The sequence below is a fragment of the Trachurus japonicus genome, chromosome 11 (genome assembly GCF_045865225.1).
Source record: "Trachurus japonicus isolate A0001 chromosome 11, Traja_1.0".
NCBI lineage: Eukaryota > Metazoa > Chordata > Actinopteri > Carangiformes > Carangidae > Trachurus > Trachurus japonicus.
This window is the reverse complement of record NC_140917.1, coordinates 20,281,023-20,560,508: the sequence shown is the minus strand read 5'-3', so window position 1 is coordinate 20,560,508 and position 279,486 is coordinate 20,281,023. Positions and strand designations below refer to the sequence as shown.

At 42.0% G+C, this 279,486-nt stretch overlaps 15 protein-coding genes and 1 non-coding gene across 26 annotated transcripts; 8 read left to right on the top strand and 8 right to left on the bottom strand.

Annotated features, from left to right (window-relative positions):
* Positions 1-977: 977 nt before the first annotated feature.
* chrac1 (chromatin accessibility complex subunit 1) lies at positions 978-4,484 on the top strand. Its single transcript, XM_085791601.1, has 3 exons — positions 978-1,205; positions 1,468-1,594; positions 3,434-4,484. The coding sequence occupies exons 1-3, from the start codon at positions 1,047-1,049 to the stop codon at positions 3,511-3,513; spliced, it is 366 nt and encodes a 121-aa protein (XP_085647727.1). The 5' UTR covers positions 978-1,046; the 3' UTR covers positions 3,514-4,484.
* Positions 4,485-8,421, bottom strand: LOC146978728 (uncharacterized). The gene is made up of 3 exons (XM_085791600.1): positions 8,217-8,421; positions 6,886-7,438; positions 4,485-4,972 (listed from the first exon to the last, which is right to left on the bottom strand). The coding sequence occupies exons 2-3, from the start codon at positions 7,425-7,427 to the stop codon at positions 4,831-4,833; spliced, it is 684 nt and encodes a 227-aa protein (XP_085647726.1). The 5' UTR covers positions 7,428-7,438; positions 8,217-8,421; the 3' UTR covers positions 4,485-4,830.
* A 2,706-nt stretch (positions 8,422-11,127) lies between these two features.
* Positions 11,128-23,529, top strand: pip4p2 (phosphatidylinositol-4,5-bisphosphate 4-phosphatase 2). 4 transcript variants are annotated; one of them, XM_085791597.1, is made up of 8 exons: positions 11,128-11,447; positions 16,225-16,349; positions 17,311-17,417; positions 17,567-17,690; positions 18,401-18,475; positions 19,157-19,209; positions 21,312-21,402; positions 21,959-23,529. In XM_085791597.1, exons 1-8 carry the CDS (start codon positions 11,132-11,134, stop codon positions 22,100-22,102), a joined length of 1,035 nt encoding a protein of 344 aa, XP_085647723.1. In that variant the 5' UTR covers positions 11,128-11,131; the 3' UTR covers positions 22,103-23,529. The 4 variants fall into 4 exon arrangements, with proteins under 4 accessions (XP_085647723.1, XP_085647724.1, XP_085647722.1 ...); XM_085791596.1 differs by having other exon boundaries at positions 11,131-11,447; positions 16,201-16,349; XM_085791598.1 differs by lacking the exon at positions 18,401-18,475 and having other exon boundaries at positions 11,130-11,447.
* Positions 23,530-25,443: 1,914 nt separating this feature from the next.
* Positions 25,444-51,579, bottom strand: necab1 (N-terminal EF-hand calcium binding protein 1). The gene is made up of 13 exons (XM_085791595.1): positions 51,414-51,579; positions 49,273-49,297; positions 46,356-46,464; positions 43,600-43,625; positions 43,264-43,361; positions 37,981-38,117; positions 33,832-33,953; positions 32,713-32,789; positions 31,907-31,954; positions 28,602-28,714; positions 27,780-27,857; positions 26,731-26,822; positions 25,444-25,877 (listed from the first exon to the last, which is right to left on the bottom strand). The coding sequence occupies exons 1-13, from the start codon at positions 51,501-51,503 to the stop codon at positions 25,849-25,851; spliced, it is 1,044 nt and encodes a 347-aa protein (XP_085647721.1). The 5' UTR covers positions 51,504-51,579; the 3' UTR covers positions 25,444-25,848.
* A 2,376-nt stretch (positions 51,580-53,955) lies between these two features.
* tmem64 (transmembrane protein 64) lies at positions 53,956-66,830 on the top strand. Its single transcript, XM_085791594.1, has 3 exons — positions 53,956-55,494; positions 61,520-61,675; positions 63,490-66,830. The coding sequence occupies exons 1-3, from the start codon at positions 54,778-54,780 to the stop codon at positions 63,679-63,681; spliced, it is 1,065 nt and encodes a 354-aa protein (XP_085647720.1). The 5' UTR covers positions 53,956-54,777; the 3' UTR covers positions 63,682-66,830.
* Positions 66,831-70,629: 3,799 nt separating this feature from the next.
* Positions 70,630-72,991, bottom strand: tdp2b (tyrosyl-DNA phosphodiesterase 2b). The gene is made up of 7 exons (XM_085791639.1): positions 72,708-72,991; positions 72,360-72,481; positions 72,099-72,248; positions 71,817-71,908; positions 71,528-71,646; positions 71,262-71,432; positions 70,630-71,153 (listed from the first exon to the last, which is right to left on the bottom strand). The coding sequence occupies exons 1-7, from the start codon at positions 72,852-72,854 to the stop codon at positions 70,872-70,874; spliced, it is 1,083 nt and encodes a 360-aa protein (XP_085647765.1). The 5' UTR covers positions 72,855-72,991; the 3' UTR covers positions 70,630-70,871.
* A 186-nt stretch (positions 72,992-73,177) lies between these two features.
* On the top strand, positions 73,178-74,722 carry acot13 (acyl-CoA thioesterase 13). Its single transcript, XM_085791642.1, has 3 exons — positions 73,178-73,359; positions 73,499-73,683; positions 74,268-74,722. The coding sequence occupies exons 1-3, from the start codon at positions 73,276-73,278 to the stop codon at positions 74,425-74,427; spliced, it is 429 nt and encodes a 142-aa protein (XP_085647768.1). The 5' UTR covers positions 73,178-73,275; the 3' UTR covers positions 74,428-74,722.
* On the bottom strand, positions 74,722-79,744 carry c11h6orf62 (chromosome 11 C6orf62 homolog). The gene is made up of 5 exons (XM_085791641.1): positions 78,005-79,744; positions 77,668-77,844; positions 77,446-77,571; positions 76,174-76,308; positions 74,722-76,068 (listed from the first exon to the last, which is right to left on the bottom strand). The coding sequence occupies exons 1-5, from the start codon at positions 78,131-78,133 to the stop codon at positions 75,943-75,945; spliced, it is 693 nt and encodes a 230-aa protein (XP_085647767.1). The 5' UTR covers positions 78,134-79,744; the 3' UTR covers positions 74,722-75,942.
* Positions 79,745-80,659: 915 nt separating this feature from the next.
* Positions 80,660-83,352, top strand: gmnn (geminin DNA replication inhibitor). The gene is made up of 6 exons (XM_085791640.1): positions 80,660-80,757; positions 81,687-81,788; positions 81,926-82,079; positions 82,174-82,256; positions 82,607-82,717; positions 82,913-83,352. Exons 1-6 carry the CDS (start codon positions 80,662-80,664, stop codon positions 83,087-83,089), a joined length of 723 nt encoding a protein of 240 aa, XP_085647766.1. The 5' UTR covers positions 80,660-80,661; the 3' UTR covers positions 83,090-83,352.
* Positions 83,353-84,254: 902 nt separating this feature from the next.
* ripor2 (RHO family interacting cell polarization regulator 2) lies at positions 84,255-145,841 on the bottom strand. 5 transcript variants are annotated; one of them, XM_085791633.1, is made up of 23 exons: positions 138,909-139,369; positions 108,655-108,775; positions 105,882-106,037; positions 105,212-105,290; positions 104,654-104,677; positions 104,244-104,297; positions 96,394-96,543; positions 95,367-95,430; positions 94,801-94,844; positions 94,389-94,514; positions 93,419-93,567; positions 92,589-92,718; positions 92,082-92,225; positions 90,951-91,694; positions 89,966-90,150; positions 89,418-89,580; positions 89,204-89,336; positions 88,301-88,462; positions 87,947-88,120; positions 87,046-87,248; positions 86,850-86,933; positions 86,562-86,652; positions 84,255-86,267 (listed from the first exon to the last, which is right to left on the bottom strand). In XM_085791633.1, the coding sequence occupies exons 1-23, from the start codon at positions 138,985-138,987 to the stop codon at positions 86,167-86,169; spliced, it is 3,360 nt and encodes a 1,119-aa protein (XP_085647759.1). In that variant the 5' UTR covers positions 138,988-139,369; the 3' UTR covers positions 84,255-86,166. The 5 variants fall into 5 exon arrangements, with proteins under 5 accessions (XP_085647759.1, XP_085647756.1, XP_085647755.1 ...); XM_085791630.1 differs by lacking the exons at positions 92,082-92,225; positions 138,909-139,369 and adding an exon at positions 145,614-145,841; XM_085791629.1 differs by lacking the exon at positions 92,082-92,225 and having other exon boundaries at positions 138,909-139,469.
* Positions 145,842-151,718: 5,877 nt separating this feature from the next.
* On the top strand, positions 151,719-151,790 carry trnat-cgu (transfer RNA threonine (anticodon CGU)). Its single transcript has one exon. It is a non-coding gene; the product is annotated as a tRNA-Thr (tRNA).
* A 4,583-nt stretch (positions 151,791-156,373) lies between these two features.
* Positions 156,374-171,690, bottom strand: LOC146978718 (Y+L amino acid transporter 2). Its single transcript, XM_085791637.1, has 12 exons — positions 171,500-171,690; positions 167,984-168,374; positions 167,426-167,601; positions 167,024-167,166; positions 164,231-164,356; positions 163,554-163,698; positions 163,160-163,283; positions 161,076-161,179; positions 160,839-160,935; positions 160,551-160,700; positions 159,434-159,617; positions 156,374-158,740 (listed from the first exon to the last, which is right to left on the bottom strand). Exons 2-12 carry the CDS (start codon positions 168,110-168,112, stop codon positions 158,646-158,648), a joined length of 1,473 nt encoding a protein of 490 aa, XP_085647763.1. The 5' UTR covers positions 168,113-168,374; positions 171,500-171,690; the 3' UTR covers positions 156,374-158,645.
* A 4,848-nt stretch (positions 171,691-176,538) lies between these two features.
* On the top strand, positions 176,539-186,689 carry stmn2b (stathmin 2b). Its single transcript, XM_085791644.1, has 5 exons — positions 176,539-176,728; positions 182,612-182,707; positions 182,816-182,988; positions 183,606-183,797; positions 184,760-186,689. The coding sequence occupies exons 1-5, from the start codon at positions 176,710-176,712 to the stop codon at positions 184,817-184,819; spliced, it is 540 nt and encodes a 179-aa protein (XP_085647770.1). The 5' UTR covers positions 176,539-176,709; the 3' UTR covers positions 184,820-186,689.
* A 1,788-nt stretch (positions 186,690-188,477) lies between these two features.
* hey1 (hes-related family bHLH transcription factor with YRPW motif 1) lies at positions 188,478-191,419 on the bottom strand. Its single transcript, XM_085791638.1, has 5 exons — positions 191,245-191,419; positions 190,951-191,026; positions 190,758-190,841; positions 190,555-190,636; positions 188,478-190,250 (listed from the first exon to the last, which is right to left on the bottom strand). Exons 1-5 carry the CDS (start codon positions 191,328-191,330, stop codon positions 189,589-189,591), a joined length of 990 nt encoding a protein of 329 aa, XP_085647764.1. The 5' UTR covers positions 191,331-191,419; the 3' UTR covers positions 188,478-189,588.
* Positions 191,420-235,380: 43,961 nt separating this feature from the next.
* zbtb10 (zinc finger and BTB domain containing 10) lies at positions 235,381-255,445 on the bottom strand. 2 transcript variants are annotated; one of them, XM_085791592.1, is made up of 5 exons: positions 254,469-255,440; positions 246,382-247,414; positions 241,836-241,901; positions 239,234-239,409; positions 235,381-238,542 (listed from the first exon to the last, which is right to left on the bottom strand). In XM_085791592.1, exons 1-5 carry the CDS (start codon positions 255,177-255,179, stop codon positions 238,261-238,263), a joined length of 2,268 nt encoding a protein of 755 aa, XP_085647718.1. In that variant the 5' UTR covers positions 255,180-255,440; the 3' UTR covers positions 235,381-238,260. The 2 variants fall into 2 exon arrangements, with proteins under 2 accessions (XP_085647718.1, XP_085647719.1); XM_085791593.1 differs by lacking the exon at positions 241,836-241,901 and having other exon boundaries at positions 254,469-255,445.
* Positions 255,446-257,965: 2,520 nt separating this feature from the next.
* tpd52 (tumor protein D52) lies at positions 257,966-277,482 on the top strand. 3 transcript variants are annotated; one of them, XM_085791591.1, is made up of 7 exons: positions 257,966-258,119; positions 271,500-271,627; positions 272,243-272,391; positions 272,944-273,045; positions 274,104-274,145; positions 275,293-275,341; positions 276,049-276,317. In XM_085791591.1, exons 1-7 carry the CDS (start codon positions 258,101-258,103, stop codon positions 276,169-276,171), a joined length of 612 nt encoding a protein of 203 aa, XP_085647717.1. In that variant the 5' UTR covers positions 257,966-258,100; the 3' UTR covers positions 276,172-276,317. The 3 variants fall into 3 exon arrangements, with proteins under 3 accessions (XP_085647717.1, XP_085647716.1, XP_085647715.1); XM_085791589.1 differs by lacking the exon at positions 257,966-258,119 and adding an exon at positions 266,782-267,111; XM_085791590.1 differs by lacking the exons at positions 257,966-258,119; positions 274,104-274,145 and adding an exon at positions 266,648-267,111 and having other exon boundaries at positions 276,049-277,482.
* Positions 277,483-279,486: the final 2,004 nt, after the last annotated feature.

Below are 279,486 nucleotides of genomic sequence, written 5' to 3'. Positions count from 1 at the left end.
ACATGTATGACAGTCATTCTTTTCTTTTCTTTTTTAAACACCAACACAAACACAACTCATGATGAGGTCATCACCTGAACCACATCTGGTTTTATAGGAAGATTATAAAAACCACTGCTGGGATTAAACATTGACATTATCCCACAAAAACTGATTTATAAACTCTTCCTGAGTTAAAATATTATATTATAAATATGAACATGTTTTCTTTGCATTATTATTATTATTCAAGGTCTGAAAAGACTTGATATTTTTTGTTATTTAGACTAGTTTAGTCATTTTCAGCCAATAAAAGCTCTAAATGACAATATTTTTATTTCAATTTTGGGAGAAATGTTGTCGGTAGTTGATAGAATAAAACAACATTTTTTACATTTAATTTTACTCAAACACATACCTATAAATAGTAAAACCAGAGAAACTGATTAGTATTTTGGGAGTGGTCTCTTCATTTTTTCCAGAGCTGTATATGTGTATGTATATATGTATTATTGTTATTAGTAGTGTTGTTATCATTAGCATTAGGTGATAGCTACAAGTTTAATTCCTCCTGGCCAGTAGGTGTAGAACTCACACTGCCTGCTCTCGCTCCAACCTCCCGTTGTACTGGTTGCCAGTTACACATGACATCAATGTTCTAATGCTGTTGCCACAGAGATCATTCCATGCCGATGTTGCCAACGTAACCAGATGTATTTATATATTTCGGACCCGCCAAAATTTATTAAACAATTATTTATATACTATTTTTTTTTAAAATCAGTAAAATTAATACTTTTATTCTGCACCCCTCTAGACATTCTGTGGATGCATTATTAAAAAAAAAAAAAATTAATCCTTTTGATGAAAAAGTTGTAGCTATAATAACGTTATGATGATTGAAGACACCTAGTAGCCTATGTGGTATCTGGTTTCCAGGTGGAGTGTCCCCGGTCCAGCAGGGGGCAGTAAACTCAGACCGCAGCTCTTCAAAAACGCAACAGAGGAATAATCGCGTCACAGTTCAAAACAAGACGTGAAGTTCCGTGTGGCGCCGCCGTGTCCCGATGAAGATGTCTCAAAGCAGCCCGGACAAAGAGGACCAGACGTCCAGCAGCAAGAAGACCATCTCGCTGCCGATCTCCCGGGTCAGGCTGATCATGAAGAGCTCGCCGGACGTCTCCAGCATCAACCAGGACGCGCTCTTCCTCACCACCAAGGCCACGGTGAGTTCACTTATCGGGCTAAAAGCTGCTGCTCGCCTCGCTGAGCCGAGCCGTGCTAACTCACCAGCTCCTCCACCTGCTGCTGCTGCTGCTGTTAGCACGGGGTTAGCACGGGGTTAGCACGGGTAGCTTCTCGGGGAACTGTAAATGAATGCAGCTGCTCCAGTGTTTTTTTCTTTTTCTTTCTCTGTCTATAATTAAAGCCACATAGTGTAAGTTTCTCTTCCTCTGAGACATGTTGTTGCTGTTCTTGTTGTTGCAGGAGCTGTTTGTCCAACACTTGGCTCTGACCTCGTTCAACAACGGGTCCGGGAAGGAAAGCAACTCCTTGTCCTACAGCGACCTGGCCAGCACCGCCGAGGAGACCGACACTTTCCACTTTCTAACAGGTGAGACACCCAGGGGGGGACTGACCCTTTACCTCCGAGACAACACTGGCACCTACAGTACAGGTCAAACGTTTAGACACACTCAATTTATTTCCTTTATTTTCATGACTATTTACATTGTAGATTCTCACTGAAATTCCACTAATGAACCCTGACAAGGCACACTGACACCTGTGAAGTGAAAACCATTTCAGGTCAGGTTCACCTCTTGAAGCTCATCAAGAGAATGCCAAGAGTGTGCAAAGCAGTAATCGGAGCAAAGGGTGGCTACTTTGAAGAAACTAGAATTGGTGGGGGCAGAGATAGAGGAGGAGGAGGAGGAGGAGGAAGGAGAGGAAGAAGAAAGAGAAGACAAAGAAGAAAAGACGTGTTTTCAGTTATTTCACACTTTTTTGTTAATTCCACATGCGTTCATTCATAGTTTTGGTGCCTTCAGTGAGAATAAAGGAAACGCATTGAATGAGAAGGTGTGTCCAAACCTTTGGCCTGTACTGTAGATCCTCTGTATTATCATCATCATTGTTTATTGTCAGACTCAAGATCCATAATAAAAACATACAACACTCAATACATAAGAACAAATCACTCAATCAGTTAATCTGTCAATCTGTCAATTTATCAATATCAACAACATATCCTAGACATAAGAGATTTTAAGAATAATAAAAAATATTCAAAACGAATTTAACGAATTTATTAGTTACAAAGCTGGAGCCAATGCAGACCAGTCAGCCTGCTGTGCATTATATTGACAGGTGTTTCCAATGGGCCGGCCTGATATAAGCCTAGATAATGAGTTCAACTGTATACTTTTTTTTTAATGGGTGGTGGGAGTTGATCATCTCATCTGGTTCAGAGGACCAGATAGATAGTGATTTATGATGACCACAGTGCAGGCGGCCTCTGTAACAACCTCGCACCCACCAGTTATAACACGTCCCTGGTTTACAAAGCACTACAGTACATGGCCTTGCACCTCAGTACATGACAGATATGCTCATCACTTACACACCAGCAATATGTATGTATGTGCCCCACAAAAATAATGCCTGATACAGTTAGACATGCCACAACAGATTAAAAACAGCATCTTTTTTTGACTGTGCATTTTAATTCTCTCTGACTTAACTGTAACATGGTCGTCCTTGACACGCTGGGAGATGATATCCTTGATATCCTTGATATCCTTGATATCCTTCAACAGGCTCCAGACACACATGCGATGTGGCACAGTGCAACAAACAGCTCCTCAAATCTCAGTCAAGTAGCAGCTCACTAACACATCCACACCCATTTTTTTTTTCACAAGCCAGAAATCTATTTCCAGTTAATCTTCCGCTGTTGAGAGGACAGACCAACTCTTTAGACATTTGGTCAAAATCGATGGTCAAGAGTTTGAAGCAGCCGTCAGCGTATTAGTTTTATTCAAAAATAGGTTGGAAAGGTGTTTGATACAGATTTACCTATACCTCATAAATCAATGTAACAGGACAATTGATTGATGATTGATTGATTGAATGAATGAGTGACTGTTTGTTTTAGATGCGATTATATGTTGATTGACCGTCATTATTTAAAGCTCTGCTGTCACCACCTGAAGGTCCCAGAGGCTCAGATTTAGTGTTGCTTCCTGTGCAGGGACTAAGATAGTTTTCAACATCTGTCTCATCAACCAGACAGCATCATCATCATCATCATCACCCTCAGTGGAAATGTGGCTTAATAATTCATGACAGATGTTGTGCTTTCTCACAAAAACAAGGATATATCGTTGAATGTCTTCACCAAGCGGACAAGCAGTTAACACAGTGTAATATTCTCCTTTTTTCAATGTGACAGACATCCTGCCTAAGAAGATCTTGGCTCGAGAATACCTCAAGTCCTTGGAGCAGATGCAAGGAGAGGACACCGACTTTTAGAAAGGACACTGGCTGCATTTCACGTCAGGACAGATCAAGTGTCCATGTTCTGCCGTTCTTCGAAAATTGAGGGAGTAGCAGAAGAGACACCCCCGAACTTTCTCAGTGCTTTTCCATAGATTGAGGTAATATGCAACACAGTGCTAATGTGAAATCAAGTGAAAGTTAACTGATCAAGTTTAAACACACCTTGTTTCTATGATAAATAATTAGTGCCAGCAAGTTAAATTCGTATTAATGGCCAAAGCAAAGTAGCCTTATGAATCGTAATGCAATCACCCCTTAAGCTCTCTGCAGAATTGATTACCTCTACAAAGACAATATTTTTGTGTTGGCAGAAGAACTGTTGTTGCTCATAAATTATGCACTCATAACATTTTGCAGACGGCCTGTACTCCTAAAGTACCTTTAAAGGTATTCGGGTCGCAATGTCTTTATAAATTCAGTATGTTTTTGCATGCATAATTATTAGGAGGGATGAATTGGTTTTCCTCAACAGCTTGCAGGCTCCCCTCATGTAAAAAGACCAAGAACTCATTCCAGACAGCTGGAGCACAGATGTGTCAGCTCCTGAGTTATTACTGCCTTTAAAATATGATTGGGTCAACACACTATTTTACAGATGCTGTGAAGCACTGGTTTTCCAAGTGTTGTTACTGTTTCTAAGTTATACATAATGCTGTTTTGTTTTTTTGATTTTTGTCATGTTTGAATTGTGAGTTGATTATCATAAATACTTGAAAGTTGTCTGAACTAAACGACAGAACAAAATACCTCTGTTTTCCAGTTAAACTACAAAGCAGCCGAACATGCTGTATCTCTTCCAAATGCAAATTCACACTCTGCCTAACAGACGTGAATATTTAAAGCGTGTATAGCAGCTGACCAACTTTCAAAGCATCTTCCTCATATATTTGCAAATAATTTGCTGTTTAGATTTGATATTAAAATAAAGCAAGTTAAACAAGTCATTTGTTTTGGGTTTATTTTTTATTACAAGTGTCCTGCTGTTTTACTAGAAGCTATTAATGTCTCCACATGGCAAACTGTCAATATGAAACTAGATTTAACTGCTACATGTTCATCAAAGCTCCCACATATTGTGAGGTTTATTTATCTTCAAAGTCCAGGTTACATGTTTTACTTTTTGCAGGTATGCTAGTGACATAATGTGCTTATCAAGTGTGTTATGTCGTCATACTACAGACTTGCATAACTCTGAGCACGCATGCATTTACTACACTGTTGTACAATACATGAATATATAAATACAGTTCACATAAAGGAAGAGGAGGAGTTAGCGTGTCCACGCCGTTGTCACTGTCGGATGAGTTTGTTGAGTCGATGCTGTATGTTAAGCAGAGTGTCCTCTAGTGTAGAAAACTGCCTCTCCAGATGGTTTGCCATGTCGTCCCTGATGCCGATGGTGTCTCCCGCGTTAGCAAGACGCTCCTTCATGCTGAAAGGGACGACAGCCGCAGGTCAAATGTCACAGACTCACACCATGCTATACATTAAAGGCCCCATGGCATGAAAAATGTGATTTTGGTTTCATTTTTTCATGCTTGGGGAGGTCTCTGGGCCACGTATATACTGCCCCATGCATAAAACTGGTCATAAACGGAGAAACACACACCGCCCATTTGTAGGAACATTCTCTTTAAGACGAGCAGATAGCACTTCCTCCTTTCTGTGATGTCACACACAAGGTAACTCCGCCCACCGTGACCAGTTTTTTTTTTTTTCAATTTTTATGAATGCAGCTTAGGCTTCAGTTACTTGCCTGTGATTGACCCGACCACATGCCACTCAAAAACAGTCAGCCAATCAGAGTAGAGGTTCTCATTCTCTCTTCTGATTGGCCAAATGACCTGTGCCTGCTAGAGCTTAGCCTGGGGCCGTTGACTCATGTCGACTTGCTTGAAGTAACTCGGTGCATGTTTGAGTAGCCATCTGACCTTTCCTTCAAAAAAATTGCACCAAGCTAATAAACAGCGAACTTAAAACTCCATTTAACAGGACAGATAATTTACCGCAAAACCGAGCGATTAAATTAAAATCTTCAGATTCATTCTTTTAGACTAAAATGATATGAAAATACAGTGTTGAATTCGACCGAATTGTCCTTTAAGACGGATAGCACTTTCCTTTCTGTCGTGACAGTTTTTTTTTTTTCAATTTTATGAATGCAGCTTAGGCTTCAGTTACTTGCCTGTGATTGACCCGACCAATGCCACTCAAAAACAGTCAGGTAACTGAGTAGAGGTTCTCATTCTCTCTTCTGATTGGCCAAATGACCTGTGCCTGCTAGAGCTCCAGAAAGAGGCAACAGAAAGGGGCAGTATAAACGATATTAAGCAGATCACAGGTACTCAAAACCAATGATACATCTTGTTAGGGATATCAGCAGGTAAATAAACCCAGAGAAAAGTGCACAGCATGGGGCCTTTAAGATTGAGAACAATTAAAAAAAAAAAAAACCCAAACTGTTCAAAAATAACACATTTATCAGCTCACAGCTAACAGAGAGACAGCACTGAGTGTTAATGGTCTAAGACAGTGTTGGTGCCAGAGCCTTTCTCAGCCAGATGTCCTGACTGACGACTGCTGGAAAACACTGGAAATGACTCAGCTGCTTGTCTGGACGCTGTTTCCGCTCTGTCTTCCTTGGCATTCAAACAGTGTTGTGTTTTAGTCAGACAAGTAACACTGATCCAGGGGACGTGATGAGTGATGACCTCACTAATAATAATAATTCAGGATTAGCCCTGCAGTTGGTCTTGGATCAGTATTTACTGGAAATATTAATTGCTTCTGTACAGTGAGGCCTGAAGCTGTGTCGGTGACTGATCATCTGCAAAACGTAGGAAACCTTGATAAATATACCTGCTCTGACGTCGTTAGGGAAGCGATCGGGGACATAATCACAGACAGTACACTCCCTTCCTCAGTTTCTATACCACAGTTTTTCAAACACGGTGCTTGCAGAGCTCTCGGGAGGAGCTATTTGAGGGAAACGTCTCAGAGGATCGCATAACGGCCAAACATTGAACATATTCAGATATAGCATCGTCATGCTTCTGCAATCTTTTTTGCAATCTGGGTGTGGGCAAAATACTGCATTGCAGAGCTACTGTCTCCCTGAGTCACTTGTTTTGTCTCTGTAACAGCTTTATTTGGCAGACTGACCTTTTTCATTGCACTTGCCATAAATATTATTTTCTTATATTGATGTGGAAGTTAGTAGACTTTGCTCCATGTCATGGGAAGCCTCTGTTTTCAAGATTTCTCTCCTTACTGTCAGTAATCACACTTCAGGGCCTTAAATTAATTGATGTGTATGTGGTACATGGATTTTTGTTTGTCTCTTACCGTGTGTAGACCCCCTGGTCCGTCGCCTCTTTCCTCTTCTCCTCCAGTGACACAAACACCTTCTCCATGGTCTGCATAGTTTCCACCACACTCAGGTGGTCTGAGCGGATCCCCAGGACCTCCTCTCTGGCTTGGTGGTCGTAGGAGAGCCCTCCATCCTCCACCCCGCTGGAGGTGGACACGGCCTGCAGGGCAGCCCTGTTCTGCAGAACCAGCAGACGGGACTTGTCAAACTCCTCAGGTCCAGCTATGTTTTCCCAACAGATTTCAGAAGACGGCGGTAGCCAGAAACGCTGGGTGCAGTTAACCGGTTTTCCAGGGGTCTCTGCTACGAAGGGGCTGTCGGCGGGGAAGCTGTTGAGCAGGTGCAGGAGAGATGATCCAGAGCCCCACTCCCAGTCCCCAAGGTCTGGTTCCCCTGATACTGGCTCAGGGGGAAAGGTAGAAGCTGCTGGTCCTGCACCGTCTGCGGGGAAGCAGACCTCCAACATGAGGCAGCAGGACAGGCAGAGCACGGCCCTGCTCACTGCCCCCTGGAGCATCTCTAAACTGGCTGAAACATCAAGTATAAAGCTTGATTAGACTCACAGATTTATAGTGGAACACACACTGTGGCTGGAAAAGACTCATTGGCGACATGACAAAGTTTATCCACAGAGCAGTTTTTCCAGTGTGGACTTTTTTTTCTGCCACAAAGCTGCTGTTTTAGTCACACATCAGGTCTCCTCTAACCAGAAAGAAAACAGATGACAACATTTCATCCTATGCTTACATGTAAAATATTTAAAAAAATAATCAAATAGGTACATGCAGTTTCTGGACAAACTGTACAGTGCACATTGAAGAGGGATGAGGAAATTTCTACTGGCTATTTATAAGTAAGGAATAACAGTGAGACTTATCACTGGTATAAATCTGAGTCAGTACAGGAAAACATGTTTTTACCTTCAAAATAAAAGTATAAATTATGTTAAGTTTAATAGGCTACATATGGCTAAACCAGTGATCGTATATTGCACATTCCTCCAAGATTAACATTATGTTTTTCTGGACATTCATTTGTAGCTACAGCTCCCAAAAATCTTAAAGAGTAAACTGATTTCATTGCTTATTTTGTTACCGGAAGTTTTACTTTCTTTCTTTTCTTTTTTCTTCTTCTTTTTTTGGCATGCAACAGTCACTGTTAGAAAATAACGGAGCAGAACAATTAACCCGCAATTTCTAATCCCCACAGCAACGAGAAACTAACAAAAACATATACTGTATTTCCCACTGATCCTACGGCCACTTCACTTTAGTCTGGTGTCTGTGGTGTCTGTAAAGGAGTTTACCTTGCAGGGAAACGCCAGCGACGAGGCGGTGTGTGAGCTGCTGCGACGCTCCTCTGGTGCCTGAAGTCGTCGGAAAAAATGAGTCGTGGGCTGCAGCCTGTTACATGCGATCTGAATCACTATTTACTGGCCCGGTAACACCAGAGTCAGGAGCAGAGATTTCCCCCATGAGTCTGTGGAGGAAATGAGGGAAATTTAATTTGATTGCTGGTGAGACTGTGTCCGCCGGTATTTTTGTAACCTATAGCCTTGTTGAAATTTGAATAGAAGTTTCAGTATCAATGCTGGATTGCACTACTGTCTGTTTTCTTTTTCTTTATCTGTGAAAGTGATAGTCTGCAGCCTGCAGTGTGTGTGTGTATGTGAGTGTGAATGGAGAGGCTGGTTGTAGGTGTGATGCTCCTGGAATTTATGAGCCATTTTACAATGTCCTAAACAGGCCTGAATTTGGCCCAATTTTAAACCAAAACTCTCCAAACCCCCTGCTGTCACACCTGTGGATTAAAACTCTGTGGCATAAACACATTTATGCATAAACACAATATTATAGGCCCATCTCTGTTTTAGGAACAAAAAGCCGTATAAAAGTACTTACATTCTGTCCAAAAGCTGAGGAACTTGTGATTAAATCACATCATTGGCATCTCTCTCTCTCTCTCTCTCTCTCTCTCTCTCTCTCTCTCTCTCTCTCTCTCTCTCTCTGTCTCTCTCTGTCTCTCTCTCTCTCTAGAGAGTCTTCTGAATGTCCTGGGAATTAATTTACACAGCCTGTGGTTTACACACTGACATAAGCAACAAAGAATGGAAGACATATTTTGGCACAAACAAGTGAGGGTGTTGTAAGTGTCTGGAAGGACACTTACAACAAAAGGGTTTCTCCTAAAAAAGGGTGGAACTCTTAAAATGTTTGATCAGATCACGAAAGTCCTGTTCACACAGATACTTAACTGCTGGTGGCAACCAGATGTTGCCCTGGTAATGATTATCAAACCATTTAAGGAACAAAGGCTGAACAGTGTTGCTCTGATTGTCCAGAGATTTGTGGAAATTGTGTGATGTGTGCTGTGAAAAATATTGAGAGGAAAAGCCAGAAAAATAGACACAAACACAGTAAGAAAAAAATAAAAGAAAAACATATACTATAGACAGGAAAATTCTTTTGTGATGAAGCAGAATCACAATGTTTAGTAAAAAAAGACAACAAATCAGTCAAAACAGAAAAAGCAGCTTTCTGGAGAACAGGCAACATGGCTGTAATCCCAAAAATCAATCACAACCAGTCAACTCTGACACCGCTGCTCATCTCTCAGCAGTAACTACATACGGCCAGAGAGTCATGGGGATAAAAAGGTTTAAACTTTATGTTTCCACATGTCAGATGAAACTTGTGTAGATCTGTTCAGTCCCTCATTTTCAGGGAAGGTGACTTGGTCAACAACATTCAGCTGTTTGGTCATGCTTGTCTGAAAAGCTGCAGCCCCCGCTGAGGACACTGAAGTCATGGCCTTGGTATTTTTCTTTTTCCATCTGTGTAATTTTGGGGTTATTTAACAAACTTGGGGGGATTTTACATTTGACAATTGAAAACGAACACTCAGTGGGTATTTTGTAAGGAGTTCCCTGTACTTTTAGACTCATGGTGCTTTGTTTAAATCTGTTTTTGGTCTGTAGATTAATAAGTAAGCAAACATTTCAACGTTTTTCTTGAACGTCTGAGGTTCATGCCAGGCAGAACAGAGATGGATTCAAAACAGCTTGTAGACTCACGTGTTGGAGAGTAAAGTTTACAGAAGGCATAACTACAAAATGTCATAATGCCAATTTTGAAATCCCCCCCCCAAAATCCTGTTTTCAGTTTGTCTGTAGGCTATGTCTGTTGTCTGTATGATTCAGACCAACCATTTCTGTCACTGAATCCGATTAAAGTTTAAACGTTCAAAGTTTTTCTCCTGAGCCAGAGATAACAAAGACACTTCTAATTACAACATATAAACTAAAAGATTTATTAAGTAATGGTCAAAATAAAGTATAAAAGCATAAAAAACTTACAGTCATACTTTGATAACAAACCCAGTGTGCAGCAACACAAAGCCAATAGAATAAAAATACCACTGTTAAGGTCTAGGCCATAAATTAAATATTTATGGACCTCGCAGGCCTGGACTCAGTGATCCGACAGAGACATCTAGTGGCAAAGCCTGGACATTGTTGCTTGACTGCATTTTAGCTTTGAGGTCAACCCAACCACTTCATTACTGTAAAGTTTAATCTGCCTAGTTGGCATCTACATTCAGTTAAATATGTCATTCATGAGTCCAAAATGCAAATAATTCAGATAATTTTATTTATAGAATTAATGAATGGGCATGCTCAAGTTGTTATTGGGGTTTTATGAGATTTCTTTTTAATATTTAATGTTGAAATTAAATAATTCAAATTATGTCAAAGACACTCAAACCTCAAAACGATATAAAACCACATAGTAGGCTAATGAAAAATACTCTCAAAGAAATACAAGTGGGCCAAAATGAGCTGACAACACACATACACAGTAGCCTAGCCTGTTTTTGTTTCTCTTCAAGCTGCTTGGTGTCTCTTCTTGTCTTAGGGTTGGGGTAAGTGTTGAACATAAATAAATAAATAAATAAATAAATAAATAAATAAATAAATAAATAACAACTGTAAACTGTCCTATAAATACAGCCCAAATAGTGGAATGAAAAACTGGAGATTATAGGGCATAAATGGCAGATCAAAGTTAGGCTATGAGGGCACCTGTGTCTTATAGTCTGTCCACGTCGAGGCTGCAGCAACAAACCAGTTTAATATATTTCCCCCCCCCCCCCCCAAAAAAAAAAAAAATTCCATCACACAGTCAGTGATCAGTATCCAGCTCCATGTGTGCAGCACTGCCCATGCCCGGGGCCATGTCAGTGAGGGGCGGGGAGCTCCGCGGAGCCCCTCCTCCTCCAGGCTGCCGTCACTGGGGCTGCTGGACCGGAGCAGCTCGGCATCAACAACCAGCCGCTGGTTGCTCCTCCGTGCTGAGTGAAGACTCGGTGCAGCAGCCAGGAGCCCTCCACCGCCGCGTCTCTGCCCCTGCGTTTCTCCCGGTTTGCAACGACATGGCCTCCGACGGCATGGACGAGCGATCTCCGCTGCTGTCGGGCCCTAACTCTGGGAATGTGACCCCCACCGCTCCCCCGTACCTGCAGGAAGCAAGTCCCCGAGGTAAACACACGGCATGTTAGAGCTGCCCGGGCTGCCAGTCTGCATGCAGAATCTGTTTTTTTTTCTTTTTTTTTTTTCCTCAGGGGCGTATCGAGTTCGTGCAAGTGCGTAAATAAAACTGCAGCGAGGCAAAGCAAAGCAGAACAGAGCAGGGAAAGGGAAAGCAAGGAAAGGCAAGGCAAAGCAAAGCAAAGCAAAGCAGAGCAGGGCAAGGCAAGGCAAGGGCATCGGTGGGGAATCAGTCGGCAGCTGAGAAAAAAGGTGGAGCTTTCCCTGTGAGAACTGGAGCAGTGGGTTAGAGAAGAGGGGCCTACAATAACACCAACCTCTCCTCACTGCAGAAATGCTTACATCACGACTCACCGGGGCCTGTAGTGCTCTGACTCTTCACCACTGAAAGATAATAATAATAATCAGGCCTCGCTGGGTGTTTGCTGTTATTTGTTGGCCTGTTGATTGACTGATGGACGGAAGAAGAGGAGGAGGAGATGGGGGGTGACCCACTGCTGATGAAGGCAGGCAGGCAGGCTGAGCAAAGCCTTTTGTCCCAGCTGCAAATCAACAAAATGCTCCAGATGTGCCCTTTTGTGGATGGGGCCACCCCTGAATCAATAGCACGACATGGTTTAAATGTCATAATGATCCATGTGTTTGATTATTGATGCACCTGCTCATGTGCATGATTACAGCACTGTAAACAACACATATTTAGTCTTGATCCAGTAAAGGCAGCTTGAATATTGTTGCGTTATAAAGAAACACATGTACATTTATTGCCAGGAATCATTTTTTTGCTTAGTAAACAGCTGAATGTAGGTTACAGGACCATAATACACGCAGGGCCGAATGACCCAGGCAATTACAGCTCATAAATCCTCCCTAACCACTCAGTCTGGAAGCTGCTGTCAGTGCTCTGAATCCAGTCTGATCAAACTCTGAATTTTTGATGCCGGGGACGACGTTCATGATCACACAATTGCTGTTTATTGCTGCTCAGAAAAGTATAGATCCGATTCTCATATCAGAGGATCGCATTTTGCTTCATGTTTTGTTTTAGCAGCAGAGCAGATTTCATGTTCTGTTCATCACATAGATGTAAAATCTGTAGGGAGTCTAGCTCTGTCCACTCTGGGCCTGTTTTTCCTCTGATGATACCTTTTTTGTTTTGGGCTTACACAAATATTCTGCTGGCAAATGAATGGATTCATTGACTGCATGTGTAATGCTCTTTTAGGAGCATTTCAGGACAGACCGCTAATATAAAGCAAACAAAGGTGAAAATGAACATTATTGTTATTGTTCAGGGCTAATCTCACAGAATTCATACTTCACCAGCAGATTAACCATAAAGACTTAGGCTAACCACTGGACTGTAGTAAACCTGTAAAAGGACAGTAAACGCTTGAATGAATGTCAGTATGTTTCACGGCCTAGTTTCTCCCTCCCTCTCTGTCTCTCTGCAGTCTGGATTATGGCTAATTCCAGTTTCTCTGGGTTTGTTGGGCGACAATCCTCGATCAGCCAGTTTGTAAAGTGGATTAATTTGAGCCAAAGATGCCAAACCTGAGATTTTATTTCCCTAGAATACAATGAATATGATGCTGCTTTTACAAAACTGGGTGAATGTGAGCTTTGTTAAAAACCAACTTAAAGCTGCTGTTTGTGAAAATGACTGCAAATCTGGCACAACAGTGAAGAGTAGTGACTCCCTTCCTGTTGTTCATGAACAGTAACAGGTAGAGATTCATTGTGTGGTGTTGGTGAGGGGCGGAGACCAAACGACCTTGGCTGCATCATGACACTGAGCCGGGGTTTTGTCTCCACTGGACGTTTTTGTGCTTGAGTGGTAGAAAAGAAGCTGATCTCAACAAAATCCTCCGTGAGGATAAATTCATTTTTTCCTTTGTTTGAGTGAATTCACTTTCACTTTCTCTCCCAGTGCTTTATGAACAGACAAAACACAACATTTTATCCCATTTTAAACCCAGACATGGCTGCAAATGAGTTGATGAAAATGGTGGCTGAAGGCCCAGAGAGTTATTTTCAAGGGGGGGGGGGTGTGAGGGCAAACTCATTGCACAAGCAGAAGAGTGTAAACACCAGTTTCCCAATCGTCATAATTCACCATCCCCAGAGATAATTAGCATCTATTTATCGTCACATATATCTGACACTGTGATGTTGTTTTGAACCAATGTTATCCACTCTTACACTGGAGCACCACATTTGTGTCTTTTTGCTGTGTTAATAAACCTTTTCTGAAGGTGTGGTTTTAAATTTGTGGTCAGGTTTGGGACAGTGAGACGGCACATTTACAGACACTGACAGAAAGACCAACACAATGCAGTTTTTTTGGGCTTATTGACCATGATGAAACAATATAGATAGAATAACACAGAAGCTGCCGTTTGACCTGGACGAGATTCGTTTCTTTTGAAGCAGAGTGAAAGACAGAACATTTCTTTGGGCAGCTAGTGTGTGTGTGTGCATCCCTGTTTGCCACCACAGACCACAGGTCCCACAGTCATCCAGCCACTGATGGCAGCAGCGAGGCAGGCCGTGATGGCGGCTGAATGTTGTGGTGCTGCTGGCAGTTGTTGTAGTAAAGCGTCTTCTCGTCTTACCTCTGGCTCCGAGGACAGCTAGTGAAAACCTATAGCTGCTATATTCAGTTTCAGCCATGCATTAGGAGGTCTCCGGTGCACACACAGCCAAGAGAGAGGCGAGTGGTAACAGGCCTGAACACCGGTGGCTCAGATGTGCTGAGAGGGCGTTGACCAGGATTTAACTTTTTGCTGTTATATAAGGATTTAAGATTAAAGGAGAGAATACAGTCCGGACCTAATGCTACATTTTGGATTAACACAATTTAGTAGCAGATGACATGACTTCTTGTGTTATAAGCGGCAGCATGTGGTGCCTGCACACACCACCAGTGTCCAGCTCCGGTTGCCAGGTTTGCCCAAGTGTAGTCAGAGTGTCCCATCTGCCCCTGTGGTGTCAACCACTTGTTCACACGTGAATATCAGAGCCCAGGTCAGTTGCCTGTTGACTCGTCCCATTATCCCATTCAGAGCGAGGTAAGAGGGAAATTGGTCGTTTGTGATCGATCACAGTCTGAGGTCGGGCTTAATGTATTAAGTATCAGATGAGACCGTATTACAGTGGATTTCTACATTTCTACAGATTTTCTCTGTTTTATTTCATCGCACAGGGGAAATATTTGGATTACTAAGAGTTGGTTGGACAAAATAAGATGCAAGTTTGTTCGCTGTGAGAGACTATAATTAGCATTTGCCAGTATTTTCTAATATTTTACAGACTGATCTATTAAGTTTTACAGGTAATTGACTAATTGTACAAAAACTGTTAATGCAATGGACATGATGGTTGTTTTGTGCAGACTTAATCTCACATTTGCACATTTTCTCCAGATGATCAGCTCAGTTTACTCAGTTTGAACTTTTCAGTTTGACTGTGGTGGCAGAAATGAAGGCACAGTGACCGTCATCGTGGCTGCGGGCTTTGTTTCGTGTGAATGTAAAGTATGCCTGAGCACTGTAGAAGTAGTAGTAAAGGCAGTGACTGGTGCAAGTCTACGGATTAAGTTTATTAAAACCCCGTAAAACACATGGAATGTAGACTAATTACAGCAGGTTAATGTGGGATTAAACAGTACAGAGTTCACTTGAACAGCTACTGTAGTTGGTTCACAGTGGTTCTTTCAGACATAAAGAGAAAATCTTTAAGTCTGGCCATTCGATCAGGTTGATTCACCTTGTTAATGGAGCGAAAACGCTACTTGCTGGTGCTGGCTGGCTAGTCTGGGCTTCTCAAACAAAATGTTCAGGAGTTTATTCGACTCATTAGCAGAGATAATGTTAATTTAGCAGCACATAAAACTGATTCAACAGCTGAACAAATTAATATCTGATATAATCTATAGATTGTATCATATTATCTGCAAATGAATCACTGATATTACAACATAACTTCATGTTGTATGTTGATACCACAGCCTCTCATTCAGACGACCGGCTCGTACTGTATGTTACATGTAAACTCTGTCTGCAGCCTGACAGTGAGTGGATTTTACGGCGTCACTTCTGTATCTAAAAGGGCCTATTGTTTCTTTCTTAAACATACAGAGTGGAGCTTGGGCCCCTGACAAAAGAGAGAAGAGTCACATGTTGAGCAATCAGAGCTGTACACAGGCTGTCATGGGTTTGCATATAGTCTTATACAGCTGAGCAGGACTAGGCTGGTAAACTGTGAATGGAGAAAGAGCACTGGTGTTGTCATGGAGCGTAACTGCACATAGGATGTTTCCAAGAGTCGATTAATGAGTCATTAAATAATATTTGTCGTGTGGTTTTGAGCTCCCATTAATTTCCTATCCTATAAGCTGTTCTGACATTGATCACCGCAGTATACATCTGTTTTTAGTATTTATTATTTAACATTATTGATCTAAAAGGCCGGATGTAAACATCAAGTGAAAAATTATGCGGTTATTCTAGGGACTAGTGGTCAGTTTAGACAAAAGCTGCACCCTGCGGCCCTGTGCCCGGCTTGGTCTGTGTACAAAACACAAAAAGTGACTTGTCCCCTATCTGAACTTTTTTTTTTTTTCTTTTCTTTGTATTTTCCCACAGGATACAGAAACCCAGACCTTTTTGTTCATGAGATTTTCTAGATGCATGCGATTAACAGCTGGCTGTGTGTTGTGTGCTTTGCCCTCCTCTTCTCAAAGCCGAACTACCTCCTCCTTACACAGCCATCGCCAGCCCCGACGCCGGCGGTGTGCCTGTCATCAACTGCCGCGTGTGTGAGTCGCTCATCAACCTGGATGGGAAGCTGCATCAGCACGTGGTCAAGTGCACGGTCTGCAATGAAGCTTCGGTAAGTGGAGGAGGCTCATTGTCGGGCCCTGATGATGACGATTTCATAATTTATGAGTGATGGTGTTGACATCACGGAGTTGTAACAGTCTGTCAAGCTCAGTTAAGACATCAAATCTCAAGACAATTTATACTCAAGCTGCTGTTCATTATCACTCGTGCATTTCCCATTGTGACGGTCACATCCAGTCTCGTTCTGTTTCATTGTGCGGCATCATGTTGCCTGATGATGAAACATGTGATTTGTCAGCAATCACGAGATAAATCATTTGCACTGGGTGGAAATTTCTTGACCACTGTTAGAGCCTGACCAGATGTTGATGCAGACATCTGCCACATCCCTGTCAGCCCGGTGACTTGAATGTGTCGCCTGTGTCTGACTGAATGCCTTCGCAGAGCTGTCGGAGGAGGGAGGAGAGCAGGCAGAATGGATGACTGTCATCACAGACATCACAGTGGGAAATAACATCTCAATCGGGTGATATTTGTGGCACCAATGCATCAGCATAGACATATTTTATATGTCAGTGTCCGTTGCATCTTTCCACAGAACACCAGGCGATATACAATATGGATACTGTGATTTACTTTACCTGACTTCTCTGATACATGAATGAAACATTTCCTGGTACAGTCTAATTCCAGACTAATCCTTGCAAAGCAGAATATCTTGTGTCATTGGTCTGGCCTGTTTCACTAGACATAAACAGCTCCAAGTGTGATATGGTCGGCTTTAGAAATGCTTCTCGAATGACTGCACGACATGACATGATATGGCCATTTGAAGCTGATAGATGAATTGCGATATACTGTATATATGAGAGATTAAATGCAGAGTTATTGATCTTTTCCCACCTAAAAAGGATTTGCTGTGTCACCCCTGCACTTCTCTTCTGTGACTTTGTTTTTTTTAATCAGACTGGCAGTTTCCAGTAAGCAGAGTTTTCCATGTTGTCTTCCAGCCCATCAAGAACCCACCAACGGGAAAGAAGTATGTGAGGTGTCCCTGTAACTGCCTGCTAATCTGTAAAGACACGTCCAGGAGGATAGGATGTCCTCGACCAAACTGGTAGGTAACAGCCAGTTTGTAAGTTTAATGTTTTTCCAAAGCAAAATTCAGACTTCAAATGGACTTTTATGAAACAAATCAATTCCTTCTATAGTTTAACACCATCAGACACTTTTATAACTCTGTGCTGGCTGTGTTGAATCCGACAGCAGACGCATTATAAACCTGAGCCCGGTGATGGTGATCCCCGAGGAGCAACCCGCCCAGCCGGCGCTGCCTATCCAACCTCAGGGGATGAGGGTGGTCTGCGGTCACTGTGGCAACACCTTCCTAGTACGTAAAAACCGTCGAGACGACCACTTTATCAAATCGCAAGAGTTTTACAGGCCGAATTTTGTTGCTGTGCTGTTGTTATGTGCATATATAGCTTGTATGAATGCTCATGAGAGCTGTATCGTATATCAACGGGTGTAGCGATGGAATACCATTGGATTCACTGAAGTATTAGAAGTTGTGTGATTGTTTAAGGTTTGTTTTCCTTCAGATGCAGAGGATAGGTTTATTCAAACCAGGTTGTGAGCACAAATTACAGTTAGTGCCATGTTTCTGTTCTGTTAACCAACCCTCTATCTGTTGAATGCAATGAAGACTATCATGTTACCGACTGTATCTGGCAGACTATGTTGTCTGCAAGCAGCTGGTGGCATGCACTCTGCAGCATGTTTCCTCTCCTTGCCTGACTCATCCAGTGTCCTAAGCACCACTTGACTGCAGTGAGGCCACGCCATGTCAAAAGAAATTAAGTTTATCCCTTACAACCTGCAGCTGTGCCAGAATTTGTCTTTCTGCTTCGCCACGCCGAGGGTACCATCAGTACTTTTGACATGCAGCGTGTTCACTTGGATCGAGTTTAATACCTCAAACTTTTAAGTTAACACCTCGCATGGTAATCAAAAGAAATGTGCAGAACCTGATGTACGGAGTCGGTGTGAAACGCTGTTGACTTCTTAACGTGTGCACATTGTTGCTTGCGGCGTCTGTAGGGCAGTGAGGACGCCAGGTCATCCCAGCCAATGTCTGGCCTCCCCAGTGATGGCTCTCCCCCAGCACAACAAGAGGTTGAGACAGCTGCTGGTCACACTTGTGGACATATTAACAACAGCCTAACACTGCTCCAGTTCAATCTGTGTCCTTTATACTGGTGGTGATGATGATGATGATGATGATGATGATGATGATGATGATGATGATGATGGTGGTGGTGATGATGAGAGCTTCAGTCAAAGAAAGACAGTTTGATCTTTAATGCACAAAAAGGGCTTCAGTTTACATCTTTATAAGCCATTAAAACTGTGTTTTCTGCTTTTTTAAACTGTCATTCCTTCACTGAGGCCGAATAACAAGTCACATATTGAACTAGTATCAATAAGACCTTCTAATTAATGGCACTGATCTGTGATGGGATAAACATTTTCATAACACTGCTTTTTTAACTTCAGAACCCCCGATGAAGCAAAAATATATTGACAACCACAACTAACACATTATACGAATGATTTAAGGCGCTAATTTAGCCACATGGCATTTCCAACCCCTTGATATATTTGCTAATACAGGAATAATATAATTGATAGATTTGCAAGTTGCAACCTGTCATCACCGATCATGACAAATCATTCCCAGTGCGTCCTCTGTTGATTGATCTTCACAGCACAGTAGGGTTGTAGCGTGTTGTTGCACATCTGTGTCCACATGTGTGCCCTCCCTAACGCTGTGCTTTTCTTTCTGCTTCTTCACAGTGGATGGAGCTTCGGTTTAACACACTAGCCAAATGTCCCCACTGCAAAAAGATGTGAGTCCTTTTAACACATGTTACACAAAGGTCATGATGGATGAAACATGCTTTTGCTTTTTACCTTCTGTGTTTTCCATTTTAACAGGAGTTTATTCTATTTTTTTCTCTTTTGCTTGAGGGTTATTTTTTCCAGGCTTTGGATAAACATTGTGCTCAACTGGATCAAAACACGTTATCAGATGAGACACCAAAACTTCACAATTTAATCTTGTAAAGAATTTTAATTATCCTACCAGTGTGTATTCAAGTTTCCTTCCTTTAGCATTTGCTTTCCATGTATTTCTGTGTGATAAGAGAGCAGGCTCAAACAAACATCAACTTACATCACAGTTTCTGATTTGAGCTGAAACATTTGCAGTGAACTGTCTAATTTCCTAAATATCCTGTAATTTTTATTGAATGTAGACTTGATGTTCACTGTGAACCTACAGTTTCATGTTGCCCAGGGATGAATTGAATCCGATAGCTGCCAATATAACATCAGATTTTCTCAAACACAGAGCATCTGTTAGCTGTGAGGGGATTTGCAGAAAATGGGCTTAAATTTGCAAAATCACCAGTGTGGTATCTTAAGCCTGCAACTACAAGTGAATCTGTTGAAGCCTTGGTGGAGATACAGGGTGGGTGACATACTGTAGAAAAGTGCTTCAAAGCCTTTTCCTTTATTGGACCGTTTACATACAGTCGGTTAGAGGAAGTGAAATGGTTTAAAGCACTTCTGCAATCACATCAACCCTCACCCGTGGAGGTTTGTGGTTTGGTAGGATTCAGCTTGTCGTGTAAATATTTGACCTTCCCCCTCTATTCGTTTTTTGTGAAAGGAGTAATATTTGAGTGTTTAGTTTATGGATAAATTCGCTGCAGTCAGATGCCGAGCTTTTGTTTTCCTTGGAAGGAGATGGGAGGGGCGGGGAGAGGAAGGGGGGTAATGGAGGCTAATCTAGATGTGTGACAGGAATTAAAGCTTGGCCTCAATTCATGTAAAGGTAATGAGGTGGCGTGGGTGGGTGGAGGGTCAAAGGGGTTGAGCAGTGGTGGGAGGGCACTGTAAAGTGTGTGTGTGTGTGTGTCTGAAAGTGATGAGCAGCGGACACTCCATCAGAATAACAAGCTGCAGCCAAAACATGTCATCACCATCTCTGTGTCTGCTTCATGTCTCTGCATCGGCTTCATTCAAATCTGGTTGTCTCTTCATTCGTCTTTAATTTAACTTAAAACCTCCTTCTCTCCTTTTATGCAGTAACAAAAGCAAAACAGTAGCAGTTGATATGCAGTGGTTATAGGGAACTGATACCTCCAAAGGAAACTCCCCAAATTACATTGGAAACGGTCAACTATAATTTCCTATTTTGCAATGTGTGATGATGTCTAGTTGTTTTAAAAGCCAGGAGAAATCCTGCAGCTTAGTATCATAAATTTACAGTCACAGATGTTGCAAAAGCAACGAGTTGGTGGAACAAAAGAGGAAAGGTGAAGGGAGGAGGAGGAGAGTGTTTAGAAGGTAAGATGGTCAGCTGATCAGGCCTCCCATAAGCCATCTGAATACCAGTGATTCCTGAAGAATGCTTGAGTCCCATCACATGAGAGGCATGTGAGGGCAGAGAGGGGGGAGGAAAGTAAAGTAATAGTGAATCAGGGAAAAGAAAAGAAAGAAAACCCGATGCCAGTCTGCTGCCTGGGGCAGTCGATTTGTAGCTGCATGTGTGAAGTATGGATGGAGCTGAGGTTGTAGCGAGCTGCACATGTGACTGCAGCCTCCGGTGCTTTCATGTGTGAGCTACACAAGAAGAGAAGGGGAAGTGGGAGATTTGTTGGCTCATGGGATGGTCAGGATGATGTGATGTGATGTGGGTTAGTGAGATCATTTGGAAAAAGGGTGGGACAAAGAAAGTATCAGGCGCATTATGATGGAAATAGAAAAGGGAGTGGTATTGTTTCAAGACTGTCAAATAAAATACAGCCACAACAGAGTTGGATGATGTTTCTCTCAGGACCGGTGCCTGAGACAAACCCAGTGTTTCATATTCATAATGCATGTTTCCACATGCTGACCATGTACTGTTGTTGTGTTTTCTCCCTCTCTTGATCTCCACCTGCAGATCCTCTGTTGGTAGTGCGCTCCCTAGGAGGCGCTGTTGTGCTTATATAACTATAGGAATGATCTGCATCTTCATTGGAGTGGGTTTAACAGTAAGTACGGCCTCCTGTGTGTCCTTATTTCACTGTTAGAAACTGGTAAGCTGACCTGAGAAACTTCATGTTTTGATATGGGCACAACAATTGAGACATGTGCACATGCTTTACAGTTGTGTAATGTTTTTCTCCATACACTAATTACATCAAGTAAATTTAGCTCTGTTAATCCACCCAACTGTTCAGTAAACAATAAGTGTATTTTGTGCAAACAACCGCATATTGTTCAGTTTTTCCACGGTATATCAAATTCCTATCAGACTTTCGCAACTTTGTATAATCATATTAGAAACATAATCACTCCATAATAATCTCACAGGATTAAACTCCTTAATATTTAAACTCAGTGCTACTGAGCTAGTTGCAATTTTCTTCTGATGGAGTCATTCATATTAAGAATTGTCTTTATGACATCAATCGTAGGTTTAGGAGGAGTTTGTTTTGCAGAGGCCCGTTCTGTATGAAATACAGTGAAATATATGGATGCTATAATTTTAAAATCTATAGTTTCAGTGTTAACCATCTTTCATCCACCTGCTCTCGCTCTCCGCAGGTTGGCACTCGGAGCTTTGCCAGTCGTTACAACGCCACCTACGTGTCCTGGGCGTTCGCCTACCTGATGGGCCTGATCTGTCTGATACGAGCCTGCTACTGGGGCGCCATCAAAGTGAGCTACCCGGAGAACAGCTTTGCCTAGGGCGGGCACGGTCCCTGCACGGCTGGAAGAACAAAACCCTACTTTTTAGTTTTTTCTCTTTTTTTCCATTTTTTTTTCATTTTGTTCAGATCTCCAACCGGTCATGTTCAGCGGAGTGGAACACCTGCAGGAGTGTGTTGAGGAGATGTTGTGTGTGTGTGTGTGTTTGAGGAGGTGTATATGCTGGAAATGTATCCCGTTGTGTTTGCGTCTGGAATGGTTTGTAACCCGCTGAACAAACCTTACTGTATGCCGATCGATCCTCCTGCTGGTCCACAGAGACTCAAATCCTGCTCCTGTTTTTGCCAAATTCCTCCAAGCTACAAAAAAACTGTGATTTCCTTCTTTTTTTTCTCTTGATGAATGCAAAAATGAGTTGGCTCCTGTGCTGATTTTGAAAATGATACGTTTAGCAAACTGGCTGGATTTGGTCTTTCTGGACCATGTGGTTGTTTTGTTTTTTCAGCAGCCTGACTGACATGATGGTTCCCACTTGATTTCTTTTGTTACTGACCAGACCAAAATGAGACAACTTCCTAAGAACAGTTTGCCCATTGCACTACGACTATATGCAATTGTATGTGTTGTTTTGCTGCTAGTTAAACTCCAGCTACAGAAAGCTGCATATCCATACTGTATTGTAACCATTTACCTTGCCTGTGTACACTGACATAGTATTGCTATATGATTTTAACTCTTGAAATGATCAGTTTTTAAAAGAAATCGCCCTTAAATACCCATGCGTGCCAACTTAGCTGCCCAGTATTAGTCAAGAAGAGCATCAGATCAACAGGAGCTTGTTTATTTGTTTGTGCCATGCAGCTTTTATCTCACTACAGCAATAACCCTTTTTCTTTTACTTATGTTGAGCTTTCCTTACGCGACCTCCCGCCTTCTTCACTGAGGTTTTTTCTGTTGCCTTTTGACCCCAGAACACGGTGACTCTGACGTTTGCATGTTGACTTGTTTTTGTTCAGTCACTGAGGTGGTGTTTTCTTTTTGTTACAGTGAAGTAGACAACACGTTATGATGTTCCTGTCTTTTGCTCCTTCTGCCTGTCTGTTAGAATGTAAACCCTCCTCTTCTTCCTCCTCCTCTTCCTCCCCTCCCTCCCTCGCTTCTCTCCGCCACTCTCTGACCTCCAGTGAACTCTGTGCTAGCTAGCATCGCTGTACGCTAACGCAGCATCCTGTCTCTTGACCTTTACCAGTGGGCACAGTTCAAACTTCTAACCTTGTTTTGAATGTGATGATGATGACGACGACGATGATAATGATGAAGCAGAAAATAATATTAAAAAAATACTCTTTGTACATAGTTCAAATTCAGTACTTGGAAAACTGTAGTGTGAGGTGGAAGGATAAGAGATGGCTCGTGGGTCTTTTTAAAGATGATAATTTATCAATAAAATGCAAAAACTGCCTGTATTGGTCTGTTTATTTCTTGGCTGTGGTAAGTTATAGATATTTTACTTTTAAAAGAGGAACACAGACATTCATATTGAAGTGTCTACTGGTATAGTTTATAAGACTTCAATGCAATAGAGCCAAAACATTAAACATGGAACAAACCAGTTGTGCACATTAAGGTCAAATCAAAAACTGTAATAATGAAGCATTAACTTTATGTTTCAGAAACAAATTAGACTCTTAGAGCTTTAAATATGGTTACACTTGCACTCTTTCATGTTAATATAAGGATAGAAGCCTATATTTTTTTTTTACAGTTCTCATAAAAACATTATGGTTTCTTAAAATGTTCTGACCCATACACAAGGCACATGAGTGTTTTTGAAAACTTTTTCTCTGAATCCACGTTGTACATTCAGGAAACTCTTAATTGAGATAGCATAGTAAGATCATAATATTACCATAAAAATACTGGGTAGGGCCTGTCTTGTGCCAGGTCTGTTTTCTCATTTAAAGTAATTTCTTATTCTCACACCGATTCCGCTTCTGACCTAAAATTACCTTTGTTAGCACAGCCACCATAACCAGTCTGACTAATAAATTTACAGAAACAAACTAACCAAATAATAGTGATGTTTATGTTTTTGGCACATTAGATCCACACAGTGTTTGATTTCAGTTGTGGATGTAATTCAGATGTGAGGCAAAGCTTTTAGGGGCTTTAAAATGATTATGTGGTTAATGTGATTGAATTAATTGGCTGACACTTCATTAGTGGTCATCAATGAATAGTTTGTTCCTGTCCATTAGGAAAACCGTACGGCTGCAGTTCAGCTCTGTTTCCACTAGGTGGTGCATGTGTGCTATTATTTAAAAATAAAATGCCTCTGGAAGTTGGAAACACACTGGGAGTCAGTTTTACACCATAAATACACAGAGCCGGATAATTAGCTACTCACCGGCTTGCTGTTACAAATTAAAAAATCACTGTTTCACACCAGGAAATCGAATTCAATTAGATTTGTCATCAATTCTCTTTCTGACATTTGAAAAAAAGATGTGATTGTGAACATCCTTGAAAATCTCTCCAATTATTTCCTGCCTTTCATTTATCATAATCAAAACTGTGACTGTAATCTCTCCAATAAGACTGAGAAAGAAAGATACACGCGGTGTACACAACAATATATCGTCTTTATTTATGACCAACAGACCTTTGCCTAAATTTGACACATTAAATATACAGAAACAACAGAATGATGGTTTAATGAGCTGCTACAGTTGATCCAATATACCATCCGTCTCTCTCTCTCTCTCACACACACACACACACACACACACACACACACACACACACACACACACACACATCCTTGTAATGCTATCTTTGTGAGGACACTCATTGACATACTGTATTCCCTAGCCCCTTACCCTAACCTTGACCATCCAAAACAAATGCCTAAACTTAAAGCAGAAGTAAGCGGAAGTCTTAAATAGTTATATCTTCCGACAGCAATCACTTATAGGGGTGTTTGGTCTGAAACACGGGTCTGTCAGTCACTCTGCTCTGCTGTAAGCCGAGGAGAAAACTTTCCTTGTATCCTACAACCTTTATCCAATGAGGAGAGAGAACGGCATAAAGGGGCGGTCCTCTCTGTGTGTGCAGCCAAGGGATGCGCGTGAATGTGGTGACGTAGGGACGAGGGCGGGGACTGCTACCTCCATCGGCTGACAAGAAGTTAGCCAAAACGACCGGCTTTAACCATTACTCTTAACCTAATTTAAACCTAATTATAACCCAAAGTCTTAACCCTCAAACAGCCCTTGGAAAAAGTGAGGACCGGCCAAAATGTCCTCACTTCCCAAAAATGTCCTCACTCTGTTGGTTAAAAACTCGTTCCGGTCCTCACAACGTAGTATGTACAAGAACACATACACACACACGCCCGCTTCCAGCTCTCATGATTTACTTCGGGCTGCAGATGATGATGTCACTTCAAACACAGTGATGATGTCAGATTATCAGATGAGTCTCCATCTGATGAGGTCATTGCTTTTAGGACGTCGAGGCGTCACCTAGGAGTGTAAACTAACACACACTCAGGCTATGTCAGCTACCACGTAACTATGAAAGAACATGGAGGTCATAAGATCTAGACTACATCACCATGACTTCACGAGTTGTGTTGAGTTAGTAGGTGTGTTTATGTGTGTGTGTGTGTGTGTGTGTGTGTGTGTGTGTGTTTGTGCGCATTTGTGTGGACTTCCTGATGTGTTGACAGGTGACTGTTTGCTCTCCGCTCCTGTCAGTGACGATCAGTGGGCGCTCGTCTCGTCTCAGTTGTTGTTGAGGACCCACCATGAGGCTGCGGAGGAGGCACATCACAAACTGAGAGACCATCACATCGACACTGAGCACAACTGTGTGTAGTTTGTGTATTTGTGTGTCCAATTAAACTATGACAAATTGACAGCGTTGTCCTCTGCTTGGAGTCCTTGCAGATGGGGATGTGAAGTGGGTTGTGCTTGTTAGATGCAATTAAGACCAATACATTGTAATAGAGAAAGAAAACAACACAAAGGGAATTGATTAAGACATCAGCTCTGGAAAAACAAATGTGACTTAAAGAGATACAGGCTGAGATCTGGAAAAAGAGAATAGGAAGAAAATGAAGAAGTGATGAGAATGTCTTTGATTTGATTTTGCAAATGTGGAGGACAGAGATGATTATCTACATGTGAAGTGCTCCTTAGCTTTAAATCTACATTAAAATATTGATGCAAACTGACACAAGCACACACATACAACCTCCTAGATTTCAAAGCTTTCAGTCACATCGCATGGCCTTCCTCCCGAGTGCCTCAGTCATCATGAAGAATGGCACGTTACATCACAAATTTAATGTTACACCATTAAATTTCCCATATTACAAATGTATAATGACAGTTCTTCATTTACATATTTTATGCTTTATTTAAAATCATCCCAGCATGACACTGGTGCATTTAAAATGACTCTCATTGCATCTTTACAGTGTTTGTTTGCACAGCATGTGTTTGGCATTGATTGTTGTCGCTTGATGCTGAAGAGTTTCACTTTTTAAAAGGTTAAGAACATGCTATATCAAACTCCCTCAAAGAGTAAAATGTCTCTCTTGATCTAATTTTATGTTTGATTTGAGGTGAGAATGGTACATGAGCTATGATGAACGCTCTTACCAGGAACCAGCATGGTGGTTATGGTCTCAGGAGTTTCCAGAAAGTCCACGTTCCCCCTCTGAAAGGTTTTACTGTAGTTGGTCTGCAAGTGACTGGATAGAAGAAATGAGAAGATTAAAAGACAGAATGGATGGCTTCATATATTATTAAAGAGGAACTATGCAAGATTTGCACCTCAATTAAACAGCTTCCGAGAAATTGTGATGATTAAATGACTTGTTACGGGGAGAATGGAGGCTCTCTGTCTCACACCTCGCGTCTCTTGGCTGAAAACCAACCCTTGGAAGATCAGAGCCTCCGACCTGGTGTCCCAGATCTCGTCTCATGAGAAACATGGACTGTTTTACAGCGCTATGACACAAACACGCTCCGTAATCTGTATTCTCTTCTCACCTCAGAAGACATCGCTCCATGGATTGTCTTCTTGCCAGCTTTGTTTAAAACAAATGCACATGGTCGGGGGGAGGGAGTAGGGTTAGCTGTGAGTTTTTATGATGACAGTGAAAACATGCACTATGTGTCGGGGGGAGCTCCGTAGAGGTAAAAGCGACCAAAACCGCGAAAAAGCGATGACTTGCATAGTTCCCCTTTAAATCTGCTTCGTGATGACATCATTCAGCTGGGATATTTGCAATTTAACAGTGAACAAATTTAATTTCCCCCATTGCTTTTTCTGTGTGTCCATCTCTCCCAGTCTTGTGAACACAATATCTCAGGGAAGCACTGAAGGAAACCCCAAATTTTGTGTTCGCTTGGACTCAAAAGTCAAAGGTCAAAGGTCAAGGTCACTGTGACTGCACAAAACACATTGTCGGACCTTACACACTGCAATTATGACAAAATAACACACAACTGGTTTGTATCTTGATTGATTGATTGTGGATAAACAGTGATATAGCCTGAGCGATGAAGGCAAACAACCATGAGGCAGTAATTAGTTTCATTAAAACTTCACAGAATCAGTGGCAGTAAACTATAATGGAATAATTGGAGATTCATGTGGCCGTGGTGATTTCTTCATGATGCATATGGTGCGAGTGAATACTTACTTCTTCCACACATTGTTGTGCTCCCAGAATTCATAGAGAATGAAGCGTGATTCATTTGCCAGCCGCTGAACTGAGATGCTGCCGAATGCAAAACAAGAGAGAGCACAACTCATGCAATCACTAATTAGTGTGCTACATCATGTCCCCCAACGCAGCCTCCCTGTCTGAATTGTTTTCCACACTCTGAGTGAGTGAGTGCGGGCAATGTGGATATGTCGCATAATCATTTTTTGCGGCTTCACCCTCGAATCATGATTATAAAGTGTTTTGTCACAGATTTTTAATCTCATATTCTAACTCAAAAAATGAATTAACATGACTGAGTGTTTAAGAGGAATGGTCATGACAAAGCCTGTAAATGTCACGCTGTCCTTTGGGCAGTTGAATTGTGTTCATGAGTGATTCAGCTTGTTCCACTGAAGCTGAAGTTTTCCACAAAGCGATCAGGGTGACAGAGTTTAAATGTTAAATAAAGATATTTTGGCAGGAGAGGAGGAAAATGCAAAATGTTCCTTCTGACAAAACCAGAGGATGCTTACGTTTTGACAGGATCAGTTGTGACTCAGATTCTATTGTTTTTGGCTCATAACATTAATTTTAAAATGTTATATTATTCAGATGATGTAAGCAATTTATTCCAATATGAGCAGAAAAGTAAGAGCATTTGAAATATATTTCATGTTGCAGCTACATGACAAGAAGTAAAATCTTATCTCACAGCTCTGAATATGATATTACACTTGTGTCTTTATGGGTTTTGTTTTTGAACTGATTTTTGTTTTCACACCCACTTCAAAAAGCCCAAAGAGAATTTAAACTGACTGTAGACACCCAGTCTGGGCGCAGGCACAGTCCATGTACTGTCTGAGAGCCAAACGAAACTCCTCCAGCTCCTCCTCCAGCACCGAGAGCTGCCGCTGGACTACCAGGATGTGCTGTAAAGACACACACACACACACACAAACACACACACAGAGGGTCAGGCGGGTCACAGAGCTGAGGGGTGTTCAGAACATTTCTGGCAGGGTTTCAGGAGAACTCAGCACAACTTGAAGGTGAAGACACAAATCTTTTGTTACAAGATTTATGAAATAATCCTGAGTTCTGGCAGCTGTTTCTTTCAGAACTTGCCAACCTATGTGCTCTTGTGAAAAAATAAATCTTTTCTGATTCTTACAGTAAGCCTGGCTCAGATTACAGTGGTTTTAAGTTCTTAAACTGATTTTGAAATCAGTTTGCATCACACGCACACACACATAATCCCTGTAATGCTATCTTTGTGAGGACACTCATTGACATAATGTATTCCCTAGCCCCTTACCCTAACCTTAACCATCCAAAACAAATACCTAACCTTAACCATACTCTTAACATAACTTAAACCTAATTATAACCAAAAGTCTTAACCCTCAAACAGCCCTTGGGAAAAGTGAGGACCGGCCAAAATGTCCTCACTTCCCAAAAATGTCCTCACTCTTTTGGTTAAAAACTCTTTCCGGTCCTCACAACGTAGTATGTACAAGAACACACACACACACACACACACACACACATAATCTCAAATTTGCACATATTATAAGAATTGAAACTAATGGCACATCACATGATATTATCCTTTTTATCCTGCCAGGGGGAGCAATACTCCATCTCATGTGATGTCACGGGGAGGCAGATGTAAACAAGACTGGAGCTTGTGGTGGAATAACTTACTGTAGCCTATTGATTTCAAAAACAACAACAACAAGCAGAAACATAAACTAGTCTGATAAGGAAATGTTTGGGGGGATGGGGTCGACACAGTTTGTCTATTCTGGGCGGTGAGATTTTAGCTGTCAGCTTTAATATCTATCAGCGGTAGATGCTCGCTAACATTAGCCGAAAGGGCTGCAGTGTTTATACCGTTGTAGGGCGACACCATCGGCTGCTCGTACACAAAGGTGTGAACAGCGGGAAACAAGATGCAGGAAAAAACCTGTATAATCATGACAATAGGAAGCAGACTAATCATTTCCTGTGGCTGATGATGAGGAATTGTTGACAGAGGCGGATAGGCTGATGAGAACAGGAAGTGAACGGTCTGCCCGTTGGCCTGAGGTACAAAGTGTGTATGTTAATGACGTGTGTGTGACTGACAAAATGCCTCAGGACTCTCTCAGCGACTAATTTGGGCCCAAAATCTCTCTCTCTCTCTCTCTCTCTCTCTCTCTCTCTCTCTCTCTCTCTCTCACATACACACACCATTATCAGGTTTGTGCCGTGGGTCATTACTGTTTCTCCTCCCAACAACACATTTATTCCCACTGACAAACAGTGTTAAAGTAATTACATATTGATTCATTCACGCACTCGCTCTCACGTCTGCATGAAATTAGTGACGAGTCCTGACGGTGACATGTAATATTCATATGCACGGCTTCAGCTCTTTTCACTTCTGTGCTGTGACACTAAACCGTTCCTTATGTAAAATGTCACATGAAATTAATGTGAAATCTCTAGAGTTGCAACTATATCATTTAATTCTTAAGTCACTCACCAAAAAAAAAAAAAAATCAAATTATTTTCCGGTTGCAGTGTGAGGATTTTCTGCTTTTCTCTGTTTCATATCTCACTGTAAACTCTACACAGTCTTCGCTTCAGGCTCCGAGAAACAGTGATTGATACTTCTTAATATTCTCTCTTATTATACAGACAAAATAATGACTAGCTTAATCAAAAAAATGGGCAGTTTGATTGGTACTGAATAATGAATAAGAGTTATTTGTAATGATTATGGACAGAATTAAAATGTCTGGCACTCTCATCTTTTTAAAACAGCTGGAAAAAATGGCGATTGGTAATGTTACTGATAGGTTGACATTAAAAGCAACTATTGAGACATTTGAAGACATCACTATGGAGCTTGGGAAATGTTTCAGTATTAGTCATATTAGAGACAAGATGAATCAGTTTGACAAAGAAATAAACAACAGATTAATCAATAATGGAAAAGATTGTTAGATTTAGTCCTAGAAACATCATGTCACATCATGGGGCAGTGCAGCAATTAGGTGTAGAGTGGTGCCATGAAGTCCTGTTGTCTCAAATTTAATTAAAACTATTGCTTTCGTCTTAATAAAGATGCCTTGCCTTGCCTTAATTCAGACGGAGTTCGATAGATTTAATTTCGGCCCCATCATCTGTATCAACAGCCTGGAGAGGAAAGAGATGAGGCCACATGTGGTGAACCTGCTGCCATGTGGGGACAGTGTTACATGTTCCCATCACATCTATTTATGAGTCTTGTATTTACACTGTTATCTACACTAGACGTTTACTAAATATGTAAAACTAGACACGTTTTCCTTATATTATTAGTTGTAGTAACCTTAAATTTGTCCCTCAATATTTCTAAAAATAAAACAATGGAGACCATCGAGCTGAAGAAGAATCCTCCCATGAGTGCTTGTGTTTGTCTGCTGTAAATGTCACTGAGTCAGCCGACAGCTTCTCAGCCATGAAATGAGTGATGTAAGGGTTTGGGCGACAATAACAGTCTTCCTTTTGTTTTTAGCACGTGGACGAAGAGGTTAAACACACACACACACACACACACACACACACACACACACACACAAATCAGTGCACTCTGAAAACACACTACACACTGTACACAATTACAAGCCTTAAGGACACTTAATTTGCTTGTAGGCGTACACACAAGCAAATATTATATATTATAATATATTTCTGCATATATTCCTAGTGTTTATTCTGTCAATATATTATAATGCAAAAATGCTGATACAGGCAATAAAGCTCTCTCCCTTTTTCTCCCTGTCTCTCTACTTCACCTCTGTGTGTGAGCTCCTACAAGCCTCATCTTGAAAATTCAACACTGGACCTTAAACAGCTTAAACAGCGAGATTAAAGATAAAGACAGTGCAATGGAGGACGGGGGGGGGGATGCTCCTGAACAAGTTTTATCCCTGCTGTTTCTATGACAACCACTGACACTTATTATCAGTGTGGTCACAGACTTTGAGAGTAAGGCTGTAAGGAGCAGCACTACTTACTCCACCGCTGAGTTACACACAGTTGGTCACCGTGGCAAAAACAAAAAAAAAACGTAGAGAAGAAGATGAACTAACCGATTTGCTCTCCAACACCTCCTCCTCCACCGGCTCCAGGCGAATCTCCTGCAGGAGAAAATACACAGTGATATGATTCTGTGGTCTTGGACGTGGCTGTGGGCTTTGTAGTCTTTTGCTGGGAGCCATGATGGCATGTAGTCTTTTCTGCAGCCACCAGGAGGGACTGTATCTCCCCTCCAGGACACGACTGTCACAATATGTTATATCTTCTGTCACTTCTCATCCTACAGTAACTCTCTGGAAAAAAAACTAACACTATCACATACAGTTTTCCAAAAGTGGGTCCAAGCTGTATATAAGGTCAAGTAAAAAATTCTGTATTTCTGTATTTTACTGTTTTACTCTGTTTTACTTTACTTTTACTTTGGATGTCGTGTTTATGTGCTTTTTCTTCACTGCTACACGCCCCTTCAGCCCCTTCAGGACAAATAACCCTAACCCTATAATAATAATAAAAAAAGTAATGTACAATTAATTCAATAAGGCTTTTTCAGGTCAATATGTAGAGAAAGAAGTCGCACCATATTCTGCAGCTTTACAGCAGATTTAACGCTACATTCACATGCAGATATACCAGCTCTTTGTGCAGCTGATACTTCCTGTGCACTGCACATATGTGTATGTGTTTGCATGTGGGAGGGTGTTGTTGGGCCGAGCTAATTAGTTGATAATTGGTGCGAATGCACTTGCCATGATTTGTGGTTGGTTTGAGAGAGGGATGTAAAGAGCAGATGGCCGGGTCGGTGATGAGAGGAGGCAGATGGAGGTCGGAAATGGGGAAGCAAAGAAAGAGAGGAAGTCACCTTTTGTTCTAGGCGGTCGATGAGCTTCTGCAGTCTGTTGACCTGGATCATCCACTGGCTGTCTTCATCGTAAACACCTAGAGGAGACACCGAGAGCAGGATGGATTTCAGACAGAGAGAGTTAACTGCAAATTGTGAGGGGGATGAAAGGTGCCACAAACCTCCACTGTATTTTAAACACACTTTCCTCCATTGATCGTGTCAATTGAATCCTCTAAAATAGTGGTGGTATCCCAGAAGGCATTTCGACTTATCCTTTCATCTTGTGCAACACACGACCGTGCCAATCGATAGAAAAAAAGCTTTAAGGGTTGAATCGAATCGAAGTTTATAGAAGCTGTGCAGTTTATTCACAGATCTGCTTGCAACCAAATCTAGTGTAGTAATGCAGATGTAATGGAAAAATTACAGAGTTAAGCAGCACTGAAGAAGCAACAGGCCTCCTCATGACAGCAGCAGCAATAGTTGTCTAACACACATTATTTTCTATACATATCTTGGGCATGTTTATGATTATAGTAGTAATATGTCCTTGATACTAAACTTCTTAGTAGGCTACATAGTTTTGCTGTTAGTATACATAAATCAATGCACCATTTTTTGAGTATTGATTTGAGGTGTTAAATGTGGTTAAACTGTACATCTAACGGCATCTAATGGACCGTATCCCCAAAAGCCTGACAAGGAACACCTTAGAAAATCACCAGAAAAGATATTAGACTCTCTCTAAACATGTTCATCCCCTCAACCTCTAACCTACAGCTGAGCACCGGCAAAGTGCCACAGAATCCAGTGGCTTTTGAAACATACACCTTGAAATCCTATTTAAGCTCTTACTCTCTCTCTCTCACACTCTTTGTCTCTCACTTCTCTTTCTCACACACCTAAGTGACCCTCCACCCCCGCCTGTGCTCTGCTCTCTGGCCCGTGGAGACACAGTGACACTGGCCAAGCAGCCTTTTTGCGGCTGGCAGCTGCAACTCTCAACACTGAGGCTCTGTAAAAAACAACAACAATGCACTGAAACAAAATTAGATTTGAACAGAGCCCTGTGATGTTTGGCAATTTAAACTCAGTATTAAATATATACAGTATATATATATATATATATGAACTCACCTGAATTGATGAGACTGAGGAGTGGGTTGTTGGGAGAGAGGCTGCTGTTCCTCTGAAGCCTCCGATTGGAGCGACGACCTGACCACTGGATGGACAAAACCTCTGGCTTCAGTGGGCCCTGTCTGCAGTCACAACATAACAATAGTTATTCTGATGTCAGTTGAACTCATTTTTAGCACATTTATTTCAGAAAAATGTCTGTAACTGTGAACACACTCTGCATGGTGTAAAATTCACATCAATGACTTTTTTGTTCAGTTTATCCAGCTCACTGCACACAACATATAACAGATGGGCCCCAGAATGAAAGATAACATTCATATAATATTCAGTAGATCTATCAGCTGACAAAGACAAGACATGCCCATGCCCAACCTCATGGATGTACATACATACGTCACAGCCAGGAGTAAAAATTTTAGTGTCTCGGCTTTGTCGTGTTGGTCTGAGGGTGAGTCTAATGCCAGTGACAAGGTACATGCAGCCGCAGGGAGACATCACCTAAGATTTGTCTTACTGCTGTCAAGTTGCTCTGCCCCACGTTTTGATAAGACCTCAGGGTGACTGCGGGGATGTGTGTGTGTGTGTGTGTGCGTGTGTGTGTGTATGTGCAGGTGAATTCACACATACAGTATGTGTGTGTGAATGTAGTGAATATTATTTTTCATGGGTAAAAAAGCTCAGCTAAAGGATCTATACATCTTTTGCACAGGTCCTGTTAATTATTTAGTCTTAACATGTGTGCCATTGACATTATTTAACAGTTCATGTTTTAATTTCTTCTCTCATGGCAATTCATTGCAGGATATTCACTGTGACCAGAGGTAACAAGATTTACTGACCAGGCTCTTTAAATCCTATGGACACCATCTAACTATCAGTAACGTAACGTAACGTAACGTAACGTAACGTAACGTAACGTAACGTAACGTAACGTAACAGGACATATCGTATTGTAACATATTATAATGTTATAATGTATTGCATTGTAACAAAAGACACAAAACTGTTGGGTAATGCAACATATCGTAAGATATTGTATTGTACAGTAACGTAACGTATTGTAATGTAACGTATTGTAATGTAATATATTTTAACATATCTTATCATAAGATGTTAAGATATCGTAATGTAAAAGATGGTATCCTAACATAAAGTAACATAATGTAATCATAAGATATTTTATTGTTGTTAGAAATTTCTTTATTTGGATAAACCCCTTGAGATGTATCATCTCGTTTTCGAGGGGGTCCAAACATATAGACAAACATGAACTCATCGTACAAACATGTTCTCAACAATACAGAAAAAAACAGACACAACAAAAACAAACAGTCCACAACAAATTGTATTACGATGTAATCGGAGGTAACATAACGTATTGATATACAATATATTGAACATATTGTGTCCTTTAACTATCGTTCATAAATAACATATAACGTACGTAATTGTAACGTATTGTATCGTAACATATTGTAGTGTGTTGTAATGTAACGTTATGTATCGAAACGCACTGTATAACATAGCCTATATACCCTTGGTGGCAGGAGGAGTTGGTTGGGTCTCTTGGTCTGACAGTGACTCATATTCTCAGCTACGAGCTACGTAGCTACTTTAATTGCAGGAGCTGTCTGAGATCGGTAATAGAGCTTTCCCATTATCATGTTCACCCACAGCTTTTATGTCAACTGAGAAGGAGAAAGTGGGAGGTTAAGAGCTGGGGAGAAAGCTGTGTGGCTGAAATTGGTGGATGGTGAAGAAGATGAACCACTTTTTTTTTGTTCATGTTTTGAGTTTTAAAGCCATCCTAATTTCTAGGAAGTAATCACTGAGACATTTCTACTCTTATCAACAACTTATCAATGCTTCATGCAGTAAAGATTTGTCTCCGTCAGGCATTTATGCTTCTGCATCACGCCAAGTATCCATGAGTATGAGCTCCAGTTTGTCCACAGGCAGCCACCTCACACATTTATATATCTGACCACAGAAACCTATTTAAAGTCTCCAGAGAAACAGCCAGATCCTCTGGATGTTTGGAAGAACAGAGTGATTGCATTCAGAGGCACCAGGGGCTTTCACAAGAGTGGCAATTCAGAGACGGCTGCTGGAGGAGAGGAAGCTGCTCTGGGAACGAGGGGCAGTAACACTTTGAAATAACACGCGAGGAGAAATAGAAAGAAAGAGACATTTAGAGGAGGTAAAAAGAGGACAGGAAGAAAGGAAGAGTTTGGCAAAGGTCTGTATGACTCAAATATCGATTATGCAAGCCCATCATTTTCAGCCTCTGAGAGTAAGTGTAAACAGGGTGATGGTGAGAGAAGGTCACGACAGAGAGAACAAAGATTCCTACAGGGATCCTGTTAAATTGAACTCATGCAAAAAACATGTCTTAATATTGCCGGGAGTTTTTGAAATGCAGTTACATTTGAGAAATATTGAAATAGTATGTCATGATTTTGTCACTTGTGGACAAACATAACACAGGCAGAGCCTTGGATACAGAAGGTCAGGCTCTGCTTGACATGAACCAGCTCATATTGTGTGAAAACACTGAAAGGTTGGGCCGTTGTAGGGAGGGGCGAGCTGCAACGATCTTGCGATCGAATGCATCATGGTGGTTGTACGCAGCAAAGAGGGAATGAAATGACCTGAGTTAAAAGTTAAACTCTTGCTCACCTCCAAACATAAAGCTGATGTGGACATGCTGTCTACAGTATACCCATACTAAGTTGGCTACTGATTTCAGACATTTCATTGAGTTCAGCTCAAAGACTTGTACTGTACTTATTGACAATGTATCGGTTCGCATTTGAATGCATCACTGTTCAGCTCAGTTTGAGTCTTCAGCAGCAACTTCAGTCCAATCTACATGCAAATCAGTACAAAACCAGTCCATTTCACCCCTGCACACACAAGCTAATGACTAATTCATCTACATTTTCTATGAGTCAAATAATATATCTAATGATATAGTCATTTAATGAGTAAAAGTAATGTGTTGTGAATCAGAGCTGAGCTGACAGTGGTGCTGTTGGTTGTTGGTAAATCAACATGGTCATTTCACTTTGAATTCGTTTGTGTCTCTGACTCTGTTTAAAGTTAGAGACCCATTCACAGAATATTTTCCAGTACAGAGACCTGGAAATAAATAGAGCAGAATTTACTGTCAAAATGTCAGACTGGATTTTAACTTGGGTTGAAAACTAAACTGCATTTATTGCTTTTTAACAGACTGACACAGCGGTAGAAGAACATAATCAAAGTTAGTTTCTGTGGGTTTGTCACATGTCAGTATCAAATCACTGGTTTGGCTGCAGCTCAACAGGGAAGTCAGACAGGTGATGGGATGCAAAAAGATTGTGCGTCACCACCTATTCTTTAAATACACCATTGACTCACACACACACGCTTATGAATTTTGTGCACTTGTACACTGGTGAGTCATTATTACTAATGAACCGAGCACACCGGGGGCATGCCTGAATTCTGAATACAAAACTGATGTGGTCTAGTATTCAATCAGACTGATCGAACAGTACATTATGCGCACACACACACAGACACTGAGCCACTTGTGCTTCAGGTTTAATCATCCGTGCGTCTCACACAGAAAACCAGCAGGTCAGATAATATATAAACATGCAAATAGTTTAATATTCTACTCATCAGTAACATGTTTTCAGCGCTTCCTAGTCTGTCTTGTTTTTATTTTTGTTCTGTCCATATTCCTTGTATTCAGGTGTGTTATACTGCCCTTTGTTTTTCTCAAGTTTTAACAATGATCCTTTTTTTATTTGCTTCCTCCATCTGCCCATGTTTCGCCACAGGAAGTGTATCCGCGCAGTGATCAAATAAATAACTGAGTCCAGATTTCTGCTGAATAACAGTGAAGAGCAGGTGACTTTAATAAATAAAGGGTTTTGTTGCATGGCACCTTTGATAAAAGCTTCATTTAGGTCTAAAATATGAGATGTAAATTAGAGTGTTTGATTTGGACAAAATTATTAGACTAGCAGTGAGAACTGTAATTATGGGTGCCATTGTGCAATGCATTTTGTCTATGTTTAAAGACTAATTGTGCGTGCATGTGTGTTTGTGCGAGTGAGAGAGAGAAAGAGGGACCTGAGAGGTCTTTGCTCTTACTTCTCCTGGCGGGTCTGCTCGGCTGTGGTTTCCATGGCGCACTCGAGTGAGCTTTGAAGCGAATGAAGCTGATTGGTCGTCTCCTTCAGCAGGAAACGGGTCACAAACTGCTCCAGGTGGGTGGACTCCTGATAGTCCTGTCAATCAAGACGACGAGGAGGAATTAAGAGGAGGACGGGCGATGGAGAAGAACAAGGGGAGTTGTGACAAGCTTCACATGCAAGCCAAGAGTCACTCAGTGCCCAGACATGCCTAATTAAAAGATGCCAACAAGATCATTCATTTAGAAAAGATTACATTACAGTGCTGCACTAGAGGAGAAGAAGAGGAGGAACAGCAAGAAGAAGATGTCAGATCCTTAAAGTACATTTCTTATTTGTTCTTTTCAACAAACACCAATGTAGGAATAATATATAGATTTATATATAGAACAGCAATAATAGATTTTGGCCACTTACAGAAGAGTGAAACAAACTGTAAACACTGACATATTATCACATTATACAGTTGTGGGTATGTTGTATTGTTGATATGTTGATATGTAACAGGTGTATCATGTATTCGCCATCATATTTGCAGGCGTCTGAAAAACTGAACAGTTAAATCAAAACAAACCAAAACAAAGATAAAGATAAAAGATGGAGCTTAAAGATATTAAATTTGTGACATAGACCAAAAAGAAGGCTGATAATTCTCTGCATGTTCAATACAACTGTCGCCGTCCACGTTCAAGTAATCAGTCGATCCATTTTTCACACTTCCAGACGTGGATCTTGTGTCTGAGTGCTGCAGCGGGTGTCTGCATATTTTTGTGGTGAATTTCTATTACGTTGAAAAGCAACATCATATACGGGAAACAATCATCTGCACATTCAGTCAAAATTGAACCCAAGAAAATAACATCCTGAGCAAAAAAAAAACAAAAAACATCAGACTGAATGACATTCTGTGATTCTGTAGAGGCATCATTTCATACGCATGGACCCGAGCAGGAGGGCTGATGTTGTTTTGGATCTAATCAAAGGGGAGCAAATGATGATGGGAACAACAGAGTTCACTGTTTGCACAATGCACCTGCTCTCCTGCAGTTTTCAGCAGCAGCAGCAGCACATCTGTTTGTATTCTCGAACAATGAGAGGTTTGAAAGGTAACGTCAATACAAGTTAGATTAGAGAGTGCCTAATGCATGCATGACTAGGAATGTGTGTGTGTGTGCGCGCATGTGTGTGTGTGAGTGAGACAGAAAGAGAGAGGGGGATAAACTGAATATATTTCTGTGTTTTTGTCTGTTGGTAATTACTGCTTTTATGAAAGTACAATGAAGATGGTTCGATTTTAAAAGCTGCATGAGTTTGTCAGCCACACACACACACACGCGCACACACCCTAATTATAGTATGTTGAGCTGTGCTCTTCAAGGGAGAGAGCCGAACTCTCAGCAGCTTCTCCAGAATACAGAGCAGGTCATTAGTCGCCGGCTCTTCTCACTGGTCCTCTCAGCAGCATCTCTGATCAAAGATTAAACAGCTTGTCCTAAAATGTGAGCGACCTCATCTTGCGGTTAGATAAGAACAAAATATACAAAATCTCTGCTTTTTGTTCATTTTGAGTCTCTCTGACATTGTGACTGTTACCCAACACACAAACACACATGCATGCACATTTACTGAGTGAGAGTGAGTCACGACAAAACTGGTAAAGGTCAGTCTCCTGTCTACCATCTGAGCATAGATTACCCCCTGTGATCTGTACTTTTGTGCATGCGTGTGTGTGTGTGTTTCAACCTCACTAAAAACAGCTGCCCAATTTTTATTTTCCTTTTGCTCCATTTTTCATTTTTGTGGTGTCTCATCAAGGGTGTTCATTTGAGTTATGTTCATGTTTAGTCCTTTGTTGTCATGAGCACTTTTAAGTTTAGTCACTCATGTCTAGTCTCGTCTCGCACTTCCTGTTTTATTTTGTACTCACCTTTTCCCTCTCGTTTCAGACCCTGACCTTTTCCCTTTGTGTGTTTTTCCTGCCTTCAGGATTGTCAACCCCGTCCCTGATTGGTTTTTACCTGTTTTCCCCTACCTCATGCCTATTAGTCCTTTTCTCCCTTGTTGCCAGTTTGTCTTGTTCAGTTTGCATGAGTCTCGTCAAGTGTCCAAGTCAGGTTTTTTTTATGTTGTCAGGTCTGAGTCTAGTTTTGTGTTAGTTTTGATTTGATTGATTTTCATTTGCGTCTCCTGTATTGATGGAGCTATCAAGTATCTGTAGTGGCTGGCAGTATTAAAAAAATGGATCTGATTTTGAACCACATATGTGGCCCAAATCTGAATAGAAAAGATCAGATTTGATGTGTTTTTCTGTTTACATTGGGGGGAACAATCTGACTCAGGCCACTTGTTGTTTTTATCCTCATTCTGAGTGTTTTTGATTTTAAATTTTCCTCCTTGTGAGCGTTTTGTTTTGTAGGTGACTTTGATTATTATCCTTGAGAGCACTTTTTGTTTGTTTGAACTTGTCTTGTATTTTGAACGTTTATTGGGACAGTCGGGTTACGTGACCTTGTGCATCCCTCCTCCTTTGGGAGCGGCGACTCATTGGTTACACACATGGTGAACCGACTTAATGCTGATGACTCCTCACTGCTGCATTATATCAGGTGTTACAATAATATAATATAGTGTATATATAATGTTGATTACACGCTGGGGATGGCTGAAAGCGTGTAACTGTTTACTTTATCCATAGCCCAATAAATTGTGCATACTTTTTTCCATACGTGCATGCCAGTTTCTATGATTCTTTAAACTTTTCTACCCAAATAAATACATTTTTGTTATAGTATCTGAGTCATGCATGTGAGTGCACCAAGTACCGTGTCAAAAGGTTAAATGACTGCTTTGTTGAAGGCTTTCATCTTGATTTCCACATTTGTTTTCACCACATGCCCCTGACCTCACTCACAACTAAACCCTTTTACCTGCAAATTGCCATCTCATGATGACATGAGAAACAGTTTCAAAGAGACCATCTTCAAATGATGAGAACTGGGACCTGGGTTACACCAGCTACTTCAATGAGAACGTTCCTTCATTAGTTTTTTAGAAATTACATGATAAGATTTCACCATTTAGCAGCATTAAGTATCTCAAATGACCATGTGGGAACAATGTGAAAATGCTGCCAGTTTAATCACGTGTAATCTCCACTTACTCTGTTTAGTATTTCTTATTTCCCTGTATTAAACATGTTGGTGTTATGAAAAATGTTTCATAATTAACTAATTCTGCAGCTGCGAACTGTGAGTGCTCAGTCATCTTCCCCCGTCTACAGGAGAGAAACCCTTTAGACCTGCTCAGAAAGATTTGGAATTAAAGCCGGTGAGCGAGGTTATGTAGATAAATAAATAGCTTTGGCATCAATATCTATGCAAAATAGAAGCGTAGCCAAACAGATACGTATATCTGGCTCTGATTTAGAAACACATTCTTGTCGCAGCTCCCCCGCACATGTGCATGGATGTTTGACGCATGCACACAAAACCACATACAGCACACAAATTAGCTCATACACACACAAAGAAACACCTATCACACGTACAGCCAGCCCCCTCACCCACATCCCCAGCCAGAGACCACCCACTCAAATACATATAGAGTTCAACTGAGACGACTGAGCTTTAGTCTGTGACTAATGCAGCATCTGTTCTCCCTCTTGCTTAGCCAATGCTTGATAATAGAGAAATGGAGTGTATTATACGTTTCCCTGCTCCTTTCTTGTGTTTCTTGTGCTGTGATTCATTTTGTGGCTTCACATATGCTTCATGACAGAGGAAACTGTGATTTAGGCCACGACGAGTGAGGCTCATCAGGAGACATGAGTGGTATCTTGTCTCTCTTTTCACACTTGTAATTTAATTCGAAAGTAATTTCTTTGGTCTGTAACTCCTCACTTCTGCTTAATTTGTGCAGAACAATTTGTTTTCACCTAAGCTCAAATTTCCTTTTCATATTGTGTCTGTGAGGAAGCAGCTGGAAGAGTGTTAGTGGGGAAAAAATGGCTTTGTCCTGTTTTTCCTGTGTACTCACTGAAAGCTTACTTCAGGCTTTTTAAAAGTCCACAGAGAAACCTTAAAATCACGTCCACACTGCATTTCCAATTCCTCTTCTTTCTCTCCTGCTGTCTCGCTTCCTGCTCTCAACTATTCTGTTGGAGAACAGAGAGTGATTTGAGGTACAATTTTGATTTTCACACCTCATCACAGCTTGCCGCATGTTGAGGTCTATGATCTATCTTGCAAAGGGATTGCAAAAGTATTTGTATGGTTTGTTCCTTTGTAGAGATGTAGGCACAATTTCAGGCACATGTAACTGACTGGTGTGCTCCTGCAGGTCCGACCTTGCTAAAATAAAAAGGTCTGTTTCAACGTATAAACTGGTTTTATTCACACACATTAAGTGTCCAAACGTTTACTAAACCAATAACTTTACGTGCAGTCATCACTTGACATGTGTCATCACACTTTTTAGGTGCTGAAGTTGGATGTTGACATGTGTAAACTGTTTCTGTGCTAATAAAAAACCACCACTGACAAATGAGCGGTTTGACTCCCACACTCTTTCTGAAGGAGCCACAGTGTGACGTGTGTTTCAGCGCAGATCTGAGGGGCGATTTGAGCTTCACAGCGTATGTCATACACGTGTCAGATGAGACACAACAGAGAGAGGGTGGTAGAAAGAAAAACGAGCTCTCCCTTCTGCCGTCTCTCATCATTTTACCTCCGTCTCTGCCCGTTTGCCTCTCCCTCCCTTTCCACCCTCACCCCTCCTTTCCTCTTCACTGACAATACGCAGCTTTACAGTAAGATCAAGAGGCTAATAAGAATGATCAAAAGGAGTATTTGTTTGGCAACGCAGCCCCAACCCATTTAATTCCTTGTCTGTGTTGGCGAAAAGACCCAAAAGAATCATAACATGTTTTGTTCTTGGGGTTCATTAGGAGCCTGAATGAGCCCTGGCTTGTCCTTTATGGCTCTGTAATGGAAATCTGACTAATGGGAGATCTGAGGAAGCCAGCTGGGCAGCACAGGAGCATGCTGGGAGAGATTTGCAGCATGAAACTCAGGCCACACTGTGAGTAAATCAGACACCTCTTATTATTATAATTATGCGCACGGCATGAGACGTCAATATGATGTATGCACCTTGAAATGAACGGCAAGGCATCTTAATTTTAGTGGCACACGCTTAACAAAAGGAAACATCTCAGCTTATCCTTTGCTCATGCAGGTCTTACCTTCTTTGTTTTGTCCATCGCCTTCAGTATGGACATGTTTAAGTCTTCTAAGGCAGCGAGGACATTCTCATATTCACTGAGGTGCTGGGAGAAATACTCTTCACAGCATTAAGACAAAAAAAAGGAAACATTTTGTTAGTTAAATAACTTGGGACAGGGCTTTAGAGCATGTGACCACGTCTAACATGGCTCTTTCCTTATGCTGGGAAATGTCAGATTGCATTTGGGTCTATGGTGCTCCTGAGTGTGAGGTAAAGACTAGATAAAACAAGAAGAGCAGCACCACGTCTCATTGCTAAAATCCTACCTCTTCACTTGGATGAAGATGCAACTTACCACAGAGTTCATCAGTGTCCACGTTACTGAAAAAGAGAAAATGAGAGAGATTTAGAAAAAAAAAGGATTTCCAAAAAAACTGATATTTCCAAGGTTAAAGGAGGGAACAGACTCATCTTTTATCGCTGCAAAACTTTTCCTGGGCAGACAGTGATTTCATGAATCAGAGAGTGATGACAAATGGGAGTGAGTAAAATACGTTACAAATAACTGAATAATTTAGGTGCATCTTCGACCCCAGAGGCGTGCACTGGACACCTGACGGAAAACTTCTTCAACAGAAACCCTTGAGGAAATCTGGCTGTTTGTGATGATGAATGTCAAAGCATGAGTGTGTCTCAGTGAGGTCTCAGTATGTGTGTGTGTGTGTGTGTGTGTGTGTGTGTGTGTGTGTAAGCATCTGAACAAGAGAGACGAAGAAAAAGAACGAGAAAAAGAGCAAACGAAGAGGGTGAGGCTGAAATGGTTGAGGGAAGATTTCAAATAGACAATTAATAATTGTATCCTCTTCATAGATAGTTTGGAGAGACACAAAGCAGACATCAGTGTAGCAGTGAATGAGGCTGGGGAATGACACAACTGTATTTCTCACTGTCGTTCACAAGGGAGGAAGTGCTGCAGCAATCAATTGGTCCAAACAGGAGAAAACACTTAGAGCCACAGAGGACAAACAAGAACAGAGGAGGTAAAACAGAGGTTAGACTGAGTAATAGACTAAAAAGCTCTAGCTGTACTGTCAATTGTTATTGTAGCTAGTTAGCATGGCTGCAGACTTTTAGTCTTCCTCTGTCAGTCATCTACAGGTTGTTGGACGGAGACAGCAGCTTCAGAGACTGATCCCCCTCTCCAACTGTTTGACTTGACTAAATAACAGCCTCAATCCTCCATCAGACCAGCAGTACTATTTACCTGCAATATAACTGGATAATAATTGGTCTTTCCGTGATAACAGGGTGTTCATTTAGTTTCAGTCACTTCTGTGTTTGCTCTCTTGACATGACAGTGATCTCCCTGCCTCCTTCATGTGGCTGTGAGCCGAATTCAGCTGCTGAGGTGGAACGAGTCTCACAGACAAGGCTGCACAAGCGCCATAATCAATATTCACTTTCATTTAACTGATTTAATGAGACACTGAATGCAAGTCACATCAAATGCAAAGCAGCGATGGTGTGTAATTAGGTTTCCTTTTTGAGCCTTTGGATCGGGTGGATATAACTGAGTAGGGACATGGAAAGTAAAGTTATATTGCCATGTAAGACTAATAATAATGATTATTTATATGGCCTCTCTCAAAAACAAAGCTATATTGTCATTTACAGTAAAAAAAAAAAAAAAAGGAAAAAAAAAGGATAAAATAACTAAATTGGTAAATCAGTGGTGGTTTCTAAATGGTTGTAATAGTAAAGTTGTTCTGACCAATTGCTGGAGGGATGCTTACACTGGTATCTTTGTTGTTTATGATGGTTGTGAGGGTAAGTCAGGCTTGGATATAGTTGAAAACATTGTATTGCATTTCAACAGTATACGTATGTATGCAAGCCTATCTTAAATCCTTTTGTATAAGATATACAAATGTGAGAGAGGCTGACGGGCGAACTGAGAGATTTGTTTGACACGAGTCTCCTGTGTCCTGGAGAGAGATAACACGCAGCCACACTGCCTGGAGTGGTTCTGTTCACATCTTGGCCTGCTTGTCATCACTTGAACAACACTGAGCTTATGAATAAATAGAGGTCTCATCAGAATGTGGCTCAATTCCACTGAATATTTTATATGACAAGAGCCACTTTCTTTTTCGATGCTACACACTGTTCTGTATACAATGCTAAACAAAACAAAACAAACATTATTAAACATCATGGCTGACTGAGTGTGTCCAGTTAGGTTTGAAAACATGTCTAGATCATTTTCACTTAACAGCAGTGATTATACCTGTAAATCTTTTCACTGTTTCCACAAAGAAACTTGATGCAAGTAATTAAAGGGATAGTTCACCCAAAATTCAAATTTAATTCATTATCTACTCACCCTCATGTCGACTAAGGGCTGGGAGAAGTTTCAGAGTCCTCCATGCCTCCTCTGAGTTACAGCGGGGCTCCATGCAGCAGTCCATATAATGGTTGTGAATGGGGCTCACTTTTCTTCGTCCAAAAAGACACACCAGAAAACATCCAAATACCTCCATACTGCTCGTCTATAATGCCCCTCTTGTATTGAAGCCCCAACATGAGAAATTGTTCCGAAAAAAATTAAATAAGTCTATATTTTAAGCTTGTTTGTAGCGGAAGCTCCCAGTGTCTCAGTTCACTGCTCTTCCTGTGTCAGTGCAAATCTCACGTGATTTGGACTGACCAGTGGAACAATTTCTCATGTTGGGGCTTCAATACAAGAGGGACATTACAGACGAGCTGTATGGAGGTATTTGGATGTTTTTTGGTGTCTTTTTGGACGAAGAAAAGTGAGCCCCATTCACAACCATTATATGGACAAATACTGCTGCGCGGACCCCCCCGTAACTCAGAGAAGGCATGGAGGACTCTGAAAATTCTCCCAGCCCTTAGTCGACATGAGGGTGAGTAGATAATGAGTGAAATTTGAATTTTGGGTGAACTATCCCTTTAACTACTGTAGATGTCTCCACCAGCTTCCCACAGCTGCAGAGGCCACAGCGTGATCCATCTCATTGACATCCACCATCATCGATACATCAGTTCTGTCCTCAGTGGAATAAAATAAAAAACATTTCACGGACTCACTCTGTGTTATGGGTATCAATCGTGTGGAAGAGCTCCTTCAACTCCTCCGCTGTCAAGACTCCGTCGGAGAAGTAGGCTTTGAATTCATCAAAGGAAAGCTTCCCGTCGTCTGGGGGGGCAGAGCACAAACACGACTTGTCAGCAAGGTGTCAGGACGGCTCAGTCAGGGCTGCAGCAGCACGGTGAGGTGAAGTGACCGTTTCCTTCAACATGCCTGACAAAAATCACAGGCGAGTCCTATACAGACAAGTCTGTATAGGTGTGATGGAAGAGGAGTATGTAAGGACTAGAGGCTGGTCAGCAGCAGACTTCATTCATTGTCTTTGCATTAGGAAGTTGGTGTGGTAACATGTGGCGGGGGCATAAAGGCGCTTATCCACAGACACAACATTTATTTGTCTCCTCGTGAGACAGAGGTGCTCCATCTTTACATTTTCACTGCTGACCTGCTGCCGGCGTGAGGCTCAGTGTGACTGTCGTGCTGCTACAGATGATGTGAGCATGAGTCCCTTTTGAAAGATGTACAAGTGGAAAACACACACACACAAACACATACACATGCACGTATAAGTAAAGCACATGGTGACTCACTCTCGATGAGCTCAGAAATAATCTTGGAACGGATTTGACGCGTAAATGCTGCTGTTTGCACAACACTAAAAACAAACAATTTGGATGATTTCTTATCTTGCAGCATGACAAGTCCTCAAATCACTTGCAGCAGCGTGGGGCAGGGTCTTAATGAACAATGAAGCATGTCATACCGTATGAGTAGTGTATTCAGAATGGTTATTTCTCATCAGTTATATTCAATATGTTTAAAATTCATGCTACAGGATGTGTATTATCAAGGTGCCTGTTTACATAGCAGATAAAACCTGATTCCAGTTCCTTCTATAACAAAGATTTAAACTGTGTGGAGTGACCATGTGAGTCCAACAATGAAAAATATCAACAATGCACTTTTATTGTGAAAGCGTGTCTCATCATGTGCAAGTTTGTTAGAAATCATAGTTTCAGCCTACAGTTATATACATTTGGTCTTCTTTCTCGTCTGTAGGATAAATATGTGATTTATAGCCTACAGGCATGCAGTGGAAATGACTTTAGGATGAATGAGTCTTTAGGATTACAGTTTTCATTCATCAGAGGGAATTTAATTTCTCTGGATTAAAAAACTATAAGTGCATCAACGTTGTTATTGTATGAAAATGAGTCATCCATAGAGGCGTCTTGGTTTCTTCTCCCACTGAAAACTGTCCATTTGAAAGATTATACACATTACTGCAAGAGAATCAAATGACGTCTCCCACTGAATCATTTAGAGATATATTACACAATTGTTTTTGCATTTCAGGAAGGGTAAATAATGTAGCTATTGGCTACATAATGCGTTTCACAAAAACAGCCAGAAACTCAAGGAAGGAGTTTGTCTTTTTTAGGAATATGCTTATTAGCTTGTGGTAAATATCAAGCTAAGCACAATCCATACACCAGCACCTCTAATGGTACATCTGTATAGGATGTGTTTTATCGTGTTTTAGCGGCAGTTTATCATGCACATCTGGTAGAAGAGATACCAATCTAGCTGTCAGCACAGAACACGTAACAGCTTGCGTCTGGATGTTTAAAGCAGACCCAGAAAATTAAATTGCGAGGCCTGAGCCCCATAAAAAGTCAGAAATCCACAACGTTATTTCACATAATTTCTGCCTTGTTAGAGAGGATGTAGGTTGAGGACAGATGAAATGACAGACACATGTGTTCACACTCCTGCTGTCAACAACAAACTGTGTATTTTTGTATGTTTACAATGCACGTGAAGCTCCAGCTGTGTCTCTTCATTAAGTGTGGACTGATAAATGTGTTAAACACAGGTTACAACTGGTTTGACATTTTCATATACGTGCTGGTGACGAAGACAGAGATATACATACTGTATTGTCTAATCTCTTGTCTGTGTCTCATTCATACAATATCTCAAAAACGTATTCATATTTGGCACGAGTGTCCACTTGGGCTCAGGCACAGTGACCCTCACAAAATGCTGTTTGGGCCGTTAGTGAACGCAGTATCTCCACAACACCTTGAGGGAATTTCTTCAAATTTGGTGAAAACATTCACATGGACTCCAAGTCAAATTGATTTTATTTTAGTGGCTAAAGGTCAGATATCAAAGGTCAAGTCTACGGTGACCTACCAAAAGATACAATTTAGGCCTTGTGAATGCAACATCTTGAGAACTCCTCAAGGGAATCCCTTCAAATTAGGCATAAAAATTCACTTAGGCTCGTGCAAGAGTTAATTAGATTTCAGGCGTCACGCAATGAATAAATGTTCACTTGGACTCAAAGACAAAGTGATTTGATTTTGGTGGTCAAAGGTTGCGCTCACAATAATTTAACAAAAGATAATTTGAGGTTTGTGAGCGCAATATCTTGAGAACAATTCAAACATTTTGCATTCATGTCCACTTGGACTCAAGGATGAGCTGATCAAATGGGTGCTCAAAGGTCAAGATCACTTCAGAAAACATTTTATGTTGTTACTCAAGACTTCACACGTATGTAAATATCAATAAGATTTCACACAAATTGTTAATATTTTATATGATTATTGCTAAACAGGCATGTAACCTGTAACCTGCAACTAGTGGCAGAGGCAAACAACCACTCTAGTTCAGCCATTCTGGTTCTTCACTAATGGTCTAATACTGAACATCGGTGGGCATGGTCAGTTTCCTGTTGCCATAGAAACTGAAAGAGTATCAGCAGCGAGTCATGATCAGAATTCCATTGAGAAAGTACTGTACATATTTTTCACATAGGAGAAAAAAAAATGAGGCTGAAGTAATCCCAAATACAGATGAGAGCGCGTTTGTGTGAGTTTGAAAGGAAATGGATGGTGCAATATTTACCGTTTTTATCAGCTCTCCGTAAAATCTGCAGTGAGAGATAGAAAAAAAAGAGGGTGTCAACAAAGGTTTCACATCATCAAAGTTAAACCAGTGTGTGTGTGTGTGTGAGAGAGAGTGTGTGTGTCTCTGTTTGTGTCTGCGTGTGTGTGTGTGAGAGGATCATCGATCACACTCAAAAGCAGCGTGTCATTAAATTATTGATAGAGCTGTCCCACAGTCCAGAGGAGATGAAAGGCAGAGTGGCAATGACCACATCAGCTTTAAAAGGCTCAAACCACCAACCTCAAAATAGCATTGCCCGCTTTCTCTTCTCGTCATGTTTGCACTTGTGAAACAGACTCCGAACAGGCTCTGGATATATTTACTTATCGCCGCCACAGGCTAAATCTGACTGAATGATCTTTTGTGGTAATTGAATAATCAGTCTTTGCTGCTCCTTTTGTTGTCCAGTTCCCAAACACACCCACTCCTGGTCTCAGCTGTTACCTGTTACTCATCTTTCATTCATCACCCGTCACTTGACTTCAGTACAATGTTTATTCATCTCTACAGGGCCACTGAGCAAAGTAAGGAGTGAATGAATACACTGCTTATCAAGTCCCAAATCTGTCCAAATTTCTTGATCAATAAGCAAGTAATCGGCAATAATTCTGATAAGTAATAAGTAATTTAAGTCCATTTTCAAGCAAATGCACTGTAGCTTTTCAATTGTCTTTGACTATGTTAGGTTACTTATCGTTTCTGGTCTGAGATTTATGAGACTGCTGAGGCTTGAGGACAATTTTCACTGTCTCTGTGATGTTTTATGGACCAAACAGTAAATCTATTAAGATAATAATCTGTAGATTAATTTATAGTGAAAGATTTAATCAATTGCACCCTTATGTACTCCTCCACAGCACTGCTCTTCTTCCTGTTCTTAACTGATACAAATGACATTTACGTTTCAGATAGCCTCTCACACTGATAACTCAGCTGGGTCTCATCATATCATCTCATTCTAATTAACTTGTTTAACCTTCATTAATGAGGTAAATTAATTAATTAAACTAATATTAGGAATGGATTTTTGCCTCTATTTGACTTGCTTGGAAAAGTGGAACCACAAGAGCATCAAAATAATAAAGAAAAAACACACAGAGACACAACACATGCAACCAGGACGTAAGAAATGTATGGAGCTATATGACACACAGCAGACTGAGGCTGCAACTACATGTGTCAAGAAATAGAAGAAGCAACACTCTGCGGACCAGCTCGCCTCTGAAGAAGACAAGCAGTGGTTTTGTTCACTGTCAGTCAGTGCTGGAGGATGAAGCCCCTGTTCAACATCAGTGAGACATCTGATGTGTTGGATACGACTTCACACCTTTAATAAATCTCTGCTCCCATGAGTACATCCCCTCCTGTCTCTTTCAAACACTGAAGGCAGCCAACAGGTTTATGGCGGAGATATGTGCGGGAATGAGGGGGGATATAATTAGGTAGCAGATACAAGCAATGGCATAAAGCAAGGGAGAGAAAGCTCAAAAGGCAGAAACACTGGAAGATAGCTCCACAGATACATGTCTATCATAAGACTTTACAGTGAATCCCCAGCTTAGCCTACCAACAACAAATGTCCAACTTTTTTTGATTTAAATGTCTGTATATTTTTGCCTAATTTAATCAGATTTGGCCTGTTAAGGTTATCACCCTGACTTCTATCAAATGAGAGGTCTTCCACCATTTTATTAACTTGACATTTGGTTTTCAACAATTACACATTTCCCGGATAACCAGCCACCCATTTAAATCTCTGGTCAGGCTTGTCAAATTAATTTACTACAAAGAACCTTCTGAACCCTGCATACATTACACATACATATTAACTCAGGTGTTAAAAAACCTTCAGCAAATCTCTAAATTCACTGACAGAGATTTTAAAATTAAAATGAATTGCTTTCTATGAAATCAATAAGATGAAATTATAGTTTTACAATTTTTTTCTGCTACCACAGGCAATAAATTATTCTGGAATTAAGTCCTTAATAAGATTTAAGTTTCTGAACTTAATCAAAAATCAAAAGGCGCGCGGTTACCTCAGCGTTAATAGTGAGTATCAATTCATCTTGTTAAACATTAAACATTGTTTTACTTACATCAATGAAGATGGACATTCCCTTCTTTAGCTCCATTTGAGCGCTGGGCTCCTGAGACACGGACTGAACCTCCTCTGAGCAATCCATCATGACAGATGTGGCTTCACTGATGAGCTGCAGAGGAATGTGTCCGCTGAACCTCTCTGATCACTCACTGGCGAGAAACAGCGACTCTGTGCTGCTGTCTGCCAATCTCCCACAATAAAACACCCAACTTCCGGGATTTAGTTTCACAATTAACTTTTTAAAAATACTGTGATTTTTTTTATTCTGCAGTACTTTCACTCCCACGTGATGAAACACGAATACTAATGTTACAACTCGAGAGGTATTCGTCAAACTAAGCCAACACACGTCGATGCTACATGCTCAGGCTTTTATTTTGACAGAATTCCTGTAGATTAGGGCGAACGGTCTGTATCTGTGTATATTGACACATGGTCAGCTGCTGCTGCTGCTGCTGCTGCAATGAGTCCTGACCTGATCTCCCCCTGGTAAATGAATAAACTTCCAACAACAGATCTCCTGAAATGACTCCCATGACAGAAACATCTCTAATTTATTAACATGTTTAGAGACCGACCATGACCACAGTCCAATGAGCAACACAAGGTCCTATACACGGTGCATAAGTGCACAGATATAGGGCTATATATAGCTGAACTTTTTGTTAAAAATCACAAAGGCTAATAAAAGGTCATTTCAGCCTGACTGAAATGAATCATTCATAATGTGTTCTCCATGCCCCCAGACATGTAAAAATGTGATCTGGAACATCTGTGACATTTTTAAGTGGAAGATAAAGACCAACCTTGTAAATATTTTAGCAAGGTTAGTCTCATGGGGCTTTTCAAGTTGGCACTTGCTCAGCCACTGTTCACATTTGTTCTCTTATTATTATCACACCCATTAGGAATTTATTTAACATGACATTTTAGCTGATTTTTTTATTTTGAAGATGGAATTCATTAATCAAACAAAATATTTCAGTATTAGAGTTAGATGTGGCAAAATAGACTTGACTTGTGAAACTACATTTTCGGTTTATAAACCCAAAATTTAAAATGTCATTAATTAGATAAATGTGCATTATAGCTTGACGTAAGTTTGTCCCAAATGTAGGCTACAATAAGGATGTTTTGATTTGCTCTCAATTAAACCTGATAATTAATTTGATTGTCAGCTGTTAAATGTTTCTACACAGGTGGGGACAGTCCTCACATAAATTAGCTATATAGTGAAAGACATTACTATTGTTTGTAAAACTGTGTAACAGTTCCATCTAGTGGAGTGCTGTGAGATCACACAAATGTACATCTCCAACATAGAGCACAGACAAATCATCTTAATGCTGTTAAAGCTTTTAATATCATCAGAAGTCTTGGAGATGAATGAAACAGCTTTGTAAAAAGCCTTACAGCAGAGGCTACATAAAGTTTTTAAGGACTACCACCTAAAGAGTTTCTTTACCCACAGCTGGGAGAGCCAGGGGCTGAGTGGTGGTGGATGCATGAATGCACTCATTGTCTGCTTCACTCCCCTCATTATGAATTTATGGTAAGTACAGCCAAGCAGGGATATTGCCCTCAAGCTATGATATTATACCGTATGCTATGCTCAGAGAAATAAAGAAGATTGTGTGTATGAGAATATCAAACTCTTTTGGATATATGAATCCTGTACAAGGTAAGCAAAATGTCACAATTTCTTTACTCAAAAAAATATTCTTGTGACTTGTCTTCCTGAATCATGCCTCAACATTTATGTTCATACAACTTGTTTCCACAGTTTAAATTGACTTATTTGCTCTTTAACATTGAGCTTGTTCTTTATCTAAGTATTTCCATAGCCTATAATTCTTCTTGTAGCCTACTATATTTCTCTTTTTAATTTTTTTTTCTTTATTTACAATTTCACTCATTTATTTCACCACTTAAGATTTTTTAGATTCTACATTAACATATTAGCAGCATTATATTTTGAGGAAAGTAACTGAGCAGAACTACTCACTCAACACTCAAGTAAACTCTTATGCTGTATGAGTTTATAAACCAACTACTGAGCTCAGTAGGCTACATATTATAACCCAAGAGTATAATAATAACAATAAGTTGTAATTATAACAATAACATTAAGTGGTAGTATTAGTAATAATAATAATGTTTGTAATAACAATAACTGTGAAAATTCACACAACAGCAATTAATTGTCCACTGTCTCCACTGTTATTGATATTTCTTGTGAACGCTAAATAAATCATTCACCCCAAGTAGGCCTATCGTGGTTTGGGGATGCGGTAATCAACAACTGTCTGTTGCATAATAGTTGGCCCTGCTCATGTGGCAGCGCTGAGGCGGACTGACTGACTGACTGACTGACTGACCGCAGGAACCGCGCATGCAAAGACAATTGATCCAAAACAAACTGAATCTGTCGCGGAGTGAGTCAGTCTCGCGACGAGCGGCGGGATCTCTCTGATTGGTCCGCGAGGTGCAACGGTCGGTCACGTGGGCTGGGGTTACTTGGCATTCTGGAACACAAACAGTGTTCGGTGTGAGCAGCTCGAGCGGCGGCAGCAGCGGAGGAAAGGCAACAACAACACGCAGCGGACCGACAACCAAGCAAACTGCGACTTCATACTCGACTTTTGCTTCCCGTCTGCCGCTCTGTTGTCCGGGAGGAGAGGAGCTGAAGGCCGGCGTCAGTCTCTGATATGATGCAGCTGAGGACTTTATCCACACGGCGAGCTAGTTAGCTAACGACGGGAGTAAGTTAGCCTTGCAGTGATTTATGCTAGTGTGTTAACGTTAGCTGGACGGCGCTGTTGTTGTTGTCATAAAAAGTTGATGTCTGTGAATCAAGCCTGCGTCTAAACAATTGTCGGATTGATTCGTCAGAGTGCTCGCAGCTCGTCTCTTTGCTGCCTCCATCCACTGACTCTGCGCTGTCCTGGAGCGGAGGGGTGACAACTCTGAATATGGCGAGTGTTTCAGACAGAGACTACAAAACTGGCACCCTTAAGTCGTCGGACTGGCACGTTGCCCAGTTAGTGTACCCAAGATAAACACTGTTAAACTGGACAGTTCATGTTATGGCCAAGGAGAGTGACGGATCTCATCTTTATGTCTCACGACACAGTTGCTCTCAAAGTTGCAGAGCAATGGGTCGCCACTGCTGAAGCCATCTCCTTAAAACTTTATAAAAACTTGCCTCTGTTAAGGTCAAACAATTTGACACTGCAAGACATGGACTTGCACTGGATGTGAAGACTGTCTGACAACTTCTAACATCACAGCTGTCTCCAGGTGGGACACTTCACCAGAGACCCCTGCTGCCGGTCGTCAGAGCTGGATTGAGGGCCAACATGTCGGTGTCAGGGGCCACCACGACCGTGCAGCTCTTCACCAAGCTGGTCAAGCACGCTGTGGGCAAGGCGCAGATTCAGCTGAACCGCTGGCTGCAGAGGACTGCCACAGAGGAGTGTGACAAGATCGACATCCTGATATGCAGCGCTTTCGACGAGAGGGGGGTCGGCACAGGGAAGTCGGATGGAGACCCCGAGGTCATCAGTGACACGGGAGGAGGGACGACCTTCGCCAGCGGTGGAGAGTTCAGACATCCGTGCTGTATCACCACCTTCTGCTTCAAGAGCGCCCTGCTGGCATGCATCCTGACTGCCGTGTGCTTCTCCTCGGTCGCCCTGGTGCGCCAATACCTCAAGGACCTGCTGCTCTGGGTGGAGAGCCTGGACAGCCTTGTTGGGGCCATGCTGTTCATCGTTGGTTTGATTATTGTGTCGTTTCCATGTGGATGGGGATATATTGTTCTCAATGTGGCAGCTGGCTACCTCTACGGCTTTGTGCTAGGCATGGGACTCGTCATGGTGGGAGTTTTAATAGGGACCTTTGTGGCACACCTGGTGTGTAAACGCTTATTAACTGACTGGGTGTTGAACAAGGTTGGAAACAGTGAACAGCTCAGCGCTGTCATACGAGTGGTGGAGGGAGGAAGTGGACTCAAAGTTGTGGCCTTAGCGAGACTCACCCCCATACCTTTTGGGCTTCAAAATGCAGTTTTCTCGGTAAGTATGAAAAACACTATGATCACCTTTTCATTCTCAGTTAAAAAAAACATTAAATGTGTAATTTCTGTTATAAAATCATCCACTCTCTGCAGTGGACCAGCCAGGAGCAGAGCTCATTAACCTACTGGAGGACAGTTCAACAAAACCTGTGACCTTTTTGATAAAGAGAAAAAAGAAAAATAAAGCACATTGTTAGGCCAGTTAGGCCAGTCGGCCACATGGGAAATCAGGTCTAACCAGAAACTTGTCTACCTGCGTATCCTCGTGTATCGTCCCCAGTCAGCCAGTCCCCTGAGAAAGAAAACTCATTCCTCTTGTAGATGGAGGAAACTGCTGCTGCTGTGAAATGGGTTCTACTGAAGCCTAAGGACATCAATTATTATATCATAAGTGTCACATTTTTAAGTCAGAGTTTGGATTTTAATATTTAGGGAAATGTTTGCTCTGATTTCCGTATGGCCTTGTGATGTTACAGTCATCGAGACTAAATCATGGACATTTTTTCCCTTCTTGAAAGTAAATCAGAAGGCATTGGTTAAAGCAACAAACAGCATGTGACCTACATTATGAAACTAAGTAGTATCAGGATATTGCTTTCAGCTGCACTCCCACACTTAACCTGAGGCCCTTGACCTTCATGCATGGCATGAATAATTTAAACTGGCTTATTACCCTTCACAGTCAACTCATTGATACCTCCAAATGGGAAAAGCCTTGAGGGATGTCTTACTGTATTGTAGAAAATCAGCTGGGGGGTTACGCAACATGAAACATGTTATGCTGGTCGAAATTGAATGATTAATGAAGAATACTGACCCGAGGGTGAACTTGATGTTATGCACTCGGGCTTAGGCCTCCAGAGTACAAGTCATACTGCAAAATAAAAATAAAAAGGCCCTCAATACAACAATATCATGTGACAAACAATATCTTTCTCATGCTGCTGGAGTTGTCTTAAAATATCAGATTTTCAGATATTTTAACAAAATATAAATGTTTCCTAAAATGGTAACAGGGGACAAATTAGATAAAAAATAGACTCACAGAGTACTGGTCAAGTAACAACAGCAAAACAGCATCAGGTTTTGTTATGTACTCTATGTAAGTCATTGCAGAAGAATTTACATGACATATCTTTTCATCAATTAACGAACATTTTGACCTGATATGAATCTGATCAGCATCCGCCTAAATACATTTTCAGTCAGTGTGCAGTGTTTTATCACAAAGTTTGCACAAAGTTGAAGTACGGACATGGTGAAATTGACTTTCATAAGGCAAGTAGTTTGGAAATACGTCCAAGGATAGATTTAGCAAAAAGGACAAAGTTCAGTTTACACTAGTTAAGTTTGACTTCAGCCTACTTTGTTCTGCCTCCTAATGCTGGAGGCAGAACGCACATTATAAAACTACTGACATGTCAGAAAGCAGGGGGAGTGACCTGCAGCTGAAGCCATCTATCTTCGTATGCTGTATTTCACTGATTCAGTTTACGTGAATGGTAACATTTCTTTTACTATTCACTTCTGCTGTTTTGCACAACGTCTATGAAATAATGTTTGGTGAGAAAAAAAATAAAGTAGTGCTGAAGGAAAAACTGTAGCACAAACATTCAGCAGTAGATGCAAAGGGAGTGGGTGGGGGAGGGAGGGGGGGTGGGGTGCTTGAAAGGCATTTACAGCCTAAAGCACGAAGGAGTTGATGCACAGGCCTGAGGCAGGAAAAAGAAAAAGAAGATGACGTGTGTTTCACAAGCACAGTAATTGCATGCTGCAAAACCAGTCAGTCTCCAAGAATGACTGATTTACTTCGACATTTTCCCGCCACATGGAGATTGGTTACATGGCTTTGGCTTTTGACAGTTTTGTTTACACACGAATAAACACTCCAACAAAGGCACCACTTTGTTTGGTTCATTCAAATCTTGAGCTCTGTCCGAGCTGTATGTTTCCAGCTATGGTAAAGTCATAATAAATGTAAAGCCACGGTAAAGCCATAGTGTCTAGAGGTTTATTTTTTACCCCATTTTCTACCATTCAACATGCATGAGGAAGCAAGACCTACTTCAAAGTAACATTACCCAAAACAACAACAAAACCTCACACAGTAATTATTAAAGAGGTGAGTGAACACCTCTCTGTTGACTACAGAAACTTGACATCAAATATTTTACATGTAATATTCAGTGTGGTGTTTTGTTGTGTAGGATTGGAGATGTTTCTATTTTATCTACATCAAGATGGAGTAGACATTTATATAACATGACAGCAGCCGTCAGGTAAGTGAAGACAGTAGTAACATGAGATCACCCCAGGAAACAGCCGACTGTAGGTACAGGAACCACAGGCTGTCAGCCTTTGTGCTGCTCTCCTGTACTGACTGACCGACGAGTCTCAAATTCAGGCTGTAACATAAGAGTTGAGCAGTGAGCTGTCATTTGAATAAGATGCCAGAGACAATGGCGTTCTTTATGTTTAACGTGTTGGCATTGCAAATCAATGTTTGTTTTAAATAGAGGGCTGAAGGAACTTGTCTTTCCACAAGTTAATTATTTCATACTGCTGCGGGGTGAATTTAGTTTTGAATTTCAACTCCCGTATTAAACAAGTTTGTGGTGTTAAAAATGAATGATTGTTGTGTATTAGTCCCTCGCTGTGGGCAGCAGTTTACCTGTAGAAAGACTTCTCTCTTTTTTGGACAGGACATGAAAGTGTAGCAGATGGTTTTCTTTTGCTTGAATGACTTAAATGGCTTCTGTTTGTCATTGGTTGGTACTTTAGGCAGCATGGTTAGGACATAGCTCTGTGTCCAGAGATTGAAATATCCCCCTCCTGCCAGGATCTGGGCTGAAGCTTTAATAGTAGTCACAACATTGAACCTCACTGTGACGCTCTGGAGAGGTGAAAATTAGGTGTCAAAGTCAAAGGGACAGATTTTTTACACTGTTGCCCAGCTGCTGCCATCGCTGTCACTGCCATTATTGGTGCCCCTCAGTCGGTTTGTCACTCTCGATTATAAGAAGAGGCTATTGGACTGTCTGGTAAAAAATAAATACTGCTTTTTGTACAGGGAAAAAGCTTCACCTAAAAGGATGTCAGCTTTCAAGCAGCTCCAACCCAATTGCTACAAAAGTGGGTCAGGTGTTGTTGTTTGCCAGTTTGCAGTTTGACTCATTGTCATCCCTTCTGAGATTGCTCCTTCTGATATATTTTTTAGGTTTACAGACATATGAATTTTTTCTCTATGAATTATTTTTTTCTGAGTTGATTGGCTCATACAGTTTTGAAATCTCATCGCAGTCCTGACTTACATGTCATATCATTTTGTTTGCTATCTAGTAGTTAGTATTGTACCTCGGCCATTGCATAATTTATGAGGATGAATATGAGAGTTTAAAAATCATATTTATTTTCTTTACACACCTATAATGTAAATATTTTTGATTAAATGTTTTCATAATATTGAGCTCTGTAGTGGTATCGTTTTATACATCTGATCACAAAATACAATATTATAGTAGCTATAATATTGTATTTTGTGTTCAGATGTATAAAACGACTGCAAACCCCTGCAAACCCCTGCAAATGGTGGAACTGTTTCTAAATTAAACTTTGCCGTTTTTGTACTTCCATTTCACGTTGTTTATTGGCTGACATACACTCAGGTAACAATACATATGCAACTACCTGGCCTTCTTTTATATGCTAGAAAGCTACTAACTAAACCAAGGATGGCTTCGGTCGCAGAAACAGGAGAAAATCGGGCCATTGACTCATCGCACAAACCCGAGTGTGAAACTGTTTCTTTCTAGCCGGAGCGGTAAATGGCTGAGTGTAGTCTTCACCAGGGAGTTTAGCCGACCCTGCCAGAAGCAGGCTAATAAGCTGAATCCCTCTCTCCACCTGCCTCCTAATATGCTTCGGTTTCATCTCCTGGCTTGTAAAGGGGTTTCAAACTCAGCTCGGACTTTAACTTTACCTTGTAATTCATCGTACCTGGGGGTTCATCATCAAGGTGAGCTGATATAGTATCTTTACAGTCTTAATTCGCTATAATAAAAGGTCGACCTAGCTGTGGGTGGGTGCTTTGTAGGCCTGTACTGGCTCACGGTGGAGTTATGTGTTGTCTGTTGTGCCCTTGGTAAGCACTTTCTGTGGATGAGGCTACATTTCACTGTGCCCCCCAACCAACCGCTTCTTCCTCTGGAAGTGGCTGGCGCTACATTATAGCGGGTAACCTAAAACGACACAGAGACTGCAGCGGTTAGCAAAACAATGAGACAGCTCAGGAAAAATGGTTGTGAATCCTGTAAGGACCTAGTAGACATATCTGAATCCCCACATGTATTTTATTACAGCTTTGTGACCTTTATCAGTGCTGACTGGTGAGGCTCCACTGCTCTGCTGTCATAATGAGCTGATGAAGCAGTTGGGGAATTTATCAGATGATTTATTGGACCTTAACTACGCACACATATGTTGGTGCAGGACTGAATTAACACCCTGTGCTTCGCCCTTTATTACCGAGTGTAAAGCCTGCATGTGTCCAGATAAAAAGAGAAGATCACGGTGGCAATCCTGAAATGTACTACGCAGTCAAAAACACCTTATTGTTTACAAGCACAAACTTAGACCTGCATTGCTGCTTCTCTGGATAAATCAGGTCAAGCCTAGGATGGGAGGTTTTTTCACTTGAATTTGCAGATTATCTTGATACATGGGCTCGCAGAAACGAGGAGGAGGAGGTTCAGTGGGAATTCTCTACGTGGTTATAAAAATACCAACGACCAGCCCTTCCCACGTATCTAAGGCAGCTGCATACGCTGGATGCCTCGATGGGAAGAGAAGAGACTTCAGAGGACATATGCTTCACAACTCAGGGTTGATGGCTCAGAGAAAAGAGAGTGCATTCCTCTTTTCTTGTTCCCCAGCTCTCACGGGCTCACATGCCATGTATCAGAGATCAGCTGAAGGCGTTTTGACTGTGTTGACACACACTGTGGACACATCAGCGCTGATCTTTCAAGGAGAAAGAAAGGCACGACTATTCTGAGGAGAAATTCTCCATGGTACAGACAGAGAAAAAACAATGACATCAGCGCGACTAACCAGGTTTTGATCGAGCTAGTTTTGATAACGTGCTCTGTGAGGGGTAACTGTGGATCTTATCAGTGCGTCATGTGATACCAGGACAGGACAGGGTTTGGGATTTATCACTGTGAAGGGGGGGGGTGGGTGGGTTGTAACACCAATGTTTTTCAGCCCTGATAACGTTTTGGCACAGACAGTGTCTTGCAGCAACACACCACAGCCCCTGACAGGCCGCTATCAGCCACAGTGTAGTCACGGTGCACACGGTGCCAAGGTCACATCCTCACACAGCCAACACAGACACACATCAGCTTATGTCATCACTTAATCAAGGGATCAAAGGTGACAGCTAAGCAGGCACTTGTTTTTTTATTTAGGTGGGTGTGTACCAAGATATGAGATGAGACACTGACCTAGGTGTGTGATTAGTTCAAGGTGGTACATGTAGTCTGTTTACCGGTCTGAGCAGGATTTTACGCTTACGTGTTTGTCGAGGGTTGTTTTTGATGATTTGACCTCAGATTTCTCAAAAATACCAGTGTAGTTTGGACCTTTTTGTTTGAGAACTTAAAACCATTAATGTCACCAGGAACACAGTTAATCACATCTTGGGAGTAACCAACATCATTTAACGATGAGCTAAGATAATTTGACTGAATTCATAGAAGTGGTCCCTGCCTTAGTTGGAAGGGATTCAGTTTGCTTCATAAGGCTGCAGAATGATGGATTTGTGATTTGACTATTTGATTAACACTGCTACAATGTTCTGTAAAATACCTTCATTCCTTCCTGTCCCTCTCTAGTGAGGTCTATAGGCACATTTCTGGAGTTGTGTAAAAATGAAGATTTTCACTCTCTCTGTTCGATGATTTTGATCAAATAAAACAAAGTTTTAAACATGCTTCTTATCGCTCTTGTTTCCCCCCGTCAAGATCACAGATGTGTCCTTGCCAAACTACCTGGTGGCCTCCTCTGTGGGTCTGTTGCCCACCCAGCTTCTCAACTCCTACCTGGGCACCACGCTCCGCACCATGGAGGATGTCATCGCTGAGCAGAGCATCAGTGGCTACTTTGTGTTCAGCCTGCAGGTGAGTGGCTTATGTCGATAAGTTGACTTTGAGGAAATAACACACACACAAGACATCGCCCCGGGTGTCACATCTTGCTTTGTCTGGAAAGGTCAAACTCAGACAGGAGAGCACTAGTTGCTACGGTTCACGTGCATCAGACAGCTGCAGGTTTTCAGGATTCTTTAACTCCTCCTGAGATTATTTAGCGAACCTACAGAATTACTACTGACAGTTTTTACCTACTGGACAGCATGGTCCAGTTTTTTTAAAAGATCCCTTTACATATCCTGCATGAGTTAGATTATGCGGCAGATCTTTGGCACATTTATTGACACTGGCAACAGAAAAAAACATGCCCTTTATTGACTCAACCCAAAAAGTCTCTGCCACCCAAACACAAGAGGCCACACACTCTCCAGTTCAGACTGAATGCTTTGTTTCTAAGTGCTCGTAGTCTGCTGCTACTAGTAGTCTCTGCAAGAAGTCTCCTAAGTACGTAAGTAAGTAAAGTTTATTTATATAGCACCTTTCACAGATAAAAATCACAAAGTGCTTTACAAGAAAATAAATACAACTTTTAAAAGACATAAAAAATACAATGAATAAAACAATACATGAAATTGAATCAGATCAGAAATGTAAGAGGACGCTTGATCATGTTCTAGTCGTCTCTACAGTCTGTACTACTATAGGTGACACACCTGTTCCTTGTTCTTTGTCCCGTAAAGGATGTTACTTAAAAAACCTGTCCACATTCTCACAATAGTGAGAAGGAATGAATAGCACACCTTCACACACCCTAACACACCCTTCCCTTACCGGTAAATGTTGTGTCCGTTAGATCAGTGTGTGTTCTCGTAAGGAACACAAACCTTTTTAATTACAAATGTAAAAACCTTACGCATGTGTGCAAAATATGCCTGCAATGCCGTCTAGCTGCAAAGGTTCATTTCAAGCTGTCACATCACCCCCCCGACACCTGTTCAGCTCCATTTAATCCTCACCAGCTCTCAGGGATCAGGGGTGGCATCTGTGTGAAGTTCACAGAGGTCAAGGGTCAGTTTAAAATGAAGTGAGTATCAGTGTGTCATGCAGAACTGAAATCCTCTTGCTCCAAAGTGACAACTGATCTTACTCAAACAGAAGGCTTTTTTTTTTTTTTTTTAAACATATGCGGTGGGAAGCTCCCATCTGGAGGAGCTGATATGGCCCAGTTATCTCTTACTGCTGTTTGTATCTACAGTATATCCAACCAGGATACACATACAAACATTGATTTTTAAAAAAAAATGTTTTTAGATTTTGTGACCTGATATGGTTGCACACACAACCTATCTACATTTAATAAATCTCTAAAATGTATTAATTATTACTCAACTCAAGTTTAGTCTTTTTCTGTAAGAAAAGCTAAGCTAATGAGCTTTTGGCAGTAACCTAATTTTTTTTGTAGAGATATGAGAAGGGTGTCAATCTTATTATTTAACAATTGGTATGACAGCAATGTTGAACAAATGTTAAGTTAATGAGTTTGATGCAGTGTTTAACAAGGATTTAAAGAATGGGAATAAGAGGGCACTGCTATCATATTGGGTGTTGGTGTTGGTACTGGCAAATGCCTTGAGTTTGGAGTGTTGTTAATGCAGTGCAGTAGATTCTGAGAGTTGGTACATTTCCTAGTTATTTTTCTTCTTGTCCCAGAGATATATTTATTTGGAGAGCAAAACATTAGGTACACCTGAGAGTACGGGGCAGTTCAAGTCAGCCACTACTACACACGTCAGATAGACTGGAAAGCAATTTTGAAAATGATGTGGTTCTTCTGTGTTGTGCAGATCGTCATCAGCATCGGCCTGATGTTCTACGTCGTGCACCGGGCTCAGGTAGAGCTCAACGCAGCCATCGCCGCCTGCCAGATGGAGCTGAAGTCATCGCACATGAACGGCTCCTCCACCAATCACAGCAGCTTCACCTACTGCAGCAAGAGGGCGACGGCTGGCAGCGGAAACTGCATTAATGTGGTGTGACCTTTAAACGCTACACGTGATGTAGTAGCTCCTAAAACCGAACTTTATAAGACTGCGTTGTTCAAGGGAACCCGCCGAGTTTAGACAGCGTCCAAAACTCGTCAGTGGTGAGTTATGTCATCACTCCTGTGAGAAAAAACCCTGAATGCATCATAAGTCTTTAGTTTTTACATTTTATTTTATAAGTGTGGGACCACACACCTTTGAAGAAATGGTGTTAATGACAATGGTTATGCGGGATATCATTGTGGAGTATTCTTTATTATAATTATTATTATTATTTTCATCAATGTACTTCTTCAAGGTACTTCATTTACTCTGTTACAGGAGATGTCAATGAAATGATGATGTTCAGAGATATCAGAAGTGGCTTGAATGAGTGAGTGAGTCATTAAAAAAAACTAGCTTGGCATTAACTGCCTGCTAACACTATGAATGTGCAATCTGGAGCTTTCTAGAGAACCAAGGAATTGTTTTGTAATTTTAGTGTCAAAAGAATGGTAAGCTATGCACCTTTATCTCATACTACATCTGTTTTTTTGTTTAGTTTCAGGAAAATCTAGGATTTGTTTGTTGACATCCAGTGCTAATTTAAGATATAAATAATAAGGGCATTATGAATATTTTTGAAAGATTTGGCTTTTTGAGTCCAGTTAATTTTTTTTTTTAAGTGTCTTATTTTTGGACTACAGAGGGAGGGAACAAGCTCTCAGTGAGCACTACAGGCCTCTCCGACCGTGCGATTTCTGCTTGCCTACGATCACGTCAGCTGATTTGGCCTCGTCTGCCCGGAGATCATTTTAGTACTTCTGCAGTTTTGAGAGGAGCAGCAGGGGAGGAGAGCAGATTTCACAGCAGGAAACTCAGGAACGTTTTTCTGCCAGGAAAGTTGAAGTGCAGCGTGAGCGGCTCCTCGGTAGCACAGTCACATGTCCTGAAAGAGTCCCAAACTGAAATGATACTGAGACAAGCTTTCCTGTAAATGTTAATGATTCATTTGGTTTTTACATTACCTTTTTTTCTTTTCTCTTTTCTTTTGGTGGTGAGATTATCCATTAGGGTTATTACATAGTTCTTGCTTCAAATGATAGTTTTGACGATGCTGTGCAATACATCGGTGATGAAATGGCATGAATGTCATATTTCAGTGCTGAAACCAAACTAATCAGAAATGCTCTCATGCATAAAATATAACACAAACCTAAGTCTGTGTTTTTTAGGTTTTACTTAACATTATAGACAAGTAAGCTAGATGAGATCAAGAGGCTCTTATTTTTTATGTGCCATAATTTGATAAAGCTTATCCGACGCCATGACACTGGCCCCACCTGAGCTGAGGCTACATGTGACTTATGACTTACTTAATTTTATAACTTAATGTTGTTGATAATGATAGAAATGACCTGTGAAGATTTATTTTCTTTTGTGTTCTAGCTCTTAATAATACATCAACAAAGCTCTCGTGCTGTAGGTTGGTTTGCACAGTCCACCACAACAGACAAACATTGTTTTCATACACATACGTTAAACTGGGAAGGGGTTTGGTTGGTCAGGAGGTGAAACAGATGTCTCTCAGAAGCTGACAATCAAACACAACATGGACACTAAGTGATGAATGTGATAATAACTTTTTATTTTTACATGAATTATTGTGATGCTGCTCCTCAGGCAAAAGTCTGATTGAGGAATAATAAGGGCTCCTATTTGAAATATCCATCTTTCTGTCCCTGTATTTGTTCACGAAAGTCTGTTTTGTATCACTGGCACAACTTTTTCATTTTCATTTTGATATTATGTAATATGTCCCACTCTTTTATTTTATGCCAGATTTCATGTTTGCCCGGACACATTCCATGCTGTCAGTCCCCTGAAATCTGTTGTGTTGTGTTCATGTTAAATGTTGGTTGAAAGGGCCCCTTCCTGTCTGAATTTAGCAATAATGTTTGAAAGTCAACAGCAAAAAAGAATATAGTATATATACACACACACAGTATGATAGAAGTCCTACCAATAAGATCTCTAACTAAGTGTTTGGGAGCTTCTCTCAGTTCCAGTGTTAAAGATCGACTTGTAAGCATTTATTTTTCTTTTATAAAGGTAAAACAGAAAAAAACTGCATTGAATTGTTAGCTGATCCATGTCCCACTGTAAGGTTGAGTGTCAACATTCCCAGGTTTGTGTTACAGTGTCCAACCTGCCTTTTACCTCCTTCTGCCTCTGACGGACATTTCTGCGTTGCCTAAGATCTGGAAGAGACTCACCAACATCTGTGATCAGAACAGCTTTTTCCAGCTTTGTAGCACTTTCTTTGGAGAGTCCCCAAACCTACCAACCCTCCACTCCTGTCACATGAAAATCGTCTAAGTCATGTCGAAACATTTTTCCAGTGTCTTACTTGAATTGAAAGTTTACGTAGAGAGCGATGAGTGTGTTTTATGGCTGCAGGCTTTATGAAATGTACTCACTACTCTCACCTTTTCAAGGCATGGAAATGATTTTTTCTTTTAGGTTTTTTTTTTTTTTTTGATGAGAAAATGTTGTAAATACTCAAGGCTTTCACCTGACAGCAGTGTCTCTACTTTCCAAACAAAGTGTGAAGTGTGTGTAGCTGTTCTGCTCAGAAGTGGGGAAAAAGCGGACATTATGCCATGTTTAATGCAAAAATTAAATACAGTAAAACTTGATGGGCCACCGTGGAAAACACTTCATAATAAATTAGCATCTCGACTGGGATTTTGAAAAAAAAAAAAAAAGATTGTGGAAAAATGAGCAGTTTTACAGCAAATGCTTTGGTTCTTTCTAGGTGGGCTCTACTTAACTTAGATTTAGTTATGCAACAACTGATTCCTAAGGGAAGTATATTTCATAGATACCCACACAAGACCTGAATCTGGGATGTAACTGCACATCTGAACTGTTATAGAGGAGTAAAGTGTGAGATCATTAACTCAAGGGGGCAAATTAAAGGTCAAGTTTGGTGCTATGAAATGCAATACTTCCCCATCTGTATCAAGTGCATTACACATATACTGTATTTTGTAATACAGAGAATTTTACAGTGTATAAATATTGATATTTATCGCTGTACGATGCCTGTTCAGTGTTATTTATGAGAGAGAAAATAAAACCTGTCAGACTTTGTTACAAAATGTTGGGTTGGGTCTTTTATGATTGATGTTTTGGTTGTTTTTTTTTTTATTTATACCTCCTTCTAGATGCTTCAACATAGAAATCCACACTTGTGGCTTGTTTTGGCCAATTAGTATATAAAAGTACATATAATTAGTATAAACGGTGTGCCCAGTGCAAATATTAACTCTTGGCAGAATCTCACTAATACATATTCATAAGACCTGATCTTAAGGGGCACTCAACCAGTTTTACACATTATGTGCAGCAGCATTACTCTGTGTGTTGCTCATCCTGCAAACACGGTTATATAATGTTAACTGTTGCTCAGGAGGAGGCCTTGGAAAATTATATTAAATGCAAACTGGTGCAGAGAAATGTTTGATGATGTTTTTGGATACTCACAACTGAATGTTTCAACCTCCTTGGCGTTCATTTTTTCAGTCCATTTTTTAGTTTTAGTCTTTTGCGAGTCTCCCCAACCCTGTGGAAGTGGAATATTAAATCACAGGAGAACCCCTTCAGTGTAGAAACGTACAGTCCACTCCTGTTTCTTTGAATAATTTACTGCAGAGGACACCTTATGTAATACAGAGTGAATTCCCATCCTTACTTGCCTTTACTTAAGTTTCTGCCGACCTTGTTATTTAAGATGGAAAAAGCCACCTAAGGTAATTGGTATCGGTGGGAAACTCTGACGTCTCGCAGAGATGTGTGGAAAAGCTTCCACTAACTCGACACTATCTTTAAGCTGCCAAACATTTCATAACCCCCAAACACACGCACATCATAACCTCACCCCACATCTTGGCATCTTGGAGTCTGGCTTCATCCCTCACTCTTCCAAAGTGACAGGAAGACAAAATATTCTTGCTCAGAAGGTTTCCCCTTACCTTGCAAACCTCTAAATAACTGTCAGTCCTCAAATATGCAGCAGAAGCGGCAGCAGCACTGCATGGCCAGAAATAATGCTGGCTTCTGGGGCAGTTTGTCACAGCGATTTTGAAGTGAAGTAGTGATGGATGTGGCGGTGGTGATGTAGAGTGGAGCACCACTTACGCTTGCCCTTGCCTTGCCTGTGACAAACTATCTGCACAGGGGGGGTGGAGGGTGTTTGTGCGATAGACATGGTTCAGATAGATTTTTTTGCTTGTGATCGGAGCCTGAGCCCCGGCCAGAGTCCATCATCAGTCCAACAGTCACAGGCCCAGATGGCTCATGCATTTTTATTGCATTGTCTTTTTTTTTTAAAAAAAAGGAGCTGCAGCACAGATTCACCCACTGCTCTTCACACAACACGCCAATCTCTCCAGGGCCGGGGTCAGATCTGTGTCCGATCCATCATCGTCCAACCCTGCCTCAAAGGACAAATCTCATCCCAGAGCCTCCCCGCCAGCGCGCAGATACGTCCACACAAAACCAAGAACATTCATTTTGACGGGCCCTCAAATGAAAAGCCCTGGCTCTCATTGAGGGCTACGCTTTTGGAGGGAAAGCTCCAAAAATACATCTGTGAGGCTGTTGGTGCTTGAAAACACATCTGAGAGTGGAATTATAAAAAAAAAAAAAAAAAAAGAAGAGAGAAAAGAAGCAGGGTGAGTGAGATTGTCTTGGAATACATCCATGCCGCCCTCTGAAGGGAAACTTGTGGTGCGGATGTTTATGGATTTGTGGAGGAGGGAAACGTTGATGGGCCTCTGGCAGAGGGATCTTTGCTCAAGGCGGACGGAAAGATCACATGACTGCCGTCTTGGCCCAGACAGCTGTTGCCTCCATCTGTACCATCTATGACCTGCTGCTCTCCTCCTCCTGCTGTAGTGTGAAACCGCTCAGTGCACAAGTAGGGCAAAGCAGTGCACCTCTGGAAAAGCCTGGGAAGCAATTTATTTTCATATGCTTAACTAATGCATAAGTAATGCATTACTCATGATGATTTAATGCGTGAATTAATGCAGAATCTATCATGAATTCTCTTTGCTCACCATTAAAAGACTGTCATCTCTATGAGTTGATGTGAGAAGTAGAAACGTAATTGATTATCAGTTAATGACTTCTAGTTCAAGTATTATTTATATGCTTCCAAATTTGCTGAAATGCAATTCAATAGAAAGAAAGCAGAGCAGAGAGCTGGATGGAAACATGAAAGAGTGCCTTTGTAAAAAAAAAAAAAGGTGGTTACATGCAAATGTCTGCATATTGCTTCAAGATAAAAGCAGCTTTATATTGACTTATGATTTCTGTTAGTCAGCATTCATTTATTCATTATCCATTAAGCAGCAAGCACCCAGTCACATAAACCCACAGTGACTTTATTATCCCCCATAATGAGCAACAGGAATGCATGTTACAACCTGCATGCATTAATATATCATCTGATGCATTAATTAAGCATATGATATGACTTGCTACACAGTGTAACCTCAATATACTGTGTTAGATTAATGTTTCATTTCTTATATTTCAGAATGTGTGCTGCAATCCTGCTCATCAATTTGGTGCTTTGTTGACATTGACTTTCCTTTTCCCTTGTTCAGGGTCTTCTTTCTTTTTCTTTTCCTCATTAAAATCAAACATGCAGAAAAGTATTGATGTTGAAAGCCTTTGCTCCAAACTGTGTGTGCATATTAGCTAAAGGCAACAATACACACAAACAAGGGAGTACTTTATGTTTTCTATCCTTTAAAGTCTGTGCATGAGCAAATATATATTCCCTTTCCCTTCCAAAATGTCACCCACAGAGAAATATTTTGGGGATTTGGGACTTACAGATTGTAAGTTTTAGGTGAACTCATTAGGGCTTGACAGATTCTGTCCATGTGTCCTTGCTGATCAGGAACCAGGGAGCGGGGGGACAAACAAAGGAGGGAGGGACATTTCTGATGATGCCCGCTCCCAGGGAGGAGTCACATCTGTGTCCTCTCCTGAGGTCAGCTCTTCTTTACTGTGTGACTGTGCTGTTAAAAAAAACAAAACAACAACTCTGCTGTCTGCTCACAAAACAAACATGAAAACACACTCTCAGACTTGAAGGGTGCACAACAGAGGGAGGTGAAGGAGACGTCTTGACAGTATGTTGGCAGGGGCCGTGAGGAGGTTTTTGTTTTTTTTGGCCGTGAGGAGGTTACCGCTGGTTGCCAACAGGGAGGTAACTGTTGGTTAAAACAAGTTACTACTTAACTTGTTTTAACCAACAGTTACTTCCCTGTTGTTTCAATCTAACAGGCCCTTTGTCACAAGACATTTTACATTATGCAACTGAAAAACCACACATGCTCCACTAATAAAACTAATTCAGTCTATTCATAAGGTCTGTACTACATTTAGCTTCAATACTGTCAAAACATTTTTATGGGGCTCACTCATTGACCTAAATAGTACAGAGCCTGCTCTCTAGTGGTCAGATGCCGATATTACATTCAGCTTCACAAAAGTGTTTCCTGTAAGGAGCGTTTCACACTTTCACACACAGGGTTGTAAAAAGTAAAAGAGTTCAACATATATTCAGTTGTTACTATCAATGCCATTAATTCCTATAATGTGACAAGAGGCCTGCTGCTGTTACTGACTTTATTTTTTGAAATGCAGTTCACAGAACAGTTACCTCACCATTTTCCAAGATCGAGAATAATTTTTTAGGTCGAACTTAAATACTCCCCAAAACAGAAAATAGAAATTTGAACATAATTTCCATGTGCAGACGAAGACAGGTGATGTACTAAATAAAAACTGCAGATTAACATTCTAGTTAAATTGCCATCTCAATTGAATGATTTCAATGTCAGCTATAAATAATATTCTAAAAACTGTCAAACACTGATATTTTAAATGTTCTTTCCATATTTATTTTTATATTTTGTATTAGCAGAGTTGAGCAAGAGATATTAGAAAATCAAATCAATATATAAAATGTACAGGCAACAGACATCAGATGAAGTAAGGACATCAGCATCTCTCTGCGGCCTGAGCCCACTGGCACTTTTAATTCTGACCTGACACACACTAGTCCAGCTGCTCTAAGACAAAAGCTTTGACTTTCATGTTTGAGCTTGTTTAGTGCATTTCTACCCGGCAGAGAAACTACAGTAGATTCCCCAGTGATCACTGGTGTAACGTCCACAGTCCAGCTTCTCCAGCCCCACCAGGGCCATGTGGTCGGGGGCCAGACGTGGCACTCCGTCTTTGGTTGCTGGGCGAAAGTAAACCCGGTCGAAGCGGCAGCGACTGACGTAGGGAACGGTCTTGTTGTTGTTGGCTTTGGTGTCCCAGGTGTAGCGGCAGTGCTCCTGCTTGCCCAGTTGCTCCCACACATCACAAACAGTGGAGGGCAGGCCCACCTTGGCCACCTGAGATGAAGCCCAAATCAGATATTACCAAGTATGTGTACACACTGCAGTTACATGTATGGACTCAAGTGCACTGACTGCATGTGACTGGAGAGACAAATGACTAACCTCAGTGTCCCTCAAGTTTGTGTCCCCTCCAAACAGGACGGTGACATCATCAGACGCCTCCCTCATCCTCTGCATCACCACTCGTAGCTGCTTCATCCGCTCCTCTCCGTGGCCCTTGCAGCTCTCAAAGTGGGACGTCATCAGACAAAACCTCTGGCCTTTGAAATCCACCTGTTTGCAAGGACCAGAGTGTGAGGTTTACATCTAGTTATGGCACACTTGAGCTGAACGATTTGGGGCATTTGGACGAGTGTCTGTGCACAAACCTGAGCTACGAGCAGATTCCTCATCATCTGGGTGGTGGGGTAAGTTACTGTCTCGCTCTCCACCAGTTTGACTCGAGACCTCTTCAGCATCATCCCAGTGAAGTAACCTTCTTCACCACCTGCTCAGTGCAGAGAGGAGAAGAAGCAGTTTGAGCTACTGTAGCAGTAGCAGTAGCAGGGCATGTGTGCTGTATGCTATGTGTCGACCATTTTATCATATCGTGTCCTACTTATTTCAGACATGGACACTGCCTTGTGAAATTATGTTCCTAGATCATTAAAGAAGTACCTTCAATGATCAGGTAGCTGACCGCCCGTTTCTTCAGGTAATTGACATAGGGTGGTATGAGTTCCTGTAGGAGCACCACATCAGGAGTGTATCTGCATAAGAAGAACAAATAAAATACAAATAGTGTTGGCCTTCCCTGTGAAGCTTTGAGGTACACGGTACCTCCAGGGGCACTGCTACACAACTGACCCCTGAGTTTAATCATGAATTCTTTGGTCCCCCTCACCCCAAGTAATGAGATATCAAAGATTAAAGAATAATAGTGAAGAAACGTCAGCTTACAAGACTAAATAGGAGCACAGGCCTCTGGCACGCTCTGCAAGGTTGTCTGTATCAAGTCCGTCCACATTCCAGGAGATGACAGACAGTTTGCCATCATCTTCCTCCGAGGGCTTGCGTGTGGAGGCAGGACTGTCCGCAGTCAAATCTATGCTGGACATTTTTCAGAGATTTTAAATTTAGAATTATGGTCCACAACAGAGGAAAACAGCAGTGCAGTGATATAAATGTGGACAGTGACCCAAGGGAAGAGAGATGACTCACCAAACCTTTGTAGGTTTTTCCTCAACCTTCTGCTTCTTGGTTTTAGGGCTGCTGTCCTCCTCTGGAAAGTCTGCTTCAAACACTCTCTCCATGTCTGCTTCAAAGAATGAATTCAAAGCTCTCTGAAATACAAGTGACAGGAAAGATTAACTCTGGGCAAACTGCGTGAAATTTCAATGCTATCGAAAGCAGATGTTAAACATGATGGACTGACTCTGTCTTGGAGGTTGAACTAATCAGTGAAATTAACTGCACCAGTGTTGGAAATCATAGTGGCCACGACGAGCTATAAGAAGGTGTCTCTGTCACATCTGAGAGGCCTGTTGGTTGGTGTGACTACAACTTTACCTCCATCTCCCATTCATTTTCAGCCAGATAGCACTGAGCCACGGCGCTGTCAGTCCCCGCTATTTGAGCAAACTCATCGCAGAGACGAGCTCTGTTTTCTTCCACGTTAGACACCGAGGGTTTGTCCGACTCGGAGGTAGACGCCATCTTGTCAAACCACTAAATTCGCTTTAAAAGAAAAAAAAAAGGACGAAAAAAAAGAAAGAGGAGTAAATCAATACGCAATCATTGCCCCCATGTTTTGTTGTTGTCTGCAAGTTATCCCCGGTGTACCAGTGAAAGGCTTCCGGGTGGAGTTGCTAATTAGCCGCGTTTGCTAACTAAAAATAAACCCGAGCGCATCAGTGTGTACCTCGCATGAGATTAAAATATACGAGTCACTTTCATCATGTATTACAAATAACACATTTATCTTAATGATTGAGTTCAGTTTTAAGTTACATTCGCTAAAAAAAACAAAAAAATCCCAAAGAATAAGAAGTTTTACCCGGACGATTTATCGAACGCTGCGACTTCCGGTGTGAAGTAAACACAAGTTTGACATTGGTGTCGCGTAGTAGGGTTGAAAATGGTTTCTCTGTCCTTAAATTCGCTAAAACAAATAATGAGAGCCATGGTCGACAACCCAGGCTTCGACAGAGTGCTGCGTAAGGTATGCTGCCACATTTAAGATTATTTTTAGTGCGCAAACCAGTGCAATGAAGCTACTGAGACACTGGTACTTAGGTACTTACTGGAAAATATCCCCAGCATTGTTGCTTTTTTGTTACACATCATGTTTATTCCCTTAGGTGGACGTGTTGTCTGCCACCCCGGGTAAGGTGGTGTGTGAGATGCGGGTGGAGGAGGAGCACACCAACCGGGGAGGCACGCTGCACGGCGGGCTGACGGCCACCCTGGTCGATGTCATCTCCACCATGGCGATCATGTACAGTGACCGGGGGGCGCCGGGGGTCAGCGTGGACATGAACATAACGTGAGTCTGTCCAGCAGTGTAAACCTCAATAATCATCTTGATGTATTCCCTGAAGAAACATGATATCACCTGTTGTCATATCTACCCTATGTGATTTGAAAATGAACTTATTGATTGAGCACTACCCACCTCTTAGTAGACTGACAGGGCTTTATGCACAGCTCCACTACTTCCTGAACTTAATGCTGCTCCTTTATTTCCTGTTTTACATGATTGGACAAACTGATTAATCCAGGTGTGTTTGACCATTGTGACTACTCAGACACACCTGGATTAATCAGTTTGTCCAATAATGTAAGACAGGAAACAAAGGAGCAGCATTAAGTTCAGGAAGTAGTGGAGCTGTGCATAGAGCCCAATCTTTTATTGTACAGTATTAACTGTTTCTTCTCAGTCCTGTCTAATATTTAATTAAGTCTAGAAAGAATGGCCCCAGTAACCCTGTAAATGTGTGATCTCTGTTTGTCTTGAGATCATGGCAGATTTATCTCCGGTGACCTTGTTCAGTGTTTAAACCCAATCACAATAAAAGATTAACTTAATAAACTACAACTGACTGAGAAAAAAATGTCTTTGTATTTCAGATATATGAATGCAGCCAAGATAGGAGAGGACGTACTCATCACTGCTCAGGTTCTGAAGCAAGGACGGACGCTGGCGTTTGCCACCGTAGACCTCACCAACAAGGCCACAGGGAAGCTCATTGCACAAGGAAGACATACTAAACACCTTGGCGGCAGCTAATCTGTCCCCAATCTGTGCCTGTTTGTAAATCACATTATCATATTTGTACTGTCAAGAAGAGAGTGAGTGAAGATCTCAACTGTAAATAGTTTGTAAACACTCAGCCTTTTCACACTGTAAAAGAAAAACATAGTTATCAGTAGTGGGTGCCACAACTCCATAATACAACTCACTGGTGGCTACTAACTGGACCTGCGCTGTGTTGTTTTGGCTCTTGCATATTTGTCATCAATCCTGATCTAACTATGGCATTAATTGGTTCATGCACATGCAATAAAACAAATGGACAAAGAAATGCTTTCAGAATTTGCACTGTATTGGGATATGCTCAGCAGTATTGATTTGAGAATCATCAACAGAAAAAACCCAGAAGTTACACGCCTTATAACCTTTCAATTGAACACACTGAATCAACAATGAGCAAAATTATATGTACTATGTACTTCTTATTCTTTGACGAGCAAGCCTGCAGAACCCAATTTTAATTTGATGAGCATGGCAGGAAATGATCTTAATTTTACTAGGTCAAATTAAAACAAAACAAAACAAATCAGCTTTTAGCAGTTTTTGTTAGGTATGTTAAACATTAAATCTGTCACCACATTTCAGTTTCTCACCAACCCACATCCCAAATAAAACAAAACATAGAACATCAGATTTCAGTAGCTTAAATGAATAGTGCATGAACGGCTTGAACGGTGACAATGACCTTCAACATCTAACAACATGTCTCAACTGCGTGTACAATGCCTTTCAAGTCACTCGAGATTTTAGCAAAGGCCTGCCTAGCATGTTTCAGAGGAAAGCAAATGACACCAAAACATCTTTTTAAAGTCCAGCAAAAAAACTAAGGCGGTTTATAAGAAGCAATTCCTACACCATATGATTTGACAAATATTGTTCATCTTGTTATCTTTGCGTATACAGGTGTTAAAACACCTATTCACACCTGTCCTTGGTCAAAAGATTGTGTAAAGTTGTTCTAGAAACCCCAATGACATTACAAACAAGCTTTAACAATCCTTTCTTATGACAACAAGGATATAAAACACGTCCATCTGAGAACCACCGTGAAGACCTGGGTACTGTTTGTTCCTGTTTTGATGCAACATAAAGAGTTCCTTCAATGACCGGTGCTGTTGACAGTGCGGCTCCAAGAGAACAACCAACCACTCAAAATCAATGTTCGTGCAGGTTCAAATAAACAAAAATGAATGAGTGAGTAGGAAGGAATGGACAGGGAGAAAAAAAAATGGGGGAACCAACAAAAATGGTAGAGAGAAGAGTGGGAACATTGGGAGCGTGAGGGGGAAAAAAAACAAGGATGGGAACTGAATCAGCTTCAGGTCAGGGAGGGGAGAACGAGTAGGTAACAAAAAAGGAGAGATCCAAGCACAAGTTCAAATCTTTGAAAAGGAAAACGGGTGGAGATGAGTACATCAATTTGCTTCTGAAGGCTTAGGCAGGAGGGAGGGGACAGGCTTTTCCCTATGTGGCTGGGTGGAGCAAGAAGCCTTAATCAGGCATGTATGGGCGGAGGTGATCCTCGATGTCTCCCACACCCCAGCAGGTCAGCTGGTCCTGGGGCAAGTACAGGCAGAGGCTGCACAACTTGAAAACTGTGGCCTTGGTTTTAGGAGTCTGCAAGAGAGATGGACAGACAACACCTGTGGTAAGATCTGTCTGACACTGCAAGAGGTTTCAACCGTTTGAATCTGTTACAAGACTTTTGGCGAACCGACTAACCTGTAAGTGCTGTCTATCCATGAAGAGAAATACAGACTGACTTGGGTTGTTCATGACCATTCCAGCCTTGTCCTTACGACCCAAAGCATGCAAGCACTGCTTCTCGTAGTCTCCATGATGAAATTCAAACTTGGCCTGCAAGTCAGAGGAAAGACGTGTGCACAAGAGTGAAATATTGTTGACATCCATACTAGGGCTGGGTGATACATTTCCATATCTAATCCATATATATATATATATATATATATATATATATATATATATAAATATATATAAATATATATATAAATATATATAAATATATATAAATATAAAATACAATTAACTGGATTAATCTTTCTTTTTTTGCACTATGCACTATGTGTGTAGTGTCTTTAAAGGACAATTTCAGGCACATTTTACATGGGGCTGTAGTTTCCTAATATTTTAGGTCTAAAAGAATGAATCTGAAGATTTTTTTAAATGTCTCCTGTTACGCAGTAGTTCTGTCTGTCCCCGCATCGCCACAGCAGCGTATAATGGAGCAGACGGATCTTTGGCTGTTTACATCCCACAAAACTGCAATTTTTTTCACAGACAACGTCAGATGGCTATTCAAACATACACCGAGGGGTTTGTTCATTTCAAGAACGTGGACTTGTTTGTAAACTGAGCTGTAATACCGAGTCTCGCGCAAGAGTCAAGTTGACACGCTCCTGTTTGTTTTATCAACAAAGGAATATCATCTCAGAGGCACGATGTTTTCGTAGCAGTAACAGTAATTCTGGCTATTGTTTATTCTACCTGTAAACATACTGAGCGTGTCAACTTGGCTCTCACGTGAGAATTTGTATTCTGACGTTGTCTGTGAAAACAAATTGCAGTTTAGTGGGATGTAAATAGCTTAAACAGCATATTAAGCGTAAGATCGGTCGGCTCCCATTATACGCTGCTCTGGCGATGTGGGGACAGACAGAACTGCTGCAAAACAGGAGCAATTAAAAAGAAAGTTTTCATATTCACTTTTAGACCTAAAATATTAGGAATCTATAGCTCCAGGTTGAATTAGCCTGGAATTGTCCTTCAATGCGAATGAGTCTTTGTGTCTGTTTTAAATCATGATACATTTTGAGGGGGGAAAATCTGCTCAAGTTGGGACTATGTATGTGTTTTTGTCCATTTTGCTCTACACTGATCCAGATTTACAACCTCATGGAGAACACCTGTTGAAGTGGAGTAAAAAACAGGCTCCAGACATCTGTGTAATCTGGTAACAAGGTGTCAAGTTCTGACCTGAACAGGCCTGAAGGGTTCATCATCGGCCCCCTTCCATCTGGAGAACAGCAGACAGACAATCTTCTCAATATCGTTGCGCGGCCAGAGGATGAAGTCCATCTCCTGTGTGCAGCCTATCACATCCTATGTTGACACGAGGGGGGAAAAAAGAGATAACGTATTGACATAACTAAGTGTCTTCTACAACACATTGCATCTTCAGATGATTCACCGTCTTACCCTTCTCATTGACTGGTATCGGGGCGCGTGTAGCTGCACAACGTCTTTTTGCAGGAGCTCTATAGAACTCTCGAGAGAGTAGCTCGAATCCCGCACACCTCGTAGGATGTTTTCTTCATAGTTGTTGGTCATCACTGGCACCACTTCAGCTACCTCGAAAAGTGCAGACTTCTTCTTCTGCAAAGACAAAAAAGAGAACAACAAGACAAACCACAAACATTAGTTTTTGATCATATGATATGGTAAAGACAAAGTCTGAGCGGGACATTTGAAATGTGTATACAGGATGGGGTCGACAATGTGTCAAGAACTGTGATCTTTCATTTTGCTGACAAACCTTTTCCTTGAAAACGAAGGCTATATAAATCTTGAAGTCAAACTGATCAGCCAAAGATTCCCTTTTCTTCCGAAGTTGAGCTCGAAGTCGATTTCGTGTTTGATTTCTTCGTGAAGTTGGGTCCCCCATGGTTAGATTTTGATGGCAATGTTCTTCTCGCGCAGAATATTTTGGCTACACTCTCGAGTTTTGTACTTATACGTTGGATAAAGGATGGAGTTAGCTACCCTTTGCAGAGACGACCCATGGAACAACGCTTGGCTAGATCTGTGAAATACCTACAAACTACCAACTGAAAAGGTCAAGAAATCAGAAACAAGACTAAGTCATTTTAGTTTTTTTTGTGTAACAGGGCAGCGTTGAGGAGGGGAATGATCAACAGGCTAAGACTACATCTCCTTATTACTTGATTAGAAATCCATGTTTTAAGACATGACTTTTAAGCCAAATGAGTATTTTTTTTTCAACCTGCCATTGACAACGGATTACAACGAGAATTTTTAAATGAAACAGCAACTCAAATCTGACTAACTTTAAATCTGAAAAATGATACTGAAATCAACAGAAACGACTGCTACTATAAAAACCCATACCGGCAATATATATTTATTTTATTTTTTTTGCTAGTGAATTTGAGGACTACAGAGACTAGCAAGCAGACAAATATCCTATTGTTTGGGTCATTTCAAAGTCCCTCATCCCTCATGGCTGTCGTTTTGTGTTTGTTTTCTCTGTAGAGACTGCGTTATGTGCGTGTTTACAGAAGGATCGGGGATACAGACGAACATGGCAGGTAAATACAGATGCCAGGAGATGTTGGCACCGGGTAACATCGAAGACTACTACGAAAGTAACTTGACATTTCCTTGACTTTTTTTTTTTTTTTTTTGACTTTACAGCCACTCATGTGGCCCACGGCCCGCGGTGCTGCCACTGCTGATAGTCATGATGTGGGCGTATTTTTAGCACACTAGCTAAGGTGAGCTAGCAAGCTAATGTAGGCATTCAACTTTTTCCCCGACACTAACTAGTAGTGATCCAACGATATAGCTACATCTTATCTTCTGACTGATTGGCTTAATTGAGGCCTATGTGTGGTTTGGCTAAGCTAGCGTACAGTCATCTTTCCACGCGTTTACATCTTCTCGCTTGGTTCAATGTGACTGCCAGTGCTGTGAGAGTCACGAAGCCGTGCAGCGTTGACTGACTGACTGACTGACTGACTAACTGGTTGTGCTCGTACTCGGCATTTTTTTTTTTAGCGAGGTATATTTTTTTGCTTCAGTCGTGTCTTGTCAACAACAACAACTTCACTTCATCGACAAAAACTCAGCCAGAGAAAAATCAGTAGCCACGTTTGAGAATGGCGAAATAAACGTTGAGCTTTTGTAAAAAAAAAAAAAAAATCTCGTCGTTTTTTTTCTTCCACGCCTGAAGTTTCGAGGTGTTTTCTGCGCTTGTTTTTCTTTCTCTTCTTTTTTCCTCAGTCGTCACAACCTCCGACTCGCCCTGCCGCATGCCATGTCAAGATAAATCGACAATCCAGCTGAAATCCTCCGTTCTTTCAGTCGACGAGTGGCGCTTTCTGTCTCCCGGCGGGCCCATATTTAACGGCGAGTCGTCCAACGTTTTTCCGTTTGGTTTCTTTGTGTGTTTTCGGGCAGCTACTAATAACGGCACACACACACACGACTGGTCGGTCGGTCCACAGCCTCCCCAAAATGGCTGCGCACACAGTCCGTCAACTACAAAGATGTGACGTCGGTTGACATGTGACCGCACGAGGAAAAAAACAACAGCCTTGCGTCTTTTTATTTTTTTTATTTTTTAGCTTTATTCCTTTTCATTTAATTATTTTTTGTTTAGCTTTTTATTTCTATAGTAGCTTTTGTATTCTTTACAGGTTTCTCTGGTTAATTTCTTCTTTTACTTTGATTGTAACTTTATCTCTTTTGTGTATATCTTCTCTTGTTGTGTTGTTCGTCTTGCCTATGCACCTTGAATATGAAATAAAGACATCTAGATATACATATAATGTATTGCTGTGTTTGATATAAATAAAGGGGAAGAAAACACAAAAAAATAACAGCATGGAAAAAAAGAAAAAAACAACTCCTCGTCAGTGAGTGGCGCCTTTACCACGTGACCTGGTGGGCGTATTTAAGCCCCTGGCGCGGGATCTGCACGGAAGAGAATAAGGCATTAACAGAAACGAGCTGGTCTTCGTCCACGGTAAGTTGGTTTTTAAACGTCTATATGTTATGTTATTGTCTTAATTTAGTGCTGCCCCCACCTACTGTAGATTAAGTATTACTATTAGTTAACACGGTGATGGCCCAGCTCTGGCACGGTTAGTTTTTAACGATAACGTCAGATGTTAAACATGGTCAACAACATGTAGCCGCGGACGGAGGGAGGCAGCACAAAAGGCCATCCGAGACTAGTCTTTTTAATCAGTTATGGACATTGAATTAACGTAAAAACGTGTAGCGTTTAACCAAAGATACTCTATTTATAAACCGTCTTTGGTTTAACATCTGACGACGTCGAGCTGTCGTTAAACTACGGTAACTTGGCTTATTCTGGCCGCATTAAACTAGGATATTTTCGATTGGCATAACAAAACATCATGTATTCTTCTGTGTTTTTTTTAATTTATGTTGATAATTTCCCCATTAGGTGTCTATAAAAACAAAATGAGTGTCAGCGGAAAGCCAAAACGCAGCCACCAGAGGTCTAATGAGAATATAAAGGTGAGTAATGATTTGCTCTCTGAACATCTTCTCTTGAAACTGATGATGCATGATAACTGATCATGTTTAGGTTTGATTTTCAACAGGTGATGTACATGAAGGACATTATTATGATGTCTTAACCACGCAGGCCACTGTGCATGTGATTGACAGCTAGAAGATTTAATCATTTGCAGGCAAGGCCGCCATGATGAAAGCAGCTGTATCAGAAGAAGGCAACATTTTCAGTTTAGCTGCTTGGGGTTCAGGTTTCTGGTCATTTCATGATGGGAGCAGGTTATATTCTTGCTTAGACGGAGGTGATACCTGCAGTGTATTAAGGTTGCTTTGTAATGTCAGGGAAATCTGACTATGAGTTGTGGTGTGGACTTTAATGGCTACAAAAATATCAGACAGTATTTTAATTTCCCTTCTGTATGGCTGTGTTAAGTCGTTTAACACATTGCCTCCCCACAGCTCACAATCACAAACAGATTAGCCTTGTAGGCATGGCTAGCAGTGTTTGTGAAGCTGCAGCCAAACATTAACAAACTGTGCTTGTTGGCTGCTCTGTAATGAGCCTCGAAGAGAAACTTTCCCACGGCTGTTGAAAAACTTTGGGCCCTGCCCCTGTTTCCCACACCTGTGGGCCTATTGCACATGGCAGCAGTGTTGTTAAGCCACTTCACTTATGCCCTCTACCATGGTGACAGTGTAACTAAAGTAAAGCGTGCAAAGTGATGCTAAGCCCTGGTGAATAGAGGCTTTGAAAATGAGAACACAGGTCATGGTAGTTTCCCGTGTGACTCAGTCTTGAGTTTCTGAAGACTTGTATGGGAAGGTGTTGGGATGTTCCCTTTGTTTTACAATTTTAACCTGATTTGTGATCTAGTCAGACGGTATCATTAACTTTTAGCCCTTTTTTTTTCCTTTTTTAAAATTTCTTCCAGACCTTTTTCGCACCATCTGAAAAAGCAATGGGCCCCCCCAGGCAAACTCTGCAGACCCTTCAACTCTCAGCTGCCAACAAGGATATGGGGAGGTCAGCTCAGGTATGTAGTGACTGGACAGCAGAACAACAATTTGATTCAGATATTTCTGTAACAGTTGGTATAGAAGTATTTCTACTGACTGAACAGCGCTCCATAGTCATCTTGTGTCTTTAAATAATAAACTTTTCCCTGTTTAGGCAGGGAAGGTCATCCCCAAAAGGAAACAGTGGAGCTCAGAGCAAAGTCGAGGTCCCAAGAGGGTGAAAGTAGAGGTCAAATCCACTCAGACAGAAGCAACTCAGTGTTTAACAGATGGCATGTCCACTGAAGCATATGAACTTATGGTCAAAGGTAGGTGGGACTGCAAATCGGTGACAGTTAATCACAAAATGATGGGGTCTGAGCCGTTCACATTATCTTGACCTTCAACCTTCTGCTGTTGTAGAAACGCCCCCTTCCACCTACTGGAAAGAGGTCGCAGAGGAGCGACGGAAAGCCTTGTACAACGTGCTGCAGGAGAACGAGAAGGTGAGTTAATGACTGAGAGGCAGCTAATGTTTAGCTGCTAGTTGAGCTGTTCCCACGCTCCTGTCAACCTTAGTTGGCTCCAGTACAGCTGGCACTGGATTTTAAAGTAACTCTGCACCCAAGTACACACAATGTACACACAACTTTAAAAGAAATTATTCTGACGGTGCCAGTCCTGCTGGAATTGAGCTTGTTTTCTTTACAGCAGTTTTTGGGAGGTGTTGGAAATTTTGAAGTTGGGCCATAACAACTTATTTTTTACTTGGACCATTACTTAGTTTACATTAACTGAACTCCTGTCCATGATGCTTACATTTTTTATTTATTTTTTCTTCTGTTTCTTGAACCAGTTGCACAAAGACATCGAGGCCAAAGATGAACAGATCACAAAACTTAAGAGTGAGAACGGAGAGTTGCAAGAGCTGGCACAGCACGTACAATACATGGCTGATATGATTGAGGTGAGATTCAAAACACTGGCGTTTATTGATCACTAAAGTGTATGTATGGCACTGAATTTTGAAGTAGCATATCTTTTTGTGTGACATGAACTATTTGTTTCATAATGAGACATGGCTTAGATCAGTAAACTTGGGCAATAACACTGGGTGATGCTTTGGTACTTAATGTAAACTCCATGTCTTTTCTTTTTATAGAGGCTGACCGGGAAGTGCCCAGACAATCTGGAGGAACTCAAAGACATTGCCCTTGACGTGGACGAGGATGAAGTGGCGGGTCAGAGTGACGACGAAGACTCTGATTACGATCAGAGTGACGCAGAGGAAGATGAGATCTCAGACCATGAACAAGCAGACGCCTCAGGAGAGGATTAACTGGCGATTCTTACATGTCATGGGACGTTGATTGTTCTATACAAAAAGCCAGGCCAGTGGCTTTTAGCACAGTGTGTATTTGACGGCATCAAAGTAATTTTATGTTCAGACTGTGAAGTGTTAAATTTTAAGCATTGAATACAAAACAGATTTTTATTTTTCACTGCTTTTTGTTTTTTTGCTAAACTTATTAATTCTCAGTCAAGAGAAATGTTAAACCAACCTTTCATGGAAGACATTTTGAATTTGTGCATGGTAAACCTCGTGCTGGACGTTTTGTTTTGGAGGCTTGAGGCAGTTGTGCTCTACTGGATGTAGCCTATTTAAAGCGTGGCCTTAGAGTTTTTTTGTTTACTGTAAAAAATGTACAATATTGTATCGCAGCTGTGTGTGTATAAAGCATCTGTAAAATAAAACACCTGCTTTTTTTAAAAAAAAAACAATTGTCTTGTGACTTCAAGTCAAACCATGAAGTGCTAAAATAAAATCTTACCATTGGATATCTAAATCAAAACAATGCTGTAACAGTATGTCTGCCAAAAATATTTTTTATATCAGCAAGACAAAAAATAACCCAAAATAATATATCCACAAGTTTTTTTTTAATTATGCAAAAATAAAATTTATTGCAACTTTTGATGAGCAGAGGAAACACTGCTAACCACAATGGAGAAGAGTAGTATGCAACTAAAAGGATGAGCACTGAAGCTATTGACCACAGAAATGGATGAAGTTCAACTTTAGCAAAGTGTACCAAGTTATTCTTAAAACCAGTCTCTAAATAATTAAATGTGCACATTTTGCCAACTTGTACTTTGTGGTGATTAGGAATTGAACAAATCAACTTAACACTGGTCAACTGCAAGTTTGTAGAAAGGAAAGAAAAAAAATACACATGCTGGTTGAGTGGGTGAATTAGATACTAGACCAGAATACTGTTGCTGTACTTAAAATGTGGACAATGTTTTGCAAAAGGTTGTATAGAAAAAAAAAAAAACTTAACACCTTCAGCTTTTAGTAACAACTTCACACATTTACAGATTATAATACAAAAGAAAAAATACATTTCATAAAAATATTACCGCTTGTTTTTAATCATTATGGCTTTTGGACTGTGCAGTTAGAACCAAATGTGGCTAGATTCATATATTAAGGGTTTGTCTCGTTTAAGTTGTGCTTCTAAATATAAGTCTGAGTATTCTGGCCAAAATGCAAATGTTGTATTGAAAATACATTCTCCAATGAATTATGAGTTTTTATTATTAAAAGACAATTTTAAAATTAATTTTGCCTTTGGTTACAGTAAATCTAAGTAATAAAGTAACATTTCTAATATAGGACGTCCCTCTCCGTTTGGGACCTTTAAGGGAAAAGAAATCTATAACACTATTAGACTATGAGCAAATCTTTATCTTCTCCAAAATAATAATTCATCTAATATAATTCTTTCAAAATAAACTCCAATTAAAGTTAAGCATGAGAATATGGTAATAACACAGAGGCCTCTTTAAACAAACTATATTTCAAATCCTGGACCTGATCCAAAATAGAACATAAATATACAATTCATTTACATAACAATGTCATCTGCACTATTACAGTATAATTCCAAAGAATATTAGAATTACATGGAGTAAATAATAAATAAGATGTGAGAAGTTTTATTGTCTCACTAGACTCAGTAGTACAGTTACAATGAGAAGAGTTGGAATTATAAGCGTACCCCGGGTCTGTGTTCCCACAGTGCAGACCCAAGAAGTACCGAACAGAACACTTCATTCTGCAGATTCTCATTATAAAAGCTTAATTTCTATTGGTGCTATTAGCTCACATACTGTATGAATGTGCAGTTAGCCCAAAGTGAGGCTACACCTATAGGATCCTCCTCTGTCTCCTCTCTGTACAGTTATTGAGAAAGTGCATTCTCTCGCGCCCCAGCTGAATTTATTGCCCTCGACCGGCTCCACACCTGGTAGGAAAAATACATTTACAAAAGCAAGTATTTGTAGGAACCCGCCTGCTCGACCGCAACAAGGCTCAAATGGTCAAGGCTGACTTTATCAAATGTCTTCTTGTGTCAGCTATGTACAGAAAAATTGCACTTGTTCAACTGCGAGTATGAAGAAACTCAGACATGAACTGCTGAGACAGTGAACCTCGAGCGCTCAGTTGCTCCTCTCCTTTCTCTCCACTGAGGTCTAAATCCATTCAAGACTGTAAACTGCTCTTTACCCACTTTACGTCACTTACTCCAAGAAGCCATTCTCCACCTATTAATGGTCCTCCCGGCCACATAACACACACTTTCGACCATACAAGAATCCCTGAAACTCAAAATGGAACGTACTAGAAAACACAACTTAAAAATACATTTTTGAATACAACCACATATATTACACCGGCTGTGTAAAATATGCCATATTTACATGCCATACAACAGTGCAAATCATCCAAAAGCACCAAATAAACATCTCTAATGCAAAACCACCGACTTTAAACATGTGGTGAACAGTGATTATACAAAGATCATAGTTAAGTATATTGCGTGACACAACGGACTCTGTAACAGCCAAGGTGACGGTTAATCAGTGAGTAAGTGATAACAAGTGTTGTGTGCGAGTGGTGGCTAGCTTGTTGACAGAGGTTGTGTGAGGGGTGAAGATGCATTGCTCAAATTCCCAGTTTTCTTTGGAGCAGCTTCCAGCGGCTTCAGTGTCCAGTCAAATTCATGCTCTCGACTTAAAACTCACCGTGACCAGTCTGCCTGGCTCAGAAAGCAGGGGGACGAGGGGTGGGGGTGGGGATGTGGGGTTGTGCGAAATTGGAGGTGAAGGTGTGTAGGTATATGCGTGCGTGTATGTGTGTCTTCGTGGTTAAGACAGTTTGTTTGGTGTTAGTTCCTTTTAGGAGGCAGTATCAGTAAGAACAGTGGTCTAATGCGGCTGCGTGGAGATCTAGAGGTCGCAGATCAATAAACTGATCAGTCACTAACAGTGCAGTGGGGGTGTCGAGCTGAGGAGGCAGTGCGTCCCCCAGCAGGGGAGTTATCTGTGGTATTCTCAGTGGCACGGTTGTGCTCAGAAGGCCGTGGTGACGGCGTTCCCTCGCCGTGTGCCCAGACGGATGATTTCCCCCGGCACCGTGTCCAGCTGCTCGTAGGCCAGCCGCCCCTCCTCACCTGTGACAACACACACAAAGTGTTATCGCTCTGCGGTGTCAAATAACTCACTGCAACTTGGACTGCAACGACATGCCTGTGCTGTTTATGTGGACAACACATTTCTGCTTTACACAACAATAAAGGCAACAAATCATCTTTAATTATCTGAATCTCAAGAAAACTGCACTTGGTATTATAGTTGAAGCTTTGTATAATTTCCTATATATGTTTTTGTGTGATTTGCAGAGTGTTTTTCAGTGGAAAATCAATCTAGCTGAGCAATATTTGACTTAAATACATTTTTTTACTCACCAAATGTGAGCAGGGTTTCTATGGCGACATGGCGTAGCTCCTCATCAGCTGAATCACACAGCGCTACCACCGCCCTGATGCTCTCTACCGCCTGCAGACACAGGAATATGATGGACAAGTTAAAGATCAGACCAGTTTGATCATAAAAACACATTAGAAACACATTTCTTTGCATCAAGCCTGGATTAGAAGTTCTGTCTTTTTCCACTTTTTCAAGATGACACACAGACACACGTGCCGAAACCTAAACCAATGTCACGGGTATGGATGATGCAAGAGGCCACTGACCTGCAGACAGCTGAGAGCCGAACAAGCCGCCCTCTGGCTCTGAACTCCAGCCTCTGACAGAGCCTGGGTGTAGCACTCCACAGCCTGAAAAGTGAAAACACACACAAACATGACATGCTGAATCTGTCAAGACAGACTGTCTGAAATAGTCTAAGTGGTATAAAAACACTTGTGCTCTGTGTGCAGCACCACTCACCCTGGTCCTGAAGTGGCTGCGTGACGCTCCAGATGAGAGGTAGTCGGCTGCTGCCTTGTTGACCTGAGGGTCGTCTGCAGTGAGCAGGGAGGCCAGGGCCCTCAGGGTGCTGTTTTTAGGCCACAGGGACGTCACAGGCACCGTTTCCATCTCGGCTTGACACTGAGAAAAATCCCCACTGCAGAGCGCCTTTACAAACACCTCTGTATGAGTATGAGAAACAAACACACACACAAACACACGTTAAAGGTCAAACCAGGGATTGTAGAGCGTCAGGAGCCTGGGGCCGGGTTCTGATCTACATTATTTCGTCTTTTATTCAAAAATATAAAAAAAATTGACCAGTGTTTATATTAGTTACTAACAAAAGGCAGGGTCACAACCATCGACTGTAAAAAGAATGGACGTAGTACCCGTGACGTCACCCATTGGTTTTGTGATCCTACTACGGGCATTTGAACTGCGCCATCTTGGATTTTAGTGGGAGTCTACTTCCCATATTTGGAGGAGATGCGGCGGTTAGCCGGCCGAGAACCCGCCCACTGAACTCGAAGCAACCAGCTAACGGCCAGTAACTGTCTGTGAACCTGTCACTCAACGTAACCACGCCCCCATTTATGTACGAATTTTAAGCCTAAACAATACTAAAACAGTTGTGGTACAACACGGAGGTGGAAACTATCGGTAGAGACCAAAAACAAAACATGTACCAGGCTGTAAATATGTTTTTTTTAAGCTGTAAAGTCAGCTATTTCAACATGGCGGTCAGTGGAGAGTTGCTCACTTCTGGTCCCAGCCCCGAGCGGCAGCCGAGGAACTGCAGTTTTTTGAACACGAAAGTGGTATTCACTTGTTGAACCCACAACTCCCCCCTTGGTCACAAGTTACAACTGTAGCTCACCCTCTCTGGCCAGGTGAAGCAGGTGCGTCTCTATGTCCTGCACTTCATGTTGCAGGATGTAGCTGTGGAACTGAAACACAGTCAGGACGTCCTGGGACAGAGCAGAGGCCAGAGGGTCATGTGACGTCACCAAGTCGCTCCTGTCGACCATCTCCCCCACTACAACACCAACCACTGGAGAGACGGAGAAGAGAAAAATCAGCAAATATGAGACCTGCCCCCCCCCCTCTCTCAGTGACATTTAAATCTGGTACTAATTTACAAACTAAATAAGTGACTCAGTTGAAACCAGATGAATTGTAAAGTATAACCTGTGGCCTGTTTGCAGAGAGACAATAGGGATGATGAGCCAACCTGTGTCAGTGCCGTGTGGGTGTCTCTCCTGCAGCGCTGCCGTGCAGCGCTGGTTCATGTGTTTGAACACTCTGTCCAGTGTGGTGTGGAAAAGCCCTGCAGACCCGCTGCACTCTGACCACAGCGCCATCAGCTCCGGGCGCTCTGCGAGGCCTGGGAGGACTGAGAGAGAGAACAGCAAGTCAGACGTTATACAGACCTTCAACCCTGCTTTTTTGTGTATGGTGATGCCTTTATCATGCACTTAGGCTGCTCAGAAGTGTGACATGAAAATAAATCACCTACAAATCTCTTCATGGTCTAGCCCCACTCTATATTTCGGGACTCTTAACCCCCTACTCTGCACCAAGATCCCTCAGATCTGAAAATCAAATGTTGTTAAAAGTCCCACAGTCTGGGCTCAAGAAAAAGGGAGATCGTGCCTTTACTGTTTTAGCTCCCCCTCAGTATCAGATCAGCTGAGTCTGTGTATCATTTTAAAACGCTTTTAAAAACCCACATGTACAGATTGGCATTTGTGCAATAATTCTAATGTTTTTCACATATTTTGATTTTTGTTTCTATTGTTTTATCTATTTCTATTATTTTATCTTATGCTTGTTCACTGTTTCCTGTATGATGTTTTCTTCCTTTTTGTCTTAATAGGCTTTATGCACAGCTCCACAACTTCCTGAACTTAAGCCAGCTCCTTTATTTCCTGTCTTACATTATTGGACAAACTGATTAATCCAGGTGTGTCTGACTATTGCTGTGAGACACACCTGGATTAATCCGTTTTATATTGTCTCTATGATATTGTATTTTTGTGAAGCATCTTGTAACCCTGGTTTTGAAAGGTGCTATAGAAATAAAGTTTATATAAATGTTGCCCGATACAACACATGCAGAGACAGTGACGCCTACCATCAGCGGCAGATGTGATCGCTCCCAGTCTGTCCACGCTGATCTCTGCCAGTTCTTCTAACAGCTGCGTCTGTCCGGACAGTTTGAGGAGCAGACTGCGACGCTGCCACACGCCCATCCCACTCGTCAACAGCTGAGCAACGACAAACCAAACGTTAGACAGATGTTTTGATTAAACCATTTAGACGTTGCCCTGTGCTAGACGGAGCTCTACCTGTATGAGGTGGTTACAGTACTGCAGGTGGATGACGATGGCCACGTCCAGGTTCTCGTTCCCCGTGGTAAGGGGGAGGGGACTTCCAGCCACGCTGTTGCCTACCCCCGTGTCTTCTGTCAGGGCTTCGCTCAGGTGTCCCCTGGCCTCTGGATGCTGGCCCCTGAGAGGTGGACACCAGGAAGAGTCACCACCAGGTGGCAGCAGAATCACACAGAAGTACTGTACTGTACTGTACTTATAATCAAATGGTTTTCATTTGACCTCTGCTATTAGGACAGATTCTGTCAAATCAAACACTAGAAAATTACATATTTAGCCTGAGACATTTTACATTTTTTCTGAATGAGCTGCGGATTTGTTTTACCAGACAAACATCTTTAAACTATACTTTGCACAACTAGAAACATTGCTTTAGTCGATGAATAGCAGGCATTAATTGAACATTAATACTGTAATTAGTGAAGCATCAAAAGCTCAAATATCTTTCTAAGTGTCATTGTCAAGATGCAGTGTCTCCACTCTGTCTCTTTCTCTCTCCCACTCACCCGATTCTCTCTCCATCTGCGTCAAAAAGCGGAGACCTCTGTGGGGGGATGCTGAGGACGGCGTTATCGTCTCCAGTGTCCTCGTCGTCGAAGTCAGAGGTGTTGAGGAAGTCGAAGCTCTCCAGGGCGCTCTCCACTGTCAGGCTGAGGCTGGATGATCTGCTTCTGTGGCCTGGGAGACGACACTGTGGAGGGACAGGTGGGGGTGGGGGGGTTAATACAGTAACTCAAGATTTGGTTTGGCTGGATCTTATGATGTACTGTATCACACTTTTCTACTCTTTCTACTAAAAGTCTTTTACAGTACTTTCCACATTGACTCACACACCCATAAACACACTCATACTCTGATGGAACAGCTGTTAGGGGCTACAGTATGTTGCCTAAAGACACTTTGACACACGTCTGGAGGATCAAACCTCCGACCTTCTAGTTAGTGGATGACCTGTTCTAGCTCCTGAGTCTCAGAATTAGTGACTTTAGTCGTTAGTTTCTTAATTTTACATTTGCATTTTGTTGAAATTGCATTATAGCAGAAGTAAGCGATCCGGTTGTTTTGGCTAACTTCCTGTCAGCGGATGGAGTTAGCAGTCCCCGCCCTCGTCCCTACGTCACCACATTCACGCGCATCCCTTGGCTGCACACACAGAGAGGACTGCCCCTTTATGCCGTTCTCTCTCCTCATTGGATAAAGGTTGTAGGATACAAGGAAAGTTTTCTTCTCGGCTTACAGCAGAGCAGAGTGACTGACAGACCCGTGTTTCAGACCAAACACTCTATAGAAGTGATTGCTGTTGGAAGATATAACCATTTAAGACTTATATTAACACAAACATTCTGCTTACTTCTGCTTTAATATACAGTAGAGTTCATCAGATGCAGTACTGGAGAGCGGTTACATGAGACAAGGAGAAGGATTGAAGAATCATTTAATATCTAGTCATCACTTAGTGTTAAATAAAGGGACACATATTGGTTCAGTCACCTTGAGCAGGTCCTCCAGCCGCATCACTTCCTGCTCCAGGTCCTGAAGCTCTCGGCAGCGGTGAGTCAGAGACTCCAGCCTCATCAGCAGGCTGTGGATGGCTTCCTCCAGACTGCTCTCCAGGAAAGCCCTGCTCCCCTCTCCGGCCCAGCTCAGGCTTCCTCCGCCCTCCACGGTGGAGCTCCCACCGGGCGGCTCGATTTCAGAAGAAGTCAGCCTCTTCACGAGCTGCCTGGTCAGGCTGCCCGCCTCCTCTGTGTCAAGTTCCACGGGTTTCAGTTCGTCGGCGTGATCCAGGAAGACGTCCTCCGGAGCCACCGTGGACAGGTGGCCGTCGGAGCACAGCGACGGGGCCGCCGAATCACAGTTGGAGCCGGAATTTCGCTGGGACTCTGTGCGCTCCCACTCCGAGTCCTCCGCCACCTCGGCTTCGTCGCTGCCGAGGCTGGCGCTGGTGCCCCTGCTTCCTCGACTACCCGTCTCCCCATCCTCTTCGTACTCCTCCTCTTCCTCCTCTAAATACTCCTCTGCGATGGAGTCCTCTCTGGGCGGGAGCATTTGTGTAGATGACGGCTCCATCTCTGGAGGGGTGACGGTGATCTCTGGGTTGGACTGGCCGGGGGAGTGGGAGCTGGGGGCGGGGCTGGGTGTGGAGCCCGAGGTGTCGGAGAAGGTGAAGGAGAGACGCTTACATTCGGCCACGCCACAGCCGCCGTTCTCAAAGACGTCATCTGGTAAAGTGGACTGAAAGCAGAGACAGGAAAATGAATATGTGGGAGATAAAAGACTGAGATGTTGCTTGAAATCAGTGCATGAGGAGAATCTCTCTCAAGTGGAAAAAAGAATCAGATTTTCACTTTTCTCTCTAGATTCATACAACCTGACCTGTTCAAATGAGATCCAAAATCTTAGCAGAGACAAGTCACAAGAACACAGACAGTTTGTAGCATGTCATGTCATGCAAATAAACATGCAAACAGCCACACATGGCATTCAGCAGCCCACAGAGAGGGGGCTGGACAAGCCCCAGTATGTCCACACCAGCAGAGAAGTACATCCTCATCATGTCAGCGAGGCAGGTTGCACACAAGAGTCAGGTTAGGAGGGTCAAAGGGGCCACAGCACACTCACATAGACCTCCAGACTGGATTTGGGCCTTGGCCGCAGTGAGGCCAGGTCACCAAACGAGCGACTGCGCCTTAGCTTCTCTAGCAGGGTGTCTCGGAGCATGTGCAGGAAGGAGAGGCGCTGGCGCTCCGCGGGGTACGGCCGCCACTTCTTTACACAATTGCGCGCAGGCAAATAGGACAAGGTGTTGGGTATTTGAGTGAGGGCAGGTGAGTGGGATACAGGAGGGATGGATAAACGTGTGAAGTGGGACAGAGTGTGGGTAAAGGGTTTTGATGTGGAAATGCACAGTGGAGGGGGGATAGCAGGGAAATTGGTGAGGGTTAGTCAGGGGGTCGGGCCAGCATTGCTTACAGAAATATGATGCATCAACAGAAACACTGTGAGCCATAATCAACATTTCCTGATAGTGCAGAGCAGCAGACAGTAGCACAGGTGTCGTGTGTGTGTGAGCTACATCAGTCTCCCACTACACCACTGACTGGCTGTGTGTGTGTGTGTTAGACTCACAAAGAAGGAGGTGTCCTGAAAGGTGGGGGTCTCTGGCGTTCCCTGGCTGTAGACCGACACTCGCCTCTGGAGAGCTGTGGCTTTGCTCACGTTGCCCGACGACAGAGTCAGATCCTCGACGTCGAAGGGGCTGGACGGGCGGAATAAAAAAACCCAACAATAAGCACTTAATGTGATTGCACTTTGTGATTTACCGACTGTAAAAGTGAGCGTTGACACAGCAGGATTTATTTTCCTAGTCAGAATGGCTGCCGTAACGTTCGTCCACCAGATGGCAGGAGAGCACAACTCATCTAGACGCTGAATTTACAGCTACGCCACTAAAACAACAGCAGCTGTAGGTGTTTGAGGGCGGCAGAGTCAGACCGCGTGAGAATAAAAAATAGTCTCTTCAAAGATAAACTCAATATTCAACCCGTCATGGATTGAAAATAAAATATGCTCAACCCACTAAAGGGGGTCAGGCGACTGAAACTTTGGCAGAGTGATGGTGAAATAAGAAAAACAACAACTTATATCTCCTGTATTTTGAAACTCACTCACAAATTTGATATATTCTGCAGAGCTGTGGTCATTAAACGAGGCATTTCACTCACTTACAAGATCAACAACAGTATGAAGTGACTGACCACTTTTAAATTATTTCTTATCATATGAATAAACCTTTGTGCCATATTAACCTTTTCTGAGTAACAGCATTGAAAAATGGCCAGAAGTGTTTTTACTGAACAGGAAAGTTGACCAATGACCCTTTTGTATAAAATGCCATCACTTCATCATTCACCCTTGAAGAACAGTTCGTTAATGTGTGTTGAAAGGTCAGTACTTACTACCACGTGACCTCCAGGTTGAGTTTAATGGTACCCAGGTCGTTGACATCCACAGCCACCACTTGAGGCATGGCAGTAAACAGCTCCTTGGTCTCACAGATCACACTTCCCACTAACATGTGAGTGGCCAGACCCTTCAACTCTGTCACCTGATGAGACCAGAAAACAAAAAATCTTTACTCACTGAATGTGCCCGGAAAAAGTTTTTTTCCAGTTCCTCTGACCCTGAAAGCACTGCGACAGCCAGGTCAACTGACTGATGATAAATTGTTGTTGTCCATTTGAGTATGGTCCCATACAGCCTGTGTTATCATCATCAACCTCTGACAAGATGTGTCTACAGCATTTAAAGTTGGACCTGTGATGAGCTGTGAAGTGAAATCCTTGTACCCACTGGCGGCATCAACGACCAGACACAAAACGAGGAGCAAGACTTCGCTCTGCTAAATATGGTCATTGGTATTCAATTCAATTCAATTCAATTCAATTCAATTCAATCCAACTGACTTATTTATCTCCAGGGGGCAATTAAAAGCACATCAGCAGCAGCAGTGTCAGTGTCAAGAGGTGTAGAATATAAAAACTATGTAGAAAAAAGAAAAAATTGTGTTGGATGCACCCAATAATGATTTTCATCATCAATGAATAAGCTTGTTGCTCTCTTGATTAATCAATTTTGTATATAAAATGTCATTATAAATTGAAAAATGCTCATCATCTTTTTCAGCTACATAATATTTCAAAAGTCAAAATTATTCGATTCATCATCATGTGACAGAATTATCAAAAAGTCATGACAAGCTGGAATTCATATTCATAATGAAAAAGAATGATGAATTAAAAAAAAAAAACCTTATTAATGAATGATCAGAATATTCATTTAATTTTCTTCCTGTTGACTGAATGAGCTGAACTTTTCATTGTTTGTACTGTGACGCTCAGTATTTCAGGCCCTTGGTTCCCACACTACCTTGATGTTGATGAGGTCAGTGATGAGCGGCATGAAGACCATCTCATCTCCATCCCAGCTCTGTCTGGAGTTCACTTCAATCTTCCCCTTCAGCTTCCACCGCTGACGGCCGTACCGCATGAAGATCTGGAGGAGGACGAGGGAAGAAAAGAAGTCTTAAGTAAGTCTGAAGTCTGAGAAGGAACAAAAAAATTGACAGTCTCGATCATAACATTGCTCAATACTCCAGAGTTTCCAGTCTAATCTACCAATTAAATCCGCTGGAAACCAACTCCAGATTTTTTACTTGAACCAAAAAAAGTAGAAATGTTCCCTCTGTCCTCACTTACTTACAAACATATGCATTTCAACATGAATATAAAGTTATTCTTAACATCCCCGTGTTACAAGTAAAAACACAAACACAACTTGCCTCATACTGGTCTCCAGGACACAGTCTTGCAAAGCCTGCTAATCCTGTCAGAGAGAGGAAATGGATTTTTTAAAAAAACATTTAGAGATGATAGGAGGAAGCAACCTGAAGTCACTCTGAGCCAAGTAACTTAAGTGTTTATGTAATGATATTTAAGTAATAATGACAGTGTGAGAGCTCAGAGTCCAGTGCACATGGATTTTAAGGGATTTGTCAATGAATTGATATAAAGTTCCATATGATTTTTAACACATGATGAGATTTTGAAGAGACGTGCTCCATGGTTTAGTAAATAAAATATGATGATTAGGGGCATTGTTTAGGTCAGTGGGTCTTCCACTGATCGCCCCTTGCTGCATGTCTTTCCCCCTGTCGCTGTGTCCCCATTTCCTGTCTCTACAGCTGTCCCATCAACTAAGGGCATAAAAGCCCCCAGAAATACTTAGGGTAATTATAATATGATGATTAGTTGTCAGCTCCTCACCAAAACATACTTGTGACCGTTAGTGAGTCAATGCTCAATACTAAAGAAATAAATCTCAGCAGGTGAACAACTCTTATCTCACCTTTCATTTTGATATGAAACTCCCCGAGCAGGTTCTCCAGTTCGCTCTCAAACGTGCTCATGTTCTGCAGAAAAGAGAGAGAGAGAGAGGGAGGGGAGCAGAGAAAGATGAGACTAATCCTACAAACAGCCATTTGTCTCACAAGACAAGAACAAGATCAACAACAGTAATCAAGTTATCTCCAGAGGCTGTGACGAAGCCAAACATCGCTACGCTGCGGAGGAGGCAGCGCGGCCGCTCTGAGCCCTCAGGACAGGTGACGACAGGTGTGTGTGTATAATTAGGACTTAAAGGTCATTTTGCAAGTATGTGACTGACATTATTAGTGTTTACAAAATCAGTGTGAGCACTAGTCTGTAGCAAATATTGACACACTGCCAAATGCCTTATCCTGAATGTAAAATCTGAACCACTGTGAGCACTGAGGCTGAGTTATATGAATTATATCTCAGATGCTTAAAGCAGAAGTGAGTGATATATTTGTGTTAATATAAGTCTTAAATAGTTATATCTTCCGACAGCAATCACTTACATAGATTTGTTTGGACTGAAACACGGGTCTCTCAGTCCCTCTGCTCTGCTCTGAGCCCAGGAGAAAACATTTATCGTATCCTACAGTTTTTATCCAATGAGGAGAGAGAACGGCATGCAGGGCTGTGTGTGCAGCCAAGGGACGCCGTGAATGTGGTGACGTAGGGACGAGGACTGTTATAGTGCGTTCAAGGAAACTCGTATTTTTCCGACCGTGAAGTGGTACCAGTTCGATCTGGTACGAGTTCACCGGTCGGAAGTTACGAGTGGCCGTTATAGTGACTTTCACCGGTAAAACAGGTCGGAAAAACACGAGTGGGTTGCCTGGAACGCTACAGAGTCGTAAGTTGTGACTTGAAGCTGTAATTTCCGATTTCAAAAGCCTGCCTGGAACGCAGCATTAGCGAAAACGACCGGATCACTCACTTCTGCTTTAATCTTTCAGAAGAATATTTTCATTCTTTCTGTCACTCTTGCACAGCGAAACGCCATCTACCTCAGTGTATTCCTTGTACCGGCGGTTGACCTCTGCAATGCTCTCCTTGGTGCCTTTAGTGGAGGGAGAGGAGGAGAAGGCCTGCTTCATCCGACTGGCACCTTCCCTCAGACGGCTCTGGATGCAGAACGCCTCGTACAGCTCATCCACCTGAACGACACACACACACACACACACACACACTTCCAGCGTTAATAAATGTACCAAGGACAAGCATGCATTCATACGTGTACAAACTTTCTCATTCATTAGTAGAGAAAGAGAGAGAGAGAGAGAGAGAAAAAAACTTTTGCACTAATGAAATGAAGCAAGTCTTTGAAGTTTGAAAACCCTCCATACATTACGCCAAAACATCCCTGGGCAGGAGGCAAACTCCCTAAAAACTTCCAGCTGCCATCTAAATTATTCTGGCTGTGTTCACATCTCGCTGGGATTCATTCAAGGATGCCCAGCGCAGCTCCGGGCCTGTGTAGTATTGAGTAATTCAGCACTGATATGGCTTTTTATCAGCAGGTCCTCGACAAGAGCAAGAAGCAGAAAGTGATGAAATGTATGACAAGAGGCTGCAGAAATTTACACAATGTTCAGGTTGAAGAAAGAAGCGGTAAAACTGGTGAGAGAGAAATGACAGAAAGTCACAGTGAGAAGCAGGTCCAGACAGAGATAACCTGAGAGATAAACCGAGGGAAGAAGAGTCCTGAACTGAGCCGACAGCGAGCAGATACAGCTGCCACGTATCAGTGGAACTGCAGCCTCCGGTGGCAGACGCCTGTGCCGTCCCGGTCTGCGACAGGCCCCCAGTGGGACTCTCCCAAAAGCACCGGGGACAACAACAGACGGCGTTTAGAGCTCATTTGGAGACGTCTGCGTGACTTGAGTTTGCAGCACTAGTCTGATCTAAAGCAAAACCCACGGGGAGAGGGAACGAGTCCATCAGCATCCTGCTGGCCTGCTCGCTCAGTGTGGGCTCAAATGTTGGGATGTTTCAGCTGGAGCGAAATCGTTAAGATGAGAGGATGTTGTTTGAGCTTCTGTGACCCGCATCTACTTGCTCTGTTTTGTATTTACTAGACTGATTGTGTTTTTCAAAACAGGTTTTATGCTGTATTCTTTTCTCCTCTAATGTTTTGTCTCATCATTATGTTGCCGTTACATGGGCATTGTTATTCCTTTCACTCTCTTGTTGTTCTGTAAAAGCACAAAAAGGCAAACTGCTATATATATCAAGTTATTATTATAACTGTGGCATCAGATCTAATTAAAAAGGCAAAGTTTTAAGGTATTAATATCTGACATTCCTTTTATCAGTGTCTCTACTTTTGTGTCTCCTCACCAAATAAAACTTTTTGTTCACTTTTGTACCTGGTGTCAAAATCAATACAAAAACAAAACTTCAGATCTCTAAATATAAAGTAGGTGTCCAACTCTTAATAACAGACGGAAACAAGAAAAGATTTGGGGACTGATTGATTGATTATTTATGCTGTGTCATGCCATTTTTTTCCTCCTCTGAAACCACAGTCCATCAGAAGTCAAGGTGTTTAGTGTCCTGTCCGTTTTGCTTTTTCCGACTTCCTGAATGCACATATGATCGGAGCGCCAGCCGGGCAAAACAAAACACCTCCGGTGAGCCTCATCAAAGGGAAACATTGCAGCCTGCCTGACGAGACCGCTGAAATATTGATGCCTCGCGCTCTTTATGGCGCTCATTAGGGAGAAGCGGGAGAAAATGGGCCATTCTGGCTCCTGCCGTCCTAACAGCTTCTCTGAGTGTTTGTTTGTGCATCTTTGTGTCTGAAACTAACACTGCCAGCATGTTTGTGAGAGGAGACTGTGTCTGTCTATGTGGACATGTTTACATGCGTATGGAAAGCATGTTTTAACAGTGGGGGGGGGGGCACATGGGTTTACGGTAAAAAAAAAAGTGATGTCTGCAGTAATGTAATGTAGCTTAGAACTTATCTTATGACAACAACAAAAAGACATGGAGCCACATCCCACCAGCTCCACGTCAAACAAACCAGCGCCTCTCAGCCCCCTCATTCCCCTCAGCCCCGAGTGGGACCCAGCCCTGTCTGTCTGTCTGTGGTATGTGGTGTATGTGGCGCGGCTGCAGCAGCTGAGCTGAGCCAGCTCTCAAACACTCTCCAACCACAACTGTTATTCTCAGCTTTCTGATTGGTTTGGAGCTGGTTCAGAGCTTTCGACAGCTTTGAAACACGTTTGGTTTACTTCAAAACAAGGGACAACAAGAGCAGTGGTGACCGCTGATGAAGCTGAGAGTCATTCAAAACAAAGACACATTCAACCGAGTGGCCAGGCGTATTGATTAAGTTGATTAATATGATAAAACTGAAGGAGAAGATGCCTACTTTGGGTGCCACTGGAGAAAACGGTGCACCTCTGTGACAAATTTCACAAACTGGGGCTGATGAATGGCCCCCATTCTTCTCGGGCAGTCAGTAATCATATCATTATCAGCCAATTAGGCTAATTTTTGTCCCCAATTGCAATCGCCTCTTGCTGCCTTCAAGGAAATGTCCTTTTTGAAGGTCAGCCAAGCTCCGCTCCAGAGGACAGCCATCAGCATATTGCTGGGCCTCGGGCACATTTCACCCCAGAAACACGGGGAACATTAGAGGCAAAACACAAACAAAGAAATGGGAAACCTGCACACAAGCAGATGGAAGGTGTGTGGAGAAAGAAAAAAAAAAACACACCTTTTGAGCATTGAATCCGCTGGGTTGTCTTTTAAAAGTTTTTGAATCTTGTTTATATGGATCTATTGATAATATTAACATATGCAAAAGGTGAAATGATTAGTCTTACATTAAGTTAAAAAAAATGTTGGCAACAACTCAAATCAAATGTCATAAAAGTGCCAGTGGTTACAGCTCCTCACTGGCCAGTGTTTATTGGTTTTCACTGTCTTCTATGTCACCTTTGACTTTTTTACTATGTTCTGCCATTTTATAGTTAAAAACTTAAATCAAGAAAATAATCTGCTGATTAATGATGAAACTCGTTACTTCCAGAAGTCCAGAAAAGAAACTCCATCTTTAAGACAAAGCATGAGTAAAACTCTACATTTGAAACCTCCTCACCATAACAGACTGTTTAGTGTGACCCATGTGCTCATTTAAAGGGCTGTTTCAACACAGACTCCAACCTGGTTAGAAAACACATCTGCGCCACCATCTTAATTACCTTTCACCAGACGTTGACAAATATTTAATGTAAATTTATTCTGATTTCAGTCCTTATTTGGACTCGGGGTCTCTGTATTAATTACTGCTCAGTGGGATGACAAAACCGGTGAGGCTCAGAGACCCAGTGAGGGATTATAGCAAAATCTTTACATGGGAATCAATTATGACCCGGGTGTGAATAACACAGTGTTCAGGTTTATTAAGCATGAAGTCTCTATTTTGGCTCCAGTTTTCTTTTGCATCCTGAAATAAGCTGTGTAGAAAACTACTAATGATATTTTGGATTCTACAGTGCAGCCAGAGTTAAGGGTGATGGTTTCTTTTTTCATTATTAAGAATTACTGGCAGTTTTAAAGGATTGTCTCTGTATCTACTGTACATCTGGATTTAAACTGTGGGATTTTGAATATGAGCGATGACTCTTTAGGATATGGCAGGAATCCTCTTAAGATACGGCCATTATTCTGAGTCGTAGGATAATGGTGCACGCACACACACACACACACACACACACACACACACACACACACACACACACACCACACACACACACACACACACACACACACACCACACACACACACACACACACACACACACACACACACACACACACACACACACACACACACACACACACACACACTTATGCACGCACACACATACTCTTTCTGCCAGGGGGCGAGTGATTATAAGCAGATTAAAACAGGCGGGCCACATCAAACAGCATCAAACACACAAGCCCCTCTCTGGGGGTCTGTGGGCATGTGTGTGTGTTGGTGGCAAGATTAGCATTCAAGGGGAGCAAAAAAATCCCTGTAATAAAAATAATCACATGCATAGTATTCACTCCCATTTTTGGATTGAATTTGGCACATGGTTCACACACACACACACACACACACACACGATTTCTCTTTGTCACTCGTCTCTTTAATGATGCCCTGCTGATACTAGTGGCCGCCACCACACACAGACACAGACAGACACACACACACACCCACACACCCACACAAACACACCCCATCCCATACAGGACATCATAGGGGTTGTATTGTGCCACCTGCTTCCTCCATGTGAGCCAATTACGGCTCGGACATCTGCAGGCAGCCGGCAGCACCACCAGGAACAAAAGGGTGGGCTGATGCGACTCCCAAACACACACACACAGAAAAACACACACACTAACAACTTGCTGATGGATGATTGTTAAGTCATCCCTCACGGCAGCTGTCCAGCACAAAGAGACACGCCTGAGCCTGAGCCTGAGCCTGAGCCCAAACCCTCACAAACACGTACAGACTCACTGTAAGTCTCAGCTGCTGACACACTGAACGTCTCCTCATAGCTGCTGATTGACTCACCGTCAGGGTTGGTTTTCTCTAATGAGGTGAAGTGCACTGCACTCGTTGCCCTCAGAACAAATTAATGAAGTGCATATGCGCAACATACAGTTGTGACAACTAACAGTGATTTACACACACTCGTTCTCATGTCAGGTCAGGTGTTTTCAGTGTCATGGACACAGGAGTCATTGTTGCCCATTTCCTGTATGGCTCTACCAGGGAAACATTTTTCTCTGTATCTCTGTAGTGCTCATCACTCCCGCTGCAGAAATATAAAAGGTGTTGATGGCTCCTTCTTCCCTCTACAAAGGCTAATCAGCACACAAAAATCTACCTCGTTTTTCATCCCCGTTGTGCGTCTCGCTGACATGTCAAGGCCAGAAGCAGTGCACTGAAAGCCCCATTATACTGTCTTTATAAGGCTCATACTGATATTGATCTGGGGAACGGGTTATAAAAATCTATACATTTTTTAAAACAAAAGAGAACAAAAAAGAAAAATCTACCTGTCATTGCTCTCTGATGAATATTGATGACACAGTTTCTAAATGACTTCAAATGAATACTCATTGGCTGACACATACAAAGACATGGAGATATATTCAATAAGCCAGTGTCAACTGACGTACACAGTCAACATATTGCTTTACTCACACAACTAGGTGATAAACAACAGACTCATCGGTGTGAAAGTAAGTAACAGACCAGATCACTGTGGAAACTGAATAACACATGTATTACGACTATTCACCTACCGCAAACACAACTACAACCGCTCTTTGTGTAAGGATGAGGCCAACTCTGTGTGTGCGTGTGTGCGTGTGTGTGTGTGTGTGTGTGTGTGTGTGTGTGTGTGTGTGTGAATTAATTTCCTGACCTCAATGCTTTTGTGAATGACCAATTCTCTTAGCTGGGCACTCTACAATTGATCTCACTCAATAGCTATCTGCTGATGCTGATGTTTGGAAAATGGACCTGTCCACTCTTTCTCTTACTGTGTGTGTGTGTGTGTGTGTGTGTGTGTGTGTGTGTGTGTGTGTCAATTTCAGTTGACAGCGTAGGGCTGCTTGTGGACTTGGGTCCAGCATGGATCTCTTTCGCTGTGTGGATCGTTCTCTGCCCTATCTAAATTATAAATAAACCGTTATTAATTTCTTTGTCCATTTTTACAAACTCTGTTGGAAAAACTCTACATTACAGAACCACTTCATTCAAGTCAAACAACATCCTTTTGTGCACAGAAACTTCAGGAGTAAAACTACAACTGGCAGATCCAAATAATGACAAAAAATCTGTATAGTCACTTCTCAATCCAAAGATTAGAGAAGTTTTAAAATTATTTCGTACCCTGCAGAAAGTCAGAATAGACAAGGGTTTAACAAAAGGAGCGCTGGTATATATTTAGAATGAAAGAACGCAGTGAGCGCTAGATTTAACTCACTTTTTAGTTGTGTTTTGACTTTTGAGGCCTTTTGCCTGTCTGGCAAGATAAATCAGTCTCCTTCACTATTTCAAATATTTACAAGTGCATTCAAATCTATTTTTGTGCGGAGCCACAAAGAAGAGAAGAGCTTCAGAATAATGTTGGATGTTAAAGAGAAGGGATCAGAGTGAGTGTGTGTGTGTGTTTCTTTTAACTGCAGCTTGCGACAACCTCACAAAAAAGGGTTGAATCTGCACAGTGTATTTTTTCCTTGTTATTGAAGTCAAAATGTTGCACGCTTACACACACACACACACACTGTCTGAATCTCTTAGACAACCTCACCTATTTTAAAATGACTCAGAGCTTCTTTTTCTATGTCCCCTCCACATCTCCTCCTCTCGTCTTTTGTGGAACCTGTTAATCGCCGTAGCCCACTAACTGCCCTGACCTAGATACACTGTTGCCTTCAACCCTTCAGAAAGACTTGTGAGACACAAAAGCGTCCAAGTGCTGCGTCTGTGCCATCCGTCCCCTTGTTGTGTGCGTGTGTTTGCCGATGGATATAGTTTTTTATTGCCTCTCAGGATGTACGTGAACATAAAGGGTTAACGTCGCCCAATAGATGGCTTCTCTGAGCTCCTCGGGAGTTCAAAGGCTCTGTCTTCCGGTAACCATGGTAACCTTTGGAGCTGCACTGTTGTTGGGGCGTGTGTGCTCTGATTGCCTGCTGTCGCATCTGAGTTGACGCACAGCGAGGAGGAAGGCCGTCACCGAGCCACAAAGAAGGACACGGAAGAAGAATCACAGAGGAGGGGATTAGTGGCGACCTGGAGGACGCTACAAAAGAACATACTGGAAGGAAGTTTTCTGACCTGGCCACCGAGGCGGGGAAGTTTTTGACTAGACCTGCTGGAAACATCACTAATGCACCACTTAATGAACCTGGAAGCAGCAGGAACACTGTCCTGACCTGGCAGCAAAAATCCAGACATATCGTCTGTACCACTTTTCAGTGCAGGGGTCACGGGCGGGGCTACAGCCAATCCCAGCCGACATAGAGAGCCTAAGCGGAAGCGGCAGAGAAGCTCGCCATGGGACCTCAATTCAGAAAAAATCTCCATTGGGAGTCAAAATTGTATTTCTGGATCCAATTGAATTGTGTCATGAGAAAAATATATGACCTTAACCTATTTAAAACATTGCGTTTCATGCCAAGAAATCAGCAGTTTGTTGTAAAACAGCAACGGAAGAATTTATTTTGTGTGAAGACGCTCTACTACGGACTACATTACAGGATCGGGTGTCCCACAAAAAATACGTCACCAAAATACGTCTGGTTACTGATTTGTTTTATAATAGTTTTACAAAAAACTGCTGATTTCTTGACATGAAACGCAACGTTTTAAACAGGTAGAGGTCATATTTTTTTCTCATGACACTATTCAATCGGATCACGAAATAAAATGTTGACTCCTGTTCACTTACATGGAGATTTTTTCCGAATCGAGGTCCCATGGCGAGCTAACTTCCTGCTTCCGCTTAGGCTCAAACAACCGGACAATCACCTCTACTGCTAACTAGCGTCTAGCTGTAAACTCTTGTTTACCAAACTGATACAAGAGTGGTACGCCTATCAATATTTTAATTGCAATACTCTTGGGAAGAAATTGTCAAAATGTCAAACTATTGCTTTAAACAAGGTAGAAATGAGCATCATTGTGTTTCCTGACTGAGATGTCCAGAGGAAACATCTCAACAGCACTTTTGTCTTCATGCAGGAAACGAATCAGACTGAAGACTCAGTGCTGAGCTCAGACAAAATAATAACAACCCCTTAAAAATATCAAATAATCACACTGGTGTGCTTACCTTGCTCATGTGAAACTCCAGACGTCTCATGTACCTCTCAATGGTTTTGATTTGCTGCAAAAAGACAGAGGCAGCAGAAGATTTAACGCAGCTCATGAGGATGTGGCTGCATGTGGTTTACAGCTGTGAAAATAATGGTTTTCATGTCCGTACCACAGGATATATAGAGGCACAGTTTGCAATCCTGTCTCTCCTCCCGACCCACCAACCATTTCCCCCCTCTCCCATATTTCCTGCATTATTTCTCAATCCCTCCAGCTCTTTACTTCTCTACTGTCCTCCCCCCTTTATTCTGCCTTCAGCTGTTTTTTTATCCCTCCTTTCAACTCTTTTTTTTTAACATCAAAGATTTCCCAACACACCAAACTTGGAGTGGTTATTACAGTAGACCCGCCCCTCCATCAACTCACCTTGTCAAGATCATATAGCACTCCCTGGAGAGAAAAGAAAAACACACACACACACAATCACACAGTTAGTATAGGGACAGCACAGCTCAGGCTGCTTAAGTAATGCAAAGCAGACTGCTGCTGACATCAAGAAAAGATCCTATTAAACACTCCTACCAGTGACTCCACATGCAGTCTGAGTGTGTGTGTGTGTGTAGCAAATTAAAATGGGTTTACTATGTGTGAATTGATGTCACTGACCATTATCATTTAAATGTGATTAAACAGGTCTGAGATCACAATACTGACATCAGACAAAATACGTGCTCCGGTTACTTTACTGTACTCGTGCACAGATACACATAAGAAATAAAGTGTTTTTAATTGTTTGCGATGTAGAACTTATACATTTCTAACTTAAAATCAACTGTTTTGTTGTACTTAGAACTGAGAAGCTTGGATTTGATGTTTCTGACATCTTCAATATGTCCCATTTGAAATACAGAAACCGCTGAAAGCCTCACATGAACAATGTAAAAGTACAGTAAATGTAAATGAATCTGTGTTGTAGTCTCTCACCAGACGAGAGTTCCTCTTCATGTCCTTCATCAGAGACATGAGTTTGTCCAGCTCCGTCTGATGAACTTCCAAATATTCACTACAGGACAGAAAAAGAAAACACTTAGGGCCCTAAACAAATGCATAACTTATTGATTAATGTGTAATTTATTATATATCAATTACTAAATAGCATGTCAGAATACAGTAAAAACAATAATTTTGTATTCTGCCCAAAATATTGAAGATAAATGATCTGACTTAAGATCAATCGCCTTTTATTGAAACACCAAAACATTTCATCCATAATTAGAATATTAGAAAATGTATTATCTGTTATTTGTCTGATCAATCTAATAATCATTTCAGCTCTTTAAGTCAACGAATTTCACAGATTAAGCTCAGTGGAGGTTAATGAGGATAAAGTGTATGTAATGACAGCAGTATGGGGTAAATACTGTACATTGGTATATAAACATTTGTGCAGTCCTGTAAATATATGGAGCAGAAAATGTCAACAGGCTGTAAACGTTCACATTAAAGTAACAAATTATTAACATGTATGGACTGAAACCGTTTCCTCACAGATTCTCTCGCTTGCTTTAAAAGGAGATAATTACTCTGGCGAGGTTACGAGCTGCAGAGTGTGTGTACACAGTGTTAAGTGAACACCAGTGTATGGATTACTCACTCCAGGCCTTGTTTGAGTGCAGTGTAAACCTCCTCCAGTCTTTTGGGCTGTGGATCTCTGGAGCTGCTGCCTCCCTTGTGTCCCGACAGGTGAGGCTTCTTGGGCTTGGACTGAGGCTTCTTCTGCACCGCCGAGTTCCCCATGAAGGAGTTACACCTGTACAAACACACACAAACAAACATGATAGTAAGCGCAAAGGAGGGTTTATGAATTTGCTGTCTTCTGTGCAACGATGTCAAACACACACACCGAGCTTCAAGACATTTACAAAAACTCTCAGTTCACAAGCAGGAGAGCGAAGGACCATCTCAACTTAAACATCTGCTTTGCACTACAAAGTTCATACAGTGGCTCAGACTACAGACTCAGACAACACTAAATCCCACGTAAAATATTTATCACAGTATGCGGCCTGCAGGCTGCCTCTAATGATGCAGCATTTGATGAGATTTCTGTATTATTTTTCGGCATCCTGAACTTGCCTCTGAGCTGCTATCTGTGTGAATTTATCTCATTTGATAGATGGAGAGGGCTCATTGACTCTGTTCGCACTGAGATAACTCAGTCATACAGCACTGACGCTTTGATGCAACTACTCAAACTCCCGACATAACCTCGGCGCCGAATCTCTTCATCAGTCACAGGGTTGTGCTAAATCACAGGTACATGCAAATACATGCAACCACATACAAACATGCCCCCCCCCACCCCCCAACCCCTCACCCCACCACTCGCTTTTTCTGTTTGACCTATGTTAAGGCTGCCATTCATCTTCTGCTGGAGTGAAGTCACACACACAGACACATGCATCATTCTCTGGGCCATAAATGACATTCAAGTGTTCTTCAGTGTTTTCCTCACAATCCTCCAGCAGTTGGCTGACTGAAGGGGGGAGGCCAGTGCATTCATTAAGATGTATGTGTAAGCATTGAAATATTTAAACTACTTAAATTAGATTTTTGATTGAAAAACAGTTGATCTGTTATCTTTTTTTCTTTTTTTTGTGATAAATTTTATGTTCATTAATTGTTAATCTGTCAGCATCGTGGTGTTTGATGTCAAAGCACGGCTGCAAATAGTGAATTTATGTTCATAGTGACAGCACACAAGGTAATTGTTTGTTCTTATTGCCCAACTGTATAAAATTCAAAAAGTTTTTAGTAAATTATCAAGCAAAATGTCAAGGACTGTCATAGTTGCCAATCAAGAACGAGTGACACCATGTCTAAGCCTTCGTTTCTCTGTTTCTGTGGAGCGCAGCCTCCTCACAAGCCTTTTTCTCTTCACATCATTTCCATTTTAGGTCACAATCATCTCACCCGCTCATGCACATTTCAGCTTTTAAAGCCATTACAGATTTAGCTGACAAATGACATTTTCCCCCAGACTTAATGAAACGATCCTGGAGTCATCTCAGGGACATGGCGACAACCGTCTCCAGCGCTCGACAAGTTGGAACGTGCCACGTCTTGCTGCGCGCCAGGAAAACGCAAGCACAAGTTGAGCTAAGCTGCCACAAATGTAGGGCAACGCTGAATGAGAGCGCTGAGTAGCCTTGGGGTCACACAAGCTGTGGTGCAGTAGTGTCTCTTGGCAGCGACACACACACACACGCAGAAACACACATGCGTATATACTAACACGATTCCAAACTGACTTCTAATTGTGGATTTGCACTCCTGCACACAAACTGCAGAGTGTGCAGTATGCATGGGTGCGTAAACGCGCACACGAGACGCACACATGGGTACACTACACACATGGAAGGTCTTTTTGCTCATAAACACACACATGCACCGAGTCGAGTGGCCTTGGAGGGTCTGCAGCGCTCCACCTCGCTCATTATCAGAATTGGAAGTTGTCAGCCGCCCGTCAGTCGCCCCCACAACCCGAGTCATTCCAGCCAATTACACTGTTCAGTGTCAGAGCAGCGAGAGGAGCGCCACAGTGTCTTCAAATAGCTTCTCACAGCGGGACCAGACACCAACAGCTGAGAGTCTAAAATCCAACAAGATATTTCCAAGATCTGAATGATGTGAGCATGACAGAGGGCTTTGTCTTGGAGCGCGAGCCGTCACACAGGAAGTCGAGGAGGGTGGAGAAGCAGATAAAAACTCTTATCTCTCATGACCTCTATCGATCTCCAACTTCTCACGAGCAGCGACTTACGGCTCTAACTGAAACTGTGATCAGGAAACTGAGTTAGTTGTGCAATGATGCAACAGAGAGATCATCACTCTTGAAGAATTCAGTTTCTGTACAAGGACGTGCTGAGGCTTGTTGTGAAAGTTGGTCATAAAGGAAACAGATAAATTATGTTTTATGTGAGTGAGTGAATAATTAAAGACTATGATGTTGCATGATGGGATTTGTAGGATCCAGTGTTTTCAAACTAGACCTAAACTAGGATATGTATCCGGTCTTGGCTTTGCTGTTTCGATCCAATGTTTTTAACTGTTTTGAACGACTCCTTTACAGGAGTACCACACTGAATCAGAGGAACAGCCATTGAAGAGATCAATAATAAAGCAACTCTTTAATACCTGATCTGCTGTTGAATATTGATTTGTTAACTTTCAGTTTCATTGTCATGTTGGGGATCATTAACTTATTTTCCAAAGCTTCACCTCCAGATCAATAAATTTTCTGAGTATGTGTGTACTTCGGTGCAGGTTTTTAGAGCAAAGTGTCTCGATCGCACACTGAATTGTCATAACAGAAATGAGTAACATCAGTTGACTACAGATTAACCGTTTTAAAGATTTCTGCTCACCGCGAGCGTCGCTCCTGTAGCGTGCTGAAGCCTGCGAAGGACTGACTTCGGATTATGCCATTGGGCCCTCCGGGGGAGTGGGTGCCCGCCGCCATGATCTCTGGGATGTGGGACGACACTCCTGGAGAGAGAGAGAGAGAAAAGGACACACGACTCTGTTACACACAAGTTCATTGACAATATTTAAACAACAAGTGAGGGATACTGGTCAGTCATACATCCTGAGAACAATAGAAGCACCTTATGAACTCATTCAGTTAACAGCGACACCTCCATGTGATCACAGAGGTTAACTGGAGCATTGTGCAGTGTAGCACAAAGTAGGCACTGTTGGTGATGCTCGCCATGAGCGATGTGGACAAGCAGCATTCAGAGCCTGTGCTAACATGACTCCTGTGGTCTGCCTGTCACCACTCAGCTGTGAACATACCTCTACTGTGACCACTTCATCATTTCAAACCTCAGACACGGGTCACTTAACGACTCCTTCCACTTTCTTTGTGCACATTTGCTACCTGAACTTAGACTTCGCCTGCTCTGAAGAAGTAATTCATCAGCTGTTTATGAAGCCCTAGATGTGGCACAAGTTTAAGTCACTAATACAAAGGCCATTATCGCCATTTTGAAACCTAATTCTACATGTAATGAATTCCAGAAAGACCACCCCACCGTCCTGTGGCTGAGTTATCTAATCAGCCTCTCCTGCAGTTGAGACATCTTTTATCACTGAGTCTATATTTAGCTGCAGGAGCCTGTCAGATTTCAACCTTTTTTTAAACCTGGGGATGCAACATGACTCACGATGGGCACTTGGGGAACAGGCTGAAAATAGACACAGAAAACGTCCATCTATAGCTGTCAGATAATGACTTAACAGAGATCAAGAGCCCAGAGAGAAGAATCCACTGAGATAACTCAATCACAGTTTCAACCAGCATGATGAGATTTAGTCCAGATCATGGGGCAAAGTGTGTCTTTAGTGCCACAGCGGCCCGTCGCCTCATGATACCACTAAAAAAGAGAAGAGATTGTCTCATCTAAGAGGAGAATTAAAGCAGGGTGTTATCATCAGCTGGTATCACTGCCCCCGTTGCCCAGCAACCTTAAAAACACGTAGCTTCATTTCACAAAAACATGGGGTTTTAAGGCCTGTGGTTTTAACAGTTGTACTTTTAGCTTTTTTAAAATTCAATTCAATGTCTCTCTGTCCATGTTCTTTTCTTCCATTAACGGCACGCAATGCATCTTGGGATTTGAAGGAACCTTTGAAATGGGACAGTCACACGATCGCTGTGGTGCAGTCAGTCTTCAGCTGCAGCCTCTGAATGACACGACCCCTGAATTAGGACACAGCTAAGGTTAGATTTAGATCATTTTGCGAATAACCCTCAGCTACAAGAGCTAATCTAACAATCTGAGGACAACGTTTTTGCTTGCTCTGATTCAATAGTATTTGATTCTTGTTTTGTCTCTGATGTAGCCTAATATAAAACAATCAGCTCATCACTCACTGGCTTAGTGGCAAACTGCCCTGCTAGTTCAAGGGCCATCAGGAAGTAACGCCTGGAGGAAGAACTTTTTGGCACGAGTAAAGTGAATTAAGAGATTATAAGTAAATACAGAGCTATGCACCGGCTCAATGGACCAACATGCCGACCTCGATGTTGACAGTGAGGCGACTGTAAAAGCCGCAGCCAGCCAGAGAAGTGTCATTCCAGCCTTGTTAATCTGTATCAACTGAGCTGAAGGAAAGTTTGGAAACACAGAAATGCCTGGAGGAGATGCAGAGAGACACAGATTTGTCAAATCAAATTAAACTTTACTAACAAGCGGAAGAATCGGCCTGTGAAGCCTCAGTGTGCAACTCTGTTTCTCTTCCTCACACAATCTAGTGAAAACATCCGGCAGAGTTACCAGTTTAACAACTTTGTCAAAGTGAGCGACAAGCAAAACACTCATTTTTTTCCCGGTCTGTTTTGGTGTCACTCTGTTTGTGGGGCCGTATGTCTACTGCACGTGCCCCGTTTTATTTTTTTCTTTTCTCCACTTATCCATCCATCTTCCTGTCTCCAGAGGACAAACCGTGTCACACACTCACTGCAGTGCTACAAGTGACTGAACTGGCAACCTGATCTCCTCCGTCTGTGTGTGACAGACAGAGAGCAAGACAAAGACTTGACACGGGGCTCGGGAAAGACTAGATCTGTGTTTTGCAGTGGGGGGACAATAGGCTGGTGAGACCGATACTGTTCAGGCTATTAATAGCAGATAGCTATCTTAACACTGAGGACCCTGATACCTGTGACTCAGAGACGGACAAACATGTACGTGTTTGGTTCTATACTGGTGATAAGACAATATAGGAGAAAATTTAGATTTTACGCCACCAGGAGTTAATATCATTATCAGGACGATATTAAAGCTGCACAAATCAATAATTCTTAGTGTAACATTGCCATGTAATATGAAACCTGTTGCTAGGGAATGACAGTTTTCCTCCAGCTTTTTAATTCACTGTTTTGGTTTTCAGACAATTTCTTCTCAACTGTGTTTTCAGCAGAAGCAGAAGGTTGTTCTGATCAATGCATTATAAACTTCCTGCAGACTGACAAAGTTAGAGACTATGTGGAGAACAGAGTGGAGCATTTATCAGCTAAAGACCAACACACGTCCATCTGGAGTTTGTGAAAAACAACACAACTTATTGGATTGAATACAACTCTCGAATGGCATAGTAGTGCATCAGTCCAATTGAATTGTATTGTTGCTCTGTGTCTCCTCCATTCAACCCTAGCAACTTGTGAAAGTCAAATGTTGCCTGATGTGTTTTAAAAACTAAACACTAGCTGATTTTTTTCTGATTCCAGTGTTTTACCTTTTCCCCCCAACTGTAGTTCTGTAGAAGTATAGTCTATGGATTGTCAATAAACCCTGACACTGCTGTCGGGTGAGGCTACAGATACAACAGAGCACACATCTGACTTCCGATTTCCATCAGAGGCTTTAACTGTGTCGCACGTTTAGGCACCAATAAGCCTCAAATTGTAGTAATTGTTGCATTAGCAAGCTGTAACTCACATTGAAATATTAATCTGGACAGCAGAAAATTGTGCGATAACATGATGTGGTCATATAACTGTGATATGACTCTGCTGACAGACAGTAATTACTAATATTGCATTAGCACCTCGCTCTCATCACAGCCGACAGCAGGAAAAAAGACTGTGGAGGAGAGCAGCAATTTGTTCTGATGCTGCGAAGCCTTTCAGCTCACTCTGGTCTCTGGATGTGAAACCAGCTCAGTTCTTTGCCTTGTTTGTCTCTGACTTTCTGACTCACTCTTCTAAAAGAAGAGCAGTGGGAGGCAAATGACGGTACATTTTGTTACCTAATGTTCCCCCGGGTAATCGCAGGACAGTGACACTTCCCCATCATTTCCTGAGGATTTAGACGAAGCTGGGTGATAAGGAAACGAGAAGATGTGGACACTTGGGACCTCAAATCAGCACACAATGATACCAGTCGGTAGATACTGTTCAGTTTCACGTCCCTTCAATGCCTTGATGTTCCCAAACGGTGCAAGCAGTGCGATGTGGGGGTGCTGAATGAAATTCATTCAATGTTTGTCCTACATTTATTTTCAGGGTTCACTCACCCACTGTTGGATAAATGTGGCACTTTATAAAAAAGATAATCATCTACTCTCTTCTCTCCCTCATAAAAAAAAAATCCAGTACTTTTATTATCAAACATGACTCAACAGAGTAAATCGTCCGCAGCTTGAGCTCTTACAAACAAACTGAATGAACAAAGTTGTTGCGTCTGCAAATCAAAACTGAAATGAAGTCATTCTCAGTTGTTTTTCAAACAAAAATGTCACAAAGGTTGCGGTTGCAAAGCAAACCTTATATGTTTTGGCTTTTGGTCTAAAAAAAGACACATAAAGACATCATACTGGACTTTACCGCTTTACCTCTTAATTTTATTTTGGGACAAAAAGATCAACTGCATGGATAATCTACAGATAAACAATAATGAAAATAGCTGCTAGTTAATCCGATAATGTTTTACCAGTAAAATGAAAATTGCAATTTACTGAGATTTAAAGAAACTATACCCTGTTTTTTTACTCTCTTGTTGCTGTGTCTCTGTGGTGGACACTTTGGCATGAGTGGCATGTTAAACTTTCACACTTCTGGGTTTTCCCAAAACCTTTCCCACAACTCAGCATGGCCCTTGAACAAAAACTTCACATTTAAATGAATACCCCCTTCACACACACACACACACACACACACAACACATTCCCTCACAAAGAGCTGAGTGCAGCCACTGAATCATAGAACAACTTTTGCCTGCACTTTTTCGTGTCACAAGCAAAGAACACAAGCTAGTGAAAGGGGGACTGGCATGAGAGAGCAGAACAACTCATGTAATAGCAGTTTGCCGCAAGTGCATTAATGATTTATTGCCAGGCCTGACAAAATGTGTGTGCGTGTGTGTGTGTGGTCGAGGCCATTAAAGAAGCAGTTTTTGAAATGCGATGAGATAAGTTATGTTTGCATGAATATTCATTGTGGATATTGTATATTATCATTTTTTACAGTCACAATGTTTGTGATGCTCAAATCAGCATTTTTCAAAACTAACAGGTGACAGAATAGAGAAAAAAAAGTTTTCTCCTCCATTTATCACTTTGCTTTATAGAGGGTTCTTCCAGCAGCAAACTAAGAAGAGAAGCGGGTAGTCTTCCTAAATTTAACCTGTTGACGCCTGTGGCTATCTGTGTTGTCACATAACCCTTAACTTGCAGGTTGTAACGGTGCATGTCGAGTCTTTGTTTCCTCTGCACTCACACAGCCACAGATTCAAATGTTTCTTGCGAGCGACACTGGGAGTCACTTTCTTACTCTTTTCTTGACGCTGTATGAGCCATTAGCGCTTTTGTATTTTCTGCACAAAGTTTTGCAGTTTGCTAAAGTTTGCTCTGCAGCAGCGTATCTGAATTCTCCTCACTGATAATCACATCAGTCATTCTGAGCTACTTGTCTGCTGCTAAGTGTTCCCGCACAAAACACACACTCGCACTTTGCTCATTGTGCCCACTTCACTCTCCTCTTTTATACAGGAGCCTCGCACAAACTCACAAACAGCTGCGCGCACACACAGACACACACCACACACACACACACACACACTGTTAAATCATGAATAATCCTCTGAGTGTGTGTGTTTCTTTCCAAGTGTGTACAAGTGTGTATTTATGTGAAAAAGCCAGCCTTAGCCCACAGTGCATGTTAACAACAGGAGCCTAATTCTTGATGCCTGTATAAATTAGCCTCACCATGGCAACAGCAGACAAGTAAGTGTCTTACGTAAAACAATGGTTATGAGCCAACTGCCAAGAAGTAGGACACACGCCCTCATGTTACCGGGCCGAGGCTTGTAAAGCACCAATCCTTCATTTTTTTGGGGGAAAAAAAAAAATCTATATCTTTTCCAGACAAAAAAACGTGGCCACAAAGGCATCTTGAAGCTTTTCTATTTTCATCTATTTGTATTTAATATGACAGGAGCTGCAGATAAAAATAGGAACAAATTAAAGAATAAAGCAAGCCAGAGATGACGAGAGCTTTTATACAAGATGAAGAGGATGAAAAGATGCAGATGTCTGGTTATGAGACAAACAAACAATCAGCATATCCAGAACGAACATATCCAAGAGATTATAGTTATAGTCATCAAATAATGTTACATTTGACTCAGAATAGAGTAGCCTATGTTCCATCACACTGCAGGTTGCAAGTGTGTGCCTGAAAGCTGCTCGGTTATCCCTAGTGCTACACACTTAGACACACACACTTGTGTCGATGCCTGTGTGAACTGGTTCAGTGATGAGGATAACTGCTGATAGAGCTCCAAACTGGGATAAAACTGGCTGCTGCTTCCATCGCTCAGCCAAAACATACAACACTGCTTCGGTCTTGTTTTTTTGTTTTTTTGCCCCTGTAATCCTGTTCAAAACTGAAAACAACAGGGTGAGACACCTGACACTGTCTGCGTTTGTTACTTAAGCACAGCAGCTTGTTTTGCACCACAGTCAAAAAGAAAGTGAGGTCTATTAAGCCTGCTCATGTTGCACTACAAAGTGACTGCATGCAAATGAAAAGTTCCCCATAAATATTCCCTCAGAATGAGCAAGTTCACGTTTAAGACTCACAGTAAGACATCCTGAACTTTCAACATAATTCCACGCATGCATAAGATTCATGTTGAGATGAAAGGCGGCATGTTTTAATCCCACATCCTTCACATCCCATTAACCTGCTCACCGTTTTGGAACGAACATGTTTCAAATCCAAATGTCCCTGAGGACAAATCGTGTGACATTGACAAATCAGCCTGCAGCGCTCACACAGGAGTCTAATCACACACACACACAGTCATGTTTATGAAAGGTGACACCAGAGCCGCGTACATGTACGTAGATTCACATCTAGATTCACATCCGGAGAGATTGTGATATTGCTTCTTAACTGAATTCAAGAAGGGGCCATTTTCACTTTAACAAGGCAGAATGACTTCAGGAGCACAAGCTCATTATCCTCAGCGTAGAGGAAAAGAGGAAGGACTCACTCATCTTTGCTAAGAGGCTTCTCAAAGGCACTAAAAAGACAGAGAGGAAACAGTTGTTGGATGACAGTGCACAGCTGAAAAATACCAATATCAGCATGTGAGTGAGGCGAGGAGACACCTTTATTAAGAAGAATGGTTCAGCTATCAGAGCCGACTGAAAAAGGATCAAACCTTTGATCAATGAAGAATCATTTAGAGTTTACTCAACACTATTTTGACAGGATGTAGGATATTAAACTGCTATAGTTCACATTTTTATAAAAACATAATGTTATCACATGTATGTAAAAAGTGGTTTTGTCTATCCGACTCTGCAGTTCTTTTCAGCTGCACTTGGCAGACTGTAATGTGTCTATTTAGCGATGTTTACTGTATATACCATTAGAGACGTTATTTTATTGCAAACTGTGCAATTAAAACAATAAAGGCGATGAATTGAACGCCGCTTAAACATCTTTTGAGTTCACTACAAAATTCCCATTCTGGCCCACTCTTGCCACTCTCATCAGTTTTGGCTGCAGCAGGCTCTTTTCACTGATAAAACTTTAAAACCCTACCGAGTACTGCTTACTTTGCAACAAAGAGCTGACAGACACAGTTAGCAAATCGCTGGTGCACAAAGTGAAGCACTTAATAACACCAAAAATACAGCTCAAACAAGAGTGTAGATTGGACTTACATTTATCAATTGGCCATGAATATGACTACAGATGAAGCAACTGCTCAAGTAAACTTAATCAGTTAAAAAGTAATACAATACATCAGTGGTGGGTTTTTTCTTTATTTCCACTGCGTGTGGGTAGAAAGATTTGTTTTTAGGGTCAAACAAAGTCCATGAGTAATTCATAAATAACAAGTGACACTGAAGTCGCTCGCCTTCACAACTGTAACCTCATCTTGGTACCGGGTAGTAAAATATATCCACATGTATAAACACACACATACACACACACGAAAGAAGATGTTATAAATAACACGTTCTGGTGACAGTCAGGAATTCACCAAAAGCTTTGAAGCCGAGAACAGAGACCCTGTTATGGCTGAAGTCACCTTGACTCCGTCACCTGTGGGATGATGAATGACACATAACACATAACACCCCGACTACAGATGTAGAGTTACCAGCTTGTGTTTCCAGGAATCCCATCACATAAAACACACTGAGAAGAACGGAGAACATAGACATTTCAACAGGTCCTGTGTGACACCGGTACTGTATGTGGTGACGATACCTCAGGTACAAAAAGAATCAATTGCTCGGTCAATAGTCGTCTCTACAGATGTGAACAATGCCCCTTTGTCAAAGCACAGTGGTAGAAAATTCCTGAAGGAACGCAAGCGCTTGTTGTGGGATTGTTGTTTTTGTCAAAAATCTGGACACATATTCATATGTAAATTTTGTTACATGACAAACTTCTTCTTTATGAAGTACACAAGTTTTTTGAAACAAAGTTTGTTGAAAAAAACACATCCTCTTAAAAGATGTTTTGAGGAATACACTTAATTACTTTACTAACTCATTGCCTCATAATATCGTATAAATTAAAGCTAGCAGTTTCCTCCTGTTTCCAGTCTTTGTGCTAAGCTACATCTTCTAGCCACAAGCGGTACCGTCAGGTCAAAACCACAGACATGACATGAGAGTCTTGAGGTACTTTGCAGAACTATTTCTTTTTAACCAAAAGTATTTTCTCATCAATAATAAATAGTGAAGGGTAAGTCTGAGCCCTGTGTGTTTTGTACAAGGAGAAGAAATTTAATACAGTAGAGCACCGGCCTCCACCAAGGCCACTGTCAAATTGAGAGAGAAAAAATCCAATTCACAGCAAATTATTTTTCCCTGACCTATGACCCATCCCTCCACTGAGATCAGTGCAAAACACTTCAGCAGTTTTTGCTACTAGGAAATAAACCAACAAAGAGATATGGGTGAAAACATAACCTTCCTGGGGAGGTGGCAACAATTATTTTTTTGTTTTCTTCTGCTTGGCTGAGTTTATTTTAGGCTACAGAGTGTCCTCCTCCTGCGTATCAGGACACTCTGTGTACAACAATATTCAAGCTGCCTGCTGACTTCCTGACCTAAATAATCAGACTCCTCTGACCTCAGACTTCATCTCGTGGTGAATTTACCAAAACAAAAGACACAGAGCATTTCGAGGGCAACCTTATACACTGGCCTAGAAATAGAATTAACCAGAATCATCTGACAAACAATTCAGTCATCTGATGCAGCTTAACAGTTTCATTACCATCCAGACAGGAAACTGGATGTGACTGCAGCGAGTGCCAAACTGTGGGAATCGAACAGAGTCTGCTGTGTGTGCCTGACTGTGTATATAGGCCAGTGCCAGCTCTGTCACATGAAAGTTGAGACAGGTCAGAAATATTTCCAATAAGCTGTAGAAAGACACGCAAGCCAACGTCACCTATGACACCTTTACTTCTCTGATCCGGGCTGTAGAGGTTTAATCTTACATGCTTCACCTCAATCACTGCAGGTAATTATATTCCTCTTTTGAGCCGCTAATGTTCAACAAGAACCAAAGGTCATTTCTGTCCACATCAGTGACATTTCTCCTGTGTTCAGAGGCACCTACTGCTCTCTAACCCCCAGTGTGTGTGTGTGTGTGTGTGTGTGTTCAGATTTCCCCACATATCGTTAACATGCGATATAGTCACTCTGTTCTAATTATAGGTCATCAGTGAGTGTCCTCGTGGGACCGCGTGTGCAGGAGAAATTAAGGCCAGGATATGCAGTGGCATTTAAATGTACAGATGACCAGATGAACCGAGGTGTGTCTGGACTGGAGTTACATTCAGGCAGCTGCCACTGACATTTCAGCAGCGGAGACCGGCATGTAATCACTTGTGACAACTGTAAGCCACACCCGTAAATGCACAGTTAATGGACTCCAAGATTATTTTTACCACATTTATACAATATTAGGCGGTAGAGTATAAAGCAGCAGCAGCAGCAGCAGCAGCAGCTGATGAGAGAAAGGAGCTTAAACTAGCAGCACATGATGCGTCGACACACACTGAAAACAAAGTTACTAAACGCTGCAGGCAAATCAAGCAACGCTGCGACCGAATCATTGACACCGCTGCACAGCCACGGCCTTGTTTACTTTCAGCTACTGATGAAGATTTGTCATGCAGAGTGCCAAAGTGGGACATCGTGACACCATTTCAATACGACTCACTTTACTTTATTTCAGCAGGATGATCCACTCGATTTCAATGCACGCTTAGAAAATAACAATTAACAATTAAATAATGACACAACAGCAGTAGCAAACGCACCCTGCTCAATCACACACACTGATATCCAGATTTCAGTTCACATTTTGAAAGACTATTAATGCAGACCTGTGTAGATTTGTTAAATTGATCCGCCACTGTGACTGAGAACTGGAGAGATTTACAGCAGAACGTCTTGAAAGTCTTTGCTGCTGAAAAACAAAATCATCATGAGCTGCAGTCTGGAGACAATCCGGCATAAACTTAAAGCCTCACAGCTTCTATCACAGGTGTCATGTTTACCACTTCTACCTTTTAGTGGTTTAACTTCTCACCTGGCTGCAGCGATGAACAGGTGCACTCCAAGACACAGAGGCATCGTTGCCAGCTCTTCTTACAACTGTGGTCAGAGAAATTTAACTTTAACAATGTCCTATATTTCCCAGAATTTCCCCTACAAGAACTGCCAGATTACTCTGTTATTCAGCCATTTGTTATACATGACAGCAAAAGACATTATCAGCACATTAAGAGCAAGAACATTATCAACAAAACAAACATCTTCAAGCTGCGTTGGGATTTGTAAATGTCTATGTAAAATATTACACCAACAAAATGAGGAAACAAAGCCTTGCATCAAACGTCACCGTCGGCGATGTCTAACTTTCCAAGTCCTTCAGGGTGGATTCTCCTTCATTGGCTTCTTATCTCCACTCATATTCATAGGTTTTTCATCTCTTCTCTTTAAAATGTACCACACGAAATTCACTAACACACATATTACTTCTACTCTATATTGGTTTTCTCTTAATTTGGGTCAGCACAAGAACCAGTTTCCCACTTGCTCTACTTCCTTATTTTGCCCATTATTATGTGTGAGTCTGATTCAAAGTGACCACCTATGCTGCAGCGCTGGAATGCAGTTACCGTACAAACAGGATTATGCCGGTTATTTCAGCTCCATTTGTTATTTTTAGCGGCAAAAAGAAAACAGTCTTTCCACTGATAGCAGCTACTGTGATAATACAAGCTCATAGTGGTGTACAGCTACGTGTGAATTATCCAGCCATGGGAAAACCAGCCAGCTGCCGAGTTTGCCACGATTCATGACTGCGATGTATCAGCTGGGGAGGAGGCAGGACAGGGTGAGGTGCTCCCTGGGCTTAAGGAAACAATTGTATTTAGAAACTGGGAAATCACCAAATACCAAGATATAGAGCCAAGATTTTCAGAAATGAGGACACGGCTCTTAAGATTTGAGCTGTTTTTCAGATGTAAACAATAAAGAGTGTATGAAAAACTGCACTAAAAAAATCATATTTGGTTTCAGAAAGCAGCGATTTAAGCTATACAACTGTAGCTGATATGTCCATGACAGCAGACAAATAAACGTAGTATGGTCTACATTCATCTGTGCTTCATGTCTTTTGTTTCTATTGCCTCCTGGTTATAGTCATTTCATAGTACGTCCATAAATGCGAACTATCCCTCACCAGCAGCAATGCATTAAACACTGTGGGTGTAATTTACACACAGAAGTCGCGGTGGATTTCTGTCCCACTCATTCCTCCTGGAGCCACGACTAAACCATTACCATACTGTTGACAACAGAATAACAATTTACAGAGCGGCTGAATAAAGATGAAAAAAACCCACTGTAGGAGAAAAGGGGGATGAAAAGGGAAAATGACAGAAAAAAAAGACACTTTCACGTGTTCCTGAAATTACCTCTCCCTGGAAGAGAAATCCACTGTAGGGCACAATTGTTCCTTCTCTCCCTAAACTGAGGTTTCATGGTTAAATATTTCAACTAACTGTGGAGATTATCGTGCTGTTTGGAGTAAAGAGTAAAGAGAGAAAGTGGGGAGCGGGACCACTGAGAAAATATGACATGCATTTTTCAAGTCTGCAACCACGACCACTTGTGGGGCATTAGATTAGAAATTAAACACTCCAACGTCACACACACACACACATATGAGCTCACTCACTACTGAAAAGCTGTACCAATTAGCATTAATTATTTAGATTGTGAAAGTTGGGAGGGTTCAGCGGAGACTCGTGATGGGAAAAGAGAATGAAACAAACAAAAAGACAACAGACTTTAACAGCGACAGTGGAGGCACAGAGTCCCAGTGATGAGAACAGGGATGATTCAGACACAGATGAGAGAAACAAGCCAGTCTGTGCATCCGTGGACAACGCTACAGTAACACAGCCACTTTGATGCTCTGTCATCCATTGTGCTGTTCACTAGCCCGACCTCTCTGTCGCTTATACACACTGGAGAGAGGGGCGAATCTGTGCAGAAAAGGTCAAGAGTCACTCAAAGAGTTTGTACTGCAGCCTTAGTACTTAAACCTTAGACCATGTCCATATTATCTATCTATCTATCTATCTATCTATCTATCTATCTATCTATCTATCTATCTATCTATCTATCTATCTATCTATCTATCTATCTATCATAACATTTAGTATTGTTCATCTATAAACTCACTGTGGAAAACTGAAGATTTAATGGTCACAACCAAAACGCTGGATCCTACAATTCCCATGCTTTCACCTCCAAAATAAATAATAAAACTTGCTTTCACAGGTAGAGACTGGGAATTTTACTGGAGTGCCCCTTTGAAAAGATGAAATGAATTATTAAAAACGTCTTTATTAAAGATTTATTTTCTGTCAATTGAGCAATAATTTAAAAGTAGTTGCATTTCCAGCAACAACAGTGGAGTTTTGGGGGTTATGAAGGAACCCAAAACATCATCATCAAACTGAGCAGCTACGACCTTTAAGGCAAAATGTTGTTGCAGGAGGAGAAGTACAGTTCAAAGAGTGAACAGTCATCCTCACGATGACTCGCCTCGGGACGAAGGAGCGGTGTCATTCCTCCCCTCCTCCTCGATTCATCTGTCATCACACAGCTGTGTGTCGCGGCCACCCCGAGGCAGCTGGGTAACGGGAACACCCACTTCCTTGTGCTTTAAAAAAAAAAAAACCTGACTTTGTGACAGAAGGAAACCAATCACACAGGTGCACTGCAAACAGCTTCCACACAAGAAGATGCAAAGGTGTCACGGACTGTATGTGAAACTGAGTGCCAAAACAAAGTCTGTCAGAACTGTACAGCTGGTCAACAAAGAAACAAACATCATGACACACACACACACACACACACACACACACACACACACATGAACCAATAATGTGTCCTCCAGCTGCTGGACACTGCTGAGGGAGCGCACCAAATACCAAAACAGACAGATTATCAGCTTAGGACACTAAAACGCTTATGGCAATCATAACGCTGCTACAGCTCCCAGCTGCCCCGGCCAGAGGTGTGTGTGTGTGTGTGTGTGTGTGTGTGTGTGCCAGTATGTCAAATATCATGTGTCGCTCGCACATAACATACAGCATGTGCCATGTGGTGCATGTGGCCAAGCATAGCATGGTCATGCAGTTGGAGCAGATTACACACACACCTTCACCCCCCAACCACACACACACACACACACACACACACACCCAAGACTGCTGCCCTGATCTGCTCGGAGACAACAGGAGGAGGGGTGAGGATGGGTTCAAACCCCGTTCCATAAATTCTTCGTCTGTATCTAAGAGGGAGAGTAGAGGAGGGAGGGAGGGGAGGGGGGACAGATGGGAAGGGAATAGAGGAGCAAGCAGAGGAGAAGAGAGAAAGGGAGGGGAAGAGAAAAAAGTAAAAATAATAAAGATGGAAAACCAAAGAGTAGACGTGCACCCACTCACCCCAACCAATGCCACACACACACACACACACAGAGCTTTGCACTCATTAGTCCATTAGCAGCACATAATTGCTCTGGTTTTCATTTTTCATACATCACTACTTCTTACTCAGGTCAGGAGAAAACACACACACAAGCCTGTAGTTGTGTATGTGTTGCCTGCACATGCTGACTTTCATGTGATGTAACCGCCAGTGGTCTCCTCTCCTCGTACGATCTCCTCTCTCAGACACAGCAACTGTCTGAGCCGAGGATTGTGGGAAAGCGGCGCTGTTTAAGCCACCAGCCCGAAAATCTCCGATGCCTCTCGAGGCGGCTCATCCCTCAGTAACTACACTATAGGCTAATGCTACTGTGGCCACACTGAGTGATGCACAGCTGAAAGTACTGACAAACACACACAGGGAAAGAGTGAAAGAAAATAAGACGTAACTTGTGCAAACTGTCACTGTAACAATCCATCATATATTTGCTGAGGCGCTCACCGCCATGTGAACCTCATGACAGTACAACGGGATCACAAAGATACATCCTCTGGGGACCATAAATATGTCAGTGTGTCCAGTAGTGTTGATGTATCTCACAGGATGTGTGAAAACTTTGATCTGGGGTGGAGATGACCAAACGCAGTAGGATCTATCCTCTGGGGGTCTGTGACTGTGTCTGGACAAATTTCATGGTGATCTATCAAACAGTTGTTGACATATTTCAGTCTAGACCAAAGTAGCGGGGTCGACGCTCCCTTGGACCACGTCGCTATGACTGGAAAAAAAAAGAATTCCGTCTCTTGGACTTTAACGTCTTCATCTCTCCTCTCCCCTCCCCAGAGATACCACCTCCGCTCCGCTATCTGGTCGTCTAAGTGTCCCAGTCCCCCTTCCAGTCCACACCCTGCCTGCCCCGGCCCCTCCCTCCACATTCCTCTTACCCCCAGTATAACAACCACAGCCCACCTTCTTGACACCAGAAATTCCCCCAACAAACATTAAATACCTCCCACTAACCCCTGGAAGCTGTGATTGTGGGATGTGTTGAGACAGGCAGAACAAGGCCAGACCGTCATCTTGAGACCAGATAACCTCTGACTCAGAGCGAGACAGCACGGACCCTCTAAGTCAGATTACTACACTACAACCCAAGATTTCACCTACAGGTGTGAAAAGTTGAGCGGTAACAGTTGTGATGGGCATATAAAATAAGTGACTTTTATATCTGTAAGGGGAATGACCCATTTAACCACAGAGAACATTAAAGTTTCATCAAAAGAACCAGAACCAGCTCAACCTCTTGCCGGTTAGATCAGAGCAGCTTCCCAGACACAGACTGTGGGGTCAAGTTAAAATAGGAAGTCTGGATCATGAAAACTCAGCGGGAGATTCGACTTCATTATTTAAGTCGTCTGTATCATTAAAGTCTGACGGAGCATCCAGAGCGGCAAAAGCTTCCAATTGAAATCATTTCTCTCCCCTTCCCAGCGGAGCGCTTTGACTTTCTGCAGCCTACACGCCTCATGAAATAACTATCAGCTGTGAAAACTTTTAAGGAGGCACTCCTCTTGTAAGAATGCAAGGCCCATGCACCCACTACCAAAACCACACGTATGCTCACAGATGGAAAAACATATGTATCTGCATGCAATGGACACATACACACACACACACAGCGTCCCACCCACACGCACACACAAAGGCAATATTCCCGGGAACTGCAAGTGGGTGTTTCCTAGGAACGAAAAAGGTCAAGTGCTCACATGTGAGATGTCGATGGGCTTTAAAAGCACTGAAGTCTTCATCGTGGCTGCTGGAACAATGCACCTCCAGGTCATATTTCTCTTTCCTCTTTTGGTTTGTCAGTTATAGAGACTTCAAAATCTGCCTCTGTTGAATTAATTCACTGGCCAAATTAAAATCAAGAGCTTGAGTACTTGGTACTTGAGGAAAAGGTACAGTAGAAGTTGTGGAGAAAAACGAAAAATGAACCTTGTGGTGGCTCTTGAGGAAAAAATCAAGTCATTAGGACACGTTGTCTGGGAACCGTGAGTGTCTGTATCAGATTTCATGGCCATCCATCAAGTAGATGTTGAGATAAATCACTGAAAACTTTGACCTGCAGACGACACTAGAAGGAGAGTCAAACGATTACCACGGTCACATATACATCATCGAGGAACCATGACTTGTCGACTTGTTTAGTTATTTCAACCCAGACAAAAGTGGTGAGATGACCGCCGCACGTTTCCCATCCCTGGCCCAAGAGACGACATGAGATGTTTCCTTCAAACTCTCCAAACTGTGTCCCGGAGCAAAACAGTCCTAATTGATCACAAATCAGACTGAGACAACATCACCAAGAAAAAAGTAATTGTTCTAAAGAAATATTTGAGCTGCTGTTTGGTTGCTTGACAAGACAAGTCTCTGAGTTTAGTCAAATGAGTCAAATTAAGATGCTTGATAATATCATCGCCATGGGGCAGAAACTGAGCGAATACAGTTTCTGTGCTGATCATTATCAGCTTGTTGTTTTGACCTATGTTGATAAGTTGATGAGTCAGTTCCAGTTCCTGCTCCTCAAACTGGAAGATTTGGTGTTTTTCCTTGTGTTGTATGACAGTAAACTTTTAGGATTTGGGACTTTTGTTCGGATAAAACGAGGCATTCAAAGACTCTGTGAAACTGAAGTTCAGAGGCGACGCTTAAGGCTCAATCAAGAAAATAATGAAAATAAGTGTTAGTTGTTTGTAGCCTCATGTTACCCTCCTCTAAAGTGTTCAGGTGATGCTGATGTTAATTAAAAATCACATCCACTTAACGTCAACATCATGGTGTTGTGTTTTAGTAGTTTGGGGAGAGGGGGGGGGGCAATAAAACAAGGGAACGTCTGAATTTCCTCCAAACCACACAGTCATAATTTCTTTAATGAGACTTTGGAGAGAAAGAGGAAGAAATGAGTTTGTGTGTGTGTGTGTGTGTGTGTGTGCTTGTCCCTACATGTGTGAGGCAGAGAAAGTGGGAGATGGAGAGAGAGAGAGAGAGACAGACAGAAACAAGAGAGGGAGAGGGAAAAACAAAAAAAGACCAACCGAGGGAGCAGATGCGGGGAATGAAAAGCCGGCTGGGGTAAAGTAGAGAGAAGGTGAGGGAGAGCTTGTGTGTGAGACTCTGGGAACAGACGCCGGTCCTGCATCCCTGCAGCCCGTCTCGGCTTGGCACAAACACACTGCCCCCTCGTCTCCAGCCCCCTTCAAACAGCTTAACCACGGCCCAAACAGGCTGGCAGGGAAGCAAAGCACTTCCACTTAACCATATCAAAGTCAGCCTGGCGCGGCACTGAAAGAACATTTAGCCCTGAAAAACGCCTTTTTTTTCTTTCCCTTCCTCCTCAGAAAACAGCATGAGCAGCCGAGGGAAAAGCCTCGCTGCAGGCTGCGATGGTTATATGGGCGAAAGATTTTCCCCTTGTTTTGTTTTTATTTTCAAGTGCACCGAGGCTGAGAATTGAAGGCTTGTGATGTCGAAGGGGGAGGAAACTGTTGTTTTTGATCAACTTGGACTACATGCAGCTGGAGAGATAACATCAGCTCAGTTGGCAGGGTTTTAAAAATATTAACACTTTTCTACCTCCCCAAAAAAGTGGTTTGCAGACCATCTGGCAGGTAGAAGAGCTGATAACGATTGGAAATATCTCCTGACAGAACAGAGGAGGCTGCTTTCTTCACAGACTAACCCTGCTGCTGCTGCTGCTGCTGCTGCTGTGTTTATCTGCTCTGCTTCAGCTGCCAGATCCACTGTAGGTGGTATCCATGAACAACACAGGACAAAAGACCTGATGCCCTTTGACCCCCTCGTCCTCCTCAACAAACCTGGAGGGGCATTTTTAAAATCACTGACCTGGTTTCTTTCTCTCACATTTCACATGCAGCATCACGAGTGTGTGTGTGTTGTGTTGTGTGTGTTTGTGTGTGTCTCTCTCTGTCATCTGGAGGAGCACACACCCACATGCACTGATACACACTCAAACACTGTCAGAAAGCTCCACAATAACATTGTCTTTGCATTCAAAGTTGTTGCACACGTCTCCAGCAAAACACAAAACGCCTTCAAGGGCAAAAACATCACCAACAAACTGCACATCATCTGTCAACAGGACTCACTGACAAGTCGACAGCTCACGACAAAACACATCAAACTGAGTGTGTTGTAGGCACCAAATCTCCACTGTTTTATTGCACTTTTTGAGTCCAACTATCAAAATGACAGGGAAACGTGAAACCAGCATACAGACCATGATACACCATAAGATTACCCCTGATTGAGCAATAGGTTTATATGAGGAAACTGCTTCATAAAGGAGCCGGTTTGGTTGTTTATGTGAGTTTATCTTAGTGAAATCAGCTCACGCCTCGCTCTGATCCACTAACCCACTGCCCCGGAGAACAAGCTTTACTCCATTTACCCCGGAGACAGGAGGTCCTCCCCCGTCCCCCACCACCACCACAGTCCTCACACCTCGCTAGTCCACTTTCACTGACCGCATTCAGCTCTCAGGAAGTTGCGATGCTCGGACTTACCTCTCCAAAAAACTTCACACAAGTGGCTCCTCAGTGGCGTCCGTGGCCGTCTACCTGCGCCTCTCCATCCATGCGCAAACAGAAAACAGTAAAAAGAAAAAAATAGAGAGAAAGTGCAGAAATCTCACTGCGGCTCAGGATGCAAATAAAAGAGTCTTTCAGTTCCCAAAAAAAAGATGAGCCGATCGCCCAAATGAGCAATGGGTGTTCGAGGTTTTGTTTCCCTGATCGAGTCTCGACGCAGCGTCCGTTCACACAGCAGCAAACACTGAACCCCCTTCACACACATTCCAGTTTGCGTTAGCGGCGCTCCTCCCGTTCAACGGCGCAGCCAATCAGAGGCTGAGGATGTCACGGGGAGGGAGGGGTCGCTCTGTTTTTGTATTCAACCCCCCCACTACCCCCCACCCTCAACAACTCTCCCTTGTTGTGTGTGAGTGGTGGTGGGCTTCTGCGCGTCCACGCGTATGTCTGTGAATGTGCACGCCACCTGATAGCATAAATTAGACTTGGAGTGTGCCCTGTCTGTCCCTCTCTTTGTCTGTCTGTCTGTGTCTCTCCCACCAAACAAATCATGTCACATCAAGCTTTACCAGCAGCTTTACATTTCCTTGAGCGTATGTCCTCCTGCTTTCACAAGGAAACGAGCTAAAATAAAAGGAAATTTATTATTTTATTATTTTTTTCACAATAATAATGAATCGTATTAAGATGTTTTTATGAAAGTATGAAAATTGATCTTAAAAACAGACACTGTACATAGGCTCCAGGCGACCAAAATCCTCATTTCTTGGTCCAAAAAGTGCTGACATGGCCTCAGCATCTGCTATATCACTGCTCACACATGCAGAGTTTTTAGTGTAGTACTGTACTGCTACAGGCCTTATGGCTGGTCCGTCCTCTGCTCTACTTACACATGAGTCCAGCCTGGGGGAGTGAGGGGGACCAAATTTAACCAGCTGTCACCTTATGAACTGTCTCTAATATTTCTCTTTGCTGGGCCATTTTTGGACGGAGAAGCCTTTCAGCCTTTTAGGTTTAAATCTAGACCTTCCAACGTTCGCTTTGACAATAAACACAACTCCTGAATTTAGTGGTTGAATGAAGTTGAACTTTGACCTCAGCTTGATCGTTCTGCGACACGAGCAAATGTACGTAGAAAAAAAAGGTGAATTTGTCCTTGTATAAAATGATGGTGTGATTATCTGTGATTACACAGCATAAAACAACAGGGGAGGTGGGCTTCTTCCAAATTGCAATCCGTTCACCTCCAGTATATACAGGTTCACAGTGAGTGTTTTTTCCCTGGACAGCAAGCGACTCACAAATTAAATTACATGCAAGGGGAGCCATGAGAAAGACAAACGCCTCCATCTTTAGAAACACACCGGTGCTGCTGTTCGAGGGTTGCAGGAAAATACATCTCTGTGGTGCGACTTATGAAGAGTGACTCGTCTTGAAGTGCTCCTGCCAGCATAATTGCCCTCCATAAGTGGATATGCTGTTCCGCCGAGTCCATACAAATCCAATTCAGTTCACCCTTCCATGAAGCAAAGGGAGCATAAAATGGCCTGCCCCTTTTAATCCATCAGTTTGGTATTAGTAGAGGAAGGGATTTCATAATGACTCGTTGATATGATTAATCTCAAACACAGGCTTTTTTTTGTGTGTGTCATGCTGCTTCAGTGTGACTACAGCTTCAGCCTGAAAATTAACTTTGTGCCTTCAATTCAGACTCAGAGAGAAACATTTTTTTGTTGAGATGAGAAATCTGTCCCTCGGGGGTTACTGGTGACAAATCAAAGCTGGTAAAGAACATAACGGCTGAGAAAATGGCTTCAGTGGTAGAAATCAGAGGTGGACAGAGGAAGCTGCATACTCTGTTTAAATGATGAAGTGAGCAAAGGTCACTATAGAAAACATCAGATTGAAATCTCTGGAAAAAACCTAAGTTAGGATAATTTTTGCTGTTTGCTGTTTCCAAGATGAGGGAAGATCATTCACACTGAGACATCTGCTCATTGAGCTTATTGCTGGTGCTTGAGAGTGAGTGAGGAAGTCAGTGGAGAGGTGCACAGAGTAACAAGTGAAAGAAATGCTTGTAAAGGAATAGTTGCATTTTTGGAGATCCACTGACACACTTTGTCTGACATTTCCTTGAAGTTTGAAGAAATACTCTGCTCAAGCTGCCAAATAATTTCAGTCACTCACCTTAAAAACCTGAACCCATACCAGAGCTTTTATACCCAAGTCTTTAATTTAATTCCACACTTTACTTTCTAAAAAATATAAAACCACAGTGACAACAGTGACTTTTTTTTAGCCTCAGGCCGAATCGGTCTTTCATCTGCATTGTACAATGAAATAACACATTCAGGAAACTATGAAGGGTTTTCATAACCCCCTCAGCTAACATTAACACTCAGACACACTTGCACATGTACATGCACATGCACCCCTCTTTCTTCTTCCTAGACACTCAGCTGCTGAACAGCTCAGCCTGTAATTATGGCTGTCATCCACAGCCCCTGACTAGCAGCTATATTTACAGGAGAGCCGGTGCACACATACACACACACACACAAAGAGAAGAGCACGCACACACAGACTGCAGAACAAACACACACGTGCACCCATACATAATCAACTATTTATGGACATTGCAAGAATCACAGCAACAGGTAATTCAACATGAACAAACATTAATGTCAGAAGTGTATGGACCTTCTCTACTGTTTCCAGATCAAAGAAATTCCAAAATGACAGTGAAATTAAAACCAAGAAATGACCTAATCACATAACTGAACAAATGCTGATATTGTACAACTATAACATATGATGAGAAAATCAAAAATGTTGATATTGTTACACAAAATCAGCAGTGTTTGTAAACTGTTTGTCCCCCGGGAGTTTATTCATACCTGCTCTGGTTATGTAATATCTGCATCCAGAAAGGTTGCTTTGTTTCATAAAACACTGAGAGCAAACATCTGTGCCGATTTCTTAATCACACAAAGTGCGTTTGCAGCGATATCCCTGCTTTCCTCCTCCAGTCCCTAAAGTGGTCCAACTCAAACAAGTACTTACTCTCTTAAAACATGTAAGACTAACAAAACGTTGCTCAGTGTCTGAGTTTGATACATGAACCTCAATAAAACTATTCATTTTCTTTGCTCCTTGTGCACAACCAGGTGTAGATCACTGGACATACATCACCAGCACTACAGCTACATGTATATGCCCCCATTCATAAATCCACACACATACTGTAAACATACATTTACTTTATATTGAAATTGGCAAATGTCACTAAAGCCTCAGTGCAGCAGAAGACCTTGGTGTAAATATATAGCCTACTATAAATACATATTATTACATCTGTTTAATATATACACTCATTCATACACAACACTATGAATGAAACCACCTCCCACTGACCTCCGTACTGGCCACCACTGCTGTTGGTCACCACCACCGACCTCCTGCTCCACGTGTAGCGTGGCATTGAATCACCTTCCTGTCACTTGCACTATCTTCAATTATTTTTCATTTTCATTTTTTTTAAAGTCTTCGTTCTTTCCTCTTCCCCTTTTCTCTCCACATTCTGTTGTCACTGCCCAACCTCGTCTGACCACTAAACCAGAGTGAGTCAGAAGGCCACATGACTGGAGGGCAAGAAGGTCAAGGCTAAGGGATGTACAGGCACAGCTGACACTATGTGTGTGTGTGTGTGTGTATTGAGTGAGAGTGTATCGCACTAAAATATCAGAGGAAACTGCTGAGCACCGCCTCCTCTCAGGTTACCGGTCTTCTTTAGGTTCACTCATTGTTGGACTTTCCCTGTTGTAAATGCCAAAGTGAAATACTAACATTGTTAACTCAACTCTTCATCAGAAATACTTAATAAACACACATGCACGTATGCGTCTCTGAATGCAGAGGTGTGTTTACTGTGTTGCTAACTAAATTATACATCAAAAGCTTCAGTATGTCTGTACTAAGTTGCACATTACCCTGTGACTTTCTGAGTCAGAGTTGAACCAATTACAGGCTGTACATAAGGCAGTGGTACAGTCAGCCTGTAATGACAGGTTGTGTGTTGCAGGTAGAGTCTCTCCCCTGAGGGGCTCGAATTCGCGTCAGAGCAGACGGCAGGTGTGTGCCAACAACATCATCCCACTCGTGATTACATCCAGGAACCTGGCAAGGCAACGATATGTGATATGATTTCCTTTTCAAGTCTTGTTTTCTTAATCTGTTTTAAAGAATTTGTTTCTGATTTTCAATCTGCTTGAGGCACCTCTGCAGCTGCCTCTCAGCTTTTTAACATCATTTAGCTCATTGTGTGGAAAGTCTGACATGTAGCACACTGAGAGTCAAATATTTCTCCAAGAGGTTGGTGGAGACCAAAACTGAGCAATAACGTGAATGTGTACTGGAGTTACATTTGTCTATTGACCAGAAACTCAAGAACTCAAAATGATTGCTAATGCTAATGTTGCTCTGTTTCTGCAAAAATCTGCAACTGTTAAAACAACTCCATAAGGTGAATTTAGGCTGTAAATTGTGATATGGCAAAACTGGAACTGGACCATTCAGAAGCATCTCACTGTTGACTGTATGTCCAAAGGTCCATGGTTGACATAATTGACAATGCATATTTACTCAGGAGCCGTATCTAAATAGCTAACAATTCTTTGTACTAATATTTCCATTATATCCATGTGCCCTCATATAAATAATGATACACTGTCATGGATTTAACAACCAGCTGTGAATCAGGTAGAAAACATTAGCTGAACCTCACACTAGAGCGCTCCAAATCATAAAATCACACACAGGGAACAACTTTCTGCAAGTCAATATTTTTACTTTTACTCACTGAATCTCTCTCATACTTCTGCGTTCCATTATAATAGAAACTCAGTCACTTATAAAGTATGGCTTATACAGTTTATAAGGCAACACACTTGAGCCCATGCAGCTGCCCAGGTTGCCCCTTGATGAAGAGCCACGGGTGGTCTGTTTCATTTTGTGCTTTGAACCAGATTACCTCATTGTGAGAGAGGTTTCAAACCACTAAGCGTAAACCTCGCACGCCCAGCAGTGTTGCCAGCAGCACAGACTGTCATGGTAACGGTGTGAGAACTGAAAAGGAAAGGTTAGCAGTGCAGTGAATCTGCCCTCTCAGACATAAGCCACATGTAAACATCTGTAACCAAAAAAGCTGAGCTATGTTCACAAAGAAAGAAAGATTTCTTCTCTTGCATCAGCTGTTGCACCATTAAAAATTCACCTACAGCTGGTTTTCTCTCTGTTTCTATCCCATTCTTTCTCGTTTTTTCTGTGAAAGCTGCAGAAAATAATAATAGTTGGCGTCTTTTGGCTAAAGTAGGTCAGTGGAGCCAACTGTCAGAAGCAGGAAGAGAGAGATGCGGAGCCGTAATATGCCAGCTACAGTAGGTCCCCTCAGGTCAGAGCTATTCCCAACACAGAGCGACCACTGACGCACAAACTACACCACTACTGTCTGTAAGTTGTATTGCTGTGGACAGAGACGACAACTGTGGCCAGACAGTGGAGGTGTATGTGTGGGTGGACTGTCAGTATATTAATGTTCAAGTCGCAAGACAACGCTTTTGTGTGTGTGTGTGTATTTGTGAGGTTAAGAAGGGACGGGTCAGTGCATGTGTGTGTGTGTGTTTTACAGTAGGGCAAACGCTACACACTCTTGAACCACATTATCCCATGAAATCACTGACAAGCCTGTTCCTCACTAAGAGAGAAGGAAGGAAAAGAAAGGAGTCTCTACAGCTCTTGTATGTTCAGCCTCAGTGTGTGTGAGCCTGTTTGAACTTGACGTTATTCAGGAGAGTAATGTTTCCTTTTGCCTGAGTGATTAGGTTTAATAGATGAAGACCCAGTACACAATACTTAATCATGTCACCAAACCATACCACATTACAAGGAAATTTTCATTATTTCACATTATCTCATTATTTTATGTTTTTGTTGTGTTTTAAAGTTGACATGCCTGGACAGGATAAACCACATCATTTAATAAAATGTTAGATTCAAACTTTTGATTTGACAAAACCAGATTGACCTTTTGAAACTCCGCTAGTAAACATCTTAAAGCTGTTTCTCAGCTGTCTAATTAAAAGCTAACATCTGCATAAACAGGAAGTCGCTGTAGCTTTGTATGTTTGCATGTTTGGATGTTGTGACCTCTGCATACAAACATATGTGTTTACATTGGGTCAGCATTTGCAATGTTCCTTCATAAAGGGGAGAACTATGCTGAACAAAAAGGTTTTCTTTCTATTTCTATTTTCTATTTTCTTTCTAGTATCATCAACAAAACTTTTTCTAGTTTGAGGTGGGGTGTTTTGTGATATACAATTTCATATCTTTCTAATATACTTCATAATTACAGTAAACTGTAAATGTCAGGTCGGATATTTTTTGACTTGGTGACTCATTGGCCTCATTTACACATTATGTTTTGATTTCATTTGGAGAAACACCCACTATAATTGCAAAATTGTCCAATTTTGAAGCAACCTCAACATCTATTATAGTATTTGATAAATGCATGATAATCAAAGGTGCATGGAAGCTCTCATCATAGAAGAACAAGGTTCAACCAAGGTTTCAGTATCTCTAATACACTTAATTCCTCATAGTAACACAGTCTTTCTTGTACATCTATATATATAAATACTAAGCTGTCAGATGGTTCCCTGTGCGAATAAATCATCTCCCTCCCAGCTTTCCAGTTGGTGGAGCAGGACTCCTGAGCCTCGGTGGGCACCGTGTCAGCTCAGAGGAGGATACTGTTTCCTGGTCTTTGCGGCATACAGCGTGTACAGACAAGAGACTGGGAGAGAAATGGATTTGTGAAATCTGACCCGGCTTCTAGTCTTGCAGCCTTCTCCTTGAGCTCTGGATATCATGCTAATGCCTCGTGTATGTGTATGACTGTGTGAGTGCGCTTGTGGTGGGGGTGGGGTGCGTCCCCTGCTTCACCCTCTAGGCGGGAGATGAAAGCTGGTACAGTAGAAGTGAGACAGACTTCATGTCATCAGCATGATAAGATCAGAGCTCCTCAGGGCTCAAAAATCATATTTGGTTTAAAAACATATAAATTACGAACAATGTTGTGTTAACAACGACCTGGCAACATAGAAATGAACTATTTTCCAGTAGCTCGACAACTTTCCAGGAAATGTTTTAGACAAGGTACCTCGTCTTCATAGCGTTAATGCTTCTTGGATTACCAGAGGAATGCTTTTCTACTTGTTGCCAGAAAAGTTCCTGTGCAGTGAAAAATGAGACGTAAATTTGGTGTGTCACATGCCTCCTTTAAAATATGCCAACATGCTGTGTTGTGCCTTCACATTTTGTGGTTTATTTGTTCGCTCCTTAAATCTCAGGTGTTAAGATAAGAGCATTAAAGAAAAGCTGTGGAGTGAAGGTTTTAAGAGCAGCAAGGTGAAAACACTACATCAAAGCTTTAACCACATTCAGGTGTAGGCTACTGTCAGGATTACACTGTTAGGTTTATTCAAATATGCATCTATAACTCATCTCGGTGGCTTAAAAACTCTCTAAGTCTGCGTAACAGGAGAAGGAAACGCCCATTAAAATCTGATCAGTGATTGACATGTCAGTGCACCAGAGTAAGATTTTAAAAACCTGACCAAAAAGAAAGAGAAGAAAGAAAAACAAACAAAAGCTGCTGAGCCCTGCAATTAGTGGTTTTGTCGTGTAATTGGTGGTCAGGGGCGGAGCAGAAACACATCCTATTGCTCAAAGAACAGGAACAATATGGGACATTCCTGCATGACAGCAGATAAACTTTTCCAAACCTAGTACAACAAACTGTATCAGATGACAGCGATCCAGACCAGGTGAAACACATAAAACTGCAAATCATCGACATGCAACACATTTAAAAGCCTCTTCACGCTGACATGACAAAGGAAGCCTTATTTCTACAAGGTTTCGCGACTATAAATATCAAGATGCTGCGAGGAAACCTGCCGGCCGAGTCCTGTGGTGTTAATGGCTGAGACATTTCCAGGAGCTCCACTCTTGTGACTCAAAGTAGCTTTTTATGGCTCTTGACCTGACCCAGTTAATCAAACACTGGTTTGTTTATACACCAAACATCGACCCTTCAGTGCGGCCACGGCACCATCGATCTCCTACTCAACTGTATTTTGCCTGTCATTAAAACCTTACAGCTCCTTACTACTGCTCTCCTCCGGGACACACTAATCTCTTGTACTCTGCTCCCTGCTTCCTACTTCCCTGCTGACCACATGAGTAAACTATCAGAGCAAAACCAGACTCTTTGAATTACTCTTAGGGAGGAAGAAGGAGTTAAAGAAGCTATTGTGTTTATTTTGGTCTCTTTTTCATTTTAAAAAGAGGGCTGTGCAAGTTTATGTGTGGGGGGTTAAAGTGTGATAACAGGGGAAGAAAGCAGAGTTGTGTTTGTGTTAATGTGTGTAAAACCACTTGACTGTAGTTTCTGTGAGCTCTGAATACAAAATCATTCAGGTCATATAGGAGTTCATGCAGAGCAAGGATGGGTAAACATCGGCACTGAGCATCCTATCCTCCTCTAACATTTGACAGAAATGTCCACCTAATTTTTATCAAAGCTCAACACAAATCGTGTTTCATCTTGTCGAAACCACGAAACTGGGAATATTTGCAATTTTTATATTTCAATCTCTCACCCTCTCTCAACATTTGACCTTTACACTTGTGAAAACACTCATAAATAAGCTGCTTTTACAGCATCAAAGACCAAGTCCTAAGTTTTTCTCTGTGCATGATCTGCAGCAACTGCAGCAGCAGCAGCAGCCAAGACGCCTAGGGACCTCAATGACCTGAAAAGCCAAAATGTTGATCCACGTCAACCTATCTTTAAAGGGTCAGTTGACCCAAATAATAAAACTTACAAACAAAAATACATTTTCTCGCCTACTTCTGGTGGTAGCCGGTCACGGGGCTGAAATATCTGTTTCTGAGCTTTCTAAAAGTCTGTTTTATCGACTGTTTCTAGGACCGAGAAAAAACAGCTCAGTGGGCACAAGATACATATCAGTCCTTGTGAATACCAGCACCTTCAATCATGGCACAAATCAGCCTACGTTTCTATTTACTGAACACCTCAGTACAGTCAGACCTCTGTGGTGAAATGTGTATATCTATATATGCAGGAACCACATTCACAAAGACAGAGGCTACACTCCAGTCAACGTGTGCCCCAAATTCCATATTTTGACAACGGTAATCAGCCTACAGCGAGTCCCTTTTCATGCCTCTGTAAAGCCACCGCTTTTTGCCTTGTCTAAAATGGGTGCACATTGTTCCCATGGAGTAAAGATAACTGAGGCTTTTTGCTAATTTATATGACCTGAGCTGGAGTAGCTGAGTGTGTGAGCGCGGAGGAGAGGCAGATAAAAGGAGGGAGAAAGCATGCTTGTCGCTGTCTGTCGGGCCAGGCCAAAAGTAGAGCTCCTTTAGTCATAATTCAGTTTTCTACTGACAGCAGCACAATGATGACAAGCCAGCCATGATATATAAAACAATTATTGTCACTGTGCAGAGCTGACAGCTGAAACATCAGATAGATCTCCTCCCCTTTTATTACAGTAAGTCTTACACGTGGGTTGTGTGCAGTTGTGTTATTAAAAGTGTTGTGCTTACAGTACTTCAGGTCTTTTAGCCTTTATCTCTCTTCATTGCATTCTGTGTGTTTTATATTCATGGTTCATGACCAGATCCCATAAACTATTCCCATGCCCATCAACCATGGCTGTGCCTGTATTACTAATCGGCAAATATTAGCATGCTAACAGGCTAGGCTAAGATGGTGAAAATGGTCAACATTAGCCTACATCATCAGCATGGCAGCATTGTCATTATGATCATTACAAAATGTTTATTTTAGCATAAACCCAAAGCTAGCTGCTACCATGGCAGTAGTTTTTCTAAATGCAAAGATATGTTTGTTTGTAATCTCCAAACATACATGTAATGTCCATGACTTGAAATTTGTTCAATTTCATTTCGCCTTCTTATGTTTGTATTTTTTAATTGAAAATTTAATAGAAAATATTAAAAGACTGACCGAAAAAACACGCCATAATTCTCTATTTCCTGCACCAGGAATCATCTGGAAACATCTAAATTTCACTGTGGCACTCATTGTGAGATCCAGACCATCATAGTAGAAACCTCACAAACCTCAGAAACATCACACACACTTCAAAGTGAGTTCATTCAACGCTAGATGCTAATTTTGTGCATAGTAAAGCTCAAAGATTTACACATCCACTACTAATGTTGAAACTAATGATTTGGAGAGAAAATAGGCCAGTGGTGGTAAATTTGCATTCACAGCCAATAAGAATCAAACACTTAAATATTCAACACAACACACAAAGTCTAATTTCCATGACTAATCCAAAGAGCTAATTAGAACAGAAAATATAAGTGATCCATATTCTGCAACCTTCAGCTGCGTCTATGAATAAACACACTGATGCCTGCTGGCCAGCCTCTGCCTAAAGCTGGATGCTGCGATTGGCTGGTTTGTTGCAGAGAGTCATCTGGCTGTGTACCTCCTGGCTGTGGTGTTTAAAGAGAACGTCACATCTCAGTCAGAAGTGGGTCAATGGAGGCATTAACATACATTACACACCAAATGATACAATATCTGGGAATATCCCTCCTGCCCACTGTCCACTGTCATCCGAGGAGATGCTGCCGAGCACTTAAGGCCTGTATGGAGCTCAGATGAGCTATATGTTAAAAAGCATTAACACCACGGTGTTGTAATTTGCACAGTGTGAGCAGATTATGTGCAATGAAACACTTATCAGTGCAGGTTTAATGATAATACATGGCAGAGCACTTAGAGCTGTGTGTGCGTGTGTGTGCATGTGTGTGTAGGTGTGTGTGTGTGTGTGTGTGTATGTGTGTGTTTTGAGAGCTGAAGAGAGAGTTTTTTTTTTTTACTGGAGAGGAACAACTGAATCTGTGAGGCTGGTTCAAAATACATGTCACTGAACATTTTGCCACCGGCATCTGTGTTTCAAACGGTGTGCAATCTCATCAGAGATAAAGGCATTTTGGGAAAATTTTGATTTACAACCAAATCTTTTCTACTAAAAGTGACACAACATTTTACCATTTTACGAGCTGCTTTCTTTGGCAGATATTCCCTTGGTGAAAAAAAAAGGTTAGCTAACTGGCTGTAATTGTTTTTCTTTTGTATCTCTAACAACAAGAACGTTAAGTATATTTTCCAAAATAAACAATCTTATCATAATAGACAATATTCAGTGATTACATAACCTCTCTTTTTTATTTCGTGAATAATCACTAGTCAAGTCCTGTTGATTGATGGTTTTGCTGCTCATCTTTCTTCTGTACGTAACAGTAACAGCTGGTTTTAGAGTAACAAACAGTAACACAATGTACATGTTGAAAAGAGTCTCTTGTGATACATAATGCTTGGTTAAAAACATCTGCCTGTTATACAAGAACGCCCACACTGCAGAGGGCACAGCTCCTCTCTGCTTTCTAAAAAAGGGTAAAAGTTGAAAAATCTATATACCAACTATCCACAGAGCTTCTATGAAAGGGGAACTGGAGACAAAAAGCATGGTGTATTAATCACACTGACTGCATAATGGCTTTCACAGCTGCCATACACTTCTACTATCTTCTTCGACAGTAAGATAAATAAGTTCCTGTTGATTTTTTAAACACCAGAGCATGTGTCAGTGCTCGCTCAACCGTGCAGCAAACAACCACACCTACACAGCTGAAGAGATCCCTCACCACTTCAGCCATCTCTTTTACCCTCTTCTTAACCCTGATCTCAACCACAAGTCACAAGCCGCTCAGTCTGACCGTGCTGTAACCCTCCAGCAGCTGTCGGCCCTGCAGCCCACCTGTAAACCCACGCCTGCTCCCTTCCACTACACAACTGACCCTTTGGCAAAGCCTACCGTCCTCGTAGAAGACATCCTCCGCTTCTTCACGCATCATCTCATCCAGGTCATCCTCTGCAATGTCGGTCATGGCCATCACTGTTCCTCTTCTCCTCCTTCTCACCCCCTCGTCTCTCTCTCTCTCTCTCGGCTGACTAATCGGAGCTTCAGAGAAAGTGACTGGGCTGTAAAATTGGATCAACACCGGCCTGGCCTCTTCGCTTTAGGCGACGGTCTGATCACCGGCTGGCTCCTTGCTCTTCGCTCGGGTAGGAGAGGACTGGGACTGAGCTGAGCTTCAGCTCCCTGCATGAGAATGTGTGTGTGTGTGAGTGTGTGTAAGTGCCAGGTGAAGTGTGTGTGAGTGTGTGTGTGTGTGTGTGTGGGTGTTTGGGTGAGAGAGGACTCCCAGCGACCTTCACTAAGTTTCAGCAGCAGCGCCGATTTCATAATATCCTGTGTAAAAGTGAAGTGAGAGTGTGCTGTTTGGAGAGCACTTGTATGAGTAAGTGTGCGCATGTGTTTGTGTGTACAGTATGGGGAGGGTCAGTGTGTGTGTGTGTATGTGTTCATGTGTGTGTGACTCCATATGCACAGTGTGTTATCTCTGCAGTGAGTCAGCTCGAGCGCCTGGTGATCAACAGGAATAATTAGATTTTGTATTTTGAGCCAGCAAGGACATGCAAAGAAGGGTGTGAAAATGTGTGTGAGTGTGTTTGTGTGTGCGTGGCATGTCATCTGAGATGTGAGGTTGGCCCTGTACTTGTCATTCCTTCACAGCTCACCAGGAATCATGGGACCACGCTGATTGCTCCCTCTATTTTTTCACCCGGCCCCGACAAGGAGGCCTCGGTGTCGCTGATAACGTCTGGTGTCGTCTGCTGCTGCTGAAAGTTTCCATGGCGCCGTTAAGGATGCGGCGGGTAAACATACTCACCTGCTCCGACGCAGACACTGTGGGGGCACCTCGCACACAATCACTGGTTTTTTACATGCGAGACGTTCGCTTTAGACTACATTACCGTCACACTGCTGAGCTTCTGTTTCAGATACATAAACACCAGCCAAACTCTGCAACAGCTCAGCAGGCTGCTCAACACCACGTATTCCTCTGTCAAAGATATTTCTAGAAACTCCTAGAGCGAAACATATTTAGTTTACTGCACATTTTCCTCACATTACACAAAGAAAAACTGGCAGCTACAAGCCACACAATGTCTCTTTGCACTCCAAAATTTAAAAGGTAAATTTAGCTACACATCTTATTATTTTCTATCATGTTTTTTTCTTGTCAAACAAAACAAATAAAAAGAAATGTTGCCTTATTTTGGGCAAAAAAGCAAAGCTATTACTTGTGACTTGAATGCATTCATTAATGTAACAGTCTAATATCTAACAGGACAAAACCTTTCATATGACTGAACCATGTCATATTCTACCCAGTAATAACAGCAGCTCTTTATCTATTTGTTTCTCTCCTGCTGTCTTTGCTCATGTACATTATTTAAATACAGAAAGTTTTTCAGTTTCATATGTCAAATAATGAAACAAGTTTTAACTTTATTTTTCTTATTAAATGTAACTTTTGTAAATTTAATTTTATAAAGATGTTGCTGTCTGTGGACTCCAGGAACAACAGATGCTGCATCACCACACACATAAGTTACAAACAACTGTTTTTCTGCTTGAGTGCTCTATGCATTATTGCTGAGGCCTGTTTGATACAACTGGACACCCAAAGCAAATTCGGTGCAATTTGTGAAGAAAAATCCAAACTCTTGTCGTGTGTAATGACAAACCTTTCGGCCAATCATGGGCAGAGTGACTCTACTTTTTGACTTTGAAATAGTTTTCATCAAGCTTTTTAAGAGGTTTGCACCAACCTCAGGAGACCCCTTAACAGTCTCTCTCAAGCATTTCATGTCCAGACCCAAATTATTGGTGACAAGTCCTCTCTCATTTTGACCTTTAATTTGGTCTTAGATAAGAAAACAAAAAAACAAAAAAATAGCAGGCAGACACAGACCTATCTTCCTCTTTTTCACGCTGTTCCTCCATCTGTCTTTACTGTGCAGTTTCTCTGACTCACATCCCATTTAGACAAACCCATTCCCAACCAAAATAGAAACTAGGCCTCAAGTTGGTTCATTATCACTTTTCCTTCAGACTTCCTCTCCCCTGCCACCACCTCCCTTCAAGGCCGAAGCTCGAGGGAACGAAACCTGGAGACAAACTCATTTTCACTGAGACTGGTCCAGACAATGCAGAAACATCACATCTATCAGGAGGTGGGATGTGGGTCTGAAGAACATTTTTACTCAGTTGTTTTCTATAATTTTCTGTATTAAGAGCTCTGCTAACAAATTCCCTCATGTCTGAGGTCATCGAGGAGGGTGCCGTGAGAAACTGACAACAGCTAGGTGTTTGCTTGCATTGATTTGACATGATGTGTGTGTACTCTTTGTGTCTGTCAGTCTGAGACAGGAACCAAAACTCACAATGACTAAAACTGAAGTAAAAACTACTCTAAAAAAGGCACTTGGAACTGTTTTGACCACCACAGCCCAAAACACTCACACAAGTTAATAAAGCAGCAAACAAATTAACTTACTGAATGTGAACATCTTTAACTGGATTTCTTACATTTGCCTTGAGTCAAAAGCAGTAAAAAATATTTATGCATCAGTGTGTGTGTGTGTGTGAGCATGAATGTGGGCATAATGTTGTTTAAAGCTGGAACTGTACTTCCCTAAAGACAAATGCAAACATGTCTGTTACGCTACTAAAGGAAGAGTGTTATGGGCAGAGGAGCCAGTGTGCACAACCCAAACTGGATTTGTTCGTGCAGCTACTTTACAGTATGTGAAACAGAAACAAAAAAATCCAACTTATACAAGTTGTATATAAATATAGAGAACAGCTGTATGAACACCTCTGTCATACATAATTTAAGTTGGATCCTACAAGAACATCTTCACATGACAAAATCAAGGAGAGTCAATCAAACTCAAGCTTAAATGATAAATTACTTGACTGTCAGAAAACTTATTAAACAATTAATCTAATTTATTTATAATATCCCAGGTTCTCTCAGTTTTCTGCTCTTCTCTTGTTGATATCATTGTACACTAATTATTTTATGGGTGTGTGCACAGTTGGTGCATGAGGCAAAATATGTCAGACAAATAGGCACATCATTGACTAATGATTCTGTTCATCAGAAAAGATATGCAAATAATCATAAGTTGAAGCCTCAATGGAAATAAGCATGCTTGTATAGGGCAGATCCCTCTAGTCTGTGTATTACACTGAGCAGGGTGGGACAAGAAAACACCCAGCTGACAGTATGGAAAGAATCAGCACCCACAGATTTCACTTCTCCAAGACGAGAAATGGCAGAAAAGAGTTCACATCTTAAAAATGAGTGACAGAAAACAGCTGAGGCTCTAGAGTACAGGACATTAATCAAGTAGCTGGAAACTGTCTCACCAAAGCAAAGGGGCAGCAATAGGAAAATAAAAGAAAGTGGTGAAATAAAAAGAGCCATCTGGAATCAGACGAATGTCTCCTCAAGTGAAATGAAATTATGCCCGCAAATTATTTCCATAATATGCCTCCAAAAGTTTTATTTGCTTGCAAACGGAGCTACATTAAAAGTTACACTTAAAATAAGTGCTCACTATCCAATCAGATGGTTCAGACATCAGGGATATTTTGACTAAGAACTCTACACGATGTTGGGAAGGAGAATCACTGGTCAAGCAGGCAAGTAAACAGAAAACACACTCACATACACAACAGTGACCGAGGCAAAGCCCACTGTCTTCTGCAGATACGCCCCACTCCCATCTGTTCACTGTTATAATCGTCACATGTTCTGGTGACTGTATCGTGATTTATGTGCAAAATAGAGCCGCAATTTAAACCCACACAGGACACTGCTATGAAAAGCCACAAATCTGCGTATTCACACACATTTAAAACAACTTCTCTTTCCTTCTGATCATGAGCTTGAGGCCACAGCTCCACAAAAGAGGGTCACGTTTGGGCTGCATTTGCCCTGCTGCATTTCAATGACTGGGTTACATTGTTGTCAAACCCCCTGCTTCGGGAAATGCAAACGCATGCTGCTGAGGCTGCTACCACACAATACCACACACATGCACACACGTAAACACACACACACACACACACACAAACAGACACTAACACGTCCGTATAATAATGCTGAACATTCACACACAATGCCACCAAAACACGACACAGACAAACACACCACGCACACACACAGTTGTTACTCCAGCATTGCAAAGAGTAGCACAATCAGACCCGCTTGGTACAATGGTGTTGTTTGAATGGGGTCAAACAATGGAGCTCTTTGGCATCTGAATCGAGCCAGATGATGAGTATCCCAGGAGGCTGAATAGGCGGCCTCAGCCTCCTACACACTCACTCTTCTGGCCCTGACAATATGCATCAGTACACCGCCTGTTACTGTGGACTAAAATATCAGTCATTAGCATGGAGGCAGCAACTTATTAGCATCCAGGCTAATTCTATGGTGCCAGCTAATTTGCAAGCATGCAGCCTCTTGCACAAATACTCAAATGGCCGTATACGACATTAGAAAACTAGAGAAAGTAACTAGCACACAAGAGATTTCCTGCAATAGAAACTTATTTTTTGATTGGCTAGAAGTCTCCTACAACCACTTCATCTCCACATTCAGCAAAGTTCACAGAAGATCGAATCAAGTTAACTTCTTGCAACACATAAGTCACCATGCCCTTCAGCATGTAGATGTTCTGACCCATGAAACTCAGTATCAGGCTACCACAATAAGTGCACAGTACTCAAATCCTTCTTTAATATCTGTTTCTTGTTTTGTGAGTGTATTTTGCATGAATGTGAGGTTGTCCACAGGTATAAATACAGCTCGCTCTGTGGGAGGTGTCTCTGGGACCACATGCTGCCATGATCACACACAGATTAGACCATATAGTTTAATTTAAACGGACATCTTGCACCAAAGTAAAATAATTAATGTTCGAAATAAGATTTGGGTCATTTATGTTACTTGCTCACCAGGGAGAGCAAAAAAAAACATTGCAGCTATTGAGGTCACTGAGTTCATGTCCTTATTTTTTCAGTTAATTTGTGGCTTAGAGCAACATGGAGGGTGTTTAAACTCTAAAAATAAATACTAACACTTGCTGGATATTTAATAGGTTGGTTCATTAATTTTTTCAACTCTGCATATTAAAATTTGAGTAGCTTTAGTCCAATAAAATATAAATAAATTGGGGCAATTTTCCACTAGAAGTTTATTTCCTGCTTAAGTTGAATGGCATTTTGTCAACCCCCCCCCCCCCTTTTTTTCCCAGATTTCTTAAATGACCAAAACTGTGTTGTAAGTAAAAACATAATGCTGGTTTATAGGCAAAGAACATGTAAAGAAACACTGAAGCAAGCAATGAAACTATAAAAAGTACAGGCTTGGATTAAAGAGGAGAACACACCCAACACACAGGATATTGTTGCTACACAAGAAGCCAATTCATAAATCTTGTGGAAACTAGATTTCCGAGTAGGAGGAGTATAAGTGCATGCTGCACAGCAGGTCACCTCAGGCCAGCTCAGAGATTTCAAGTGCATGAAAAGTCGGATGTAAGGCAGGAAGTTTAAGGAGGAGACGGATGAGAAAACTACTTGAAAAAGTTCCTGATGTCAGTGCGACTTCCTCTGCCAAAACCATGACAGGCAGGTGATGGGAGAGGACGGAGGATAGAGGCATGCTGTCCTTTTTGGAAAATGGTGCAAGGACTCCTCAGGTCAACTCATATTTGATAATTGCCACAGACTAAAGTGAGTGAGAGTCGGAGAGAAGGACGGAGGTTGGAAGACATAAGACAAAGAGAGGCGCGTAGAAGGAGACCTCAAAGGACTTCTTCTTTTCTTCCTATCATTCCCATTCTGCTCCCTCCAGTCAGGCTACTGCCTCTTTCTCTCCCTCTAAGAAGGATGACAAAATGGGATGATTGTGAAGGGGTGCCTGGTTACCCTGGTAACAATAATGAGGGCATTGCGTGGTAAATCCAATTTACCATGGCACTCTCTGAGTCATTCGAGGTGCACGTGTGTGAGTTAGTGTGCGTACATGTGTGTATGATGCGCCGCCGCTGCATGTGTCTAATGGAAGACGACTGTAATGTACTGTACTTTAGCCCACCTCACACATACTCATGCAAGTACACAAACACACACAAACACACGGTCAGCACCGTGCAATGTCTTTACAATACAGAAAATATCACAGGGTGGATCTTCATGCTGCTTCTTTCATCCAGATCTCAGAGAGCTGAGAGTGGGTAGAATGAATAAAACAGAAAGCTGCTGCAATCAGTGCAAACCTCTGATTGAAATGTCTCCTGAAAAGCCAGAGTCAGAAGTGTTTAACCCAAAAAGGAGTCAGTGCAAACACCAGAGTCTATGAACTTACTAATGAGCCTCCATACGGTTTCTCCTCAAACTTCCCAGTTTCTCAGCAGCTTCTCACATTATTCAGCCAAATATCAGTTCCACCTGGACAAACATGCAGTTTGTGGTCGTTTTAATCCACTTTCTGGTTTAGTTTGCAGGAAGGAAAAAGCATGGTGATGATGCGATGAAAGTTATGTTAATCTGAGACAAAGGTTCAGGAGATAAAGTTGTGGATATACCTACTGAAAGCATATTGATATCTTTTCATCCGTATATGGTTGTAAGTCCTGACTCTGCGGTGCATTATGATCAAGGATAATCCAAGCTTGTGCCTCCTTGTCAGTGTGAAGCCCAACTCCCTCTGTGCTGCCACCAATGTCTATTTCCGTGCCCTCTCCCTGTCTCTCCCTGCCGCTATTGTATTTTGTCTTTCTCTGTTCCACAATTGGATCCTTTTCTCTTGCTCATTCACTCTTTGCCTTTCTGTCTCTGTCCCCGGGTGCCCAGAGGGCATCAGACAATGGCAGCAATACAGCCGCTGCTCACCAGCTGTGCAGACTGGCACGGCAGAGATGGCAGTACCCATGTTGTGCCCTGCTGCTCCCGGGTACACCTGGAGGGAGCAGATAACAGGAGGCCGAAGCACTCAACCACTTATCTGAACATTTGTCTCCATGGCCCTCAGTATCAGATTTAAACTGATGTACTCAAGACAATATGGAGGGTGAGCTCATGAAGACAGTTTTTTTTCAAGGATTTGTTTCAGATGGTTTAGTAACTGGCCCTTTGCTAATGCTCTGTCCCCCAAAAAGCAACCATGCTTTACTTGTTAGGAGTTTGGAGGGGGGATATCTATTAAAGAACAAAGACGCAAGAACAAAAGTGGACAGAGATGATTTGCTTTAAGAAACCTGCATTTGTTAGCCGAACTCTAGCCAGCTACAGTAGCTTACGACCTAGGGAGCCTTATTAACTGTTGAGTGTACTAAAGGTTGTGTTAAAAGTAAAGCCTGTTTCACAATGCGCACATGAGCTATATATATATATGCTAGATACTAGATGTCTATGCTAGATGCTACGAAGGATTATCAACTAATGTTAGCAGCTCTGTCCTGTGCTGTTTTGGATTTGGGGAAACTTTAAGATGGTCAGGATGAATATGGCCTCGTCTCAGCACCATGTTATGCATACAGTACCATCAAGTACCTACTTAGGAGCCCTTTTTACAACACATTTTAATGGCAACATTAAAAATCAGCATTTTCAACCCACCCATGAAGCTAATGTTAGCTTCATGCCACAGCTACACCTGATCACAGACATTTGAGAAATGGGTCCTGTATCAAGATACAAGTAGTACTTCTTGTCTTAATAATAGGCTACTGTTACCATTTATTTATTCAATTTTTTTGGAGGGAAAACTAATTGGGCTGATGATGGTGCGCTTGGTTGATCTAGCGGATAAAAACAAACAACAAAGTCAGCCTTCGATTCAAACTAGTGTTGTGTATTGTTATATCTTGACACTTTACACCTGATGTTAAAAAAATTCTAATGGATAATCTTCCATTACTGCAAACTGCATTTGTGCAACCCAGTAAGTTGCAACTGTAATCCTGGACAGCAGGAGATAGTGAACAGAAATTGTGGACACCCTCACATGCTACATCCATCAAATCACCCTCATGACTGGGCAGATTTCTGACAGTTAATATCGCCCCACGGCCCCAAGCAGTTCATTTAGGTGTTACATAATCTTGTTCTATTTTTGACAAGTAACTGATGGGGGTATCCAGAAACCAGAGGGGGAGGGTTGCGGCAGGGTGGGGCACCAGTGGCAAGGGCTCTAGAAACCACAGTTTCCTATCCCACGCCACCCACCCACCACATCACTGTGTCCTCTGTACTGCCAATACCTGCCTGCTGTAAAAATGGAGAAGTCAAATTTCAAAATCAGAAAAACACAGGCAACTGATGCAATGTGGTAGATTGACAATAGTAGGTCATGGGTATGACAAATTAAACCGTTAGTTTTTGATCTGCAAAACTTGTGGCCTAAATGTAGCTACACACAAATATTAATCAAATATGAACCAATACCAATAGATAAAATCAATGCAATGAGAGGTGAAATGCATTCAAAGATTCAAACTAATTTTACCATGTGAACAGGAAGGGAGGATATCATAACACAGCTTCTGAGAAACAGGGTGGGGGCATGGAAGGAAGGTTGGGCAACAGTGTGTAAAATAACATTAGGTGCCTATTGCAGCTGCATTTCTCTGAGAGTACAACAGAGTGCACACACGGCACCAAGGCCATAAGATAGAAATAGAAGTGCAGGGTTTATTCAGTTGGAGGATGACAGAAGCGGTCACTGTAAGTGTTACTGCCCCGATGGTCAGAGGAGGAAGAGGGGCAGTGGGAGCTGGGCTGGAAACTGTAGTGACAGCTCGTCACTGTGCATGAGGGCATCTGGAAAAAACAACTAAAGAAATCTCTGTATGTGTGTTAGTGTGTGTATGCAAGTGTGTGTTTACACTTTGTAGCTGTGCATCACTCCAGAGTGATGACATCTGCTGTGACTACACATCTGTCCTCCTCCCTGCAGTAGGCCTACTGAAATGTACAAACCTGATACGACCTACATACAGATACATTTTGTCAATGGGTGGTTTCAGTTCCTGAAACTGGATTAAAAAAAAAAAAATTAAAACACTCAAAGCTGCAATGATTTCAGATATTCTTTTCAAAAGCTAATATAAAAGTGGCCTTATTTATTTACTTGATGATGGGATTTGATTCGGACACATTTTAAAGAGTATCAAGATGTGACAACCAGACTAAACGATCACAATGAATATATTTAATGTCTGATTCTCATGTTTAAGTGAGTTAAGAGAGAGCAGCACAGACTCTCCCACGACGCTGCCGAGGCGAATCGAGGCCTTCTTTCCGGTTCATCAGCATTTGAATGTTTCTTCTCATCGGTGAAGCCAGCATGGGTTTAACTAAGGCCAGCATCTCACTCTATTGCACGCAAGAACACACACACACTCACACCACACACACAATTATCTCAGCCTGGCATCCTTCTGAGGGGAATGGACACTCAATACAGCCACATCCTGGCCACCATGAAAACCCAGGAGTTCTACTGAGAAGCACAAAGAAGAAACTGGCAACCCGATCCAAACCCAGTGACATGGGAACCATGAGCTCATGAGCCTGTGTGAGCCATATACTCAGAGGATGCCAAATCTTCCAGCCTTGGCCATGAGACACTGAAACTAGCATAAAGTCTGACCAGTCAACCTTAAGATATTCAGCAAGAGCAATTCAATTTTGTCTCACAATGAAAATATTGAAATTATGAGATGGTTGGGGGCTTTTTTTTGTTGTCAGTGTGGTGTCTCTAGTCCTTGATGAGGAATGTTGCTGAAAATGCAGCAGAGACCAATCTGGCAATTAGACAATAAATCCTGAGATGAGAACCTGGACCTCTTCTGAGAACGGGGACGAGACAGAGCCGAGTCGAGGTAAACCGTTTTGTAACATGCACTTTTCCTTAAATAAGGTCTTCCAGCAGTATACGATATCAAAATAATTCTTCCACAGAAGTACATTTTCTCTGGCTCTGACTGTGTGTCTGAATAATATAGTTTCTTCACCTCCAACATCGCACTTTTTGATCGAGGCATCGTGAGCGAGGATCACAGACCACAGCAGCCACCGGGAAAGGTCGACCTGAACTTTTCTTTCATTAGCTCAGGACTGTAAAAACAACATGATACTCCATCGATTTTATTTGCTCCTTCCATTACACAGAGAGGACAAAGGTCAGGCTGGGTTACAGCGCAGCGCCCGCGAGGCTGCTTGGTATTAGTGTCTCACTCAGTGCTGCTTCAGCACCGTGGGTCACTTCATCCTGAGCTCTTGCAACCAAATGCCTCGCTATTTATCTGTGCATAAAAAGAGACCAAAATCTGGATTTTCTATTTTTTTTTTTTCTTTATGATTTTGTTATACTTGAAAGAAAATAGATCAATCAATGAAACCAAATTGCAAGAAGGTGCAGTGGGAAACAACTTCTGTACAGTGTACACAATGTGTGCAGCTTTGGGGCACCGTATAGCTCAGTGGGTTAAGCAGGCACCCCATATGCAGAGGCTACAGTCCGCTCTGCAGCTGGCCGCGGTTCAAATCCCGAATCTGGTGGCCCTCTGCTGCATGCCATTCCCCCCTCTGCTTCCCTATTTCCTGTCTCTCTCAACTATCCTATCAATTAAAAAAAAAGGCAAAAGACCCCCAAATATACTTAAAAAAAAACTCAAGTTTCCAACCCTCTGTTTTGTGACGTCACTGTGACCTTGACCTTTGACCTTTGGCCACATCATTCTAAGCAGTTCATCCTTGAATAAATTCTCTTGAGTCATTACAGAGATGTGATGTTCAAAAGAGTGGGAGAGTTTGGTTAGTAGCATATGGTGAGCTGCATATGAAATGAGATGTAGCTTATATGTTTAGACCTGAGAAAATGAAACTGGATGATGCAAATGTTATTTGGGTCCATTTATTAGTTAATTGTTCTTTGTTGAAGATGAGACGGAGATGGTTGGGATGGTTTGAGAGGGGGTAGACTGGTTACCTGACGGTTGTAGTCACTTGGATGATGCAGCTATCCTAGTTTTGTGAATTCTTTTATTTTCTAATAGACGCTGCAAACAAATGTATGGTTGCTTTAGTGGAAAATAACAATTGCAGAAATGTATTGTTTGTGTTTAGTGTTGTAACAGAAGTATTGTGATGAATAACTGAAAATACTGGCATATACATGCTGTCAAACACGAATAGAAATGAGAGCAGTAATAAATAACCGAAACACGTGCCCCTCTCTGGGACATGAAGGCGGCATTTTTTTTGTTCTCTCCTCCCTCTGTCTCTCACTCTCTCCTTGTCTTTCTCTCCTTCCATTAGTCGTTCTCTCTGTGTTCATAAGCAGCCCACGCAGCAGCCCTGCTTGTTGACTTTATTGTGTGAAATTACAGAGCGAGGGCCAACACGACTCCACACTCACATGTGCCCTGAAAGCTTGTGAATTGAATTGTTTTCTGGGCGAAGAGAGAGAGAGAGAGAGTGACGGGGAAACGTGCAGATAAGCAGTAGAGAAAGAACAAAGTGAGAGAGAGGGAACATAAGTGTGTGACAGAAATAAAGAGAAAAGGGAGGAAGGAAGGGAAGAAAGTATTGGTGAGCGGTGAGAGACAATCATTCCCAGCTACAGCTGACAACTGGAAAATGAGCCGAGGCGATATGTAATCTCCTCTGATGTAGTTTTACATCCCAACACCGCCTCCTGCATCAGTGGCAACAGAAGCTACAGTAGTGAGGAGGCGCGTTGCTATGGAGTGGGAAGATTTTCAGAGAGTGAGCACCATTACAAATCTGGTTGGAAAAGAGAGGAGAGAGGAGGGATAATGAAGATCTGAAGGGAGGGGAGGGGAGAAACGAGGGGAATGGGAAAGAGAGAGAGGGAGGTCGCAGGGCAGGAGGACGATAAGTGAGAGGCTGAGGGAGAAACAAAGAAAGCAATAAAGCAAATGCAGAGGGGGCAGAGGTGAGGGACGGAGAGGTGCAGGAAAAAGGAGGATGACGACAGAATAAAGGAGAAGAGAAGAGAAATGTGCGTGAGTCAAGCAGGTCACGGAAACAGAATAACACAATCTGATAAAGTGTTTTATTTTAATCACCCCCATCATGGTTCAAGTAGAAAAAAAGAGAAAAAGACAGTTTGACAGGTTATTAGCGAGAGGCACCTTTGACTGTGCACGTGGGTTTATGCATCGAGACAGAAGAAAGTGTCTTTTTCAGCCTTTGCATTTTTAATAAAATCAGAGGGGTGATCCTCTCCTCCGAGCAGCTCTTTGCCCTCAGCGAGGTGTCAGAAACAGGAAGAATGAATTGCAGCCTTTGGAGGAAGGAAGAGGAGCTGTGTTTTTTTTTTTCATCATCTTAACCACACTACAACATGGTCAAGTGGAGGAGAAGTGCAATCATGATATTGCCTCACTTCCCTGTGAGATTAACACACCAGTTAGTGTGTGTATGCTCACTGGATTTTTTTTGGGTGAGCTGAGCGATGATATAGGGAATTATATTATCAAACTGTGGAGGCCCCCTACTGGTGGCCACTGGGAGCAGACGGGTTTGATCAGGAAGAAAACCAACAACAATGACGTCATTTTAACTTTTAGGGGGAATTTTCAAACAGATGATCAAACTAAATACGGTAGTACAACTAACTGGAAATATATTGTCAAAATACTGCACTGAACATTGCTTAGCAGAGGCGCAGTGGCCAAGTGGTAAGGCGTTGGTCTCGTAAACCAAAGATCATGGGTTCAATCCCCATCTGTGCCTTCACACTGGAGTATGTTTCTCTGTGATCTGCATGAATTATGGAAGATGTGACTAGTAGAGAACTGGTGAAGCATCAAAACAGTGACAACGCATATACCACTCTTCCTGAGAGAAATATATATCCAGAAAGATTTCCATTCCAAAATTTTCCACACACGTCTGCAGGAATTTAAGCTACTTCCAGGGGCGTGAGAATGATGGTGAAGCACCGTCCCCAGAGCCAAATACCAAACAAATGTCAGGTTGAGCTGTGGCTCAGGTGGCTTGTTTCCCATGCCATTATCCAGCTGTGTGATCCAACCACAGTCTCCAGTTAGCAGACTAAAAGAGGAATGTGGAGTGCACACCCTTACTGTGTCCTCCTCACAATATAATCGAAATGAATGGCCTGACACATGCAGGTACTACATACTGTATGACATTATATAACGCACTCCAGTGGTTAACAACCACCACGGTCCACTAGCCCTATAGGCACTGACAAAGGACGAGTGGGCAGTTAAAATGACTCACTTCTGAGTAATATTTGTAGATATGGATAACAGACTAAATTTAAGTGTGTTGTTGCCAAGGTGAGATGACATGTATTTAAAAATATCTCACAACAGCTCAACAGAATAAATTAAAACTCAAAACCTCAGAAATATGTAAGAAAGCAGGTCCATTAGGTAAATCAATGAGCTAAGAAATTTATTGTTGTACCATTAAAGAAAAACAGACTCACTCAGGCATAATCAACACGTAAGATAAGACACGGTCAATGTTATTGATCCTGGAGGAAGTTAACTGATACAGCCACCATAAAAGCACTCCTGACTATAGGGTTAGGGTCAGCATCAGCACAGTTCAACTACAGTATGAGTGCAGTTTATCTGCACAAAAACAACAACAAGCCTCATGAAGGTGCCCTTAAGGTTATTAATGATGTCATTAACTGCAGCTTTTATTTTATTTAGTTGCCATTTTATCCTTTGATTTGCCTGGTGAAGCTGATGAAAGCCCAGTGTTGTTATTTATATCAGTGCAACCATGATACTGTTGTCCGATTCGCTGTGTTTGACAGATACAACTTTTGTTGCACAGATATAAAATGCAGCTCAAGGCCTCAGCTCTGTGGTGACACTAAAACCCTTCAACCTGTGTCCTCTTATTAATATATTCTGAGCTAAGCAGCTGTGGACAAAGCCGCTCATACTTTGTCTGAGGAGTCGATCAATAATCTTCAACTGAGTGCATCCTCTCTAAAGTACAGGATAAAGAGACAATGCTGCCATTAAAAGGACTGTATGGAAACATGGGATTTTAGTAATTTCCTTTTGCTTTTATTCTTTGCTTAAACCTTATTTAATGTAATTGTTATTTAATTATATAGCATGAGTGCCATGTATGGAGTATACTGTATGTAAAATCAGCTTATGTTACCAATACAGAACATAGGAGTTGTATCTGAATGCAAACTGCATAACTGTGGCTGAACAAGGACATTTTAGCTGCTTTAGTGGTGCCCTAGTTTGAATAAAGTTCCCATTTTACCAAAAATATGAGCACAGAGTCCAGGGTACTACGTACATCAGTGACGGCCTCATTGTAATGTCCATGTTGCATTCCTTTATTTTTAATGCCACCGCTAAGAGCACAGGAAACCAGAGGTGATTTTAGGAGTTTAGTTTGAGGTTTTTATTTTATCTTATTTATTTATTGTGCACAAGCAATGGAGAAAAATCTTTGATAATGCATCCTCTGGTGCAGCACAATATCTCCATGCTGTTTGTTACTTTTCAATTTCAGCTCATTTTATACATAATTGCGTTCCCTCGTTAATGTTGCAGCAGTGTGCCGGTAGTTAGCTCTCACTGGTTTCACGGCATCCATTAAACATCAATCAAAAACTACCTTCCAGACTAATGGAGTAATGGAGACAGACGTGCTCTCTCTTTTAAAGCTGCAGTGTTTCGTGTCTTTTCCTCCTCGTAACCACTCAGCCTCTTGCTGCCGTGGTTAAAACAACTTACTGCTGAGCACGCACTAAGTGTAGCTATAGGCCAGAGCAAACACTCAACGTACTGTATGCTCTCATAAAACATGCAGCTTTTACTCTTTGTGTATATGAAAATATACTTTATCGATCATCAGTGGAGATGCTGATGTGGGGTGGTCATCTCAAAGCAACACCAGGACCAAACACAACGCCACTAGACCCAGTTGGCGTGGCCACACGAGTGCTGTAATCCACTCTCCCCACAATCTGATCTTACATAACCACACAGATGCTGTTGCAATTAAACATTCACTGACTGGTCAAAGTCTGATCAAATGGACCACAGTGTCAACTGATCACTGCATCAGTGTGTGAGTCCAGTGAAGGGTTACTGAACATGCTGGACACACACCCAGGAGCCCGATAGATGACAGGGCCCCTGGGCCACAGCCTTCGCTTGGAGTCAACAACTCAACAAGAACAGAAAGTGCAAGTTAAAAGACTCACAACAACCTAAACAAGAAACACAATGACCTCAGTGAGACACAAAAAAGACTACAAACATGGAGGCAAATCCAAAACAATCACAGAGACTTATGTGACACTCAATTGTGTTTCCTTTAGTTGGGCTGTCTAGTTCCTACAGAAGAGGGAAGAATGAGTGTTAATCATTCAGACACACCACCTCTTCTGACTAGATTGATTAAATGCTCCCGTCAACATCATGTGTGATATTCTATTTGTAAATCTTCACTTCAGGCTTAAGCATGAGTCCCACAGTTTATGATGCATCCAGACAGGACCCGTGAGATCTTGCATCAAAAATCTATTAACAGTGAGATGTTACATTTTGCTGAAGCATCTCCAGCTGTCAGTCTGATCTGACACCTCCTACACTGAGGGGGGTTTGTACAGTAAGCGGCTTCTGATTGGTGGAAAAAGAGACAGAGCCGCTCACTGAGTCACATTAAGAATTTAAAACACAGGCACTGGAGTATTGTGCAATCTATTAAATCATCAAGCACCATTAGAAACAATAAAAAAATTGCTCAAATGTAGCATGAAGCACATGAGGATTTTCTCAGAGCAGCAGCAGCAGCAGCAGCAGCACAGTCAGTAGGAGTCACCAACACTTCACTTGAAGAGACAGTGATGACTTCACAGAGCTTCTCAGGTTCCCTGCAGCACTTAGACAATTAAAAGCGGAACCAAAAAAAGAATACAAACTATAAGGACAGAGAAAATCAACAAATACAACTCAAGGATATACTACGCTCAGGGTTGACTCACATTCAGTTCACCTGATATGAACTTAAACATCTACTCCACAGTCACATGTTTCACTTACGCTTGAACTCCCTGTGGTAGACATGAGGCCTCCAGGGTCGGTTTCGTATCCAGTTCAGGCGTCGAGGTAGCTCCATGATGCCCGGCAGGTGCCAGCGTGTAAAGGCCACTCACCCATCACAGAGCAGCAGCTCAGCTCCTCTGCCCATCCCCAGGACACACAGCCGCTCCCAAGCATGAGTGGTGCCAAGTACACACCGAGCAGCCTGGACCTTTTTTTTTTTTTTTTTTTTAGGGGTAACTTTTCACTTTGACTGCAGCCTGTCGTCCACTCTGTGGGAGAGAGACGTTACAGTAGCTGCCGTGTTGCTCTGCTCGGCTGCTTTATCTTTTATGCATGAGTCAGTGGAACCCAACTCCCTGGTTCTGGGGAGGGACACAGCCAGGCCTCTCTCTCTTCCCCAGGAAAGAGCACCTATCGCTGGGCAGCATCTGAAGCAGAGAGAGCACATCCTGGTGAAATGTGATGCCTCTGCAGTGAGACCCAGAGGGGGGAGGGAGGGGGCAAGGTGGCTGGATGCTCTGGAGGTGGGGCTTTGCCAGCTACCTGAGGAGGTAAGAGGGTGAGTCAGAGACGCCATGGACAGTCTCCAGTGTGTACACACAAGGTGACACAAACACTAGTCTATAAAGTATTTATTTTACAACACATCTGAAGTAGACAAATGATAAGCTGTCAAAATCTGACTACTCTCACAGTTGTGCCAGGTCCAGGATTCACTGCCATACTGAAAATGTAGGTTTTTTCTTATGAGAAACACTAATTCTATTTACAGTAAGCATCATTTTACATTTAAGCCCACAAAAAAGCTTAGACAGGATTAGGAGGAAGAAATATAAAAATTTACACTGACCAAAATGTTTAAAAAGGCATTTTTGAGGGTTTCTGTGTTACTGTTGTGTGCAGTTTCAAGAACTTTTTTTTACTGCAGGTTGTTTCTTTATGGGCAAAATCATTTGACTGGAATTCTTGATATAGTGCTCTTGTAAAGTGTTTATATGTTTTTCTGGCAAAAAAAAAAAGGGTCAAGGATTATTTGATTGAACAATTAACTTTTTGTTCAACAACTAATTAAAAAACTGTTAATATACTCCATCTGTTCACCCAGCTGCAGCAGCAGACTGGAGGAGCTGCAGTCTGAGCAGGTTCAAGTGTTGGGAGACCATGACCTCTAGTGGCTGTCGGCCGCCCGTTACAACCACAGCTCAGACAGTGAGGTGGATCAAGTCAAAACCGTTCAAGTGTTTACAGCTCACATTCAGTATTTGCCTTTATTCATTTAAAAACACAATTCAGACACACATACACACACCCCCTCCCGTCCCTGGACGAACAAGACTTTCTGTGTGCTTATACGCTCGTCTTGGCATTTGGTTTATCCAAAATAGAATTGATAAAAACATTGAACAAAGCACTTAAGACGTAATTCTACAAATACACAGCTTCAACAACAAACACAACCCAACCAGAAAAACACACATTTGGTACCTAATATAACACAACAAATACATGTTATACTTCAACATTCAAGTCCTGTGTTCTCTCAGTATATTATAGTTGAGAACATGGCAGTATATGGAAATAGCTATAGGGAATATTTTTAACTGCGGATATTTAGCGATTTTCTTCTTCACACACAGCTGAACAGTTCAGTTTACATGGTGACTTAAAACCCAGAGAAACAAATGTCAAACAAATATCTGTGTGCTTGTTTTGGCTGGTGCTGTTGCTGGAAGTGCTCATGTCAAGACACTAAACATGGCTCTAAAGCCTGATTGTTTCCATTTGACCTCAGCTACTACAACATCTGGCTGGTGCTGCCACTTCGTTTGCAAACAGCTAAATCAAAACGACGTCGACCTGAAAAACTTTTGGCAAAACCTGCGACAATGTGTCAATGTGATTGTGCTTGAGACACTGAAGGCACGTACAGTTAATGAGGACTGCAGTACTACAAACACCAGCTTGACTTGTTTCTACAACTATAAATTTCCCACCAGAGCACGGAGACACTTTGCTACAGGCTCAGCACTCCGTGGGCAGAGACATGGTCCGACTGTCAGCCTGTTTAAGGCCTTTGGTTACACACCGAATAAATGGTCCACGGTGGCGATCCATTCAAAAGGCAATATTACATTAAATATCCTACTTCTGATACAAACTCTTAAGACAAGAGTGGGTTAAAAAAAAAATACAGATAATAAATATCAGCAACAACGTGTGCACATCAGCATAGTTGATCCTGAGGTCTGTGTGACTACAAAAAACCCCCATTGTGAAGAATCTTAACCCACAGGAGCCTTCTTCATGTACATCTGCTTAATCTAGAAATGGTCATGACAGCACGTTTGAACCTTTTTTGAAATCAGTAACACAACAATCCTCTCACCAGCAAGGAGCTTGTAAATGTGTGAAAGTAAGAAAACAAGTGACAAATGATACCGAAAGTAAAAATAAAAGAAACACACAAGTTGTAGCCAGTCTTTTGAATGACACTTTGGGGAAAATCTTGGAAGTAAAAAGGTTTTAGCTACTGTACCATTAGGAGGCACCAGAAATCAAATAAAGCCGTGAAGATGCAAACAAAGGATTTGGCTGAAAGTAAATCAGACGAAGATACACAGGATACACACACTGATGGACGTGAACTTAAACAAACTACTCGATGTAACAGCACTTTTGTAGATAATTTCCTTCTCTTTTACTGGCTAACTAACCCCTTACAGGACCCTGACAACAGTTCAGTAATGGGTCAGAATAAAGCTTCCTATAAACGAGGTTGTACAACACAACAGAAAATGTGCAAAAGACTCACTCTCTGGTTGTCATATTAACTGTATAGCATTTCATATATAAACTCTCCATTAAAAGAGAAACTCATAGCTGTAATATACATATGATCACCACACACACTGGTGAATTACAAATCTGATGTTGATGCAAACCCATCAAAACCAGTACCAACATTTCCCACCTGTGGCGAGCTCCGTTTTTAAAAAAGGTCATTCAGTAACATGAGACGACACGTGTAAGGCATGTAATGGACATTTTTCATCTTCACTTGTGTGTTGTCTGTAAGTATCTCCTGTTTGTGAAGAAATCACCGCAGCTGCTTAGTCAACTCATTCTGGACCGGGTCGTTGTAGTGTCACCCTCAGGGTTTCCTGCAGCTTTCATGTGTGTGTGTGTGGGCACATGTAGACAAAACTGTACCACGGACAAAAACACTGCACCGTGCCGCACCATGTGAATGTGCAGGAGAGTTAATCTTTACAGTGCTCTTTGTTGGAGGCTTATATACAAAATGAATTTTCTGTGAGTGAAATCTTGCTGTTATTCTTATGGCTCATGTCTGAGAGAGGAGGTGAAAGACCAGAGTTGTGTTGTCCAGGTTCCTCTCTTCTTTCAATCAAATCAAATCTTTCTCATCCAAATCCTGATTGTCTGCGGCTTCCCTCATTCATTCGTTCATTCGTTCACCATCTTCACATCCTTCGATACAGTACTTCAGAGTCCTTTGTTTCCTCTGTTATTCTATCTTTTCTGGGTCCAAGTTGTCCAGATCAATATCAGGCGAGGCCACACAGCACATGCACATTTTCTGAGTATAAACGGAGATCTTATCTGCAGTGACAGAGGAAAGAAAGACAGATACCAAAATCAGGGTTACACATGACATGAATGGTTTGCTTGGTTCCTCAGCTACAGCGCTTTCTGTGCATTATAGAAGCCTTTTCCAGTATGTAAGGTGTGTACAGTAGTCCAGTGGACTTTGAAACTCTGATCTCAATCCCTCTTTAGCTTTCAAACATGTGTCTGGTCTACAGTATGTACAACTCAAGACTAGTAAGCTACTTTAAAAAGTTATCCATAATAACATCACACGACCACATTCATTCATTCACTGGGAGGCCATACAGATTACTTCCCAAGACTTGAGATGTTATTGTGTAATTGTATTTTAACTTATGATTTACATAAAAAAAGCACAGCGAGGCCCCCTCCTCTATCCCCTCAGGAATTTTGTAAGAAAAATCCACCTCAAACCCTTCATGGTTATTTGTTTGAGCAGTACCTAACCACCATGTTTCTTTCCAGTAGATGTCACATATATACTGCCAGGTATTAAAATGCTGTTTGTGATATTATAAGCGTATAGAAAATCATATGTTTTACCCCACAGGTTTCTGTATAAATAGTTAAGAGTTCATGAATTTTATAAAATACATTCACAATTAAAAGCAAACAAAACATCAACACAATGCCGACTAAACCGCTGCTAGGACACACGATACAGTAGTATGTGAAGGATCTTACCCATCATTTCCCCGACGAAGGCCGGTCTGGAGCTGGGCGGCAAGTAGATGCAAAAGTAATAGACTGGTGCACCAGACAGTGCGACAGCGATTCCTACCAGAGAGTTGATGGTGTCGCTGTAGAGGGGCACCACCACCAGGAATACGCTGCACAAGCAGTAAACGATTGGGAAGAACAAAGACAGCTGCAGGGCGTGGAGAGAGGAGAGAGGAGAGGGGGAGGGGGGTTGATGACAGGGACCAAGAAAGATTTTAAAAATGAGAGGGGGTGGGGATGGTGGTAAAAAAAAAAAGTTGGAGAAAAGTAGAGTGATTAAAACAATTACATAAACAAATAAGTTCTTATTAGTTTAAACCAGATCCCTCCAGTGATTTAATTGTAGCTCTAATTGCCTTTAAGCTGCTCAGACGGTACGCAGTCCAATAACTTTTATAGTTGATGAGAGAACCAAACAAACAAAGTTATCAGAGTCAAACCTTTATGGACTCTTAAAAACTGTCATAACTAAAGCCAGTGCTGAGGGCGGTCAGGCCTATAGAGGTACTGTTGGTGCATAAACAAGTGTAAATAAAGGGAAATGTGCTTAGAGAAGCATAGATCCACTTTATTACACTGGTCTGGGTGAAATCAGGTCCTATCAATTAGTGATCAATTCTCAAGTGTAAGATTGATTTCTCACCTCCACAAATGGGTTCAGTTTATTACATCCAAGTTTTGTTGGAAATTCTAACATCTAAGACACAACATGAATTTAACAGTTCTTTCTTTTTTGTGACTATGACAGTAAGAGCTTACTGTTTCTGGTAATGGCAAGATCACTGTTTGTATTTGATGTGTTTTAATTTAAGTTTTCTTCCACTTTGTCACAGTTAAAAGAAAACAAAAAAACATGACAACAATCACATCTTTTATATATGTTATGTTTTGATGTAGAGTCTCATAAAACAACACTGTAATGTCTTCCTCTGAAACTTTTAAATGTGACTGGTAAGCTTCAAGATGTTCAAGTTTCTCCAAGACAAGTGAGGCACAACAGTGTTGAATGTCAAAACACAGGGTCAGGCACTGTTGCCCTTTACAAAGGCACATCAGCCCCCTGCTGCATCGGTATTGTTACCTTAACAGGTCGGTGCATATCAGGAGCCTTGAAGCGAAGGTAGATCTGGCTGGCGATTGACATGCCAATAAACAACCAGTAATTAAAACTGAAGTAGTTGATTAATTGGAAGACATCGGGCACAGACAGGTAAAACAGAGACATGCCACCCTGGGGAGATAAGAGCACACAAACACAACAGAAGAAAACATTGGTTGAGTTTGGTAATAAAATGCATCAAAGACACAGAGTTCCAGTGATATATCAACAATTTTATTTTTACAGCCCACTAAAATATGTGATACTTACGTTGAAAAGCAGGGCAGGAATTGGCGTGAAACGCTTAATGTGGATCATGCACAAGACATTAGGCAGGTGACCTTCTCTGGAACCGACAAAGAACAACCTGCAGGAGGAAACAAACGGTCTTAACATTCAAGATACTGCTGTCAGACATAGACACTTGTAGAGCAGTAAATTGTGGTGGTTGATCCGTTATTACGCAAAAGCTAAAATAGGTCAGAGTAATTTCAGGTGTCGACAGACCTGGAGGCAGCAATGATGGAGGAGTTCAGTCCTCCGTAGCAGGAAATGGCCACAGACAGTGGGATCAACCAGCGAGCCCAGCTCAGGGTCTGATCTGCAAATGTCTGTAGAGACGATCAACAAACTGTTTAATGCTCACATTCATTTCTCAATGAGAACTGTGGCCCAGAGTGTTAAAACGCAGCATCAGAGTTAAAGAGTAAAAACTACTGAGTACACAACACAAATCTGAGTAGGTGCTAATGTGTACCTCTTAAAAAGATATTTTAAATTATCTGACTAATATCAGTATGTAAACACTCCAACATGTTCCCTGCCATTTGTCTTGTGATGTAATATTTATGACTATAAAGGTCAGTGTAGCTCCTAAAAACACCCACTAACATTGTAGAAGCCCACAGAGATACTGTAGGCCTGCATATAGAATATGAAGAACATGGGTTTAATGTGATGAAACATCTCTTTATTTTTTTAAGAGAAAAAAAAGTACCAATGGGAACTCTATGTCTTTGGCAGACAGAGACAGAGCTGCTGTGAAGCAGCCATGTATTATACATAATACATGTAGGATTACATAAGATCATTCTTTGACAAGTGGTATCAGGTCTACACATAATAGCTGTTTGAACTGTTTGAACTGGGCTCCCTCTATAAATGAACAGTCAGTGCCTAAAGCACAACTCAACATTGATGTTATCACATAACGTACTTTAATACTAAAGGCTGTTACACACATTTGGCCAATGTCCCTGAATGTCCTTTCTAGTCATGACTCTTGGTGAGAATGTTCTTTAAACATCTGCAGCAAACAGGGTTTAAAGGGATAGTAACATTTTTTTGAAGTGGGGTTGTATGATCTACAAATAGCCCCTAAGTACTTTAATTGCAGTAGAAGACTCTCTGCACTCCTCCCGGTAGCAACGCCAGCCCATAGCCCTGCCCAGAGATTTACAACATACAGTGTTGTGAATGGACCCAAAGAAACAGCCTATTTTCGCGGCCTAAAAGAGGTTTTACCTGAAAAAAAAAAACACAGTTCCATTGTTTGCTATAATATAATTTTTTCCAGCCCCTCAAAGTGCAGGAAAAACGCAGTTTTTATTTGGACCTAACCAACTGCTGATCGGCAGGCGCTAACCCTGGGCGGAGGGATAAGTGAGTTGGTTAGGTCCAAATAAAAACTGCGTTTTTCCTGCACTTTGAGGGGCTGGAAAAAATTATATTATAGTGAACAATGGAACTATATATTTTTTTTCAGGTAAAACCTCTTTTAGGCCGCGAAAATAGGCCGTTTCTTTGGGTCCATTCACAACAATGTATGTTGTAAATCTCTGGGCAGGGCTATGGGCTGGCGTTGCTAACGGGAGGAGTGTAGAGAGTCTTCTACTGCAATTAAAGTACTTAGGGTCTATTTGTAGTTCATACAACCCCACTTTAAAAAAATGCTACTATCCCTTTAAGTTTTATCAGCTCGCAGTTTGGCACCGAGTTGTTGTAAAGTCTACACGAGGCCAGCAGACTGAACTCATACAAATCCAAATCATGTCAGGATGAAAATATCTTCTGTAGCCCTCAACTTCCATTCAGTAAACCACAGGGCCAATGGCTTGTTGACTGTTGGAACATAATTGCGCCATTAGACTAAATACTCAAATAAAAAAGATTATCAAATACCACTGACAACAAGCCTGAATGTAACTCTTCCTCCACCAATGCACTAATCGCATAACAAACTTCCCGATGTTCCTGTGTGGGGCGCTAACCTCTTTAGCTAAATGAAGTTCCTGTCATCATCTCGACTCTTACAGTCCCAGATAACCAAAAGGGAGCATTGGACCTAGTGCCAGCGGCTGCCTGCCAGACTGACAGCAGAAGACAGGAAGGAAAGATCAAAACCTGCTGCCCCTGCTGAGTCTGAGCAGATGCTGTCAATTTGGATAAGTCCTGTAATGCACTAATAGGCTTAATGGGCAGATATTAGTACTGTGTGCACATGGTCGGACTGCTGAGTGGGTTATTGCTCATACACATCTTCCTCAGTGCACAACATGTCTGCACTAAGTTAACGATCTTCAGATACTCACCACAGCAACTGCTTCACTGCTGAGCACTGTGTCTGCATCCATGACGACGTAATAAGCTATGTTGGTCAAGATGTAGATCACTGTGACAATAGGCATGGAAATAGCGATGGATAAGGGCAGATTCCTACACAGGAAGATGTAAAAAGTGGTATAGGTTCACTTAAAGCACTCTGTGCAGCATGCAAACATTTCCTACTAAATGAAATGAAGGCTTGATGACTTGGATGAAATTCATAAGTACGATTAGTGAGATTTAAGATTTAAGCATTCATAGATTTACAGCAGATGAAGCTTTGTAGTTAAGTAAAACATGTAGTTAAGTAAAGGAAAGACCATCAGGAATGAAAACAAGGCAGCTTATTGTCAAATCTCTCTGAAATGTCACACTTTGTACCTCTCTGGATTCTTGATCTCCTCTGTGATGAAGTTGAGTGTGTCCCAGCCTGAGTAGGAGTACAGAGCTGAGTAAAGGGCCAGTGCCATGTCGCCAGGGTCCAGCCTGGACCCTTTGAACGAGTCCTCGAAGTTCTGATCAAAACCTGCCCAAACAAAAGGTTCATACATTAACGCAGTATTCAACTTTTTCCCCTTCATCATCCAAGATATAATGTAGGCGACTTATCCACGGGTTTCTAAAACTGAACTGATTCTAAATGCATTTCATACACAGTTTCCCATCAATACCTGCTACAACCACTTTAGTAATAAACAAGGACAAATACACATGTGCCAATTAAAAAAAAAAGAATTTTAATATAATTTTCATCACATAGTTTACTTTATGAATGGATAGAGCATATAATCCCTCCAGGCTGTATCAGTACTGAATGTGGAGGTGTAGTAGTCATTGGCAAACATTGAAATATTGACTTTTACATGGTTTAAACAAGTTGCTATTGGCCGATCAGTGCACTGCGGCAGACTGCCATTTATAGCAATCTATTAATCATTCAGTGAAACCGATTCAGCCCTAAAAATCGCAGTACAGCTACTTTCTTTGCAAAGTCTGAGCAGAACGCTGCGCTGCAGCGCTGCTGACAGACAGACAGACAGAGTTCCTTTGACATCTACCTTGTGCCAGCTTAACCAGCCCGGTAATGATGATGACAATCAGAGCAAGGACCTTGGCTACAGTGGAGATGACCTGAAGAATAGCACCCCATTTCACTTTCATGCAGTTCACAAATGTCAACAGACCTGAGGGAGAGAGAACAACAGTTACCTTTACATTTAAATCTCTGCTAATATGATAAACAGGCTTTCATTTTCCACACTAAATAAATAAATTCAGACAGCAATTAAAAAGAGGAGCTGGAAATACAAAGATATATTGTAATGAGATACTGGTGCGAATTCTGGTAACTAGAGTCAGAGGACAAGGGTCAGATTTAGATAAGGTTGTTGCAACACGTCTCAGATTATGTTCAAACCATCGCAAGTCTGTAAAATATTTCTATTCAAATCCCATGTTTTCAGCCCTTGATATCATTTCATTTTTACAGGCTCAAAAACGCCTTATCTGTGTAGCCATGTTGGGACATTCATATATTACTGTATATTGCTGCTGGCCTCACCAAACATCCAGAATGGGAAAAAAAAGATACTTGTTGAGGGTAGAGGGTATTTCAGATGGACATCGTATCTCACGGTCATGGATATTGAAAGTAAGTGAAATATCTTAATAAAACCTTTGGTATCAGGAGGAATAACTGGTGTCCTAGACGGCCGCCTGAAGCTGCAGTGGGAGTATCCACTGTGTTTCCAAAGGCTGGATGTGTTTATACATATAATCTTAGTGTGTATGTTAAAAATTGTCAGTAAGCATGTACCCAAGTCAGTCCTAATGTTTCATGTGCACAATTGAAGGATGTCATTTTTAGTATGTGCATGTATTTTCTACATTTTTTCCAATAGTTACTTGATATATATGTTTAAGTCATTGCATATATAATCTGAGTTCATGTTATTTTCTATAATGAGGCCCTGATAATCAAGACTCCAGGACACTTGTAAGTAAAGATATTAAGAGGAGAGCACACTTTCTTATTATGAAGGGTTTTTCCCCAAGAAGTAAATAAATGCCTTTAACTATTTTGGAATATACAACAATGCCTTGTTTTATTGTTAATATCTTTATGTCTTTTAGTGGTAGAGACCCCAAGTACTGAGATAAAAATGCTCTCAGTATTGCTCTCCTTCAGCAGTATTGCTCTTTATTCTCAAACTCTATGACACTGTAGAAAACCAACATGTGCAGGACAAACTTTAAATGATTCAATAATGCTGGGAAATATTTATCCTGAAGTCTACGAAGTCTGTTTCGACTTGGAATAATACCTTGAATTATAAATATACCAGATATTCTACGGGCCTTTGTTTTGGGACCCAGACATTATTCAGACAAACTCTGTACAAAATCTGAGGCAGTGTTACAACCACTTTCCTAGATTTTATGTGACTTGGAAGGAATGACCCACAAAACTCGAGTGATCTACATTTTATCTGGGCTTTTACGAACTAGGTGAAGAATTTTAACCTCAAGCAAGAAAGCAGTCCGTCCTGTTGATGTGTCGGTGACTGACTTTGAGCCCCTGCCTTTGAGCCCCTGAAACTTGCCGCACAGGCAGAGATCCTATCGCAACACACCTAACAGGTTTTAGGTTGTATCACACTGATGCTTTTCTGAAAAGCCCTTATTTAGTGGCATCACAAAGCTTTGAGTGTTGTCACACACTAAGTACAGAAGCCTCAAGGTGGAGTTCAGAGAGAATCAAGAGGTATAAAGTGTAGTTAACACAGATATCCTTCAAAGTGCAATCCAAACAACGTCTAGATGAGCAGCGTGTGTTTGGAGTCCGTAAAACTCACCACATAAAGGTGTGTCATCTAATTAAATGGATCCTGGAAGGATCAGCATGCACCACCAGTAGTGTTGCTAACAACAACAACTACAGAGACAATTTCAACACAGTGTTTCCTGAAAACACACAAGGCTTTTCGCTGAGCTTAATGAGAGCTTCTGTACTACACTGTTTCTCCTACTCTCAGCAGTATGCATTTGACCTAATTGAACGTTCAATGAGGTTAAGAGGAACCAGCAACGGCTAGGGGAGGACCTAAGCTTAAATCACACTTTCACTGACAGCACCACATTGCACAAGATCGGGATGCCACAGCGTTTAGTAATTCACAGCATATACTGTCTAACGCTACAATAAACCACTGGGGAATGACTATTTCAGTGGCTCATCTGAAGACAACGCCTATGCTGTTTTGGCTTTTGCACCACTGTTTAGTACACATGAACCTATGACAGTCCATGGCATTATTAAGCAAGCAAGAGTGTTCACCATAAATTATTAGATTATTAAATAATCAATAGATGATTATCTTTAAAAAGGGGCAAAACTTTAATTAAGATAGTACTACAGTAGCACAAGACTAAAACTCAAAATACTCCCATTCCTTGTTCTGCTTAGAGCATGCATGCATATATATATATATATATATACATACATATATGCACATGTAATTATACATTGTTGCTGCCACTTTACAAAATACGATCCGCTGTCAAACATAAATACACCAACACACCCTCATCCAACTAACCTGTGCCCTCTCATGTCATGTAAAGCCTGTTGTAAGCAATTACTGGTAAGTAAGTGGGTTACTTTATTGGTACAACATCACAAGCTTTTCAATGATTCATAAAAAAAAAAAGTACAAAGGTTTAAAACACAGATAGGGAAATAACACTATTGAGTCTCAGACTAACTCTGACCCAGACTAACCAAAAGCCTGTCAACACACAACATCTTAAACAGAGCATGATAAACATGTATGTCATAGGTTGATGCTTACATATGATGGCGGCTGCGATGAGACGGACGGCGTTGTAGGGGGCTGGACAGGAGCGGTAGAAAGGCTGGACCATGTAGTTGGAGAAGGTCAGGGCTATCACTGCCTGACAGGCTGGCTCCACTATCAACAGTGATGTCCAGAGTCTACAGAGGTTTTGATACACATTTATCATTCCAAGGCATAACATAACATTTACCTACATTTTAGTAAAAACTAAATAATGCAGGCCGTGACATTTCAAGCAAAAATCTTAATGCCAAAGGTAGCAAGTTTGACAAGATCATGTCCTGACTGCACCTCATGTCTGCTAAATAAGTATTGAGTTTCTAGTGTGTGTTGTTCGCAGGATTATGTGATTAAAAGAAAGCATCTACTGACAGAAATAGAGAAACAGCGACATACCGAATAAAAGCCAAGAACCCTCCAAAGGCCTCCAGGATGTACGCGTAAGAAGCACCGGATTTACGGATGGTGGTTCCCAGCTCAGCATAACATAACGCTCCAAACACAGAGAATATCCCTCCAATGGCCCAGACCACCAGGGACAGGCCAAATGAGCCTGTGTACATAAGGACCCCCTGCAGGATGACAAATAAACAGATACTGTATACACCAGAAAAAAAAGGGGGTTGAACTTTAGTGTTAGATGTCAACTGGTTTGGTGCGAATAAAAAAAACAACCCTTGCGTGTTTGCAGGTGTAATTTGAACTGTGCAGGCGAAACAATGGCAACAAGAACCTCAACCGCACACAATGATAATTCAAAAATGTAGACTCAACCTGTTAAACAAACCTATAACGACTGCTCGATAAAAAAACATTTCAGATTTAATGATGCCTGAATAACAGCATCTGTGTTACAATCAAAACCAAAAGACCATGAAACTATTATAATCTTGTCGATCTAGGGAGGAATTGAAATCAGGGCAAATAAAGTCTTCAGAATAACGAAGCTCCTACCTTTGGTGACACGAAGATGCCAGAGCCGATCATATTTCCCACGATGAGACAGACCCCATGAAGGAGGGAAATCTCCTGCTTCAGCCGCACACCGCTGCCCTGAGACGCCGAGTCTCCCTCAGCAACCATCGTGAGGGATTCGCTGCCTTCCTCAGAGGAAGGTAACAGGACAGTGACAGGGGAGGGAAAGAGAGGACAGACTGATTCCTGGCAGCACCAGAAACTGAGACAGGGTGAAAGAGTGGAGTGATCAAATAGTGGGCAAGATGAACAGAGAGGTGTGGACCAAGAAAAAGAGAAAGGGAGGTGGGAGGGTCACTGGAGGAGTACGGCTCTGGCTGTTTCAAACAGCCATTGTTGAATCCAGGGAGCACTTCTCAGCTGGAGCAATCTGTAACAAACACAAGGACACGCAGTCTCACAGAGGTGTCCTAGCCATTGCCATACACAGTTATGTCACCTAATGGACGATGCAAATAAGAAAAATGAATAAATGAGTGAGTGGATGGATTACATTAACGCCTTACTGGGTTTATGTGGTGCTTTGCATTTGAGAAGCAGTAAGTAATGGCCCGAGCTGCTACGGCAACCACAAATCTAATATAAAACTGCCACTTTGACGACCACAGTGCGAACAATGCAAAAATGTATTCAGCTACTGATTACAAAATCATAATGTCTTCTACTTCATTCGTCAGATTAGTTGAGAAATCGACTGTGTTTAAAATGCCTGATGCAATGCTTAAGCATAATGGTTCTGGTTCAGTGTCTGAGGAGTCAGGGGAGTTTATTTGAACACAGTTAGCACTCTGCAAACCAGGCTGACGACATTTCTGTAAACTTATCATTATCATTATCATTTCCATCATTATTCTATAATTAGGTTAGATGTACATCTACAAAACCTAATTACCTCAAATAATTACCAGAATTTTCTACTGGAGAAAAAGTAATTATAACAAAACTTACATAACCATGTATATTCCATACTATGATTGCAGAAGATCTTTTATATCCGTGTCCATATGGAGCACATCATTCAAACATTCACTGTAAAGACTGGATGGAGTATTGAGCCAGGAGTTATCGCACCAGGAAACCAATCAATGAAACCAAATTAGAGGTGCAATTTTGACTTTGTTATTCACAAGAAGCCTCGGCTGATGTGAAGCGTGCCTTGTGAAGAAGAAATCTCAGGAGACTGATGAGGAATGAGTTGTCAATTTGCATATAGCTGGAAAAGGTTACAGAGACACGAGGAAATTGACTGCCACTGCATACCAACACCAAAACATCAGCTGAGCTGTGAAGTACAGCGAAAGGGCGAGTCATAATTTGAGGCTCTGCTGCCTCTCGACTTGAAGAGCTCCACATCACAGAGTGGAAAATGAATCCGCAGGTTTATCAATATATCTCACAGGATAATGTCACAGCCCTCTGCAGGCTCTCCACCTGCTGAAGCTCAGTTTTAATCGGCTGATGCAGCAGGACAATGACTCTGGACATCAGAGTAAATCTGTTAGGGACTGACTTCAAACAAAAGAAATCTGCCTTAAGTGTCCCGCTCAGAGCCCCAACTTTAAAGCAATAGAGGCCGTGGAAGCACATGAAGAGAGCCACTCATACCAGATCTTATGACTCAGCTGAAGCAGGTCTGTAAGGAGGAATTCCTCCTGAACATCTGCTCCACCCCACACACACCCATCAGCACCAGCAATGTTAATTAGCAGTGTTCAATAGAGACACAAAAGACTAGAAGTGTTTCATTGTTATTTGCTTAAGGCAGCACAATGTGTTGTGCACCGCTCGTCTCTAGATGAAAATCAGATCAAATTTCATGACAAGATAATCCAAAAAGGTTCTCATACTTTATCTTGCCATTGTATTACAGGATAATATCACAACAAACCTGCCGACTGAACTACTCTCTGATGGAAGCTCTACTTGAAACAATGTAATCTATTACTGACAACTTAAAAACATAACCACAATGTAGTCTTCCATCCACAATAGCCTGAATAGTTGTAACACAAGACAGATTTGTCAGTGTTGCCTGTATAAATAAACATCTGTAACCTGATGACAAAGAGAGTCAGTCAGCTAAAATATAATGCCTGGCGGTAAATTAATATCCTCTTTGACTATGGTAGAGTGAGAACAGTTTTTGTGAGTCGGTCTGACAACTGACAGTTGTACATGTGCATGTTGACATGAAGATTCAAAAGATTCAAAAGAATCATATATCATTCAGTAGTATTAGATGAGAATTTTTTAAAAAGTGGATCAACATATATTAACTTTGATTGGAAAGTTTGACATCTGACCATAAACAGTTGTGCTCAACAAAAATGCTTATGTCTTCATGTCAACATGCACGTGTACAACAGTCAGTTGTCAGACTGACTCACCTCATTAGAAAAAAAACTGTTCTCACTCTATCCATAGTCAAAGAGAATATTAATTATATTTTAGCTGACTCTCTTTGTCATCAGGTTACAACTGTTTATTTATACAGGCGACACTGACAAATCTGTCTTAGCAGTAGGAGGAGTCTTGTGAGGGACAAGCGCCATGTGTCCCATTACTAGACCGGTGAAATTAGGTTAGCAGCATCTGTTTTGCATGCTTCAACCAATATGGCTGCTGCTGTTGTTGTGTGTTATCTGTTCACCAACTTGAAAAAGCTTTTTCTCTTCATAACAGAGTGCAAGAGTGTGTGTGCTTACATGATTATAATCGACACAATCTCAACTGCTTTTACTGCTGCTGTCTACTCCCCAGGTGAACAGAAACAGATAGAGAAGTTCACTAACTTTGTCATTAACTCGACAGATAGTTGCAGCAGAGCACTGTCACAGGACGGACGTGAAGTGACGTGATACGTGAAGGTATGACGCTGCTATGAGGTCACGATGCGTCTCGTGTCGGCGGCGGTAGCGACACGACACCACGCACCCGCCTGCCTGCCTGCCTGCCTGGAAACTTTTGCTTTTGCGCCAGTTCAAACAGTTGTGTCACTGTCTATAACCACTGTTTGACTTTACATCAGCCTAAACAATCACCACCCTGGTCCCTCCGGCTCTAACTCACCAAATCAGCGCGTTGCTGTTCTGTTAATGATTAGCAGCACTGGTGGTAGCAGCCTGGTTAGCAACGGATAGCGCTGCTGACAACGTTACACACTGATACAGGATCGATTTACCGCGTCTCGCTCTTTTTGAATTGTGGCCCCTCTCTACCTCTCTACCTCACCAGCCAACACTGCTTTCTTAAAAAAGTGTCATTTAGCTCACACAGTCAGGCCAAAGCTACTGACACACAGAAACATAACTTACGTGATGCTGCGGCGGCGAATGCACACATGCTAACGTTACCGTAAGTATGTGACATGTGGCAGCCGTTACTATCAACCGGTTCTTCCTCGTACCATTTAACGGCTAACTTACCGACAGACTCAAAAGCACGAGAGTTGTGTGAGTTAAAAGAGAAACACACAATATAAGAGACAGTGGTTACCTTTGCTGTGTGAAGTTACTTCCTTTTTTTTCTTCCAGTGGAGGAGGCAGCAGCAGCAGCAACATGTGCCGCCGACTGATGATGTCCGTGACCAAGTTAAGCTAGCTGGTTCACACACAGGCAGCAGTCAACATCTGTAGCTGCGCTGCTGGCTCCTCCTCATCCTCAACCGGCAGAGGATGGTTGGCACAACCCACTGAAACATGCACCGACTGAGGAATATGAGAGCAGCAGCAGCAGCAGGCTGTAAGTAAACACAACACGACTGTTTATCTTCAGTGATATTGCCCCGCCATCATCGAGACATACCAACTGCATTAGGCAGCAGCGGATATATTATATTTACCTTGGAGCAGTGATGCGGTCACACAGGTGTGCTCCTGTTATTTGGCAAATAACCACAAGTCCACACAGGTAGAAGGTAAAATAACCTTCTAATTATTTATGTGGGAATCTGAGTTTTGTTAATTAGGTATTTAACCTAATTAAAGATGTCAGTCAAGTTTGAACATCAAACAATATTGATAGTAGAATAGGCCTACAACAATTGATCAGACAAAAGACAATGAAGCACATGAAGACCAATTTTATGTTGAACCACCCCTTACTGTAATACTTTGAGCATCTACCTGCCCAAGGCATAAGCGAACTAAGCGCCTGCTTAGGGCCCCCCAAGAGCAATTAACAACAACATCAACAACAAATAAATAGCCTAAAATTTTTTTTTTGCATATATGAGTAATGATTTCTATATGATCAAAGATATATTATTGTACAAAAACCACAATTTTATGGCAATAGAGTGCTGCTGCTGATGTAGCTGCCTACTGCCTCTCTTTAAATGTCAAAGCTCCGCTGTACATACTCAGACATTTTTGGGGGCAGGTGCTCAGTGAAAAATAAGGGCACTTTGTGCGGCACGTGGAACGGCGTGAGATTTTAAATAAGACAAACATTTTAGGCACATGTTGCACATAATTGCATATTTATTTAATTGAAGTGGATTTAGCATTTCTGCCGAACAGTTGTGTATGAACTTAGCATTTCAAGCTTATGCTTGACATTTATTTTGCAGAAAACAACAACAGTGTTTGTTTTCCCCTGTCATCACTCCTATAGGGAAAGGATTTGAAAGACCAGTAGACATAGGCCTACTGTATGACAACAGCATTAAAACCTGTTCCATTGTGCAGGCCTATAGAGTCACACATGAGTAGACAGGCCACCTCTAGAATACAGCTGATTGCACTACATGTTTCTAATGCACATTTATCTTGACATTAGAAATGTGTAAACTCAGCACCAAGCACCTTTGTTACAGGTGATACATGTCTATGTACACGTGCATATGAGTACTGATTTTGAATCAAACAGAGACACCCAAAGATTCACATCCCTTCAGGCTTTTGAAAAAATAGTATAAAATCAGCTAAATGTAGCAGTTTACTTCAAAATGGTTAAAATATATTGCTGCTGAATAAATCTGCAACATGTGATGTGCATTTTTTGGGGGGAAATATGGCTCCTGATATAATAGTCTGTAGACATCATCATCATTCAACTTTTTCACATGGTCTGGTGTTAAAAAAAGCAAACTAAAAATCACAAAAACAATTGAGAATCGTTTTGAATCGAGAATCGACTTTGAATTGAATCATGACCCTAAGAATTGGAATCAAATCGAATCCTGAGACACCCAAAGATTCCCACACCTAGTTTATATGGCCTATATGGGTCATATTTAAAGTGCCTCTGTACTGGACTGTATTATACTGAACATTATGTCTTATGCATAGCTACAACTAAAACATTTTTTGTATGACTTACGTTTCATATGAAATCAAAGAGAGATTGGGAAACACCTACCATTGGTTGGCCATCCTGTCATGAATCACTAACGTCTAGACAGGAGCTTTATGTGACATGTGTCACATTCATGATCTGCAGATGTCACACATACACTAAGTGGCTGTGGTCACATTAGAGAAATCTACAGATTGTTGCATTTCAGTAGAACAGATGTGTCGTGAATTCCAGTTGGGTGGTGGTTGGCTTCATGTCATTGTTCATGTAGCCTATACATTGAGCTGTGTGTAAGTCACGTATCACTTGGATGTGAACTGTTTCAATTTTAATTAAGAGAATGTGGTTTAGCTGCCTGATGGAAGCAAATCTGTGAGAACCGTTGTCTATGGAAACATCTGCCTTTTTTGAGGGGAGTCTCTTTTTAACCAGAGCACAGGCTGTGGCTCAACCCTCAACCACAATTGAAACAGACTTAAAAATCATGTCTCTGTCAGCACATGCAGTGGTGGTAGCAACAGGTGTGTGTGTGTGTGTGTGTGTGTGTGTGTGTGTGTGTGTGTGTGTGTGTGTGTGTGTGTGTGTGTGTGTGTGTGTGTGTGTGTGTGTGTGTGTGTGTGTCTGCAAACTCTGAATGGGAATGTGGAATGTTTATCATAAGAGAAACACACATTTCAGGACCCTGACTTGTATCATCAGATAGATCAGATGCTGTAGAATAAAAGGTTGGCTATAGGCTGACAATATAATCATAGAAAGCTGAAAATCTCAGGTTATGTCTGTTCTAATTATTGAGCAGTGTAAAGCTCAAGCATGTCGGAGCCTCCCATTAATATCTGAAAGCACAGCTATCAAGATACAGATGAGAATAGGGCAGAAGTAGCGGAAGAAGAATGTGTGGCCTGAAAGAGGCTCATGGTGAAGCAGAGGAAGCAACCTAACCCTTTGAAAGGCTGGTCAAGGCCAAAAGATTTTACTCACGAGACCAGTTTCATACACTCCAGCCATTCTTGCCATTACAATTATAGGAACATCAGTCAGTACTAAATGTGCTTTTTTAGGTGAAGCAAATGTTGTCTGTTCCTTTTATTGACAATAAACAACTGACGATAGGATAATAGAGCCACAATGAGTTATAGTAGGTGTGTGAATGATCAACAATCAATATTATTAGAAATAGAGGGGCCCAAAATCAAATTTTGCTTAGGGCCCCATAGAGGCTCGGGCCGGCTGATCATCTCGCCTAATACTTCAAGTAGGCTAATAGGCCTCATTATAGATTTTGAATTCATATTTATTGACTGTTGGTGTTTTATTTACATCTTTCCACCAAGTCTGTAATTGCTCTGTAAAACACTTTTAGGGTTGGTTCTTTTTAATTCAGTTTGTTCAATTGCGCTGCACTGTAATATTTTAATGTATGTTTTAATCCACTGCACTGAGTTTTATCTTTGGTGAGGAACTTTGTAAAAAAAAAAAAGTTTTTGAAAAGTGTCAAATAGCCTACAGTTTTTTTTTCTCTCCATGCAATTCTTTTACCTATATCAGTTGCCCCTGACATTCATGTAAAGTTTTGAATAAACAGAAGCAACCCTAACTGCTTTGTTATCAATGCAAACAAAGGATGTTTGATAAGGAGTGTCACTTGCTTTGGTGTGGACTAGTGTGGCACTTCATGTTGTTCACTCAGTCCTGGAGTTGGAGATCATAGACTATGCTAAGAATTTAAAATTGGTACGAATGTGCTGGAAATTTGTGAATAAAATAGAACAAGAGTTGCTGATTGTCCGTTGAATGTATGTTGACTACTAGACTGTATGTTGTTGTAGGGTAGTTTCTCTGAAGCCACATTCCTCCAGTTCCTGCAATTGAGATTTGCTGCCATCTAGTGATCGCTGCTTTCATTATCCCACCCATTTATTTGGTATGGAGGCTATGATTTGACACTAGTATTTTTTTCCCCCAGCAATTAAGAGATGAGAACTGGTATGATTTGACCCATGGATTTAGGAGGATGGATTATATCGGAGGCTATTGGTGTCATTTACATGGACTATATAAAGACTTGGCACTTGGTTGTTCTGCTTCAGTCTCCCTGGAATAGCATCATTTTACATGACTTGCAAGGAACTATCAAACCCAAATGTTATGAAAATGTTCAATATATAAATAAATATATAATTGTAATAAAGTATCCTCCATCTTATTGTCCTTTCAAAAATTCCCCCGGTTTCAGCACCATGGACAGAGTTTGTGTACCTGGTCATGGCCACAGAAACAAAGAGGGAAACACCCTCCATGTTAGCCTTCAAAGCAGAGCCTGAACTCTCCAGAATAAGAGGACATCGGTTTGTCAGGGCTTTAGCTAGCAGAGGGGCGTCAAGGGACTATGGTAGCCAGTATGGTCTAAGAGGCACATAAACGCTCATTACAGAGCCAGTGTCAAGCCAATCAGGTCACATGTTAAGACTTCCTGTTATCAACTTCAAAATAAAGCATTATAAATGATGATGCAACTTGTAATTACCGGTATGTGTTTTAGAGAATAAAGCGATACTGGATGTCATTATGTCAAAACTAAATTAATTAAACAAGGAAGATGATAAACAAATTATAGTCAGTAAGGAAAAAGCCGTTAGATCAGTGGTTTGGGAAGGAAATTGAATAACAGGGCAATGAATCTGTCTGTTTTCCAGCTGCAAGATGAGGTGTCTAGAACAAAATCACCCTAATTCATAGCCCAGGCTAATGAAAAACCCTTAAGTTCAATGATTTACTATATCCTTCTTTATCTATAGGCTATGAATGTTATGGTAGGCTACTATAGTCCAGGACACATATTTGACTTGTTCTTCTGTACCGATGGCTCAGAGCTGGACGTGGACTCAAGTACAGACTGCATTGAAACTTGGAAATTGGAGACAAGATTGTTTTCTTAGTCTTAGTGCATGTGTGATGTAACTAAGCATAAAGCCATGGTTTCATTCACTTAACCATCAAACCCAAAGCTAACATGCTTACTTGGATAATTACAAAACTGATCATTAATCGGACATATTGCAGAATGATTTTCTGTCAACTAATCAACTAGTAGTTGCAGTTCATTTCAAAGTGGGTAATTATGCCATTACCTACATTTAACTGTGTCACTTCACGTCCTCATGATGGCACATTAGCACTATTCATGCTTTTATTTTGAAAGTAATGCCTGCATACTTCCGCTGTGGGTCTAGTTATTTCCCGCGGACTTCACGCAGCTCTTTCCAGACCACCAGGCGCACCAGCAGCCCCAGTCTCTGCTGACTCAGTGCCTTACCAGCAGTCCCTCCACCCCGAGATACAGCATCCAGAAACCGACGCACACTCCTCCGGTCAACCCGCCCCGGCACCACCGTTACTACAGAAAAATGGCTAAGACCGCAATCGGTGAGTTTTTCACTTGTTATCATTAGATTTTTATTTAATTTTTTTTTTTAAGATCTTTTTTTCTTAGATAGCGGCTTCGCAGGTTTGATGATGCTGAGAGGCTGTGGCGACACCCATGGCACAAAAGGATGCTGAGGGTTTGGTGGGAGGGAGCGGCCAAACTCCTTTTGCAAGTCACTTCTGAAAAACCGAAGTTGCAAAAATGAAGAAGCATTTAATCTTTAAATCATATTTAGGAAATAGAGTTTATTCACCTACATATAAATAGATGCTGATCACAATTAGCCAGGTTGTGATTCAGATCATCAACCATCATGGGTGAGGTGACGCATTTTTTTTATTTTTTTATTTTTTTATTTTAATCCACTTAAAAGCCAGCGGATTAAAAGAGCAAGAATCATAAAAGCCGATGTTTTCCCCCCTCCCTCCTTCACAGCAGCATTTTGTCGATGCCTGGCTGCCGCACCTGCCCCTCACAGCCTGACTCAGAGCCGTGCAGCATAATGCAGCGCCAGCGACCCCACCCAACATCTCGGCTCCCTTCAAAGCCAGTCAGCCAGCCAGCCAGCCGCTCTCCAGGGTGGCAAATATTTCACCGTGACAAATCCTCCTCATCAAAAAGAGAGAGAAAAAACTGGGCCATCTTATGTAGCTGTTCAGTAAAAGCCAGTTGAAGTGATTTTTTTTGTGGGTGACCGCTAAAGGCATGAATGAGAGAGAGGAGAGAGAGAGAGAGAGGGAGGGAGGGAGGGAGGGAGAGAAGACAGAGCATCCTCCTTATCCAGAATTGCTTTGCAGTGGAGGGAGGAATTTACGACTGGCGATGAAAATGAATGTCGTCTCAGGCATATCAGCCTCCAATCCTGTTAGGACGGTTATTGATTGTAAATGTAGGCCTATTATGTTCAATAACTGCATTATTATCAGGCCTCAAATAGGGGCTTTACGGCATTTTGGTGGGATATATGGAGAAATAAAAATGAGTGCATGTTATGGCAGCTGGAAGGCCTTGTATTTGTGTCAATCCATGAATTTCCATATCAAGGGAGGAACCTTCCAGGCCTATAAACACTAGATGTGACCTGTAGGCTTTATGTAAAAGAAGTAAAGGGAAATCATAATTGTGTTTGTTTTAAGGGGTGTAGTGTGTGTGTGTGTCCAGTCAAGGGGATAGTGTGTTTGCTTTCTGGTTGACTGGGCACTTGATGGATGGAGGGACATGCAGACAGACAGCAGTACGGATAAGGGTAAGGCATGGTGTCTGGACACCGGCATCCAAACCCTGACTGTTATATTTATTCCCCTCTCCTCATCCTCCTCCTCCTCCTCCTCCTCCTCCTCCTCTTTTCCTCCATGATTTGAGCTGTGGACAGGCAGGATGGGATGGGCAGGAGCAGACAGCAGGGAGAAAGCAGTCACCATGCCAGTCAGCACTCGGCAGGTCGTCGAGTTCATTCAGACTTCATTTTATTTACGCAAACGTGAGCGCTCTTGATATTGTAGAACACACATGAGGAATTTAATTCATGTGTCATAGATAGATGAACATTTTACTGCGGCATTAAGCGCAGAATAAATAGCACTATGCGGGTTTATTTGGGGGGATTTGAGGATAGTATTAAATAGAGACGGGCTCTGCGCTAAAAAAAAATGGATCAACATTTCCCCTAATAAACTAATGCTCAGAACCACTCCCGTGTGCATTTAGACCTCTAAGCACTTCTCCTGATCCTTATCATGCAGTCTTGTCATATCCAATTAGGTGTGGTCATTCAGCCAAGGCCCTAAAATCAATTCCTTTGTGCACAGAAACAGAAGCAGCTTGGACAACAATACCATCAATTTTAGGCAAATAGTTATAGTCCAAATCCAGCTATATTTCTCATCTTAACATCTCTGTCACTATTGTCATCATGGGCCATATGCATAACGCTCCAAAGTCCCATAATTCACCCTGATTTATCACCCACTCCCATCGATCAATGCAGCACACCCTCATTACTGGTTCGGATGACTGTTGCTCCTAGAGAGGCCGAGAGGAAGAGGTGACATCAATCCAGCAGTGATGGTAACACCATATGCTCATGGTCTGTTTGTCACCAGTGAACATCAACATCTGGATAAGACACTCCAGACGTTTCAGCATTACATCTTACAGTTATCTCTGCACCATGGACATGTGGCCTGGATTTTGTGACACAAAAATCATTGTGCAATTTGGATTTACTGATCTACAGCTGATTGATTAGTCAATGAGGGGAAATTTAACAGGTAATGATTTTGAGATTGCTTAATCATTCAAGTCGTTTCTCAAGCAAAGTAGAAGTCTTATGTGATAATGAACAGAATATTTTTTTGATTTCTGGACTGATTGTCAGACAAAACAAGACATTTTAGGACACAACACTAAGTTTATGGAAACTGTGATAGGTATTTTTGATTTGATATGAAGCAAAATAAAGGAAATCAGTGAAAAGAAATTTAGCTTGTATCCTTATTGGGCAGATACATGGTACAGTTCTGCAAAAGCTTAGCACTTATGAATCGAACGACTGAACCTGCCCTTCATCACCATGGGTGCCATAACATTTTCTTTAATAGCCGATTTTAATGCAGTAATACCTTCATAATTTTATGATTGCATTGTTGTCGGGTGGCCCTGTAAAGGGCCTGCATGCACCTAAGGCAGATGCCAAGCCCATGCTGCTGTGGAGCTATAGATCTGAGAAGGGCAATAAAAGCTGCACCTCACAGGGTCATATTTTGTGGGTTGGTCTTAACAGGCAGTTTGCTCATAGCCTTTTTCAACATTCTCTCTCATATATATATATATTTCACTTTGTGCCTTTTTGCCCAAAGTCACTCTATTCTTCGAGCACCAATCTCGGTTTAAATTTTTTATAACGCTGGTGTTTTTAAGACAAGATGAAGGCAGGGAGGAAGAATGTGGTTGAGGGAAATAAAGCAGGAAAAGTACCAAACAGAGGTGTGGCAGTTTGTGCCAATGCAGAATTGCAGCTCCCAAGAGATGCAGAGTGTGTGGGTGAAAAATAGCAAAACAGAGTAAGATGGAGAGAGGATGGGAGTGAGAGGGAGAATACATAGCAACAGATGAACCGGGGGCTTGGAGATGCAGAAGGTGGTGGGGGGAGAAGAGGGGTGCCTGCGGGGGAGGAGGGACAGAAGATATTGATGATCTGTACTCTTTGGCTGATGGATTGAAAAAGGAAGTGCAGTTTGCTGGCTGTGTGTCTGTGGTCGGGACAGGAGGAGCAGCTCTCTGAGAGCGAGGATGGAGAGCTGACTGGTTGAAACCAGCCTGCTTGAATGGAGCGGAAGCTTTAAAGCGGTGTCATCCCTGTCTGACGTTAGATTGTTTCATCGCGTACGCTCATTTTGAGAGGAAGAAAAACACGTAGGACAAAGTGGGACAACATTTCTGAACAGACATATTTGGACTTCTCCTGACAAAAGATGCCATCTAGGATCATTTATCACTTTTATGAGTGTCAGGGAATGAGCTTATTACCACTGCGGTTACAGGAGAAAAAGATATTTTCTCTCTGGGGTAATAAACTTGCAATATCATATTTTTGCAGAGTAGAGAATCTCATATTTTTTTGATTAAGGATATAAAAGCAATATCTCTGAGGCTCTGAGTTAGACAGTTACAGCTCAGTTTAAATCACAGTGAATGCTTATATCCTCCAAGATAACAAAGAAATAATATTTCCTCCAATATAGACACAGTAAAACATCTTGCATACTTCAAATAAATCTAAACAAACAGCATAGAGGTACAACTCTTAAATTTATCAACTACTCAATCAGCAATACAATTAATTTGCACGGTCATTCTCAAAAAAGACAATAAAAAATATTCCTGAAGAGAGAAAAAGCTGCAACAAGAGCTTGGCAACCACTAACCAAGAATCAGATCTGCTCAGTAAGCACTTAACCCAAATTACGTGCTCCACTGGATTGTTAACTGTTTGAGTCTTGTGCTGTCAAGTGGGGGTGTGTGTGTGGGAGAAAATGGCTGCTGGGGTCTTGACATATACACAGCCTCTAATGAGTGTGTGACAACCCTCCAAAAGCTCTCCTCTCCCCCTCTTGTCAGCAGAAATGGTGCGGCCCACTAATTACAAATGAAAGTGCCATCCACCTGAGGTGGCTGCGTCCATTAGGCCGTTCCTGGGGGCAGGAGATGGCGGCTTTAAGTCCCACTGGGAGCTGCCCCCCTTTTCACTGAATCTTAATCCTCCTGTCTGTGGTTTCTGTTTATATCAGGAAGGTGTTAGCATGTTTATGAGCCCCACCCAAACACCCAAGCCTTTCCACCCTCCCTCTCTTGCTCTCTTGCTTTCCACCCAATCTTTCAGCATTGACGCTCCTTTCATCTGAGAAAACATCTCTTACTTTTCAGTTTCTCTACCCGAATCCACCTTTATCTCCTTTCCAACTCAACCCCTCTCTCCTTTCTTCTGTTTTTTTCCACCCCTTCCATGCTCTCACCCTCTCCCACTTCCTCCTCGGGGAAGGGGTTAACAAGGCCATCAGAGAGTAGTGAGAGCTACATCTGAGAGTTGATCACATTACTGTGGCGTCTGCCAGTCTGCAGGGCAGAAAGCGAGACACAGGGAGGAGAAGAAGAGGGAGTGAGTGGGGAATAAGAGTAAGGAAGAGGATTTGGATTAATCACTCTCAACACTGTACCCCACCATGGAGAGGCTCTTTCACAGTAAATCTCATTTCTGGCTTTGCAGCTGTAAGCCTTCTGCAAATCATGAATCAATGTGGCACATTTCAGCCCTGCAGGCCTTGTGTGCTCTAGGTGATGAATTATGCCATACTATGACAGTTGGCATGCAAATCTGCACCGTGAGGCAGTGTACCTTGACAGAACACGGCAGCCATGTGCAAAAGCAGAATATTTCACAAGCTGCAGTGTGTTGCAGATATTTTTTGCCGTTCTCCCTGCAGGGACTTGAGGCTCATATTACAAAGTAGTAGCAGCCAAATACACAGGAATAAAAAAAAAAATCAAGGTGAGACAAGGTTGGTTGTTCCTTTCTTTTTCTTTTTTTTTTTTGCTGTCTGCCCTTTGGAGCACTTTGTCCCGCCCTCTTGAGCAGGTTGCACGTTGCCAAGTACAGCCAGTGTGATTTGGTGCCAGCTTTGCTTCAGCGTTATTAACTTTTTGGACCATAAATGGACCATGGGATGGACAGTCATATTGCTGTGTTATGCTGATAAGCTAAATCCTCGGTTATTAGTCTGTGTATACATAAGCTGCAGTCAGAAAGTGATAAGAAACAGCCCAAAGATTGTTCCAGCATCAAACTCCAAACCCTCTTTGCTTTTCAAATTACCTGAAAAGTGCAAACTAATCTCTGATGGGTTTTTTTTAAGGAGTTAGTCGGAGAATGGCTGAGAGGCAATAGGGCGTTGGTCTGGCTACGTTAATAAATAATAGACTGAAATGAAAAGCATAGCTAATGATGTGTGGCGAATCCTGTGGGGAGGCAGCATCTTGGCTGGTGGGGAAATTAGGCCAAGTAAGGACACATCCATCCCGCTCCCCTCGCGGTGCAGCGAAAACAAAGGCCACAAAATCTCCAAGAAACCTAGGGCAGTTCGGCTTCAGCAGACAGCCTTTGATGAGGTTTTCTTTTTGAAAAGGATGCAATGAATAATTATTCTTCAAAAAAAAAAAGTCTTGATCAAGGACCTCCTGTGGAGGTGGAAGTAGGTTAATGATGTTTCATCTTTTTGTATGTTAGTGGGTTAATGATGTCTCATCTTTGAACATGTATGCTGGCAGTTGCAGCTGTAAGTGTGCGACAAACTAACACACGGACGTCTTTCTGTTTACTCCCTCAGCTTACAAAGAGAAGATGAAGGAGATTTCAGTTCTCTCTCTCATCTGCTCCTGTCTGTATCCTGAGACCCGCAAAAACATCATGGGTGACTTTGACGGTATGTGGTGTAATAACTCCTTTCATATTCCTCACGTTCGAATAAAGAGTGACAAAGAGCTAACGGTGGCTTTCTTTATTTGTTTCTCATTGATGCGCGCACACGCAGACATGGACATCAAGCCCATTAACAAGCGAGCCTCAGGCCAGGCCTTTGAGGTCATCCTGAAGCCGTCCTCCCCCGTGTCTGATTCTGCCCACTGCATCACCAACCCCCCGAAGAGGGACCTCTCCCTGGAGGACATCCAGAAGAAACTGGAGGCAGCTGAGGACCGAAGGAGAGTAAGGATGTTTCCAGTCATTGTCATTGTGCTCAGCTGCCAAATGTCAGATTGTTTCAGTTTTTCTTTCGCGATACCAACACACAGCTGTTATATAACCTACCACGTTTACACAATATTACTGGAATGGTTGACTTCTCAGGACGTCTAATTTGATGTGTGGTTGTTTGGTCAATTGTGCGTCACATAGACTACTGATACTGCCACGAAAAATCTAACCTGACACCGGCTAATTCCTGCGTATCATTGATCCGAACCGTCAATACAGGCAGTCCCCCATCTGGCAAATCCAGCAACCCACCAACAAATCAATCACCCAATCAATGGCATAGATTTTATAACACCAGATGTCCAATACTGTAGGTCAATATACAGTCCGTTATAGATAAGTTGGAGAATATGCCGGGAGAAGATGACGGACGTAGGGAGAAAATTCTGTTGCATCTATATATTTAACGTGTTGAACCACCTCTGAGTCATGCTTCAATTTGAGGAAAAATCGATGACTAATATTTTTTAAATCCCTGTCTTGCTATCGACACCTTTCTCCCTGACTCATTTTCTCTGCTGCCTGCCCCCTTCCTCCCTCTCCTCCTCCTCTCCCTCCTCCTCCTCCAGTCCCAGGAGGCACAGGTACTTCGGGCCCTGGCAGAGAAACGGGAGCACGAGCGTGAAGTGCTGCTGAAGGCCATGGAGGAGAACAGCAACTTCAGCCGCATGGCCGAGGAGAAGCTCCAGCTGAAGATGGAGCAGATCGAGGAGAACCGGATGGCCTACCTGGCTGCCATGATGGAGCGCCTGCAGGAGAAGGTGAGGAGGAGCACAATTCAAGATCCACTGAGGTTATAAACCCAAGTCCCATCTCCTTTATTCAATTTGACCTAGTTAAAAAAAAAAAATCTTATTTAATTATTTAGCTGGTAAATTATGTAACATTAGGTTGAGTTTGTAAATCCTTCTTTTAAGCCTTTTTACCATGCTGCAACATATTAATATTCTCAAACTGTATAATTCGTTTGTCTTATAAACAACAAGGCTAGAAGTCTGTGATTTACAAAATCATGAGATATTAACATCACAAACTGAGACAATTTTAGATGCTAAACAACATTTTGACTGACAATCCTTTGTAAATATATTCAACCACATCAGTTAGTGGTGTTCACATCATTTAGAATGAGAGGGAAACATCTCACTATGTTTAAAATAATTAACACTACGGAATCAGTGATTTAGTGTTTAATTTAGATGTTTTCTAATCTTAGGGACATATCATTTGTGAATTTTAATTAAAATCTTCCCACTTAACATAATTAATTTCAACATATGCTTGATTTGATATGTCGACCATATTTCACTACTGCCAGTCCGTGTCACTCTGAAGAGTCATGCGTCAGATTTGTTGGTTGTGGTAGCTGCACATGCGACAGCTGCAGTGGATTTGAATATGCAGTAACAACTGTGACCTGATGAAGATGGGGGGGACAGATGGGAGGAGAGAAAGAAACGTTTTTGAAAAAGTGACACGCATGAAAAAATTATGAGGAAAAAGACAAGAGAGATGAGCGCAAGGACGGCCGGTACATCTGGAAGCACTGAGGGGTTTGACAAAGACATAGGTGCAGTCCAGTGCCTGGAGGGCAGGAGAGACAGGGGGGGACAGGCAGAAAATGAAAATGAAGGAAGACGTCACTGCAAATGTCAAAGAGGAGAAATGGTGCAGTGAGCAAAGAAAAAAAAAATCCTGAATCTGTGTGTTTGTGTGTTTCCAGGAGAGGCATGCTCAGGAGGTGCGCAGGAACAAGGAAATAAGAGAAGAGTTGACAGCGTGAGAAGCCCCAACTGGTTCTACATCCCACCTCTAACCCCCCCCCCCCCCCCCCATCACCACCACTCCCCCGACCCTGAGGAACACCCCCTCCCCTCCCTCTTCCCTCCTTCGTTCCCCCTCACCACTACCTTATCCCACATTTCCCCACCTACGCCATACTCCCCCCTTCCCCTCCTCCGTCCACCCATACTACTATGAAACTACCACAGCCTGAGACACCACCCTCCAGACAGCGGGAGGTTCAAACGGGGTTGGGGGTGGAAAACAAAAAAGCGAAAATGATTTGCAAAAAAAAGAAACAAAAACAAAGAAAGAAAATTAATGTCTCCCACCCACTCTTCCCAAAAAAAAAGAATGTTTTTGCTCTTGTTTCAAAATGAGAAGAAAAAAATCAAATTGACAAGTGACAGTGGGTATTGGTTTTTTGTAAATACTTCTTTTTTTGTTATATACAGTACGATACAAGCAGCAAAAGTATTGATTGCAGTGTGCCATTTTTATATATAAGTTTCCTCTCCCTGCATATATATGGATGTAATAATTTGTTCATTTTCATGTTTTTTTCTGTTCGTTCATTTCAGCCTGAGAATCTTTTTTTTTCTCTTGTGTGGTAACAGGCTTAGGTGTTTGTTGTGAGTTTGCCAGCTAGCTGATGTTCGCTGTGACTGCTTGCGTCCTCCCATGCGCCGCATCCTGGCTCCCTCCCCTCGCCCCCCCCCCCGTCCCTTCAAGTGGGCACTTACTCATTTGACCCCCTCACATCTGGAAACAAAAAAAAAGGAAAAATTGGAAGTGCGTTTGGTGATTTTCCATCCAGTTTATGCCAATGTTCCAATTAGCGAGGGACGTGCGCAGGAAAGAGTTGGCATCCGGGGGAAGAGGGGGACAGTTTGCGTTTTGGTGGTGGACCGCAAGCCGTCGCTGCACATCCACTCCTGTGAGGTAGATGGTGACTGTACCACAGGAGAACACTATAGCATTTAATGAGCCCATTTTCATCCTCCTTCCCTCCGTCTGCAGCCTCTTCATCTCTCCACATACTATATACATACTGTAGAAGCACTCACTCACACGCTCTCCACATGGGCAGGCATTTAGCCAATCACAGCACAGAGCTCAGGAGGAGCTCGCTAAAAACTCTGTCCATCTGGCACCGGAAAGCTCAAATAACATCCCTGACCAATGGCGGGCCTCTTATATTCCTAAAAAAAACAAACTTCCAAATCACATTTCAATCACATATTACTGTAAAATAAGGCACGGCTGAGGGTAAAGTGCATCCTAAGAAAGCACCTGAGTTCAGACTTGTTACTGTGAATCTTAGCACTGGAGACAATACAAATAATTTCCACCTTCCTCCATTTCATAGAGGCTAGAGTAGTGCTCGACATCATGGGCACCTACTGGAACCATTGCACTTCACTCCTCGACACTGTAAATGCCACTGAACGGCTGGCACGAGAAAGATATTTAAGCCATAACAGGTATCACTGCAACAATGATTCATGAACACAGTATTTCCATCTGTAAAAGGTGTATATGAGTGTATTAAAGTATCAGAGTAACCAGGGGTGTTGAAGCCTGAGGTTGAACCCTGTCGGTCACACACGCACGGTTGGCCCATAGGTGTGTGCGTGAGTGTGTGTGTGTGTGTATTTCAGAAAGGGCGGGTCGATAAACCAAACGTTTGTGCCATGTGAAGTAGAAACCAACACCGTCACAGTGTGTAACAACTGATCACCACAGACAGTGACTATCCTGCCTGCCTATCTCTCTCTCTCTCCTCTGTCCATTTGTGTGTTTCCCCCTCTCCACATATATCTTTGTGAGCAAGCAGTGGTTAATAAAGATTTGGGGTTCAGTGAATGAAACTGGTTTGGAGAGTCGTTATTTTAGAGATGACACCGACAAAAGCAACTGTAACTCATATTGTTCATAATGATTCATTTAGCTCTTTTCAGGGCACTGGCCATTGTTGACAGCAGCTCACTGTTTGTTGGCTGACTGACCCACTTCAGTGATGCAGAGTCATTGTTATAGTATTAATTACACCTGTGCCTCCCCTGCTATGACAAGACAAAATCTGTTGTGAAACAGACCCATTCACAGAAAACACACACATTTACCACTCTTTAACCAGCGAATGCTTTGTGATAAGTGACTTATAAAATTAATAAAATGCCTTAATTTCTCTTGATTCATTTTCAGTCAGTTGAGTAATTAACTAATCAATTTCTTATTTCACTAATTTCAGCTCCAAATGTCCTAAAACAGTTTAATCATATTGACAATGGGTGTCTTTAATTTGAGGACCTGACATTTTAAAATATAAAGCTGAACTATAATAAATCTGACTTTATATACATAAATGTAATATTTACATCTGTCACTGTATTTAAGTACTACTATTTTGAGAAACGTATACTTAACTCAAGTACAGACATTGCACTTCACTTGAGTATGTGAGTATTTCCACTTTCTACTCTTTGATAAAGATATAAAAAAGTAACAGTAAAGAATTATTATTCCTCTACCAAACTATACTTAAAGGTATAGTCCATTTTAGTAGATATACATTTTAGTTTCATTTGTATGAAAGCAAATGACAAATAAACATGTATTAGAATATTAAAATTAGCTCCAACTTTACGTGCTACAACATTATAATTCTGATCAAGGTAATAAATAATAATCTAAATAATGGGCATTAATCCAATAATTTCGCATATATATTGTAGTGTGCTATTCAGCAATATTAGTACATTCAAGTTAAATTTGATATTTAGTATTGCTACTCTATGGTGTGGCTATTTTCAATGAGATAAAGACATCCCATATTTCTATGAATCCTAACAAGTTTTTTTCCTGCACAGTGTTGAAGTACCATTTATGACCAGCAGGGGGAGACAAAAGACAAGTTGTCTTGCCTGAAAATGTGATGGACCTTGTGCTTTTGGCTGCAGTGAGGCTTACATCACTACCTGGCCCTGCATCATCCTCAGCAATAGAGGAAAAGGTTCAGGAGAATGACGAAAGAGATCAAAGGGGAAAGAGAGAGACAAATAGATGAAAGAGGGAAGGATATTTTGGCGAGGGAGAAAGATTTGGGTCCAGCAGACGAAGAGACGGCGTGTAGGAGCCGAGAACAGAAGGTGCAGCTGGTGCAGGCTGAAACGATGGCAGGGAGACAAAACCGTTCTCTGCACACTTCCTTTCTCACAGTTTCTCAGTCTCTCTCTCCTGCTCTCTCCTTTTGGCCTCCCTCTCCTTTTCCTTTCTTCCCTCCATCTCCTACTCTCTGCTCAATCCCTCCTTCCTCTGCTTCTTCATCCTCTTCCAACCTTCCCTCCCTCCCTCTTTCCTCCTCCTCTAGTTCCCACGGAGCGCATGGGGCCAGCCAGGCTGCTATTGTCCAGGATATCCCCTCCTTGTTAATGGTTTCCTGTGCACACACAGAGGGCTGCTGAGAGAAACAAGCAGCCTCATCTGATACCAGGCGTCGCCACGTACTGCGAGTGCACACACACACACACACACACACATTATGCACACATGAAAACAACTACGGTGCATGACCACAACAATACATTCAGACACTCTTGGACAAACAGACATGCAAATGCTCACATAAGAAGAACACACACTGATAGAGCCACAGGTGATTTATCAGAAGTTTTTTATTACAGGGAAGTTGTCATCACGACCAGCAACAACTTTGAAAAGCTGAAAAGTCTGATTTGTCAGTGCTCGCTTGTGTTTTGTAAAACCATGAAATATACAAACTCAGAGTGATGCTTATCAGGAGAGCCACAAACATCAGGGGGGAAGCAATGAGTTAGAATTTCTAAATGTCTCTAAAGAGAATAACGATGAAAACAAAACAGTTCTGCCTTGTTTTACTGCTTTAACTGCTTTAAATGGATAAAGCATGACTCCCTCTTTGTAAATATTGATTGACAACGCTGCTCTGCTGAGCAAACACAAGAGACAAGGTCATAAAAATCCTCCTAACATCATTTACATAAGAAAAAACTGGAAAAGCTGGTAAAAACAGGTAAAACATGTGTGAAGCGTTGATTGTTAAGAAGAATTTACTGTAGAGAGGAAACATAACTTGAGGAAGTAAGCTTAAACAATAGAGCGCCATCTGAACATCAAGAGGTTGTGGGTAAATCATGGTTAAGTTTATTTCAACCAAGCTGGTAGCTAACTTCTGTTCCCAGTATTTAGTCAAACAAACACCTGGTTTCGGTTATTCCACCCCATAAAATGCTGTAAAAAGGGGGTGACTCTACCACCTCCAGCCCTCCTTTCACACCACCCTCTCTCTGTATAACCAGGGCATCAACACTGGGTGTTTCAGCTCGGGTGGGGAGGGGGGAACAAAGGGGGGGACAGTTTCGCCCAGGAACTTGACGGACGGCAACTGCTTGACCATCTGGAAAAGCCATTCCTGATAGGCTGACAGCAGTGGGTGAAAACTTCTAAAGGGGTGGGCAGGAACACAGACCAATCAACACAATAAATCACTTGTGCTGCTTTTTTAGTCGTGGTCTCCCTCCTCGCCGTTTTCTCGTCTATACAAAACACAATACGTTAGCAAGAAAATACAAATCCTATAGCTAGGCATATCCTCTGTGGGATGTCAACATCATAGAAAAAATAGTACTTTCTTAGAAGGGAAAATAAAAAGTCTTGTTCTTGACAGTCCAGCTCAGCTGGGTAGTGAGTAGAGTCTATACGCAGGCTGTGTCGAGGTGCTCACTTCAGTCAGAAAGCTCCTATCTCCATCCCCCAGGGTCTGTAGGGTTTCCCCACGCTGGATGTCGGGGCCGGGGGGCTGATGGTGGCGGCGGGAGAGATGAGGGGGAAGGCGCTGAAGGGGAAAGGGAACGCCGAGAGGGAGGAGAGGAGGGGAGGGGAGAGCTTGGATGCTGACGAGGGAACCAGGGCGTGGTGCAGGACGGTGGTGGGAGCGGCGGTCGTTGGGGGGACGCGGATCGGGCCTTGGTCCGAGTGGGGGGTGGCGTTGCTGCTGCGCCTGTGAGTCTCTGCGGCCGACGAGGACGAGGACGACGAAGAGGAGGACGAGGTGGACGAGGTGGACGCGGACGACAGAGGGGTCTGCGGGCTGCTGGTGGTGCTGCGGGGTAAAGGTGCCAACGGTGCCCCCTGCTGGTGCTGGAGGAGGAGGGGGTGGGCGAGGTGGGCAGGGGGGGATCCAAACGCAGACCCCCAGGCCAGGTGGCTGAGGCCGGAGTGAGCCTCCCGCTGGCTGGCGTAGTTGTTGAGGTGGGAGACCAGGCGGATGCGCAGAGGGTCCGTGCTGTCCAAGCCCTCGATGATGCTGAGATAGCGGGCCGTCTCCGCCAGACACTCCCTGAAGCCCAGGCCGCGGTAGTCCATCGCCAGGGCATGGGCGTCAAAGTAACCTGAGGGGAGAGCAAGACGACAGCTGATTAGTTACAGAGTCAGCTGATGTGCAAGTTTGTCCAAAACAAGTTTGTCCAGATTGGAAGGAGCTCTGACATGAATCAATATGCCCTCGGCTCTGGAAGCCTGACAGAGTAAATAAAGTAAGATTTTATTTGCCAGGTCTGTTGGAAAAAAACATTTTCATGATTCAGTCATAACCTTCTTTCTTAAATTTTCATGGAAACCAATTGGAAACTATTTCATGTCCAGATTTTTTATCCCCAGTGTGTCAATGCAACAAGTGTGGGGTGTTTTATTCACCTTTGCCTCCAGCTGCATGAAGCATCTTCAGATGATCAACAGTCATCTGCAGAATCTCTGCTTTCTCCAGTTTGGCTGAGCCCTTTAATGTGAAAGGGAGAGAAAAGGGATCAAATTAGATACAAACCAGATGGTTACATTATGGACAAAGTGTTTTTTTTTATGTTTGCTGGTACAAATATTACACATCTGTTTGTTCTCACCTGTTTCTCAAAGGCGCTGGGGACCAGCCTGCGGAGCTCGCTCAGACTGTTGTTGATCCGGTCCCGGCGCCGTTTCTCAATGATCTGAGGAGACACATCAAACGTCCTTTAGATATTTACAGAATAGTAGCGTATGAAGAATCAAATGGATTCCTTTTTTTCCTTGGTAAATATATTAATAAGATTCACTTACCCCTCGACGTCTCTTTCTCGCCTGCACCTGAGTTGATGTTGTGGGAGACATGGAGCCGAGAGGAGAGCTCATGTCCCTAAAAGAGGTGAGAAAAAGCGAAGATTTCAGTTGCAATCTTGACTTTAGGTTTCATTAAAAAAAAAAAAAAAAACATAAAAAAAAAACATAAATCGTATGGTAGTTCATTTTTACAGCCGTGTTGCGCACTTCACTATCCTCTAACCTGAATCTCATAAAGAAAAGAAAAAAAAGTGAAAAAAAAAACAAACAGAGCCAATTAAACTCCAAACTTACCCATTTTCATCTGCGCTCTCCTTCTCCACCTCTATAGTCTCATCCAGCTCGCTGTCCGAGGAGCTAAAGTCGTGATTCCTCTTCATTTTCAATGGTCCACAATAGTCCCTCAGTGTGTTCAGTCCTTGTCTGCCAGACGTGCGTCTGTCCAGGTTTGCCCGCAGCGCCTCCGTTTGAAGCGCGCAGCTTTCCCACGGTGTCATTTCAACGCTGCTGTCGGCCAATAGGGGCGGGGACCGGGACAAATCCAGCCAATGGCGAAGCGGCCGTGGGTTTGACTGACAGCGCAGTTGGCCCAAGCACATCCCGGTGCGCTTTGACAAAATCTGAGAGGAGGAAAAATATAAAGAGAGCTCACTCTGTGGGTGTTTCGGAAGAACAATTTATGCCTGAGGTTTGGTCTCAATGAAACCCAAAACACAACCATAACTCATTCTTAAAATACACTGTACTATCTGATGGAGCTATAAAACTTATTTATGAACGTAGGCCCTATCTTAAAGACGTCTTTGTTTCTACAGAAATGTTTTTCTCCCTTTTAATTTAGTTCATCAGGGTCCAGACTGCAGCTGTCCCGGGGTTTATTTTATCACGTTACACATTCCAGGTCATTTCTGGACATTTTAAGTAGGCCTACTTGCTACTTCTTGAGAGTTGAGATTCCTGAGCCGAGAAGCAGCAGCTCAGAGACTCCACCCGCTGATGAAGCTCATGTAACAAGATCAAAAGCTCCGACTGCTGCGTGAGCCCTGTTGCGAGTGAGTGAGCGAGCGAGCGAGCGAGTGAGTGAGTGAGTGGGGCAGTTTTGTCAACTAGCTACTGTTTCCGAGGTCACGACCTTTCACCCTCTAACTTTTTCTTTTTTTTTTAAACATCTTCATCCCTCTTTGACTCTTTGGTCCTCCGTTTTGGGGGCAGGGTTTGGAGTGACTGCTCTTCAAAACCGTAGAAGATCTTTGGCAGAAACTTTGACAGCGGTCCAATGGACTTTCGGTCCGTGACTGCCCTCCTCTCCCCCTCTCCCCTCTCTCCCTTCCACTCCCTCCCTCCCTCCTCCTCCTCCTCCGCCCCCTCCTCCTCCTCCTCCTCCTCCTCCCCCGTGTGTGTCCCGGTGGTGATGAGGAGTGGCTGGCCGGCTGTCAGCACGCGCTGGCCGTGGGAAAGTTCCCTAACCGGCGCTGATAACCAATCAGAGGCCGACGGCCGTCTCCGGCGCTGGAATGAATGGAGCAATTGGTCGGGGCGACGGGCGGTCTGCGAGCGAGCGTGTGAACCTGTAATCCAATACTAACTCAGCCCGGGGAGGAGAGACAGGGAGCAGTGCCGCAACCAGAGGAAGCCACCGAGTCTAATCTTACCCCACAGAGAGACCTCATGCACGGTAAAGACGCTGTGGGGACTTCAAGGACTTCAACAAAAGGCCATAATGCAATCAAAGCCGTCTTCGTCCCCTTCTTCTCCCTGGAGTTTCCACATCATCATCACCACCACAAGACCGGCGGCTCCTATAATAGTCAGACACCCCCCCCCCACACACCCAAATAATGTGACGGAGCCGCCGGTGTGTGTTTGTATACATGGAGAGCTCGTGTTACTGCTGCATGTGGAGCTGCAGCTCTTCAGTGGAGGGTCTCCTGCAGGGGCTGCACGGTGGCACGTTTAAACAGCACACTGCCATTTATTAGAGAGAAGCTGCACGAGATAAGAGGTTACAGTCACCTTTGTGCATTAACAAGTCGATTTTGTTATTGTAGCATATGTAGCATAGGCTACAGTGGTGAAAGTGAGGACGATTACTCAAGCCTAGTGTCATTTTGCACTCCAGTATTTCTATTTTGCTTTTACTTTCTATACTTCAAAGGAGGCAAATGTTATAGTTTTCACTAAGCTATAGTCACAAGTAATAATAATAATCATATGTTAATTTCACATTAACATATGATCCATTTATTAATGATAGCAGGTATAATTACCTTACCCAAGTACTTTTACTTTCACTTGAGTCTGTAGTAATACTTTTAATGGAGTATTTTGATATTGTGGAATACAGTTAAAGATAACTCATAGTTGCTTTTAAAGGCAATTTTATAGATTTTTCAAACTTTAATTCACAAATGTCAGTTTTACAAAGACACCCCCAGACCTATAGATCACACATCACATAATAACTGATATTATAATTCCTAATTAAAGACGTGAAGTTACCACCAGAAAAGATAATTCATTCATCAAATTAAAACGTGACTTTAATTTAAACTGAACTGTAATTGCAGAGCATGATGTTGGTCACTGACAAATATTTTTAAAAGCCAGTCATATAAAAAGTCAGTTTCATTTCAAAGACGTGAAGCCTTGTTAGCGTTGTTTTCATTGTTTTCAAACCGCTCCTTACTGGCAGCACGCTGACAGTTGGTCCACCCTTAAAAAAAAAACTGTCTGAAAGGAAAAATTATGTTTTATAATATCATGAAGGTCACTTTAAAAAAAACAACATAATGCATCCTGTGAAACATCCCCTCCAGCAACAAAACTTAAAATGTGGCAAGGAAATATGCACTTTGTAATTGAGGAAACATAAAACCATGATTCATCACACATGAAAAACAATATTGCAATGTGAATTTTTTATTTTTTTTTAAAGCAGCCGCCATTCCTTTAATTGGGCTGTTTTTTCTCTTGTGCTAATAAAGATAAAACAGAAAGTACTAAATTATGGATCAGTCAGTACAAACAAACAAAAACGCACACACACTCACACACACACACACGCACATGCAGGCTGTAATATGACGATCCTTATCAGTGGGAGCTGAAAGCAACCGAAGGCGTAATAGTCATCACAGAGAGGAGGCTGCCTCTGTTGGTTCATGTGAATGAGAGGAAGCACTTAGGATTGTTTTCATCTTATTGTTGTACAAGGTTACACAGACACACAGATGCACTCACACATTCATCGAAAGGTTTATTGGTGATCTGTGTGTGTGTGTGTGTGTGTTGGGGGGGTGGGGGAGTGTGTGGGAGCTGCGTTCACACACGTTCGACTTCATGCAACCTGAAGCCTTTGTCACAATAAACACAGGTGTGCGTCCACATTAAGTTTCTGACTCTATGTGTGTGTGTGTGTGTGTAACTGGGGGGAATCGGAGGGGGGGTGGAGAGGATGGGGGGGGGGGGGGGGGTGAGCCCTCTTGTTGTATTTCAAGTTCACCCAGAGTTCCCACGCTGTTATTTTCTGCCCGGCTGTCTTTGTTCTACCGGTCTCATCACATGTTGTGATTAGTAGGGCCTTTCAGGGGCCGCCCTTTGAAGGTGAGGGCCCGCAACACGACATCATCAAATCCCCACCCTCCTCCTCCTCCTCCACACCCCTCCTCCTCCTCCTCCTCTCCCGCTGCAAATCAGGCCACCAAACTGAAATCACACAGAGGGCCAAAACAATCAAGGGTTGCAGTGACGGTTCACTTCCATTGCTCTCTCTCTCTCTGCTCGTGTATTCTTTTCTCCTCTTCTTTCATGTCTAATTTCCTGTTTTCACATATTTTCCTCTGTCTTGTTTTGCTGGATTCAATCCTCCTTCTGTCCTCTCCCCCCCACCCCCCTTCTCATCACTACTTCGCTGTGAGACTTGAGCTCAAAGGAAATTTTGCCTCTCCAGAGCCTCTCATGCCAAATCCTATCAAACACCATGTATTGATACATATGGTTAAAGGTCACTTCCAAAGGGAGACATTTATGCAAGAATTGAACATCATTGACCAGAAAATTGTATGTTTCTACATATCAAAAACCAAGTTTTGAATATCCATGTATTAGTAAGCCACAAGTGTGTTTTTTGCAGCAATAACATGCCGTACACGCAGACATAACTTGGGTCTAAAAGGAAATGGAGATGGTCGGAGTTCTGTGTGCACGGCGCTCTGGCTTTCAAGTTGTTTTGAAGGGGGATTTCACCAATAAATTCACCTCTGTGCTGTAGGGCCACAGTCCACAGTACTTACATTAAGTGTAATTACTTCAGCGGCACATATTTACACAGTGGTCCACATGTCGTCAGGTGTTTAGTTGTATCACCTTGTTTGGATTTGATTTCCTGCACAGAGCTCGTGTGGCTCTACATGACTGCAGTGGGTGTACATTAAGCTCCACTGCAGCGCTGACAGAGTGACGTTGATAAATGGTGTTGATATCAAGTTCAGGAACTCTTAGTTACTCCTTAACCAAACAAAGCCAGGCTAAACTGTTAACTGCTACGTCCCTGATGGTGATGACTGAGTCATAAAGAGACGTGGAATTTCTCATTTGCCACCCGTGCGTCATTAAGAACCATTGATTTTGCAGAAATAATATTAATAGATGCAACAAATGTCACTTGTAAATAAATGTGCAGCGTGGTAGATTAAGCCGGTTATATGGTCGTGTCTGCAGACATAAGTAGAACCATACAACTTTTGAACTCGCATTGATATAATAAGACACACAACTGTCCCATCAGGAAGGGAGGAGGTCACATCCACAGCCCGTCCGTCTGCGGTACGGTTTAGGCAACAAAAGGACTTTGGTCACGGTTAGAAGAAGATCATGGTTTTGGTTTAAATGTTGTCTCTGCACTCACTGTGACCTCAGTCTGTATTAAAACACAAACCTTAAGCAAATGCCATGAGTTTAATAAAGCTGTCATCACTATGTGTGCTGCAGGATCAGACTTTAAGTTGAAAATAAAACTTTTTACAAACGCATTCAGTATCAACATATTTGCAACTTCTAAAATACGTTGATAAATATTTCCATATTACATTATGGAAAATATAACCTGGTATTAGTTACATAGACGTATCAAAATGTAGTTCCCATTAAGTTTGGCACTTTAGCTGTGTAGGCTGAGTGCTTGCCTGTGATTGGCCTCTGGTTGTGATGTCACAATGTTAGGCGCATCCATCCGATTAAAGTTCCTAAAAGTAAATCACACTTCTGCGTTGAGAGTGACTTTAAGTATTTCTTTTAAGCTAAAGCAAGCGGTGCAGTTGCTGGAGGTGTGACCCTCAGTGAGTCATGTAGAGACACTGAGAGTTGCGGCGTCTGCAGGTTAGGCCGCAGACAGATGTTCGTCCGCTCCAAACAATACGTCGAGCCGCTCTCTGGTGAAACCCTGCGGAGGGCGAGCCTTGTTATTGTTTATAAATAGAGCTGTGTGGAGCACTGAGGAAGGCTAACTTTGTTTCCCCTGACAGGGAGAGGAAGCGATGGCTAATTCTGCACCAGACGTGTGTGACACCCGACCATTGTGCCTTAGACAGAGCGAACGAGAGGGAGGGAGGAGGGGGTGAGAGAGCGAAAGAGACAAACAATGTTTGTGAATGTGTGTGTCTTTAGGAGGGCGGGCTGTTTGTGAGGTGTGTGTGTGTGTGTGTGTGTGTGTGTGTGTGTGTGTGTGTGTGAGAGAGAGAGACACACACACACACACACACACACACACACATATTGTCCTTTAAGAGGGAGGGGGTCTGAAGGTGGTTTCATTGTTTGCCCTTGTCTATCACTGTCACTTCCCCCTGTGAGTTTTGTTAAGGGGGTCCGCTCCTCCACCCTTCTTGACTCGTATTCTTCTCCCCTTTTCTACACTGGATATACACGGGACACGTTTCTCACTGTGTGGGTGTGTATTGAGGAAGTGAAGGATGTGTCAAAGCTGACCCACTGACACTCATCTCTGTCAAGTCTCCCCATGGGAAGTGTCCGAGGGCGGCGGGCCTCCCCCTGTCGCTCCATCACTCACATAAAGAGGGTGGAAAAAAACTTGAAAACAGCATAACTTTTAAGTTTTGCTCATTCATATTCTCTGTGTTCTGAATGTTGCTGTTTTTGTCTTAAAAGGAGCTCATACTAAGTGCAGTTTTTGGTAACCCTTTAATTTACAGGCCACTATACACGATAATGTCAAGAAATAGCCAATAAATAACAAGTAACTGCATCATAATGTCTAGGAATAGCCTAGAAAATAACGGTCAATTTCATTGCTGTCGACAAACATTGACAAGAAATAACCATTGACTGCGTAGAATTACCCCAGAAATAATGGTCAATTGCAAGGACTTGGTGGAGAAAATTCTGGCTTTTCCCAAAAAGCATGTAAAACATGTATAATGTTATATGAAACTGACTGTTATTTATTGGCTATTTCTTGACATTATCACGTAATTATTACGTAATTAGTGGCCTGTAAATTAAAGGGTTACCCTTTTTTTTTACAGTTTTAAAATTTTATTTTGAGGTGCTTGCTTGACAACAATGCAAATAAACATATTAGGGTGTATTGCATTCATTTTTATTTTTCTAATGGTTTCTGTTGGAGTTCAGGAAGTCTCATCAACTACCAGAGTGTGATTCACATGTTGCACACATCATGCCTGTGATTTTGTGTGTGTGTGTGTGTGTGTACAGGAAGCTCAGACGACCTGAACACACTCTCTTACATCTGCACTCCTCTGATCTACTATGTTCCTCCGATCCTCAGTCTGGTACATTCGATATCTAGATGCAACAGGTGGGTGTGGAGGAAGCAGAGCCTGGTATTTGCCTCCCATTTGTTGCGTTCAGTCAAATCACTAAAAGAAAAAAGAAAAAAAAGTACCTGTTGGTGAATATTCACAGGATGTCATAATCAACACTCACTCTGACTTTAATCTGGAGGTGAAGTGGGTTTTGGGGGTGTTTGGGTGTGACTCATGTCTGGAGTCAGTGAAACTCCTGGTGGGTGGCCCGAGTGTGAGAGAAAGTTATGGAGAACAAAGCCACTTATTTAACTTTCATCTCAGCTTGAGGTAATTATTTGGTTTGAGTTTGACCCAATCACGCTTTCAAAGTGACCTGCGGTGGCCTCGGAGAGCAGGGAATTTTTTTTTGTCCTGTTTTGACATTTCATTTAATGAGGAGCATATAGAAGCAGAGACTGGAGGACGGAAAACCTGCTGACATGTAACAGAAGTCACAAGAAGAGCGAGACGTTTATAGGTTGTGGCTGAAGACAAACTCACACTCGTTTGATATGGCTGCAGTGTGATGTCTACGCCTGACATGAGTGAAAACTTTCAAATGTGAATGCACGCACACACACACACACACACACACACACACACACACACACACACACACACACACACACTCCCAATGCACACAAACTCCTAATCACTCATCTTTACTCACTAATTCGATAACAAGCCTGAACAGTTGAAACATGTTTTAACGTTTGACATTTGGCCTTAAGAAAAAAAAAAGAAAAAAAGAGAGAGGCAGAGAACAAAACGAGTCTCCCGTCAGAATCTCCCTGAGTCTTGGGAGAGAGAGCAGCCCCCTCCTCTCCTCTGCTGCAGCGAGGGGTTGCTGGTCCTCTGACCCCCGGTAATGATGGAGGGTCAGGAGTCAGGTTGTGTGAAGGGACTGTCTACGTCTGCAGAGCGCGTGAGGAGCGCCTGGGAACCAGAGCTCGCCGTGTGATCCCGTGAAATTGATCTCTCCAGAGGAGGAGGGAGGGGGCCAGTGGTGTGTATTTATATTTATGTGTGGCGGTTGTCTGTGTGTAGGAGTGGAGCGACCGCGACAGGAGACACACCAGCGGAAATGGTAGATCCCAGCGGTTGGCCTGCTGCGCTGTGACCAGGGTGCTCTGTCTGCCTGGCTGTCTGCAGCAGGAATGACTGTGGAGGGAAAAGTGGAACATGACTTTAGACTTCACTGTCTCCTCAGAAAGAAAAAGAATGACAAGCACAAAACCCTGCATCATACAGTATACTCTGAATAGCCAAACACAGTACAAATGTAGGTCTTGTACTTTAGAGACAGACCTAAATATTCTTGTTTTTTCTCTCTCAGAGCAGAAGTAGTCAAAGTGCTACCCAACAGAATGATTCTCAGTAACTTTTCTACAACCAAAAACATTAGCACTGAAAGGTATTCAGGATTCTGGAAAAACGGTTTTAGCAGGCTACATTTTGAAAATACACAAGTCAAAAGTGTCCTCAGACTGCTCTCTGAAACCACCAGGGGTGGAAAGTAACGAGTTACATTTACTCAAGTTACTGTAATTAAGTAGCTTTTTTGTGTACTTGTACTTTTTTGAGTAATTTTTAAAATCAGTACTTTTACTTTTACTTGAGTACATATTGTTGGAAGAAATTTACTTAGTTACATTTTAAATAGCTTAAGTTACAAAGTAAAAAATATATAACTCTGTGTGGGTTGTCAGAAGTAGCTACGCTGCTGCTGCCTCTCTCTCTCTCTCTCTCTCTACCTTCACACATGCACTCAGCAGCAGCAGGTACACACAGTACACACCTATGGAAAGCCGTTTTAGTCATAATGAAATAAATTAATAAATGCATAATATAGCCATGAAATGAGTCCCGAATTAAATAAATAGGATGATAAATAGATATAAATGAAATATAAATACATATATTTTTATTTTAAAAACAACATTTTTATTTTTCCAGGAGACTTTTATTTTCTAACGCCTCATTTATTTATTTCCAGATACTTTTATTTCCTAATGTCACATTTATTTATTTCCGGTTACTTTTATTTCATAACGTCACATTTATTTATTTCTGGGGACTTTTATTTCATAGCATCACATTTATTTATTTCTGGCGACTTTTATTTCATAACGTCACATTTATTTCTCTCCTCTTTTATTTCATGCTGCAATATTCAAATGAGGGGGCGGGGTTATCTGGACCCTTTCAGAGTAAAACATCACATGTGGAAGTGCTGTTGTTGTTAATTGTTGACGGCTACTCAGCAACTTGATCAATAACTTGGGGAGGAGAATAGTGTTTTAAACATATTTCGTTTTTTCTAGTTTCTGTTGTTGTTACACATCTCTCTGCCTTATGTGTTAATATAATACATCCATGCTTATGTGCTGTGTAGCTAACCAGCTAGCTATGTCTAGCATTATGTCCCTGCCACAGCAACTGGGTAAAGAGCAGACGGCAGTGTGTCTCGAACACAAAGTGGAGAGGCAGGGATATTGTGGAGCAGGCTACCCACCTCCCAAAGAAAACATATAATGAACTGCAATGAAAATATTTAAGTCGTTACCGGGTGTAGCTACGTAAACAGAAACAGTCTCTTTGGGTGTGTTCGAAACCGCATACTACTATATACTTCCATACTGCATACTGTCCATACTCCATACTACATACTCATCGATCAGACAGTATGCAGAGCGTTTACACTGCAGCATACTACGTGATAACCCATAATGCATTGCGCTCCTACCCGAGCCAAAATCAACAGGCTAAAGCTGATTTCATTTTAGCTCTAAATTCTTTAAATATATCACTATTAACATTTCAAACATGTTTAGGTGAGAAAGTAGCCGTTTAGATCAGCAGTGTGTCGTTAATTTGTCTAAATACCAGCTGTTTACAATTTTGTTCGGACGATTTCGGCGCTACTAAAGCTAGCCGTCGTGAGCAACGCACTTCCGGTTACTTTCACAAAATAAAACACCCGTTGCCCTTTACTATATAGAAAACCCCAACGATAGAATTTGTGCTTTTATTTTGAAAACAGGAAGCGAACCTACCCTCGATGTAGCTAGCTTAGAACCGCAGTTTTGACCGATCTCGTCCCGTTAACGGCATTTAACCGTTCAATATGCCTTACCGGAGAGTCTTGCCAGCTCTGAGATCGGCCTGGTTCATTGTAAAACATTTATTTATTGATGTAAATGTGGTGTTTTCAGACCCCAAGGCAGTGCTGCTCTTGTGTCTAACCACAAACAAACTTCTGCTAGATTTCATCAATGAGACCAACATTTAGAACCCCAATGTGCGGTTAGTTTATCCAAACGACGGCTGTTTTAAGTTTGCCCCGATGTTTTATCCCCTAAAAAGAGTTTAATCAGCCGGTGGTAAACCTCTAAGCCATCGGGTAAGTTAATTAGCGGTCGTTTTCTCCACCTGGGCGAGGACCGTATAGCCGGCGGAGCACGTCAGGAGCCGGGCTGCTGCCTCTATGATGTCGCGGTCGCTGCTCGGACCTGGAGCTTCACTTCTCCGAAAAACATCGGGGCAAACTTAAAACAGCCGTCGTTTGGATACGCACCGCTATCGGCGGCAACGATGACGGGTACTGCGGTCCGACGGCAAATTCACGTAAGCTACTGCTTCTCTGGGAAAGAGCAGAGCAGACACGTAAACGTACTATACTACTTGTTCTTCTCAACCAGAGTGCCAGTAGGCTACTAACACATAGCTCAGTGGATAGGGAAGTGGATTGTTCAACAATTCACAACAACAGCACTTCCACACACTAGATCCAGCGCAAAATAAGGTGAATAGGCCGTCGTGTGATGTTTTACTCTGAAAGGGTCCAGATAACCCCGCCCCCTCATTTGAATATTGCAGCATGAAATAAAAGAGGAGAGAAATAAATGTGACGTTATGAAATAAAAGTCGCCGGAAATAAATAAATGTGATGCTATGAAATAAAAGTCCCCAGAAATAAATAAATGTGACGTTATGAAATAAAAGTAACCGGAAATAAATAAATGTGACATTAGGAAATAAAAGTATCTGGAAATAAATAAATGAGGCGTTAGAAAATAAAAGTCTCCTGGAAAAATAAAAATGTTGTTTTTAAAATAACAATAAATGTATTTATATTTCATTTATATCTATTTATCATCCTATTTATTTAATTCGGGACTCATTTCATGGCTATATTTATTTATTTATGCATTTATTAATTTATTTCATTATGACTAAAACGGCTTTCCATACACACCTCTCCTCCCCTCACCGCTACGTGAGTTTGTGCATAACAGGGCTCGTCGCTATGTTGTCGTCTTAATATTAGCCATTAGCCGCAGCTAGCGGTTAAAAGCTGACTTTAATGATTAAAGACAACGTTATCAGGCATGTCCATCTATTCGGCTACGTTTATGGTGACCGTGCCAGACACATCGGGGCTGAAGGCCGGACCGGCAGTCCGTTGAGTTAAATGTAGGAGCCCAGTCAGATCCATGGCCATGCTCAGAGGAACAGACAAGCAGCCCACTGCTTCAGAGCAGTTACAGTAAAGAGGCAAGAGAGAGAGAACCTACAGTAACCCCCCCCCCCCCCCTCCTCCTCCTCCTCCTCCTCCTTGAGAGCAGACAGTAAAAAAAACAGGTGTGTGTGAGTGAAAGAGGGAGAGAGAGATTTTTCTTTTCTTTTTTTATCCGTATTGAAAATGGTATTGAGTATCGAATATTTTCCTTAATATCGATATTGAGTTGAAAATGTTAGTATCATGATCATGATCGTGACAACCTTAGTGCCAGTAACTGTAACTGTCCATCTGATTAGCTCTGGACAACTGCAGTGTCAGAAGGTCAGAATCAAGTTGGTGCCACAGGAGCTAAAGATGATGGAGACCAGTGTATCGATGGAGAAGGGACAAATTTGAAACACAGAGACATGCACGGAGAATGTGAGGCCAATCTCTGGCCATTATAGCCCACCCCCCACAAAAAAAAAAAAAAGTAACTAAGTAACTTGTACTCTGAGTAAATTTTAAATGAACTACTTTTTACTTTTACTTGAGTAGATTTTTACACCAGTACTTTTACTTTTACTTGAGTAAAATTTCATCAAGGTAACTGTACTTTTACTTGAGTAGATTTTTTTGGTACTCTTTCCACCCCTGGAAACCACACCTTCACCTTTCCGCGAACGTGGGTGAAGAGTCTGAAGACACCCAACGCGCATTGCCAGAGCTACACTGCCACCCTTCAGACTGGAGTGTGGCTTTTCCGTGGACGTAGGTGAAGACTCTGGTCGCGCAGGCAGGAGGAGGGAGAGAGACGGTAGCTTGATTGGGCGTAAGCAGAACTAGACATGAAGGCATCTGATTGGTTTTGTGCTCTCGGAGCGAAAAGCATGTATTGGTCAGAGTTTTGTCCTGCAGCTGCCACTGAGGTCTGATTATTTTCGTTCCTTTTTCTGAATAGATAATGTATTGACTACTCTCAGGATAGAAGGACCATTTCACCCAGTATAACAAAACGTGTTAATACCAACTATACGTAACTTTAAGTGCAAGGGAAATATTGAACAAATATGACCAAATTATACATTAGCTTGTCTGGCTAATTAGCCGACCACAGTACAACATAAACTGGGGTCAACTCCAAGGCCAAGAAGGCTTTAATCATTATCACATACCGTATGGAGGCCGATCAAAATGTATTATTTTTGGTAAACATTATACATTAAAGCATGAAATCAGTATGTGAGCAATGCAGCTAAATGTGATTATACTGAAATAAAACAACATTAGGACGATGCATGCATGAACATACACGCATTTTCATATACACTGATTGTGTATTGTCTTATTCACTTTGAAATAATGTAAATGCATGGGCTCATAAAATTGATTAAAGCACTTTGAAGAAGGGGACAGTGTATGTTAAGGAGAGCAAGATGGGGAGACACGCACAGGCTGCTCCTGGAACCAGGGCTCTGTGTGTCAGTGTGTGTGTGTGTGTGTGTGTGTGTGTGAGAGACGGACCCCTCCAGTGAAGGCCTGGCTGCTCTTTCATCTTCAGCATCTGCTATTCTTCTTAGAGCTCTCTCTCTCTCTCTGTCTGTCTTTCTCCCTCTCTACTGTCTGTCTGCTGTGACTATTTAGCAGCGACCACTTCAGTCATATCTGCAGGCTCATTATGGCAGCTACAAACCCAATCCCTCCTTGTGCTTATTCAATCACAGAGGGATCTCGGGAGCTTTTGTGTCTGTCTGTTCCCTTCTCAGAGGTTTTGTACAGAACATTTCAAAACAATCAGATGAATTAGTTGGGACTTGTGATGTCTGATCCCTCCGCCGTACATGGGGCCTGCGTGGAAATGTGGCACACCCCGCTCAGAAATTCTTTGAGGTCGGCGGAAAGGGGAAAAAAAAAAAGGAGAAAATTTTTCAAGAATCCAGTCAGAATTTACCACAGCTTTGAAGTAACGCCATGATCATCTTAAAGAATTTATATCGACTGCACTGAGATGTGAAGGACGGTGACGGTAATGAGCGGTGGCACATGAAACAGGCCAACAGAGACAGATTTGCACATTGTCTCAAAAAGGAGACAATGAAATGGACAATGTGTTTTCCTTGTGCGCTACAGAATACACCAATTACCACGATGTACAATATAATGGTGCCGAAATATGACAGACAACAAGAAAATATCTGATACTGATTTAGATTGTATTGTCTTGACATAATATTCAAGATGACATTTATAGCTGGTCTGGGATGTTTTCATTCTTCTGAACCGACATACAATTTTGATTTTATGGTTGTTAATTGATAAATTATAAATAAAGACTAACGCTGGTTGTGCTTTTTACATAAAGAAATAAAAGTTGTGCAAATATCAGAATGAAACAATCACATGTGGAGCTTTTGTTCATGTACTTTTTATGTGTAGTTTTATAAATGCAAAATGCCATTTCCATAATCTAAACTGACCTGTAACTTTAGTGTTGCCGTCATAATCTGCAAACCACTTCCATAAGTGAAATTATATTTCTTCTTACAATAAAATGACAGCACAGGAAAGAGAGCATGTGTGGTTTTATAAAACATCATCATGTGTGTAATGGTGTATACTTTGCAGGTGAGACGTTTGTGCTCCGAAAGTCAAATCCAGGTTTGTGGGAAGTCACACACTCACCGGCCCGAGAGAGTGTGACTTACGTGTTGTCATTACATCACTCAGAGGCCAGATTCAAAACATTAATTATACAGACTTCCCCCGGCTTGTTTGCTTTGGACCTGTGAGTGACGTGTGTGTGCATTTGTGAGCATGCATGCATGTGTGCGTTTGTGTGTGTGTGTGTGTGTGCAGGCTCTCCTGTGCTTTGTGTGTGGTTGAGTTTGGGTTCACTCACCAGCTTTGGGCTTTGCTGTGCGTGTATATGTGTGTGTGTGTGTAAATGTGTGTGTGTTTTGTGACAGAGTGGTTAGTGCAGCGCTGATTGCTGTTTATTTGGTCTGTGGGTTGACACAGAGCCTAGTAGTCAGGAGCTGCACTGACAGCTCTGTTTTCCCTGTGTCCCTGTGGCCGGACCAACACTAACACCGGGGTCGCGCTCTTCCCTCTGTCCCCCCCACGCCCCCCCCCGACCCCCTCCCCCCCGCACCCCGAAACTCCCACACCGAGCTTCCTGTCTGCGCTCAGAAATAACATACAGTAAATCTTTATGTTTGAAATTGTAGAGGAGAAATACTGAGGGAAATTCAGTTCAAATAGACAAAAAATATTAATAATTTCACAGTGAGATATTGTTTTAATAAATTATTAGATAAGATGTACACAGCAACAACATCCACAGCTTTACTACTGATCACGTTCATCCTTGAAATCCCTTCATTTTCATAGTTTTGTTCATCACTGTTTTTTAACATCTGTTTAATTTTGCAGGAAACTTCTCAATTCAGCTTTTATGTTATGTTATGTTATATTTACACAAATGTGAATTATATAAATAACAATATATTAATTATGTATTGAACAGCCACATTTGAAAGAAAAAAAAAACAATTAAATTTTATTTCCAATAGGTTTAAACTGTGCGACTGTTCAACCACTGAACTGTCTCTTCTTATCTTGGCCGTTACAAACAATGGAAGAAATTCATTTAGTACATTTAAAGTTTTTCTTTTTTATCAGTCTACATGTTCTGAGCTGAGCAAATTAACTTGTTGATTTTTCTTGCTGAACCTTCTACACGCTCTGAAACATCTTTGCTCGTGACTCGTCATGGTTCAGCCTTCGCACACACAGATGTAAGATAAAGACACACACACGCACACACACATGCTGACATGCTCAAGATGGTTTATGGTACATGAACACTTAGTCAACCATGTAATGTGACCCTGTCTCAGCCAACACACACACACACACACACACACACACACACACACACACACACACACACACACACACACAGGACTGGTAAAGAGGTCAGCGCTTTGCCGTCTGGTGGTCAGACTCCCACCTCTCTCTCATGTGTGAACGCACACACACACACACACAGAGAGAGAGAGAGACATCATGATAACAACCTGTACTACCTTACACTCGACTACAGTTTCTGTCACATCACCCAACCCCCAGCACCACTGCCGCCCACACACAAACACACACAAACACACACACAGACACACACAGACTTCCCTCTGTCCAGCTGACATCTCCCTTTACTGAGAATCAGAAGTGATGAGAGTACTGGGGGAGGAGAGGGTGGGGCAAGATGCCGAGATTGGACGGCTGCAAGTGTGTGTGCATTTGTGTGTGTGTGTGTCCCTGCTGTAACGGCTGCTCCCGGCCATCCACACAGCTGTCTGCTAGACACACTCACACACACAAATGCACACACACTGAGCGGCTGTGAGAGATCCCCCCCACGACTGCTTCCCAGGCCTGTGACGGAGAGAGAGGAGAGGAGGGGAAACGGCTGGAAAGGATTACACACACACACACACACACACACACACTTACACACCAACAACCACACAAAATAGTGTGCATACACATACACACAGACACACACAGATACTCAAAACACATTATCTTAATAATATTTTTGGTGCTCAACAGTGTTTGAACAGATTTACATGTGAAGTGAGATCGTAACTCTAGTTGTGGAGTTTGTATTGTGCTATTACTGTAACACAACTTGATTATTTAGGAGGGTCATATTTTAATAGTTTTTGGCATCGTTTTTATCAGTAATAACAACATTGCACTCACCAATGTAATTTCTGAGAACCGAGAAAATAATGACATCAATAAAAAATTAGACTGAGCAAGAAAAAACAAGCAGACTTGTTGTAAACAAAACAGTTTAGCCTCTTTATCTAAACCCCTGAGGTAGAAAGTGTAATAATCCCAGACGGCGCAGGAAACACGACTTTAGTGTAATGCGTCAAACTTCAACCTGGAAGTGGCTCTGTAAACTGTGACGGTTGGTTAGTTTCTGTAAAAATTTAACTGTTTGCTTTGGTTTAGGCAAGAGTAGCTCTTAAGTCCAAATACCCTCTAACCTCAGACGGTCGCATGAAAAATTAATGTCTCCTTTAAATAATTGACAGCACTGGAGAATATTTGTTGAAATTACAAATATTCCATCATAGCAAAAGTAGAAGCAGCGCAATGTTTTTATACTGGGCGACAAAAAAAGACAGATTGATGCGGATAAATTATGTTAAAGGAACAAACCTTAACTTAGATAATAGAGCAACAATTAATATCCCATCTTTTTTTTTCCAACATTGAAGGCATCTTGCTTGTGTCATAGTCCATATGTCTGGGACATCGGGTCGGAGGTTCTGATCTTGCAAGGGTTGGTTTTCAGCCAGAAGATGCAAGGTGGAAGGAAGAGAGCCTCCATTCTCCCAGTAATAATTCATGTAATCATCACAATTACTCCAACCTCCTATAGGCTACACTCACATATACACTGAAACATCTTTGCTTGTGACTGAGCTAATGTGGTGCCAAAGGAAAGAGCTGTTTTCACAGGAAGATAAAGCCCCACTGCCGATACTGACTATTCATGAGTTCCTCACACAACCTCACACCAAAAAACTCCAAACTATCCCTTTGAAACTCCAGTAGCACCTCAGTTAATATCAGCTCAGAGGTTCTCGTCCACTCGGTCACCAGGAAACTGTTCATGGTTAACAGGAAACCGGACCTCAGTCTCAACAGGAAGCAATGCGCAGCCACTCTGGTGAAACCAAACCTCTTGGCTACAAAGTGAACTTAAGCAAATCTTTTTAACTGATAGAAAAAAATGTGTCAAACATCAACACAACTGTTTTGTTACACTGTCGAGTCATACGCAACCGTGTGTTGTCCTTACCAACACAAACAGAATTGTTACGTAAATGGACACATCCTTCCTAAGAGTGTGAGTTTCGCTTCTGGAAATGTTTTGATTGCAGAAACGTGCAAACTTTAGTTATTTGTCGAGGGCCCCATGGTATTCTGGACGTGCCATGTGAAAACATATTCCCCATGTTTATGTTTGCATCGGGCACTTTGCGCCATGTTTGTTGTCTCTGCAGATGGAAATAGACAGAGGCTGGAGTTTCACAGGCCACAGGAAAGGCTCTGTTAGAGTCGTCACTGCAAGTGTTACTATCTGGAAATCTGCACTGACACACTGCGGCTTTGATGGTGATCAGGTCAAGAGGGTTTAATGAAAGACTACGGTAAGAAAGAATAAAAAGACAGACAGACGGAGAGAGAGAGAATCAAAGTCACTTGACAGAATGAGGCTCCATGAAAATCAAAGTTGTGACATCCAGACCCCAGAGTTAATGCCTGGTGTTCACCACACATATTTGCTTTGTAGCTTTTTAGCGATTCTCATGAATATTTGGAAGCATGTTGTTTAGGCGACAGCGGGTTCCTCTCTGTGTATGTTTGCATGTGTGCGGTGTGTGTATGTGTGTGCGAGCACTGTTGTGGTTATCGATGCATACTTCTCATGAGGCACGGCATTATGAGCTGGGCAGAAGTTAAGAGGGTGGTGGTGTGTTTGTTGTGTGTGTGACAGTGTGGGAGCGAGACAGAGAGGAGAGACAAAGACAGCGAGACAGAAGGAAAACAAGGAAGCGAGAAATGCAAAATTAAAGGGGAACAGAGAAAGACAAAGAGACGATTTCCACTCACGCCAAAGCATAACGACTGCATGTGTGTGATTAGAAGAAAGAAAGTCTTGTGGGAGGAGAAGGGATAAAAGCGTGTGTGTGTCTGTGTGTGTGTGAGTGAGTGAGTGTGTGATATGTTGGCAACCTTATTCAGAGGGGACATGGGCCACATGGAGCCATAAACATAGCAACAGGAAACCATGAGCACAATCACTGTCTTGACCCAAATTGTTGTGTTCAGGAGAACAAATACACACGCACACATGTAATAATTATGCGTATTGTTACACATTATGCATAAAGTAACAAAAGTTTTTCGGGGACATAAAAAAAGTGATGGACCTAGCTAAATTCTGACGCTAAGCTAACAGTAGCCTACATATCTGAGTCATGCGATATTGACATTATAATAAACCAGTTAAAAGTTACCTATTTCACAAACACCACTGACAGTAATAGCCATCTTCATAACTTTGTGCACCCAAGCCAGGTCCGTCACTTTTAAGTGTTCCCGGAAACACTTCCATTGTGATGTTGTGAGGCTTAGCAGTGCATTTGTAGAAGGCTAGTTTGTGTAGTTTTCTGAATTAGTAGCCCATGTGTCTTTGTGAAGTTGCATGTCGTGGATCTCTCAGGTTAATCAATCACTTAGAACTTATGCGTATTTAGGCTACACCCACACTACTACATTCAAGTTTCAAAATTAACCTCTTTTGCCTTTTTTATGCTTCCTGTCCAGAGTTTTCAATCACCAAAAACTGAAACTCTTCCAAACACCGCTGGTCCTGTGTTAGTTTGAAAACTCAAGGGTTAAGTTGTAGTCTAGACGTGTAAAAACGATGCCTTTCGTAACCATGATGTAGTCACCTAAGGCCTAAGGGCACTAACCCTAATCCTCCCTGATTCAGTCTTATCAGCCTCATGAATAACAAACTACAAACATCACTGACCTTATCGTCTGTTCTAGCAGCTGTTGAGGAGTTACTCTGCAGAGATGGACAGAGTACTCGACCCCAGTACTTGAGTAAGAGTACAAATCAAAATGTACTCTGTTACAAGTAAAAGTAGCTCAGTCGACATGTTACTCGAGTAAGAGTAAAAAAGTACTTGCTTTTAAAGGTACTTAAGTATCCAAAAGTACATGCTTTTAAATTTACTTTAAGTAAAAGTAAGAGTACTAAGAGTAAATTTATTTTTCTTTTTTCTTTTTTTACATCAATGAATTACTATAATTTTTTCTAAATGAATTTAAGGACCTTTTAACTCTTGTTTCTGAGAATTAACTCTTTGAAACCACCTGCACTGATGTGCTTGCTTTTAGGGGTTAGGGTTTTTTTCTTTGACAAACACAGCTTGTGTTCAATAGTATTTTAGGAAAAAAAAAAAAGCAGACCTGAATGTAACGAGTACTTTTCAGCCATCCTAGAAATTAACTTGAATAAAAGTAAAAATATTTGTCTTGGAAATGTATTCAAGTAAGAGTAGTAAGTACCAAAGAAATCTAATACTCAAGTAGTGCAAATCCTCTGGATATGTACTTAAGTAGCCTACAGTACTCAAGTAAATTTAGACAGTCCAAACTGCAAATTTACTGTCCACCACTGTTACTCTGTGAGCAACAGTCTCACTCGCCCATGCTCAGCATACGTGATTTCTTTAGGTAGGTGTGTGTTTTCAGGTGTGGACAGAGATTATTTAGTTTAAAGTGATATTTTCAAAGCAAATGCAACAGGTTTATTAACATTAACCAAAACCACGATCTTTCACTAACAGTCACAGACCAAACTACTTCAGCTGCATAACCCACACCACAGTCCTAGTGTGACAGGGTTGATAAAACAGCCATTTTCTCACACACAAATTCATAGTATACAGAGTGACCTTGAATTATAAGTATTTATATTTGCCTCACAGGAAAGACACAGTCAGGATGTGTGAGCCTTGAACCCATACAGAACTACAGAACGCAGAGACTAAACAAAACACAGATTGAGTGGAGAAACTGATCTGGAGATTAAGTAGAAATTTAAATAATCAGTGACAAACTTAATACATTGGGTCTACGCATGCACTGCTCACATAATTATGCAGCAAACACACTGCAGTGGATAGAAACCAAGCAGTCTACTGATATTTGGCCAGAAATAGCTCAAACCACTGAAAGAAATTATGTTTCATTTATAAAATATGTTATTTTAACAAAGTGGACCGCGTAGATGCTTAACTTGGTTCTCACACTGATTTGCAGTAATTGCCTTGTGTGCGTGCATGTGCATGTGCATGTGCATGTGCATGTGCATGTGTGTGTGTGTCTGTGCTCATGGGTGTGGGATCTGCATCAGCAGCTGGTGGATTATACAGAGCTGATGTGTCCCTCATGTTCTTCGGAAGCTGTCGTCATACTTCCTGTATTTTGGCCAGTAGTGCATGATGTCACTTCCTGTGCTGGATAGTGAGGGTGTGGGCCATGCTGGGACCCAGCTGCAGTGGGCTCCCAAATGTCTGTCCCAAATGAATGCAACAAACACACTCACACAAAACAAAGGACAAACACCATTACAAGAGCCTGAACGTGTCTTAAAAGCAGGTACAATTTTTCTGTCCTGAGTCACGGTTCCTCCGGCCTTGGAGATAACTGTAATCACTCATGACAGATGTGGCTTCCTGTCTCATGTATATTTAGCTGTTGACAGCAGAAGGTGGAGGATGGATGTTAATGGAGCCTCATTAGTAATCAGTTTCCTTTCTGACTGAGTGTGTGTAGCATTGACTCTCTGGTTCAAAGACAGATTACATATGGATTATAAACTATGAAGTGTGAATAATTACTTCGTCTCTGCATGTTTGTATATGTCTATTTAGAGGTTTATGTTAATGTATTATGTTAAATTTAAGAATATATTTTGGCACAGACTGGAAATGTGATGTGAAAAAAATATGTAAAGAAGGTTGGTAGATCATACATCACACTTTAAAAACTGATTGCACGCGTATGACCTGATGTAAGAGTGTGACTGTTGCAGAGGAACAGAGACCTGAGTAAATCACAGGAAGGAGACGACTGGGAAATGAGAATAAATAAATGATTAAGTCAGAAAGACGACGCTGAGTCATGCTGAAGTAGGCAGGGGCTGATGTACAGAAGGAAATGTTGCTGACTCATTATGACAAAAAAAATAAAATAAAAATAAATCTGAAGTGTTTTTTGAATAATGATATTATTAGACAAATGTTTTATTTGTGTCTGGTTCCTCAGTGATATATTCATGAAACCTTTAGTTAATATTCCATCAGCTGAATCATGGGACAAAACAGGACAAAAAGGCCTGTTGACTGAAAGTGACGTTTATAGTTTATACAAACGAGTGATTCAATTCCTTTACAGGAACAATAAAAGTCTGGAAAAATCCGGAAAACCAAAACCACTTCCATGAGCTTTGCTGTTTGGATCACTCATGCTCTTTGTTTCACTGGAAAAATGACATTTTGATCTTTGCACATTTCTCAGAATAATACGAAAATGAATCAAAACCTTTCAGCGGTTGCACAAACCTTTCAGTGGTTGCTCAAAGATTTACACATAGTTTATTAAGCTGACTTTAAATCATGAGATGTGACGCAATGGTGACACCATTTGGATTTGTTTCTCTCTCCAAGGTCAAAGGTCAACACGGACTATAAAGAGGAGAATTTAATCATATAAATGTGATAAAAACTCCCATGTTCTCAGCTGGATCTGTGGAAATACAGATATCACCATAGTTACACGCTTGTCACTATTTATGACTTGTGTAGATTAATTCGAATAAATCAATTTGCGAATGACAAGACGGTCATGCCTCATCATCCGAGGACTCATTCACAAAAATATCATTATTTCTGTCTCTAACAACATCAATCCATCCAAACGTCCAAAAGCCCATTCACAAATCCATCCCTCCACTCGTACCTCTGTCAGTTCCCGATCTATCTTTCCATCCATCCCTCACTCCTCTCATTTATCTCCCCTCATCTATTCGTTCTTGTTAGTGTGACCCCGTTTCAGAGTCTGTGGCTGGCAGCCGGGCTGCCGGGACACGTGGTTCATTGACTGGAAAGGTCTGGCAACACACTCTGTCTTTCCTCTCACACCATTTATTATCTGGACTGGGAGAGTCCCAGGACCCAGGAGCTTGTGCTCACATGAACATGAACTGACACACACACACACACACACACACACACACACACACACACACTCATGGTCTGAGACATGCACAGGCAGGCCCACACACACAATCACACAACCACACAATCGCACACGGAGAGTGAATATAAGCAACACTCTTCCCCTCAGTGTGAGAACTTCAGCAAGGTCTCTTCACCCGAGTCACACAGATGTTCCTCTTGGCACCTCAGCAGGTTGTGGTGGGGCGGCTCTGGGGGCCTTTCTGGAGCCTGGAGGGGGCCGCCGAGGGCCAAACAGGGCCCCAGAGCCTGGATGAGAGCTTCCTTTGTGGGACACAAAGCATTGTCTGTGCTGGGAAAGGCCATGGGGATGGGAACACCGCCCAGAGCTGGACACTGAGTAGCAGTCCTAACTCTGTGTGTTTATGTGAGACCTAGAGTGTGAGCCTGAGTGTGGGAGTGAGAGCGAGAGCGTGTCCTCACATATGACACACACACACACACACAGAGACGGGTGCAGTGTGTGTGTGTGGGAGCAAGTGTGTGTGTGTGTGTGTGTGTGTGTGTGTGTGTGTGTGTGTGTGTGTGTGTGTGTGTGTGTGTGTGTGTGTGAGATAGTCCAGACATCTCCATGTGTGATTAAAAGATGTACAGTGAAGTTGTGTGAAAATCTGTCAGATAATGTGAGAGAGCAGCTGGAGGGATGACGTCAGAGCAGCTCACTGTTCTTCTCTTCAGGGTCTCCTCCGTGTTAGAGCCTGGTCACACCATGAAGGGCTGCAAACATGTGACCCCGGCCCCACCTCCCTTAAATGTAGGGACAAGTACAGCAGCAGCCAGGCAAGTTTAGAAATCAAAACAAGAAAAAGAAGAATTTCCCGTAGGCCATAAATGCTGCTTTTTTCTTTTCTTCTTTTTTATCCCTAAAATGTAATTTGGAGCTTCTAATAAAACACACCAATAATCTCTCTTTATTGATTACTGCTCTCATGTGAGCCTCTCAGCAGTGACTATGGACGCAACATAGCCTTACATGTTCTAATGAAAACAAACATCAACTTCAAATTAACCCTGGGATAAAGCAGTTACCGTGGCAACAGACAGTCTAACAATCATGTCCCACCCAACGTTTCTTTCAAATATGATAAGATATGGTGCTGATGAAGGACCAGGAAGCATGGCCCGGCTATTTTAAGACTTTGGGAACTGTCACTCGCAATGTTACAAGGAGTTGGCATGAGCCGAAAGAGTGAGCCTGAGCCTGCATGTGTGCGTGAGCGTGAGTAACGGGGTGGAGTGGGGGTTTCGGGGACGGTGGGAATGGACAAGGAATGTCAGAAAGCCAAAGAAGGGGAAAGAATGAAAACAAAAAAGCAAAGAAGTGGTTTATGCCCGCAGAACAAAGATGGAGAGAGGGGTTTTTTATAATTGGCCTTTTCCTTCGGGTCCCAGACTCACTGGCTGAGAGGAGGATACGGGGGGACAGAGGGCTGTGTGTGTGTAGTCTCCCTTCAACACACACACACACACACATACACACACACACAGACCACAAAGACAGTCCAAACTGCAGACGACTCCAGGAAGACATGAGGGACCGAGGTGATGTGGGAACCTCCACAAACCATCACCGTCTAATTACTGTCGCCACAGCTCCTTTACTGGGCAAGCACATTACACCAAAACAAAACACATACACACACAATCACTCACAATGTAGCACACACTCCTTAGCTTTTACAAAAAAAAACAAAAAACTTGTGAAAACACACACACCACGCTCTACTTCATCACATGTGAACATCAGAGCAGATTGGCTCCAGGCCCTGAAGTTCTCTGTGGGTAGTTGTGTTTTACATAAGACAAGCGTGACCCTAATGCACCAATGGAGAGGGTGTGTGTACGTGTGTGTACGTGTGTGTACGTGTGTGTGTGTGTATGTGTGTATGTGTGTGTATGTCCACTCTTCAAACCACCCTGGAAAGCCCCGCTCCTTAAAAGCCATGTGGGTCTACAAACCCTTGCTGAGCTGCTGTCTCATAGTTTATTCAGCTATTTCTGGGAGCTGAGGTTATTTCAGCGTTTAAGAAAGCAGGAAACCTGAGAGTGTGTGTGACAGAGGTTTATTCCCTCACTGGGAGTCTCAGGAAAATTGGATGTTGGTGTTTTTGGTATTGTTCTTTGCAGTGTTGTTGGTGGAGAAACAATTTGGCATTTTGTTTTTTAAAAAATGTACTGAAATGGGCGGAAAACTTTGCAAGGGACTATTTTCAGCGGTGGATTAATATAGATCTGTTGCTACAGTGAGCTGGATGCTCAATGGTGTATTTGAGACTGACTAAAAATAAACAACAGTGGCCATGCTCTTCATAATGAATAAAATTGTTACCTTAGGCCTGTGGCATGGAGGAATGGAGATGACACTTATTAGCAGACAGTAGTTTATTTAGACTCACAAGAGAAACTGGAAATCACCAGACTAATAATTTTAATGTGTAACTGGCGTCTGATTACTATAAAACACACTTTTAAAACTGCTTTGGTTGATTTGGTTCTTTGAAAATACACAAATAACTGGAACTCAGATTGTGTATGCCTTTTTCACTCACACGCTCTCATGCAGACACACACACACACATGCGTGCACACACACTTTTATACACGGACTGTAGTACAGTGGATGTTGTCAGTCAGCAGACTGCAGTAGCTCCGGTTGCAGTGTCTGGTTTCCACTTGATGAGAGTGTAATCCTTGCAGGTTCCTGCCTGCTACTTTGTTTTCCTCACTGTCTGACTCATCCCTCCAACCTGTGGGAAGGAGGCAGAGACGGACTGTGTCACTGTCATAACACAGGATTACTGCCGACAATACACTTTCTCAAAAGGGATGGGAAAGATGCCCTGGAGTTTCTGTCCTCTCCTCTGTTATTGTCCTCTCAGTTTTCTCAGATTGCACTTTTTGTTTATCGGCCATTATCTCCTTTCCTCTCCTTTTCTTCCCTCTCATGTTGTCTCTCAGTATCCTGGCCCATTAGTTTCCTCATTTTGATCCATATTTTCAGTTATACACTATAAATAAAGACTTTTATCCTAAAATCTTTTTGAGCTCATACAAATAATATCACATGGAACCATCTGACAATTACTGCAACGTTTAGCCTTCAGGTTTTATTCAGATATACTTTGAACCCTGTCAGTTCATCCAGCGTCATGCATTACGTTTTTTTTTTCATTCTTAATCACAACGAAAACAAGCCCTGTGTGTTTTTAATCCAGTTATCATCCTTCAGAACTCATTGTTACCTTCCATCAAAGTGAAGATTATCACATCCTCCAATGAAAGCCAAGATCATATCATCGCTGGAATTTTGTGCTGCGTTTTTCTAGAAACTCAGAAACTCAAGCCTTTCTTATTTTTCTGGGAATTTTCTGATTTTATAATGTTCAGCATCTCACACACTGATGTTGTAAATCTCACAGAGATTCGGTTCTGGGTTTCTGCCTCTGGGGCAGTTTCTGCTATAGGACACTGAGCTTCTGAGAAAAAAGGCTGATGAAGACGTTTGTTAGATACTTGTAAAGCATTTCAATGAATAAAGTGCAATTACATGTACATGCAGTTTTCATGGCATGTACTAAACATGATTTGTAAGGGATCATTTTTAATTGAGGAAATGTGGCTATAGTTTATATGCAGCAAGTATTTGATAAGTCACACATAGTAGCATTGATTCAAAACACATCATTGAAATTCAGACATCACATTTATATGATCCTGCACTTATAGTAACTATGTTATTCTTATTCTTATTTTTATTGTTGTGGTTAGAGATAATATATGTCACCAGACTACAGCTACTGCCTGGTGAACCCATTGCTGTTCACTTGTGCCTCTGAACATGCTCTACAAAGTGATCACAGTGCTGTTTTAATGTTATTGTGAAAACAGTTTTAGGGCACATGGCGGAAATAGCCAATCAGAGGTGAGGTTTTACAATCAGCCACTTTCTTTTTGAAAAACAAGCAAAAAAAGAGCAGCGTGTTCACCGCCTTAACCTCCTCCTCCCCTGCTTTCTCATCAGCCGTGTGAATCCCAGGTCTTATCAACCGGCACCTGCACCGCTGCTCAGCTCCAGCAGACTAAATCCAGCCGGATCAGAGCTAAACACTGAGGGATTACAACACGGTTTAACACTGAAGCATTGAGACGTGGGCCTGAATGCCTTTCTGAAGCCGCCTTCCAACACATTAACAATCAACCCGTTTTGCAGCCGTCCCATTTGTGTCGTTTATCTGCCAAAAGCCACCTGTCTCTAAAAGTCAGCTTTTGATAATGTGATAAAGCAGTCCCTTTTAAGCATTCACGCCCATAAGTTTTTTATTTCATGTTTTATCAATGGGTGTTTTTCTCCAAGGATAACAGGTTTTATGATCCAAACGCAGCCTGCAGCAGTACATACGTTTCTATCAGAGCCCACACTCAAGTTTCAACATATTGGCAAGTTTCTATGAAAACAATTTCAACTTAATTCAAGATCCTACATGCAGCAACAGAGGAGTTAAGATGAGAGAGAGCGTTGGGTCTGCCCTTTGGCTGTGGTGGCAACATCAAAAGTTCCATACACGCTAGGTGCCAAAAGAGCTTTACAAAGTACACAGGGGAGTAAAAAACTCATTGCATACAACACCGACACACTGACGTCCACCTGGCAGGAAAACTCGGTGCCAATAACGAAGCCTCACCTGCACCTGCACTGACTGTCCGCCCTCCAAGTTTGTTTCAAAATCTTCCCCCCGACAGAACGGAAGGAGAAGTGAAAAGAGTTCAAGTGCCTCCATGTCAAGACCAAGTTTGACGTGTCTTTTTGAACTATAGGGTTGGAAATTGTTTTGTCGCCCCGGGAGAGGAGATGTGGCCACCTAAACATGGCTGGTAAGAAAAACAAATAACGGTCGGCGTATTTTCATGTGGAAGAAAAGGAGGAAGCTTTGAATCCTGAATGCCAACTAGTTCAAAGGGCTGCAGCGACGGTGGGGAGGGTACCCACACACATGCATACATATACACACAGTAAGTCATTGAATTTAAACAAACAAGAGGCCTCATGGACCCTCACAAGGCCATGGTCATGGTTACTGAGGTTACCAGTTGCCCTGCACATACACACACACACACACACACACACACACATACGTATCCGCACAAACTTAGGCCCGGTTTCAGCAAGTCATTGTTGTGTACTTTCTCGCACACACTCGGGCAAACACACGCAAGCACCCCCCCTCCCCACCCCACCCTTTGCCTATCCTGTTTCAGCCCCAATCAGTAATGCGCACAGCCACACAGGAGAGGCCTTGTGTGCGAGGGGTCGTAACAACTGCTGCAGTAGCTGCAGGGCGACCTTTAACCCCTGACAGCATGGGAAAGTGGGCACACTCAGCTGTCAGGACCCCAGTAGGCCGGTTACCCCCATCAGTAATGGTTGAACGATGATTAGACATCAATGGAAGACACCCACAACGCTCAGAGAGGAATGTCGTAAATGGGCAAAGTGTACACAAACACACATAAAAGAAACATCTGAGCATCGGAGGCGCACACACACATGGACAAACACACATAAGATCACCGTCCTGGCCTCTGCTGACACGATGGGTAGTAATATTGTGCAATCATGCTCAGCAAACGAAACCTGTCAAGCTTTGGATTTATCCCCATGTTGACATAGTGAGCGTGGGGCAGTAAGAGAGATAACTGGCATCAAAAGAGTCTCGAGAGAGTTTCAAGTTTGTTTGTTTGTTTGTTTTATAACCATTTTTTTTTTCCTAGAAAGTTCTGCGTTTGATTTCCAGGCCTTTCTGTGTGGAGTTTGCATATCAGCCCTATGATAGACTGTCGATATGACCTGGGTGTACCTATACCCTCAATTGTGAATTGAATTATGCAGTATGTGCTGAGCAAGAGATAACTTGACACGTGTAGCCCAGTAACAGTAACTAAGGGCTCAGGGCTTAATGATGCATGAACATATACAAACATGTATAAACCCACAGTAGTCAAATGAACATATGGATAATTACACAAAAAATCTAACCTTTATGTTACACAAGGACAGTTACAGTAAATATACACTCATAACGAAAATGTGCTGACAAACATGCTAATTTAGCATGAATCTGCGCACATACACACGCACATGCACATGCACACACACGCACACACTGCATCAGTTTTTTCCAGCCCCTTAAGACCTGATTTCTGCCCGTGTCGTTTGGTTCTCACAGTCCTCAGTGACTGCAGGAATGCCAAGTATCCAGGAACCCCCCCGGCTGAGCAGGCCAGTGGTTAGGCCCATGATTTAAAACAGCCCTGGTTGTTCCCATGTCACACACTGTGACAGGGGGCATGTGGAGGTACAATATATGCCACAGCCCTCAGCAGTCAGCTCTCCATGTGGCTCCACAGACTGTTTTTTTTTTTTAGGTGGAGCAGAGCCGGTCACTGAGTAGCTCCACGCCACTTCAAGGGTCCAAACGCTGTTTCATGTTTTAGCCCATTAACTACAAATTGTTAACATTACTTCAAACCATTTTCCAAAGCACAGTGAAGGTCTTTGGAGTGACAAATGCATTTTTCCTGTCTTCCAGGCAGCCGCAGTTTTCAGCTCATGTCAGCACTATTTTAAAACCGACTTTCAGAAGTTTCCATTGCAGTTAAAAACAGCGAACTCTTTAATGTACGAAGGTTTTATCTTATAATGACCCTGTTTGACCCTGTTTGATTTTGTGTCTCCAAAACATTTGAATATCTTTACAGCAGCCAAGACGAGATGTTGAGATGCTCATCCTTACAGTCAGAGAAGAACTTGATACATGGATATGATTCAGAAAATGAAAGCAGTAACATTCAAGGCCTATAATACACACACAAGGCAACTGCAATAAGGTCCTATAAGAAGATCAGTATTAGGTAATGTGATAAAAGCAAGCAAAGTCAGGGAAAGATCATGATGGTGGTTTAATTCATTGCAGACTGAGCAGCCAAACAAGAGCAGCTAGTAGATACATCAACACGCCAATATGAATGGTTTATTTCAAACACTGTCTTTTGACAGATAAAAAAAAAACTTTAACAAAACACTACTGGCACCAGATCTGAGACCAGTGTCTTCTAATAACACGGAAAAAAGTGCATTAATTACTTAAAGTCTGTAGTATGGTTTGTAAAATGGCCTGGAGTAATGTAAAGAATTTGCAATTGTGGTTAAAAGGCAAAATCATGGAAACCCTCTGTTATGCTTGAAGAAATAGCAAGTATTGACTGGCTGCGTTTGTGTCAGCACAGTTCTGTGATTCATCACAGAGAGAGAAAACACTGAAGGAAGGCGGAGCTGCTTTTAAATTTGACAAAGTGAAGCCGTGTTTGGGTTACAGAGAAGAAATAAATATGTCCTTACTCTCTTCAGGTTAGTTATAATGGGTCAATGAACACACCGCCCCCATGGATCATCCTTCAATTGTCATAATCCCTCAGACAGCTGGGACCCCCAGAGCCACAGATGCCCAGGCGAGAGGGACAGAGGACAGAGTTCAGACCGATAAGGAGCGGAGGGGGCAAGGGTGTGTGTGTGTGTGTGTGTGTGTGGTTAAGAACCTGTTACTGATATGCACGTGAATGTGTATGTCTGCGGGATGCAGGTTTCTGTGTGTGTGTGTGGAAGGTTTTGTGCTCTGCATCCTGTCCTTGTCAGGTTGGCAGCTGACTGTGATTAATATTTCACAGCTAACAAATGGAGAGCACAGGCAGGCTTGTGTGTGTGAGCAAGTGTGTGTGTGTGTGTGTGTGTGTGTGTAACCTTGTCATGACAGCAGTATAATTGACATAATTACCCCCCCTCCCCTTTCTAAACATCACACACTCTCGTGTAGCCACAGACACACACACACACTCACACACACGTCTAGAATGATGTAGGTATAGCGGTCACCTGTAGAGCAGCGACCACATTATCCCACCCAGTGCTGAAACCTCTCTCTCTCTCTCCTAATAATAATTGCACACCAGATATTTCATCTAACATCACTTTGTTAACAGTAACATGTCATGGTTTTAATACCTTGTTTTCACACTCATTTCCAGGTTGTCTTACTGGAAGAGTGTCATTACTCTGTAACAGGTTTCTCTCTCTCTCTCCATAATTTAGAGAATCAACCAACTGCTCATATATGAGTGTCACTGATTTAAATCGCAAAACCAACACAAAATGATTTTTAGTAGTTTTACCATTTTTTGCCTTTTCCTGTCTCTGTCCCTGTGTTTTTCAATGAATTCTCTTGTGCATTCTTTGCCAATGAGGGTTCAAGTCACATTCCCATTGGCTGCAGCGGGTGCTGTCGCAGCCAATCAGAGTGTGTGATATGGAGGCTTGGCCTACCTTGGCTGTGCACCCAAAATAAATGGGAGCAGCACTGTGTGATTCTGAGCTCAGTGACAAGAAGTTTGTACAGAGGGAGGACATCAGTCACGTATTGTGGACCAAAAAGCTATTATATATATAGTTTATAGCTTAAATAAACAGAGATCTGTTTTTCTTATTTCCTATGTTATATATTTGTTTGCTGTGGAGAAGAAGTCTTCATACAGTGACATACTAGCTGAGGTGGCATACAAATTAATATATATATATATATATATTATGATCTTACTGTAATCAAGACACAATAACATGACTAGACTTTGATGGCATAGTAAGTTTTTGAATCAGACACATTATTCAAGCTCTACGCAGCCTAAAACAGCGCTGTAAACCAAATTAAATTAAATTAAATTAAATTATTAAAGCTCATATTGGATAGTCACAACAAAACAGTAAAATAATAGCATCACAATAAATAGACAGTTAAGGTGGTATACATACACATGTAAGGTAGGCTATACATATTTCATGAAGTTAGAACCTTTAATTTTTTGTTTGTTTGCTGTTGTTTTTTTTTTGTTTTTTTTTACATTGTTCTAAGTTTAACCCTCAGCTCTTTCTTCTCAGATCTCTTCACACGACTTGGGCGTCACATGTTTCAAACAGCAGATAACTCATTTTGGAATGAAAATTAATGCCAAAGTTAAAACAGCTATCTTAGTTGTTTGCTGTTTTTGTACGTGAAAACATCAAAATCAAATCTTTATCCCATGTGAAAGTTCTCCCTGATGAGACGGCTTTGATGAGGCCTTTGAAGTGGAGGACTCGTGGTAATAATGGCGATGATGGTAATTGATAACGGTGAGCTGAACGGTAAATGGCTGTTCATCGGGGATAGGAAGTGCTGAGTGGAAGCCAGACTGGATGCTGCTGAGCCTCGGGCTGTGTGATAATAAAAGGGAGGGGTTGTTACGGCGACGATAAGAAAAAGTGGCAATTGTGTGTTTACGTGTGTGTTGCTGTTTATATCACTATGTCTATGTGGGACAGTGTGTCTGTGTGCGCTGAAAGCCATGTGGGTGGACACTTCCAGTATGTGTGTGTGTGTGTGTGCATGCGTGTGTGTCACAGTGTGTCTTTGTCTGTGTTTTGTGCATGTGGTTGTGCGAGGCTTATTGGGTGAAAGGGTGTAAAGGTCAAAATATGAGTGTGTGTGTGTGTGTGTGTGTGTGTGTGTGTGTGTGTGTGTGTGTGTGTGTGTAGCAGGTGGTAGAGTGGCTGGAAACCAACAAACACTGTCACTCCAATTAGGGGGAAAGTGAAGAGAAAGAAATTGGGGGGGGGTGAAGATAGGAAAAGAGAGAAAAAGGGAATTAGTAGTGGACCTATTTAAGGAAATAATTTATTGATGAAAAAAAAAAGGTAGCGCTGATGCCCTCGACACCCCACACATGAACTAAAACCTTCACTAACACTTTGTTTAAAGGTTAGATTGAGACAGAGACAACTTGACTATCTTTAGGGGTTAAAAACTGTCATTTTTCCAGTGACACTTTGTCACCCTGGTTATGATTTAAGGAATATTCATAGTTCAAGCCAACATGAACTGTCAAAGGAAACAGTCTCCTTCCTCTGTGGTTCTATAATAACACCTGACTCTGTTCCCAATGGACAATTCCTTCCTTACTTCAATGTAAGCATAGTATATAAACATGATACATTTAAAATCAATAACCTTTTCTCTCAAAGAGAAATTGTCCTTTTTTTATTTGCCGTATTTGGCAAATGGTTGCATGCGATGATAAGTGCTGGTGTGAAAGGGCCTCGGGATAAAGGGTGTTTTATGGTGTGCCGCTTGTAAATCCATCACTCTGAAGTCAATTTAATTACGTGAATTTGTGATTTATGAATAAACTTCACCTGCCTTGATTTGCTTTCATGCTGGTGAGAGAGGAGAGACTAAGAAATGTTGAGGAAGCACAGAGAGGCTTGGAAGGAAGTGATGTGTAAAACATGTTTCTTTTTTATTATTTTGAATGCTCTTTAATTGTTGTAATTTCAATAAAGACACTGTAATATTAAAAGGCAAAAAAGTGATAAATGAAAACAGAGACAGAGCGCCAAGCGGAGAGAGAATTAATTTTAGTCTGAGAATAAACAAGTTGCAGGAAAAAAAAAAAGAAAAAGGAGAAGCGGCATGACGAATTGGAGGAGAGCACGTCTGGGCAGCCTTTATCTCACCCTGGCCTGTGCATGTGTCTGTGTGTGTCTGTGCATGTGTGTGTGTGTGTGTGTGTGTGTGTGTGTGTGTGTGTGTACGACTGTGCTGTAACCTAATGGAGCTGGCAGGGCGGAATCAATTACTGACCAGCAAGGATTTTCCCACAAGCTTGAACTGGTGGGAAAACAGGAGCTCCTCAACATGCATCTGTACATGGGTGTGTGTGTGTGTGTGTGTGTGTGTGTGTGTGTGTGTGTGTGTGTGTGTGTGTGTGTGTGTGTGTGTGTGTGTGTGGATGGGTGGCTGGTGTTTCAAGGTCTTTGAGTGTACCTGTATCCGAGCCTGTGGAGGTGTGTGTGAACAATCTGCTTGACTGCTATCAGTGCAAGTCTGTATATGCAAATGTATAGGTGTGTTTACTTTTGTGTGTGTGTGTGTGTGTGTGTGTGTGTGTGTGTGTGTGTGTGTGTGTGTGTGTGTGTGTGTGTGTGTGTGTGAGACAGCTGGCACGGAGCAAACACTGGGAAAAGAGCCCACGGGCCTTCAGAAGGGAAACAAGTTGACTTCCAAACGAGTGCAGTGACTCAGTGTTGAGTACAAACCTGGTTTGTCTTGTTCCCTCAGTCGCTCCCCAAAAGAAAAGCAGAAAAAACAACAGTGTTACATGTGGTTTTTGATTTCACCCAACACTTTACATGAATCCTCCTCCTGTCAGTGTAATTGTCTGTCAGACTAGAGTGTGTGTGAAGTGGTTTTGTCCAAAACAACACTTATCCAGCAGAATTTGGACAAGAAAACAAGACTTTATTATGTTTTATTTTGCCCGTGACACTGTGTGATGTAATACTTTGCCGAGAATCATGTGTAACACTCAATATGGTGCAGAATTGCTAACCGTGACTTTGCGGTTCTGCACACTCTTAATATTTTGCATTATATTACATTGATGGGCCACTATTCTCCATGTTTGAGTTTGTTTGAAATGAAACTTCATTAAGTGAGTCAGTATTTGTCACACTTCATTGCACAATATTTCACTTACATGGAAGGAGCCTATTTGCATAGTGTAGTAGATATATTTACCCGAGGCACCTGTTGGATTTCCGTAAGAACAAATACAACAATTACTGTCATCATATATCTTCATCAGAAATTAGATCTGGTTCACTCTGGCTCCTGACATTCACACAATTAACACATTAACACATGTTCACCTCTGCAGCTCTTTTTTTATTTTATTTTTTTATTGTGTTATACAGAACAACAACAACAACAACAACAAAAAACCTGCAGCCTTCTCATTTAATTAAAAGGAGCCAGTGTATCCAGCACAATAAGTTGCTTTTCACTTAATTTTTTGCTGCAGTGCGATGTGAAGCTGCATTGATAATCTACCCAAAAGATAAAATAGTTGTCGCTGTGATAACTTCCCACAGTTATAAAAGTCTTCCTGGGTGACAGAAACCACTGTGTCATCTCAAACCCTTCTTTTTTTAAAATAGATCTTCATCCCCATCAGTCTCTAGATAACATTGGCAATCACCGATATTATAGCTACACTGTGGAAATGAATAAGGTCCAGTAATATTTATAGGTTGTTTGTATTGATTTTGTTTTGTTGTTTTGTCTTGTAGATCGTTGTGGGTTGTTGTGGTTATGGATGTTGTTATTGTATTGTGTTTATGGTGTGATGTGTTTCTGTAATTATCTACTGCAATGGATAGTTAATCTGTGAACGTAGAAGAATAGCGATGGCCTTAGCCAAAGCTAATGGAGATCTAAATAAATGAAATGAAAAATATGAAAAAAAGTTCAAATGTATCTTTTTCTCTATTCTGTATGTATTATACACTACAACGCAAATGTCAGTCTAAATTCCTCCTTTCAGTTTGAGATTTAATGCAGAAACACTTTACTTTAGTCTGAATTAAATTCTGGTAAATTTTAGGGTGTTTTCACATCTGCATAAACCAAACTATAATTCATTTTCTCCCCTTATATGAGCAGGTGAGAAAAACAGACTTGGTATTGATCCAACAGTCGCACTAAGCCCTTTTGAGCAGATGGTCCCGAGCGAACTCTGGACTGGTTCATCTTTGACGTTAAAGATCTCATACAAGTTTGACCCAAATGGCTTTTTCTACCTCCTCTCTGTGTTTACTGTCCTGATCCATAAGATGACCTGGCCAGTAAGTGGAGTGTGACCGTTCTCACATGGTTTGTAAAGATGAAAATGGTACAAGTTTAAAACTCATCAGGTAGGAAATCGCCTAAAGACGCTGAGGTCTGATGGAGCAGCCACTCACACAACAGTAATGTTCAGGCATACTGTGTGTGAGAGTCAGGAGTGCTGGTGCTCGTACTCAGAGGAAGAGGGTGGGAGTAACGCTTTCGCATTATTGTTTACGCATGCTTCTCGTGTGTGTGTGCGCGTGTGTCTTGGCCCCGTGCGCGCGTGTTGTCGGCCCCTCATTTCTTTGATTGTTCTGTTCAATAATCGACTCTGTATTGAGTGGCTGCTGCTCTATAGTGAACAACTGCAGCAGGAAGCGGTGCCATGCTGGATAACACTGGCCTGAATACAGGGCTTGGTGACCCAGGGGATACTGAGCCTGTCGACTCACACACTCACACACTCACACACTCACACACACACACACACACACTCACACACACACATTTTGGAGCCAATCGGGCTGGACAACAGTCCCTTGGGTGGGTCTCTTAAAAACCAATCAAGCAGACATCTTGGCTCTTGTCATTGTTAGGTGCTACAGTAACGCCGCCTCTGTGACCAGATACACACACACTCATGCACACACACACACACACACACACACACACACACACTGAGCCCTAGTTATAAGAGCAGCCTGTGTGTATCTCAGGATGTAGGCTGTTGTTTCAAAGTTGTTCATAGAGTGAGAAGTCATCTTGCTGTGCATTCACACACTTCTATCGAAGGAAATACACTTCTAACACAAAAATATATTGTCCATAAAGGTTTGACACTCTGCCGTGAATTATACTCTAGAAATCAAGAAGTTTTACTTTAGTCGTGCTGCTGTAAAAGTGTAGATGAAAAGCAGGCTTATCTAACTCATCTTAAAGTGCATTGTAAGAGCACATTAATCAGTAGTGTCAGTTTTCTAACCTTAGCTAACATCCTCCAAGTTTCTTTTGTACAGCTTCATTTTATGGTCCATCATTCCTGAACAATTTACAAATGACTTCCACAAAGTTTCCTAGAGAGAGCTGTGGAATTTGGTTTTAATTAAGAGGGGGAAACAGAGCCAGTGTTTCAGCTGGGACAGTTCCACTTCACTGTTGGCACAACCAAGTGAGTCTTATAATCCGTGCACATCAGGTCAGCTGAGCATATAAAAATGTGATTTGTCCACAGCATCAAACAATTTGACACAGACCTACAGGGAAACGATAAGATTATATTGATACTTTGTCTTGATCAATTTTCTGTGTGAAAAAAAAAAAGCCTCCACAGGACTTTGCCAGACAGTCACATGTGTTTTAACTTTGATTATAAACCTGTATTCATTCATTAATATATGAATTTTTAAACATCTGCATCAGCCCCATTCAAAAAGGCTCCACTGACTTACTTTATAGAAATGTCCAGTCTTTCTGGGGTGTCGCTTAGCTCAGTGGGTAGAGCAGGCGCCCCATATGCAGAGGCTATAGTCCTCGCCACAGTCGGCCCCATATCGAATCGAATCCCGACTCAGGCGGCCCTTGTATGTCATTCTCCCTCTCTCTGCCTCCTCATTTCCTGTTTCTCTCTACTACACGATCAATTAAAGGCAAAAGCCCAAAAAATATATTTAAAAAAAAAAAGAAAAGAAATGTTCAGCCTTCCCTTACCAAGAGATGTACATCCATGTTGTCCAATATGCTTAGCAACATTTTAAATTGTATATTAAATCCTTCTTAGACATCCGAGTCTGACGGTTCAGACATTTCGGAAGCGGTTCTCGGCTGGATTAAGTTTCCTGTAATAAAGTAATGCTAAATGGAGCATTTCAGGAGATCCAGATTTTCCCTACAATTATTAGCAAATTCTTTCAAAGACACTTCAGTGCAAATGATTAGAAAATGACCCATAATATGAAGGATTTTGTGTTTTTAGTGATAAAGACTTTGAGGATTCCTTATAATGAAATAATGAGAATTCGCTGCCAACAAACTTCATCCAAGAATGAAAAAGTTAAGGCCAACAAAGTCTGAGTGTTTGATGTCACAGTTCACTGATCTCTGTGTGTGTGTGTGTGTGTGTTTGTGTCTGTGCATGCGTGCGTGCGTGCGTGCGTGCGTGCGTGTAGCAGTAGGCGTTTAGTTTTCTTTGGACGTGACAGCCATCATCTTATGTAATAACTGAAACCATGTGTGTGTCTTTGTGTGTGTGCAGGGTGGCGGAGAGGACGGACGAGTTGTTAACAAGATGAACAACAATAACACCTAAAGCCGCAGTAGCATCTCAACCTCCAGGGCTGAGAGCACACACACACACACACACACACACACACACACACACACACACACACACAGACATGGTTGACAAGCTTTCCTCCTGGCTGCTGCTCCACATGCTATTCAGTCACTACACAATACACACACACAGACACACTTGCATGAATACAACAATAACACAGCGCTGAATGCACACACAAGTGACTGTACAAACACACGAACATCAAAACTCACTGGGCACCAGCATTTGCATGAACAATGGTGAGTGTGTGTGTGTGTGTGTGTGTGTGTGTGTGTGTGTGCACAAACATACACACACGTTTATTTTCACACAAACACTCCCACATGCTCTGGACCGCACTCTCCCTCTCTCTCCCTCTCTCTCCCTCTCACACACACACCCCACTTGCCTAATCCCTCATAATGTTTTTTTTTTCTTGTCCTCCCAGCGCACACAAACACAGACACACTCTCTCTCTCACTCACACACACACACACACACACAACACTCCCACACTCACATCTGTTTGGATTTGTTTTCTGTCTGAAGCAGCCCCCCTTCATCCCTCACTCTCTTCCTCCCTCTCTCTCTCTCTCTGCTTTCTCCTTTCTTCCTCTCATCCGTAGCCACAGCAGACTGAAGGAAACATTGTAGCTTACAAGGCGCTCACCCTCTGCTGTTGTGAAGCAGGCACAGGTACATAGTGCACACACACCAGTGAGAAATCCCTTTACTGTAACAACACAACACAATATAAAACAGCCTTAACTCCTCATGGACACACATGTTGACTGAGGTTATACATCAGACCACCTGTCCACACATCCATCTGTGCAGGATTGCAATAATGTGTGCAACACCATAATTGGTCTCAGAACAGTGGAAGCTGAGCTAAGTATCACTCAAAAGCTCATGGCTAATAACCTGTCACAGATCCAAGGACAGCCCTGAACATATTTATTGAAGTCCAACATATGATGCCATCTGCTTGATGAGCACCAGGAACAGAAGTGACAGAAATCATATTTGCAGTAGCAGGAAGTCAAACTTGGTCTCAGGTACAATAACCTAAAGCGGCCACAAGTGGGCAGTAAATTACATGATGAAGTTACAGTAAAGAGGCAACATCACAGAGTGCCGCTCTGAGATCAGATGTGAGCAGAAAAATATCGCCTTCGTGGCTGTTCCCCCATTTGCATCTCTGTGCTAAGCTAACTTGGGCCAAGCTGGCTGTAGCTTCACAGTTAATGGACTAATGTGAGAGAAGAATCGATGTTTCTTTCTAATTCTTGGCAATAAAATTAATACACATAGCAAAAATCTTCCCTTTACTATCATAAAATCTGTTTTTAAAAATCGTGCTTAGGCCTGATTATCATTTATCCCTGGTCATTTGTAAGTAATTTGACCCAGCAAGAGTGAATTAGTAAATCTCCATTAGAACTGTTTTTGTATCGTGGTATTGATCTTTTTTAAAGTGAATCAGAAAAGTAGGTATTCACCAGCCAGCCAATCAAATACAAGCATATTTGGACAATTTGTAAGGAACTGATATCTTTATCTCTTCGAACCTCTTTGGTATTCAATTTTCTTTATCAATTACATTGATCTACTTATTCATGAATGTGAATTTTACATTGTAGTAAATAGAACATAACCATAACCTCCCAGATGTCTGGATGGTCGGTATAGGATGTCCAGGCTGTGTGTATGTTTTTGTCTGTGTGTGTGTGTGTGCGTGAATGTGTGTGTGTGTGTGTGTGGCTGCTGCCGTCAAGCTCCTGGCGTTGACACAGTAAACTGATCCTAAGGGGTCTGAGAGGGGAAATGTCTCCCTGCCGCACACACACGCACACACACATACATATATAAACTCATACACACACTCCAGAGGGAGAGGAGAGCAACGGAGGAGCGGCACTCACACGAAGATTGAGTTACAGCTGAATTAGATCTGAGCTGTGGGAACCAGCACCTTCCCTTAGACACACACACACACACACACACACACACACACACACACACACACACACACACACACACACACACACACACACACACACACATGCATGACACAATCGTGTTGTGTGTCCTGGTGCATCTATGGTGTCACTTCTTGACACCGAAGATGCGCAGGGACACACGCTGAGATGATCTGGTATGTGTACACATTCTCACACACACATGCTCTCCCACACACGCACCGACAGATGCTCATAAACAAACACACACACGGTCATGAACAGATGCAGCCGGACCCTCAGGAACACACACACACACACACACATAGACACACACACATAGACAAATATAACATCAAAGAAAAATGCATGTGATCTCACAAATAAAAAGCAAGTAAGAACATGACATGACAGTGTGCGTGCGTGTATGTGTGTGTGTGTGTGTGTGTGTGTGTGTGTGTGTGTGTGTGGCTGGATTAACAGACATAATCATAAACACAGATACTCATCTGTAAACACACGATTAAAGACACAAACACACATTTCTGTCACCCATGGACACTAGAGAGAGGCGAGGAAAGTCTGAGGCAGAAAAGTTTATAACAAGCACAAACACCACACACAATACAGTGTGTGGTGTTTGTGTGTGTGTGGAGGGGGGGGATTGATGGTGTCGGCCTTGACTTGGAGACAGTGGTTCTAAAAAAAAAAAAAAAAGCACGGCTGAAAAGAAAAGGACAGAGGAGAGGCCACCTAAACCACAAGCCAGTAAACCCTCCACATCTTAATTGCCCTTTCGTTTTCACATGGTAATGCCTCTCCTCGTATGTGTGTGTGTGTGTGTGTGTGTGTGTGTGTGTGTGTGTTTATCAGTGTGCCCCAGCCAGGTTCACACAGCGAAGCCTGTCAGCCAAATAGCGTGTGGGTCTCAACCTGCTATAAACAGACACACACACTCTACTCCTCTAAGCGCCACTGAAAGGATGCTTGGAGTTTTTCCACCCGCTTCATTTCATCAACCAGTGTTTCCTATCCCTCCATCTCAGGCATCCAACACATTTCAGTGAGTAAAGGTAATTTTTCATGATGACATGAATATCTGTCAAACTGTCTGTGCCTGAGTTGATTTCATTTTTAAGAAATGGATAAGAACAAAGATCGGGTTGTGCTTTTACTTTTAGTACCAGGATCTTTTACTTTTGAAATAAAAATATATTATTAAGTCTCCAGAACCAGATTCTCCAAAGGAAGTGGCCCCTAAAATTGGACTCATATATCCAGTCATGCATCCATAACTTTGGTCTCCTTTTACTTGGCAGAAATTCTGACAAATTCATGCATGTCTAAGGGATTTGTTGTTATTGATTCCTCATTCCTCAAAGATCAGCCAGAAACACAGAGATACAACAAGTGAAGTTGTTAATGTGACACTGTGGTCGCATCACAGGAGGGCTGTCGGTTTTAAAGCAGGACATGTGCAGCGTGGCATTAAGCCGTCCTGCTGGGAACACTTTGCACATGAGAACCAGATTTGTCGCAACACCAGTGCAGGGTCACAGCAGGTCACAGAGGAGATAATAGCGATCAGAGAATAATCTTCTCCATTAATGTTTGCTCTCCCTTTGAGCTGCGAGTGCCTTACTGTGAAGCATGCAGCCATCAGCAAAGCAACACACCGTGAAGGTCAGAGCAACACACACACACACACACACACACACACACACACACACACACACACACACACACACACTTCATATCAACACAATGGGTGGCACTAGGGCTCTCCTCTCAACAGCTGCAGCTGTGACCACATCATTACCTGTCTTTTCACCTCAGGTTTTATCGTCCAACCCACCACCCACACCCACACCCACACACACACACACACACACACACACACACGCACACACACACACACACACACACACAGACTTCCCTATTAGTACAACCCCACGCACATGCACGATGCCGCCATCCGGTTAGCCCCATCCCTGTGGACATGAGCTCCAGGAGAACCAGGAGAGAGAGAGGGGAGTGCAAACAAACTCTCCCCAGGTCCGGGGCTCTGGTTTCAGCCTTCCGTCCGCTGTGGCCGGGGGGCCATGGGAACACGGAGCACCAGGGGCCCTGTGTCAATAAGGAGCAGTGGTTCAACACAATGGGGGCCTGCCTGCAGACAACACTGCTGACAGACACCCACACAAAAGGCGGTGTGAATGGGTGCGCGCACACACACAGACACACACACACACAGAAAAGAATAGAGCAGTGTGTGGTTGCCCACAAGGCCGATGGTTGATGACTGCTTCTGTGTGTACAGATTCACTCAAACACCCAGCAGCGTTTATGCCCATGAGGAAACAAACACACCATCATAAACTGAGGCCTGTGCATGGTTTACACTTACAGTACAGCGTGTACCGCAGAAAATCAGCGTGACAAACATCAGTAGATTGCGCCCCTTTATGCATTCTTTGCATTTGTTTCACCCTGTTTTACAGTCCAAGAGTCAAATTGATAGAACTCACTGCCGTTCAGATAACATTATATGACTTGTCACAGAAAACTGCACAATCAGACACGTTAATCTGACTGTGCAAATCAGAGCACGGCCCCGTTTGACAACCCCGCATGTCAAAATGTGAGAGTTTTAATTTTGCTTATCGTGCATACTTGGAAATGAGAATATCTACTACGTTAACATAGTTTTTACGGTGAGACCGCCAAGCACAGAGGTTTTGTTGTGTTAAAGGAAAGCCTTTAATCCTAGCTCTTATGCAGTATTTGTGTTACATTTGGTTATTGCTACATATGCACATCCGTCCTGGGGGCAATATTACTCATTCACCAGCTCGTGCATTTTAACCTAGATTTAAGCAAAGGATAAATTACTGCTTGTCTGTAGGAATTCAAACATTCAAAGCAGCTACCATGCTCCCTGTTGGTCAAAACCTATGACCCCAGTGTTATGGACTCAAAATTCATCAATGCATCAATCAATTCTTCCAACAGTGGCTCTCACTGTGTAACTGGGACAGCTGAGTTGACTGGCTGACTGTGCAGAGGGAAAAGTGCAAAGAAATGGAAGCACTGCCACCTGGTGTCCGCTGAGACAAAAAAGGATGTTTTAATCCGTGTCTAACAGCAGGTGGCAGCACTTTGAGGCTTTTGGATGGAGGATTAGCTCATGACTTACATCGTCTTATCCAAGTATTTATCTATAAGAAGGCTGCAGAAATCACTTACCTAGGCTGGACTATCTGGAGACAACAGAAGAGCTCTTCTTTTTTCTGACAGGGCACAAACCACATTGTTTTCTGACCTAACCTGAAGCTGTGCAGCTTCTCAGTAAAGCTCTGAAAATATCATCTCATCACCAGGAATGAGTACTCTGCACTTCACCCTGTTGTTATCTCGCTAACCACAGGTGTCTTCAGAGCGAGCTGACTCTGTGTCACAGTGTGAGTGGTTGTTTACACACAAGCAGGCTCTCCACAGCCAAGTTCAGTTAACTCATCACGATGAGTCCTGCTCAGGTCTGCTCCGTCTTTCTTTAAGTTTGACTAAATAAGCCTGTACATGCCATAAGCATCAGCCCAGTCACACTAGATTTATGGAGACAAAGGTTGACCTTTAGGTGGCAGACAGTCTGTAGGCTGTTGTTATGTGAAATAAAGGAGCCAGTGTTTTGGGAGCTGGACTCGCCTGGAGACAAACAGGCAACATATCTGAGCCGCTTTCTTCTTTCAGGTTTCACTACTATTTAAAAAAAAAAAAAATCTGTCTTTAACAAGTATCTACATATTTATACTAATCACAAAAAGTTTGGAAAATTCCACTTTTGGGTGATATCTATGGAAATTTATGGATGATATTATATCATAAAAGTCGGGCATTTAAGTAGAGGTATGGAATTTCAAACAATTAATTGAGATTTATTTATTTATATTTATTGGGTATACCACAACAAATATGTCAATGTCTCAGTAAGTTGTCATGTGGTCAATCGATGTCCACTTCTCTGCCTTTCTCTGACTCCTCCAGTCTCTGTTCAGCCTGCTGATGACACTCTGTGACACTCTAAACTCAGTCAGTGGACACTTCCCTCTGACAACATCTAATTTGAAGCCTTGACTTGATTTTTGTGGTTAATCACCTTGTTAGAGAACAGCATGTTACGTTATAAGTACTGAAACACCGAACAGTTGGACATGTGCATTCAAAAAGGTTAGAAGAGGTCAAATTAAGTTCACCTGTAAAGGTTATAGTGCATTTTAGGTGCACTCTGAAATTTAATCCGAAAGCCGAATATCCCTAACTTTTTCTGAGTAGTATATTACTAGTACTGTTTATTTTATTTTTTTTGTGCTCTTGGCATCATTTAAATGAAAGTTTATCCTCAATGGATTTTGAGATCCAAATAAAGGTTAAATAAAAAGTCATTTTTGAGGTACTTTTAATTACATTTCCTGGTTAATTCGACTACAATACACAGTACTTCTACTACTTGTCAGATGGAAATGTACATATAACTCCTCTACATGTGTTTGGCAGTTATAATTAGTTCATCTTGTTGTCTTAATGTTGTATGTGTGTTGTCTGGGGTTGGAAATTTATAAGCTTTGCTTCTTCCATCCCCATTTCAAACAGTGTCTGTTGTTGTTGTTTGTCCTGTTCGATATATGGTTATCTGGTGTCCTGTGGATTTTCTTGTTACAGTATGTTGTACGTGAGATATAATTTTGTTTGGTTTGAAATAAATATGATCTAATCTAATCTAATCTAATTTTCACATGGAGATTTTAATTAAAAAAATAGGATGAGTTTGTTAAGTTAAATAATGCATTTCCAACAATCTCCCACCCTTTTTATCTGGTGACACCTTATTATATAGTTAAATTAATACTAGCTCCGAAAGAGACACATTTTCATTGAAAGTAACTGTTACAGGCCCAAATCAATGTTCAATCATCACCATTAATCCTCTCACAACCCCTTAGAATTATCTTGTGCACCATCTGGTTCATAGTCTGAGGTCCATCTCTTTTAAAGCTCAGGCTCTTGAATATTCTTTTTTATCTTTGTTCATTTGGTTCACACGGTTCAATAACAGTTGGATTGTTCAGCATCAGAGGAGCAGAGGTCTCTCACTACAGGAAAATGAGCACACAAAACGGTTAAAGCAATATCAAAGTTTTATTCTTAAAATGTAGTATAGAGAGGAACAGTAGTACAATTCAGAGAGAAAAGAGGAGAATGTAGTTCCATCTTTGAAAACCTTTGATAAAAACGTAAAAAGAGTAACCTGAATTTGCTTTGTGTTCGGAGGGCACTGAGGCGCGGCCCGAGTTTTGCATCACTGTTAAAGTTCGAGAGAAATTGAAAAATACAACCTTCTGCAACAGCGTAAAAAAATACAGCTGGGGAAAAAAAACCTCTGCTTTACATCTGTAGTGTTTTTGCTTCTTTTTCGTGTTTTTTTTTCTTTTGTCCATATAACAAATACAGCATAAAATCTAAAATGATACATCATAGTTTTTGAGTTTCATTCATTACAGTAAAATCAGTAGGATGGTAAATAGTATCAAAAGAACAAACAAGACAACAGGATGGTGTGATGAACAAGCACACAACGTGAACAGAGAGAGAAAGAGAGAGAGCGAAGAGCGGAAGGTGTAAGTTCACGGAAATAAACCATCACATCTGGAGGTTTGTAGCTGACTGTGTGTTCCATTAAGTAAATCCACTAGTTAAATAATATATTCTTCATATATATATATATATATATATTTATCTCATATATTCTCCACATATATATACATATATGTATATATATATATCCGTAATACAACCCCACCCACAGTGATTTGAAGGTAAAAGTGACACGAGGAGGATGAATATCTCTATGACTTAAAATATATCTTCTTCCACTGAGAGTAAAGAGAAGTCACACATCGTCTGTATCATTAGCATTTCAGTATATACTGTATGCTCCACTGCATATGAACAGATACTGCTGTTCCAAGGTTTTAACCCGCAAACAATCCGTGTTTCTTTAGAAAATATGTGCTTAATGAAAAAACAAAAAAAGAGAAAGGAAACATCTGTGGAAAGGAAAATTAAACAATATGTATCTAGGGTAAAGTGAATGATTCTGTAGCATAAAAACATTTAAAAATCTCAACAATTACAGACACAAGCAAGGATTTTCTACACTAAGCAAGTTTTCACCTGGCTTTTCTCATACATTATATTTCAACAATAATTAAAAACAACAATTTTGGTTGGACAAATAGAAATTAACAGTCTTGATTGCATTTTGGAGTCAATATATAATATTAAATAACAAAACAAAACAAAAAAAAGTCTAATAAAAAAGTTGCGCATTGGAAGAAAGACACAACAGTTTTAATATAGTTCCATTCAGACCCGCTTTTGGGGAAGCAAGAAAAAACGAACAAAAAGAAAATTATTTTCATGAACGCAAAAGTAAGTGCATGTCTATGAGGCGCCATAGAGCTTCACTTTTTGTGGAACAAAGTGTTTTTCTACCTGGCAGACCTAAATAATAAAAACAAACTTACATCAAATTAAACAGATGACATTTTTTATACCTTTTACACATGAAAAATGGAGTTCTTTCAGAGTTTAAACATCACACATCATGATTTTCTGCACACTTCTCCCTCACAACCGACGTTCAAGTGATTCAAAATATATATACTGTATTTACTATATAACTCAGTACCAAATATAAACAAACGTATAAAGGTATTGATGTCCACTTAGGTCCTCAAAACGTCAATTACAAGTACTGCCGGTAGTTCTACAAAAATGGTATGTGTGTGTATGAGTGTGTGTGCATTAAATAAAATAAAAAGCTTAAAAACAATGGCAAAGCATACCTGATAGTCGCCGTAGCACAACAGTGTTCTATAGTTTAAGCTGATTACATATGTATAACTGAGTCAGTTTAAGCTTTATGATTATAAACATCATATATAGCCTGTAGGTCCAGTATTTTGCAACAAGCATTACAGCACCAAACGTTTCGTCATTTGGCAAAATTCAAGCTTTAAGTGAAAGTCAGATGCTTTTCTTTAATAGTAATAAAGTGTTACTGTGACGCCGTGATTTGTATAAAGCTAGCAATAACATTTCCCCTTGTACTTTCGCTTTTTTTTTTTTTTTTAATTAATCTTTTTTATCTTTTCTCCCGCTTAACAAAAAACCTCACGTTGTCTTTTCTCTTTTTTAAGCGTATTCAGTAGTTTTTGTTTCCTGCTAAATCTTGGTGTGCGGTCTGTTTGGTATAATATCACAACCCTCTTAAATTAATCATAAATATGGCTGTGATACATTAGAGTCACAAAACAGATTTTTTGGTTCCAAGATTTGTGCAGGGAAAGAAAAAAAAGAAAAGAAAAGAATAATATAATATTTAGCGCATCTAAACAAGATCTACAGAGCAAGTTAAAAATCTTCTTGTCGGCAATAACGCTCTTCTTCTGTGTACTTCTACAAGCATCAAGCAATATTCTCTCAGATTGAGCAGAAAGCAACAGCCATTACTGCGCCTGCTGCAGACAAAAAACAAAACAGAAATAAAAATTATAGCATCTTGATAAGACCATAATAACCTCTCTTCATAAATTAAATAATTAACATTTCTTTTTTTTTCTTTTAGATGATTGGCCAACCCCCAACTCAAAAACTACATCATCACCCTGCCCAACTCCCCCCCCGAAAAACAGGAAATAAAAATACATCACCAAAAACCTGATTTATCATATTATTTGTCGTTAGAATCTTTCTCTTGTGGGCTCACGGCCCAGAGTTGGACACATTTTTAACAATAATAAAATCTGTACATCTTCTAGAGTTCCCACTCTACCAAAGCTTTTTTTTTTTAAATCCATCTCTTTACCATTGACTTGCACAATTAAGTAACCTCAAGGTTTGATAGCACTTTGGAGTTGATTGTTTACCAGCTAGTTTTTGTATACATATATATTAAACATCAACTTTTATTTTGTTTCTCAAGCTTGTTAAAATTCTTAGTCCTTTTCCGGGGCAGCACCAGCGTTGCCCTCACCCCAATTTGATTGGTCGTTGTCGGTAGGCTCCTCCCCCTCCAGGTCCTCCCCTTCCTCGCCCTCGAAGTCTTCGTCGCGGGGAAACTCCATGCCCTCCAGGCCCTCCTGAGTGGCCTGGTGCGAGTCGGCGCAGTCCGCACACACACCGTAGCGCCTCGAGCCGTGGCGGATACCAACGCTGGCAGCCAGCATGAAGATCTTCTTGCACACCATGCACTTGTACTTTTTGTCCTTCTTGTGCACCTGTAAGAGGGATGGGGAGAGAGGGGGGCGGGGGGGACGAGGAGATGGGGGTGGATCACGTTAGGATTTGTCGATATGACACTTGCAGGCTCAGTTTTAGGAAGCTTGCAGTAGCTGTACATTTACCATTTATTTTGGTATCAATCCTCTTATCCAACTCTAAGCAAGAAAGAAAATACGTCTATTCTGCAAGATGTCAAACTACTCATTTGTAAATTAATAAAGAATAATTGCACTCGTTTTTACTTCTACAAAGGGAACTTGGGTATGAAAGAAAAAGCTTTTGTTCCATTAAGCTCAATTTGACGGTAGTAGAGTTGACTTTGGCTCAATAAAACAATTCAGATTACATTAGTATTTAGTTTGTTCTTTCCGAGTGTGCTGCCAGAGCAATGATTTACTAAGCCTTCTTATTCTTAAACACAAGTAATGTGGGGCAGCCTCACAAATCCTGTCGTTTTGTACCACTTTGTGAGAGACCCTAAAATACTCCCTGCATTAGAATGAGATAAAAACACTGCCAGAAACTACTGCTATTAAAAAATATATTAGATTCTCTCCCTTGAGCCAAACCTACCAGACAAACACGAGGGAGGTGAAGTGTAACGAAGTGAAGGTGGCCGGATCACTGCAGCGCTTAATACAAGACACAACATCACATGGTGTTGTAAGAGTACATATGCGGACTCACCAGGGAATGTCTCTTTACGTGCTCGCGGCGGGTGAACAGCTTGCCACAGATGTCGCAGCTGAAGGAGCGCACGCCCGAGTGGATGATCAGGTGCCTCTTGAGCGTGCGGCGGTGCTTGGCGATGTAGTTACAGTGGGGGCACTTGAGCTTATTGAGGGCTAGGTGTGAGGACTCGCCTGGAAAGAGACAGATAAAAACACAAATATAAAGGATGCAGCCAAAGGTCAGCAAGAGCAAGCGTCATTTTTCAGAATATTTGCATTTACATCTTCAAAAAACAAAAACAACTGCAGTTTGCTCTTCGTCTGAAGTTTTAATCCGATTCAACTTATTACTGAATTTGAAATGGCACAAGTCAATTATCGTAAAAGCCACATTTACATCTATAGATCTTCGGATGAGAAAGGGGGGTGTGTCAGGAACCAATATCCTGTTTATCAAATCACTGCGTGAGGATGCGGTCACCATTACAGAGAACACAATCCACACAAACTTTGATGCATCACAGAAAGCTCATTCGGTGAAATTTGTTAAACTGCAGAAATGCAACTGATTACAGCGGAGGCCGTGCAATCTTCACAGTCCTGTTCTGTCACCGTTGCTAAGTAACTGCTGCTTTTCTGCAGCTCAATTTAAATTATGTCGGGGGTCTCACCATGGCAATGTTAGAAAAGTGAAAGCAGTGAATTTAAAGCAGCGACCTGGATCTATCGCAGCATTGCATAAACATAATAACGCACAAAATGCTGGTGTAAGATCGTTGTCAATTTGGAGGCTGAGATCACATCTGAACTACTTTCTGCCATTTAAGAGCTACAACTAATGATCTAATGACTCAGCCTCATAGGCTCTGATCAGATGGGCATTAACATCCCTCGTATCTGATCTAATCACAAGTGGGCAGCTCTAAGTGATGGTGTGAATGCGCCCCAGATGCATTGAGGACGCATTTGAGATCCAATCACTCAGATCACATTGAGGTGGTCTGGGTCACATATGGCCACGTTCTCTTAAAGCAAGCATGACATGGGTCACATGGTAGGACCACTTACTCAGCTAGGGTCCCCTTCCACTGTCTAATTAGTCTCAGCAGAGTTTCATAATGATTTAGTTTTTAAAAGGCTGAACTGCATCTCATTTCAGAGCTGTGCACAGTGCAACGATTTGCTCAACCCCCCTCTGTACAACAAGCGGTGGTGGCATCAACATGTGTGTAAAAGGAAGAAATCAAGATGTCCTCACACATGCACCGTCTTCATTATTCCCCTTGGGAAATGCTAACAAGCAACAGAGGGCAGCTGGGCTTCAAAAAAATAAATAAGCAATCTATTGATTTTGAAAAGGCTCCAAACAGAGAGCTGGTCTTAACTGTGGAGAGAGAGAGTGGGGTAACAGGGCCGGGCCTTTTGTTTGAACCAGGCAGCGCACAACAGAGGAGTTGTCAGGGGAGGTTGCTAGGGGGAGGAGGGAGGAGGGTTGATGAGAAGCAGGTCACCTGTGTATTCACTGTGTTGTGTGTGTGTGTGCTTGTGCGCGCGTGTGTGCATTTGTAGGGGGTGTCTACTCAAATTTCACTGTCACCTATACATATATACAGAGCAGACCATAAGTACTGCACCTTGGACAGGTACACATTAAACTACTAAAACTTAAGTCAGAAAACATGGGCATCTTGTTGTCCTCACACTGGTCATTTGTGTGTGTGTGTGTGTGTTGGGGGGTGAGGGGATCCGCTAAGAGCTGGCTGACAGACACAGCAGAGGTAGCACTCTCTCTCTATCCACCCATTGTGTATGCCCACTTTATCATGTCCATGGTCCTTTTAGGAACTAATTCAATTTTGGATACTTACATGATCATTCAATTAACTACGCTACAAGTTGTAGTGAAGCTTTTGTCTACAGGAAGTGAAATCTTTTTTTTCCCCCCATGCCCGTCCTGTCCTACAGCTTCACAAACTATTTCAATTTGTGTGTAATTAAATCCTGTTGCCTGGTTTCCTATGTCTTTCAATCTAAAAAGGAAGAGCTGCCATCATAAATCCTGTACCAGCAAAACACGAGTACAGCAGTGTGTTCCAGTTCTATAGTACATACCGAATAAACATAATATGTACTGTATACATAACCGATAGCCTTAGTACATGGTTTGTGTAGTGATACATATAGTTTCTTATCTTATACTAACAGGAAGTGCCGACTACACTAAACGTCACTTCGTTACGGGAAAATGGTGTCTGACACCACATGTAAAGTCTTTTTATATTTTGTTTCACTTCACTTTAAAAAGGCGGACATGCTCTAGACATGCTCAGAGACTCTGATGTAGTTTCACACATTTGAGATGATGTGTGAATTTGGCTGACTGACAGAAATAAATCGGACTTGTTTCCGAGCTGACCTGTAAACAGACTGTTGTGGGGATTGCACAGATCGTTACTTTGTGTAAAAGGCTCATGCAGTCCTAGAGATTTAAATGCTGATGAACATGAGTCCTCTGTTATTAGGGTGTAAATTTTCACTGAAAGTTTCACAGAATTAGCCTGTGATTTCTTTTTTTTTTTTTTTTTTTTTGTGGTAGTCGAGAGAGTACGGCGTCTTACCATTCTCCCAGGACTCTCCTTGCTGTAAGTCTTGGATGATGCTATACTGGATCTGATTGGCCAGCTCTGGGAAAGGGGGGAGGGGGCAAGAGAAATGAGAGGGAGAAAGAGAGATGAGAGGTGGTTGAGAGTCTGGGGGTTGCACACCTCACAACGCCTTGAGTACACAACTAAAACCCCCCTCCTCCCAAATGAAACAATGGAAGTTTCAGTTAACAACAAAGGCAAACGCAAACACACACAAACACAGGTCTCTACTATATGTAAAGCAGTGTGATCGTGAGGCCAGAGCAACAACCCGACAGTGTAACCAGGGCTCTCGCGGGGAGGGAGGGGTTAATTAGAGAAAGACAGAGTTGAGCCCTCACACTGGCTCAGCTTACGCTCAGCTTTTGTATACGAGCACCTGTGTTTGCGTGCGTGTGTGTGTGTGTGTGTGTGTGTGTCCGGTTCTTCCAGCATCAGCGCTAAGAGTCCATTAAAGACACGCCCCTTAGAGTGTGTGAGTGTGTGTCTATTCTCCCTGGGTCAATATTTGGAATAGTGAGGACAGCCCCGGTGCATTAGAGTGGATTAAGGAGAGAGGGGACTGCCCCTGGCGGCTTTGCACCTCGCAGGGATTGTGGGGGTGGGGGGTTATTATGCGTAGGTGTGTGTTTGTGCGCACGCTTTAACAGACTGGTGCGTATGCAAATGCATTTCACCTGCTCTGCGTGCAGCACCCACCCTTTACACAATCCAACAGTGTTGTTTGGAGAAGACTCAAGAATCCATGAGCCGCGAGTGAGTGCTGGTTGTGGGCTCCGAGTGGTAAGAGGAGACGGCTGTGGCAAAGCACTTGCAGGCTTGAAACCACCCTTCACTTTCAACTATTCTAATTTTCCACAACACTAGCCATCCTGCGACTCTGTGAAACGTCTACTGCCAACACCAGCTACCTCTGCAGTTATATTCGTCACCATTTTCTTCTTTTTTTAGTAAATCACCAGTCGTGAAATTACAAGTGGTAATCCATTTTAAAATGAGCTAACCACGACTTAAAAAAAAAAAAGAAGAAAAAAAAAAAGGATCAGCTGTTTTCAAGATTTATGTTATTTTAACTATTATGTTACAGCTCTTTAAATTGTTAACAATTATTGGATTAATTCAAGATTCAAACAACAAAATTAGATTATTACACAGCATTTCCTAGAAATAAAATGTATTCACATTTCATGGTTGCATTTGTTATAACTAAATATCTATTGGCTTTGGGGCTGATGGTTTAACAAAACCATACAGACTTTTTAGATTGGCTGTTTTCTGGCATTTTAAAGACTTCATTTATTATCAGTAACACAATCAGCAGATGAACCAGTGCAGGCAATAATTGTTAGTTGAAGCCCTGCACATTATAGATTGAATAACTGCTTTTAAAGATTTTAAAATGAGCACATAATGTGAAAGTAATACAGCTAGAGGAGCAGCACCATTGGAGCATGACCATACAGATCAAACTGAGGCAAAATTAAAGCCAAACGTGACATCGCCTTGAGAAACTGGGACAACTGCTCTTGGCTCAAAGTGAAATATGCAAGCAAATGAAAACCAATAGTGCAAGGAGGAGGTTGTCCATTTTAGAGCCCATCTCATCTCCAAAAGATGTGTTTTGGGAGCCTAGAAGTGGCCACATGCAAAATATTAGAACCTCCCAAGTGTCCTCTGCGTATATTAACAACGTTATAGGATAATCTAATAACCCACAGCAGACATACACATTATCAATTTTGCTTTGAAAAGTGCAACTAACATTTTTGACATCATGTGACACGCACACACCCAGAGCAAGTCAAAACAAATGAGCATTGTATGCAATACAAGACTAATGAAGCCTCGACAGCAGGGAGGGATTGTGGGGAAGCACCAACATAAACTGAAACTGACAACAAATGTCTTTCTGTCCATAAATGGTACTGGATCATCTCGTGTACACGGCATCCATGTGGTTTTTATGTTTTCAACTTTACACATGCCACTAAGAAACAAACCATTTTTATTTTCATCTTTCATCTTCTCCATTATAACAATAAATAGAGTAGTAAATCGTATGTATTGATGCAACAACACCACTGCCTCCACTAAAAGTCACCATCATCTTCAGGAAGCCCTATGGGGAACAATTCCCCTGAAGGGAACTAAGAAAACGTTAAGACACTCTTCCTACAATGGGAACTGAAAACGCTGTGTACAGTATGACACTGCTAATAATCTGTCACAGAGATCAACCTTCTTTTGTTTGAACATTTTCATTTAAAAATAGGCCACTTGTTTATATCTACATACAAGCTGAAGAAATGGGTAAAAGGCCATCCTCTCACCCCGACTTCAAAGAGCACCAGGATAATTTGTTACACATTTCGGCCTCAAATTCTCTGGACACCACCTCTCCCACATGTTGGACAATAGAGCGCACAGCAGCTACAGTCAGACTAGCAGTGATAGTGAATACAACAATAAGTGATTGGCTGTCAAGACTGGGAGAAAGCTATTTTAGGTGAGCCAGTCTACATAGACAAATCTTTATTACTTCAACCCCTTTCAGAGACTTAATATTCACAAAACTATATTTAAACTGTTATATATAGTGTATGAATGAATTGTATTGTTTAGGATAAATGGACTGTTGTTATAATTCAGGGGTAAACAGCTGCTTTCAAACCTTTTTACTGTGACTAACAATACACTCAAGAGTCTCGACCATATCTTTATTTGGACAGGTGGTAGAGACATGGAGCTAAACAACGAAGACACATGAAGGGGAGTTGGAGAGTTAGCACACATGCAGACAAACTCTTTTAAGTGAGCGCCTCTCCAGGCTATTACAACACCCAGAATCACTTGGTGCACACATTAAAAAGAGCCCTAGGAGGAGCTGGAGGCACTAAGAGCATTGAAGCACATTTAGGGAGGCCTGGGGGAGAAATGTTTCCCCTGCTTTTCTCATTATCCTGCATTAGGGAGGGCTTCATTCTCTCGCACACACGCTTACGCACACACACAAAATGTAGTTCTCTCTCTCTTTTTCTAGGCACACCACCCCCAATCCATACCACTCCACTTAATATGTCATATCATTATGGTAACATGGAGTGCCATGCTTAATGGGGCCAACAGAAGGAGAAGGCTGAAGCTGAGAGAAGAGATTACAAAGAGCGCGGTGTACTGTATGTGGTTAGGATGGATGGAGCGAAGGATAGATTAAGAGATAGAAAGAGAAACGTATCAAAGAGACAGAATAAAAGTTTTATCAAATAAGAGTGAGTGAAAGCCAAATAAAGAGCTAGAGGGGACTCAGTGCCATAGAGTCTATTCTAAGTTGATGCAAGGTGGGACAAACTACAATTTTCATTCTGTATTTTTTTAAATTTTCTCTTCAACTCTTGATCTATTTATTTATTTATCATTTTAAGTTACATAATGTCTCATCTTTTCTTTAAAGCGAGTCTCAGCAGCAGCGTGGTAACACATCTCTGTGCTGAGGGCTCCAGGTGGGTGTAGTATTTGAAAGCCCCGCCTGCTCTAGTGATTAGTGGAGGGACTCACTTGTCGTCTAAGTGAGGCAGGTTAAAAGCTTGATAAGCAAATGTCCCTGCTGTTACATGTAACAGCAGGTGGTTAATTGAAAGCTTAAAATCTATACTTTTTGTGCTGTGATCAATAATTTGATTGCGACAACCAGTGAGTGTTTCCCCCTGCAGGCGGCAGCTTAGCTTCTGCATCATAGTTGTGACATTTTTGGATACATCCTAAAATGATCACAGATAATTTGTATAAATTGGACAAAAAAGTCACAACAGTGAAATTATTTTTAAATTATATTCTATTTATTTTTATGTATTATTTTATTCAATTTATTATCAAATATTATATTAAATGAAGAGGATACTTGAACTTTTATTTGATGCAACGTTGCAGACTTTGTGTGAGCATAACCTAGTTCTTGAATGTGACAGTAGTTTAATGATTCAGAGGTTAAAGTGATGCCAATAAAGGAGTGCGGCCTAAGGCAGACAGATCTACTGATGCTCTGTGACTGGTTATCGTCTACTACGTGCAGTAGTTGTAAATCAGTTTCCACTGTGCAGATATTTAGAGAGTGGGCTGAGCAGGGGAACCCAATTTCACCAAAGGGAGGTGAAAAAAAAAAAAAAAAGGTTATAATGATAATTTGTATCATTGCACTTCTTACAGTTATGTGATTCTTTAGGTTAAGGATTAGATATTATGAAAGACATCCACCTTGTCTTTTAATGAGACTGCTCTTTGACCCTGAGTATGTTGTTAAATGTCATGTATTCTAGGCTACTTCAACATGTAAAGCTGACTGTCTGTATTACGTTTTATACACTGTAGAACAGTGTTCATATTTATGTGAAATCTTGATATGTCACAATAATCCTATGTGCTTCTCTCTACCATAGACGGTCTCTTTTTCCTCTTTCTATAGGTGAGAACCTGGAAGTGGGATCAGTGTGAGGTGTCTTTAAGGTTCGGATGTGTGTCTTACCTGCGTTTTCAGAGAGGGAGGAGAAGTCCTCTCTGGGGTAGGAGGCTGAGGGCTGGACGAACATCCCCTCATCGAATCCCTCTTCAGGCTCTGGTGGGAAGTTGTAGACGAAACGCCGTGTCGTGGTCTGTTTTTTCCTCCGCCCGCTCCCGGCTGCAGCATCCGGTGCCTCTCGTTTTATTGCTGCGGGTGCTGCTGCGGCGCCACCTGTGGCAGGCTCGTTCCAGACGAAGACCTGCGCCTGGCAGCCCGACTCCCGCGTTTCATTGGTCTCTGCTGAATCAGAGGAGTTCTCGTTGTTTTGGGCCCAGCTACCAGAGGATCCAGGGGTCACCAGGGCACAGCCCTCGTTCCTGACCACCGTCACCTCGATATCACTGGTTTCCTCCTTCACCCTCCCGCTCTCATCTTCTTCTTCCATTGCGTCTTTTCCTTGGTTGTTGCTGGCCTTGATTGACAGCTTCGACAGGATGCTCGTGGCCCAGAAGTTGCTTGGCTTCCGGTCCAGCCTTCTCTGTCCCTCTTTGGCCACCATCTGCCTCTTGTTGTAGTCTACCACCACTGAATCTGGAGCCTCCTGCTTGATGCTAATATTGAGAGCATCTTTTATAAAAGCCCTACACGACTGTACAACTTCTGTCATCTGGAGGTAACTAGCGACTGACATCACCTCAATGGCATTTTGGCTTGTAAGCAGCAGATTCCCGGAGTAGAGAAAGTCGAGGATAACTGAGAAGCCCTGCACAGCAGCGACATCCAGGTGCGTGACTGTGGCCTGGTCCTGGGCCTCGCTCTTGGTCAGACAGTAGAGGGTTTTGAAGTAGCGGCTGCCCGCCACCAGGATGTTCTTGTGTGCACGGAACACCTGGCCCGAGACGACGATGTTGACGTCACAGAGGATGCCACTTTTGCGTTGCTTGTCCAACTCCTGGAGAAGCTGGTAACAGTAGGAGTTCTCGTTGGGCTTGCTGCGGTAATCTTCCTCTGAGCAGTTAGTGGAGGGGCTGGCGTTGTCGGAGGGCCTCGTCATCTCCTTTTGGTAAAAGAGAGGGGAGAAAAAAAAAGAAGAGAAAATTACTGCATAGGGCTTGTATTCCGAAACAGGTAATTTGCAAAAGCAAGCATGAATACAATTGTATACGGGGTTCCTAGTGTCACACCAACGCACCTGCCCTGGGGGTGAAACAGGTTTAACAGGCTTCTGTTATGGGGAAGGTGGGAAAGAGGCAATGAAAGGTGTATTACTTTTAGACTGGGTAGTTTTACATAGCGCTGTAATGAATTTCTTTTTTAAACTACTAAACACAGAAAGTGTAACATTAGGCAAGATAATAATTCTATAAAACCTGAAGGACTGTAATTAAACATGTTATGGCAGAGTATTTGATCATTATTCAGTAGAAGAAATCCACCTCACATCTTGCACCATTACAAATACTTTAGGCTGCAGTGTTCCCTGCTTTTCATGAAGGTGTATTTGCTGTACATTTTTTCATGGGGTGGCTCACTTACATGTACATCCACCCCCTCACACACCCACTTTATGATTTCTGACATTTTCCTGAATGCATTTCGACAACACTGGAGAACATGTCCAGACTTGCTGCATCCTGTAACTGTAGGCTCAGATGGCACAGCTCTGGTGATAGTGGGGTAAACGTTTTCACTGAATCGAATGTTTAAAATAACAGTGACACCTGTTTAAGAAAAAGGAAAATGTGTCCTGTGGCTATGATCCAACAGGTGGAGAAACTAGCATCTCTACTTCTGACCAACTACTGCTTGTATGACTGCGGGAAAACATCTAAAAAAAAGACAAGACTTGACAAAAACCTTTCACCGGGGCTGCCAATGAAACCTCATACTTTCAGTTTAAAAATATGCCATCCGTTTGTGTTGCACTGAAGAAACCTCTACCTCACTTTACAACTGCATTTGTTCAGATATGTAGGACAGTACAATCAAAAACATAAAAGATTCAAACCAGAGACAACACATCTAAGAGACATACACTGAAAACCACTGTCCATCAGGATTCCCCACAGTGGCTTTTTGTATATGTTGGGAAATATTTGATGCTTTTATTACCTCTGAAGGAAACCAGGAGCAAAATCAAACCCCTAATTCATAACAACTCCTGAAATTCTTGGCTGACGGTGTCATCACGACAAAGACAGCCGGCTACTTTTCATAATTAAAACACACCGATCTGGTGATGTCATTCCTTCCATCGCCAAATTGTAAAGTAGTTTTGCAAGATCTCTCGCACACGCCGCCGAGCTTCCATCCTGTAAAAATTCAGATCAGCTTGTAAACTAGATGTAAAGTGGGCCACAGTCAGGCCTGGAGGAGGACTGACAAGTGTCCAGACTGAGCGTGCAACCTGACTGTGGGCTGGGAGGGGAACTGGCAGGAGCAAAGAACTACCCTGTAACAGCCCCACTCCCCCTCCCCTGCTCCCCCACTGCAGGGCAAAGGGCCAGCCTGGTACGGAGCAGAGGAGAGAGGAGTATACACACACACACACACACAAGTGCATACATATGCTTAAACCAGCTACACAACTTATTGCATATAACCCAGATAGTTTAGGTTAAAAGGTAAATGTATCCATGCTCCGAAACAAAACACACAGCCCAATAGAGATAACCGGTACGTGCAGATGTCTATATTGTAGTGTTTCCTCGGAGCACACACACATGTAGCAGCATACATCTCTAGCTCATTTTAGAATTGCACAGCAGATGTCCTAATCCAGAATAATTCACATCGCTCGAGCCCTGCATTTTTGCCCCCACTCACCACCATCTCTTCCACACACACACACACACACACACACACAGAAACCAAGCTGCCTACACATACACACAGCTGGGGTTTCAGCTCGAGTAATTCAGATTAAATCCATTTCTCTGAGGTCCCCACCCAGCCCCCACCCCTACTCCCTCCACACTGCAGCTCTTGTCCAGGGCAGCCTGGGCACACAGTATAGTATAGGGGGGCTTATCATCCTCTGCCACAGCTGGAGGGGCAGAGATGGGATGAAATGAAAGGCTGAATGAGGGAAGGGGATGGAGAGGGCGAAAGTGGGTGTGCTTTCCTGGCTAGAAGAAATTAAAAAAAAGGAGGATAGAGGGACAGAAAATGACAGACAAGAGCTAAAGTGAGGAGTTGTGATGGAGAGAAAAAGGGAGATATAGAGATGATAGAAATAAGTGAGACGATGTGAAATGGCTGGAGCATAAAAAGAGAAAAGCCTGCTAATGCAGACACAAAGAAAACAAGTGAGAGCATGAAGCAGAGATTGAGAGAGCGAAACCTTGAGCCTCGAGAAAAAGGGCGGAGGAGAAAATGTGGAGCAGAGGGGGACAAAAAAGTGAGCGCAGTGGAGAGAGGGAGATGGGTCACCCCATTTTAGCCCTGACAATGGCCCGTGTTCTGCCCGAGGCTCATTGTCCACTCACTGTGGGCCTTTGAGAAAGGGCTCAGCACTCACTCTTATTACACAGCGGCTCCCACTTCGCAAGCATAGAAAGGAGCCATGGTGTATGTGGGTGAGGCAAAGAGGATGAGGAGAGGGAGACGAAAATTATTCCATGATATACACATCAAAGCCTCTGGAGGGGCAGTGGTGGTCTTGTTGAGTACTTTGATGGAATATATTGGTGTGGTGTAGCGAAGAGCACGAGTGCTATCACAACAAGACGAGTTAGATATGCTTTTAAGTTAGATTGCCAGTGGTCACACACAGTTATTGCAGCATTGTTTTTGTCTACTACTCCCCTCATTTGACGAATTTTGCAGCATAAATGCCTTTCAATCATACAGTCAGGAGATGGTGAGGGTTAAAACAGTAAAAAGCCAATGCCTTAGAAATCCCATAAATAAACAAGCATTCCCAGACTACTAGCAGGGTTTTTGTAGGCGAGACCCTTTTTTTAAAAAATCATTTCAACGAACCATCCTTCCCACCCCCAAAACCCCATGACTCCCCACAGCTTTTATCTATTATACATAGCAAGGCAACAGGCCAGAGAGGTAAGACTTGGCCTGGCACTTCTGATACGAGTTCTGTGTGTGTGTGTGTGTGTGTGTGTGTGTGTGTGTGTGTGTGTGTGTGTGTGTGTGTGTGTGTGTGTGTTGTGTGTGTGTGTGTGTGTGTGTGTGTGTGTGTGTGTGTGTGTGTGTGTGTGTGTGTGTGTGTGTGTGTGTGTGTGTGTGTGTGCATACTTATTGGAATCAGGCTAGGACAGCCTGGTACTGGATAAGTTGCTCCATACTGGCCTCATCAGCAGCATCATCCTTTCTCCAGATGTGCCACGTGTGAACTGGGAGCTACAGAACCCAGCAGACCAACCCTGCATAGCAGATGCTGGAGGCAAAACCAGCCTGGGCCAACAGAGAATGTGGGGACAATATCAACCTACCCCAGCCGTGACGTGGCTAGGGTTTTTTGGGTTTTCTTTTCCTCATCTGAGCCCGAGATGGTAGGGGTGGAAGAATGAAAGAGAGAGAGAGAGTGAAAGCGAGTCCAAGGAGGAGGGTGCCGGAGAAGAAGAATCCTTTGATCTAGGTCAAACATAGGCGCTTCAAATCTTTTGTGAATGTCCAATAAGAATTGATTTACAGGTGGATTAAACAAAACAAGATGGTCATAAATTCAAGCTTACCGATGCACTGACTATACGCAGTCAAGATATGCTACATCTTGGAGAATGGAGCCCTTCCACAAAAATAAACCACAAACCCAAACAAACCACAAAGCCCCAAGGCCAAGCAGAGCCATGCCAAACACTCAGACACACCTCTAACAGATCATGTGATACAGCACTGTCCCCATGCAACATAATGACCCACTGGAGCCAGTTTTTGTTTACCATTTACACACACGTTTGCCTCCATCCTCTCTCTAATCTACACCCACCCACCTCAATCCAATCCCCTGACCAGCCCAGCCCTGAGGCCATTTCCACTGGTCTTTTCCTAACTCCCCATATCTACTGTATCCTTCCCTCAATCCTCCTCTCCTCTCCTCACCCAACCCGTCTGTCCCCTAGTTGTTAGAACAATACCGTAGTGTGTGTTTGGCCCAAGGTGTGGGAGGGCTGCACCGAGTGTCTCCCGGCGTCCTAACAATGCCTCAACAGAAGAGGCAAAGAGGGGGGAAAGATGAGGGGAGGGTAGAGTCACTGATAGATTCAACAAGAAGAATTCTCCCTCTGGCTCCACCCCACCCCATTCCCTTGACCTGTGGCCCCCAATAAACATCCCATCTATCTGGCAGACACCAGGCCGCAATGGGTGGGTCCCCTTCCAACGCGGGGAGACTCGCTTTTTACAATGAGTTCGGTGTTTACCTCAACTAAAATGAGAGTGAAATTTACTTGTATACCCCCCCCCCCCATATTTGAAATTCCTCCCTGGGGGTCAGTTAAGTCTCGTGTTATTGTATGGTATACGCCCCAATCAGGCCAACACAGTGATGCAGGTAGAACAAATGTGTTTGACTGTCAAACAGATTGGGCCCACACATTATCTAACCTCACTACATTAGTCAGATACAGATGAGCAGGTGCCTCTATCAACAGGAAGACAGCACCAAAAGAAAGACACCAGAGAATAGGGAAGGAGAGGAAAAGGAGGGAGTGGAGAGTGGCTATGAAGAGCTGAAACTCACTGCATGCAATAATTATGCAATGTACCTCTGGGTGTTACAATGTATAGGGAACTACATTTGTCAAATAGGTGCTGTATATGTTGATGATGTGGCAATGAATGTGGGTATAACAGGTTTAGTGGCCCCACATCTCACACGCAGCTTAAGTATGAAAATGGGTGAGGGAGTGGATTACTTATGCCTCATCATAACCTTTTACCAGCAAGTAAACATAAGGAAAAACACTGTTGCTTGAGAATGAAACTGATCCAGGCTCCATCTGATGACAAAGAACCAATGGTATACTTCTGCCACATCTTAACCTTTTACCAGCGTTAGGAACAATCTGAGCACAAGGCAGCGTCTAGAGAATTAAGGACAACAGCCCCCTTCTCCAAGGAGACCCACATTTACCGCAGCTGCCCTGGTGTGCTAGGGCTAATCGAGTTAGCTTTAACGAATGCAGCAGAGGCCTGACTAACGTCAGGAATGGGTGAATGGAACAAGACGTTGCCTCGTAACACCATAATTCCCCTTATCACGATATCAAAAACCAGGAAAAAATAATTCAATACATATCAGAATTAAATTGTTTCCAGTAGTGCAGCAATGGTACTTTATCTCTCTAGCTCTACCCTTCATGTGGAAATGGCCTGGATAACCTCTCAGTACAGTGTCTGGGGTCCTTGTTGCTAGGGAAAAACCACACCAAGCCCCTAATCCACTCCTACTGCTCTCCTTACCAATTAGAGATGTGTACAAGTTAGCGGATCACTTTAAGTCATTCTGATTAGTGATTGCGTGTACAAAGGAAGGAACTAAATGTAGTAGTGCAATCCTCTTCACTCACAAATTAGAGTCAAATAGCGCCCCGCACTTAATTCCCCTGACAGCTCCAACCATTGTCAGGATATGAGACTGGATATGGCAGTGAACAAGGAACAGTTAGCAACAGCAAGTTTTTTTCTAATATAATAATAGGAGAAATGTCCTTGCCTGATCGTTCAGGCAAATATGCCCCCCCCCACCCCCCTTTTTATGGGGTAACTGAAAGAATACCATTGAGATGTTGCCAACACTGCAATAAAAATAATGAACCAATAAAAAGACCTCATGCACATCAATAAAGATAGAGATGACCAAATATAAAGGTGGCTTGGTTGTTTCCAATTAAAAGCATACTGAAAACTATACAACCGATTGTCAATAACTTAACCTTAAACGTGGACTACAACTCTATGTGCCAAGTAAATAAAGAGTAGGCCTAATGGTTTCAGTCTTGTGTATACAGGGTGGCGCCTTAATCATAAAATATGCCCCAAAGGTAGAACACTAGGGACCATTAATCCAGAAATATGTGGATGACAGGGTCAGGTGATGCCATGTCATCCTATTTACTGACATCAATTTCCCTCATTCAAGCCTATTCAAAAGATTGCACACAGGGCAGGCAAGCTGTCAGGCTCCGGGCAACATGATTTACTCCTCCTCTTGTTCAGCCCTGCAAATGACACCATCTATGGATTTTGGGGGGTCATTCTAGCACAATGCCTCTAATTTAGCTACCCAAAGGGAGGAGGAGGAGGAGGTGGAGGAGGAGGAAGAAATGCGCCAGAGGTCACAGGACTGCGAGCCAGCAGAACTGCATGAGAGGCCAAAGGAGGGGGGTGGGTGCGTTTGGTAGGGGTGCGGTTCCCCAAAGGCTGCTAGGGTCGAGCCCTTGCCATTGTGTGACCTCTAGCAAAGCTAGCAATCAAGACAGCTGCCGATGCAACATAAGGGTTTTGCTGTACAGTATACATATGAATCAAAGAACTCTACAACACGTCTCATGTCCATTACATGTCCATGGCTTAACACTTGTGACAGGCGACTCATCATCGCCCAGTATGAGACACAGCCTCCGGTGTGACAGCGGCTAGCAGGTGTCACTCTGGAGCAGGTCTGTGCGTCCAACCTGACACTTTGCAGGCTACACGCTCACATCTTCAGCCTTTAATACGTGAATCAGAGAGATTCGTGTCACTTCCACTGAGAAGTGGCTGAGCGCGTTTTGGCCATTCCCCTAACTCACTTAGTCGACATTAGCCTCGCTAGGGGTTTTCCACTCCCGTCCCTTGGTTGGCCATCTACCTCCGGCGACAGAGCAAAGCTACAAGCGGCTAGTGGGCTAAGCTAGTCCTTAGCGCAGGTTAGCAGCAGGCTGATGCTAGCTAATTAGCCCGGAGAAGGGATTGTGAAGCTTAGGTAATAGCCTATTATCGCCTTATTTGTGTTTTACAAGTTGTACAGACTGTCGTGATAAGTGACAAACAAAGCAGAGACGTTGACATATTTCAGTGCAAATGTGCGGCAGGTAGCTGTTATTAATGCGGACGCAGGTAGTAGTAACCAAACGAAAGAAAGCGTCATGGACGTGAGCTAACGTTACCTGTTTGGTGGGGTCATTCCTCCCGTGCTCCGAAGACAGGTGATGTCTTAGCAGCAAGGCCCGTTTGTAGTTGCGACTGCCTTTGACAAGCTCGTCGCTGTTTTTAGTGGCAATGTTGTGACACCAAGAGCACGACATGAGTCCGGTCTCCTGGCAAAATTTGAGCCATGGAAATTCTTGTAACCACGAAGCATGAAACAGTGAGTGTTTCTGGAGCAGCGTCTGCGGTCTCATCTCTACCCCTGATTTCCTGGATCCAGTATCCAGGCTTCCCGTCGTCGCTCCGCTTCCCGACTCCCGGTTGTCGGCGGCGGCGTTAGGGTTACTGCTGGGACCGTTCCCCGCTGCTGTCCAGCGACTCCCCTCCCTGGAGCCGTCCTCCCCGGCGGCGGCTTCCTCTGAGCCCACACGGTCGTCGCCGTCCCCGGCCGCCGAGCTGGCCCCTTCCGGGTCCTCTTCTTCTTCCTCCGCCTCGGGTTCCGTGCTATCGCTGACAGACCCAGCGCCCTCCACTCTCTTCTGCGACGGTCCTTTCGCCCCCAGATCCCTGTCCTCCTCTTGATCTGGCCTGTTCCCGTTAAAATGTCGGTCTTGACAGGCCGGGGCCTCCCAGCTGTTACAGTTCCCCCCACCGATACCGCTGGAACCCGTTAACCCAGCTAATCCACCCCCTCGGAAAGCCAACGACCTGCGGTTTCTCTCACCGGACATTTTTCTTAATATATATTACAATCTTCACTTTCTCAACAGTATTCCCCTCCGACAAAAAAAATAATGTGATTGCAAGCGATGTATTTTCCGAAAGAGATGGACCGTCGTCGTTTCTTTTCACCGCTTTGGCCCTACCGGTGAGAGTATGTAGGTTATGCGGAAATAAATAAAGGTTTTAAACGCATAATGAATTTCAGGGTTCTCGCTGCGTCCGCGCAGGCCCCGCAGAGGTCGAATGGCAACGACTTTCTTCCCCACAATGCACCTCGATCAGAGAAAGGGGGGGTTGGAGAGGGAGGGGACGGCTTTTAAAGGAAGATGGGGGTGCTGTTGATCAGCAAGGGGTCTTTTGTGTTTGAAGGCTGCACCCATTTTCCGCATGCTTTTGATCTTTTGACTTTGCTTGACTTCTCAGACCATAAATGTTAACTTGTGTGCCCCACTTAAGCCCCTCTTCTAAAAGGGGTTTCGATAATATTCCTGTTCCTGTATCATGTTTCTCCATGAATTTCATAATAACTTGACGTGTCTCTATAGTTGGAATATTGTTGATAGTTTTTTTTTTTATTTAAAGAAGAAAACTCGTTAAATTAGATTTGACAATAATAATATGAATAGAACACAATGTAAGTAATGGCAAAAGTAAATTACATGTACACCCTATGTGTGTGTGTCTGAGTGTGTGTAAGTGCATGTGTGTGTGTATTAATTGTTATATTTAATACATCTGAAAAAATGCCTATTAATGTATTTGTTACATTAATATTAATACCTCAGTACTGTAGAAACTCCTTTTGTCTGAAGCATATGAGATTAATGTTGAGTATATACCACCATGATTTCACTGCATATTTGTTTTTTGTCAGGATATATGATTTAATGATTTAATTAATGAGTACAAACAGTATAAAGGTAATAAAAAAAGAGTGCAGCAAAGTCTTGTTATGTGTAATCATTCAGGTTAGAAATTGGCATCCTCAGGAGACTATTGAGTTGTTATAGCCTACAGAGAAGTATTTTAACGTATCAACAAGCAACTCCGGTCCATCTCTCTTCAATGTCATCAAGGTTGGGTCCAGCAGGTGGCACTCTTTCATGTGAACATCTCTGTTTGTAATACTTAACATAGTTGGGTGTATAGTTTCAGTGCTGTCCAATTAAGGGCTTTGCACCTAGTATGTGAACAAGAAAGAGTTTTAACCAAAGGTTTTGATTAAGGTAGGGGATAAAAGCTAGGGGGTCGTATATCCCATTATGGTGGTGAAATTCCCAAGGGGGCTATAAGGTATGGCATGCATGATAAATGTATCTCTTTATTTCTCCAGTTCATATAAGGACTGGTTATCAACCTGACATTACAAATGGAATGAGACCGACAAATTTAATTCCCCTGCAGTGAATTGGATTGTGTACATCAAATGATTATCTCAGGAATTAAATAAATGCGTATGCTTTGCAGGTATGTGTGATTGAGTGTCTGACACTATTATACCTTCAGTTAGGCAATAAATCATTTATTGTATTTGTATAAGATGTGTTTCAAACTCTGGTGGTGATTACATTGTAAGTGAAGGGGGAAGTCAAGCTGTCTGTTTCACATTCAGTTTAACTGTCTTCAATTTAAGTGTTTATGAACGAATATTTCAAAACATTCAGTAAATATGTCGAACTTATACTTCAGTTCTGAGATATGTTATTGGCAACTGTTAATGACTCTCTTTTAGCCCACTTGGGCTATTCTTCCATGGACTCTTTGAAGAATAGCCCAAGTGCGCTAAAAGAGATCCAAACAAACAAACAAACAAACAAACAAACAAACAAACAAACAAACAAACAAACAAACAAACAAACAGAATAGAATAGAGATTGAACAGATTTTGGGAAGCAAACACAGACATGTGAAATGAACAAAAATATGTCCATATTAGATCAACAAATCAACTGACGAATTCTGTTGGCATATAAAAGCTGCATTCCAAACATTCCTACTGTTACTCTACCTTCTGTACATGATTACCGCAGGTCACACACCAGTTTTTATGCCTTTGCGTTGGCAACAGCAACAGCCAGAGGCATATTATTTTTATGTTATCTGTCTGCAAGTCCCCTCAAATTTGGCACAAACAAATTCAATTGGACTCAAGGATGAACTCATTCAATTTTACTGGTCAAAGGTCAGGATCACGGTGACCTCAGGAAACATCTTTTAGCCATTACTCAACACTTAACACAGAAATCAGCTATGACAAAATTTCACATTATGGTGACTATGAATGAACATGGATGTTACTTGAAATTTGTCTGAGGCAGAAGTATAACATAGGAAGGTAACTGGTTTGGGATCAGAAGCACCATACACTTTTCTATATGTGATGTGTTCACACCCTTCTTTAGTGACATAATGATGTCTTGATATAAACTCATATTTTGTTTTTCTTTTATCTTAAACAAAAACACTTGTGTTTTTTGGGAGGATGCAATAAAAACAAAATTATATATATTATGGCATGTATAGTATATTCACACACACACAAGGCAGTTCCAACATAAATGAACTGCAGTCTCAGAAGAGGATACAACATATTATACATATAAATATATTGACGAATTACATCAATACCATAACAAGTGCATATTAGCAGTGTAAAACAGCTTGTGTTAGGGTCCGGGTTGGTTTTATCTCTACCAACCGAGTAGCGACGTGTCGTTGCCATGCAGCTGCGCCTTGTTGACGGTTTCAAACTTGATCCACGTGCTCGCTTCTGTTTACACTGCTGCGTGCTGACGTCACCGCGGACCCCACCCCGCACGGCGAGCTGCCTGGCAACATGAGAGGGAGAACAGGAAGGTCTGCAGCAGGCAAGTGAGCAACCTGCAGGCTCTGGACGTAAAACTACCAGAAACAACTCTTCGGCCGGACAATGGAGGATGCAGAGAAAGGTAACGACTTGCTGAATTGTTTAACCGTGCCGGTGTCGTAAACCGATAATGTTTTCAATCTGCTTTTATGTCACATGAAAGTTAGCAAACTAGCTAACTTTGCGCAGCGACTGAACTTTGTCCGTTGAGAACATATGCTACTTTTAAAACTCGAATAAAGTGCCGTTTTGTGATAAAGACAGCCAGGTTTTGGGTGGAAAATTAATATTTGGGATACGCTAACATAGTGTCAAAAAAGTTTTACCTAAAATAAGACGGAAGTTCAATATTGCAGAGCATGTGTTCAAATGCTACTTCAGTAACACAAACGAGGAAGTTCTCATTTTGATGAGTCGGGTTTGAGGTTGTATGCAGATGTGAGAATCTAGTTAAGTTGTAGCCTTTTGACAGCTTACTTTTTGACGTTTGCTTAGTGTCCCCCACCACACAAGCAGGCCACACCGTCTACATTTCTGGCCTTTTTTAAAAACTGAACAATGAGAGCACAAGTTTTGTTTAAAAGTAACACACCCCTCCTCTTTATCAGTGTGTATAAGAGGAGCTGTCAGGTTTGTAGGTGAGGTCAAACAGGCCTTAGCACACACACGTGGGACTGCAAAGTAGCCTATCTTAATATCACATATAAGAGTAGGCTATATGAGGGTATGTATTCTATGTTTCCTTTCCTACACCTACCTGGACATTTCCAATCCTGCTAGGCAGCCATCTGCTCTCTCATTCCAACACACAGTCTCTTGTCCTTACCCAGGGTTGTGACAGCTGCTTCCCAGGGAAGTGTGTGTGTTTTTGCAGCATTACAAGAAAAGTGACTCACATACAATGCTTATATGAGACAGTGTATTTAGTTCAGTTTAGTTCATCAAAACATAGACATTTATTTGTTCAAGGGGATGCCAGGTATTAAGGGCATAGCTCTGACCGTATTATTCCCCTACAGCAAATACACCCTCCTCGTTTCAGAAATATAATTTCCTGTTGTCTGCATATGATTTTTTTTGCCCCAAGGTGAAAAGTAATTTGAAAGGGAAATGTACAGCACATGTTCTACACTGACATAGGGTCAGAACTTTGGATTTGTCAATTATTAATATTATGATAGTCTGACAATTTTATAAATGTAAACCATTTCAGTCTGTGTAGCCTATATACTGGAGTTGGACACAGTAATTGAAATGCTTTGCAATTGCCCTGCACTGAATGCAAAATTTACGAAACATAAGATAACTTCTGAATATATATGATAATATTGTTTCATTTGCTTGAGAGGAATATTACACCCATAGTATTCTTAAGAAAATAATTTCTTAGTCAGAGTTCGTGAGGGGCAGCTTGTCTTGTGACCATGGTTCCTCTTTGGAAGTGCAGTTTACGGTTTTTCCTTCTCCACATTACACTATTTTCCAATGTGAGTCTGCAACTGATGCACCAACAGTTCAGGCTGTAAATACCCCCCCCCCCCCCCCCCCCCCCCCCCATAGCGCTGGAAACACAGTTAGAAAAATGATGAATGCCGGACTTCACTTCAGGACATACTTTTCAGTTGTGCCAGTACTGCTGGCTAGTATTCATCAAAATCACAGTACTTCTTTTGCTTCCTTCATGGTCTATAGCCAGAAGTACATTTTCATCCTTCCTAGTTGTCGGCGTTTTCATTTAAATATCAACATAGGAACTAATGAGTTCTGTTCTCTTTTCATTTCCACACTGTCATGACAAAAGGCAGTGAATTTCTTTACACAGTCACACCTGCACCGGTATCTGAGGTAGCTGTGTCCTGCAGCCATCAGTAACTTTGACACAAGTGTCAGATGTGAGTGTCAACCTACACAGTCAGCAGTAACAGCATTTTGAAGAACATCATTACACATCTTCACTTTTTAAATGAGTTTGTTTCATTTAGTCCAGTTGGTGTTTATGTCTATGGATATTCTCATTCATCCAGGTCATCGTTCTTTTCTGGGCAAATTGAATCGTAGGCAACTGGACTCCAGACAAATTCAAGTCCAGTTGCCTACGATTCAGTTTGCCCAGAAAAAAAATAACAGTTGGTGTTTAGTGTCACTCCACCATATCCTAATATTTCAGCTGAACAATACAGATCAAAGGAGGAGGAGGCATGTTTTAGCAATAGGGAGGCTGGTGTTGTTACTAGTGCTTCTTTTTAAGGAGTTGTCAGAGGAGTGGAGTCTGCTTTATTCTGATTGTACGTGTATGTGCGCACGTGTTTGTGTAGATGATCGTTTTGATAACAAACAGCTCTTTCTTTGTGCTTCATTATTTCCATGCAGTCGAATGGAGTTTCCAATTGTGACTTTAGTGCACATCTGTTCTTGCTTGACTGGCGATTTCTTTGCTCCAGTGGTTCTTACTTTTCAGTGGAACTGTAAGCTCTCTTTGGGGACTATATAGTGTACAAACATGATTTATTTGTTAGTCTTTGTTGTATTTGAATATTTGTTTCCATCCAAAGTGTCCATTTATTGCATTTTTAAGAGAATTGTGTGGAAGTTATTCCGTAACAAATGCCGGTAACACTGGATCAAGAGTGTTTTGGTAAATTATCATATTTACTCTAAATTCCCCTGAAATACTCCAAATATTTCATACCAGAAATTACAGTAAGTTAGATAAAGCTTGACAAATCAGCTATGCCTGATCTGTAACTTTTAACTGTTAAATGTTGCTGCTCTGCTTTCTTGACAGACTCCTATGAATTTGGCTCAAAACAGATGTTCAAAAAATGTGACAGTCAGGCCCACCAGTCTTGTTTTTCAACTCCGCCGTCTAATGAGATTGATCATGAGCAGTGGCCAACATTTTTGCCTTATTCGATTTCAATGAGACACAACTAGATGCTTTCAGCTGTCACAGACAACATCCCCCAGCTATGTACTGTATGTACAGCTGACTTGTTCAAGTTAAGACGTTTGTTTTTACTAGAACAAAATAATACTTTGGCAGAAATTCAGTAGGCGTAAATGTTTCACTTAGAGATTAGACTTGTAATCTTATCACAAATCACGATATGAGAATAAGTATGAAATGGCAAAAGGTAAAAGGTATTTTAACTGTCTGATCTAACTATAATAAATAGTGCAATGTTTGGTCATGACTACAGCTGCACATTGTCAAATTTCTGTGCCAACAATGCAGATATTTGTTTGTCTAGATTTGTTATGTGATACATGAAGGATACTAATGTAATGTTAAATACTAATGTTTTCCAAAATCATTACTGGTATGGGGTGGGGGGTCTGAGACTTATTTAACTTTATTGTCTGAAGAATAAGCTGGCTCCAAAGCAGAATTTCATGTTTCACACACTGCACACAGTATGCTCAGAGTGAGGAGATGTAGATTACAATGCTGTGTGTCATGTTTGTCTAAAATATTTATCTTCTATATATACAGTTTTATATTTTTTTAAAACTCAAATAAGACAGCGGAAATTGAATCGCACAGTGCTTCTTCATGGAGAATTTTTCATTCACCTGTGAGATTTGGCCCGGCTGAGCTCTCACCTCAACTCCCAACATGACACTGTGGAGAGAAACGTAGGGCCTCTCTGTCAAATGAAATGAAACACAGTGAGTGTAGAAATCAGACCTTATTCCCTTCCAGCATTGATCTGTAATTCAGACTCTTTCTCTCAGAGATGCACCAGGCGTTGATAAAGGAGAGCTACAAGTACTGCGGTGCTGCGAGCCTGACCACTGACTCCAGAGAGACGGGAATTTCTGTCCCCATGTTCCACATCCCTCCATTGTTGTGTTGCACACGTTGCTGTATGGTTTTAGGGTCCTCCTCCTTTTTATGAGACATCTGCTGTGTGCCCCTCAAAGTGACGGTGGCCTCCGAGGACAAAAAAACGTGTTTACCACAAAGTATTTCAGGAGCATGGAGCGATGAGGTGAAGACCGAAACAATTTTAAGATATTGCGATACTCCTTGTTCTTTCCTTCTGCCTTCTTCATTGGTTCGTTGGTTTATTTATGAACACGAAACTCACGAAACGCGTTCTCTCGCTGGCTGGATATTGGGATTTTCCGTTCGGGCTGCCATAACATGGCGGCGCAAGATAGTGACACTCTCTAAAGCAAGACCATATAAAATTATAATTAAAGGGCTACGAAAACCAAACAAATTTTATTTTATAGCGATTATACACTTATACAAATATATTCATGGGTAGTATATTCAGATTTTGCCAATGAACCTTGACAATTATTAGACACTGAACCTTTAAATTTGGTACACATGGTTTTACTTGGGCTCAAAACACTTATGACAAATATTTCACACTAATTTCACATTATGTTCACATATCGTAAGATTCTGAATACTGAATACTACTGGAGGACAACTGTGAGGTGGTTATTCTAGTTATGTAATTAAAAGAGAACCATGTTGACACACTCAGCCACGACGTGACAGTTGGGGGACTGTGAGGGAAACTCTTATCACTAAGGAAACAAGCTTCTTCCTCAAGATCAGAGTCCTTTATACTTTTGGTGCAAGTCTGCAGAGTCAAAGTTTTGAGAAAGTCACCAGTCACCATCTTTAAACTAAGCTAGGCAGTAGGCAGTATAGGCAGTGGTCTTTTATTGTACAAACATGAGAACAATATTAACTTATTGAATTCTTGGCAATACAACCAATAAGGGTATTTCCCAAAGTGTCAGACCATTGCTTAGTTGTTATTTAAACGTCACAGAGTAGATAGGAGCACATGTGTGACATAACAGAGGTTGAATATGTAGATGTGAGATGAGGACATGATACTGAGGTGAAGCCACCCTTTGCCTTTGGTCTCTCAGTTTTCCCATGATGCACACATCATGGCAACTGTATGGGCACGCGCGTTGGATCCAGTCATCCATGTCTCATGATTCTTGTTTTAGGCTAATCATGTGACAGGGTACGCCATGAATAGGAAGGTAATTGATCTCATGCTGTTCTTCATTAACCACTTGAAAATGGCTGTTTGTTCCTGGTCTGAGTGGACGGGAGCCAAGGGTTGGGTTTTGTGTTCTTATCTGTTTTGGTTAATAAATCAAATTTATCAAACAATCCAATCCAAGAGCACGCTGAAATCTGAGTTTTGATCAGAGATTATTTTTAAAGCAAATTCTTAAAAGACTTAAAAGGAATTCTTTGATTAACATATTATATTGCCATGTGATAATCTCCCCAATTTAAGCATACCAGTGTCTCTCATGAATGAGTAGCCCCTTTCACACGGTGGGTCGTAATTCATCTCATGGTTAATTAACATTTGGCCATTTTCCTGTTTCATCTCAGATCAGTTAAGACTCAGAAGAAGAACAGTTTAAGCCTTTTACAACAAAGAGGGACTTGGATCTTGATGTTGTAGACTCTCAGTAGCCATTATGTTGTACAAGTGTAAAGTTTCTGAACAAAAATGAATCTTGTGAGTGAGAGAAGCTGTTAAGGATTTAGGCCCATTTTAGTGCATGTGTATATGATAGAATAGAAAATACTTTATTAATCCCTCGGAGGGAAATTCAGATCGTACAGCAGCTTACATAACAATGATATGATATAAATAATGATATAAAAAAGTAACAAAAGGCATTGTGCATTTTGATGGCAGCATCAATTAAGGATTTCCCTCTAGTACTTAGTTTGCAATTTGCTGGGGTGACTTTGCTGAACGAAAGCACAGTGCGATAGCTCCTGATTCTACATATCATGCAGTACGGTTACATTAATTAGCTATGCATGACCCACAGCCTCACACATTCATTGTACAGGACTGTCACATGCACAGTAGCAGGGCTTGGTGCCCGATTCATTTCATCATGACCTGTCTGTCACTCTAAACATCATAGTGTTTCTATTATTATACATATCTGCTGTTATAAATACCACTAAAACACATTTAAAACACGTGCCATTTGCAGGATAATTTTGTCATGAACATTAAAACTCAAAAGCGGTTTCTTCGTCATGTGTTCTTTGAATGATTCACTGAAATATCTGAGAATGTCAAATGAGTCTTGTGTTTTTCAGTTTGGTCTGGTTGGTGTGGCCATGATCTTCCTTAAACCTTCAACAGTCTGCACGAGTGTGAATTTAAATGTTGTGCACACATTTGAAACAGGTTTTCTCACCTGCAGCGACAATCCTAATATCACTGGATGGCTGAAGGTTGCAAATAACTAATTTTATAGTTAATGAATTGTGTGTTGACGTGCAAAGTTGAATTGCACTTGTGCAGATCGTCGTTATTTCCATCAATCTGTGTATAAAATGAGTAACTCTTCATGTAGCCTACTTCAGAGAAGGTAGAGCTACAGGAGAAACTTGAATCTCCACCTCTTCTCTTTGATGTAGTCGATTGTGGAATCTTTCCTGCTGTGCTTCAAGGCTTCAAGGCTGGTTTGCTATCTGCCTCTCAGTGCAAGGTATTTCCTACAGAAGATCATATAAACATACTCATCTGGCTCCAGCAACAGAGGAATGTTGGCTGAGGAGGCCTGAGCTCAGTGTACAGACTGAACATGGTCCATCCACATTAGTTTTAAAAATCAAGTTGTGAATATTTTGTTACAGACATGAACTGGTGTAGCTACTTTCTCTTTTGACATTTTAGTTATTGTTTGGGAGGACTACCTCCTTCTTGTAGCAATGTGGACTGAGTTGAAGAGTCTGACCTTGAAAATCAAAAGTTGCGGTACATGACCACTGAGTTTGTGTACAACGATTTGTGGGTCTTTTCTTTCTCATCCTTACCACTTTGTTTTCAGAGTTTGTTGGTCACCAGATCAAACTACGCATCTGACTTTCAGTGGTTCCTACACTCACAATAGTTAACATACAATAATCCCAGTTGCGTGGTTTCTCTTTTCTATCTCCTCATTCAGAGCTTTTAAGCCTTTTGTGGACATCTAGTCATAACAGTTGCCACCAGGTTCCTTTTCCATTTCACTGCAGCCTTGAGAGTATCAGCAGGTGCTTGCTCACACACATTGGCATGCCAGTATCTATTGACAGTCTAAGAATGTCTATGAATGTTAAATGGCAGTTTTAACTGTTTCAGTGTGACATGAAAACTCCTTTCATATGATTTACACAAGAACTATACTGCATTTCATAGAGACCAGTGAAGTACCTTAAAGCTTGCACCTTAGTAGGATGTATGCTCCTGTTACCAAGCAATGATGGTAAAATGATTAAGTGAAAACCAATATTTGGTGTTTTGTCTTTGTCTGTTATGACATTAAGCCACTGGCATGTTGTCAGGGCAAGCAAGTTAAGTTTTGGAGCTATTAAAACTAAATAAAACCAGAGACGTTAACTAAATTATTGATTGTATCTACAGTTTCTGTTATTTGCGTGGGTGTGGCTGTGTCCCATTGACAAAGATTTAGGCAGGAGGAGCAGCATTTGTTGGTCATCATGTGTGTTGGATAATCCTGGCATCTTTCATGGGTGCATAGCTACACACACAAGTGTGTTTGTCAAAGTGCCATTGACTCAGGGTCCACAGTTCTGACATCAGATATGATACTGAATATTATCATGGTCTTTTCTTCCTCAGGGGGTTAGCAGTAGGTGTAGCAAGTAAATGAGCAAATACTGGGACAATCACCATGGGCAGCACATTTGATAACAAGAAGTTACTATGCATTGTAGAACAAAGAAAGCTTACACAGCCATATTTATTCTGTTTACACACGATGCGTTTCCTCTATATTCTGCTTTTGATATGTTGACCGTCAGTATCAATGAATAATCTGACACAAGAGTGCAGCCAGATGGATGAAAGACAGGCAGTACAACTTTACTCTGTGTATATTTTTGAGTATATAATTGAATACTGTGATTTTTTTTTGAAACTGTGATAGGATTTTGTTTGATTACTCTTGAAAATCTATTTCTGACTGATTGATAAAGAAAATCATCAGTTGCAGGCCTTGTATGAACACACAAAGACACGCAGTGACGCGTGTACATGTCTTTCTACCACACAGAGCACTTTCCCTCAAACAGACAACAGTGAGTGTTGCCTCTGGCGTCCTCTCCCATCTATTCTAGCTGACTAGCATTACTGCTGCTCCAAGATGGACTGGCCTCTCTGGATTAGCGCTTTGCTGTAATCTGGGACACTGCAGATTATGCTTTCCATCTAATGCCCCCCTCCCCACACACACACACACACACACACACACTCACTCTCTCTCTCTCCCTCTCACACACATGCATCATGTGACCAGCACACACAAATGGGACCTCTTTTATTTCCTACTGGGATGACAGGCTTGATGACGGAAATTGAGTGAAGGAGGGAGGAAGGGAAGGGAGTGCATTGACAGAGAGACCTGAGAGTATTGAAACTGGAGTATCACGCAATGTCACGGCCGCACTAGCTTTGCTAACAGTCAGTGGCTAGCATCTGAGCACGGCACTGATTGGATGTCTGAAAGGAAGGTGGGAGTGTGTGTGTGTAGCAACAGTGTGGGTACCTGCTGCAACAGCTGCTTGACGGCCGGGACAGGTAACTTATTAACAGCAAGTTAAGGAGCAGAGGGTTTACAGCACGTGGGCCTGCTGCAGAAATGGAAACTAGAAAACCGGCTCCCTCTGACCTCCTGACCACCTGAAAGCTGATACAGAACCTCCTTCTACATACGTACACGCACTTGGACGTGGAGCGTGTGTCTCTCTCGTCCGGGGACGCTGTAAACAAGGAAACACAGACAGACAGACAGCCAGCCAGCACGCGCCTGGATCACATGCAGACAATCAGCACTTGGCTGGTTTCACTTAGGTAGTGGCGGTGGCAGGGAGGTGGTAGTCGCGCCGACCAGCAGCAGCACACGACAACAACAAGAAGCCGTAAACATGGAGCCTCTGGAGGAATACCACTCTCCGTTCGACTTTGAACAAGGAGTCAACACCAGCTACCTCTACCTCTCCCCGGCCTACAGCGACACACCGCCCAGCTCGCCAGCTGTCAAAGCCAGAGGTATCAACAAGGAGGAAAGGGAGAGGCTGGGTGGAGGATGTCAGGGTGTGTGTGTGTGTGTGTGTGTGTGTGTGTGTGTGTGTGTGAGAGTGTGTGTGTGTGTAACTGTGTGCTAGACAGAGACAAAACATGGGTTTGGTTCATTGGACGGGAAGAATTTGGGGGAACACAAACTGGAAGGGGGAGGGGACAAGTGATAATTGGTTGTGGTGTGTATGACAGCAGCTTTTGCCAATTTATCAGTTAACTTTCATTTAGGTTGGTCAATTTTTTTCCCATTACCATTTAGAAAATGATCATATTGGTAGATGAGATTCAATTAAATGTTGCTGTGGTTGTGATTATTCCATTGCTGCACTGCTTGAATCACCAAATGTTTTTGGCCATTTACAGGTTTGCACTGTTGTTAATGCATTCTCAAAAATTAATGACTCATTGTAAATTCACATGTATCTTCATATCACATCATCATTTCATTTTTCTGTTGAAAAAGTCAAGACTAGACTTTACTGTATCTCAGGGTCACATGTTAGCTCATGTTGGAGTCTCTTCATCAGACTGTCTTGGCCCTTTTTGCTCTTTTGTCTCTCAGTTTGAACAAAGTTTGATCCAATAATAAAACCCAGAGCAGCACATCAGAGGCAACTTAATTATCATGTTGGACTGAGGAGAGCCAGAAAAGTCCTCGTAACAATTCTTGTGTGACTTTCCGTCTGTGCAGAGCGCTTTTGTGACTTTTGTCAGGTCACATCAGAAAATGAAAGAGCTTGTTTTACTGTTTTGTTACGTTGTGTTGAGGTTTCAGTGAGGGAGATTGGATTATGCATATGTCTATATTTAGCATTTTTGGCATTCGTGGCATTCCGGCCATGTTTTTATTTTTACCCTAATGTAATTGTTGCTCTTCACAAAGAAGTGATATCAGCATCCAGACTGAAGAAAGAAGTCTATCAACTTCACATTTCTCTCTCTGCTGTTTGTAGATGGCAAAACTAATTATGATGCAGTTACCAGGTGATTATGCTATCTAGTGCAGTAGACCTTAACAAAAGCAGGGCGTTTCTTTTGACCTCACAAAAACAAATAAGTGCTGGGAGTCTGGCAGGTCAGTTAAAATGCAGCCCTCGTCAGACATGCTTCAGATTTAAACCTCGCTCTGTTTACTCGTCATACATTTGACGACTACACAGGCTTAAAGCTGTCGTGGGGCGGAACATGGTTAAAAGGAAATGAGCTCAATCAGAGAGGAAGGTCGGTGATGTGAGTGGATGTTCAGTTTGGTGCGGCAGGCCAAACTTCTCTCTTTCTCACTCCCTTTGTTGTTGTTGTTTTTTCAACTCTCTCTTGCTTTTAGCAGGTAGTGATGGAAATCGAGCTCTGCGGCTACGATAACTCACACGGAACAACCTCCACACTCACACTCATACAGATCTCACGTCTCTGCCCGGGGCTACAAAACACAGAAATTTACACAACAGATATCTCAGCTCTGAACCTGTTCTCTCACCCAAAGGTAGTGTTGCTCTTTCACTGTTATTACAAAACTCTCAGTTGGATGCAAATTAGATAGAAACACAGACCTGGAGCAGTATTTTATAGAACATCATGACAAAGTATCATAGTTTTATTTCATATGGAGAGAGATAAGACATTTTAGCCATTATAAGGGAAGTGTCCATTACACAATTCTCTCTCTGTAAGCAGGTGTGTGTCTGTATATTATGTGTGTGAGTGTGTGTGGCACTGCTGTGTCACCAGTAATTGGAAGAGAGGGCAAATGTAAGACAAGACGGAGAGATAGATGAGGCGAAAAGTGCTTGAGGGCAGATGAAGTGAAACATTTGAACAGTGGGGGTGGTTTCAGGGCTGAGGACTGAAAGGAGAGTTTCCTCTGTGTTTCTTCTCACCTAATTACTGGAATGCCCGCCTCTTTTTCCTCTGTTAAATTGTTGATCACAGATTTCTCACTCCAGTATATTTGGACATAAGTATTTGTCCTTAAGATCTGCTGTTTTTATTCTTGTGGTTTTTGATTAATGTAAAACGTGAATATAGGCAGCTCTCAGCTCATGATGAGACGTTACTTCATCAGCTGCTCTCCAGACAGTTTTGTGGAAACTCCAGTGTAGACTTCGTGGGTGTTCACATCAGCAGGTTCTTGTGAATTTTTTAGTCTCTCTGCCTTCACTAACCTCTGTCTCAGCTAAAATGCTTGTTTTTTTTAAGTACTGGGAGTACTGGTTTGTGACGTGGAAGAGAGGATGGGTGCCAAGTGTGTGGAATGAGGTGGGAGGGAGAGGATACAAGGTTTGTTGAAAAATGAAATTCAGCAGTCACAGATCATACAAGAACCTTTTAGTCCTTCAGAATAGATTTAAAAGTGATTTTTCTTTTGATTAAATTGTGTTTTAAACATCCTCAACGTGAAATAAAGCCGAATACCTACACTTACATGCCCCTTCAAAGGCCGGCTATCATTTTTTGTTTCTGCTGACCTCCAGTGGTTTAACTTGTCACTTTGCTACATTTATGTAGAGGTGTGCTACAGGGTGTGTCGGTCAGTACAGAGTGACATCACAGCAGGGCGTGGTCACGGTGCAACCGATTTGAAACAATGAGGCGCCTTCAACCTGGAAATAATGGATTCGGTCAATGATGCTGATGTTTCCAAACAGGACAAATCTGTGAAGACGTAGCTCTGAACTGTCAACAATAAAATACACTAAATATCTCATAGAAATTCAGTACATATTTGAATATTTTCTCAACAAACTAGTGGGCTAGTTGGTACAGGATTTGTGGGTCGAAGTGCCAGTCTTTTTTTTTTACTATCATATCATCATTAAATGACCTTTACAGGGCCTTCGTTTTTATGAATTCTACTCTCAGACCCGTTTCATATCTTTTCTCAGTTCACATCAAAGTTGTGTTTCCGTTCCTGCAGAGATAAAAGCATTGTGTATACACCACAAACTTATTCCCTACCAGTTTCTCTTTGTCTCCCTCCCCCTATATTGTTTTATTCAGCTCTTGGGGTTTTCCTTTGTCCTTTTCCCTTTTAAAGCACTCTTCCATTTTCGTCTTTGTTTCTCTATTTTGACTTTTACTCTGAAACGCAAGGAAAGATGAAATGAAAAGAAAAATTACCTCAGAGACAGTTGGAGGCTGCTGATTCCAGTGCAAAACATTCTCACCCACTGTTGTCCTTTTGACTGACAGATCCTAACAACCCCTCTGCTCTTGTGCTCTCATGCTGTCTGAGCCCAGGATGTCTCCATCTAGAAAAAGGTTCTTTGTATTATTGATGCACTGCTGCTCCTACTGGGCACAGCTCTGCCAGAGACAGAAACATCAAAGACAAGTGTGTACACACTGACTGTATACTGTAAATGTGTGTGCAGTGAAAATACGACCGTGTGTCAGAGGGGGAAGACGTTCCTGCGCTGCTGCTGTACATTAAGAATGAAAGCTTGTGAATTGGATCATGTAAAAGCTTCTGCTCTTTGGTTCACCCATCATTAAACAACATCATTTCATAGTCCAACACTGACAACTTTAACATATTCTCCAAGCTTCTTCCAGGATGTCTTCATCCTCTTCCTCCAGAGGAATAGCATGACAGCTTAAGTTTTACAACCAACAGCAGCCCCCCTTCTCATGCTTCTGTTGTCACATAGAAAAAACATGGAAACTAGGGATGGGGGAAAAAATTGATACAGCATAGTATCACAATATTTTGCATGGAAATATTGTATCATTATACGGAGACCAAGTATCGATCTGAACAGACTAAGAACTGAAGTTCTATCTCATTAGAAAAAAACTGATGTTAAAGCAGAAGTAAGCGATCCGGTCGTTTTGGCTAACTTCCTGTCAGCGGATGGAGTTAGCAGTCCCCGCCCTCGTCCCTACGTCACCATATGTACGCACATCGTCCTCAGTCTATGCAACTGTTCCCTTGGCTGCACACACAGAGAGGACCGCCCCTTTATGCCGTTCTCTCTCCTCATTGGATAAAGGTTATAGGATACAAGGAAAGTTTTCTCCTCGGCTTACAGCAGAGCAGAGTGACTGACAGACCCGTGTTTCAGACCAAACACTCTATGTAAGTGATTGCTGTCGGAAGATATAACTATTTAAGACTTATATTAACACGAACATTCCACTTACTTCTGCTTTAACAAAGTTTCCCTTTGGAGACATAATTCGCAGTTAAAAAAGCTAATAAATTGCAGCATTGCAATAACATCATATCGAGACATGGGTATCATGATAATATCATATCGCAGGGTCTCTGGGGATTCCCACCCTAATGGAAACCCACTTGTGAATGTGTACTTAAAGAAAAAAAACTTCACTTCAGATATGTCTTTTTTTTTTCCTCCCAGATTTCCAGCAGCATCCGGACTCAGTCCCGGAGGTGGGAGAAGATGCTGTGACGTCTGTCAATCCCTCTTCCCCTCCACCTGTCATGACGGAGGAGGAGCGGCAGGAGCTGCAGGAAGAGCTGGACAAGGTCAGGAAGGATCAGGGATTAAACGCGCCGTAGTTCAGAGTCAAGGTCAAGTGTTGGACCTGAGTAGTTAAACTGAGCTTTACTTGCATATAGTAGAGGAGGGTTAGAATTACTACAGTACTGTGTGTATGCACCACATGGATTGTGTTTTTTCTGTCAGGCCTTCAGGGACTTTTCCATTCAAATAAGGCCAAGCAGTCAGGAAGCAGTGCTCTTGACATATTTTACCCTCCCATATGTGATCCAATCATTTAGTTTGCTTCCTTTATTGAGATTTGTTGAAGGATAAGCAGGCAGGTTATTGTATATTATACTACATGTCAACAAATCCCATGAAAACACTCAAATCTGCAATGCATCAGTCTGTGTTTTAGTCTTATGTCTCTCGCACTCTGCCTCAAGCCCATCAGTTAAAAGGTAAAAGATATTTTAATGACTAGCATACACAACTTAAGTCAGCACCATAAAAAACAGGAAAATAGTGCTGTGTTTGAGGTCAAAGAATATATTGCAAGATTTATCCTTTAATTTAGGAAAAAGGGGTTCATGTACAGTCAACATTTTGAATACAGCTAATTTCAAGTTTTATGTGTGTGTATATTTGTGTGTGTCCAGGTAGAGGACGAGATCCGAACTCTGACCCAGGTGCTGGCAGCCAAAGAGAAGCAGCTGGCGGACATAAAGAGGAAGCTGGGCATCACACCTCTCAACGAGCTGAAGCAGAACATCACCAAAACCTGGCAGGAGGTCACCACCTCCACTGCGTAAGCCCTCAGCCTCCACAGTCTGACCATGCAGCGCAAAATAGTTCACTCATTACATAAGACGCCTCCCTGTCAAGCTTTTGTCAGTTGATTTGAGCTTATGACACACATGATCAGACAGAAACCTCGTGACCCACAGCTTCATATCCACCAGCATGTGCACGATGACTCTTTGCTTGTTTGATTATTAGATTTTTTTTTTTGTGTGTGTGTCTGAGTGGCCCTGACAGGGTTAACCGTCAGCTGCACTCACAAGAAGGTACTTTCTCATCTGAACAAGGAGGAAAAAGATGTCAGTGCTCCTGACAGGCTGTCTGTGGCCTGGGTGAAACTCCTACTGCTTTCACACCACAGGAAATGAGCAGCATTGTGATGCTTTCAGGCTTTTTTAAAATGAAAAAGACACAAAGGTTTAGTTCTGACCTTGATGCGTGTCTCCAGTCTTTGATCTCTCAGTCTCTTTTCATCGCTCTCATATCCTCTCCTTTTCCTGCACGTCACTTCTGTCTCATTCTCTCCGTCTCCCCTTCTCTCTCTCTCTCTCTCTTTCAGCTACAGGAGGACATCTGAAACGCTCTCTCAGGCGGGTCTGAAGGCCACAGCAGCTTTTTCCAACGTGGGCTCCGCCATCAGCCGGAAGCTGGAGGATGTCAGGTGAGAGTCCCTCATCAGTGGGGCTGCATACAGTACAAAAAAACATGTTTCTTTGCAGCACTAGGCGTCCGAGAAAGCAAAGTTATCTGTTGTTCATCTGTCTCTGAACAGTTTCTCAGATGTAGCTCATAACTCATTCATGTCCATTTCATAACCTGCAGCGTTCCTGTGTGTGCCATCAGCGGTGCATTTGGATTTGTGCAGAACCAGTTCAATAATACCTACCAATATTAATTTCAGTATTCAGATGAGGGATTTTGAACTGAAAGGAATAGTTTGATATTACTGAAAGTATATCAAATTGTTTGTCTAACAAATCGAGAATTTAAATGTTCATTATGATATTACATTTCACAACCACCAGGTTTACCAAAACCATGTAATATGTATTATTTATAATTATTGTAATATGCACACACTGTTGTTAATATTTCATGGTCAAATAGGCTTTAAAACCAACAACAGATTGTTCTGTTTAAGATATAGTCCCCCCCCCCACCCCTACCACCCACCCACCCCACCCCCAAAGATCCTAATCCATCTTCTCCCCTGTCATCCTTCTTCTCTGGATTACTGAGCTGCAAACAAGATTATTAGGCCCCTCAAAGCTGCAGTGTGCTGAGAAATGCAGCCTCACGGATGAGCTGCAACACAGTTGAGGAGGGGGTTGGTTGGTTGGTGGGGCGTGGGGGTGGGTTGGTCTGACAGGGGTCAAAGGGGTAGCGCGTGTGCTTATGTGTATGCACATAGTGGACTGTGTGTGTGTGTGTGTGTGTGTTCGATGACGAGATATTCAACTATAATACAAAGGATTAGCACACACCCACTGCGTTAATACACAATCGATCTTAATAGGATAAAGCAGGATTTATAGGATTTATACACTTGGTAGAAATACTTGCTCTTTTAACATATAGCAGAACAAATGAGGGTTTGTAGTATTTGTTGTGCTTGCGAATGTGTGCTCGTCTTTCTCTGTTCATTCTGTGTAAAACTGTCTTTACTCTGCTAAGACCATCACTAATGCCCCCTTTCTTTTCCATAATGCTGTCGGATAGCATGCGCTCATTACAACACTCTGCTAGTATGCCTGTCATGAGGTAAGGAGAAAAGCTAGTTTGTGTTAGTGTGACGGGAACACAGTAGAGCCCTCCAAGCTACGAATGCACAATCAAATACGAAAGAGGCAAAGGCTGCACAGTGTTTGTTGTCCTCCTGTAGAAAAGTAGAAGTTGTTTGGTTTCAGCTCTGTAAGCTTCAGGTTGTAGAATACAGAGAATAAAGAGTGTGTAGCTTAAGGATAGCAAGAGCAACGAGCCACTTTCATTGAAGATGCAGCTTTAATAATCTCTCAGAATCAAACTTCAGTTTTGTCAAGCTCACAGAGGTGTCGCAAAAAAAGATATTGTGGAAAATACTGAAGTAAAATTCAGCATGGATTAGCTGAGTTTCGAAACGCCCACTCGCAGTAACGGTTCTTCTGGTTGGTTTTCTGCCAAAGAAACCTGACTGGTTTGGAAGTGTAACTGTTCGTCCACTAATTCCTGTCAGATTTTCAGCTTAATTTCTGTAGATTGTAGTGATTTTGATGAGGTAGAGGTCTGGCTGTGAGAGATTAGCACTGTAACTGGAGATTATCTTCATTATTCATTAATCCTCTAACTATTTACTAGACTAATCTCTTACATAATTGAACATTTGGTGTGTAAACGAAAAAAAAAACAATGGTATCAAAGACACATTCAATAGTAAAAGAAAATCTTTAAAATTCACCTGGATGAATTCACCATTACTGAAATATTTTGGCTCTATTTGAGAATGAAGTTAGCACAAACCAGTAGATAGTGGATTTGTGTAGTCACATAAATCGAACTCAACCTCTGAGATGCTGAAAGCTGATCTTTGGAGGAAATGTGCTGACCGTTTTCTCGTCTCGTCTCTTTCATTCTGCTTTCTCTTGATTCTGTTTTGATGAAATCAACACCTCCTAACACCTTTTCAGTAGAACACAATAGAATGAGGCCAGTTTAGAAAATCCCACATTGTCAGTGCAGAGTATCAGATAACGTGACCTCTAAAGGCGTGATCACAGTGAGCGTCCTTGCTTCCTTGCTCCCCTTTTTTTGGGTTGAATTTTAAAGAGCGTTTTTGTTGTTGTTGTTGTTGTTGTTGTACATTTTAACTTTCAGTGTTGCTCTGTCTGTGATCTCGTCATTGACTTTTATCTTTTGTCTTTGCCTATCACAGGAATGCACCAACTTTCAAATCATTTGAGGAGAAAGTGGAGACTTTGAAGGTATTATCATTATGTCCTTTTTTGCAATGTACTTTATTCTTATTTTATGGAGCTTTTCTACTAGCCCCTAGTACCTGGTACCTGGTACTTTTTTGGTAACGCCTCAGCCCCGGTTCCAAGCGAGCCGAGGCGATACTAAAACGTGATGTCAGCCGACTGCCTTCCACTGATTGGCCAGAGCGACGTCAAACACGAGAATCAAAACCGCAACTTTGAAAAACACACCAGCAACAGTATTAAGACTCTTGTTATTCTGTCACCTGAGTTAAATGGTTGCTGTGTGGAAAACCACGCTGCGGTCCGTAATCGAGGTGCAGACGAGTGAGTTTGGAGCTGACGAGAGGATCGAAAAAAGAGAGCGAGACGACGCAGCCGTCGCCGCCGTGATATGACGACCCGGTCCCCACTGAGGGGCAGGGTCTTCCATTCAAGAAGTCAGTTAATGTTAGCTGCTATAAGCGACCAGCCATACTCCTGAATAGAGTCAGGTTGTGCTTAACTGCTCATAAATCAAACGTAAATCTAGTCTTAAATTGATTAAATTACAAGTTGCATGGTAAAGACCTGTGCTTTTGTGTTTTTTTCCCTTTGAGTTTAGAATCTTTTTTTTTTTTTTTTTTTAACATAATCTCCCTGTTTTATTAAATGTTTTGTGTGTAAATTACAAAAACACAAAAACAACCACTATTTTTCCTCCTCCCCTTCAGACCAAGATGACTCCATCACCTTCCACCTCTGACCCCGGTGACCAGGAACCCAGCGGCCAAACCAGCGAGTCTTTGCTCAGTGAGCCAGAGGGCTCCCCCACCCAGGAGACACCGATGCACTGAGACTCGCCTCACCCCCACCCCCACCCCCACCCACTCCCCACCCCTCCCCACTTGACTCCCTAACCCCAGAGCCATCAACACTCACCCCTTAAAGTCCTTGTGCCAGTCTCCTTTTTATTGGAAACAAATGACTTACCCCCACCGTCTTTGTGATCTAATTGTCTGGTCTTTATTGTCTGACACGTGCGCTCGCTAGTTAACTGGTGTGGAAACTGAAAGCATGGGATGGGTGCAGGCATGTGGTCTCGTGCCACTCGTATATTTTTCAGTCCATTCTGGCTCGCTGTGGGAGAAATACTCCCTGCTGCACTACTTTCATTTTCTGCTTTTCTCCTCTTTCTCCTGCTCCACTCCTTATTTTCCGCCTTTATCTAACCAGAGAAGCTCAGATGCCAAATGTTCTCCTTTTTTTTTTTTTTTAACACATTTTCACATTTTGTTTGTTTGAGTGTAGAAAATACAACAATATCTAAGGAATTACACTTACAAACTTGATTAGAGAAGGATTTACACTTAAAAATATACTTTGAAGTTGTTGGCTTGATGCTTCTGCATGGCCCTTTATTATGATATGTTGGATTTATGACTTTAAGCACTTGTTTTGTGCCACCATTTTGGGGCTGTTCTTGGTTTACTGTGGGTTACCTTTATGGGGCCAACAAGATTTTCTTGACTGTATTCATCTTAGGACACCACACAATCATAAAGTAGTCTAACACTGTCTTCACATTATGAATGTATGCCTTGTGTGTCATAGAAGTACAACTGTGTGTGTGATGTCACCCGCAGGATTGAACTACTACCGAGCTACCAACAAAACTCCAATGGCTTTTCAAATACATTTCGGGATTAAAGAAAGGTGTCCCATTTATTCCCCTGACAAAAAAAAAAAAATCTCTACGTTTTAGATAGTTAACAGGAAAACAGCCAAGATCATGAGAACAGAGACAGAGCAAACACACAGTCAAGGTTCAGCCTTGACCCGAGGTGAGAGTGAAATAAATGTCTCTCCTCCAGAGCCAGTATCAATATTTAAACACTTGTCCATTGTTTCAGAGCGGGATCTAACATTTGGCCTCCCTCAGCACACCACTGGGTGTTATTCTGTACACTGACACAGGGTCATAATATAGTAGAGAAGTTTACACCCAATCATGTACACCTTTTTTCCATTCCTGTTATTTTGTTTTGAGAAGCTTAATTACATGAAATGAACAAAACCTGCTGAAATCTATCAATCTATCTTTTGATAAAACACAGGATATAAATATATATATATATAGCCTATATACAAACAGTATCTGCTAAAAACGCTGCTTTCATACCAAACCCATTTTTTCTAAGTGTTACAAGGTTATATCAATGATACATCAATCACAATTGTCCTGAGTTTGCATTACAATCCCACCTTGTTTCATATGATTATATCTGAGAAAATATAAAACTATTGAAGTGTTGCCCTCACCTGACACTATAAGCTGGTTGCATAGAGCTACTAATGAAGGTTAAAATAAAACTTGAAGGGCAAACAGAGCCAAAATGTTGGACAACTGGCATGTGGATCAGCTCTCCCAACAGCAGTCCTACTAACCATTAGTGATGCAAATCTCCAAACACTGACTGTGGGTCAGTGTTGTGTTTGCAGAAGTCGGGTTTTAACACCTTGTGTCGTCATGAAATGTCATGACCCAGATCACTGCGAAACTTCAATATAGCCTTTAATATCTCAGTCATGGGGATTTTTTATCTGTAAGTAGTCATGCATAGAATATAACACACACATGTACACTTATTGTTGGGTTCTTAATTTGAATAGTGGATTAAGTACATTTTCGCAGAATAAAAATACCTCTGAAGTAACCTGACTCTGTGTTATCTGTCTCTGTGTTTGATGTGGGGTGAAACTGGCAGTTCTGCTTTACTGCGAGGGGTTTTTCTCAGGTCCAACATACCACTGTGTGGTTCATTATAGGGGAGGATGTGACATTTGCAAAGTGTCCTATATGGGAATTACCCCTCAGGCTGTTTTGAAGAGCGGTGTGCTGAATGACTGGTTTAATCTGCAACTGGTCGGGGACAAATACAAAGCTCCCATAACTGCACTGTCTGATCTGAACACAAGAGGGCAGCCTAGATCATAAACTGAACACGACAGCTGTTTCCCTCAATATAAAGACTGAACTGACTCATAGTTTAGGCCTGGTGCTGTTATATTACAGCAGATCTTTCTAAAGGAGCCGTCAGCCAAGAGGAGCTACAAGTCCAGTTCCTGACGGAGTGAAGGTTCCAGCATAAACACAACATTTTCAGCCAGAGTTTACACAGTCTGGGTTATTTCACATGAGGAATCTCATGTTGTGTTGTGTTGTGTTATCTTTCCTCTACTCTACTTGCTGCTCTGAAATGAGCTGGGCTGCAATAAGGTGATGTTTTGTTGCTTCTGTGAAGCAATGTCGATCCAAAGCACCACACCCCGACAGTCCTGATGGAGGAGATTAGTGGAGCTTTTCAGTTTTTGGCTTTGAATGTTGCTTATTTAGTCATGAAAAAATGATATTAATAACAAAAGAGAAACATTTAAGCTTTAAGATGCAGGTTCACATTGGTTTTAACTCTGTAAAACATTTTAAAAGCAGAGTTTGGAGCCTGTAGGGAAGCACCAACGTCTTGTTTAAAGAGGTGTTTAAATTTAGATTTTACTAATAACTTAATCGTTGTCATGTAGGAAAATAAAGTTGTTTTCATAGAGGGTTGGGGTTAGACAAATAAAACATAAAAACAGCTCAACTTCTACAACTACAGTTTCTTTCAACATCCTGAACAACATTATTAGGACCAATGTTTCTTTTATTTATTTATGAATTGCATCCCTACTGGCCTAAGACGAAGCTCTACTTAAATTTACTTTGATCCTGTTTTCCTACATGAGCTAATCTCTAATAAAGAACAGTCCCCACTCTGGAAAGCATTAGAGAGACAGAGTAGGAGGAAGTATTCAAGGACGACACTGTAGAAAAATAGTCTTATTCAAGTAACCTTGTGTTTAAAATCTTGTTTAGTTAGTATTTAGTATTATCAGTGTTATATAGTTCTATGCAATATTATTGGGTTATAATTAATGATTCATGCTGTGTTATGCATTATTTTACTGTTGTAGCTGATAAAGCACCTCCAGGTACTGTAACAATGAATCATGTTTTATAAACTGACCTATTTTTTTATTGAAAGGTCTGAACAATAAAAGTGACTGTAGTTATTATGTCAAGTGTAATGCAGTAAAATGTACAACGTTATTACATACTGTACTTGAGTAGA

Coding starts and splice junctions, on each gene's coding strand:
- chrac1 (XM_085791601.1), top strand. CDS start 1,047: ATGAAGATGTCTCAAAGCAGCCCGGACAAAGAGGACCAGACGTCCAGC. Junction 1,206..1,467: donor TCCTCACCACCAAGGCCACG/GTGAGTTCACTT, acceptor TTGTTGTTGCAG/GAGCTGTTTGTCCAACACTT. Junction 1,595..3,433: donor CACTTTCCACTTTCTAACAG/GTGAGACACCCA, acceptor TCAATGTGACAG/ACATCCTGCCTAAGAAGATC.
- LOC146978728 (XM_085791600.1), bottom strand. CDS start 7,427: ATGCTCCAGGGGGCAGTGAGCAGGGCCGTGCTCTGCCTGTCCTGCTGC. Junction 4,973..6,885: donor GACCAGGGGGTCTACACACG/GTAAGAGACAAA, acceptor CGTCCCTTTCAG/CATGAAGGAGCGTCTTGCTA.
- pip4p2 (XM_085791596.1), top strand. CDS start 11,132: ATGCCCGGGGCCATGTCAGTGAGGGGCGGGGAGCTCCGCGGAGCCCCT. Junction 16,350..17,310: donor CGGTCTGCAATGAAGCTTCG/GTAAGTGGAGGA, acceptor GTTGTCTTCCAG/CCCATCAAGAACCCACCAAC. Junction 17,691..18,400: donor ACTGTGGCAACACCTTCCTA/GTACGTAAAAAC, acceptor CGGCGTCTGTAG/GGCAGTGAGGACGCCAGGTC.
- necab1 (XM_085791595.1), bottom strand. CDS start 51,503: ATGATGGATTGCTCAGAGGAGGTTCAGTCCGTGTCTCAGGAGCCCAGC. Junction 49,298..51,413: donor GAATGTCCATCTTCATTGAT/GTAAGTAAAACA, acceptor CTCTCACTGCAG/ATTTTACGGAGAGCTGATAA. Junction 31,955..32,712: donor TCGACCGCCTAGAACAAAAG/GTGACTTCCTCT, acceptor TTTCTCCTGCAG/GAGATTCGCCTGGAGCCGGT.
- tmem64 (XM_085791594.1), top strand. CDS start 54,778: ATGTCGGTGTCAGGGGCCACCACGACCGTGCAGCTCTTCACCAAGCTG. Junction 55,495..61,519: donor TTCAAAATGCAGTTTTCTCG/GTAAGTATGAAA, acceptor CCCCCCGTCAAG/ATCACAGATGTGTCCTTGCC. Junction 61,676..63,489: donor ACTTTGTGTTCAGCCTGCAG/GTGAGTGGCTTA, acceptor TGTGTTGTGCAG/ATCGTCATCAGCATCGGCCT.
- tdp2b (XM_085791639.1), bottom strand. CDS start 72,854: ATGGCGTCTACCTCCGAGTCGGACAAACCCTCGGTGTCTAACGTGGAA. Junction 72,482..72,707: donor AAAATGAATGGGAGATGGAG/GTAAAGTTGTAG, acceptor CTTGTATTTCAG/AGAGCTTTGAATTCATTCTT. Junction 72,249..72,359: donor GAAAAACCTACAAAGGTTTG/GTGAGTCATCTC, acceptor AAAAATGTCCAG/CATAGATTTGACTGCGGACA.
- acot13 (XM_085791642.1), top strand. CDS start 73,276: ATGGTTTCTCTGTCCTTAAATTCGCTAAAACAAATAATGAGAGCCATG. Junction 73,360..73,498: donor TCGACAGAGTGCTGCGTAAG/GTATGCTGCCAC, acceptor TTATTCCCTTAG/GTGGACGTGTTGTCTGCCAC. Junction 73,684..74,267: donor AGCGTGGACATGAACATAAC/GTGAGTCTGTCC, acceptor TTTGTATTTCAG/ATATATGAATGCAGCCAAGA.
- c11h6orf62 (XM_085791641.1), bottom strand. CDS start 78,133: ATGGGGGACCCAACTTCACGAAGAAATCAAACACGAAATCGACTTCGA. Junction 77,845..78,004: donor CCTTCGTTTTCAAGGAAAAG/GTTTGTCAGCAA, acceptor TTGTCTTTGCAG/AAGAAGAAGTCTGCACTTTT. Junction 76,069..76,173: donor TGGATAGACAGCACTTACAG/GTTAGTCGGTTC, acceptor TCTCTCTTGCAG/ACTCCTAAAACCAAGGCCAC.
- gmnn (XM_085791640.1), top strand. CDS start 80,662: ATGTTGATAATTTCCCCATTAGGTGTCTATAAAAACAAAATGAGTGTC. Junction 81,789..81,925: donor ATATGGGGAGGTCAGCTCAG/GTATGTAGTGAC, acceptor TTCCCTGTTTAG/GCAGGGAAGGTCATCCCCAA. Junction 82,718..82,912: donor ACATGGCTGATATGATTGAG/GTGAGATTCAAA, acceptor TTCTTTTTATAG/AGGCTGACCGGGAAGTGCCC.
- ripor2 (XM_085791633.1), bottom strand. CDS start 138,987: ATGGCCATGACCGACATTGCAGAGGATGACCTGGATGAGATGATGCGT. Junction 104,298..104,653: donor TGCTATATGATCTTGACAAG/GTGAGTTGATGG, acceptor GTCTTTTTGCAG/CAAATCAAAACCATTGAGAG. Junction 87,249..87,946: donor GCTTCACCTGGCCAGAGAGG/GTGAGCTACAGT, acceptor ATACTCATACAG/AGGTGTTTGTAAAGGCGCTC.
- LOC146978718 (XM_085791637.1), bottom strand. CDS start 168,112: ATGGTTGCTGAGGGAGACTCGGCGTCTCAGGGCAGCGGTGTGCGGCTG. Junction 163,699..164,230: donor GCTGGTTAAGCTGGCACAAG/GTAGATGTCAAA, acceptor TTGTTTGGGCAG/GTTTTGATCAGAACTTCGAG. Junction 158,741..159,433: donor CTTCGTCGGGGAAATGATGG/GTAAGATCCTTC, acceptor CTGTCACTGCAG/ATAAGATCTCCGTTTATACT.
- stmn2b (XM_085791644.1), top strand. Junction 182,708..182,815: donor CATCATGGGTGACTTTGACG/GTATGTGGTGTA, acceptor GCGCACACGCAG/ACATGGACATCAAGCCCATT. Junction 182,989..183,605: donor CAGCTGAGGACCGAAGGAGA/GTAAGGATGTTT, acceptor CTCCTCCTCCAG/TCCCAGGAGGCACAGGTACT.
- hey1 (XM_085791638.1), bottom strand. CDS start 191,330: ATGAAGAGGAATCACGACTTTAGCTCCTCGGACAGCGAGCTGGATGAG. Junction 191,027..191,244: donor GAGAGCGCAGATGAAAATGG/GTAAGTTTGGAG, acceptor CACCTCTTTTAG/GGACATGAGCTCTCCTCTCG. Junction 190,251..190,554: donor TCATGCAGCTGGAGGCAAAG/GTGAATAAAACA, acceptor CTCTCCCCTCAG/GTTACTTTGACGCCCATGCC.
- zbtb10 (XM_085791592.1), bottom strand. CDS start 255,179: ATGTCCGGTGAGAGAAACCGCAGGTCGTTGGCTTTCCGAGGGGGTGGA. Junction 241,902..246,381: donor CTCCCTCTCTGAAAACGCAG/GTAAGACACACA, acceptor CCCCTTTCCCAG/AGCTGGCCAATCAGATCCAG. Junction 238,543..239,233: donor ACGTAAAGAGACATTCCCTG/GTGAGTCCGCAT, acceptor TCCCTCTTACAG/GTGCACAAGAAGGACAAAAA.
- tpd52 (XM_085791589.1), top strand. CDS start 266,988: ATGGAGCCTCTGGAGGAATACCACTCTCCGTTCGACTTTGAACAAGGA. Junction 271,628..272,242: donor TGCAGGAAGAGCTGGACAAG/GTCAGGAAGGAT, acceptor GTGTGTGTCCAG/GTAGAGGACGAGATCCGAAC. Junction 273,046..274,103: donor CGGAAGCTGGAGGATGTCAG/GTGAGAGTCCCT, acceptor GCTGTCGGATAG/CATGCGCTCATTACAACACT.